Raw genomic sequence first — 267282 nt, 5'->3', positions numbered from 1 at the left:
TGTAGGCTAATAACTGCTTGAAGCTGGTGGTGTGGGACCTGAGGCTCCTGTACCTCCTACCTTTTGGCAGCAGTGAAAAGTGAGCACGTGTAAGACAGAGAGAACTAAGTTCAACTAAAGTGCCTAGATCAACAGCCCCATGCAACTATAGGGAGCCTTCTTCCATTGTTTAACATAGAACAGTGTAGCGCAATACACGTCCTTCTGCCCACAATATTGTGCCATCTTCTTAACCTACTCCGAGATCAACCTAATGCTTCCCTCCCATATAGCTCTCCATTTTTCTTTTATCCATGTGCCTATCGAAGAGTCTCTTAAATGCCTGCAATATATCTGCCTCTACCACCAGGCTGCGCGTTCCACACACTTACCACTCTCTGTGTAAAATAACCAATCCCTTTTTCCTTCCTCCAATTACCTTAAAAATATGCCCTCTCCTGTTGGTCATTTCTGTCTTGGAAAGGTGGCGTTGGGTGTCCACTCTCTCCATGCCTCTGGTCATCTTATTTATTTATTTACCCTGGCCTTCTGTGGTGCTCCATACAGCAACCCCCGATTTAAGTCTAGCCTCCCGATTTAACTGGGACCATATAAAATGACCCGTCAACCTACCGACTGGTACATCTTCGGATTGTGGGAGGACCCGGAGGAAACCAACAGACGCAGTCAGAGGGAGAGCATCCAAGCTCCTTCCAGGCTGCTGTGGGAATTGAACCTGGGTCACTGGTACCGTAAAGCGTTGTGCCAGCCACTACGCTACTGTGTTGCCTCCTGGTCCAATTCTATTAAAGTTACTTCTTGTCCTCCTTTGCTCCAAAGGGTAAAGCCCTAGCTCGCTCAACCTTTCCTCATAAAACGTGCTTGCTAATCCAGGCTGCGTCCAGGTAAATCTCCTATGCACCCTCTCTAAAGCTTCCACATCTTGCATAATGAAGGGACCAGAACTGAACACGATACTCCAAATGATACTTGCTCCATATCGCTGTCAACTTTACAGTGACAGGGCTGGTAAATTAATAGAATTAGAGTCTGTAATTCCTGTATGTCTGTTCTGTGATATGAGAACAGGTTTTCAGTGAAATTACTTTCCTGTTACTAGATTAGCATGTGACAGTTTAATTGCACAGAATACCCTTATTCTGTGTATTTAACCATCATCCTAAGGCATTGCTTTCACGTTAATTTGCACAAAAACTGACATCCAGCCAAAGGAGGAGCTGGAGGAGTGAGCAAAATATAACAAAAGGCTTGGTTTGAAGGGAAGGTACAGGCAGGTTCTCTTGCAACATTTAAGAAGTATCTATCTTGATGTGGGCACATGGCCAAGTGGTTAAGGCATTGGACTAGCGACCTGAAGGTCGTGAGTTCGAGCCCCAGCCGAGGGAACGTGTTGTGTCCTTGAGCAAGGCACTTAATCACACATTGCTCTGCGATGACACTGGTGCCAAGTTGTATGGGTCCTAATCCCCCTCCCTTGGACAACATTGGTGTTGTGGAGAGGGGAGACTTGCAGCATGGTCAACTGCTGGTCTTCCATACAACCTTGCCCAGGCCTGCGCCCTGGAGAGTGAAGACTTTCCAGGCGCAGATCCATGGTCTCGCAAGACTAACAGATGCCTTTAATCTTGATGAGAATTTGAACTGCCACGGCATGGAAGTGTATGGACTGAGTGGTGGTAAATGGGATCGGTATAGAAGGGTACATGGACATAATGGGCCAAAAGGCCTGTTATTCCAGAATGTAAAATTGATGAAGAACTAGCTACCATTGGTGTTTGTGCAGCTCATAACCTTGGGTGATTACAAATAACAATAGATGTTCTGGCAGGAGTGAGGGAGCAGAGATAAAGGTGACAATTTAAAATTGGAGGCCTTGGTGGAACTAGATCAATGAACAGAAGAGTCTGGATAGATAACGAGAAATAGGAAGCTGGCCAGGAGTGTCTAGGAATGGTAAAAGCTTGGATGAGGAGTTCATCAACAGCCAAGTTCATATTGGAAATTGGTGGTGCCGTGGAAGAGGAAGTTCATGGTGATGGGTAAGGTGTAAAATTAAAAAAAAACATGACATTGCTTGCAGAGAGACTCATTCAGTCTAAGCCAATGTGCAGGACTGGGCAGGGGGAAAGGAGTCCAATGGCAGTTTAAAAGGGGAGAAATTAAACGGGAGACTAGGAATTGAACTTCTGGTAAGGACAAAAGCCAATGGCTTTGATATTTGTGATATTCCACTGGAAAGAGAAAATGACTACTTCTGAAGTGTTGGCTACAGATCAGCAGTGATGAGGTAGAAGATTGTTTGTGAAACTTTATATCAAACTTCTGAAAGGTGCAGCTTTTTAAGGAGATTTACTAAGAAATCCTCCAGAAGGACCACAACCTTGTCATGGTTTGGAGGCCTGTCATGCCTCAATGACCCGGAGGGCTATGCCGGCTTGGAGTCAGGGCTTTACGCTTTGGCTCTTGGTAGGGTCACCCATGCCAAACAGGTCAAAGGGTAGAGGCCAGACTAAGAGTGGTCCACCAGTCCTCCAGGTTTGGGGGTTCAGCTCAGCGCTAACAACCCCGTCCGCTGAAACTAAATCGTTATGGAAACAGCAATGGAGATTCCTTCTACATCTGAGTGCAACAGTATCCCTGAGTCTCCACCCAGGACTTGTATGACTGACAGTCGTGAAAACTGAGGGGAAGCGACTTACAACATGAAGGAAGCCCTGAACACCGTCCGAGATGGAGGAGCTTAATTGCTGCCCTAAATGCCAGGAAATACGTGAGAAATATGAGGAAACCAGGACAATGTGTGGGAGTAACCATTGTTGGAGCTTCTCTGCTTTGGATTGTCTGGTTATCCATTAAGAATTGCTTGCTGTGCAAGTCACAACAAGCACACAATAGAGACTTGAATGGTTAATATTTTGAAGGCTGATTATTCATAGAAAAACAATTCATGGTTGTGTTGGAGACACAGACTGCAAGACTGGAATGGCTGTGTTGACCTTCAGGAATTATGATTATAATGCCTCATTGTGGCTGATGTCTACCCAGGCTGCTTTGATACGGCAGGGAGCGGCACTGGCTGTGTTTCAGTTGCTAGAGCTTTCAGGATCTGGACATTGCCGTCCAGGCTGCCATTTACTGACCGTGATTGGCAGTTGCTTCTGAATCCTTTGGGGGAGAAAAAAAAGAGGCGCATCTCAACTGGTTAGAAAGCTCAGTGGGCTTCATTCACGTTATGGACTGACATCTGTGTGGATTCACAGGCAGGGAGTAGGTGTGATCCTAAAACCTTCAGAGAAAGTGCAGGAAAACACTTTTCCCCTCACACAGGACTCAATGTACAATATGTACAAACCACAGTCACTGAAGCAGTGCCTCAACTTGTTAAGACCACCTTCTGACAATGCAACACGTTCTGGTTCGCCATATGATTCTTGGCTAATGCTGTATTTGAGACAGATGAAACACTGATCTATTAAAATACTTATAAATCTGAGCCACACATGAGGAACTATTCTGAAAATCCTTAAACATTATCCATGCTGGCCAGCCTGCAGGTTGATTGCCTGCCCCTGCAAGGCAACAAACTGCATCTCCAGAGAAAGATCTGCAAAATCTAGAACTCAAATGGGGTTACTCTGCCTTCAGCTGATCAGCTATATACAGGGGGATGGGGCAGAGGCAGAGAGCAGCCTCTAAAACTTCTATTCTGAATGATCAGATTGCAAGATGTAGTGCAAAAGGTTGCAGCATCTCACACCCATAGTCTCATCTCAGGCCCGTGAGCAAGTTCACATGTTCAGTCAATGACCTAAATGGGAATGAGATGTTAGTAACCATTTGGTCTTTGGTTTTACATTTCCGCAGTTCTTGCTCAGAGCAATCACAATCTCACCTCCAGCTTTGGCATTGGTGGCCCCATTAAAGCCACCAAAATCATTTGCCCAAATGCCGCGCCTACCTCAGCTTCCTTCATCCAAAATACGGAGCGAGCTGCTTTATGGCAGTGACCTGTGTCATCGTTCATCATCAGATCAGGCTTAGTTGCTGTTAGATCTTATCATCTGCCAAAATTGTTCATCTTCTGAAGTCATTCTGACAGGCAAAGATAACTGCGACTTAGCTCCAGGTAGTGAACAGAGCTTGTGGAGTTTTTTTCAGTCCTTGGACTGAGATTAGTTACCTCCTTCAGCTGCTCCCCTCACTCTCCTCCTTCCAGTAGAGACCCCCTCCGACTCTCATCTTAAACTTTCTCCTAACTTCCGCTCTTGGAGCTCACCTTGTGCACTTCCCATTGCACTGACTCTATTCTTGTCGATACGCTGACATCCAACCAACATTTACAAACCACACAGACATTGTACCACTTCTGACAGAATCTGCTAAATGTATGTTTACTACCAAGGAGGACAACGTCAGCAGGTGTAGTGGGAACATATTTACCCACAGGTCCCCTTCCAAGTCACACAGTGTCTTGTTAAGCCTGCTCCACCATTCAATATCATGAATCATCTACCCAAGGTCTTATCTGCTTTTCTGTGCTGGCTCCCTCACAGCCCTTAATTCCCAGATCCTTCACAAATGTACTTACTTGTGTATGGAATCCTTCCACGATCCAGCCCTCCACATCGCGCAAGATTCCTACACACCACCAACTCTGTACCTCATGCAGACAAGGTCTCCAGGACATCACTTACATGAAAACGTTGGCCAAGGGCTGATGATCTGCTCTCTGCCAACGCTGCAGGCACCACTGCCTCCAGTCCCGCTGCAAAACATTTCACATTCCTTATTGCTGACAACATAGAAAATCAATCACCCCATTGAGTTTCATGTTCAGAGTTAATGCCATTGTTTCAGGGGGAGGGAACAAGGGAAGAAGCAGTGAGTTAAATTGCAAAGAAGGTGGGGAGCTGGGGAAGATAATGGGAATGTCAATCTCAGGGCGAGGCGAGGCCAGAATAGGTTGTTAATGGGGTCAATTAGAAGGTGACCGATGTTTGACCAGCGAGTGCTAATGGAGAGGAAAAAACCTCAGCCAACCTCACAGATGATTGACCTCCAGCACAAATGGGCAATTGTGATGCAGACAGGGAGCATGAGTCAGTGGAATGTCCACAAGTGCTACACCCACCCCTACACCTCCTCCCTCATTGCTATTCAGTCCTTCCAGGTAACCTGCAAGTCTGATGGGGTTAGTTCTATCCGGTGCTCTCAGTGTGGCCTCCTGTACATTGGCGAGATCCAGCGTAGACTGGGAGACCGCTCCATTGAGCACCTACACTCTGTGAGAAAAAGTGGGATCTCCCAGTGTCCACCCATTTTAATCCTACTTCCCATTCATATTCAGCTATGTTTATCCACGGCTTCCTCCACTGTCGTGACGAGGCCACTCTCAGGTTGGAGGAGCAACACCTTATATTCCGTCTGGGTAGCCTCCAACCTGATGGCATGAACATCGATTTCTCGAATTCCCAGTAAATGCTTCCTCCTCTCCTTCACCATTCCCCATTCCTGTTTCCTCTCACACCTTATCCCCTTGCCTGCCCATCATCTCCTTCTGGTGCCCTCTGCCTTCCCTTTCTTCCATGGCCTTCTATCCTCTCCTATCAGATTCTCCCTCCTCCAGCCTTTTATCTCTTTCACCAATCTACTTCCCAGCTCTTTAGTTCACCCTTCCCCCTCTCTTGGTTTCACCCCCTCACCTACCAGCTTGTACTTCGTCCTCTCCTCCCCCCCCATCTTCTTACTCTGACCTCCTCCTCCTTTCCAGTCATGAAGAAGAGTCTCAACCCAAAACCTCAACTGTTGACCATTTTCCATAGGTGCTGCCTGACCTGCTAAGTTTCTCCAACGTTTTGTGAGGGTGTTGCTTTGGATCTCCAGCATTTGCCGATTTGCTTGGAGAATGTGACATTGAATTCTGGAAGGCAGCGACCTGCACAGATGGAAGATGAGTTGCCGTTCCTCGAGCTGGCACTGGGCCCTGCTCTAACAGTGCAGGAGACCATAGGTCAGAGTGGAGTGGGAGATGGATGTTCCTCAACCAGCCTGAACAGTCATAGGGCACAGAAACAGGTGTTGTTAGGCCCATTACGTCCATGTCAACCATCCAGTACCCTTGTATACTAATCCCGTTTACCTCCACTAGATCCATACTGTAAATTCCATGGCATTTCAAGTTCTGATCGAGATGCTTCTTAAATGTTGCAAGAGTTCAAACTAAACTTCTTGTTATATTTTACTCTCTCCCAATGGCTCCCCCTTTGGCTCAGTGTCAAGTTTCGTGTGATTTACTCAAGGAATGCCTGAGGGAGATTGTTTAATGTGAAGTGAGCTGCATAAATGTTAGTAGCTATAAATCCTTGCACAACCTGGGGAACTTATCCATTTTACACTAATCAGGTTATTAAGTTCCAGGAAAGTCTTCTCACTTTAAACCTGCTCCTGGTGAGGACCATCAGAGACATGCCAAGGTTCCTCAGCCCTTTGAGAGAGAGAGCACGTCGAGAAGTGTTTTGTTTATGGGTTCCAGATCATGGTCTCTTTGGGGGCTCTGCTAATACTTGCATGGCGAGTGGTGGGGAGGCAGGGGTGGGAGGGTTGATGCTTTGCTGCTGCTTGTGCGTGGGAGGGAGCTTTGGGGGGGGGGTTCTAATGCTTTCCTGTCATTCATTCTTCAGGGGTTTTCTTCTGTTTCGTGGATGTCTGTGAAGAGTAAGAATTTCAGGTTGTATACTGTATACATTCTCTAACCTTTGAAGTAGAGGCACTGGTGTGGTCTCCTGGCCATAGGGAGAAGCTCACAAGCATTTCTACCTCAGCACCACTGATATAGACAAGGGCATGTACTTTGCCCCACTTCCTAATGTCAATGACCAGCTCTTTTGTTTTGAGGGACAGACTGTTATCTTGACATCGTGCCACTAGGATCTCCCCTTCCTTCCTTTACTCCATCATGTTGCTCTTTGACAAGCAGTCCATTATGGTGGTGTCACCTGCAACTTTGTGGATGGAGCCTGGCCTCACAGTCATAAGTGCCTGTGTAGTAAATTAAAGGGCTGCGGATTCAGCCTGGTGGAACACCAGTGTTGAGGGTAATCCTGGTGGAGGTGGTGCTGCCTGTCCTGGCTGACTTTGGTCTGTTGGTCAGATTCAGATCTATTTACGCACATCGAAACAGTGAAATGTGTTGCTTGCGTTAACAACCAACATGCCTGGGGAAGTGCGGGAGGGGCAGCCTGCAAGTGTCACCACACAATATGGCACCAACATAGTATGCTCACAATGTTTAGCACAACAGAATGAAACCAAACAACGACAAAACAGACCCCTTTCCCACCCTCTCATCCCCTTACACACACAAGCGTCCAACCTCAAGACAATCTGCCTCTGCACCTCCAGTCCTTGACCCTGGTCTCTCAATCTCACAGATATTGGGACTCCAACCTCCAGTCTTTGGTCTGGACACCCAGACCTGCAGTCTTCAGACTTCAAACCTCCAAACTCCAAGTCTTTGGCCTGGACTTGTCTTCTACCTCCGGACTCACCGACTTCAGACATCACTCTTTTGGGCTTTCTACCTCCAGAAAGGCCAAACTCTGGACTTTGCTGACCTCGGGGTATCGACCCCCCAGGACGCGCCGATCACAGGGTATTGACCTTTGGGCCTCAACTGCAGGACTAACCAAACACCTGGGTTTGACATTCAGCAAGTCATGATCCAGTTGCAGAGCGGGGTGTTGAGTCCAAGGTCTAGGAGTTTGGGGATGAGCTTGTATGGAGTTGTGGTACTGGAGGCAAAACTTCCAGCATACATCCCATGCCCTCCACCTCTTCAATAACTTCCAGTTCCCCGCTCCCAACCGCTTCATTTTCACTATGGATGTCCAATCCCTATACACCTCCATTCCCCATGAAGAAGGCCTCAAAGCCCTCCGCACTTCCTGGATAATAGACCTCACCAGTTCCCCACCACCACTACCCTCCTCCGGTTGGCGGAACTGGTTCTCACACTCAATAACTTCTGTTTTGGCTCTTCCCACTTTCTTCAGACCAAGGGTGTAGCTATGGGAACTCGCATGGGCCCCAGCTATGCCTGCCTCTTCGTTGGTTATGTGGAACAGTCTGTGCTCCAAACCTATTCTGGTACTGCTCCCCAACTTTTCCTTCGGTACATTGACGACTACATTGGTGCTGCTTCCTGCACCCACGCTGAGCTTGTCAATTTCATCGACTTTGCTTCTAAGTTCCACCCAGCCCTCAAATTCACTTGGTCTATCTCAGACACTTCTCTCCCCTTTCTCGATCTCCATCTCTGGAGACAGACTGTCCACTGACATCTTCTACAATCCCACTGACTCTCATAACTACCTCAACTATACCTCTTCCCACCCCGTCACATGCAAAAATGCCATTCCCTATTCCCAGTTCCTCCGTCTCCGCCGCATCTGCTCCGAGGTTGAGGCTTTCCATTCCAGGACATCTCAACTGTCCTCTTTCTTTAAGGATGGTGGTTTCCCTTCTACCATCATCAATGATGCCCTCACCCGCATCTCCTCCATTTCCCGCACTTCGGCTCTCACCCCATCCTCCCGCCACCACAACAGGGACAGAGTTCCCCTTGTCCTCACCTACCACCCCACCAGCCTCCGGATCCAGCACATTATCCTCGCAACTTCCGCCACCTTCAACAGGACCCCACCACTAAGCACATCTTTCCCTCTCCGCCCCTCTCCGCCTTCCGCAGGGATTGGTGCCTCCCTACGGATCTCCCACCTGGCACTTATCCCTGTAAGCGCAAGTGCTACACCTGTCCCTACACCTCCTCTCTTGCCACCATTCAGGGCCCCAAACAGTACTTCCAGGTGAGGCAACACTTCACTTGTGAGTCTGTTGGGGTCATCTATTGCATCCGGTGCTCCTGGTGCGTCCTCCTCTACATCGGTGAAACCCGACGCAGATTGGGGGACCGCTTCGTCGAGCACCTCCACTCCATCTGCCAAAACAGACAGGATCTCCCAGTAGCCACCCACTTCAACTCTGCTTCCCACTCCCATTCAGATATGTCCATACATGGCCTCCTCTACTGCCATGATGAGGCTAAACTCAGGTTGGAGGAGCAACACCTCATATACTGTCTAGGTAGTCTCCAGCCCCTTGGTATGAACATAGAATTCTCCAACTTCCGGTAATTCCCTCCCCCTCCCTTCCCCTATCCCTATTTCACTCTGCCCCCTCCCCCAGCTGCCTACTACCTCCCTCATGGTTCTGCCTCCTTCTACTACCCACTGTGCTTTCCCCTATTCCTTCTTCACCTTTCCTGCCCATCACCTCCCTGCTTCCCCTCCCCCACCCCTTTATCTTTCCCCTTACTGGTTTTTCACCTGGAACCTCCCAGCCTTCTCCTTCCCACCCTCCCCCCCACCTTCTTTATAGGGCCTCTGCCCCCTCCCTCTTCAGTCCTGACAAAGGGTTCCGGCCCGAAACGTTGACCGATCTTTTCCACTGATGCTGCCCGACCTGCTGGGTTCCTCCAGCGTGTTGTGAGTGCAGTCAATAATTACAAATCTGAGATAGGTGTCATTGTATTCTAGATGTTCCAGAAATTGCATCTCCTGGACAAGAAGGCCAAATGATCCATGAATCATCACGAGCATTGTTTCTGTGAAAGACCTCACATTTCCAGCTCTCTGTACCTGCCATATGCCTCATTTCCTTCCTTTATCCAACCATTGATATCCAAGTTCCTTGGACTTGCTGTCCTTGCTCTTCTTTATGGGAACACATTGGCCCTGAACTCTCACTACTTCATGTTTAAAATTACCATCCAGACTTTGGCACAGGCTATTTCTGAGGGCAGGTAGCCATTTGCTGACATGGCTGACTCTGGTACAGACAGAAAAGCCAGGAATTGGATTACCAGTCACAGGGTCCAGAGATAGGGTTTCAGAATGGAGATACTGCGAGACTGCCCTAACCACCAGACCTCGGGGTTGGCTTGGTGGAGCTGTGGGGAGATTGTGGAATTACCAGGAGTCAAGAATCACATGGAGATAGTTGGAATGCTCACAGACGCACAGTACCCAAGGACAAAGTGATAGAGGACAGAGCATTCAGATGTAAGATACCTGGGAACAGGGAGATCAGCACCATTTTCTTGTTCCAACCTCACATTCCCTGATTCCCACAATATCCAGATGCCTGGATATTGATTCACTTTCTGGGGCAGAGCGATTCGGAGGTTCATCGCCCTCTGAGCAACAACACCTTCCCTCCTGTCAGTCGCAAATGGTTCCATCCATCCACTATACGCACAGTTCACCCACCTACTCCCCCATCTGGTTCCATTGGCCATTCACCTCCCCCCTTCACGGTACACATTGTAGAAGAGTACAGAACAGGAACAGGCCCTTCGGCCCATGATGTTAATGCTGAGCATGATGCCAAATTAAAATGAATCCCTCCTGCCTGCAGATGATCCATCCATTTATCAGGTTCTAGCACTGGTAAACCACGTTTATCTCCCTTCAGCAGCTGTCTACAAACTTCGCCCTCCCTCCCTCCCTCCCAACTCCATCCCCTTCTTCTTCCCGACACTACCTGCCTTGTCATCTCTCACCCCTCCTCAGTCCACCGATCACCTCAGAATCCTGTCTTATCACTGTTTATACTGGCCATCTACACTCTCCACACTCAGTCCTAATGCAGGGCTTCAACCTGGACATCGATAATTCCTTTTCTCCCAGAGATGCTGCTCAACCCACCGAGTTCCTCCAGTGGATTGCCTGTTGACTTTAAACATTAAAATCCAAATCACTTGCACGGATACTGTGCAACGCTAGGGATTTAGAACAGAACCTTGCAAACACTAAAATTCCCCATAACCCTTGCTTTCCCCCACTGGGCCAATTTACAATGCAATCTGCCACTTACTCTGCAAGCCCGAGTTTTAACCTTCCTGATTGATCTGCTATGAAGGACTTCGTCTACACGGATTTTAGCAAGGTGCTTGACAATGTCAAAAGCTCTCCTGTCATCAACCTTCCTTTTTACCTACACAAAATTTTCTATTAAGTTTCTAAAGTATGATCTTCTGTTTACAATCCAGAGAAGCATGAAACCTTTGGGGAGGGAAAATGGGGTGAAGGACAGCAGTAAGTGGTGGAATATGGACAAATTTAGAGGATTTTGGACTGCATATCAACTGAAGATAGGGCAAGTAGATAAGGTGGTCAGGCAGCTTAAGGAATATCTCAAACACAAGAAAATCTGCAGATGCTGGAAATCCAAAGCAACACACACAAAATGCTGGAGGAACTCAGAATCCCGAAGAAGGCTCCCAGCCCGAAATGTCGACTGTTTACTCTTTTCCATAGATCGGCCTGACCTGCTGAGTTCCTCTAGCATTTTGTGTGTGTTGCTTAAGGAATATCTGTCTTATTGGTTAAGACAAGACAATAAAGGCAAGGTGGTCACATTAAATAAACTCTTGTTTCTACAGCTAGCACAATGCTGATAGTTACATCTATCTTACAGGAAATTTATTACTTATTGGAGCATGGATAGGATATTTAAGGATATTACCAGGTTGGGCAATTTTAGTTATGAGGAAACATAAGGTAATCTGAAGTGTTTTTTTTTGGAACACAGCCCGAGGATGTGTCTGAATTAAAGATGATGAAGTTATGAGACTGACATAGTAAGCAGAAAGAGCACAACTGCTCAATAGAGTGGAGGGCATATGGTGGTTGATGTAGGCTACAGGGACATCATTCAAGAACTTGACAAAACACCACACAGGAGATTGGTCCAAAATCAAATTAGATCCAAGGGAATTTGGTGAATTGAATTTTAAACTGGCTTGGTGATAGAAGGCAAAGGGTGGCGGAGGAGGTTTGGTTTTGTGATTGGAAAGTACCTGTGCTTGGATACTTCCTATGTTATATACATTAACAAACATGGATGTCAATGTATGAGGAATGATTAGCAAATTCACAGATAAAAGTTTGTAATTAGGAAGCTAGCCTGTGACCACAGAATCTAAATTGGCAAGTTAGTAATTTGGGCAGAGAAATGGCAGATGGAAATGAATCTGGAAAATGTGAGGTGATGCATCTTGGAAGGATTACAAGGCCAGGACATATGCTATGAATGGCGGGCTAATATTGATCTTGCAGGGATCAACATCATTAGATAGGACCTGGTAATCTGGACTGGGAGCAAATACTCAAAGGTAAATTCAACATGTGGGAGTGATTTAAACATGAAAAAGTGAGAGTTCAGGACCAATGTGTTCCCATAAAGAAGAAAAGTAAGGACAGCAAGTCCAAGGAACTTGGATATCAATGGTTGGATAAAGGAAGGAAATGAGGCATATGGCAGGTACAGGAACTGGAAATATGAGGTCTTTCAAGAGTGTAAAAAGTTTAGGAAACTGACAAAACATTAGGAGGGCACAGAAGGGGCACAGAATATTTGAAGGACCAGGCTAAGGAAAACTCCAAAACATTTTTATATAAGTACATTAATGACAAAGATAAAGTCCATTCAGGATGAATCTGTGAACGGAATTAAGGGAAGTAGATGAGATTTTGAATTGGTATTCTTCATCCATATTCACTGTAGAGAGGCCATTGTAGTTTGACAACTTGATGAATTAGTCCAGTGTAACTCTAGAATGTTATTAAACGTGGCTTAGTGGAGTTATAGGTGAATAAATCCTGACTAGGTTGCTGTGGGAGGCTAAGTCAGCAAATACCGTGATGGAATTTAAACTCTCGGTTGACCATAGGTGGTGCCAGAAAACTGGAGGAGAGCATATGCATTAACTTTATACAAGAACATAAGGTGGGGTAACCTATGTAAATACAGAACAGCCAGTCTGATGTCAATGGTAGAGACAGGTTTAAGGTACAATTGGAAATACAATGATTAATCAAAGATACTCACATAATTTTGTTAATGTATGTCAGTAAGTTTGCAGTCAATGTCGATAATGAGGAGAGTAGTCTTAGGCTGCAAGTTATATCGATGAGTTAGCAATGTGAGTTTGCACTTCAGTAGGACCAACCAGGGTAGGTCTTGCGCAGTGAGCAGGTAGGGCACTGAGGAGTGTGGTAGAACAAAGGGATCTGGGAATACAGGTCCATAATTCATTGAAAGTGATGTCACAGGTGGATAGGGTTATAAAGAAAGCTTTTGGCATATTGGCCTTCATAAATCAATGTATTGAGTACAGGAGATGGGATGTCACGTGGAAGTTGTATAAGCTGTCGGTGAGGCGTAGTTTGGAGTATTGTGAGCAGCTTTGGTCACCAACCTATGGGAAAGATGTAAATAAGGTTGAAAGATTGAATATATTAGGACATTATTCCTTGGAATGTAGAAGATTGAGAGATTTGATAGAGATACACAAAATTAAGAGGGGTATAGGGTAAATGCAAAACAGGCTTTTTCCACTGAGGCCAGGTGGGACAACAACCAGAGGTTATGGGTTAAGGGTGAAAGGTGTAAAGTTTAAGGGGAACATGAGGGGAAGCCTCTTCTCTCAGAGGGTGGTGAGAGTGTGGAATGAGCTGCCAGCACAAGTGGTGCATACAAGCTTCATTTCAATGCTTAAGTGAAGTTTGGAAATGTAGGGGTATGGAGGGCTATGGTCCCAGTGCAGGTTGATGAGAGTAGGCAGTTTAAATAGTTTTGGCATGGACTAGATGGGCTGAAGGACCTGTTCCTGTGCAGTACTTTTCTATGACTCTAAATTGGGCAGAGTAATGGCAGGTTGAATTTAATCCGAGTAATTGTAAAGTGATGCATTTTGGGAGGACCAATAAAGGTAGAACATACACAGTGAATGGTCGGGGACACTGAAGAACAAACAGACCTCAGTGCATATATCTTAGGATCCCACTTCAGCTTTCAATAGCCAGGGCAAACAATACAAGAACATGAAGATCATAATACAGCTTTATATAACTATTCTTTGGCCACATTTGGCAAACTGTGTGCACTTCTGGTTGCCACTACAGGAAATACAGTGTGTCGTTGCATTGGAGAGGGTGCAGAGGAGATCTCTCATGACATAACATGAGATGAAGTGTTTTACTTGTGGGGAGAGGCTGCATCAGCTGGGTCTGTTCATCTTGGATTGGAGGAGGCTAAGGGATGGGGTGGGAACTATTTGAGATAACCTGTGCATGAACAGAAGTGAGAATAGAGAGGGGCATAGAGTGCGAGAACCTTTTCCTCAAGGCACAAGTGTCTAAACAAGAAAGCATTGGTTTAGGGTAAGGACCAAGGAGGAAAGAGGGGAGTCATGAGGAAATTTGCAAATTGGAATACAGAGGAAGTCAGGTAATCTCACAAGTAGGGCAGTGGAGTGGAATAGTGGACAGAGCTGTAGAACCTGTGTTCAAAATTGACTTTTCATGGTGTGAGTGGAATTTGCATGTTCTGTGATCACGTGGGCTTTCTCTGGATGCTCCATTCCCAGCCATATCTCAAAGGTGTGCTGATAGATTGAATAGCCACTGTAAGTAACCCCAAATGCAGAACATGCCAATTCCACAGTCAGCGCCTGAGGTCTGGATCAAAGCTGGGGCCTGTTACTGTGAGGTAGCAGCAGCAACTTGCTGTGCCACCATGCAGCCCAATCTCAAAGTCAATGTGAATGTCAGTTTGACCAGTGGTGGTGAGAGAAATCTTCCTATTTCTGTGTCAAGTGAGAAATGAAAAATACACTGAGAATGTCAGAAGGTGACTAATGTTGGGAATAGCAGTGATATCTTGATCAATTAATGCCTCTATTCCCTTAATATCCTGAAATCGATCAATCCCTGCTCTGAATGAACTTGGTGACTGAGCCTTCAAAGCCCTCCAGAGGAATGAATGCCAAAAATTCTCCAGTCTTAGACTGAAGAAACATCTCACCTGACTGCTAATTGGTCTACCGTTATTCTGAGCCCATAACCCCTGGTTCTTCAGTTCTCAGCCATGGGAAACATCCTCCCTGCATCCTGCTTCTCAAGCTCCATTGCTTCAATGAGATCACTTTGCTTTCTTCTAAACGCTAGAGAACCTCTCTTCACAGAGGAAACCCACCATCTCAGGATTCAGTCTACTGAGTACTTGCTGCACTGCCTGTGCAGCAAGCATATCCTCATTAAAGGTAAGCAGACCAAATTTGTACAGAATACAATGTCTCATCGAGGCCAGATATAATTGCAATAAGATATCCCTATCCTTGTCCTCAAGCCCTCGTGATAATGGCCATTTCCCTTCTTGATCATCTTCTACACCTGCATGTTGGCTCTCAACACTGTGTACAAGGACACACAGGTCCTTTTAATATTATCTTATCAAAACATACTTAACTGTCCAGTTTTGTTTCAAAGTTAATAACTTTTCACCACTTGTGCTTGACCACTCATTCAGCTTGATACATCCCCTCTCCCTGTCCCACCTAGTTTTGTAGCTTGGAAATGTGAGATTTGGTCCCTTTAGCTAAATGGTTGATGTACAGCACTGTGCAAACGTCTTAGGCACATATATATAGGTGAGGTGCCTGAGACGTTTGCACAGTACTGTATATGAGAGTAACAGAGACTTCCGGTAGCGCTCATGGAGTGAAGTCGCGTTCTTGACTCGCTCCATTACCTCTGAGTTTTTTCTCTCTATGGTCAGCTATACTTTAATTAACTATTAAGGCATCAATTTTTACAATACTTTGAATTAAACTGAATTCTCTGACAATTGGATGATACTGAGATCGGCTATGTCTAAGAACGGGAAAGACGGCAAGGATGGTAAACCTCCGGTTAAACCGAAAGCTACGGATCTCCCTCCGACTGAATCACCGGTGACTTTGGAAGCTATATCGGAGTTAATTCAGAGGGAAATTTCAACCTCTGTTAGGGAGATGATTCGTACAGAAATTATGGGCTCTGTTAAAGACCTGATTCATATGGAAATCTCAACTAAGTTCCAGAAAATTGCCGACTTAATTGATAAGATGCAAACATGTATTGCGGAACATCAGTCGGCTATATCTGGTCTTCAAAAATCCGCGCAACAAAGTGAGCTTAAGATGGGGAAAGTCGAAGAAACAATTAATGTAATGAAGAAGAAACTTGACTTTTTGACTTTTAAAAACTCTGACTTGGAATCTAGAATGCGACGGCAGAATTTACGAATGATTGGCGTCAGGGAAGCCGTGGAAGCTAACCCTATGAAATATTTCTCCCAACGTTTAAAAGATGAATTCCCTACTGTATTTCTTGACCAACCACCGCTACTGGATCGTGTTCACAGAATCCCATCATACTCGTCTAGGTCAGATAGACCTAGGCATGTTATCTTACGTTTTCATTACTTTCAAGACAAGGAGAGACTGTTTCGATTCGCTCGATCTAAAGGTTTCATTGATTTTTCGGATCTTAAGTTCCGATTCGTGGAAGATTTCAGTAAACCAATTTGGGACCAACGGGTTCGTTACAGATCCGTGATGTCGGAATTCTATAAGATGGATTTAAGACCAGCGCTGCTGTACCCTGCACGTCTAAGGATTCGCATGTCAGATGGAGCCCTTCGTTTTTTTGATTCTCCATCGGATGCCCAGAGTTATCTGGATCAACTTTCATCTTCAACATCTTAATTGCCTTTTTTTAATTATCTCCGTTGATCGGAGGCTGTGAATTGGTTGGTTTTAACTTTTCTGTGCCCTATTTGGGCAGAAAAGTTTACTTTTGATTTCTTAATATGGCTGCTAAACTTTCTTTTTAACTGCGTCATTTCTTTCTTTTCCCAGGGGATTCTGGGTGGTTACTTCCCTTTTGTCATCTTACGTATTTCCTGTGCGGCCTTAAATTTTGTAGTTTTTTTTAAATTTTATTCTGTTTTGCTTTTTATAATCATTTTATGTTAATAATCCTATTTTTTTTGTTGCTGTGTCTATTCATGAGTTTGAGGTTTATTGTGGTTTTTTTTTAATATATACTTTCCGGCTTTTGTTCTGTTCTGTGTGTATTTTAATTGAGCTAACTTTTTTTTACTTATTTTTTTTACTGTTTTACAATTAGCTGATCCTTTTCATATTTATACCTTTTTTTTAGGGAGCGTATACCGGAAGTCATGGGGGTAGTTTTAGCGCTTGCTTCTTTCTGGCGGGTCTGCTTTAGATTTCGCCTTGGGGTCCTGGGGTGGGGGGTGGTGGGAGGGGCTTCACGTTTTAGTTTGTTTCTCTTTGGGCTATATACATTATTGAAGTATTGGTTACGTCCTTTTCCCCGGTATCTTTTGTATGTTCTGTTTCCTCTCCGGGTCTGTGGGTCGCGCCTATTGTCAATCCTCCTTGTTATGGGTTGACTTTAGGATTTATGGAGTCTATTATTTATTTTGTCTCCTGGAATACTAATGGTCTTAATCATCCTATTAAAAGGAAAAAAGTTTTTAAAGTGTTCCGGAGACTTAAAGCACAAATTTTATTTTTACAAGAGACCCATGTACGGAGGGGGGACAGACTACGTTTTTTCAAATTTTGGAAGGGACAACAATTTCATTCGAACTCCAATGCTAAGATTCGAGGCGTCTCTATTTTTATAGACTCCTCAGTTACTTTTATACAACAGGATATTATCTCTGATCCGAATGGTAGATTTTTATTGGTTAGTGGTTTATTATTTAATAAAAAAGTAGTTTTGGTTAATGTTTATGCTCCTAATATGGATTGTCCGGAATTTTATAAATCATTGTTTGATCAGTTTCCGAATTTGAACGAGTTTTCATTGATTTGGGGCGGAGATCTTAATACCCGTTTATCTCCAGCTTTGGACCGTTCGGCTCCTTTACGGACTTTACCTAATAAATCTGCAAATTTGATTAATTTTTTCCTTTCTGATTCTGGGTCGACGGACATTTGGCGTTTTCTGCATCCTCAGGAAAAAGATTTTTCCTTCTTTTCACATGTTCATCATTCCTATTCAAGAATTGATTATTTTTTCATTGATTCTCGTCTCATTCCTTCAGTGATTAAATGTGATTATGATTCTATAACCATTTCGGATCATGCTCCACTTAAGCTTTCTATTAAAATTATGGCCAATATACCAAACAATAGACAATGGCGTTTTAATTCGCTGTTGCTTCAGGACTCGGACTTTGTTAATTTTATGAATGAACAGATTGAGCTTTTTTTTACAATTAACCATACAGAAGATATTTCGGTTAACACTCTTTGGGACACTTTTAAAGCCTATATTCGGGGTCAGATTATTTCGTATTCCGTTGCTTTGAGGAAGAAACAGAAGCAGGAGGAGATGGTAATTGTGGACAAGATTAAAGAAATTGATAAGAAATATGTTATGGCTCCTTCTGAGGAGCTATACAAACAAAGAACTGAACTTCAAATGGAACACAGTTTACTACTCTCGTCCTCGATTGTAAACCAATTAAAGAAAACAAGAAGTGATTTTTATGTTCACAGTGATAAAATTGGCAAGCTGCTGGCTAATCAATTGAAATCTAATTATGTTAAATCTCAAATCAATCAGATTTATAACCAAAATGATCGATTGATATTGGATCATGTGGGGATTAATCAAACCTTTTGTGATTTTTATTCTTCTTTATACCAATCAGAGTCTCCTCGAGATTCTAAATATATGAATGATTTTTTAGATAAGTTAGACTTCCCTCTGATTTCACAGGATATGTCTTCTTTATTAGATACTTCCATTACAATGGATGAGATTAAGAATGTTATTTTTTCTATGAATCTGGGGAAAGCTCCTGGCCCTGATGGGTTTACCGTTGAATTTTATAAATGTTTTGCTTCTTTATTGATTCCTTGGCTCTATAAGGTTTTTGAGGCTTCTTTGAAACTTGGTAAACTTCCGGAATCTTTTAATAGAGCATCAATTTCTTTAATACTAAAGAAGGATAAAGACCCTGCTCAATGTGCATCTTATAGACCAATATCTTTATTAAATGTTGATTCTAAAGTTTTTTCTAAGTTATTAGCAAATAGACTAGAAAAAGTACTTCCTTCTATTATTTCGGAAGACCAAACGGGTTTTATTAAAGGTCGTTACTCTTTTTATAATATTCGTACATTGTTAAATATCGTTTATACTCCCTCACAAAATGTTCCTGAGTGTGTTATTTCTTTAGATGCCGAGAAAGCTTTTGATAGAGTAGAATGGCCTTATTTATTTAAGGTGCTTGAAATGTTTAATTTTAGCTTGAAATTTATATCCTGGATTAAACTGTTATATTACTCCCCTGTAGCCTCGGTTCGTACTAACTCCTTAAACTCACCTTTTTTTCCTCTCTTTCGTGGTACTCGACAAGGCTGTCCTCTTAGTCCCCTATTATTTGATATTGCATTAGAACCTCTTGCAATTGCTATTCGAGAATCTTTAAATATTACTGGGATAACTCGGGGATTAAAGTCCCATAAATTATCACTCTATGCTGATGATTTACTTTTATATATTTCTAATCCTGAGAGATCCATTCCTGCTGTTTTAGAGTTATTAGCACAATTTGGTCTTTTCTCAGGTTATAAATTAAATCTTAGTAAGAGTGAACTTTTTCCGATTAATAAACATCTTCCCTTATATTATAAATTTCCATTTAAATTGATTAATAATTACTTTTCATATCTTGGGATTAAAATTACTTGTAAACATAAAGATTTATTTAAGACTAACTTTTTACCATTAATAGACCATATTACTCAACTTTCATCTAAATGGTTTCCCTTATATTTAACTTTGATTGGTCGTATTAATGCAGTTAAGATGTTTTTTTTGCCAAAATTTTTATATGTGTTTCAGGCATTACCAATTTTCATTCCTAAATCTTTTTTTGATAAAGTTGACTCTAAAATTTCTTCATTTATTTGGCAGAACAAGAATCCGAGACTGGGTAAAATACATTTACAGAAAGCTAAGAGAGATGGAGGTTTAGCATTACCTAACTTTAGATTTTATTATTGGGCTATTAATATTCGACATATGAAATTTTGGTTACTTGACCGGGATATACTATTTATTCCTAAATGGGTAGCATTGGAATTACAATCTGTTCAGGGTTATACACTTGGTTCTATTTTAGGTTCCTCTCTTCCTTTTGATTCGAAACGTCTTAAGCAGGTCTCTAACCCGATAGTTAAATATGCTTTGCGCATTTGGTTTCAATTCAGAAAATTTTTTGATCTTAATCAATTCGGGTTAGCGATTCCTATTTTAGGTAACATATTTTTTCCTCCCTCTTTTACGGATCGCGCTTTTCAAACTTGGAAGACTAAGGGTATTTTACGGTTTTTGGATTTATTTTTAGATGGTTCCCTTATGTCTTTTGAACAATTATCTAATAAATATAACTTATCAAGAATACATTTTTTTAGATATTTACAAGTTAGAAATTTCCTAAGTACTATACTTACTTCCTTTCCAATGCTTCCTCCTATATATATTTTAGATTCGATAATTAACCTTAATCCATGTCAGAAAGGTGCATCGGCTATGATTTATAATATTATTATGAAACTTAGGAAAGCTCCATTTGATAAGATTAGGGTAGATTGGGAACAGGAATTGGAGCTTACCATTTCTGTGGATGATTGGGGGCAGATTTTACAATTAGTTAATACTTCCTCTATTTGTGCTAAACATTCCCTAATTCAATTTAAAGTGGTTCATAGAGCACATATGTCCAAAGATAAGTTAGCGCGTTTTTACTCGCATATTAATCCTTTCTGTGATAGATGTTCGGGGCAGATAGCCTCTTTAACTCATATGTTTTGGTCTTGCCCTACTTTGGAAACTTTTTGGAGAGATATTTTCAATATTATTTCTAAGGTATTAAATATAGATATCTCTCCTCACCCTATTACTGCTATCTTTGGACTACCTAAAATTTCTAGTAATCTTTCCCCTTCAGCCCGTAGAATGATTGCATTTCTTACTTTAATGGCGAAAAGATGTATTTTACAACATTGGAAAGAGCTTAATGCTCCAACTACCTTTTTTTGGTTTTCTCAGACGATTTTATGTTTGAATCTGGAGAAAATTAGAAGTAACCTTTATGATTCTTCATTTAAATTTGAACAGATTTGGGGACCTTTTATTCGATATTTTCATTTAATGTAATATTTACCCTTCTTGTTTTTTCTTCACTGTTTTAATGGAGGTCGGGATTGAGGACGTGATTTTAAGTTTAACTCTGTTTGGTTTCAAGTTAGCCCATTGCTTTGCTTTGCTTTTAGTTAGTTGCACGGTGGGTTTTTTTTTTGGGGTTTTTTTTTCTTTTTTTTTCCATTGATATATATAAAATTTAGTATACTATTATGTTATCTTGGTTTCTTATGCTTAAATTACATTGTTTGTAGTATTTTCTTTTTGGTATTGTTATCTTTTGGAATTTTATTATACTTTAACATTGTATTAATGTTTATATGGCTTACCTTTTTTGTATACTTACTCAATAAAAAGATTTAAAAAGAAAGAAAGAGAGTAACTGGGGCCCCAGCGCTGACCACTGTAGTATCCCACCAGTGACGATCCCACGGCCTGAGCAGCATCTGTTTATTCCTACTCTGTTTTCTGTCCACAACCAATTGCCAATCCAGGTCTCCACAAGTGATCTAAATTTGCTAACCATCCCCTTGTGACATCTTATTGAAAACTTTCTGAAAATCTAACACACTGTGTCAACTGTTACACAAACAACAGGAACTCTGCAGATGCTGGAAATTCAAGCAACACACATCAAAGTTGCTGGTGAACGCAGCAGGCCAGGCAGCATTTCTAGGAAGAGGTACAGTCGACGTTTCAGGCCGAGACCCTTCGTCAGGACTAACTGAAGGAAGAGTTAGTAAGAGATTTGAAAGTGGGAGGGGGAGGAGGAGATCCAAAATGATAGGAGAAGACAGGAGGGGGAGGGATGGAGCCAAGAGCTGGACAGGTGATTGGCAAAAGGGGATACGAGAGGATCATGGGACAGGAGGTCCGGGAAGAAAGACAAGGAGGTGGGGGGGGGGAACCAGAGGATGGGCAAGGGGTATATTCAGAGGGACAGAGAGAGAAAAAGGAGAGTGAGAGAAAGAATGTGTGCATAAAAATAAATAACGGATGGGGTACGAGGGGGAGGTGGGGCATTAGCGGAAGTTAGAGAAGTCAATGTTCATGCCATCAGGTTGGAGGCTACCCAGACGGAATATAAAGTGTTGTTCCTCCAACCTGAGTGTGGCTTCATCTTTACAGTAGAGGACATGTCAGAATGGGAATGGGATGTGGAATTAAAATGTGTGGCCACTGGGAGATCCTGCTTTCTCTGGTGGACAGAGCGTAGGTGTTCAGCAAAGCAGTCTCCCAGTCTGCGTCGGGTCTCGCCAATATATAGAAGGCCACATCAGGAGCACCGGACGCAGTATATCACCCCAGCCGACTCACAGGTGAAGTGTCGCCTCACCTGGAAGGACTGTCTGGGGCCCTGAATGGTGGTAAGGGAGGAAGTGTAAGGGCATGTGTAGCACTTGTTCCGCTTACACGGGTAAGTGCCAGGAGGGAGATCAGTGGGGAGGGATGGGGGGGACGAATGGAATGGACAACTGTTTTCCCTTTATCTACTCCATAACTCCAGCTGAGCAGACAAATGTGATTTTCCTTTTAATTCCATGTTATTTCTGCTCAAATACTTTAATAGAGATTCCAGCATCGTTCCTGCAACTGATCTTAAAGTCCGCTAGTTTAAAGTTCCCTGCTTTCTGTCTCTTTCCTTAAACACTGGAGTCACACTGGCCATCCTCCAACCTGCAGGAATAATTCCAGAATCGGTAGTTTTGTAAGGTGAGAATTAGAGGACTATCTGTGTAACTGCTTACTTCAAACCTTTGGCATGTCTGGGTCCTTGGAATCATCAGTTTTCAGTCTCACTAGTGCTTTCATAATTTTTGTATAAATGCTTATTTCTTAGTTCCACATACTTGCTAAACCCTTGGATCTCTGGTATTGCTGGGTGAACTTGACTTCCTCTGTGAAGACAAACACAAAGCAGTTGCTGAATTCTTCTGCCATCCTTCATTCCCCATTTTAAATAAGTGTTGTCTGCAAGGGGCTACGTTTCTCTTCACTGAAGAAGCCCTAACTGTTCACCTTTACGTTTATTGTGAACTTACTCTCATTCCCTAGCTTGCCTTTTCAGATTTCTTTTGTTCCTCCTTTGCTGAATTGTATTTATTTTTATTTGGAGATACAGCTTGGTAATAGGTCCTTCTGGCTCAATTACACCCATGCGGCAAATTAACCTACTACCCTGTACTTCTCTGGAACGTAGGAGGAAGCACGTGGGCTTGGTAAGAATGTACCAACTCCTGGCAGACAGTGTTGGAATTGAACTAGGGTCATCAGCGCTGTAAGAGTGTTACTCTAATTTTATGCTATCGTGCTGTCTCAAGTTCTTTCAATTCTCAGGCCTATCATTTCAAGCTATTTTTAAGCCTTTTTTGTGAATTTCCCTATAAACCATGGATATATGGTCCAATTTCTTGCTGGATTTTTGCATTTGGTGTAGGAGGCAGCTATTCAGCCCATCAGGTCTCGCAGCAGAGCAATCCCGTTCTCTTTTCCCTCTGTAGCCTGCCCCATATATCCATCAGCTCCCCTCTGGTTCATTGCCCACTTAACCACTCTCAGGAATAAGTTAATCAATAACCTAACAACACATTTGTGTGTCTCGAAGAATTTTTTTAATCTAGCTTTTTGTTTAAGTGTTGGCTATTGCTATCCACGTGTTCTTCCAATTAGCTGCAGCTAATTCTTTGGCTGCACTGCCTTGCTTTAATCTGTACGTCTCTTGTTACTGATCCACACCAGACCAGTAAACATTGCAGACCATGCAATTTCATTTCTTGACAAGAACTAGTCTATGTCTTGAATGGCCTGGTCTTCTTGACCTTGACCCAGACCCAACAGTTGCATCAGCCTACTCCAGTCCAACCTGCACAAGCCCACTAATAGGACAAGTGTGCACAAGTCCATTTTTAGACCTTCACTCAGCTGAGGAACAAGGCGAGGTTTCACCACGCTGTACCAGTGTGAATTAACTTCACTCCAAACGCACACTGGGGCAGAGCAGCCACATGCAGATACTTCCTGCAACAACCACATTTAGCAAGTACTAAATAAAAAAAAAATCACGTTGCTAACAGTGTAAATGCCACTGCATTGACCAGTCACATATAGCAACCGCCCCTTAAGCACATATACATTTGCAAGAAAAAGTTTGCAATTTCTGCATTAATTATTCATAAAATGTGGTCTGATCTTCATCTAATTCACAATCATAAACACAATCTGCCTAAACTAATAACACACTGACAATTGTACTTTTCATGTCTTTGCTGAACACATTGTTTAATCATTAGGCTAGAAATTGTGTGTTTTTAATAACTGGTAGAACCTCCTTTAGCAGCAATTACCTCCTCCAAATGTTTCCTGTAGCTGTTGATCACACTTGCACAATGGCAAGGAGGAATTTTAAGACCATTCATCCATACAAGATGGTTTCAGTCCATCAATATTTCTGGGATAGCTTGCACGAACAGCCCTCTTCATGCCACAGCATCTCAATTGGGTTAAGGTCTGGACTCTGACTCAGCCATTCCAAAACATGAGTTTTCTTTTTAAACCACTCTGTTGTTGATTTACTCTTGTGTTTCATATCATCGTCTTGTTGCATCATTCTATTAAGCTTCAGATGAGGGACTGTTACCCTGACATTCTCCTGTAAAATGTCTTGACACAATTTTGAATTCATTGATCCCTCAACAATTGCAAGCTTTCTAGGCCCTGATTCATCAAAACAGCCCCAAACCGTATGTCCTTCCACCATACTTCAGTTGGGATGAGGTTTTGGTGTTGGTGTGCAGTGCCCTTTCACCGCCAAACATAGCGGTGTACATTTCTGCCAAAAAGTTCAACTTTTGTCTCATCTGTCCACAGAACATTATCCCAGACATGTTGTGAAACATCCAGGTGGTCTTCTGCAAACTTGAGACGTGCAGCAATTTTTTTTTTTTGGAGATCAGTGGTTTCCTCTGTGGTGTCCCTCCATGAACACTATTCTTGTTCAGTGCTTTCCTTATAGTGGACAAGTGAACAGAGACTTCAGCAAGTTCTAGAGATTTCTTCAGGTCTTTTGCTGTTACGTTGGGTTCTTTTTCACCTCCTTCAGCACTGCATGTTGTGTTCTTGGTGTGATCTTTGTAAGATGTCCACTCCTAGGGACAGCAGCAAAAGTACTGAATTTCCTCCATTTGTAGACAATTTCTCTTACTGTGGACTGATGAACACTCAGGTCTTTAGAAATTCTTTTGTAGCCTCTTCCAGCTTCATGCATCTCTACCACTCTTCTTCTAAGGTCCTCTGAAAGTTGTTTTGATCAAGGCATGGTGCACATAAACAGATCTTTCTTGAGAAGAGCAGGCTTTGACAGTAACCTGACTTTGCGTGTCTTTTTTATAGGGCAGGGGACCTCTACAACCCACACATCCAGTCTCATCTCATTGATTGGAACACCTGACTTCAAATAGCTTTTGTAGAAGGCATTACCACAGAGGTTCACATACCCTTTTGAACCTAGACTGTGATTGTTTAAATGGTGTGCTCTGTATTGACGAAAAGTACAATTGTTTGTGCTGTTATTAGTTCAGGCAGATTGTGTTTGTCAATTATTGTGATTTAGCTGAAGATCAAACCACATTTCGAGTAACTAATGCAGAAAACCAGGTAATTGCAAAGCGTTCACAAACTTTTTCCCGCAACTGTACCCTTGTTAGGGTGTATTCTGCAGTTATAGCACATAGAAAATATTAATTTCAAAAGCAACCAGTCTTCAGATTTGAATGTGGGTTGCAGGTTGACCTTCAAATGCCACTCACAGCAATGGACTTCCTGAAGCTGCAGACTGGGGTCAATTGCAAACCAGGAAACATCTGCTGACTTGAGATGTCTTCACATGCAAGAATGAGAGGCAATGCAATTAATATTCAATCTAGGGCATCTGGAGTGTTGGTGTGAAGACTTAGGTGTTTGAAACTTGTACATAACTTAAGTGAAGCATTGTCAACCCAAAGTATTGAAGTAAATGATATCATTGTAACTATTGAAGCTGTATCGAGTTACCATTGATCTTAACGGTATAAAAATGTAATGTACTTTGAGCTTAGGAAGCCTTTTCTCCCAAGAGTTTCTCCAGTATGATGTCTGCTGTGTGCTAAGTAAAGACTTCGATATCACCAGTGCCTCCCGGTGACTTTGTTCACAGTCACAACATCCTCAAACACTGCACCACAACCCAGAGTTACCCTCCAAAAAATTCTGATAACAATTCCTAATCCTAGCCAGCAAACACTGCATCATTGTGACGAAGCACAACAGTAGAAGAAAATCCTATCTTAGTAGACAGGAGACAAACAGACGATAACTGGAAAAGATACACGACCTTGAAACTGAAAACAAACACGATGATGTTAGAAATGAAAGCAGAAAATGCTGAAAACAGCTCAGCAGCAACTGTGCAGGAGAAACAAGGATAAAGACTCAGGTCAAAAATCCTTTGTCAGAACTGGGTAAAAACGAAAGTTTTACATTGGAGAAGGGATGGGTAGGACAAAGTAAATACTTGCGATAGGGAGGCGCCAGGAATACTGTGGAGATAAGTTGCAGTTCACTGGTTAAATGACTAATGGGAGAACTCTGAGGCTTAACCGTTTCTCATTCCACAGAGGCTGCCTGACCAGATGAGCCTTTCCAGCATTTTAACTCTTTATTTTAGGTTTCCAGTACCTGCAGTTGTGTTTTTAAAAAAATTTTCATTTACTGTAACATTCTGTTTACATCTCCCAGTCATTCACATGCTCGCGGACATGTGCCTCGTCCCCTTCAGATAAAGATCACAAGGAAAGGCTGGCTGAGTGGCAGGAGAACGTCTTTTATTTGCAGCGTCATTGCCTGGGATGCTGACTGCAGCCACTGATAGCATAGACCAGCAGTTTAAAAACACTTGTTAGGATGCTCGATCTAACAACAGGAATTTGTATCACCTCCTGAACATACACCCAGAACTTAAGAGTTCGTCAGAAGATTTCCCAAGTTAAGCAACCTCAGCCATCTGTTCCCTGGGAGCTGCTTTGCATCTCATGGGCCAATCATCACGTCACAGCTTATACAGCAGGCAAACTATTTGGTTGTGAAGGTCACCACAGATGAAGCTGGCCCAATCCCAGCACGCGCACACATTCAGATATTCCTCTCCATCTGCAGGGCTCTGGTGTCCTGACCACAGCTGTGGTTAGCTGCTGTCGTTTGGGAGAATGGGCAGTCCTGAAGACTTGGCTGACGTTCAGCTCCAGTCACTCGTGGAAAGCTGATGAAATCAGTGACGCAGGCAGGGTTCGCTTTATGTCACAACCCAGAGGCTCCCAGCAGCTGAACTGTGGCCAGAGGCAGTGTTGACCAGTCACCTACTGGACTCCAGCAAGGGTCTGCTCATTGTGGTCCACAGTCCAGAGTCTGTAGAATTCCAAGAAGTCGACGTAGGGCTCGACGCGGCCGTCTTGGTCAGGCTGAAGGGTGTGAGGGAGCCGGTGCCGGTGGAACAGGTGGCCCTGCCCATCACCCGAGCTGGAGCTACTGCTATGTGTGTGCGTGTTGGTAGACTGCAACGTGGCTGTTGGACTTTGGCTGGAAAGAAATCAGAAAGACAGTCGTTATGTCCGCATTATGCCGTCAAACAAGAGGGTGCATAGTACAACTTAAACCATTAGCCAGTGGATTAACTGTCCTTTTAGTTATCTAAACTCCTCATGACTTTAAACTCTCGATTAAATCCTTTCCAAGCCCCCTCTGCTCTGAAAGGAAGCACGGCTGTTTCATATCAGAGGCCACTGAGGTCCCTTGTTCCCAAACCGTGAGCATACGGCTGAAGCTGCCATGTGCTGACACCTCCCTGGCAGACACTGCACCTGCAGCAGTCTGCAATGATGATCTGGAGCTAGCAATCCACAGAGGAACACTTGTGATCGGGACATACATTAAAAAGCTATCACAGCAGATGCAGAGACTAACAAACCTAAATAAGTAAATCTGGAATAACCTGTGTGGAATCAACAGAAGAATTGTTTGATTAATTAACGTGACTCAGGGAAGGAACTCTGCTGACTGAGCAGAAGGTGACATAACATAGCACCCACCACGAAGTCTGTCGCAGTCCAGCTGGTGTTGGGCGGGAGTTGGAGAGAGAGAGGTGGGGAAAAAGTGTACAAATGGAGCTAATGCTGTGAGGTGAAGACAGTCAAGCTACTGGCAGGGTGGGGACGTCAAAGTGGATGAGAAGCATGGTAATGATTTGGCAGTGGTGGTGTGTGCTGGAGCTGGGGAGAGGTGGTCAAAAGCAGAGGATGACATCCAGAGCTCCCACTGCGGAGCCTCAGTACAGACTAACAATACAGCATCACTTCAACACCCAGTAAAAGCATTTCTGCATCTCTGGATATTTCAACCTGGCACTGAGACGAGTCAAAAGGTGGTCATCTGGCCTCTGGCCAGAGCCTGCTCTCTCTCCCTCCCTGAGCAACACCCAGCTCTGACCTTCCAACCCGATTGACACCGGTAGCCCCTACCTTACTCCCTCTCCCCCCTCCCGCAAGCTGCCAACTTCCCACCTCAAACGACACGGCCCCAGACATGCCAGACATGGATTCTCTCCCCTGTGGGACAGCAGCTTAGGGTCCCATGCACCCAGGGCACTTGGCATGATATACAGCTTGGCCGAGGCACAAGTATGTCAGGCATCTGCCCGTCAAGTGTAGGAAGTGTCGGACATTACTCTGTCCTTTACCCCACCACTCCAAATACACCTTCTGCTACAGAACACAAAAGACATCCTGTGATAGTGAAGTTTATAGCAGTTGCTGTTGCTGTAGTAGCAAACACTTACAGCAGGTAATCCCATAGCCGCCTTCACCTGCACTCAGTGTGCCTGTACTCAGGACACATACCTGTTTGTGAGTGTGGGTGTGGTCTCGTCCCCTGTCGAGTTGCTGTGATTACCGTTCATCATCTGATTCTGGGATGGCATCACCAGGGAGAGTGTGACACTGGTTTTCCCCAGAGTTCCTTGTGTGCTGGTGTAAGGGACGGAGACTGGGTAGATTCGACCCCCTGGAAAGACAGATGAACAATTAAGGCAAACATACACATGTGTAGAGGTTCCCCTCTGCTCTAACCTTTGTGTATTACAATACACACTGTTCTCTTCACCAACACCACCCCACCCCCCCACATCATCTCCTGCACAGACAAAGTAGCTGAACATCCAAACAAATTCTGCAAATTTAATCTAAAGTCCCCTTCTTAGTCATTAAAATTAATTCAAGTCATCTTAATCGAAGCCCAGGTGGGTTATATGCAGTGATCTCTGCACAACTCAATCCAGGCTTTAGTAAACAGCCAATCTACAAGTGACAACCATCCCAGAGGTATCACCAAGAACCAGCCCTGCATCCAGCCTTGCAGGGATTAAATTCACAATTGTGGGTTCTAACTGATACATTTAACTGGAAAACTAACTGACCCTCCCTATCAGATGATGAACTGCAGTCAGACCCACAAGTCTGTATCTCACTGGAATGCAGAGTGCCAGACCTCCCAATTCACACAATAACATGGTGGCTTCAAAGTGGGAACTGGTTTTGCTTCCTTCAAGATGCCTCTTCAAATGCCTCAAGCATAGAGGCTTTATTTATCTCTAATGGTTGGGCTCGGTGGAACTGGCCCAAGTTTTCTGGTGATACCAAGTTGGGTGGGAGAGCAGATCGAGTCAATGCAAGGAATTTGCAGAGCCTGGAGGTGTGACAGTGATTCAATTCCTGAACCAGTTCACAAAACACAGCAGCTGCTTTAATAATCTGTAATTTTTAAAAGTCATCACATCAGTTTGTGGTAAAATGTCATCATGATCATTAGCTTCCTTCGAGCTGGTCAGATTTACTTTGTCCCTTCCAATTATACCTTATCCTAGCCGGCCTAGAGACCATAAGCCAGAGCAGCAGAACTAGGCTATTTAGCCCATCAAGTCTGCTCTGCATTCCATCGGGGCTGATTTACAGTGCTTTCCCTCTCAATCACATTCTCCTGCCTTCTCCCCATAATCTCTGACGCCCTGATTAATCAAGAATTAGTAAGGTCACCAAAAGTGTGTGGGGAAAAGGCAGAAGAATACCTATCAAGCTCCACTTTAAACAGACCCAATGACTTGGCCTATACAGCCGTGGCAATAAATTCCACAGATTCACAATCCTTTGGCTAAAGAAATTTCTCCTTATCTCTGTTCTGAAAGGATGACCTTCTAACCTAAGGTTGTGCCCTCTGGTCCTAGTCTCTCCCACTCTCCATGTTTACTCTAGGCCTTTCAATCTATTTGCGTCTTGATGAATCTGTTCATGAGAGCAATGATATAAACTAGCACTGCACAGTCCTCGTGGAGACAAAAATCCAGTCTCCACCCCAATGACACTTACCACACTAAATGGGACAGACTCAAAGCAGTTCTGGTGGTTCAAAACTAGAATCAAGTTAAACACAAACAACCCAGTCCATACAAACTGTGTTAGGTACAGGTATTTCCTTAATATAGGCTTTTGGCAGCTCTGAGAAGAGTCTTTGTTTTGTGACTGCCTGTGAGGTCCTCTGGGAGCAGTACAAGAATATCTAAAAATGAGGTAACAACCTGGTCCAGCGCAGCTCAGAACCACAATAGGCTAAAGTAATGAAACTACAGGTAATGGACAGAGGTAACCAGATCAGATGGGACTCTGCAATCCTGCAGTCATGCATGGTGGAGCGCAATTAAACAGCAAACAGGAGAAGGGTATGTTTCAACTTCACTCTCCCCACTGCATTGTGCGACATGCACAACAGAAAAAGTGACGACCAGCCCAGTTTATTCTCACACCCGTGTTCTCTTCAGGCACATGCAGAATTCTCTTCATTCATACAAATCCCTAATTTTTTCTTTCTATTTCTTTACAGTTCAGTGTGAACAATGGGACTCCCAGCCCAGTAGAAACCTCACCAGATTTAAGAAGGCAGTTCACCACCGTCTTCTCAAGGACGACAGAGAGGGTAAAATATACCCAACTTGCAATGCCAAATTTTTGAAAAATTAATCTAAAAGCTCTTTAACTGAAAGGTCAAAGTAGTGTGGGCTGAGAACATGGGTAATTGAGGTTAGTTATTTCCATATGACCTATGTTTTTAATGCTATCTATAAATTTGCTGATGATACAACTATTGTTGGCACGATCTCAGATGGTGATGAGAGGCTGTACGGGAGTGAGATGTACCAGCTAATTGAGTGGTGTCACAGCAACAACCTCCCACTCAATGTCAGTAAGACCAAAGAGCTGATTGTGGCTTCAGAAAGGGTAAGATGAGGGAACACAAACCAATCCTCATAGAGGGGTCAGAAGTGGAGAGAGCGAGCAATTTCAAGTTCCTGGCAGGAGAATATCTCTGAGGACATAATCCGCACCCGACATATCGATGCAACTATAAAGAAGGCAAGAGAGCAGCTATATTTCATTAGGAATTTGAGGACACTTGAATTATCACCTATGCTCTCCAAAATTTCTACAGGTGTACTGTGGAGAGAATTCTGACTGGCTGCATCACCATCTGCTATGGGAGTGGGGGGAGGAGACTGCACAGGATCGATAAAAGCTACAGAGAGTTGTAAAATTAGTCATCTCCATCATGGATACTAGCCCCTGTAGTATCCAAGACATCTTCAAGGAGCAGTGCCTCAAATAAGGCGGCATCCATCAGTAAGGGCCCCCAACACCCAGGGCATGCCTCTTGTTACTGTTACCATCAGGAAGGAGGTGCAGAAAACTAAAAGTGCACAAAACGATTCAGGAACAGTTTCTTACCTTCTGCCAACTGATCTCTGAATGGACATTGAACCCATGAACACTAACTCAATGCTTTTTATTTCTGTTCTTGCACTACTTATTTAATTTAACTATTTAATATACATTTACTGCAATTTACAGCTTTTTAAAATATTATTCATTGTACTGTTGCCACAAAGTTAACCAATTTCATAACAAAGGACTATGATATTAAACCTGATTCTGATGTTTTGTTTTAAATTAGTGGGAAACAATTAGAAGTTGTTCAGATAGATTAGGTGAAACATATAGGTAAAGAGGGCAATTCTAATAACAATTGTAAAGGTCTTTGCAGCAAGGTGAAAGGAAGTCTTACTGTATTTGTGCTTCAATGAGGTCACACCTGAAGCATGTTGACCATCCTCTCCTTGTTGAGGAGGACAAAGCTTGCTTTCGAGGTGGTGAAATGAGGACGCATCAGATTGAATTTTGGGATAAGGCTGACTTATTTTCCACTGATGTTAGGAACTCAGAGTGGGCTAATTTAACCTACTCTCACTCGACCGCAGAAGAGTAAGTGCCCTTACTGGATCCTGGAAATGGCTGAAGAAGCGTGACGGTAGATGATAAGATTCTAAAATTGGGGCCAGCTAAAGGAAATGCTGAAACATTTTTGTTCAAATTAACAATGATGAATTACACAGCAGGTCTCTAAACTGAGATGGACAAAATCCTCTCCACTCAAGAGTGCCGTGAATGTGCATTTCTATCCTTTAAATTCTTAATGATCCAGACTTCCGGTAGCGCCCATGGAGTGAAGTCGCGTTCTTGACTCGCTCCATTACCTCTGAGTTTTTTTTTTCTCTATGGTCAGCTATACTTTAATTAACCATTAAGGCATCAATTCTTACAATACTTTGAATTAAACTGAATTCTCCGACAATTGGATGATACTTAGATCTGCTATGTCTAAGAACGGGAAAAACGGCAAGGATGGTAAACCTCCGGTTAAACCGAAAGCTACGGATTTCCCCCCGACTGAATCACCGGTGACTTTGAAAGCGATATCGGAGTTAATTCAGAGGGAAATTTCAACCTCTGTTAGGGAGATGATTCGTACGGAAATTGCAGGCTCTGTTAAAGACCTGATTCATACGGAAATCTCAACTAATTTCCAGAAAATTGCCGATTCAATTGATAAGATGCAAACATGTATTGCGGAACATCAGTCGGCTATATCTGATCTTCAAAAATTCGTGCAACAAAGTGAGCTTAGGATGGGGAAAATCGAAGAAACAATTAATGTAATGAAGAAGAAACTTGACTTTTTGACTTTTAAAAACTCTGACTTGGAATCTAGAATGCGACAGCAGAATTTACGAATGATCGGGGTGAGGGAAGCTGTGGAATCCAACAACCCCATGAAATATTTCTCTCAACTTTTAAAAGATGCATTCCCTACTGTATTTCCTGACCAACCACCGCTACTGGATCGTGTTCACAGAATCCCATCATACTCGTCTAGGTCAGATAGACCTAGGCATGTTATTTTACGTTTTCATTATTTTCAAGACAAGGAGAGACTGTTTCGATTCGCTCGATCTAAAGGTTTCATTGATTTTTCGGATCTTAAGTTCCGATTCGTGGAAGATTTCAGTAAACCAATCTGGGACCAACGCGTTCATTACAGATCCGTGATGTCGGAATTCTATAAGATGGATTTAAGACCAGCGCTGCTGTACCCTGCACGTCTAAGGATTCGCATGTTAGATGGAGCCCTTCGTTTTTTTGATTCTCCATCGGATGCCCAGAGTTATCTGGATCAACTTTCATGTTCAACATCTTAATTGCCTTTTTTTAATTATCTCCGTTGATCGGAGGCTGTGAATTGGTTGGTTTTAACTTTTTCGTGTCCTATCTGGGCAGAAAAATTTATTTTTGATTTCTTAATATGGTTGCTAAACTTTCTTTTTAACTGCGTCATTTCTTTCTTTTCCCAGGGGATTCTGGGTGGTTACTTCCCTTTTGTCATCTTACGTATTTCCTGTGTGGCCTTAAATTTTGTAGTTTTTTTAAAATTTTATTCTGTTTTGCTTTTTATAACCACTTTATGTCAATAATCATATTTTTTCTAGTTGCTGTGTCTATTCATGGGTTTGAGGTTTATTGTGGTTTTTTAAAATATATATTTTCCGGCTTTTGTTCTGTTCTGTGTGTATTTTAATTGAGCTAACTTTTTTTTATTTACTTTTTTACTGTTTTACAATTAGCTGATCCTTTTCATATTTATACCTTTTTTTTTAGGGAGCGTATACCGGAAGTCATGGGGGTAGTTTTAGCGCTTGCTTCTCTCTGGCGGGTCTGCTTTAGATTTTGCCTTGGGGTCTTGGGGCGGGGGGGTGGTGGGAGGGGCTTCACGTTTTAGTTTGTTTCTCTTTGGGCTATATACATTATTGAAGTATTGGTTGCGTCCTTTTTCCCGGTATCTTTTGTATGTTCTGTTTCCTCTCCGGGTTTGTGGGTCGCGCCTATCGTCAATCCTCCTTGTTGTGGGTTGACTTTAGGATTTATGGAGTCTATTATTAATTTTGTCTCCTGGAATACTAATGGTCTTAATCATCCTATTAAAAGGAAAAAAGTTTTTAAAGTGTTCCGGAGACTTAAAGCACAAATTTTATTTTTACAAGAGACCCATGTACGGAGGGGGGACAGACTACGTTTTTTCAAATTCTGGAAGGGACAACAATTTCATTCGAACTCCAATGCTAAGATTCGAGGCGTCTCTATTTTTATAAATTCCTCAGTTACTTTTATACAACAGGATATTATCTCTGATCCGAATGGTAGATTTTTATTGGTTAGTGGTTTACTATTTAATAAAAAAGTAGTTTTGGTTAATGTTTATGCTCCTAATATGGATTGTCCGGAATTTTATAAATCATTGTTTGATCAGTTTCCGAATTTGAACGAGTTTTCATTGATTTGGGGCGGAGATCTTAATACCTGTTTGTCTCCAGCTTTGGACCATTCGGCTCCTTTACGGACTTTACCTAATAAATCTGCAAATCTGATTAATTTTTTCCTTTCTGATTCTGGGTCGACGGACATTTGGCGTTTTCTGCATCCTCAGGAAAAAGATTTTTCCTTCTTTTCACATGTTCATCATTCCTATTCAAGAATTGATTATTTTTTCATTGATTCTCGTCTTATTCCTTCAGTGATTAAATGTGATTATGATTCTATAACCATTTCGGATCATGCTCCACTTAAGCTTTCTATTAAAATTATGGCCAATATACCAAATAATAGACAATGGCGTTTTAATTCGCTGTTGCTTCAGGACTCGGACTTTGTTAATTTTATGAATGAACAGATTGAGCTTTTTTTTACAATTAACCATACAGAAGATATTTCGGTTAACACTCTTTGGGACACTTTTAAAGCCTATATTCGGGGTCAGATTATTTCGTATTCTGTTGCTTTGAGGAAGAAACAGAAGCAGGAGGAGATGGCAATCGTGGACAAGATTAAAGAAATTGATAAGAAATATGTTATGGCTCCTTCTGAGGAGTTATACAAACAAAGAACTGAACTTCAAATGGAACACAGTTTACTACTCTCGTCCTCGATTGTAAACCAATTAAAGAAAACAAGAAGTGACTTTTATGTTCACAGTGACAAAATTGGCAAGCTGCTGGCTAATCAATTGAAATCTAATTATGTTAAATCTCAAATCAATCAGATTTATAACCAAAATGATCGATTGATACTGGATCATGTGGGGATTAATCAAACCTTTTGTGATTTTTATTCTTCTTTATATCAATCAGAGTCTCCTCGGGATTCTAAATATATGAATGATTTTTTAGATAAGTTAGACTTCCCTCAGATTTCACAGGATATGTCTTCTTTATTAGATACTTCCATTACAATGGATGAGATTAAGAATGTTATTTTTTCTATGAATCTGGGGAAAGCTCCTGGCCCTGATGGGTTTACCGTTGAATTTTATAAATGTTTTGCTTCTTTATTGATTCCTTGGCTCTGTAGGGTTTTTGAGGCTTCTTTGAAACTTGGTAAACTTCCTGAATCTTTTAATAGAGCATCAATTTCTCTAATACTAAAGAAGGATAAAGACCCTGCTCAATGTGCATCTTATAGACCAATATCTTTATTAAATGTTGATTCTAAAGTTTTTTCTAAGTTATTAGCAAATAGACTAGAAAAAGTACTTCCTTCTATTATTTCGGAAGACCAAACGGGTTTTATTAAAGGTCGTTACTCTTTTTATAATATTCGTACATTGTTAAATATCGTTTATACTTCCTCACAAAATGTTCCTGAGTGTGTTATTTCTTTAGATGCCGAGAAAGCTTTTGATAGAGTAGAATGGCCTTATTTATTTAAGGTGCTTGAAATGTTTAATTTTAGCTTGAAATTTATATCCTGGATTAAACTGTTATATCACTCCCCTGTAGCCTCGGTTCGTACTAACTCTTTAAACTCACCTTTTTTTCCTCTCTTTCGTGGTACTCGACAAGGCTGTCCTCTTAGTCCCCTATTATTTGATATTGCATTAGAACCTCTTGCAATTGCTATTCGAGAATCTTCAAATATTACTGGGATAACTCGGGGATTAAAGTCCCATAAATTATCACTCTATGCTGATGATTTACTTTTATATATTTCTAATCCTGAGAGATCCATTCCTGCTGTTTTAGAGTTATTAGCACAATTTGGTCTTTTCTCAGGTTATAAATTAAATCTTAGTAAGAGTGAACTTTTTCCGATTAATAAACATCTTCCCTTATATTATAAATTTCCATTTAAATTGATTAATAATTACTTTTCATATCTTGGGATTAAAATTACTTGTAAATACAAAGATTTATTTAAGACTAACTTTTTACCATTAATAGACCATATTACTCAACTTTCATCTAAATGGTTTCCCTTATATTTAACTTTGATTGGTCGTATTAATGCAGTTAAGATGTTTTTTTTGCCAAAATTTTTATATGTGTTTCAGGCATTACCAATTTTCGTTCCTAAATCTTTTTTTGATAAAGTTGACTCTAAAATTTCTTCATTTATTTGGCAGAATAAGAATCCGAGACTGGGTAAAATACATTTACAGAAAGCTAAGAGAGATGGAGGTTTAGCATTACCTAACTTTAGATTCTATTATTGGGCTATTAATATTCGACATATGAAATTTTGGTTACTTGACCAGGACATACTATCTATTCCTAAATGGGTAGCATTGGAATTACAATCTGTTCAGGGTTATACACTTGGTTCTATTTTAGGCTCCTCTCTCCCTTTTGATTCGAAACGTCTTAAGCAGGTCTCTAACCCGATAGTTAAATATGCTTTGCGCATTTGGTTTCAATTCAGAAAACTTTTTGATCTTAATCAATTCGGGTTAGCGATTCCTATTTTAGGTAACATATTTTTTCCTCCCTCTTTTACGGATCGCGCTTTTCAAACTTGGAAGACTAAGGGTATTTTACGGTTTTTGGATTTATTTTTAGATGGTTCCCTTATGTCTTTTGAACAATTATCTAATAAATATAACTTATCAAGAATACATTTTTTTAGATATTTACAAGTTAGAAATTTCCTAAGTACTATACTTTCTTCCTTTCCAATGCTTCCTCCTACATATATTTTAGATTCGATAATTAACCTTAATCCATGTCAGAAAGGTGCATCGGCTATGATTTATAATATTATTATGAAACTTAGGAAAGCTTCATTTGATAAGATTAGGGTAGATTGGGAACAGGAATTGGGGCTTACCATTTCTGTGGATGATTGGGGGCAGATTTTACAATTAGTTAATACTTCCTCTATTTGTGCTAAACATTCCCTAATTCAATTTAAAGTGGTTCATAGAGCACATATGTCCAAAGATAAGTTAGCGCGTTTTTACTCGCATATTAATCCTTTCTGTGATAGATGTTCGGGGCAGATAGCCTCTTTAACTCATATGTTTTGGTCTTGCCCTACTTTGGAAACTTTTTGGAGAGATATTTTCAATATTATTTCTAAGGTACTAAATATAGATATCTCTCCTCACCCTATTACTGCTATCTTTGGACTACCTAAAATTTCTAGTAATCTTTCCCCTTCAGCCCGTAGAATGATTGCATTTCTTACTTTAATGGCGAAAAGATGTATTTTACAACATTGGAAAGAGCTTAATGCTCCAACTACCTTTTTTTGGTTTTCTCAGACGATTTTATGTTTGAATTTGGAGAAAATTAGAAGTAACCTTTATGATTCTTCATTTAAATTTGAACAGATTTGGGGACCTTTTATTCGATATTTTCATTTAATGTAATATTTACCCTTCTTGTTTTTTTTTCACTGTTTTTAATGGAGGTCGGGATTGAGGACGTGATTTTAAGTTTAACTCTGTTTGGTTTCAAGTTAGCCCATTGCTTTGCCTTGCTTTTAGTTAGCTGCACGGTGGGTTTTTTTTTGGGGTTTTTTTTTTTCTTTTTTTTCCATTGATATATATAAAATTTAGTATACTATTATGTTATCTTGGTTTCTTATGCTTAAATTACATTGTTTGTAGTATTTTCTTTTTGGTATTGATATCTTTTGGAATTTTATTATACTTTAACATTGTATTAATGTTTATATGGCTTACCTTTTTTGTATACTTACTCAATAAAAAGATTTAAAAAGAAAGAAATTCTTAATGATCCTTTAATGCGTATGCTTATGAAACTCTTTTTTCTAACTCCAAACAAAGTAAGCGACTTTAAGTTTGGACTGGAAAGTGAAGCCAAGACCTTTATCCACTACCTAATGTAGCAGGCTCAAGAGCTCCTAGAACCAATGCCTGTTTCTATTTTGTACATCAGAAGATTGAAACTGAAGATTATTTAAAGACAGTGGGCATGTGGCCAAGTGGTTAAGGCATTGGACTAGCTACCTGAAGGTCGTGAGTTCGAGCCCCAGCCGGGGGAACGTGTTGTGTCCCTGAGCAAGGCACTTAATCACATATTGCTCTGCGACGACACTGGTGCCAAGCTGTATGGGTCCTAATGCCCTTCCCTTGGACAACATCGGTGTCATGGAGAGGGAAGACTTTCCAGGCGCAGATCCATGGTCTCGCAAGACTAACGGATGCCTTTATTTAAAGAAAGCTCAAAGATATACAAAGCAACGTGCACAAATTGCTGGAGGAACTCAGCAGGTCAGGCAGCATCTTTGGAGAAGAGTAAACAGGTGATCTTCTGGGTTGAGACCCTTCATCGCGACTGGAAAGGAAGGGGAGAAGTCAGTGCAGGAAGGTGGTGGTGGGACTGGGAGGAAGTAGTACAAGGTGGCAAGGTGCATGTTGCTTTGGATTTTCAGCAGTAGCAGATTTTCTTGTGTTTGTGATTCTACAATGACTGTGAAGTCTCTTCTGAGGGATGTCTGCCCTTCAGTGAAACATTCTCTCACTGCTCCCCCCACCCCCCCGTTGCCCTCCGCCTCTTTGACCATGAGAGCCACCTGCCCCCTTGTACTTCTTCCACCCTCCCCCACCTTCTTACTCTGACTTCTCCCCTTCCCTTCCGGCCCTGATGAAGGGTCTCCACCTGAAACGTCGACTGCCCTTTCCGTTGATGCTGCCCGGCCTGCTGAGTTCCTCCAGCATTTTGTGCGTGTTGCTTTGGTGTTCAAGCATCTGCAGGTTTTCTCGTGTTCACTGATATACAAAATTGGAAACCTTAATTTATCATTAAATGCCAATGTATATGTCACAGCACTTTACTGCAGTTAGGAAAATATGGACAAATGCAAGATTCACATAGCAACATTCTTTCTTTTCTTTTGAACGTCTTCACACTTCAAGTACGTTTACTTTAGCAATCGCGAGCAGAAGCTGATATTGATACTTTCGGATTCCCAGTGTTTCTTTACCTTGCTTTACAAACCTGTGTGAACTGATAAGGGAAGATATCTGTTTCACTTGACTCTTAAAATGAAGGACTAGTAATTCTGCAGATGCTGGTTAAACTAGTAACAAAAATTGTCAACAGGTGCACTGTTTGCCAAGCTTCATGCAGCTCAAAACGGTGTAGTAATGTACAGCTAAATGAAAGGACTATCTTCCAATGACTGGACTATTCAGAGTTCAAATTCCACAATAGCAGCTGGGGAAATTTCAGTAATTAAATAAATCTCAAATTCAAAGAGCCTGCACAGTTAACCTTTAGTTTGTTGTAAGACTCACTTGGTTCACAAATAACCGCCGAAGAATGAAAGCAACACACACAAAATGCGGGAGGAACTCAGCAGGCTGGGCAGCATCTATGGGAAAGAGTACCGTCGCTGTTTTGGGCCGAGACCCTTCGTCAGGACTGGAAATAAAGATGAGGAAGGTGGGACGAGCGGGAGAGAGGAGCAAGAACCACGAGGTCATAGGTGAAACTGGGGGGGGGAGGGGTGAAGTAAAGAGCTGAGAAGTCGACTGGTGAAAGAGATACAGGGCTGGAGAAGGGAGAATCTGATAGGAGAGTACAGAAGGCCATGGAAGAAAGAGAAGGGGAGGAGCACCAGAGGGAGGTGATGGGTGGGTAAGGAGATACGGCGAGGGGGGAAATGGGAATAGGGAATGGTGAAGGGGGGGGGAGGTGGGGTTTACTGGAAGTTCAAGAAATCGATGTTCATGCCATCAAGTTAGAGGATACCCAGATGGAATACAAGGTGTTGCTTCTCCAACCGAAATGTGGCCTCATTGTGATCCCACCACCAAACACATCTTTTTCTCCCACTTTCTGCAAGGATTGCTCCCTACATAACTCCCTTGTCCATTTGCCCTTCCCTACTGATCTCCCTCTTGGCACTTACCCTTGCAAGTGGAACAACTGCTACACCTGCCCTTACACCTCCTCCCTCACTACCATTCAGGGCCCCAAACAGTCCTTCCAGGTGAGGGACACTTCACCTATGAGTCTGTTGGGGGTTACCTACTGTGTCCGGTGCTCTCGGTGTAGCTGTGTGGTCTCCTGCATATCGGGGAGACTCCACACAGATTGGGAGACCACTTCACCGAGCACCAATGCTCCATCTGCCAGAAAAAACAGGATCTCCCAGAGGTCATCCATATTAATTCCACTTCCCATTCCCATTCCGACATGTCATTCTATTGCCTCCTCTACTGTCGCAATGAGGCCACACTCAGGTTGGAGGAATAACACTTTATATTCCTTCTGAGTAGCCTCCAACCTGATGGCATGAACATTGAGTTCTCAAACTTCTGGTGAAGGCTCCCCCCCACCCCACCTTCCCCATTCCCATTTCCCTCTCTCACCTTATCTCCTTACCTGCCCATCACCTTGCTCTGGTGCTCCTCCCCCCTTTCTTTCTTCCAGGGCCTTCTGTCCTCTGCTATCAAACTCCCCCTTCTCCAGCCCTGTATCTCCTTCACTAATCAACTTCCCAGCTCTTTACTTCACCCCTCCCAGTTTCACATTTCACCTTGTGTTTCTTCTTCCCCTCCCCTCATCTTCTTACTCTGACTCCTCATCTTTTTTGTCCAGTTCTGATGAAGGGTCTTGGCCCGAGACTTCAAACGTTTACTCTTTTCCATAGATGCTGCCTGGCCTGCTGAGTTCCTCTTGCATTTTGTGTGTGTTGCTTGGATTTCCAGCACCTGCAGATTTTCCCTTGTTGGTACAGGGAATGAGATCTGTGTCCTTGCCCCAAATGGCCAATGTCTGAGTCTGTACCCTCCAAGGTGGCTGACTCTGAATGTTCTGAAAGGCCAGAAACACAATGATGGACAATAGATGCCAGTGATCAACTGGAGATGAACTGACGAAAAAAAGGTGACTGCCTTGCCTGTACTGACTCTGAACAAACCAACTGGTTCTACCAGCCCTTGTCATTCTGCAAATACCTCTAATTTTTAATAACCCAGTTCTATTTTGAAAATCACTACTGTATCTGTTTCCACTGTTCTATTTATTTATTGATTTCCTGAGATATGACGTAGAATAGGCCATTCCAGGGAAAATTTATAATGGCCAATTAACCTACTAAATGGTGGGACTGTGGGAGGAAACCAGGGCAGCCGGAGGAAACCCACGCAGTCACGGGGAGAATGTACAAACTCCTTGCAGGCAGCAGCGGGATTTGAACCTGGGTCGCCTGTACTGTAAACCGTAGTGCTAACCATACTACCGTGCCGCTTCTCCATAGGAGTTCCTGCCAGCACAAAAGAAATATCACAAGGTGCTTAATGTCGTAGTGGTGTACCGCAGCAGCTTCTAAGTTCCAGCAACCTGCATGTAGGTCGAATGTCCGGTTCCATCTGAGTAGAGTCTGCACATTCTTTGTTTAAATTTCATCTTGCGTGTATGTGAGCAGTAGAATTCAGGAAGAACTGATGAGAATGAGGGGAGATGGAAAACTGGGATTAATGTAGGACTAGTGTAAATAGGTGGTTAGAAACAGAAAGCCTACAGCACAATACAGGCCCTTCGGCCCACAAAGCTGTGCCGAACATGTCCCTACCTTAGAAATTAACAGGGTTACCCATTGCCCTCTATTTTTCTAAGCTCCATGTACCTATCCAAAAGTCTCTTAAACGACCCTATCGTATCCACCTCTAGCACCATTGCCGGCAGCTCATTCCATGCACTCACCACTCTCTGCGTAAAAAACTCACCCCTGACATCTCCTCTGTACCTACTCCCAAGCACCTTAAACTTGTGCCCTCTTGTGGCAGCCATTTCAGCCCTGGGAAAAAGCCTCTGACTATCCACACGATCAATGCCTCTCATCATCTTATACACCTCTGTCAGGTCACCTCTCATTCTCCGTCGCTCCAAGGAGAAGAGGTGGTGTTCACTCAACCTGTTTTCATAAGGCATGCTCCCCAATTCAGACAACATCCTTGTAAATCTCCTCTGCACCCTTTCTATGGTTTCCACATCCTTCCTGTAGTGAGGCGACCAGAACTGAGCACTGTACTCCAAGTGGGGTCTGACCAGGGTCCTATATAGCTGCAACATTACGTCTCCGCTCCTAAATTCAATTCCACGATTGATGAAGGCCAATACACCGTATGCCTTATTAACCAGAGTTAACCTGCGCAGCAGCTTTGAGTGTCCTATGGACTCTGACCCCAAGATCCCTCTGATCCTCCACACTGCCAAGAGTCTTACCATTAATACTATATTCTGCCATCATATTTGACCTACCAAAATGAACCACTTCACATTTATCTGGGTTGAACTCCATCTGCCACTTCTCAGCCCAGTTTTGCATCCCATCAATGTCCCACCGTGACCTCTGACAGCCCTCCACACTATCCATAACACCCCTAACCTTTGTGTCATCAGCAAATTTACTAACCCATCCCTCCACTTCCTCATCCAGATCATTTATAAACATCATGAAGAGTAAGGATCCCAGAACAGATCCCTGAGGCACACCACTGGTCACTGACCTCCATGCAGAATATGACCCATCTACAACTACTCTTTGCCTTCTGTGGGCAAACCAGTTCTGGATCCACAAAGCAAGGTCCCCTTGGATCCCATGCTCCCTTACTTTCTCAATAAGCCTTGCATGGGGTACCTTATCAAATACCTTGCTGAAATCCATATACATCTACTGCTCTACCTTCATCAATGTGTTTAGTCACATCCTCAAAAAGTTCAATCAGGCTCATAAGGCATGACCCGCCCTTGACAAAGCCATGCTGACTATTCCTAATCATATTATACCTCTCCAAATGTTCATAAGTCCTGCCTCTCAGGATCTTTGGTCTATAATTTCCTGGGCTATCTCTACTCCCTTTCTTGAATAAGGGAACAACATCCGCAACCCTCCAATCCTCTGGAACCTCTCCCGCCCCCATTGATGATGCAAAGATCATCGCCAGAGGCTCAGCAATCTCCTCCCTCGCCTCCCACAGCAGCCTGGGGTAACATCATGGTTGATGTGGACTTGATGGTCTCGGCTGCCTTTTTCTGTAGCATGGTTTGGTGAAATTGAAGTCTGTGTGGTGGTGTTCCTGCCCAGTGACAACGATGGAACAGTTAAACTTTGACCAAGTTAAAATTGGTTTAAGACCCAGTAGAGAATCTAGCGATAATTTGGCCATTGAAACGTAGGCAGTATTTTATTTCATACTGTGCGGCTAAACACAGCTCCAATGCCATATTCAAGCCTGCTGATGACACCACTGTGGTAGGGCGAATCAAAGGTGGTGATGAATCAGCACCTGGGGGAAAAGAATGAATACCTAGCTGAGTGGTGTCGTAACAACAACCTCTCAGCTCAATGTCAGCAAGACCAAGGAATGGATTATAGATTTCAGGAGAAGGAAACCAGAGGTCCATGAACCAGACCTCTTCAGAGGATCAGAGATGAAGAGAGTCAGCAATGTTAAATTCCTAGGTGTCATTATTACAGAGGACCTGTCCTGGGCCCAGCATACAAGTTCAGTTATGAAAAAAAGTAGCACCTCTACATCCTTAAGAGTTTGCGGAGATTCAGCAAGGCTTTGACAAACTTCTACAGACGTGCAGTGGAGAGTACATTGACGGTTGCATCACAGTCCAGTATAGAAAGACCAATGCCCTTGAACAGAAAACCCTACAAAAAGTAGTAGATATGGCTCGGTAAAGGCCTCCCAGTCATTGAGCACATCTACATGACACACTGTCGCAGGAAAGCAGCATCCATCATCAGGGACTCCCACCACCCAGCTTCTTGCTGCTGCCACCAGGAAGAAGGTACAAGAGGCTCAGGACTCACACCACCAGGTTCAGGAATAGTTATTACCCCTCAACCATCAGGCTCTTGAACCAAAGGGAATAACTTCTGAAAGGGCACTCTGATTGAACACCCTAGTTGGGGCAGTCTTTCATTTACTCTAGAATAATAATCATAGCATAGACTTGTTAAGTATGCCCACAAGAAAATGAATCTCAGGGTTGTATATGGCGACATATATGCACAGTTTCAAACAAGAGAAAATCTGCAGATGCTGGGAGACCACACAACACAAACACAATGCTGGAAGAACTCAGCAGGCCAGGCAGCATCTATGGAAAAGAGTACAGTCGGTGTTTCGGGCCGAGATCCTTTGGCAGGACTGGTTGTTCATTGATCCTGTTTACAGTTACTGTTCTATGTATTTGCTGAGTATGCCCACAGGAAAAAGAACCTCAGGGTTGCAAGTGGTGACAAGGATGTACTCTGACAATAAATGTTACCTTGAACTTTGAAAGAATGCACAATGTTGATGTTCTAAGGGATCTGGGAGTCCTTGTACACCTCTCGCAGAACGACAACAAGAAGCAATCAGTGAAGAAAAAATATGCTGTCTCTTATTACTAGAGGGCACTAATAATAATGAATCTACAGCTCTGTTATCTCCATCTAAAAGATAGATATGCTTGGTATGGAAGGAATGCAGTGAAAATTCACTAGACATTTGCTAGGACAGATTTGAGAAGGTTGGGTTTCTCTTCTCTAGTTTAGAGAATGTAATTGAAACTTACAAAATTCTAACAGGGCTTGATAGCTGGATACAGAGAAAGTTGTTTCTCCAAGTTGGGAAGTCCAAAACGAGGACTCTCAATCTTAGAATAGCAGGTGGCTGTTCAGAACGGAGACGTGGAGAGTGCAGTGAATCCTTGCAATTCTCTACCCTTGATGGAGGTCAAGGCTCAGTCACTAAAACATTCAAAAGAGGGATAGTTGTATTTCCGGACATTAAAAGAATCAACGTATATGGTAAGAGTGCAGCAGAAATGGTGCACAGGTCGGTCACAAACTGTGATCTTGATGAAAGGCAGTACAGGTTCAGAGCCAGAAGGCCCACTCATACTTCTGTCCTTGTACTCCATTTTTCTTTCCACTGTACAACTCCACCCACCTGCTTTAAAATCTTTTCCCCTGAAGAGTGCGAGCAGGTTCAATGTTCCATTTCCCTACCGTGCCAGTTTACATACTTTTGCCAGTCATCAGAACTGGCCTGAAGCCCACAGCCCTAAGTCCCACTTTATCCGCAGCCTTTCCCAATACTGAAAACAAGTTCATTATTAAAACAGTGAAAAGCAACAGTTTCAGCCGAATGCTTGCGGAGTACCGACCTCCAAGCAGATCCCAGGACCTGCCAGCTAGCTCTCAATCCAACTGATTCCATTACTGATACTACAAGAGGCAGCAATCTTGGATGGCAGCTCCCCAAATGCTCTTTGGGAGACAAGCTACATCCTTTCTATCCTGTCTGCAATAGGCCCTCCTCTACCTGAGGTATCAACCGCAAGACTAATAATTGTTATTAAACTAATAGACCCGTATTTCACTGAATCCTTCATGTCACCTTCCAATCCAAAGGACTGCATTATCCTCCTCTGATGTACTGGAACCATTCCAGAATGCATTCTGCTATTAAGAGCATGAGCTGGAAGCTTGCACAACCTCATGTCCTACCTTTCAGATGTCACCCTGATCCATTTTCAAGCTCTTAATTCATCCTTAAAAAATGTGCTCTGTGGCATTATTAGCTTTATCACTGAATTCTAGCCAGTAAGCATAACCTTCAAGAGTGATTAACCATTAATTCCAATAATAAGAGAAAAGCAATGGCAACCAAATGTCCCAACTCCTTCGGGATATGTCAGCATTAGGTGTCTGCTAATATAATCAACTGATAAGCGAGGCTTTCGACCTTCTCTGGGCTGTACCAGGGTCAGATCTAAGGACTCAGTTTTGGCTCAGGACGTTGTTGTTTGCTTCAGATGTTTGCACGTTTTGTTTTTTTTTTCTTTCTCTTGCAAATCAGGAGTTGGTCTTTTATTTATTTTTTAATTGGGTTATCTTGGGTTTCTTGCTTTATGGCTACCTCTCAAGGTTGTATAATTTATGCATTCTTTAATAATAAATGGACTTGGAACTTTAATCTTGAACCATTCAGTAAGATCATTGCTTGATCAGCTTCACTTCCCAACCCTTTTCCCGAAACCCTCAACTCCCTCATAAACAGCAAGGCCGCTTTATCATAGATTTTACTGTGTTCAAAGATTCAACGAGCTCTTTATAAATCATTCCTGAACATCCTTTAAAGCCTGCTCTTTAATGGTTTTCCAATTCTAAAGATTAGCTTTGCTTGTCACATGAACATCGAAATGGACATGGACAGTGAAAAGCATCATTTGTATCAACAACCAACGCTGTCCAGGACTGCGCTGGGAGCAGCCCGCGAATGTTGCCAATGCTTCCGGCGCCAACATAGTGTGCCCATAACTTACTAATCCTACCCCGTATGCCTTTAGAATGTGGGAGGAAACTGGAGCACAAGGGGGAACCCACATAGTCACAGGGATAACGTACAAACATTACTGGGAATTGAACCCCGCCGCTGGTGTTGCAGTGTTATGCTAGCTGCTACACTACAGTGCCACATGCCCCTTGGTCATTATGCAAATGATAAGGTCCTTGGCCTCCTCTTGTGTCACAATGAGGCCACTCTCAGGGTGGAAAAGCAACACCTTATATTCTGCCTGGGTAGAGATGAAGGCATGAATATCGATTTCTACTTCTGGTTTAAAAAAAAGTCCCTCCCCCCTGCACTCCTCTTCTATCCCACACTCTGGCCTCTTAACTCTTGTCACCTGCCTATCACTTCCACCTGGGCTCCCTCCCCCTTCCCTTTCTCTCATGGTCCACTCTCCTCTCCTATCAGATTCTTTCCTCTCCAGCCCTTTACCTTTACTACCCACCTGGCTTCACCTCTCACCTTCTAGCAAGCCTCCTTCCCCTCCCCTTCACCTTTTTATTCTGGCATCTATCCCCTTCCTTTCCAGTCCCGATGAATGGTCCTGGCCTGAAACGTCCCTGAAGATGGCAGTTGATCATCGAAATGTCGGTTAAAATTGATATTTGTACCCTGCTGGAAGCCAAAGAAAAGTTTATGCATTTCCATGGATGCTGCCTGACCTGCTGAGTTCCTCCAGCATTTCGTGTGTGTTACTAAAGCTTTCTCCATATCTTCCACATTTGTCTACAATCTTCTTTCTCATTATCTTTCTAGGCAGCTCCCTGTTGTTACTCTGCTTAATAATCAGTTGCCTTTAGTTTGTAGGAACACACACAAAATGCTGGAAGAACTCAGCAGGTCAGGCAGCATCCATGGAAATGAACAAACTAGCGATGTTTCAGGCCGAGACCCTTCATGGTCTCATGTGGTATTTGGCAGTCAAACTGGATTCCAATGGGCACAGAAATACGACGTACATACTGTGTCAGGTCAGGTACTCCCGTGTTCCTGGCCCTTGTCTTACATGCTACCAGCATGGAGAATTAATCTCCCCTAACACTGCACCATGTCTCCTATTGCTAGATAAGGGGCGAAGAGTGCGTGGCATGGAAAAACTCAGTGAAGCAGCAGATTATAGACTGTGAGGCAGAAATCTGTTCATGGGACCCCCTGGCAAAGATAAATCAGGCTCTGTTCTTACGGCTTCTGCAGCTGAGCAGTCTGTACGTACACTCAGCCTTACCGTCATCAGCAACAGTTGCTCAGAGGAAGGGTATAATGGAATGCAAACAGGTGCTTTTGCTTTTAGATGTCATCCTTCCTTCAGAACTTGTGTGGTTAGTGTGCCATCTGCCGCAACAGTTAACCCTTTGGTTTCTGTGCTGGTTGAGGCCATGCAACCAACAGTGTAAGAAACAGGCAAAGTTTGGCCACACGTGACATCATCGAAGCTACACTACAACGGTCAAAGTGCCAGTCCTTCAACTTCACCTGATGTCCAAAGCAACAGAGCTAAACCACAAGCACCAAGAACTCAGCCGGGCCAAATGCCAGGAGTTGGCTCAGTGATCGGCTGTGACGATGCAGACAATACCCAAACAACACATGGTGGTCTCATTTACCTTGGGTCGGGCTTGTGGACGTTTGGCTCATCTCCCCCAGAGGGTAGTTGAAGTTTCGAATGAGGAGGGTCATGTCCTCGTGTCTGTCACAAAACTTTGACCTTTCGCCTCCACTGATGAAGGTGTCGCGATGTATCCTTCGGACGCGGTCAACCACTGCCTGGGCCACAGCATCCAGCCTCGTCTGCAGTGCAAACTCCGTAGCCACCATGGCAGCGATTTCCTGCAAGGGGAGGTGATGGGAGTCAGGCAGTGACAAGCAGAACCCGCGCTCTCCCCCGGAGTCTGAACGGGTTCTGGCAACGCTCGGGAACACAGTCCAACAGCCACCGCTAAGCTCGTACCTCAGTTCAGAGCACACTCCAGCTGTTCTCCCTCAAAACTATACCACCCCAGAGCACACTTCTCTGAACAAGTAGCAAACCCCAACACTGGCTCCCTCACACAGCGCACTTACTGAACCAGACACGCATCCACTGACCCTGATCACACACTGCAGCCACTCCAGAGCACAGCCTACTGAACACGTACTCAGCTGCAACACTCGAACTTTCACACTGCACCATGCACTGGACCAAACACACACCCACTCCTTCTACTTGTTGTTCCTTTCCACACCTTGTAGCGCATTGTGGGGCAGCCTTACCGTTTCTTTTAGCATTTTTCTCTGTTATTTTTTGAGGCCAAGTTGCTAGCTTGAAGCTCAACCCAATACAGATGGAAACCATGCATGGAGCCCCCACTTCTACAAAGTGCACACACGCCAGAGCAGACCGATCTGCAGCATACATTCAGACCCATAGCGCATACCAACCCGAACCCCAAACACAACCCAGCCCAACGGCACTCATTGGAGAGATGCTGGGCCCAGCCCATACACCCCAGGTCAAGGGCACCCATAGTGTCCCAGCCAGCAGCACCCATGACTTCCACTCAAACTCCTCAGACTCAGGGCTTGGACTACATCAGCACCTCAGTACCCAGGGCAGCTGAAGCACACGGTGCTCTGAGAGAGAGCACGCCTCACCTGATTGGCCTGTCCAGGACCATGAGCTGCCTCCAGGGCTTTGTACAGTCCATCGGTCATCAGCACCAAAAACCCTGTCACCCCATCCAGTGACTGACCTCCGTGGATTTCTGGCTCTGCGATCACCGGCTTCGTCTTGGCAGGACTAACCAAGGTGAAAAATCCAATTATTGTCAAGGTATATCATCAATGCCAGCATGAGGCAAATGCAAGCAGACAGCTGGGTCAGTGCTCTGGTCAGCACAGGCCACAACTGGGTCAGTGCCCCGGACAAAGTTTCAAAGGTCCAAAGCTCATTTATCATCAAATTATATAACTCTGAAATTTTTCTTCTCTGGGTAGCCATGTAACCAAGAAAGAAAAGAAAGGCAGTACGATCAGCAATCCCTCAAATACACCCTCCCCACAAAGAAATGGAACAAGCACATTAACCCCCAAATCCCTCCTCCCCGTAGGAAAAAAGACACAAACAGGCAGATCAACACCAGAGGTCACGGCCGGGTCAGTGCCTGGACACCAGGGGTCACAGCCGGGTCAGCACCCGGACACCAGGGGTCACCATCGGGTCAGTGCCTGGACACCAGGGGTCACGGTCGGGTCAGAGTTAGAGAGGTATAGCAGAGAAACAGGTTCGTTGGCCCACTAAGTCTGTGCTGGCCATCAACCACCCAGTTACATCTTGATTTAAACTCATTTTTATTCTCCCCTTAGATGTTACCACTCTTACTCGGGGCTAAATTAAATCACATGTAACTGAGAGCAGTATCGGTGTATATAGAGTATGTGTTAGCAGACGCGAAACAAATAAAGGTGCCCTGTAGGGTAATGTAATTGGTGGAAATGTACATAATTTACAACCACTGACATTGAGTTGGGGTTCCACTTTCAGAGGCTGGTCTGACTTATGACGTAATTACGTGAAGTTCAGATACCAGTTTCTGGATTACAATAAAGGAGTTGTTTCGGTTTTTCTTCAACATAAAACACCTTGCATCATTTTATTTGCAAATCCTACACCCGTTTCCTGAGTGGCAAGCTGTGACCAGTGGGTACTATTCACACAGATATACAGGCAACCCGAGCTTTACATCCGTTCAGGCATCAGAAATTCACCCCAACAGAATTCAAAGGAACAGTCCCAAAAATTTGAGGTATGGAACCAAGTCACCTCAATTGAATTGACATGGGTGGGGATAAGTAAATGAATAACTTAAAAGGTTATTTTCTATTGGCATTGGTTTATTATTGTCACATGCACCAAGATACAGTGAAAAGCTTGTCTTGTATATCAATTATGCAATTATCAATTTGTCATCCAGATCAATTAATTAAACAAATCACTCTAACTTATTTTTTTGATGGATGCAAATATTGTGGCTATATATCCTGGATAATCGAGATCCAAGGAACGTAATCCTCTGTTTGTGTGTATTTATTAATGATTTATGGACAACACAAAATGGGGCGGGTATGTGAGCTGTGAGGATGACACACACAGAGGCTGCAGTGCGATTCAGGCAGGTTGTCTGGGTGAATAAGTGCATGGCTACGACAATATAATGTCATCAGCAAACTTATATGTTGAGTTTGATGGAAACTTGGCGACACAATCATGGGTGTACAGTGAGTGCAGCAGGGGGCTGAGTACACAGCCTTCTGCTCAGAGTGATTGTAGAGGAGAGCTTGCCCCCTATTTTTACAGCCTGGGTCCTGTCTGTGAGGAAGTTGAAGATCCAGCTGCAGATCTGAGTGCTAAGGCCCAGGTTCTGGAGCTTAGGAATCAGTTTATTTGGAATGATGGTATTAAAGGCAGAGCTGTAGTCAATGAAAAAGGGCCTTACATATGTGTTTTTATTCTCCAGGTGTTCTAAGGAGGAATGTACGGCCAGAGAGATGGCATCTGCCGTTGACCTGTTGCTCCGGTAGGCGAATTGCAAAGTGTTGAGGTTGACCGGTAGGCTGTGGTTGATGTGTGCCATAACCAATCGCTCGAAGCACTTCATAGCAATTGATGTCAGAGCCACAGGTCGATAGTCATTCAGGCATGTCACCTTGCTCTTCTTTGGCACTGGGATTATTGTTGCCTTCTTAAAACACGGGGGGGATCTTAAATTGAAGCAAGGAGCAGTTGAAGATGTCAGCAAACACTCCAGCTAGCTCGCTTGCACAGGACCGGAGAGCCCGTCCTGGGAAGCCATCTGGGCCCGTCGCCTTCCTTGGATTTATCTTCAGGAAGGCCCTTCTAACGTCCTCCTCGGTGACGATGAATCTTGATGCCATCCGGAGGGAGCAAGACGCTCCTCTTCTGTTCGAATCTTGCATAATTGTAGGCTGTATCTCCGGTAATGATGAGTTTGAGTACAGAGAGAAAATTAAGAACCTGGTGGCATGGTGCGAAGACAATAACCTATCCCTCAACGTCAGCAAGATGAAGGAATTGGTTGTTGACTTCAGAAGGAGTAGCAGATTGCACGACCCCATTTACATCGGTGGGGTGCAAGTGGAATAGGTCAAAAGCTTTAAGTTCCTCGGGGTCAATATCACAAATGACCTGATTTGGTCCAACCAAGCAGAGTCCACTGCCAAGAAGCCCACCAGCGCCTTTACTTCATGAGAAAACTAAAGAAATTTGGCCTGTCCCCTAAAACCTTCACTAATTTTTATAGATGCACCGTAGAAAGCATTCTTCTAGGGTGCATCACAACCTGGTATAGAAGTTGTCCTGTCCAAGACTAGAAGAAGCTGCAGAAGATTGTGAACACAGCCCAGCACATCGCACAAACCAATCTTCCGTCCTTGGGCTCACTTTACACCGAACGCTGTCGGAGCAGTGCTGCCAGGATAATCAAGGACACGACCCACCCAGCCAACACACTTTTTGTCCCTCTTCCCTCCGGGAGAAGGCTCAGGAGCTTGAAGACTCATACGGCCAGATTTGGGAACAGCTTCTTTCCAACTGTGATAAGACTGCTGAACAGATCCTGACCTGGATCTGGGCCATACCCTCCAAATATCAGGACCTGCCTCTCCGTTTTTTTTTGCACTACCTTACTTTCCCTTTTCTATTTTCTATTTATGATTTATAATTTAAATTTTTACTATTTATTCTTAATTTGTACTCCAGGGAGCGGGAAGCGCAGAATCAAATATCGCTGTGATGATTGTACGCTCTAGTATAAATTGTCTGGCGACAATAAAGTAATGTGCAAAGGCTGGAGCTTATCCACTGTGGCGGCAATAACAGGAATGCAGATGATAACACGAACGGTAAGCGATTAGGGAAAGTGGGGGGATGTGCACCAAGACTGGGATATCCTTGTGTGCAGGTCAACGAAAGCAAGCATGCAGGTGCAAAGGGACGTTACGCAGCTGGTGGAACATGTCATCCTTACCTCAGCATTTCCACATCACTGTAGCAGTACTTCATGCGATAATCTCCAATCCTGCGGCTGCTGTCCTGGCCTCCAATCAACCCACATTGCTTAATTTTTGCAGCATCCAGACCTAGAGACAGCATGAAAAATTAAACGTGAGTGTCCGGCACTGGAGCGGGGTCCACGCACTGACTGGGAGTGCCTGGCACCGAGATGGGGGCCACATGCCAACCAGCAGCAGGATAAATGATTGAGCATTCATCTGCATCTGACTTGAGAAAACTGACCCCTGTTTTAAATATTGATGTATAATGGAAGACAAATTTGCATTTAAAAGCAATTAACATTTAAAGGCTTTTTCCCCTGCTTGTAGATGCTTGTGAATTAATGGGTACCTGATTTAAGTTGTTCATTTGAAGCTTTATGTTTTAGCAGGTCAGGGTACCGTTTTGCTGACTACGCTGTTTAAGTTTGCTAAGTGCACAGGATATGAATTTCATGCCTACTCAAGTTTTCTCATGGCAGCAGAAATGGATGTGGCTTCGACTTCAATGTTTAAGAGAATCAGAAATTTGTTAACTTAGCAGCAGTTCAATACAATACATGATATACAAGAAAAAATAATAATAATAAAGTAAATCTTATTCGGTATACGTATATTGAATAGATTAAAAATCATGCAAAAAACAGAAATACTATATATTTTACAAAAGTGAGGTAGTATCCAAGGGTTCAATGTCCATTTAGGAATCGGATGGCAGAGGGGAAGAAGCTGGTCCCGAATTGCTGAGTGTGTGGCTTCAGGCTTCTGTACCTCCTACTGGTAACAGGAGAAAAGGGGAAATACATGGATGGCAGGGGAATGAAGGGCTCTGGTCCAGATGCAGGTCAATGAGACTAGGCAGAATAACCAGCATGGACTAGATGGGCTGAAGGGCCTGTTATGTGCTGTAGTGTCTGTGACTCTATTCTGTACCTGCCCAAACCTGTCTTGGGATAAGATACTGGCGATAAGAGCTTCATTTCTGGTAATTAGAATTGCTTCTTTAGTGTCGGACCCGGCTGGTGGCGTAGTGGCTTCAGCATCGGACTTCAGGACGAAAGGTCCCGGGTTCGAATCCAGCCAGCTCCCCTGCGCGCTTTCCATCCGTGCCAGCTAACGAGCAGGTGATCTCTTTGGAAACTCACCCAGCAGAAGGCAATGGCAAACCACTGCTGTAACTTGCCTCGTATGCGAATTCGCACTACGTCAGAGAGGCGTGGAGGGAAATCGTCTACTAACCGGAGAAACTCTGGATGTGATGTACCTTTCCTTTTCTTTACACTAACACGTATCATGGCCCAGTGAATGAGTGTGCAACTCTAAAGAAGTCGATTTCATTATGGATGGTTAGGATAGAAAGGCTCCACTGAGGTAACATTCCTTAACAGAAGAAATTCATTCCTTCATTGACATCTTCTGATGTACACAGAAGAGTTTAAACCTACCACGACATTTGGCATTGGATTCTGTTTTTTTAAAACAACAACCACAATCAGATCTGCCCCACTCCGACCCTCGCAAGTTATATCTGGAGGGTGTGATCAGTGAATTTCACCACCCCCTCCTTGCCCTTTCCATATTAAGTGACTGATGTTGTCAGATCTCCCCCTCCCTCTCAGAGTCATTAAACTGTTAACGGTTACACAGCGTTCAGACAGGAAAGTCAGTAACACAGCTGCGAGCTGTGAAACTTCATATGGGGAAAACTAGCAGTGCAGGAAGCCTGCATACAGCCAGTTTTGTTTCCAACCATGGCTTTAACAAGCCTGGATTCAATAGAATGCAAAGAGAATGGAGAGGTGTGAGGGTTCCAGACACTGCATATTCAGAAGAATTCCGCCATTAAATTATTGCAGGAACTAAATTTAGGGATACAAAGGAGACTCTGAGTTAGGTCTGGGGAGTGCCCATACCTCTAGCTCTCCATTTCAAACCAGTGCATTAATTAGAGAAATACACACAAGATGCTGGAGGAACTCCAGCATCTGCAGATTTTCTCTTGTTTGTGGCACAGATCTGAGATCTGGACATTCTCCAGATGCCATGATTGGAAACGTCTTCTGTGTCAAGGTCACTCACCGAGCTGTGACAGCCGGAAGAGCTCGTCCTCGTTGTCTGTCGTGTGATCAACGCTGACTTGAGTCACCTGGAGCTGTCCATCTGCAGTGGATTTGCACAGCAAGGCTCGGCTAGTGCCTGCCAACAGGAACAAGAGCCCAGTTAAAATGTTGAACCTCGCTTCGCTTATGGCTAGATCTGAGTCAGTTTGGCAGATGGGTGGAGAAGAGGTTAGAGGAAAGAAGGAACAAGCTCAATGGAGAGAAGCAGGGCAGAACTCATCACTAGGGGTGCATTGGTGTTTGAGGAAGGCAGGGGAGAATGGCTTAGTGAACATAATGCAGCATCAACAAATGTCAGTTGTACTCAAAGCCAAAACAAATACTTGAAGCTCAACACAGGTTCATCTAGAGATGCCAAACAAGCCTGGCTGAAACCCCATTTTAGTCAAGACCACATCTGCAGGCTAAAGACGACAATGCTTGTCTGCTGCCTTATCATTACTCCAGGAAAGTGAGATTGTGTTTAAAACTAGAATAAACCGATAGGATGTTGGACCAACAGGCAGGTATCTGAGGGCCTGTACAACAGCCATTCTACAGCACAGCGAAGTACCTATGTTGGCGATGTAGAGTTTGCTGTTGAGAATAAGTGCAACAATGGCAGTCGTTCCTCCTGAAATCTCCTGCTCGATTTTATTGAGTTTTTCCAGGAGCTTCTGGTACTGTTGTGGAAGCTGGGAGTGAGGAATACCCTGCGAGACAAGCACAAAACACAGATTAGAAGGAGCAATGGTATAGTTTTCTTCTTTCAGTTGTTCTTTCTTTCCTCTCCTTTCTATAAGTGTATACCTCAGATAAATATTATGTGGAGATTTGTGACAAATATGATTATATGAAATATATGTACAGTAATGTGTTGGCACGTGGCCAAGTGGTTAAGGCGTTCGTCTAGTGATTTGAAGGTCACTAGTTTGAGCCTTGGCTGAGGCAGCGTGTTGTGTCCTTGAGCAAAGCACTTAATCACACGTTGCTCTGCGACGACACCGGTGCCAAGCTGTATGGGTCCTAATGCCCTTCCCTTGGACAACATCGGTGGCGTGGAGAGGGGAGACTTGCAGCATGGGCAACTGCCGGTCTTCCATACAACCTTGCCCAGGCCTGCACCCTGGAAACCTTCCAAGGCACAAATCCATGGTCTCATGAGACTAACGGATGCCTATAATATAATGTACAGTATCTGAAATACATCTTATCGAAATGTTTGTTTGATGATGAAATTCAATAAAAAAATAAATTACGAAAAAAAAAAGGGGCAATGTCGAAGGAGTGAGGCAACAGGGAGAGGATTGAGTTGAAGGTTTGCGACACAGCCAGCATTTTGCTGAAGCAGGATGAAGGGGAGTTGATGGTAGCAGAGCAGGTTTGACCAGCTGCAGGAATCCTTATCCCCTTATAAGAGGCAAATAAAACTGCAGAACACAGATGAGGGGGAAGAGGTTCAGAGAGAATCTGAGGGGGAACCTTGTTCCACCCAAGGCAGGGTGTGTACCTGGATTGTATTGCCAGGGAGAGCCACTGACCACATTCAAGCATCTAGACGAGCACTTGGATCACCAAGGCACAGAAGAGAAGGGGTGAATATGGATGGATGTCCAGTGATAGGTGTAGATGTGCTTCCACAATCACTAACACAGACTGGTTAAACCTAATGGGCCTGTTGTCAAAATGTCGCCAGAAATGCAAACAATTTTATTAGAACTAAGCACATTAATTGTCAAGTCCCAAATATAGCATCACTATCTAGAATTATTAGTTTGGAAATGTCAAAGACTCTGCTGAATAACTTAACATCAGTAGGGGAGTGACAAATGAGATCCTCACCCTCACCACACCAGCCTATAACCCGGCAGCATCACACTATTGCTTTTCTTTCCTACAAGAAAGCTGAGAGGGGACAATAAAGATGTTCGGGATCACAAGAGCGTTTCACTTGTGATGAACCAAAATCTGTGGGAACAAAATACGGCAGTAGCTAATAAATGCAAGATTTAAAAGAATCTCTGTTACTCTACATATGTAAATCAGAAAGAAGTACAGCACAGGAGCAGGCCATTTGGCCCACAATGTTGTGCTGAACCAGCTAAAAAGATTAAAAAGCACCCAAGCACTAATCCTTTCCACCTACACAATGTCCATATCTCTCCATCTTCCTCACATCTATGCGTCTATTCAAATGTCTCTTAAAAACCTCTAATATATTTGCCTCTACCATCAGACCAGGCAGCACATTCCAGGCATCCATGACTGAGTAAAAAACTTACCTCACATTCCCCCTGAACTTACCTCCTCTCACCTTCAATGCACGCCCGCTGGTTTGAGACAATTCAACCTTGGGAAACAGATACTCCCCGTCTATTCTACCTACGCCTCTCAATCTTATAAAACTATCAGATCTCTCATCTGCCTCCACCATCCCAGAGAAAAACAACTCAAGATTATCCAGCCTTTAATGTAGGTCTCAAGGCATATGGATTCGGTGCATTTAGGGAAAATCTATATAATTGCATTAGCGAGAAAGGGATACAAATATATTCTGAATGTACTAAAGTGAGTTTGTAAGTGGTGGCTCATATGGGGCATGAGTGAACCAAATATATTCCTTGCTAGAGATAACCTTTTTTTTTGGTTCGTCCATCGTTGACGTCGAAGAGGACCTCAACACCATAATGATGGTGTGAAGACTAGCGCTTGATTTGGATTTAAGTGAGGGAGAGTTGCGCAGCGTCAGCCTCACTTTCTCTTCTCAATTCCCATCTGGGTCCAGTGGCAAGACAGAGTCCAGACGGCTGGAGATGGGACTAGGCGCAGTGGATGACCAGGACGTCTTCTGTGTCTTGTCGTGCTCTACATGTTCCACAACGCTTGCAGAGACCGCCTTCTTGACCGTTGGACCTTCCATCGGTCTCGTCCGCTCAATCCCCCGGAGTCTGTCTTCACATGCTGGGATAGACAACTCCCTATCTCACTGAGGGTTTGAGACCCGTCGGCTACCCTCACCTGGTTTAGCCGGCTTGTCGAAGCCGTTGCCCGGGGTGTGGCCGCTGTCGCATGCAAACAGCTACGGGGAGCCACAGGTGAGAGCTGAGTGCCAGGTGGGGACCGAAGGTGGACTAACCACCCTGAAAAGGACGCGACATGTTCCCCCACCAGAGGTGCTACCCCTCCCTGACACCCCATACACCCTTTTTTATTAAATGCCTGACTGTAGATGAAGCAAGAAGACAGAAGGACAGAAGTTTGGAGGATGGGAATGTCTTGGTGGTCTCACCTGGTCATCTGGACAGTTGGTGTTAGTGCAGGAAAATAATGAAAAATGCATGTAATTCCATGGGAAAAGCTCTGTAGCAAACTCTCTCACAGTTTTTTCTCTCTCTCTTTCAGTCACACAGATCTTTCAGCAGTCCCCAGTCCACACAAAGAAATGCTCTAAGCACACAGGCAAATTAGTCTGATCCCTCCCGCCGTGAAAGCCTACACTTGATTCGACACAAGGGAAATCTATACCCAAGGGCTGCTATTTCTGTCAAGCAGTGAGTCAACTCAGCCCATTTTGTTCAGTGCTTCTCCTTTTCTTTTCTTTTTAAATCTTTTTATTGAGTAAGTATACAAAAAAGGTAAGCCATATAAACATTAATACAATGTTAAAGTATAATAAAATTCCAAAAGATATCAATACCAAAAAGAAAATACTACAAACAATGTAATTTAAACATAAGAAACCAAGATAACATAATAGTATACTAAATTTTATATATATCAATGGAAAAAAAAGAAAAAAAAAACCCCCCAAAAAAAAACCCACCGTGCGGCTAACTAAAAGCAAGGCAAAGCAATGGGCTAACTTGAAACCAAACAGAGTTAAACTTAAAATCACGTCCTCAATCCCGACCTCCATTAAAAACAGTGAAAAAAAACAAGAAGGGTAAATATTACATTAAATGAAAATATCGAATAAAAGGTCCCCAAATCTGTTCAAATTTAAATGAAGAATCATAAAGGTTACTTCTAATTTTCTCCAAATTCAAACATAAAATCGTCTGAGAAAACCAAAAAAAGGTAGTTGGAGCATTAAGCTCTTTCCAATGTTGTAAAATACATCTTTTCGCCATTAAAGTAAGAAATGCAATCATTCTACGGGCTGAAGGGGAAAGATTACTAGAAATTTTAGGTAGTCCAAAGATAGCAGTAATAGGGTGAGGAGAGATATCTATATTTAATACCTTAGAAATAATATTGAAAATATCTCTCCAAAAAGTTTCCAAAGTAGGGCAAGACCAAAACATATGAGTTAAAGAGGCTATCTGCCCCGAACATCTATCACAGAAAGGATTAATATGCGAGTAAAAACGTGCTAACTTATCTTTGGACATATGTGCTCTATGAACCACTTTAAATTGAATTAGGGAATGTTTAGCACAAATAGAGGAAGTATTAACTAATTGTAAAATCTGCCCCCAATCATCCACAGAAATGGTAAGCCCCAATTCCTGTTCCCAATCTACCCTAATCTTATCAAATGGAGCTTTCCTAAGTTTCATAATAATATTATAAATCATAGCCGATGCACCTTTCTGACATGGATTAAGGTTAATTATCGAATCTAAAATATATGTAGGAGGAAGCATTGGAAAGGAAGAAAGTATAGTACTTAGGAAATTTCTAACTTGTAAATATCTAAAAAAATGTATTCTTGATAAGTTATATTTATTAGATAATTGTTCAAAAGACATAAGGGAACCATCTAAAAATAAATCCAAAAACCGTAAAATACCCTTAGTCTTCCAAGTTTGAAAAGCGCGATCCGTAAAAGAGGGAGGAAAAAATATGTTACCTAAAATAGGAATCGCTAACCCGAATTGATTAAGATCAAAAAATTTTCTGAATTGAAACCAAATGCGCAAAGCATATTTAACTATCGGGTTAGAGACCTGCTTAAGACGTTTCGAATCAAAAGGGAGAGAGGAGCCTAAAATAGAACCAAATGTATAACCCTGAACAGATTGTAATTCCAATGCTACCCATTTAGGAATAGATAGTATGTCCTGGTCAAGTAACCAAAATTTCATATGTCGAATATTAATAGCCCAATAATAGAATCTAAAGTTAGGTAATGCTAAACCTCCATCTCTCTTAGCTTTCTGTAAATGTATTTTACCCAGTCTCGGATTCTTATTCTGCCAAATAAATGAAGAAAATATTGAGTCAACTTTATCAAAAAAAGATTTTGGAACGAAAATTGGTAATGCCTGAAACACATATAAAAATTTTGGCAAAAAAAAACATCTTAACCGCATTAATACAACCAATCAAAGTTAAATATAAGGGAAACCATTTAGATGAAAGTTGAGTAATATGGTCTATTAATGGTAAAAAGTTAGTCTTAAATAAATCTTTGTATTTACAAGTAATTTTAATCCCAAGATATGAAAAGTAATTATTAATCAATTTAAATGGAAATTTATAATATAAGGGAAGATGTTTATTAATCGGAAAAAGTTCACTCTTACTAAGATTTAATTTATAACCTGAGAAAAGACCAAATTGTGCTAATAACTCTAAAACAGCAGGAATGGATCTCTCAGGATTAGAAATATATAAAAGTAAATCATCAGCATAGAGTGATAATTTATGGGACTTTAATCCCCGAGTTATCCCAGTAATATTTGAAGATTCTCGAATAGCAATTGCAAGAGGTTCTAATGCAATATCAAATAATAGGGGACTAAGAGGACAGCCTTGTCGAGTACCACGAAAGAGAGGAAAAAAAGGTGAGTTTAAAGAGTTAGTACGAACCGAGGCTACAGGGGAGTGATATAACAGTTTAATCCAGGATATAAATTTCAAGCTAAAATTGAACAGTTCAAGCACCTTAAATAAATAAGGCCATTCTACTCTATCAAAAGCTTTCTCGGCATCTAAAGAAATAACACACTCAGGAACATTTTGTGAGGGAGTATAAACGATATTTAACAATGTACGAATATTATAAAAAGAGTAACGACCTTTAATAAAACCCGTTTGGTCTTCCGAAATAATAGAAGGAAGTACTTTTTCTAGTCTATTTGCTAATAACTTAGAAAAAAACTTTAGAATCAACATTTAATAAAGATATTGGTCTATAAGATGCACATTGAGCAGGGTCTTTATCCATCTTTAGTATTAGAGAAATTGATGCTCTATTAAAAGATTCAGGAAGTTTACCAAGTTTCAAAGAAGCCTCAAAAACCCTACCGAGCCAAGGAATCAATAAAGAAGCAAAACATTTATAAAATTCAACGGTAAACCCATCAGGGCCAGGAGCTTTCCCCAGATTCATAGAAAAAATAACATTCTTAATCTCATCCATTGTAATGGAAGTATCTAATAAAGAAGACATATCCTTTGAAATCTGAGGGAAGTCTAACTTATCTAAAAAATCATTCATATATTTAGAATCTCGAGGAGACTCTGACTGATATAAAGAAGAATAAAAATCACAAAAGGTTTGATTAATCCCCACATGATCCAGTATCAATCGATCATTTTGGTTATAAATCTGATTGATTTGAGATTTAACATAATTAGATTTCAATTGATTAGCCAGCAGCTTGCCAATTTTGTCACTGTGAACATAAAAGTCACTTCTTGTTTTCTTTAATTGGTTTACAATCGAGGACGAGAGTAGTAAACTGTGTTCCATTTGAAGTTCAGTTCTTTGTTTGTATAACTCCTCAGAAGGAGCCATAACATATTTCTTATCAATTTCTTTAATCTTGTCCACAATTGCCATCTCCTCCTGCTTCTGTTTCTTCCTCAAAGCAACAGAATACGAAATAATCTGACCCCAAATATAGGCTTTAAAAGTGTCCCAAAGAGTGTTAACCGAAATATCTTCTGTATGGTTAATTGTAAAAAAAAGCTCAATCTGTTCATTCATAAAATTAACAAAGTCCGAGTCCTGAAGCAACAGCGAATTAAAACGCCATTGTCTATTATTTGGTATATTGGCCATAATTTTAATAGAAAGCTTAAGTGGAGCATGATCCGAAATGGTTATAGAATCATAATCACATTTAATCACTGAAGGAATAAGACGAGAATCAATGAAAAAATAATCAATTCTTGAATAGGAATGATGAACATGTGAAAAGAAGGAAAAATCTTTTTCCTGAGGATGCAGAAAACGCCAAATGTCCGTCGACCCAGAATCAGAAAGGAAAAAATTAATCAGATTTGCAGATTTATTAGGTAAAGTCCGTAAAGGAGCCGAACGGTCCAAAGCTGGAGACAAACAGGTATTAAGATCTCCGCCCCAGATCAATGAAAACTCGTTCAAATTCGGAAACTGATCAAACAATGATTTATAAAATTCCGGACAATCCATATTAGGAGCATAAACATTAACCAAAACTACTTTTTTATTAAATAGTAAACCACTAACCAATAAAAATCTACCATTCGGATCAGAGATAATATCCTGTTGTATAAAAGTAACTGAGGAATCTATAAAAATAGAGACGCCTCGAATCTTAGCATTGGAGTTCGAATGAAATTGTTGTCCCTTCCAGAATTTGAAAAAACGTAGTCTGTCCCCCCTCCGTACATGGGTCTCTTGTAAAAATAAAATTTGTGCTTTAAGTCTCGGGAACACTTTAAAAACTTTTTTCCTTTTAATAGGATGATTAAGACCATTAGTATTCCAGGAGACAAAATTAATAATAGACTCCATAAATCCTAAAGTCAACCCACAACAAGGAGGATTGACGATAGGCGCGACCCACAAACCCGGAGAGGAAACAGAACATACAAAAGATACGGGAAAAAGGACGCAACCAGTACTTCAATAATGTATATAGCCCAAAGAGAAACAAACTAAAACGTGAAGCCCCTCCCACCACCCCCCACCCCAAGACCCCAAGGCAAAATCTAAAGCAGACCCGCCAGAAAGAAGCAAGCGCTAAAACTACCCCCATGACTTCCGGTATACGCTCCCTAAAAAAAAAGGTATAAATATGAAAAGGATCAGCTAATTGTAAAACAGTAAAAAAGTAAAAAAAAAGGTAGCTCAATTAAAATACACACAGAACAGAACAAAAGCCGGAAAATATATATTAAAAAAAAACCACAATAAACCTCAAACCCATGAATAGACACAGCAACAAGAAAAAATAAGATTATTGACATAAAGTGGTTATAAAAAGCAAAACAGAATAAAATTTAAAAAAACTACAAAATTTAAGGCCACACAGGAAATACGTAAGATGACAAAAGGGAAGTAACCACCCAGAATCCCCTGGGAAAAGAAAGAAATGACGCAGTTAAAAAGAAAGTTTAGCAACCATATTAAGAAATCAAAAGTAAACTTTTCTGCCCAGATAGGGCACGAAAAAGTTAAAACCAACCAATTCACAGCCTCCGATCAACGGAGATAATTAAAAAAAGGCAATTAAGATGTTGAAGATGAAAGTTGATCCAGATAACTCTGGGCATCCGATGGAGAATCAAAAACACGAAGGGCTCCATCTGACATGCGAATCCTTAGACGTGCAGGGTACAGCAGCGCTGGTCTTAAATCCATCTTATAGAATTCCGACATCACGGATCTGTAACGAACCCGTTGGTCCCAGATTGGTTTACTGAAATCTTCCACGAATCGGAACTTAAGATCCGAAAAATCAATGAAACCTTTAGATCGAGCGAATCGAAACAGTCTCTCCTTGTCTTGAAAATAATGAAAACGTAAAATAACATGCCTAGGTCTATCTGACCTAGACGAGTATGATGGGATTCTGTGAACACGATCCAGAAGCGGTGGTTGGTCAGGAAATACAGTAGGGAATGCATCTTTTAAAAGTTGAGAAAAATATTTCATGGGGTTGTTGGATTCCACAGCTTCCCTCACCCCGATCATTCGTAAATTCTGCCGTCGCATTCTAGATTCCAAGTCAGAGTTTTTAAAAGTCAAAAAGTCAAGTTTCTTCTTCATTACATTAATTGTTTCTTCGATTTTCCCCATCCTAAGCTCACTTTGTTGCACGAATTTTTGAAGATCAGATATAGCCGACTGATGTTCCGCAATACATGTTTGCATCTTATCAATTGAATCGGCAATTTTCTGGAAATTAGTTGAGATTTCCGTATGAATCAGGTCTTTAACAGAGCCTGCAATTTCCGTACGAATCATCTCCCTAACAGAGGTTGAAATTTCCCTCTGAATTAACTCCGATATCGCTTTCAAAGTCACCGGTGATTCAGTCGGGGGGAAATCCGTAGCTTTCGGTTTAACCGGAGGTTTACCATCCTTGCCGTTTTTCCCGTTCTTAGACATAGCAGATCTAAGTTCCATCCAATTGTCGGAGAATTCAGTTTAATTCAAAGTATTGTAAGAATTGATGCCTTAATGGTTAATTAAAGTATAGCTGACCATAGAGAAAAAAAACTCAGAGGTAATGGAGCGAGTCAAGAACGCGACTTCACTCCATGAGCGCTACCGGAAGTCCTCCGTTCAGTGCTTCTCCTATGAGGAAATGCATCAATAATTCCTTTCACAGCCTCAGGACGTCACTTACTGCCCTAGTGAAACACTTCCTAATCCTCTATAAGGAACACAGCAGCCTTTCATACACAGCAAGATCTCACTAACAAGAAGCAGATAATCTGCTCGCCAGCTATGCTGGTGGAGAAATCCATATCTCCAGGATACCTGGACAGTTCCACTGCATCACCTCCATCTGTGCCAAAGGTCCACCCCCTCCTCACCTCAACTGTCCACTTGAGAAAGCAGACAGGATCTCACTTTTACTTCCAAAAGACAAAATCAATGACAGTCTAGGTCTCTCTCAGTAGCTCATAAAAAAGTTATTGGATTGGATTGAAGAGTTGGACTTGCCAGGAAGGCACCTCAATGCCAAGCACTGGAAACCTACCACATAATGTGCTGGTTCAACTACAAACACAAACATGATGTACACGGACTTGCAGTAAGACTCACCAGTATAGAAGTTGTTAGAGAATACATGGATAATTAATTACAGGTGTGGGTTGTTACCTCAGGAAGCTGAGACTGCAGGTTGGCCTTTTCCGCCAGAGAATCATCTATTGATTCGAAGAAGCTGCGTTCTACCACATCGAAGGCCTGTGGAGAAAAAGAGAACAAAGCCCTCAATGTGTGCAGCCATCTGCTCACACCCTCCAGCTGATCGAAACCAAGTGAACTGTTCGCCAATCGGCTGAAAATACCACACACAAATACAGCCCAATTCATCAATGGATGGGTTAATATCAGTAAAAGTGGCCCGCATTTCCTGGGAGCACTCGTTGAAATTGGATATATTAGCTCCGAACAGCCACAATGATGTTGCTGGAACAGGTTATCTATCTCAACTCATTCATCCTGGTTCTACGAAAGAGCTGCCTACGTGTGTGTAATTCTACTCCCTCCTCCACCCCCTGTTACAGGAAGGAGGCGTAGACTTTGGAGAGTATAGATGTGGTTTACTAGGCTGCTGTCTGGATAGAGGTATGAGCTACAAGTCTGGACAAACTTGGGATGCTTTCTTTGGCGTGAAGAAAAGCTAAGGGGAGACCTGGTAGAAGTTAATAAAATTATTAAGCAGCACAGATAGAGTACATGATCAAAATCTTTTACCCATGCTAGATATGCCCAATACTAGAAATGTGTGGGGCACGCTTTTTTTTAAACGCACTGAGTGAGCCTGGAACGCACTGCCAGGGGTGGACGTGGAAGCAGATGTGACAGCAAGATGCTGTTAGACACATGACTATATAGGGGATGGAAGGATATGGATCAGGCAGAAGAGATTCGGTTTAAATTTGCATGGCGTTTGACACAGACAGCGTGAATTAAAGGGCTTGCTCTTGTGCTGTACTGTTCTATATTTATGTAGAACAGTTGTTCTTTCCCCTATTCCATAAGAAAATGAGCGACTGCATCCACTGTCACCTCAGGATATCCATTCCAGTTTATACAAACTCACTATGCAAATCTTTGTTGCCAGAGTGACAGTATCCTCAGTCGATCACCTCAAACCAGTGTCCCCTGGTGGACGAGGAGGAAGCGACTCAGCTCCTCAAATCTGTGCTGCCATTACGTTATATCATGGTTGACCTGATGGCAGCCTCAGTTATACAATCTGTCTTCCTGCAGTGACCTTCGACAACCCCCCCCCCGCTGCTCTTAAATGAATGACCTGTTTAATGGTGAGGCATTCTCACCACATCTTCCATCCTCCGGATCTTAGGTTTAACCAAGCTGCCTCTTACTCTTCTAAATTTCAGCCAAACTTATCCATTTATTTAAACAAACCTTCTCTGAAGGTTCTGAAACTTCTGGTTTAAGATGGCAGTGCTGAAATTGGGCGACAGCTTACAGGTAGTTCAAAAGGCAAAAAAATTGACTAGAAACACCTTTTCTGAGGTAAATTGTGGTAAACCATCACCGCAAACAATGAAGAGGCGAGCGAAGGTGAAGCTGACTCGAAGGATGAGCTGCGCTGGTATTGCAAAGTCAGAGCGTAACATGTTCCAGATGGTTTTGCAGCCAGCAATGTAATTGGAGCGAGCAATTTGGAGAGAAGTCAGGGCGAAGGAACTTTGGTATCCATCCACCTGAACCGGATGCAAGGTTGGATCAATCCAAGTGCCAAGCTGACGTGGTAAGGTCAAGAACAGCTTTGGGCTGGGTGACAAGATCCAGGCCCAGAGTGTTTCGCAGCAGTGGGGCCCAGGTTCCAATGTGGGGTCGATCTGGTGTTCAGATAATTTAAACACCAGTCCAGATACACTGGAAAGGCAGGACGGCGGGAATGGAGGTGAGGGTCGGCCGATTCCATTCATTCTCCTGCGACGTTCACTCCTCTCTCCATGGCGCTGAGGCTGTAAGACTGCTCCAGCTGCTACACGCTTCATGCCTGCGAGCATTGTGGTGATTTGCACCGCCATATGATAAACTGAGACCAAGGCTTTGGGCCTACTCTGGCAGCTCCAGGATACGGGCTTATGGACTCAGTTTAGTTTGGAATGTTGTTGCTTCCTTTTACTGTTTGCATGATGTGTGTTTTTTTCTCTTTCTTTGCACATCAGGTGTTGGCCTTCCTTTTTTTTAAACTGGGTTCTTTTGGGTTTCTTGCTTTTCAGCTGCCTGTACGCAGACGAATCTCAAGGTTGTATAATCTATACATACTTAGATAATAAATGTACTTTGAAACCCTTTCAATGCGTTAACATCCTCCTTCGCATAAGGAGACCGGCAATATACACTGACATCACTGAAGCGAAACCTCTAATTTTGTGCTCAACTTTTCTCGCAATAGAAATGAGAAGCTATCAGCTTTCCTAATTACCTACACTATCTCGTTAGCTTTTCCCAACACTTGCACTCTGCATCATAGAGCTCCACGGTCTCTTACCATTTAAATAATAAGACCCTTTATTTCATTTCTCCCGCCAGCATGGATAATTTCACATTTCTCACCTTGTGCTCCAATTATCAAATCTGTGCCCATTCACTTAACCTTTCGTAACCTCCTCTTCACAATCCGTCTATTACTACCTGTTGTAGGGGAAAGAATAGCGAGGGCTAATAACTAGTAAGTGGGAATGTGGATTGTGCCAATGTGGCGACAGGGAATCAGAATCAGGTTTAATATCAATCACTGGCAAAAGTTGTGAAATTTGTTTTGCAGCAGCAGTACAATGTAATACATAATAAAAGCAGTAAATTAGAATTAAATGGACAGTGAATTCCAGTTAATTAGGACACTTTAGAACCAGTACATTTTGGCTAAATTAAGTGGCTGCCCCAATTAGCCAAAGTTTAATGGACTCAGACTGCATCTGCTGTCCACCTGTTGCAGCGGGTCCAGGCCCCAGCTGAGGCAGAAGTTGACTGGGGCCATGGCCAACCTCTCAAAGCACGTCAGTGAGTGCAACTGGGTGACAAACCACAGACAGAGCCCAGAAACAGAGACATGGAATGCTGCATTGACACCACCAAAGTTTCAGGAACTTCAACAGTGTTACAGCACGCAACCATTGCTGTAACAGAAAACTGGATTTTTGGTTAGACCTGTGAATGATCATTTTATTTCGTAATTGGGATCTAGTCTGTTACTTAATCAAATCTTCCTGGTAGTCACCATTCTGTTATCAAAATATAGCTTTACTGGTGACCTTGTCAACTGGGAATGTAAAAGCTGTATCAAATTCATGCTTGGGTGGCCTTTGACAGGTCTCCTGGCATCCAGTCCTTTTTAAGAAATTGCCTGTTGTTTCAAATACCAACTCTAGTGTGGCCTTTTAGCTTGCTCCCACACCATCCTACCCACCTTTCTGTAAAATGAACAAATTCAGGAAGCATACCTTCACTGTCTTTCATGCAAGGTATTTATACAGTCAGCAAAATGGTGTGGCCCCACCAACAACCCCTGACATACTATTGGCTGCATACTGCCAAGCTGTAAAAGACCCAGTTACACAAAGGGAAATAAAGTAAAACTGCAGATGCTGGAAAACAAAATAGAAACACTAAAGAACTCAGCTAATCAAGCAGCATGTGGAAAGAGAAGCCAGCAAACTTTGCAAGTCAAAGACGCTTTCTCAGAACTGAGGCATAAAGCTACTTAGTCTAAGTAATAGAGAAGATAGGGGAGGACAGTGGGTGGAACAAAGGGAACACCAGTAATAAGGTGAGGTGACAGAGCCAGTTCAGTGTCTCTCTCACTGTAACGTCTTGCTTGCGTTATGAAGTCTGGACAAGTAGCATACAGCCACTGATTCTCCTTTATGCACAGCACATATGACGTGCTCAAAGACCACTAAAAAGCTGGTCAAATGTGATTTTTTTTCACAAAACCCTGACTACCTTTGAATTTTTCTTAGTGCTTTTAATTTTTTAATAAGCTTCTAATGTATATCCTACAATGAATGTTAAGCTTTTGCTTCTAATTTCTCATCTCCTTCCCTTTTTGAATAAGCTTTTACAATTCTCCTACCTAATGGAAGCTAAGGAGTCTTGGGAATTTTGGACAATTAAACCCCAGTACACCAACTATCTCTAAAGAAGGTCTCTGCCCGAAACTCCAACTGTTTACTCTTTTCCATAGATGCTGCCTGACCTGCTGAGCTCCTCCAGCGCTTTGGGTGTGTTGCTTTGGATTTCCAGCAGCAGTAAATTTTCTTGTGTTGATAGCTCTCTCTCTAGCCACATTTGCTGTCTGTCCGTCATCTTCGCTTTAAGTAATCCCTGACCCTCAGCTTCCATAGAAGTGTAACCCATAGCCAGAGATTTCCTTTGCATCTTCAACAAAGGTACTTACATCCTTTCTGGGTAATGTCCAAATCAAGTTGACTTAATCAGTGACCTATTTAGGTCCAGCACAGCTATGCTGCTTGTACTTCATACCTCTACTTTAAAATAATGGATCCCACAGACGTCTCATTTTGCCCTGAAAATCTCTAGAATTTATGTGCTCACTGATATTTCTCTGATCCTCCAACCTTTTAAAAATGCTGCTTTTCCCAAATGAACCATCATATGTGTCTCAGCATTTAATTTCATTTGCCACATGGGTGCCTACTTCATCAGTCTAAGCTCTTCAAAATCTTTAGTCTCCCCATTGAGCAGGATATTTCTGAAGTCCTCTGTGACATTATCCCCACGTAACGTGAACACAAATGTCTGGCACCTTCCAGCAAGCCCCAATGCGGTGAAGTACACTCAGATCTGGGCGACAATACCTGCAATAGCACCTTGCGTACGTTAGCGTCATTGTGACTCTCGGTCAGCTGCCCCAGCAAGAGCTCTGCTGTCAGCCTCTGCGTCACAAACTTTGAGACTCGGCTCCCATCGTATCCATTGAAGACCCCATAAAGGAAGCACTCATCTTCTCTGGAGGAGAGAGAAAGCAGACTCGAGTCATCTGTGCTAAGAGTCAAGTGCCCCACTGAGGTTTCCCAATGTATCACAAACAAAAAAGTTCTGAGTACATTATATTCAAAGTACAGCTGCAAAAAAAGTTTGTGAACCCTTTGCAATTACCTGGTTTGCTGCATTAGTTAATCAAATGTGGTCTGATCTTCAGCTAAGTTGCAATAATAGACAAACACAATCTGCCTAAACTAATAACACACAAACTATTGTACTTGTCAATACTGAGTACACCTTTGAACAATCACAGTCTAAGTTCAAAAAAGTATGTGAACCTCTGGGGTAATGTCTTCTACAAAGGCTATTTGGAGTCAAGTGTTCCAACCAGTGAGATGAGATTGGAGATATGGGTTGTAGAGGTGCCCTGCCCTGTAAAAAGACACACAAAGTCAGGTTGCTGTCAGAGCCTGTCAAGAGAAATCTGTTTATGTGCAACATACCTCGATTAAAACAACTTTCAGAGGACCTTAGAAGAAGAGTTGTAGAGATGCATAGAGCTGTTAAAGGCTACAAAAGCATTTCTAAAGGCCTGAATGTTCATCAGTCTACAGTAAAAGAAACTGTCTCCAAATGGAGGAAATTCAGTGCTGTTGCTACTCTCCCTAAGAGTGGGCGTCCTGCAAAGATCACACCCAGAGCACAATGTGAAATGCTGACGGAGGTAAGAAAGAATCCAAGGGCAGTAGCAAAAGACCTGCAGAAATCACTAGAACTTGCTAAAGTCTCTGCCATGTGTCCACTATAAGGATAATACTGAACAAGAATGGTGCTCCTGAGGAACCCACCGTTCTCCAAAAAAGAACATTGTTGCAATTCAAGTTTGCAAAAGACCACCTGGTTGTTCCACAATGCTTCTGGGACAATGTTCTGTGGACAGATGAGACAAAAATTGAACTTTTTTGTAGGTGCTATGTTTGGAGGAAAAAGGGCACTCCACACCAGCACCAAAGCCTCATTCCAATTGTGAATGATTAAACAATGTGTTTAAAAAAGACATGAAAACTACAATTAATTGTTTGTGTTAGTAGTTTAGGCAGATTGTGTTGGTCTATTATTGTGACTTAGATGAAGATCAGGCCACATTTTATGAATAATTAATGCAGAAAGCAGGTAATTACAAAGTTTTTCTATTAAACTTCTCACAAACTTTTTCTAGTATACTATATAAAACCTAAATTCTATATAAAACCTTGAGATTAGTCTCCTTACAGGCAGCCACAAAACAAAGAAACCCAATAGAACCCATTAAAAAAAAGTCCGTTGAACACCCAATGTGCAGAAAAAACATATTGCACAAACAATAAAAGTAAGCTAATAACATTCAGAACTGAAGTTCACAAAAGTGAGCCCACAGCCACAAAACCAGTCATAACTGCATTCGATCCAGGAGCCCTTTAGTTGCAGGACATAGTCTCCGTTCAGTGCAGGGACAAGTAAACCTTGTGGAGCACTGGCCCACCCCTCTCCTCCGGGCCTACCACCCTGATATTTTCAATCCGGCCTAGTGCTAAAGTTGGTCAAACCGAGTCGCTGCCCGCTCTCAGACGCAGGCCCTGCCACTTCAACGTGGTCTTGGGCCTGGGCCCCACCGCCTCGACATGATCTATACCTGACCTTTTCAATCTGACTCAGCACTTAAACTGGCCAAGTAGCAGGTTGTTCCTCGCACTTTGACCAGGCCCACTTTGATACACTCTCAGGCCTGTGCCCCGCTGGCTCAACTCAGCCTGTACCCGGCCTTTCCAATCTGACCTGGCGCTTAAATCCGTCAAACAATGGGTTGCCCTGCAATCTCGGGCCCGGGCCTCGCTGCTTCAACTCACCACCAAATCCGCTCCAGCAATGGCCAAACATGTGCTCAGTTCCCACTCGCGGGCCTGCGCCCTGCTGGCTCGATTCAGCCGTACCTGCCATGCCACAGCCATCCTGCACCTTCAAGGCGCCAGTTTACACCACAAAAATGCCAGGTTGTTCAGGCGGTTCAAAAGCTCAACACCAGAAGGGAAGCTACAGGTTATTGATTGTAGTGATTGCTTCCAATAAGAAGTGTGGTTAATGAGGTAGTTAATTGTTGTGTTTGCTACCAGCAAGTCGTCACTCTGCTTCACCAGTGCCACCTTAAACCAATCATGTTCCCTCTTACCATCCTATACTCCACAGAAGATACACTTGACTCTCCTCATAACAGAAACACCATCTCAGGCAATATACTGGGAAATCCAGTCTGCATTCTCTCCAGTACTCTCACATCTTTCCAACGGAGTGGTGAGCAGGACTGCACACCATGTTCCAGCTCGGGTCCTACTAATGTTTTATACACAAGGAGTATAACCTCCCAGCTACTGTACTCACTGTCCCGTACACCTGCTGAATCACGTTATCTGTCTGAGCTGCCAGCTTCAAAACATTTGGACTTGCACACCAAGATCCCTCGACTCCTCAACAGATCCTGGAACCCTGCCATTGAAAGCGAATGTTCCGGCCTTGTTAATACTCCTAACAATGCATCACCTTACATTTATCGGTCCATTTGCCACTGCTGAGCTCATTTTCACATCAACATCACCCTGTAGCCTAAGGTTACCCTCCACACTACAAACAGCTCCACCAATCTTCGTGTCATCTGCTTACTTTTACTGATCTCAACTCCGACATCCGCACTTGCATTTAAAACAGTAGAGGTTCTGGCACTGTTCCCTGTGGAACACCAGTAGCATCCAATTGCAAAAACAACCCCCCACTATCACAAACATGATGCTGGAAATCCAAAGCAATGCAACGCAACACACACACACAAAATATTGAAGGAACTCAGCAGGTCAGGCAGCATCTATGGAAGAGAGTAAACAGTTGGAGTTTCGGGCTGGGACTCTTCATCAGTGACTTCTCATCTTCATTTCCAGTTCTGATGCAGGGTCTTGGCCTGAAACACTGACTGTTTACTCTTTTCCATAGATGCTGCCTGGCCTGCTGGGCTCCTCCAGCATTTTGTGTATGTTCCTCTACTATCACCATCCGCCTCCTATTACCAAGTCAGCTTAACAACTTGCCCTGGATCCTATGGGCCCTGACCTGATGGAACAGTTTCCCATCATTCTTCAAAGATTTCATTCAGGTTGGTCAGACAAGTCCTGCCCTAGAGAAAGCCATACTGGTGTCTTTCCACATGATATTAACCCTACCCCCCTAAAATTTTTCCAATAACATCCTAACTGATGTCAAGCCCTTAGATCTGTTAACAAGATTTTAGAACATAGAACACAGAAATCTACAGCACATTATAGGACCTTCGACCCACAATGTTGTGCCAACTAAGTAACCTACTCTAGAAACTGCCTGGAGTTTCCCTAGCACATAGCCCTCTATTTTTCTAAGATCCATGTACCGATCTAAGAGGCTCTTAAAAGACCCTATTGTATCCGTCTCCACCACTGCCGCTGGCAGTACATTCCACATACTCACCACTCTCTGTGTGAAAAACTTACTCCTGACATCCCCTCTGTACCTATTTCCAAGCACCTTAAAACTATGCCCCCTTGTGTTAGCCATTTCAGCCCTGGGGAAAAGCCTCTGGCTATCCATACGATCAATGCCTCTCATCATCTTGTACACCTCTGTCAGGTCACCTCTCATCCACCGTCGCTCCAAGGAGAAAAGGCCAAGTTCACTCCACATATTCTCATACGGTACGCCCTCCAATCCAGGCAACATCCTTATAACTCTCCTCTGCACTCTCTCTATGGTATCCACTGCTGCCTTGCTTGAAAAATGGGACACTTGCCGTCCTCCTGCCACCTGGTACCTCACTTGTAGCATGTTAAGATTTACTCATCTCAGCCAGCACCATAGCAACCCCTTCCCTTGCATTCCATCATAGCCTGGGATAAATCCCATTCACGCTGGGGACTGATCCATCTTTAATCCTACTGAGGCACTGAGTACCGCCTCTTTATTTATGGAAACTTGCTATTTGTTCTTTCTCTTTGCTGAGTTCTCCAACTACAAAATCTACTTCTTTTGCAAATACTGAGAAAAATAATATTTATTTAGGACCGGACCTATATCGGTGTCCATGAAAAGATCTTTTGTCCAAATGGGCCTACTGTAATTTTGATTATTCCCCTCAGATTTACCTTAATCCTGTCTGCCATTGATGTTCTGGATTATAGGTTACACCAGATCTTTATAAAATAAGACTTCTGTACCTCCTGATCAAGCCAGTATTTTATTCAACATGAACTCATCAGCATTATACAGAGGATCCTCTATTTCATGACATTTTTACTTGACAACTCTGGGTTACCCTATCTCTGGTCTCCAAACCCTTCTTTCTCATTTTTTCATCTTCTTGCTTTCATTTATGATATTCCTTAAAGCCTACACTCTGACCAAGTCTTTAACCATTTAACAAAACAATGTGGCTTGGTAACGATGTTTGTTTAACTCCAGTAACCGCTTCGGAAGTGTTATCTGATGTTAAATTGCAACACGAATGTAATTTGCTTTTGTGGGTACGGCACTGGAAGTTCATCTCACACGACATTTAGTTTGTGAACAATCCGGTCCAGCTGGTTTGGCTTCAGTCAAATTTTACTTTGAAAATTTGTTGTAATGCTATGTACAGGTAGGTGAGGAAAAATGCAAAAAAAGCATTCCCCAATAAGCTTATAGTCTCCACTGGTGACCTCTTATTTTCAACAGAAATAGGAAGGAAGATTGTAACCTGGACTCATTGGCGGCCAATACCCACCAGTTCTCATCATCAACAGTACCCCAGTTCACTCACTCACCATGCTCAAAAGGAACAGATGCCAAACTGTTCTTTCCAATTATTGAGAAATGCTGCAAACCCTTTTGAGGGTTGGAATCCATCTGCCACTGCCAATTTTCACAGAAATAACAAGGGAAAGAAGGAAGAACTCTTTCATCCAAAGAGTAATGACTTATTAGCACCGTCCCAACACGGTTTTATTCAAATGCAACTTGCATTTGACATAACTTGACATAACTTCACCATGATCTCCCTTAGCCAAACTACAGGCTCTGGTCAAGTCACACCTTTAATCGAGTGCACATGACTGGGTCAGCAATGATTTCCGACAATTCAATATTTGAAAGGCCAAAATCTTTAATCCACATCACAACATCCGATCCCAAACAAATCTCTCACAAGCTAGAACTAGACCCGGGGTTAAAACTCACCGAAACCTCAGCCAACCATCCTCCAAGCTGTGAGCCTCAATACTGGTTCCATCTGCCTGGTAAATGCGATTTGTGCCATAACCGATCCCCGAGAGGTGGCACACTGTGAGGTCATCTGTCCAACTCAGCTGCTCCTGGGCAGTTTGGGAAATTAACCCTCAGTGTCTGAACATAATGTGATCAGCAATCTAACACACGCACGACCAAAGGGGGGGGGGAGGAATTGACGAGAGTGACAGAAAGATGGGGGGGAAAGGGGAGATGGGGGGCAGAGGGGAGGAAGGGGAGAGGGGAGGAAGAGGAGGAAGAGCAGGAAGAGGAGGAAGAGGAGGAAGGGGAGAGGGGGAACGGGGACGGGGAGAGGGAGGGGAGGGAGGAGGAAGGAGGAAGGAGGGAGGGGAGGGGAGGGGAGGGGAGGGGAGGGAGGAGGAGGGGAAGGGGAGGGGGGAGGAGGGGAAGGGGAGGGGGGAGGAGGGGAAGGGGAGGGGGGAGGAGGGGAAGGGGAGGGGGGAGGAGGGGAGGGGGGAGGAGGGGAGGGGGAGGGGGGAGGAGGGGAGGGGGAGGGGGGAGGAGGGGAGGGGGAGGGGGGAGGAGGGGAAGGGGAGGGGGGAGGAGGGGAGGGGAAGGGGAGGGGGGAGGAGGGGAGGGGGGAGGGGGAGGAGGAGGGGAGAGGAGGGGGGAGGAGGAGGGGAGAGGAGGGGGGAGGAGGAGGGGAGAGGAGGGGGGAGGAGGAGGGGAGGGAGGGGGAGGAGGAGGGGAGGGAGGGGGGAGGAGGAGGGGTTGAGGAGGGGGGAGGAGGGGGGAGGGGAGGAGGGAGGGAGAGGGGGAGGAGGGGAGGGAGGGAGGGAGGGAGGGGGGAGGAGGGGGAGGGGGGAGGAGGAGGAGGGGGAGGGGAAGGGGGAGGGGAGGGGAAGGGGGAGGGGAGGGAGGGGGGAGGAGGGAGGGAGGAGGAGGGGAGGGAGGGGGGAGGGAGGGGGGAGGAGGGGGGAGGAGGAGGGGAGGGAGGGGGGAGGAGGGGGAGGGGGAGGGGGGAGGAGGGGGAGGGGGAGGGGGGGAGGAGGGGGGAGGGGGAGGAGGGGGGAGGGGGAGGAGGGGGAGGGGGAGGAGGGGGAGGGGGAGGAGAGGAGGAGGGGTTGAGGAGGGGGGGAGGAGGGGGGAGGGGAGGAGGAGGGGAGGGAGGGGGGAGGGAGGGAGAGGGGGAGGAGGGGAGGGAGGGAGGGAGGGGGGAGGAGGGGAGGGAGGGAGGGGGGAGGAGGGGGAGGGGGAGGAGGAGGAGGGGGAGGGGAAGGGAGGGGGAGGGGAGGGGAAGGGGGAGGGAGGGGGAGGGGAGGGGAAGGGGGAGGGGGAGGGGGAGGGGGAGGAGGAGAGGAAGGGGAGGAGGAGAGGAAGGGGGAGGGGGGAGGAGGAGGGGAGGGAGGGGGGAGGAGGAGGGGAGGGAGGGGGAGGAGGGGGGAGGAGGGGGGAGGAGGGGGGAGGAGGGGGGAGGAGGGGGAGGAGGAGGGGAGGGAGGGGGGAGGAGGGGGGAGGGAGGGGGGAGGAGGGGGGAGGAGGAGGGGAGGGAGGGGGGAGGAGGAGGGGAGGGAGGGGGGAGGAGGAGGGGAGGGAGGGGGAGGAGGAGGGGAGGGAGGGGGGAGGAGGAGGGGAGGGAGGGGGGAGGAGGAGGGGAGGGAGGGGGGAGGAGGAGGGGAGGGAGGGGGGAGGAGGAGGGGAGGGAGGGAGGGGGTAGGAGGAGGGGAGGGGAGGGGAAGGGGAGGGGAGGGGAGAAGGGGGGAGGAGGGGAGAAGGGGAGGGGGAGGAGGGGAAGGGGAGGGGGAGGAGGGGAAGGGGAGGGGGAGGAGGGGAAGGGGAGGGGGAGGAGGGGAAGGGGAGGGGGAGGAGGGGAGGGGGGAGGAGGAGAGGGGAAGGGGGGAGGAGGGGAGGGAGAGGGGGGAGGAGGGGAGGGAGAGGGGGGAGGAGGGGAGGGGGAGGGGGGAGGAGGAGGGGAGTGAGGGGGGAGGAGGAGGGGAGTGAGGGGGGAGGAGGAGGGGAGTGAGGGGGGAGGAGGAGGGGAGGGAGGGGGAGGAGGAGGGGAGGGAGGGGGAGGAGGAGGGGAGGGAGGGGGAGGGGAGGAGGGGGGGAGGGGGAGGAGGGGGGGAGGGGGGGAGGGGGGAGGAGGGGAGGGAGGGGGGGAGGAGTGGAGGGAGGGAGGGGGAGGAGGGGAGGGGGAGGAGGGGAGGGGGAGGAGGGGAGGGGGGGGAGGAGGAGGAGGAGGGGGAGGAGGAGGAGGAGGGGGAGGAGGAGGAGGAGGGGGAGGAGGGGGGAGGGGGAGGAGGGGGGAGGGGGAGGAGGGGGGAGGGGGAGGAGGGGAGGGGGAGGGGGAGGGGAGGAAGGGGGATGGGGGAGGGGAGGAAGGGGGAGGGGGAGGGGAGGAAGGGAGGGGGGAGGAAGGGAGGGAGGGGGGAGGGGAGGAAGGGAGGGAGGGGGGAGGGGAGGAAGGGAGGGAGGGGGGAGGGGAGGAAGGGAGGGAGGAGGAAGGGGAGGGGAGGAGGAGGGGGGAGGGGAGGAGGGGGAGGGGGAGGGGGAGGAGGGGGGAGGGGGAGGGGGAGGAGGGGAGGGGGGAGGGGGAGGAGGGGAGGGGGAGGAGGGGAGGGGGAGGAGGGGGAGGGGGAGGAGGGGGAGGGGGAGGGGAGGAGGAGGAGGAGGGGGAGGGTGAGGGGAGGAGGAGGAGGAGGGGGAGGAGGAGGAGGAGGGGGAGGGGAGGAGGAGGGGGAGGGGAGGAGGAGGGGGAGGAGGGGGGAGGGGGAGGTGGGGAGGGGGAGGGGTAGGGGGAGGGGGAGGGAGGGGAGAGGGGAACGGGACGATGAAAGGCAGAAGAGTAACGGGTGAGGGAGGAAAGGGAGAGTTGGAAGTGGGTGGAGGGGCTGACGTTTCGGGGAGGATGAAGGGTGGGGGATATGTCAACAGCTACTCTCGTTGTCCCTCAGATTCTCCCCACCCACCTCCATCCTCCCCTCTCCCCTGGCATGCCCTGCCATGCCGACGCCTCTTGCCCTGTTTCCCATCCACTCGAATTCCTCACATTCTGAAGACCCCGTCTCCTCTGCGACGCCATTTGAGCGGAATTACGTATGTCCTCCGTCATACGTCGACGGAAACAATTTCCGGCCAGTGGGCGTGGCCTGGGACCACGGATCCGAGAAGAGCGATGGCGGTTGTTTGGGCCGAGGGGTCTGGAGTGGGGCAGGGCTCCGAGCGGCGTGTCTGGGTGCGGAGCTCGGGGACCACGGGGTTTGCGGGCGGGATTCGGGGTCAGGGAGGCGGGCCGAGCTGTCCTCGCTGGAGAGGATGAGAAGTTAATCTTACTAAGCTCGCCATTTACTGCTCAGCAACCACTGTCCCTCAGGGTGGGAGTGGGACAACCTCGACTTTCTGCCGTCCTGCTGATGAACATGTCACAGTGCTGGTTGGGCATAGGATGGTGTGGAGTTCAGCAGTTAGGACGATGGTGAAGGGCGAGTGGTATGGACTACAGGTCAAAAACAGACTCTCTTGCCCATCCAGTCCTGTTATTCTTCCTCGTCCCACTGTCCTGCCCCTAGACCACAGCCCTCCACACCCATTCCATATAACTATCAGGCAACACACATTAAAATTGCTGGTGAACGCAGCAGGCCAGGCAGCATCTATCGCCCAGCTGCACTGACATTCGGAGTGATGAAGTATTTTGAGAGATTAATAATGAGACATATCATTTCCTGCCTCAGAGGCAACTTGGATCCGCTCCAGTTTGCCTACCAGAGCAGCTGCCATGCCATCTCACTGGCTCTTCACTCAATCCTGGAACGTCTCATACATCAGGATGCTCGTTATCGATCACAGCTCAGCATTCAATACCATCATCCTGTCAAAACTAATCAACAACCTTCAAGACTTTGGCCTCAGTATCTACTGAATTTCTTCACCTACAGACACCAGTCAGTTCGGATCGGCGACCAAGTCTCTTCCACGATCTCTTAACAGCAGAGGGCTGTGTGCGTAGCCCCGCTCTACTCATTTCACACCCATGACTGCATGGCATACCACACCTCCAACATCATATTTAAGTCTGCTGATAACACCACTGTTGTGGGCTGAGTCAAAGGTGATAATAAATTATCATATGGGTGGGGGGGAGAGATTGAAAATTTGGCTGAGCGCTATCAGAACACCAACCTCTCACTCAATGTTTACAATTGAATTCCAGTTCCTGCTTTGAGCAAGACCTTCGTCTTTGTTAAAATACTTTTCCTCTAGTTTTATTTCAATAAGCCATTGGCGCAGCACAATAGTTTTGTGCCGTCGAAATCAATCTTATGGCCATTGCGAATGCAGTGTTCTGCTACCGCCGATTTCGCAGGGTAACCCAAACAGATACACCTCCTGTGCTGCTTGATGAGGGTTTCCACAGTACATCCTACCTGGCCGATAAATGCTGCTCTACATTCACAGGGATCGTGTAAACACCAGCTGACATGAGTCCCAGGTCATCTTTCACTCACATAAGCTGTGATTTGAGCTGACTTACAGATTTGTGGTTGGTATTAATCCAATATTTCTTCAGGATCCTGGTGACCCTTCCAGAAACCGTGGAAATACAGGGAAGACAGATGGTAGCGACAGGTTCCTCCTCCTCGTTAGGTTTCCTGGTTTTTTCATCGACCCTTTTAGGGGCCCGATTGATTTCTTTCACCTTTTGTAGCCATTCTGTAGGAATGTCGTGCGTAATCATCTTCTTACTAACTCATACAGACTTGTACTTCAACAATAACAGCCACCATCATGCCTCTTAACGTTCTTTCTGATTTGATTAACTGTGGAAAACTATTTTGTACCCGGAGAGGAAATAAGATGATGATGGGGAGAGATTTGCCTGTGATGGACTGAGCCATATCCACTTGCTTTTCCATTCAAGGGCATTGGTGTTTCCATACCAGGCTGTGATGCAAACAGTCAGTATACTCTCCACCACACATCTACAGAAACTTGTCAAAGTTTTAGATGCCATGCCAAATCTTTATGAACTTCTAAGGAAGTAGAAGTGCTGTTCTGCTTTCTTCATAATTGCACTTATATACTGGGTTTGGGACAGATCCTCTGATATGATGACACCAAGGAAATTAAGTGTTGCCGATCCTCACCACCTCTGATCCCCTGGATGAGGACTGGCTCATGGTCCTCCGGTTTTCTCCTCCTGAAGTTAACAGTCTGCTCTTCGGTCTTACTGACATTGAGTGAGAGGTTGTCGTGGCCCCACTCAACCAGCCTCGTGGTGCACCTGTGCTGATGGAGATTGCGGAGATGTCATTGCCAATCCAAACTCACTGGGATCTGCAAGTGAGGAAATCAAAGATCCAGTTGTACAAGGGGGTATTGAGGCCAAGGTCTTGGAGCTTATTGACTAGTTTTGAGGGGTGGATGGTAGTGAACGTGGAGATGTAGTCAATAAAGAGCATCCTGATGAATGCAGCTTCACTGTTTCAGTGTTCCAGGGTTGAGTGAAGAGCCAATGAGAGGAGCTGTCGCTCCAGTTGGCAAATTGAGCAGATCTAAATACCGTAGCTTATCAGGCAAGTGTTGACATGTTTCATCACCGACCGCTTATCACAGTATAAGCTCTGGCACTCCTTCTTCATGACTGCATCCGTGCACTGGGCCCAGAAGAGGTTATCCGAGGTATTAAATCAGGTGAGGTGCTGATCCTCAAGTTTGTTTATGAGCATTGTGGGAACAAGATAGGCTGAAGGCAGAGAGGTGAGAATGGGAGTGAGATGGAGAATTAAGCTTTGGAGCTTTGTAAAGCAGTCGCCAATCTATGCTTAGTTCCTCCATTGAAGCGGAGATCATGAGGATGGATGGCAATGTACTAAGTGTGAAAGAAGTGTAGGTGAATTACTACGTCACTTGGAAGGATGGTTTGGGTCCCTGGATTGTGGAAAGCATAGAGGCGCAAGGACAGTGTGAGCTTAAGGAGGAGAATTACAAACAATCTGCAGGAAGAACTCGGCCAATCAAGCAGCAAATGTAGGAGGGAAAGGAACTGTCGATATTTCAGGTTGAGACCCTGCTTTGGGACTGAGAGTGGAAAAGCAAAGGTAGCCAGTATAGAGAGGAGAAGGGGAGTGGAGAGACAGGAATATGAGACGATTGGTGGGCTGAGAAAGGTTTCAAGATGGAAGGAAGGTAACGGCAGGTAGAAGAGGTGGGCGGTGGTGGTGTTGGGAGACTGTGAGGTGAGTGATAGATGGAGGCAGGCGGAGAGGAAGATGGGGAAATAAAAGATGAATGCTGCTGGAGGGTTTAGGGGGAGGACTTTGCATTTGTCAGTGTGCCCCTCAGAGTGTACTCCTGCAGCTTCACCTGTGCCACAACAACTCATTGGGAGCTTGGCACCATCTAAGACAAAGCCTTCCACTTAAATGGTGACTCATCAACCATCATAACACCGATTGTTTATTCCTGTCCATAGATGCTGCCTGACCTGCTGAGTTCCTCCAGCACTTTGTGTTTGTTGCTTTGGATTTCTAGCATCTGGAGAATCTATTGTGTTTACTCATTAACCATAAAAAAATATTCATTCCACCACCACTGGACAAAATGACTGCAATGTGCACGGCTTAGAAATTGTATCCAGTTACTTGTCTGGGCTGCTCCAAGAAAACGAGCTTTGACCAGCGGCCAGTCCAGACATCAGAAGATTTGCGAGGAGGGGACTTCAATCAGCTCCATTGCCTGAGTACGAAAGGCAGCAGCGGGTTGCTACAGCAGAAAAAGAGCTTTGATCACTGATCATTCGGCAGTTGGGATTGATCGGCAAGAGCAAAGTAAAGGAAGGCAGGGGCAAGCGGCCGTCGTCTGAGTGGACAGACTCAGAGTGGTGATCTTGAGGCTTTAGCTTTTCCAGGCTTCATCAAAAAGAGGCTTCAGTCAGAGAAAGCAAAAAAAAAGCTCTAGATTAAGTTTTTGTTGTTTCCTTCACTTCTTTATTTCTGCTCAGCTAGGGTAACAGAGATACCGGGCAGGATAGTGGAATGCTCCTCTTGCAGAATGTGGGAAGGCAGGGAGACCTCCAGTGACCCCGACAACTACAACTGTGAGAAGTGCATCCAGCTGCAGCTTCTCACAAACCACGTTAAGTATTTGGAGCTGGAACTGGATGAACTCTGGATCATTCGGGAGGCTGAGGGGGTGATAGGACATAGGGAGAGGTGGTTACACACAAGGTGCAGGACACAGGAAACTGGGTGACAGTCGTGAAGGGGAAAGGGGTTAAAGAGCCAGTGCAGAGTACCCCTGTGGCCATCCCCCTCGACAACAGGTATATCATTTTGGATACTGTTGGGGGGGAATGACCTAACAGAGGAAAATCACGGTGGTTGGATCTCTGAGAAGGAAAGGGGGCAGAAGTGTTGATAGGGGATTCACAGGCAAGAATGAGATTCCCGGAGAGTGTGTTGTCACCCAGGTGCCAGGGTCCGGGATATTTCCACCTTCCCTACGATACTTCTTGCATTGAGATATATGCAACTCAGACCACTTGACACATCATGCTCAACCTTTTGATTCCTAACTTTTTACTCCAGTCCTGTAGAAGGGTCTGGTTTGCAATGTGAAGTGACTTCAAATGCAAGACAATGGGGGTTATGTCACCTTGCACATCGAACATGGTTGCAGGTTGGGATGTTTGTGTACTCTGAGGGTCAGCCCTCACAGCATTAATTGTGGGTGCTTGGGATCTCTGTCACCAGATGCTTTTAAGACCATCTGTGTGAGTAACTTTGTCCTAGCAAAAGTATCCAGAAAATATCACATGCAATGATGTTATCTATTAGAAAATAGCAAAAGTATCAGAAACATTGGGGGTTGTTAGAAAAGCCAAAGAAAATGACAGATGGGGTAACAGAAAAAAAAACTAGAATTCATTTCTCAACCTTCAGTTTCTGAGATGGATGACTCATTTGTCTGCTACTTGTTGGTACTGTATATTCTTCGTTAGTAAGCTTTGTACCTGTGTTTGGAAATCCCATGTAGTTTATAAATCTTATGTAATTCAAAAATCTAATCCTCTGTGAGTGTTACATATGTGTTAAGAGCTGGTTGTCAAAATTTAAACATGTATCATTAAAAATAAAATAAACTGTGTTTAAACTACTTTATTAGCTGAAGTATCTCCTTCTTGGTAAGGACGGAGTCCAACCACACAAGCAGTGAGTATTGGCAGCTAGATCTCTGCATAGAGACGAGACAGGGATGTAAGCTAGTTCTTTAAGTGTATGTGGATACAGTATAACCTCCCTATGGTGAGGGTATCCATAGATGCCATAAATCTGACAGGGCTTTTGAGTTTAGGACTTTGCAGACTGGGAACCCAATACCATCACAGAAATACTCACACAGTCAGTTATTGCCAAGACGGGGCTGGAAACAGCAGGTCATCACTAAATTGTTTAATTATGAATCACCAAAAGTACACAGTGGGCAACAGCGGGCCGCAGGAAGCTTCTTCAACTTTCATGTCCGTCATCATCCATGCCTGGTGCCATTTCTGCACCTGTGTGGCTCCTGGTTCCAACGAGGTTCAGAGGGAACAGTGTGAAGGAAAGGTATCACTCAGATTTCAACAACTTTGAAAAATAAAGACAATAGGATGAAGTCTTCATCTCACCTCCCACAAAACAAATGTTACGTAGCCCCCATACTCACCAAGCCCTGCTGATCAAATCCAAATATTCTTTGGGTGCCCTCTAAACCTCCTATACTTCAACTTCAACGTTTCTTGCTTTCTACGCTCTCTGTGCCTGTCATGATTTTGTATACCTCTATCAGCCTCCACCATTTGAAGGAAGGAAAACAAATCCAACCTATCTGGTCAGCGCCCAGTCCTGGCACTGTTCTGGTGAATCGCCTTTGCACCTAGTTGGATGAGATGGACTCTTAACCTGACAATCTACCTCACTGTGGCCTTGCAACCTACTGTCTGCCCCCACTTCCTCTGCAACTCTTTATTCTGCACCCTGCTACTGTTTTCCTCTTGTACCACCTCAATACGCTGATGCAATGAACTGATCTGTATGGATGGCATGCAAAGGCAGTGTTTCACTGTACCTCAGTATACAGTGTGTAACGATATAAATCCATTTACCATTGACATCACATTTTCTCTACGACGCAGAAACCAGAACTCTTCACAAAACTCCAGTTGTAGCAGAAGTGGTTGAGGCAGGTTCGATGTTGTCGTTTAAAGTTAAACTGGACAGCTATACGGACAGGAAAGGAATGGAAGGTTATGGGCTGAGTGCAGTTTGGTGGGTCTAGATGAGAGTAAGAGTTTGGCATGGACTAGAAGGGCCGAGATGGCCTGTTTCCATGCTATAATTGTTACATGGTTATATACGGTTATAAGTTGTGACACTGAACTCACAACGCCATGCTGGTAGGTTCCACGATCCGGCTAATTAAGGTAAGTATCCAGAATGAAGAGAAGTATCTGTCTGGACTTCTCACTGCCTCAGCAAAACAGTCAGCATAATCAAAGACCATCAGGCAGAAGATACAAAACCCTGAAAACACATACCACCAGGCTCAAGGACAGCTTCTACCCGACTATTATAGAACAATTGAATGGTTCCCTCGTGCAATAAGATAGCCTCTTGACCACACAATCTACCTCATGAGCTTGCAGCTTATTGTTTACCTCCACCACACTTCCTCTGTAGCTGTTACACATTATTCTGCATTGTTTTTGTTTCACTTTGTTCTTCCTGAGTGACTGAGTAATGAATAGATCTGTGTGCAAGAATCAGACACAAAATGCTGCTGGAACTCTGCAGGTCAGGCAGCATCCATGGAAATGAACAGTCGAAGTTTTGGGCCAAGACCCTTCTTCAGGACTGGAAAGGAAAGGGGAAGATGCCAGAATAAAAAGGCGGGGCGGGGGGTGGAATGAGGGTAAGGTGATAGGTGAAGCCAGGTGGGAGGGAAAGTGCTGGAGAGGAAGGAATCTAATAGGAGAGGAGAGTAGACTTAGGAGAAAGGGAAGGAGGAGGGATACCAGGGAGAGGTGATGGACAGGTAGAGAGCAGGTAAGAAGCCACAGTGGGGAATAGAAAAAGAAGGAAGCAGGGGAGGGAAAATTTCTTTTACTGGAAGGAGAAATCAATATTGATGCAATCAGGTTGGAGGCTACCCGGATGGAATATAAGGTGTTGCTCCTCCACCCTGAGGGTGGCCTCATTATGGCAGAAGAAGAGGCCATGGACTGACATGTTGGAATGGTAATAAGAATAAATAAGAATGGGCCACTGCGATTTTCCACTTTTGGCAGATGGAGTGGAGGTGGTATAAAAGTATGCAAGACAAGCTTCTCGCTGTATCTTGGTACGGGTGACAATGATAAATGAATAGGAATACCTTCAGCCTGTAAAGTCCATTCTGATTACCAGCCACCTATTTACATGAATCCTATATTAATCTCGTTTTCCTCTTCTCTCAACATAGTCATAAACTCCTCCCCAATTCTACCACTCAGCCACACACTTGGGGGCAACTCACAATGGCCGCAGCTAACCCGCAGCTCTTTGACATGTGGGAGGAGGCCCGTGCCATCCAACTCCACACAGACAGCGTCAGAAGTCAGGATTGAACCCAGGCCTCTGCCGCTGTGATGTGGCGGCTTGACCCGCCTGCGGCACTGTGCCACTCTCAGGCCATCGTGGTGAGCTTGTGCTGCCAGGGTTTCGGCTGATAACCCGTGATAATTTGAATGCTGGTCCTTCTCCCGATGGTTTCAGCTGAGAATCAGCTGAACTGCCATGGGTGATTCTGGGGACGGCAGACAAACACAGGCTCCATGGGGAGCGAGAACGAGAGCAGAGATTTGGAAGAATGCATCTATAGACACCATTAGCTGCTTCTGCATCTACGCAGGCCTCAGAACAACAACCTGGACTAATCCCATTTGGCCTGCAGACTTGTAAGTTCCTGCACTTCAGTTATTTCTCTGTGAATTTGAAATGTGTTGAAGGCCATAATGCCATCCTTTCAGACAGTGTGTTCAATGTCACCAGAATTTGTGTAGTAAAGCCATTTCTCAACCCAGCCATAATTCTTCCATCTGTTATCCAAGCCCTGGGAAACCCTGTACATCAGCCATTCAATGACTGACACTGTTTGACAATTATCTTATGCTTCTTTCCATTAAAACAGCTGTGGACCTGCCTTACCATTTTCCCTTACGTTAACCTTGGTTATTAACCTTACAGATGAGTCTGCATGTGGGACAGGGCTGGGTGTGTCTGCACCCGCACCAACCCAATCCCCCACCACCCCATCCCAGCACACCTTCTCTGCCACCTGTCCCACACCCCTCCCAGGACGCTCCTCCCTCGGCAGTCCCAACATCCTTTGCTACTGGCAGGTTGACAAACCCGCTCTCTGCTTCATTTCATCAGGCGTAACTTTCTGTAATCCAGTGCAGGCTGTGTGACCTTGATAGACGCGTGCCTTTCTCAATGTTGATTTGTAACTCCAGTCTATATTTTTCCAACAATTTTCTCATTAGCAGTGGTGAGGCAACCAGTAATTACTTGCCCTGTCGCCCAGCCTCCCTTTTAAGAAGTACAAACATTCAAACATATGAATTATGAGCAGGGTTTGGCACCTCAGGCCTGGTCTGACATTTAATAAGGTCATGGGTGGTAGCATCTGCATTCCAGTTTTACTGCGGTAATTCTCTCTCCTTCATTCATCAGGAACTTATCTACTTCTGCCATAAAAATACTCAAAGACTCTTTCCGCCGTCTTGTGAGGTAGAGAGTTCCAAAGACTCATGATCCTCAGTACAAAAATGTTGCCTCAGTAAGAGTTTAGTAAGGCCACATCTTGTCGCATTTAATTCTGATAGCCACCATTACAGGAAAGATGTGCAGTCTTTAGAGAGAGTGCAGAAGAGATCTACCCAGGAATACGGTGCTTGTGCTACAAGGAGAGGTTGGACAAAATTGGGTTGTTTTCTCTGGAGTGGCAGAGTCTGAAGGGAGATCTGATGAGGTTTATAAGATTATGAGAGGAATAGATAGACAGTCAGAATCTTTCCCCAGGGTCGAAATGTTCAATACCAGAGGGTATGCATTTAAGGTGAGAGGGGATAAATTTAAAGGAGATGTAAGAGACAAGTTTTTTTTCACCCAGAAAGTGATGGGTACCCAGAATGTGCCAGCAGGGGAGTGATGGGTACCCAGAATGTGCCAGCAGGGGAGTGATGGGTACCTGGAATGTGCCAGCAGGGGAGTGATGGGTACCCAGAATGTGCCAGCAGGGGAGTGATGGGTACCCGGAATGTGCCAGCAGGGGAGTGATGGGTACCCAGAATGTGCCAGCAGGGGGAGTGATGGGTACCCGGAATGTGCCAGCAGGGGAGTGATGGGTACCCAGAATGTGCCAGCAGGGGAGTGACGGGTGACTGGAATGTGCCAGCAGGGGGAGTGATGAGTACCCAGAATGTGCCAGCAGGCGGGTGGTGGGTACCTGGAATGTGCCAGCAGGGGGGAGTGACAGGTACCTGGAATGTGCCAGCAGGGAGAGTGACAGGTACCTGGAATGTGCCAGCAGGGAGAGTGACAGGTACCTGGAATGTGCCAGCAGGGAGAGTGACAGGTACCTGGAATGTGCCAGCAGGGGGGAGTGACGGGTAACTGGAATGTACCAGCAGGAAGAGTAGAGGAGGGGAATACAGTTAAAACATTCATGAGGCTCTAGGATGGCCAGAATCAAAATCAGAATCAAATTTATTATCACTGACATAGTGTACGAAGTGAAATTTCTTGTCTTGTAGCAGGAGTACAGTGCACAGACCTAAAAAAGCTATAAACTACAAAATAGATAGTGCACTGTAAAGGAGTAGAGGTAGCCTTCACGGGTTCACATCAAAACCCTGCGTTGGGATTGGTATCTCTGCAGAGAATGTCTGACCTGCTGACTTCCTCTGACAGTTTTTACACCTCTGTAACTCACAGCTCTGCAGCCTCTCAATGTTTAGATAATACAGTATGTTTCCTTGTTCCCTGCCCATACCATACTCCATTTGCTATATAAGACCATAAGACATAGGAGCAGAATTAGGCCATTCAGCCCATCGAGTCTGATCCCAGATCCCACTCAACCCCATACACTTGCCTTCTCGCTATATCTTTGCCTACTCTTCCTTAACCACTCTCCCACTCAGCCAACACACTTTTCGTCCCTCTTCCCTCCGGGAGAAGGCTCAGGAGCTTAAAGACTCGTACGGCCAGATTTGGGAACAGCTTCTTTCCAACTGTGATAAGACTGCTGAACGGATCCTGACCCAGATCTGGGCCAGACCTGCCTCAGCCGTTTCTGAGATGTTGGTAAATTGGTTTATTATTGTCACATGTACTGAGGTAGTAAGGTTTTTGCACTACCTTACTTTCCCTTTTCTATTTTCTATTTATGATTTATAATTTAAATTTTTAATATTTGCTATTGATTTGTACTCCTGGGAGCGCGAAGCGCAGAATCAAATATCGCTGTGATGATTGTATGTTCTAACATCAATTGTTTGGCGACAATAAAATATAAAGTATTAACTTAACTATATCTCCCTGTAACCTCATGTCCTCTTCACAACTTGTTTTCTGACATCAATTTAGCGTGAGAGAGGAAAGATTTAAAAAGGACCTGCTGTCCAACTTCTTCACTCAGAGGGGAGTGCGTAAATGCAACAAGCTGTCAGAGAAAGTGGTTGAGGCAGATACAATAGCAGTATTTAAAAATGTTTGGACAGGTAAATGGATATGAAGGGTTCAGAGGCATATGGGGAAATGCCACTAGCTTAAGTGGGCATCTTGGCCAGAATGGACGAGTTGGACTGAAGGGTCTGTTTTCATGCTGTATGTCTCTATCTTTGCATCATGAACACATTTAGCGACCATAATTGAATTATAAATAAATTACATATCTAGTTATAAAATTTAAAGCACTAATCCCATTACACAACACTCATTACATTTTGCCAAGCAATAAAATAGGATGCCACGGTAGCGTAGCGGTTGGCTCGGGGTGCCGGAATTCGGGAGGTCAATCCTAGTGTCCTCTCTAAAGGATCTGTACTTCCTTCCTGCGGAATGCGTGGCTCTTCTCCAGGTGCAATTAATCAGGTGGGTTACCTGCCCTGTGGTTAGTTTAGGGTTGAATCACGGTTGTCGGGGGTTGCTGGGTGCTGTGACTCGGAACGGTCTGCTCAGCACTGTATCTCTAGGTAGATTTTAAAAATCTGTTTTGTCTACTGTTTCCAGAAAGCCAGACAATCTTCCATCACATCATGAACTTCATTTTCCACAATGAACTTCATTCAATGAACCTTTTACCCACAGAACGCGTTTCTTTTTCAAGGAACTCTAATAACCCGAACAAACGTGTAACCAATGTCAGGATGCAACCAATCTAATGAAATGGATTAAAACCAACACATCAACCATCTCATTGGCTACTTTTAAGACCCTCAGAAGATGCTGAATAGGACCCTGAGATACTTCAGCCTGAACTTGTCCTATTGATTGTAATGTTCCTGAAATCAGAATCAGGTTTATTATCACCAGCATGTGACATGAAATTTGTTAACTTAGCAGCAGCAGTTCAATGCAATACATAATCTATCAGAGAGAGAAAAAAATAAATAAAATAAAACATAATTATAAATAAACAAGTAAATCAATTACATATATTGAATAGATTATTTAAAAATGTGCAAAAACAGAAATACTGCACAGTGTATTAAAAAAAGTGAGGTAGTGTCCAAAGCTTCAAAGTCCTTTTAGGAATCGGATGGCAGAGGGGAAGAGGCTGTTCCTGAATCGCTGAGCGTGTGCCTTCAGGCTTCTGTATCTCCTTCCTGATGGTAACAGTGAGAAAAGGGCATGCCCTGGGTGCTGGAGGTCCTTAATAATGGATGCTGCCTTTCTGAGACACCGCTCCCTAAAGATGTCCTGGGTACTTTGTAGGCGAGTGCCCAAGATCGAGCTGCCTAGATTTGTAACCTCTCTCCCAAATTTAGATTTGCAGCCATTTCTGAGATGTTGGTAAGTTGGTTTATTACTGTCACATGTCCTGAGGTAGAATAAAAAATCATTCTATTGCATGCCATTCATATGGATCGTTTCATTACAACTGTACTGAAGCGGTCCGGGTTAAAGCAATAGCAGAATGCAGAATAGTGTGTTACAGGTTCAGAGAAGAGCAGAATTAGGCCATTCGGACCATTGAATCCCCTCTGCCATTTGATCATGGATGATTTATTTTCCCTCTCATCTTCATTTTCCTCCTTCTCCCCATAAACTTTTATGCCCTTCCTAATCAAGAACCTATCACGCTTTGCTTTAAATATGCACAATGAGTTGACCTCAGCAGCTGTCTGTGGCAAAATTTCCACAGATTCACCAGCCTCTGGCTACAGAAATTCCTCCCCAACACTGTAAAAGGAACATCCTCTTATTCTGAGGCTATTGCTTCTTGTCCTAAATGCTCCCACTGTTGGAAACATGCCCTCTACATCCATTCTATCTAGGCCTTTCAATATTCGTAGTTTCAATGAGATCCCCTCCTCCATTTTCTCTAAACTCCAGTGAGAGCAGGCCCAGAGCCATCAAATGCTCCCCAGCATTAACCCTTTCATTCTCAGGACTCCCAGGAAAGTGCAGTGGAACCAGACATAAGGTGTAAGGCCATAACAAGGTAGACTGTGATGTCAATAGTCAATCTTATCGTAGTATGGAACCATTCAATGGTCTTAAAACAGTGGAATAGAAGCTGTCCTTGAGCCTAGTAGTATGTGATTTGTGTCTTCTGCCTGATGGGAGGGAGGAGGAGGGAGAATGTCCGGGATGGGTGGGGTCTATGTTTATGCTGGTTGCTTTACTGAGGCAGTGAGAGGTCCCTGGAGGGGAGGCTGGTTTCCGTGATTTGCTGTGCTGTGTTCACAACTCTGCAGTTTCTATTCCCTGCAGTGAAGCCTGGTGCAAAATACTTTGAATTCATCTGCTATCTCCTAGTCTTCCATGATGAATTCCCTCGGCTCATTTTCTAAAGGCTCACTCTGTTAATTTCTCTTTTTAAAAATATTTATAGAAATGTTTCCCAAATGTACTCATACTTTCAGGCATTTCTCTCAGACCCTCATTTCTCCTTGCATAATAATCATTTAGCCGTTCTTCGCTCTTTAAAAATTCCATCTAGTCTTCTGATCCACTGCCACATTTGTTCAAAATATGCTTTTTTATTTAAGATCATCTGTTTAAGTTAATCACAGATAAGTTATAATGGAACTTTATTTCTCACTGTAGTTTTACTATTACGTCTGTATGCTCTGTTCCTTCCTGACACCATTTTACTACCTCACTTTTTCCTTTTCTTCAGCCCTCACCAGAAACCTTGAACCCCATCCCAGCCCTAAACTACTTGGTTTAACGACTATTATCTTTGTGGTTTTCTTTTAAACTTGGACTCCTTCAGTAAAACATCCCTCTTTGTCCTATTTACATTGAGCCCCACCCCAAAGCCCTCTTTGGCTCTGAGTAGTCCTTAACCCAAGCACTGGGTGGGCAAGGAGGCCTTTAGGATAACATTTACCTTCAGTCCTCAATGCTCATTGTAATACTTATCCAATGCCCTGCACTCTGTCCATAACATTTTCCCAGAATGCTGGTTATTCCAGAGCAAAGCCTTACTCACCCTGGTGGAACAGGAGCCTGCCCTGGTGTTTATTTTGTCTGTCCCAGATGTTGTTTCCTGGAAGAAAAAGTAGAAATTACTTTCAAGGGAGGTGAGACATTTCGGGATTGGGGACACACACTGCAAGAGTTGTAGACACAGCTCGGTAATCATGGAACTCAAGGACTCTGTCTACACTTTTCACTGCCTCAGTAATGCAGCTGGCATAATCGTACACCCCCACCCGCCCCAGATATTCTCCCTTCTCCCATCAGGCAGAAGACACTGCTACTCCTCCATTCAGGGGAAAGCCTTAAAAAGGAGAAAAGTCAACAGGAGATCAGAAAGCAACTGAAAATGAATGAGCAACGTGGGGGTTCTGTGGCCGGAACTGAGTTACAACACAGCTCACATCACTTTGAGGCCATTTGGCCAGCCATGCCAATCCTAGCTCTCCAAAAAAAGAGATCAATATCGTCCCTCTGCACAGCTCTCCCCCTATCACCTGGAAAATTTGAGTGTTCAAATACGTCCAAATGCTTTCTGAGACCTCCTATGGAATATATCCCACATGCTTCCCGACCATGACCACGCATCTGTGTGAATTAATCTATTGAGTCTGGGGCGTTAGTCCCAGCGACCTGGGCTCAGTTCACGCTGTTGTAAGAATCTCCCCATCACTGCGTGGGTTTCGTCAGGGCGCTCCAGTTTACTCCCACAGTCGAAGGACGTGCTGGTTGGTAGGTTAATTGGTCGTTGTAAATTGTCCTGTGATTAGGCTAGGATTAAATCAGGGGTTGCTGTGCAGTGCAGCTTGAAGGATTGGAAGAGTCTATTCTGAGTGTATCTCAATAAATAAATAAATTTCCCACCTGACTTATTGCTACTGATTTTAGATTTGGTGGCCAAACTACTTCGGGTGACACCATTTTTGCCCTACTTGTTGCAACCTCTCTTGCATGATGCTTCTCCCTTTAGCCACCCAGGCTCTGTGAATCAGAGTCGAGGTGCTGGGGCCCGTGCCTGAGAGCGAGGAACGAGCCGGTTTCTGACCGATTTAAGCACCGGGCCGTATTGGGAAGGTCGGGTATGGACTGAATCCAGGCGGCAGGGCCCAGGCCCGAGAGCATATTGAAGTGGCAGGGCCTGTGTGTGAGATTGAGGAACAAGCTGAGGTTTGGCTGATTTAGGCGCAGGGCAAGATTGAAGAGGTCATGGTTTTGGGGCCGGTGGAGAGGGATGGGTTGGAGTTCAGCTCACTGCTTGGCGAGGTTTACTCATTTTGGCTCTGAACTGAGGCTGTGGCCTGCAACTAACAGGCTCCTGGATCGGCTGTAACTGGCTTCATGGTTGTGAATTTACTTCTGTGAAATTTAGTTCTTAACGTTATTTGCTTACTTTTTATTGTTTGCACGACTTTTTTTTTGCACATTTGGTGTTTGACGGCCTCCTTTTTAATAGGTTCTATTTGGATTCTTTGTTTTGTGGCCGTGTATCCAGAGAGCCATGCCTGTCATAGCTCAGCACTGCCCTCTACCTGGTTGGAAGGCACACTACATCCCAGTCAACATTTCACCCCTCCCAACTAATCAATGCACACGTAACCATTGGCCACCTTAACTGAATTAACCCACCTAACACCAAGCCGTTTGCCCCACGGTAAATCACGTGGGCTGGACCCTCCAGCCCCCTGACCTATAAAGGGTGCTACATGCGCTTGGCTCGCTCTCTTTTTTTCTGTCTCCGAGGGACCACCCTGCTGTTAGTGAGTTGTGCGTTGAATAGGGTTTTGGGAGCGTTTATTGTTGTCCCTGTAGCAGAGAGCCATGCCTGCCCACAGTCAAGGGAGGCAGGTATCGTAGTTACTCTTCCCTTACTTGTATATGTCCCTGTACTCTGTCCCCACACCGTTTTCCGTGTACTGTACCGCCAACCCGACTTTTCCCATGCTCATCTATTCTAAGCACATTTGTGCGAATATCGTAGCCGCTTGTGTTGTCCCCAAGCTCTTCTCCCCTTAAAAATAAACTCCTTATTGTTAAAACTGTGTGTCCAGAATCCTTGCCTTTGAGACCCAAAGAATCTGTTTCATTTCCATCACAACAGGCTGCCTGTAAGGAGATGAATCACAAGGTTGTATAATGTATACATACTTCAATAATAAATGTACTTTGAACTTTGGTGCCACCAATATCTCATCACTGGCCGTGATTGAGAATCTCCTTCTGTCCACCCACTCCACATCCTCGACATCCATCGTCAGCGTGGGCTGAGGAATGGTTGGGCGCAGCACCGTTTGTGAAAACAGTTATAACCGGAGTGGAGCGTGATTGTAACCATTTCTGGAATGAATTCTGCCTTTGATACCACAGGGCTTGTTGTGAAATGCAACTGCGATAATGAAAAGAGATTCCTGTGTCAGGTCACGAGGGGCAATGCCCTGTCCGTGCTCCCCTCCTTGGAGTGTTGTCCAGCAAAATGACTCTGCTCACCCAGGCCCGTATCCGGGTGTGCGCTTCTCCCTGCACGAATGGATGTCCAGTTTGTGGCATCCAGAAACGGAGACAACGCTCCAGCCCAGACCCAGCAGAATGCGCGAAACTTTGTACTTTCAGTGACCTTCAAGTATTTGTGTACGTTTTCTCAAGTTTGCTTCTGTATCTCTCAGATTAGAATTGTGAAGGTGGAACTCTCTGTCACGTTGCTCGGCTTGAAGTACATCACATGGGCACTTTAACACTTTAAATTAGATCCCCCACGTGGCTGCACAGTTCACACTCAGAGACACAGGAGGTTCTGCAGATGCAACAAACACACGCTGGAGGAACTCAGCAAGTCAGGCACCATCGATGCAAGGAAATAAGCAGTTCACATGGTGGGCCAAAACACTTCAATTGGACTGGAAAAAATGGTGGCAGAAGGCAGAATGAGAAGGTGGAGGGGAAAGGAAGGTGGGCAAGCTGGCAGGTTATAGGTAACACACACACACACACACACACACACACACACACACACAAATTGCTGGAGGAACTCAGCAGGCCAGGTAGCACCTATAGAAGAGAGTACAGTTGTCGTTTCGGGCCAAGACCCTTCGGCAGGACGGGAGAAAAAAAGATGAGGAGTCAGAGTGAGAAGGTGGGGGGAGGGGAGGAAGAAACACAAGGAGACAGGTGAAACCTGGAAGGGGAGGGGTGAAGTAAAGAGCTGGGAAGTTGATTGGTGAGAGAGATACAGGGCTGGAGAAGGAGGAAATCTAATAGGAGAGGACTGAAGGCCATGGAGGAAAGAAAAAGAGGGAGGAGCACCAGAGGGAGGTGATGGGTAAGATAGGTGAAAGAGGGAAAGGGGATGGGAAATAGAGAAGGAGGGTGGGGCCATTACCGGATGTTCGAGAAGTCAATATTCATGCCATCAGGTTGGAGGCTACCCAGAAGGAATATAAGGCGTTGCTTCTCCAACCTGAGTGTGGCCTCATCATGACAGTAGAGGAGGCCATGGATGGACATGTTGAATGGAAACGGGAAGTGGAATTAAGATGGATGTGCACTGGGAGATCCCGTTTTTTCTGATAGGTAAGGCTGGGTGAGGGGAAAATTGTGTGGGTGGGGGAGGGGGGTAAGTAAGAAGCTGGGAGGTGATAGGTGGAAGAGGTAAAGGGCTGCAGGGGGAGGAAAGGGAAGAGAGGAGTAATTTCACACTCAGTCTGCTCGCTGTTGCCCATAGGACTCAGTCTCAAAATTAGTTGGATCAGTTATTGCCTCAAATCTCCGGTGAACCAGATTCAGTCTTGCCCTCCAATGCCTTGTGGAGTTTGCATGTCTTCCTTGTGACCAGGTGGTGCCCCATTCTCCTCCCAAACCCAAGTGGGTTAGCCGCTATACATTGCCCTGGTTGCGTACATGAGTGCTGGAATCACGAGAGTTGACAGGAATGTGGGGGAGACCAATAACAAACTGGGATTAGTGATTTCTCAGAGTGGTCTCGGTGCACTGGTTAAATCAGTCATCAATTGTCTAACTAATCTTTTCTGCCTAGAAATGTCCATATGCTTCCCTCACATTCATCTGCCTATCTAAACACCCCTTAAAAGTCTCTACTACATCTGCCTCTGCCACCACACCAGGCAGCACAGTCCAGGAACCTACCACGCTGTGTAAACAAAAAACTGCCCCTTGCATCTCCTTTGAACTTACGCCCTCTCACCTGGCTAAATAAATCTCTCTCCATCTCTGTTTTAAATGGACACCCCTCTATCCTGAGGCTGTGCCCTCTTGTCCTAGACTCCCCCACCATGGGAAACATCCTTTCCACATCTCCTCTGTCTAGGTCCTTTCAACATTCAAAAGGTTTCAATAAGATCTCCCCCATCATTCTAAATGCCAGCAAGTGCAGGCCCAGAGCCATCACATGTTCCTCCTACGATCGCCCAGAATCATCCTTGTGAACCTCCTCTGAACCCTCTCCGATGCCAGCACATCTTTTCTTAGACGAGGAGCCCGAAACTGTTCACAATTACTCTGTTAGCAACAAGCATAGCTGGAAGTGCCAAGGCTGTCCTGGGATTAGCCCCTGGGGTGAGTGTGTTACTTCACTAACTTTCTGTGTTGCCGCAGCAGTTTCTTCTTCTTCTCCTTCAGCTTCAGCAAGTTCTGATATCCCGCTTCAATCGCATCACGATACGTGGGAGCATCATCTGTAAATCCAGCGTTAAGAGAAAAAGCAGGGAGGATGACATTTCAAATGATTGATTCTTGACATAGCAAGGCTGTCTCTCCAGCCAGGAGAATAGTGCAGAGATAATAAGCTTGTTTTTAGTAAATGGCCTGATTCTTTACTGTCCCTAATGGGCTGGATTTCAAAATCAATTGTCAAGTCAATAGGTCAAGAGTGGCTCAAACCAGCCCATGGGAAAAGGATTGTGGAAGGGAGAGAGACACTGTGTAGGGTCACTGATCAGAGTAGCTCCAGAAAAGAGGTCAGCTCATGGGCAAACCACATTTATTATCAGCACAGTATGTGGAGAAGTCGTAATATCAGTTATTGGAGGGTACATCTTGTTCTAGCACAAATCCTCTCTCAACAGCAGGGCTCAATAACAGATGATGGTGGGGGGGGGGTGGTAAATTGGTTTTAGCCTGAAGTTACCTCCAAATATATCAGCTTCTGCAAGGGTATGAAAGGATAGTACAATATTTATTCAGAGTGAGAATATAGAACAAAGGACATAGTCTCTGACTAAGGGGCCAGCCAAGGAGAACTGAGATGAGAAGAATTACGGTGGGGCGCCACAGCAACATAGCGGTTGGCGTGAAGCGATTACAGCTCGGGGCGTTCTTGAGTTCAATTCCGACGCCGTCTGTAAGGAGTTTGTTCTCTGCATGATATGTGGGTTTCCTCCGGGTGCTCCAGTCCCACCCCCCACAGTCCAAAGACGTACCAGTTAGTAGGTGAATTAGTCATTGTAAGTTGTCCCGTGATTAGGCTTGGGTTAAATAGACGGGCTGCTGGATGGCATGGATCGTTGGGATGAAAGGGCCCCTTCAGCACTGTATCTCTAAATAAATAATTTTCTATTGTCACAGTTGTTGAGTGTATCCTAGGCTGAGACTGACAGGTCAGCGGGCACTGAAGGAAGCTGAAGGAATGGGGATCACACAGCAAAGAAAAGGCACAGGACCTGCCAGTGTCTCACTGGATGCCTGCTCTGGTGTGTGAGGTCCGAAGCGCGATTTCTCTTTGTTACATGCTTATGATCATAAGTCCCATTATCAATGGTCAAAAACTCAAGACTGGATGGAGCATTAATGGCAGTGTGGGTTGTTCTCTCTCTCTCTCTCTCAATGTAAGAAAGGATGAGGCCACCCTCAGGGTGGAGGAGCACCACCTTGTATTCCATCTGGGCACCCTTCAACATGGTAGCATGAGTATTGATTTCTGCTTCTGGTGAACAGATCCTCCCCCGCTCCTCTATTCCCCTTTTCCCTTTTTCTCACTTGCCTATTACACTATTACTACCCCTGGTCCCCTCCTCCTTCCCTTTCTCCTGTTGTCCGCTTTCTTCCCCATCATATTCCTTCTCCTGCCCTTGACCTTTCCCACCCACCTGACTTCACCTCTCACCTTCCAGCTAGCCTCCTTCCCCACCTCCCACCTTCTTATTCAGGCACCTTCCCCTTTCCTTTCCAGTCCTGAAGAAGAGTCTCGGCCCGAACTGCCGTCTGTTTGTTCATTTCCATGGATGCTGCCTGACCTGCTGAGTTCCTCCAGCATTTTGTGTGTGTCACTTGGCGCAAACCTTGGGATTGTAGAACCCCAAATACCCACCCTGTTCAGCAACAGCCCCAGAGGTTGCCAGAGCACATTCACGTCAGTGGTTAAGATAGCAGCACAGGCAGTGCGGGAACACCCACCACCCTCAACCATCATCAGACATGGCAGCGGTCCTCCCCTCTTCGCTTCATTGTAAGGGAATCGGCCTTTTCTGGGAAAGGACACCATCAGGCAGCAGTGCCACTGTTCTGTGTTTCAATGAGATGGATACCTGATGGTATGTCCTCAACAGTATAGCTCATTCCATCCTACTTCACAATTTAATCCAAAAGAGAGTACTTGAGCTGCTTTCTAAATATATAGATAAGTACCCCAAGCCAGGATATTATGATGAATTAATCTTACAGCAGCACTTCACAGTGCTCTCCCTACGTCTTCTGGAATTATGTATTGAAGTGAACCCAGTTTGTTTCTCTCCTTTCAGCTCAATGTACAGCTTGGATTCCCCTGTGTATGGACTGCTGTGTGAAGGCTTGATCTCATCTACACATGGTGACTCTGAGCCTGTCTCAGAACACAGGGGAGGGAAGCCACAGCTACACACGTCAACCACAGCCAGAGTAAGAGCAAAATGATCAGGTACCAACGCGATTGTTGAGGAAAGAAAACAGTAAAAGGATATGGCAGAAGACGCTGGATCTCGGTTCTTGTCACAAAGATGTTTTCTCCAGCTCTTGGTTCCAGATTCAGACATTGAAGGAAGTTCAGAACGAGAGGACTGAGGCCATACAAATTGAATAAATTCCTAACGAAGTTTGGCCCTTGTCTGGCTACCGGAGGCTGAGGGACAGAAGAGAAGAAAACACCATGGGTCTGGCAATGTTCTCAATCCCATTTTCTGGCTTATTCAGTGTTCCCGGTCCCATCGCTGGAACAGTACACATAAATGACTTGAGAGGAGGCTGTAAAGTTGATGAGTTGAATGAGAATGTAGGATTGATAAGATTACAGACACCATGAAGTGTTGGCAGTTGGTAGATAGAGTCCAAAGTTTGAGAATTTGGATAAATATTAAAAAAAATTATTGATTTGAATTGAATTTTTTTGTAAAGATAACTACATGTATCAAAGAGGGCAGCAGAATCGATGTAGTTTACATGAACCTCAGTACGGGCCCACGTAGGCTGATGCTTTTGCTGCTGGAAGCGGGGTGGGTTTTGGGTTCTGATGTTTCTATCATTCATTCTTTGGGGTTTTTTTCTGTTTCGTGGATGTCTGTGAAGAATAAAAATTTCAGGTTGCATACTGTGTACATTCTCTCGTATTAACTTGAACGATCGAACATAGGTAACTGATCCAAAGGTTCGAGGACATGGGACTCAAAGCAGGAGTCAGAAGGTGGAGATAGAGAGTTGCTTTGGCAATTGGAAGACTGCGGTAAGAGGTGTACCACATGGATCATTACTGGAACCCCACGGTTTGTCATGTATATGAGCAATTTGAATATGAATGTAGGAGGTAGTTTACAGTCAATACAAAAATGGTGTTGACGTTGTTAGTCATAATTTACAAGATTATATTGATTAGTTGGCGGGGTGAGCTGAGAAGTGGAGAATGGAAATTAATCCTGATAAGTGCAAGGTGGTGCACTTTGAGAGAGTTAATCAGAATAGAATATACAGGATGAATGTTCGGTCTATAGAGAGTAGTGAGGAACAGAGGGACCTCAGTGTACAATTCTAAGGATCCCTGAAGATGGCTAAGCAGGTAGATAAGGTGGTGAATAAGTCATACGAGATACTTGCCTTCAATAGCCAGAGCACAGAATACAAATGCAGGGAGGGCATCATATAACTCTATAAAGTTTTGTTTTGGCCACAGATGGAGTACTGTGCACAATTCTGGTCACCACACGAGAGGAAGGATAGGATTATGCTGGAGACGGTACAGTGGAGGTTCATGGGATGTTTCATAGAATAGAGGGTTTAGTTATGAGGAGAGATTGGATTGTTTTCCTTGGAGCAAAGAAGGAGAGAAGGAGAGAGAAGAACCGAAAGAGGTTCGCAAACTTGAACGACATAGATTTCCCCTTAACAGAGCTATCTGAAACAAGAGGGCAGGGGTTAAGCTGAGGTGTAAAAGGTTTTGACAGGATCCATAGAACAATCTTTTCACCCAGGTAGCTGAATTCTGGAACGGAATGCCTAATGTGTAGTGGAAGGCAGAGATTCTCACAACAGCTAAGAAGTAGAAGATGAGTACGTGATTTGCCATGGCAGAGACGGCTACGGATCAAGTGCTGTCAAATGGATTTAGATCAGATTGGTACTTGGTGTTCAACATGTCATGGTGGGCTGAAGAACTTGTTTTTGTGCTGTATGGCTCTTTGACTCTAATAGAATTGAGGGATGAGCTGAAAAAGCACGATTGTGGTACATGATAGGAAGATCGAAAAATGGTATCACAGATGGGAGAAGATAGGATGGAGGGAAACGGTAAGAAAGTATGTTATGTGGTGTTGGAATCGGCTGTTTTTTATGCCTTTAGTAAGTTTTTAGCAAGAGTAAAATTGTTGTTTTACTAACATATAACATGCAGTTTTCATTTTCATTTTAAAATCTTTTTTATCAATTATTATTGAAGACCAACAAAAATACATAAAAGTAATCATGTCAACATGTCAATATGTACAATGAGAAATTAAATTATCAAATAACTGATTAACAAAGCTAAACAAGATATCAATAATGATAAGAAAAAATAAAATGTTAAAACTATTTTTTTGAAAAAAAGAAAGAAGGAAAAAAGAACCCCTACTAACTAAAACAAAAAAAAAACCCTATTAACAAAAAAAAAAGAAAAAAACCCCATTGGGAGCACAACCCTGGAGCTATACGCCATACAAACTTCCATAAAAGAAAAACATCAATCCACCAACTCAAATCCATTTAAACAAGAATCAGAGGGAACCATCTTAATTAACTCAGATCAAATGATACTGCGGGCAAAATGACCCCACCTTTTCTCAAAATCAAATCGAGGATCAAAAATTCGACTTCTGATTTTCTCCAAACTAAGACATAACATCACCTGAGAGAACCATTGTATCAAAGTGGGAGCAGAGGCATCTTTCCATTTCAATAAAATAGCCCTTCTGGCCAATAATGTAACAAATGCAATTACATGTTGGTGTGATATAGAAATACCATGAATATATTGAGGAATTACACTGAACAAAACTGTCAAGTTACTAGGTTGTAAATTAGTTTTTAAAGCTTTAGAAATTGTAGAGAAAATAGGTTTCCAAAACTATTTCAATACAGAACACAACCAAAACATATGTGTCAATGTAGCTGTCTCAGTTTTACATCTATCACACTGACTATCAACATTAGGAAATATTTTAGACAGTCTCTCCTTTGTCAAATAGTAACGATGTACAATTTTAAATTGAATTAAAGAGTGACTGGCACAAATCGAAGAAGAGTTAACCAATTTCAAAATTCGCAACCAATCCTCTGTTATCAAGGTCATGTTAAGCTCTCTTCCCAATTTAGCTTAATCTTAAGTAAAGGATAATTGTACTGTTGTAATAGTAAATTATAAATTTTCCCAATAAAACCTTCACTTAAGGATTCATTTTTAAAATAATGTCTAACAGGTCAGAATCTTGTATATATGGAAAATTACTTAAATATTCTTGTAAGAAACATCTGACCTGAAGATATTGCAAGAAATGTGAGTACGAGAGAGAGTATTTAGTTACTAATTTCTCAAAGGACATCAATCAGCCTTCTTGAAACAGATCCATGAAGGAAGAGACTCCTTTATTCCTCCAAAGAAAAAGGTAGGATCACTTGGTGAAGGTTTAAATAAATAATTTTGATAAATTAAATTAAGAAGGTTAAATTTTTTGAGATTAAAAAAATTATGAAACTGGTACCAAATTCATAATGACTGCTTAATCAGGATATAAATTTAGATTAGAAATTTTGGCCAGTTGTACAGGTAAAGAAGCTCCTAATAACGAAGTTAAGTAAAATTGTTTCACAGCTTTCAATTCCAATCAACCCAAGGTGGTCGTTCATTTTTATCAGTCCAATATAACCAAGAACATACATAACGTATATTAACAGCCCAATAATACATTCTTAAATTAGGCAGAGCAAGACCTCCATCCTTTTTTAATTTTTGTAAATGATATTTTCCATTTCTTGGTCTTTCACTATACCAAACAAAAGGTGAAATAATAGAATCAACCTGATCAAAAACTTCTTAGTTTAAAAAATAGGAATATTTTGAAATACATATAAAATTTTTGGTAAAATCATCATTTTAACTGCATGAATTCGGCCAGCTAACGAAAGTGTAAGTGGATTCCATCTATAAAATAATTGCTTCATAAAATCCACTAAAGGAACCAAATTAGCTCTATAAAGGTCTCTGTAATTTTTAGTGATGATAATACCTAAATATTTAAAAGAGTCCGTAACTTTAAAAGGAATGTCATCATATATAGAAGCAGAATCATTTAGAGGAAATAATTCACTTTTATAAAGGTTTAGTTTATATCCCGAAAACTTTCCAAATTCATTTAATAATTTCAATAAACTAGGAATGGATTCTTCAGGATTTGAAACATAAACTAAGAGATCATCAGCATAAAGGGAGATCTTATGAATAGTCCCATTTATGAAAATTCCACGGATATCTTTTGCTTCACGAAGTGCAATGGCCAAGGGTTCCAACACCAAATTAAATAACAGGGGACTTAATGGACATCTTTGTCTCGTACCCCACGAAAGTCGAAAAGAAGATCTGCAATTATTAGTAATAACTGTAGCAACAGGGCTTTTATATATCATTCCACTTATTAAAATTAGTACCAAAGTTGAATTTCTCTAAAACGTTAAATAAGTATTTCCATTCAACTCTATCAAACGCCTTTTCAGCATCAAGACAAACAACACATTGGGGAGTCTTAGAAAGGGATGAGTATATAACATTTAACAGTCTCCAAGTATTAGGGAAGGAATAACGGCCTTTTATAAAACCTGTTGGGTCTTGAGAAATAATTTTAGCTAGAATATTCTCCAGTCAATTAGCCATTATTTTTGAATGAATTTTAGCATCCACATTTAATAATGAAATAGATCTATATGAAACACAATCTGTAGGGTCTTTATCTTTCTTAAGAATTAAAGAAATAGAAGCTTCATAAAATGTGGGAGGTAACTCTCCTAACAAAAAAAAAATCTTTAAGTGTTTCTAACATACATGGAGAAAGCAATTTTTCAAATTTTTTATAAAATCCTATGGAAAAACCATCCAATCCAGGAGCTTTACCAGATTGCATTGGAAGAATAGCTTTCTGAATTTCTTTTTCAGTAATAGGAGTATCAAGAGTTTGTTGATCTAGGAAAATCAATCTTTTGTAAAAAGGCATTCATTTTAGAAGGATCAGCTGGAAACTGAGATTTATAAAGTTCACTGTAAAAGTCTTGAAAAATTTTATTAATGTCTTCATAATTACAAGCTAAACTACCGTCTGCCTTACGAATTTTTAAAATTTGTCTTTTAGCTCTAGCTGCCTTTAATTGGGATAATAATAGCTTATTGCTTTTATCTCCAAACACATAAAATTGACTTTTCAATTTAAGCAAATTTCTTTCAATAGGATAAGTTAATAGTAAATTATATTGTGATTGAAGTTCAACCCTTTGTTTAAATAAATCAATGTTAGGAGAGATTGCATAAATATTATCGAAGTCTTTAATTTGTTTTGAAATCTTATCTAACTCTATTTTCTGTCTGTTTCTTAAGCTTAGCTAAATAGGAGATTATCTGATCTCACAAATATGCTTTAAATGCAGACATCCCACCCTACAAAAACTCATTTCAGGGAGGTAGCAGCCCCGCCTCCCGCAACCCCATATCCCCCCCCCACCCCGTCGACCTCCAAGGGCGTATGTAATACTTTGTTTAGTGATTTTGTCTAATCTGTAAACCAAGTTCGGTATATGCAGAAAATGTGACATTAAAATATGTACATATATTATTATGTTTATTCTATTACAACTTTAAGCAAGTCTACAGGGAGTTTGGCGTCATCACATAGGACATCAATAGAGTAGCTCCTTAGCAGCTAGACAGCTAGTTTAAATAACGTTTGCTATGCTAATGAACGAATGACACCTGTTAAACTCACCTCAACATGTCTTTTACATTTTAACCCACCACGGGCAATAGAAAAGTCACTGTTGCAAACAGTGCAGCGAGCAACTCTGTCATTATATTTGAGGTCGACTGTAAAGCCCGCCCACAGAGAAAACTGATAGGTCTACTTAGCACGAAGAGAGACCAATCAGGATGCTCGCTCTCCCTCTCTCTCTCTCTCTCTCTCTCTCTCTCTCTCTCTCTCTCAAAAAAAATCGATTTGTGAGATATTGTATATAATTTCCGGGCATCGGGAGCCACTATCAATATGCAGGAGACTCCCGGAACTTCTGGGAGAGGTGGGATGTCTGTAAATGTATCTCATATAATCAATTTCAACGCATCTCCCGTATTGTTAAAAAGAAAAAAAATCTTTTATCTGAGTCTCAATAAATTTGACAAAGTCCGAACTTTGTAATAAATTTTCTGGAAAACGCCAAGGCAATTCAAAAGCTAAGCTTAAAGGCGCATGATCCGAAACAACGATAGCGTCATATTCACATTTCTGGACTTTGGATGAAAATCGGAAATCAGGTATAAGATAATCGGTTCTCGAATATCTTTTGTGAACATGAGAATAAAAGGAATAATCTTTGTCATTAGGATGTAGATGTCTCCAGATTTTGATCAAACCATAATCAATTATGGAGCTTTTAACTTGGACACACGAGGAAATCTGCAGATGCTGGAAATCCAAGCAACACACACAAAATACTGGTGGAACGCAGCAGGCCAGACAGCATCCATAGGAAGAAGCACAGTCGACGTTTCGGGCCGAGACCCTTCGTCAGGCCTAACTGATAGAAGAGATAGTAAGAGATTTGAAAGTGGGAGGGGGAGATCCGAAATGATAGGAGAAGACAGGAGGGGGAGGGATGGAGCCAAGAGCTGGAAAGTTGTTTGGCAAAAGGGATACGAGGCTGAAGAAGGGAGAGGATCATGCGATGGGAGGCCTAGGGAGAAAGAAAGGGGGATGGGAGTGCCAGAGGAAGATGGAGGGCAGGCAAGGAGTAATTGTGAGAGGGACACAGAGAGAAAAAAGAGAGAGAGAAAAAAAGGAAAAAATAAAAAATAATAAAAAAAAGGGATGGGGTAAGAACAGGAGGAGGGGCATTAACGGAAGTTAGAGAAGTCAATGTTCATGCCATCAGGTTTGAGGCTACCCAGACAGAATATAAGGTGTTGTTCCTCCAACCTGAGTGTGGCTTCATCTTTACAGTACAGGAGGCCATGGATAGACATATCAGAATGGGAATGGGACGTGGAATTAAAATGTGTGGCCACTGGGAGATCCTGCTTTCTCTGGTGGACAGAGTGTAGGTGTTCAGCAAAACGGTCTCCCAGTCTGTGTCGGGTCTCGCCAATATATAGAAGGCCACATCGGGAGCACCGGACGCAGTATGTCACCCCAGTCAACTCACAGGTGAAGTGTCGCCTCACCTGGAAGGACTGTCTGGGGCCCTGAATGGCGGTGAGGGAGGAAGTGTAAGGGCATGTGTAGCACTTGTTCTGCTTACAAGGATAAGTGCCTGGAGGGAGATCAGTGGGGAGAGATGGGGGGGGGGAACGAATGGACAAGGGAGTCGCGTAGGGAGCGATCCCTGCGGAAAGAAGGGGGGGGGTTGTTGTAAGGTGTGCTTCTTCCTATGGATGCTGTCTGGCCTGCTGTGTTCCATCAGTATTTTGTGTGTGTAGTTTTAACTTGTATTTTTCACAATAACTGGTGTTAGACTCCACCTACTGGTGGCAACGCAATATAACAGTTACATAACGGTTTATCATCTTTTATTTTTCATTGGCTAAAGTGTTTTAATTAGCCCTTCACTGTTTTAAAAATGTGGCTTCAGCTCAGTATAAAAGTACCAGTTTCTGCAAAATTTGCCATCTTGTCTTTGTTCTTGTTTTAGTATCTTGTTTTTGTCTTTTTATCAGGTTCTTTCCTTTAGTTTCATAATGATTTATCATATTTCATTCTCCTCATTGGCTCTTCACTTATCTCAGGAATGTGGCTTTATCCCAGTATGAAAATGTCAGATACTGCAAATATCGTCTTGTCTTTGTCTTTTCATTATGTTCTTTCCTTTAGTTTCAAACTTCAAATAAACAATCGTAAAGCAACGGGTTTTTGACTCGTCCTTGGACTCCTAAAAGAGCCCGTGGATTGAAAAATCCCCAGACCCGATAGTGGAGATATTTGGGGGTTGAGGGAAGATTGAGAGGACTGGGAGAGGGAGAAGTCAGAGCTATGGTGAGGCAGGGATGGGTGGGAGATTAGCCTGATGGATAGGTAAGGAGTAGGATAAAGATCATGATAAAAGGATACTGTGGAGAGATGGAAAAACAGATTGAAGGTATGAAAAGAATTGAGAGATAAAGGGCTAGGTTTGGTGGAATGTTATTTAGTAGCTGGTTTGGTAGTGTTACTAGATATAATGAGATGAACTTGTGTGGCTGAGGGCTTTGATGGTCACTGTTCAGGGTTAACTCACACAATGACAGGATACAGAACTGAGCGATTTGGGGAGCAGGTAGATAGATAAACGAGGCATGTCCTTAGCTGCAGGATTAGCAGGTTTCATTGTTGGGGTGAATTTAACAGATTAGTTATTGTGGTGGGTTGGTTTGGGCAACATGGTGAAGGGTGACGGAGACACGAGAAAATCTGAAGATGCTGGAAATCTGAAGCAATACACACAGATGCTGGAGTCTGTCAGCGGGCCGGGCAGCATCTATGGAAAAGAGTAAACAGTCGACGTCTTGGGCCGAGACCCTTCATCAGGCGACAGGTGATTAGCTTGATTTAAGGAATGATCTGAGAAGGTGGACTGGTGACATTGAGTGATATGGTGAATAGTGGGGTTGTGTGTTTGAGATCTATGGGAGGAATGGAAATGTGTAGGTAAGCTTGATTGGTGAGATGGTAGGTTTGAGGGATATGGAGAGACGATGGGAGACTGGGATTGAGAGCTGGATTTGAGTCATAGCAAGAGAGCATGAAGAGTGGGACTGGAAGACCAGAAGGTTGGAAGAGTAGATGGTTGAAAAACTCTGGGATGTGGTAAGAGGATAAGTAAATGGTGAAGGAATGGCATGTTGGATGTTCAGATGTTCATAACATCTTCTCAGTTTTGCACTTCCAGTCTGGCTGGGACAGGAACATGAAAATGCTTCTGGTGTGGTGTGGTGGGCTGGTAGTGGGAACGTATGCACGTGGCTCACCTCTTTCTGAAGGGGGATGTGGCTGATTCCGGAGTTTCTCACAATCACTCTGCTTACCGATGGCTCAGAGTCTACGAGGATTGAATCACAGAATTGTAGAGCGGTCACAGCACAGCAGGAAGCCATTCAGCCCATGCTAACTTTCTACTATCACAAGCCCCTCTTCCACAGCATTGTAAACATTTCTGCACCATATACGCTCAGTAGCCACTTTATTAGGTACACCTGTGCACCTGCTCGTTAATGCAAATATCTAATCGTCCAATCATGTGGCAGCAACTCAATGCAAAAAAAGCATGCAGACATGGTCAAGAGGTTCAGTTGTTCAGACCAAACAAGAGAATGGGGAAGAAATGTGATCTAAGTGATTTTGACTGTGGAATGATTGTTGGTGCTAGATGAGATGGTTTGTGTATTGCACAAATAGCTGATCTCCTGGCATATTTTATGCTCAACTGTCTCTAGAGTTTAAAGAATAGTATGAACAACAAAAAAAAGCATGGCAGATCTGTGGATGAAAACACCTTGATAATGAGAGAGGTCAGAGGAGAGTGGCCAGACTGATTCAAGTTGATAGGGAGGTGATAATAACTCAAATAAGCACGCGTTACAACAGTGTGTGCAATAGAGCGTCTCTGAACACATAGCACATTGACCCTGGAAGCAGATGGGCCACAACAGCAGATACGTACGTACACACACTCAGGAGGTACCTAATAAAGTGGCCAAAGTTAGATATACAACAGTATAATGCTAATGGCATTTCCATTAATAATGCATACTAGGTGTTAGAAGGGTGCTCAGAAGTTTCACAGTCTGGGGAAAATCGCTGTTACCCAGTGTAGTAGTCCTTGTTCTTCTACTGTGATACCTTCTGCCAGATGGTTGGGGATCGAAGAGACTGTGGGGCTGATGGAAGGGGTCCTTGACAATGCTGAGGGCTCTGCAAACACTGGTATATTGGGGTGGGGTGAGGTGGAGTGGGGAAGAGAGACCCCAGTCAGTGGGATGTCACAATCTGTTTCAGGCCCTTGCAGTCAGATGCCTTGCAATTTCATTAGCAGATGGTGACATAGCTGGTCAGGACATTCTCAATGGTACTCTGGTAGAATGGAGGCAGGAAGCCTTGTTTGCCTCAATCTCCTCAAGAAATGGAGGCGCTGCTGTGCTTTCTTGACTAAAGAGGTGGTGTTGAAGGACCAAGTGAGATCAACCGTGATGAGCATGCCAAGAAACTTGGTGTTCCTGGCTCTCTCCATAGAGGAGCAGTTGATGTGCGATAGGGAGTGATTCGCCTGCAACTTCCTGAGGTCCACAATGATCTGTTTGGTCTTGTCCATGTTGAGACTCAAGTTGTTGTGTTCGCATCAGTCCACAAGTTGTTCTACCTCCTCTCTGGATGTCGACTCACCATTGTTGCTTATGAGGCCATCCACTGTTGTGTCATCGGTGAACTTAATGATGTGGTTAGAGATGGATCTAGCAGTACAGTCATTTGCGAGGTTCAAGCTGATCTAATTGTTATGAGATCACCTATCTCTGTCAGTTATTGTCCTGATTTCAGCTTCACTTTCAGAGCTCATTTTCACAGACTCAATACTGCTCCTGGTCTTCTGTGCTTCCCATAGGTTCTGGTTTGATATGATGGTTGAACAAGGATATGCCAGGCACGAGGTTATAAAATGTTGTGGTGTACATTTCTGCTGCTGCGGATGGTGCACAGATTCTAATGAGCACCTAGTTCTGAGCTGTCTTTTATGTTGGTGATCAATCCCATTCAACATATCAGTGGAAAATGTCTCCAGCTGAGCCACTTTTAAGCACTGGTTTTGTGGAGTTTGCAAGGGTTAAATTACAAGGATAGCATATTTTTGGATGTGGTCATCTGGCATTTTAAGGAAAGGCATTCAGAGAAGAAGTAGGTGACATCCAGGTAGAGGATGGGAGGCAGGCAGGGACTGCATCTCACTCTAAAACTGTTACACCAAGCTGGAAAAAGGTTGAGTGAGTTGTATCGCTGAGGATTTGATAGTGAGGGTAATAGACGGGTACTTTGGTGCTATGGCACAAATCTAGAATGATGAGTTACTTCCCTTGTATTAAGGTCAATGATAGCACAAAATAGATACAGTTCACTCTGAAGGGGAAGATGTTATGGTCTACAATGGTACAGTGGCAAAGCTAAAAAGTGGTTGAGGTCCCTGCAACACAAATTTAGGGAGATTATATAGGCATCCATTAGTCTCGTGATACCATGGATTTGCGCCTTGGAAGGTTTCCAGGGCGCAGGCCTGGGCAAGGTTGTATGGAAGACCGGCAGTTGCCCATGCTGCAAGTCTCCCCTCTCCACGCCACCGATGTTGTCCAAGGGAAGGGCATTAGGACCCAAACAGCTTGGCACCGGTGTTGTCGCAGAGCAATGTGTGGTTATGTGCCTTGCCTAAGGACACAACACACTGCCTCAGCCAAGGCTCAAACTAGCGACTTTCAGATCACTAGACGAACACCTTAACCACTTGGCCACTTGGGAGATAAGTAGTAGATTGAAGAATGGGATATTAAAGTCGTAATCTCTGGATTAGTTCCAATGTCAATGCTTCTGAAAGAATTATAGGTCAGATATATAGCTAGAGGGAAGGGTTTAGATATCTAGATCCCTGGGGTTGTCTTTGGGGAAGGTGGAACCTGTACAAGTTGGAAAGGTTGCATCAGACCTGGAATGATCCAATTTCCTTGCACAGAGGTTCACTTTCACTGTTGGGGAGGGTTTAAACTTGGAGTATTGTGAGCAGTTTTGGGCTCCTTATCTAAGAACACACTGCATGTGCTAGCAGTGGAGAAGGTCCAGGGGAAGTTCATGAGAATGATCCTGGAAGTGGAAGGGTTAATGTATGAGAAGCGTTTGATGGCTCTGGGCATGTACTCACTGGAGTTTCAAAGAATGGGGGTGGGGCGGAGGGGAAACTTATTGAAACCTATCAAATATTGAAAGGCCTAGACAGAGTGTTCGTGGAGAGGATGTTCATGGAGTGAGGACAAATTTCTTTAGCCAGATGGTGAATCTGTGGAATTCATTGCCATAGATGGCTGTGGAGGACAAATCTCTGGATATATTTAAAGCGGGGGTTGATAAGTTCTTGATTAGTAAGGGCATCAAAGGTTAGAGGGAGAAGGCATGAGAATGGGGGTTGAGAGGGATAGTAAATCAGCCAAGATGGAATAGAAGAGCAGATTCAATGGGCCGAGTGGCCTCATTCTGCTCCAATATCTAGTGGTCTAGTCTAACAACAGGGGATGGGGCACAAAATATGTGTCCCTTTGTGGGATGGATACATTGAAATAAAGAAAGGAGGCAGCTCAATGTACAAAGCAGATGGAGGTGTAATAAATCACACAGGAGCAACGGAAGGTGAAATTGCATCTATTTTAATGCAAGGGTCTGACTGGTAAAAATGTTAAACTGAGAGCCCTGATCAGCACATGAATATGATACTTTTCCTGCCACAGAGGTATGATTGAAAGAAAGGCAGGACTGGTAACCCAATATTCTAAGATTTAGGATGTCCAAGTAAACGAGGACCAGGGAATTGTGAGTGAGGAGCTGGTATCACAATACAAGTCGGTGATGAGTAGATGCACAAACAAATTACAGGGAGGTATATGAGTATTTGAATTAAAATATCAAGGACTTCTAACTGCCTCAATATTAACTGACATGGCCAAACTATAAAAGGTTTAAAGGGAATATTCACTGGAGCCTTTTGGAGATAGTCCAATGGAGAAGGGGCAATAGTAGAGGGAAAGTAACCAGGCAAGTGATTGAAGTGTGAGAGCGAGAGCATTTTGAAATAGTGACCATAACTCTGTAAGTTTCAAGGACTGTATAACCTGGCATCTGTGCTGGAATCCTCTCTGCTTACTATACGCATATATAATAACAATTTGGATATGAATGTCGAAAGTAAGATTAATATTCTTGCTGATGACACAGAAGGTGGTGGTGTTGTTAATGGTGAGGAAAATTGCAGGCTACAGATCAATCAAGTGAAGATTGTTGTTGAGTGCCGTTGACTCATTGCGATCCTATGGTTACTGAAGTTGTCTGTGGGGTTTTTCATGACACAGAGTAAATTGCCAGGATTTTCTTCTGACCTGGCTGGATTTGAACTCAGGACCAGCCACCTCAAAGTCCAGTGCTGATGTCACTCCACCAGCGGCCAGTCAATGAAGATTAGTCTTCTACAATTATCACACTGCTCTTTTATACCTGATACCATGAGACTGCATTTACTCTCTTTCATACACAGAGGACGTTTGTACTTTTGTGCATGGGGTTTTTTCACAGAGCACCAATGCAACCCAATCTCACCCCGATGGAAAGCACACTCGATGCATTCCTTTTTGCAACATGAACCACCCTCAGAACGAAATGCAAATACAGTGGATTCCGGTTAATTGGACCATTGGTTAGTCGGGGAAGCTGCTTATTTGGGACAACTCTTAAAAGACAAAAACAAATCGAAAAAATAGCCGGGGGGGGGGGGATTCCCTTCATTTATTTGGGACACAATGCCACTTAATTGGGGCAGGAGACTTGCCGAACAGTTTCTAACTAGTGTCAATCATGTGCACTTGTGTGACCATTAGACACTACATCATGCATGGACAGAAATGTCTTTAAATATCATCAGCTGCATGTGTTTGTGTTTTAAAAGCAGTAATTTTTGTTATAGAGTCATCATGGAATCATAGAAAAGCACAGTGCAGAAACACTTTGGCACGTCTAGTCCGTGCCAAACTATTTAAACTGCCTACTCCCATTGACTTGCACCCAGATCATAGCCCTCCATACCCCTACCATCACTGATAGTTGGTGAGAAATAAGCAGTAAGGAAATTCAGAAAACACACACAAAATGCTGGAGGAACTCAACAGGCCAGGCAGCATCTAGCGAAAAGAGTAAATTGTCGATGTTTTGGGCCAGGCTTTTGGCCTGAAACGTCAACTGTACTTTTTTCCATAGATGCTGCCTGGCCTGCCGAGTTCCTCCAGCACTTAGTGTGTGTTTCTTAGATTTCCAGCATCTGCAGATTTTCTCTTGTTTGCAAAAGGAAATTCCAAACCGTTTTGTTCACTGCAGTTTCAAGCATTCATGCTTGGAGGTGCCAGAGACAGCCGGGGGTGAAAATGAATCAACTTCACTACTTCAACAAGTGGAACTATGAAGAATTTGAAGGTATCAACAATCATCCTGAATGTTACAATGAAAATGAAGATTTGGAGGATGCAGTCGTCTAAAACATTGTATGAAGGCAGTCCATTATCTGCACTAGGTGTTTGTGCTGATTGTGTTCATTTGCAGACAATCAAAATAACACAGCACCATATACCAGATGAATTCCTCCATCAATAACTATTAGGAACTAATACACAGTTTTATAGTACTGTAGTAGCAAAGGTAGTGTTCTAACTTGTCCCGTATTTCATTTAAAGACACAACATGTTACTCAGTTAAATGATAATTCGTCTTTTTCGATAAAAAAAGGGTAGCCTCCAACCTGATGGCATGAACATTGACTTCTCTAACTTCCATTGATGCCCCACCTCCCCCTCGTACCCCATCCGTTATTTATTATATATCTCTTTTTCTCTCTCTCCTTTTTCTCCCTCTGTCTCTCTCACTATACTCCTTGCCTATCCTCTGGGCTTCCCTCCTCCCCCTTTCTTTCTCCCTGGGCCTCCTATCCCATGATCCTCTCATATCCCTTTTGCCAATCAACTGTCCAGCTCTTGGCTCCATCCCTCCCCCTCCTGTCTTCTCCTATCATTTTGGGTCTCCCCCCCCCCCCACTTTCAAATCTCTTACTAGCTCTTCTTTCAGTTAGTCCTGACGAAGGGTCTCGGCCCAAAATGTCGACTATACCTCTTCCTAGAGATGCTGCCTGGCCTGCTGCGTTCACCAGCAACTTTTATGTGTGTTGTTCATCTTTTTTATACCTTTTTGACTATTTCCATGAATATTCAGCTATTTAGGGCAACTGCTTAATTGGCCCAAAACGTACTGGTCCCATTGGTGTTCTAATTAACAGGAATCCACTGAATTTCATTCACAGCATTTGATAATGTTTTGCTCATCATTCATACACATGGCTCCATTCTCACCAGGGGACCTGGCTGGCTCTTCGTCCTTTTGGCAGGTCTCGGTTTCCAGCAGATCTGTAATGGATTCCTGTTGGCTTTCTGAACTCTTCAGTTTGGATGGTGAATCTGGTGGCAGTCTTGATAAGGTGTTTTCTTTCCTTTCTGTAGAAGGCTGAAAGCAGAAAATCAGCATTAATTGTTAAGTGGAATTGAAAGCAATATTCAAAACGTAACTAGTTTTGCCCTGGTCCCTTCACCCTCAAACATCCTCTTTAAATGAAATGTTTCTACCTTGAGCATCCAGTCCAAAGGATCCCAAAGCACCCCACTCTTCTGTCTCTTGTAATATATTCAAACTTAATGTGGAGGTGAGATACCAGAAAAACTTGTAGTTGCAGAGAACCACAAGGGTGTCAGTAGAGAGAGACCATTCCCTTTGCAAAGCCGTCAACCTCCAAAGCTCTTCCACTTCCAGCAAACACAACCCTTCTCATGGCACTTTCCATGCAATTGCAGAAGATACAATAACTGCCCTTTTACATCCCCACCTTTCAGGGACCTTGTTCAAAGTAAATTTATTACCAAAGTACATACTGTGTATGTCACCATGTACAACCCTGAGATTCATTTTCTTGTGAGCAATCACAGTAAATACAAGAAATATAATAGAATCGAGGAAAGACTGTACTCAGTAGGATGGAGTACGGCCAATATGCAAGAACAAAAGATCAAACTGTGCAAATACATAAAGAAAGAGGGAAAAAAGAAATAATAATAATAATAAATTGAAAGACTATAGAACATGAATAGGGTTTACATTGTCCCAATCGTAATATCTACAGCTGTTATCATCTCAAAGACACTACACAATAGTATTAAACAATTAGGGCTACACGGCAATATCTATGTAAATCTTCAGAAGCTGCAATACTAAACACCATTAGAATCGTCCAGAAGTTCCTAGCAGTTGAGAAATGCGTGTCTGCTTGGCTATGCCCGTACTTCAGGTATTACCAGCTTGAACTGAGAAAAAAAACATTGAGAACATGAGATGCAGAGTCTTTTAAAGTGAGTTAATAGGTTATGGGAACAGTTCAGCAATGGGGCAAGTGAAGATATCGCCTCTGGTTGAAGAGCCTGATAGTTGAGGAGTAATAACTATTTGTGAACCTGATGGCAGACACGAGGAAATGTGCAAGATGCTGGAAATTCAAGCAATGCACACAAAAAAGGCATAGATAGGGTAGATAATGAGAAAATTTCCCTCATGCACTGTCTAAAACCAGAGGGCACAGGTCCAAGATGACAAGTTAGAGCATTTGGGGTGGGGGGGGGGTGCAGAATCTGCGGAAAATATTTTTCATGCAGACCGTGTTTAGAATCTGCGACACTCTATCTGAGAAGATGCAGCAAACAACCCACTGGAGGAACCCAGTGTGTTGAGCAGCATCTGTTGGGGGAGGAGGAATGCTTAATATTTTGGGTCGAAACCCCGTGAGAGGATTGGGTGTAGAGAGGGAAGATAGCCAGTTTAAAGAGGAGAGGGACCAAGGAAGGGTGAAGGATTGAATCAGGAAGGGGGGAGGATATTGCTGGGAGACAGGTGGGGAGAGGAGAAGGTGGGAGTGGAGACAGCAAAAAGGATGATATTAAAACTTCACTGTACCAAGCTCCTCATTACTTACGTTTTTACACATAGCTAGGTTTCAACTTAGAACATAAATCATAAACAGGGATAGGAATAAACCACTTGACCCCTTCAGCATTTAATGTAATTTTCCTGTGTCCTTAGATTCCCTGAATACCCAAATATTTATCGATCTGCGACCCAAATATACTCCGACAACTGGTCCTCCACAGCTCTGTAGTGTAGAGAATTCCAAAGAGTCATCATTTTCTGGGAGATGAAATTACTTCTACCTTTTCCCGAAACGTTCGACCTCTTGTGTTGAGACAGTGGCTCTTATTTTCCCAAGCCAGGAGAGGCATCATCCAATATACACTCAATGGTCATTTTATTGGGTATAGTAGGTACCTGATAAAGTGGACACTGAATGTATGTTCGTGGTGTTCTGCTGCTGCAGCTCACCCACTTCAAGACTGGATACGTGCATCCAGAGATGCTATTCTGCACACCACTGTTGTAACGTGTGGATATTTGAGTTATTGTCGCCTTCCTGTCAGCTGGCCATTCTCCTTTGATCTCCCACTAACAAGACATTTTCACCCACAGATGTTTTTTTTTGTTGTTTTCTGCACCAGTCTCTGTAAACTCTAGAGACCGTTGTGCATGGAAACCTCAGGAGATCAGCAGTTTCTGAGATCCACAAGCCACCGTGGTTTATGTATCTTAGAAACTGCTGATCTGGAACCAACAATTATTCCACAGTCAAAGTCACTTAGCTCACAATTTTTACCCGTTCTGATATTTGATCTGAACAACAACTGAACCTCTTGACCATGGCTGCATGGTTGTATGTATTGAGTTGCTGCCACATGATTGGCTGATTAGATATTTGCATTAACGAGGTGTACAGGTGTACCTAATAAAGTGGCCACTGAGTGCATGTCCTATAGTGTATGTTTCAATGAGATCATCTGCCATTCTTCTAAATTCTGAAACATCTAGGCTCAGTGTGCACCCAGCACCTGCTCTCTTCACATTGCTACCATCAGGAAGGAAATACAGGAGCCTGAAGGCACACACTCAGCTATTCAGGAACAGCTTCTTCCCGTCTGACATCCGATTTTTGAATGGATATTGAACCCATGAACGCTACCTCACTGCTTTTTTATTTCCTATTTTTGCATTACTTAGTTAATTTAATTATTGAAATATATAAACATATACTGTAACTCACAGTCTTCTTTTTCTCTGTTATCATGCATAGCATTGCAGTGATGCCACAAAGTTAACAAATTTCACGACATATGCCAGTGATATTAAACCTGATTCTGATTTCTCCTTGTGTGACAAACCCACCATCTTTCGAACTGACATGGTAAATTCCCCCTGCTGTCTTGTTATCAGACACAAATCCTCCCTGGGGTAGGGTGGCCAGAGCCGCACACAATATCCGCCCTGATATGTCGACTGTTTATTCGCTTCCATTGATGCTGCCCGGCCTGCTGAGTTCCTCCAGTGTTTTGTGTGTGGTGCCTACACTATTGCAGAAGCAGTCACACCAAGGCCCTGTGCACTTTCAGCAAGGCCCCTTTACTCTAGTACTCAAATCCTCTTGCAATAAAGACCAAATATACCATTTGCATTACTAACTATTTGCTCTAGCTTTGCATTTGCTTTCAATGTACAAGGTCACCCAGGTCTCTCTGAACATCCAAGTCTCTCAGCTTCTCACTATTTAAAGAACACTTTGCCTTCTTAGTTCTGTTACCAGAATGAAGGACTTTGCATTTTCCACATTATTGCTAACAACTTGGCGAAACCCTTTAGAATGTATTACAATGTCAAGCCGTCGTTCTCTGCTCTTTACTCACCTTGTTGCTTCTTGACATGGATGCGGCCCTCTTAGATTTTGAGGTTGCTGTGAGTGGGCTTGGTCCGGAGGATTGATTTAAGTTGAAAAGGAATTTTTTTATCCCTACGAAATAGATAAATCCATTCACTGAAGCTACTGTGCCTCTCTCCGGATGACCCACATACCGTACACCCACACCAGTTCAAACAGCCCAACCATACAACCTGGTATTAAAGAAGTAGGGGGTCGAAAAGCAACCCAAAATTCGTACAAGACACTTCATACTGGGATTTCACCCAGTCTTCCATTCGCTCTGTTATAACTTCCTGTTGACTGTATGGTACACACCCAACCACGCCAGCCTCTGGGGTTCAGACACTCCGATCCCCTGGAGTAAGGATAGCTGGCGTAGTCCCTTCAAAGATTCTGGCCCACTCTGCTAAATGGCGGCCATGTTTTGGTGCCAAGATTTGGATATTTTAAGAGCACCTGAACTCAGGTTTGGTGCTGAATCATCAGCTCAGCGTTGGTTCGGGCTGCGATTGCGTTTAGGATTTCTGTCTCGTTTGGATTCTCGTCTAGCATCTGGTCGAGTACCTTGTTCTCATCTTAGTCTTGAGTTTGTGTCTCGGGTACTCCAGTACTTAGGTCCTTACCATCCTCGCCCAAGTTTCTCGTCACAGTCCGTTCCCACACCAATGCTCTGTTGAACCCCCCCACCCTGAAAACTGCCTGCACACACCACCTCATCATACTCCTTCTCATCACTTTCTCCCCAGTCTGCCCCTCCCTTCCACCCCACCCTCTCTCCTTACTACAGCCTTCTCCATCTCCTCGCTGCCGCTTGCCATTACCCGCTGCTTCTCCCTGTCAAGTTAATAATCCATTACCTAAGAATTAATCTTAACACTGAATTTCATTCTCAGAAAGGGTGACATGAATTGGAACAACATCAAGTGAATCCCTTTCCTAGGCTGAAGGTCAAGCCAAGAGACAGGCAAGTGCTAGGAAGTGGCAGTGAAGGGCGGCGGTGTGGGGTGGGGAGGAGGGGATAGATGAGTGACTCAGAGAGCTGTGGTTTGGATGAGGTATAGAGGGTGAATAAAGCACTTACCTTTGCGGTGCTCAGGATTGGGGTTGCTCTACACGCAGGGCAATGACTGAATAGATGACACCACTGCTCTTCAATACTCGGCAAGGTGAGTGCTGATGGATTCAGTTTAGGCAATGATGAGGAAATAGTGGTGAGTGAAACAATAATGAATAAACAAGGTTAAGACGAGGACTGCCTGTACTCACAGCAGCGATGACCATGCTATGACTCATAGTCATTTAAAAACCTTTCTGGTTAATTAAAAGCCTATCGGGCAAGGAAGTCTGCCAACCTTAGCCAGTCTGGTCCATATGGATATTTTGTTTTGAACACAATTGACAAGGGCAGGATGATGGGCATCTGAGAACACAGAACAGCAAACACACTACAGGCCCTTTGGCCCACAATATTGTGTCGACATGTTAACTGATTCCAAGATCAATCTAACACTCCCCTCCCACATGGGCCTCCATTTTTCCTTTCATCCATGTGCCTATCTAAAAGTCTCCTAAATCCCCCTAATGTATCAGCCTCTACCACCAGCCCAGGCAGTGTATTCCACACACTTACCACTCTCTGTGTAAAATAACCTACCTCCGATACACCCCCATACTTTCTCCTCATCACTGTTGGATCTCCATTTATTTTCTGATCCTTAGGGTTCTTCTCGGAGTCAGGAATGATGAGTCTTAATTCCACGATTTCAGTTTAGAGTACAAACAATATGCAAACACTAAGCAACTTAACTAAAGAGCCAAGAAACGACGCTAAGAGGTATATGGACGTGAAGACAAAGGAACAACGAAGCTAAAATGGTGCCTCTGAAAAATCCTTCACTTTTATAGATAAAATAAGGGAGATTCCTTAGATAGAGAATAAACTAGTTAATAGGCTATATAATTAAAACAGTTACACCACATGGGCAATGTGCTGGTAATTAGCCAATGAAAAATGAGAAAGGTGAAAAACCCGTTAGTTTAGCTGCTATACCATTTTCTGCCAGTGAGTGGGGATGAACCACTACATACAGTGAAAAACACATGAGTTTGTTAAAAAGTACCAATCTTATAAAAAGGATTACTAAAAAAAAATGGCTTCCAACATCATCTTAAAAATATGCCCTCTTGCATTAGCCATTTCTCCCTTCGGATTAAGGTGTCTGCTATCCACTCTATTGATCTTGTACATCTATATCAAGTCTCCTCACATCCTTTTTCACTCCAAAGAGAAAAGCCCTTGCTTGGTTTCTATTTGGACTGAGCAAGGTCTTTGACAAGGTCCCAGATGGAAGGCAAGTCTGGAAGGTGAAACAGTACGGGATCCAGGAGGAGCTACGTGGCTAAGTGGATACAAGTGGGCTTTATGGTCAGAAGCAGAAGGTGATGGTTTAATGTATGGTGACGGAGATCACACTGGCAACAACACCAGCAATACCTAAAAATGATGAGCTGCGAGCCCAGTGATGCTGTAACATGCAAATGCTGAACAGAGATCACAATGTGAGGTAGCACAAGCTAGAGGATTCCACAACCAAAAGCTCTGCAGTCCTACCACAACCAGAGGTGAAAGGTGGTGGACAATTAAAATGCTCATGAGACAAATAAGCTCCAAACGTCTCCATCCTCATTCCTGTTGGGGCAAATCATGTTCTCAACAACGAAAATCAAACAAAAAAAAAACCTGCAGATGCTGGATATCTGAAATAAAAACAGAAAACATTGGAATCACTCAGCAGGTCAGGCAGTATCTAGCGAAAAGAGACAGTGGACGTTTCAAGTCCTGCACCCTTCTTCAGAATTCGGAAGAGATAAAATTTCTGCAACAGTGTGGGTGGGAGAGAGTTGTGTAGAGCAAAGGGAACTCCTCAGATCAGACCAAATGACAAAATGTGGCAGCTTATGGTCCTTTGTTTATGGATTGTGTAAGGATAAATAGTGGGATTTTCCCAGCAGACCAGATGATACGAATAAAAAATAAAATGATGACATGCAGAAATAACTAGTTCTGATCCAGAAAGAAAGAGTTATCTGAAGTTGGTGAATTTGAGACCGAATTCTGCATGTGATACTGCAGGTGCAGTACTGAAGATCTGCACCCTAGAGCTTACCATGTCTCTGGTCAAAATGTTCCAGTACAAGTACTCACTGGCAAACAGGGTCTTGGTTATGATAAGAACTTTGTCAAGGAGAAGTCTTCAATGAAGCCAGAAACAAAAAATAGAAAAATGCTGTATATACTCAGCAGATGGCAGGGATGGTTAGGACCCAGATGCTGGAGTATCCAAAGCAAGGATTGAGACACGGTATCAAATTGGATCGAGAACTGAGCACAAAACAAATGCTAGACAATATCACTAGCAGGCTTACAATTGAGCACCAAACCTCAGTTCAGGTGCTCTTTAAATACTCAGTTCCTGGTGCCCAAAACACGACTGCCAATTTGTGGGACCATCCTGAGCCCTTAAAGGGGCTGTGCCAGATATCCATACTCTGGAGAGTTAGACCGTCTGAATCCCAGAAGCAGGCATGGTTGGGAGCGCCTCATAACAGAGGAACCAGGTTAACATTGCAAATTAATGATCATGCCCTCTACACAAACCTCTTATCATGTTAAACATGAAAGATACCATGGTGTTTGAGGTAAGTAATGAAAATGGACAGAAGATTAGCTGACCAGCAGAAGGCAGAGAGTGGGGATAAGGGGGTCCTTTTGCGAGTACAGTGACTAGTGGGACTCACAACACGCTGGAGGAACCCAGCAGGTCGGGCAGCATCTGTGGAAATGATCAGTCAACGTTTCGGGCCGGAACCCTTCGTCAGGACTGTAGAGGGAAGGGGCAGAGGCCCTATAAAGAAGGTTGGGGGAGGGTGGGAAGAAGGCTGGTAGGTTCCAGGTGAAAAACCAGTAAGGTTCCCCTCCCCCACCCCTTTATCTTTCCCCTTACTGGTTTTTCACCTGGAACCTACCAGCCTTCTCCTTCCCACCCTCCCCCACCTTCTTTATAGGGCCTCTGCCCCTTCCCTCTTCAGTCCTGACGAAGGGTTCTGGCCTGAAACGTTGACTGATCGTTTCCACGGATAAAGTCCGACCTGCTGAGTTCCTCCAGCGTGTTGTGAGTGTTGCTTTGACCCCAGCATCTGCACAGTATTTTGTGCAGTGACTAGTGGGATTCTGTATGGGTCAGTTTTGGGACCACAACATTTAACTTTATACATTAATGATCTGGATCATGGAACTGATGGTAATGTGGCTGTGTCTGCAAACCATACAAGATACTGGTAGGACGTCTGCAGGAGGACTTGGACAGGTTAGGCGAGTGGGCAATGAAGTGGAAGATGGAATACAGTCCGGGGAAGTATGGCGTGATGCACTTTTGTAGGAAGTATACAAAAGTAGACTATTTTCTAAATGGGGAGCGAATTCAGAAATCAGTGGTGCAAAGGGACTTGAGAGTCCTAGTCTGGGATTTCCTCAAGATTAGCTTACATGTTGAGTCGGTAGTAAAGAACGTAAATGCAACATTAGCATTCATTTCAAGAGGAATAAGAAGGTAAAAACCATGATGCACCGCTGAGGCTTTAAAAGACGTTGGAATGAGCTCATTTGGGATATTGTGAGCAACTAAGGAAGAATATGCTGGTTCTGGAGAGGAACGAGGGGAAGTTCACAGGAATGAAAGGCTTGATAAGAGGAGAGTTTGATACTTCCAAGCCTATAGTTGATGGAGTTCAGAAGGACGGGGCTGACTCTCACTGAAACCTGCTGGACACTGAAAGGCCTGGATAGAATGGATGTGGAGAAGATGTCTCCATTACCAGGAGCGTCTTGGATCTAAGGGCACAGTCTCAGAATAAAGGGACGACCCTTTAAAACTGAAATGAGGGATTCCAAAAGCTAAGAGAGTAGTGAAACTGTGGAATGTGTTGCCAAGGGGACTATGGAGGCCAACTGGGTGTATTTAAGGCAGAGATGAGCAGATTCTTCATTGGTAAGGGAGTTAAGGGTAATGGAGAGAAGGAGGGAGAATCCAGTCGAAAAAAACCAGAGCTGACTTGATGTGCTGTATGAACATACAACATTCAAATATACAGCACAATACAGGCCCTTTGGCCCACAATGTTGTGCTGACCATGTAACCTACTCCAGAAACTGCCTAGAATTTTCCTACCGCATTGCCCTCTATTTTTCGAAGCTCCATGTACCTATCTGTGTGGGCACATGGCCAAGTGGTGAAGGCATTGGACTAGTGATCTGAAGGTTGTGAGTTCAATCCCCAGCTGAGGCAGTGTGTTGTGTCCTTGAGCAAGGCACTTAACCACACATTGCTCTGCGACGACACTGTATCGGCCCTTGCTCTTCCCTTGGACAACATCGGTGTCGTGGAGAGGGGAGACTTGCAGCATGGGCAACTGCCGGTCTTCCATACAACCTTGCCCAGGCCTGTGCCCTGGAGAGTGAAGACTTTCCAGGTGCAGATCCATGGTCTCACAAGATTAACAGATGCCTTTATGTACCTATCTAAGAGTCTCATAAAAGACCCTCTACCACTATCACTGACAGTGCATTCCATGCACCCACCACTCTGTGTGAAAAACGTACCTCTGACATTCCCCTGTACCTGCTTCCAAGTATTTTAAAACTATGCTGCTCGTGTTAGCCATGCCAGACCTATATGCTCAAATTCTGCTCGCACCTTATGATCTGCATGAGTCTGGTTCTCTTTCTATGCAGCCAAACCTGCTGAGTATTTCCAGTTTTTGAGTATTGCAAGTTTTATTTAACAGTGGAGGTAATTCCCTATTCCTTCTGTACAATACATTAAGCATGCAATTAATCATGTTGAAATTAAAAAGGAGGCATTTAAAGTCTTTATAGGCATCAAGGTAGCTGAATCCTTGGGGTCTGAAAAGATGCATCCCCAACTGCAAAAGCAGGAAGAGAGGAGGTTACTGGGGCCTTGACAGAGATAGTTAAATCTTTGTTGGTCACAGATGAGGTGCTAGATGACTGGAAGACAACAAATGTGCTACCTTTATTCAAGGACAAAAGTGATAAGCTGAGTAATATTATGATACAGTAGAATATTAGTGGCATGGAAATTTGTTGATAAAGTTGTGAAGGGTAGGATTAGTCTGCATTTGGAAAGGTAGGGATTCATCGGGGATATCAACAAGGAATCTGTTGGTGAGAGATCCTCTGAATAACCTCGCCGGCCTTATTTAAGGCGCTGTTACATATATTGATGAAGACAATGTAATTTACATATCCCATATTTTCTCCTCCCATCTATCCCTCCGATCGCTGCTAACCTTTCCCATTTCTCCACCCCTCCTGTTCCATTTACCCCCTCTCCACCCATCACTATTACCTACTCCCCAACGTCCCTCTGCCAATTTCCGTCCCCATCATTCACTCCCTCTTCAACTTCTTCCCTTTCCTTAACACTCTCCCTCCCTCCACCTAACTCACCCCTCTTACCCTTCTCTTCCTGTCCTTTCCTTCCTCGTTTCAATCATTCAAACCTTCCTGTCCAGTTTACACCTACTATGCACCATGTCACCATTCCATTCACTATGGACCCCCTCCCTCTTGTTCCTTCTCCTATCAATCCTCTTTCCTTCACCCCATCAATCTCCAACCCTCTTCCATTAATTCTCTCCCCTGTATTAATCCTGCCCATCCCCTGCACCAACTTTTCTCAACAGCCCTACATTTCTTTCCACCTCCCCTTTTAACTCCACCCCACTATCTTCCCAACATCCTCTCCCCCTCCCAACCAGAACCCCCTCTCTCTCCCCACAGTAAGGTCTCTTCCCCTGCCAATTACCTTTCTTATTTTGCTCTCCATCGTGCGCTGTGCGTGACATTGCGTCTTTAACTTCCTGCGACAGTAAAGCATCACAGTTCCAGTTCTTAAATATTTTTGGAGCTGGACGAATGCCTGGAAAGAAGGAACGAGATCTAGCATGGTACGAACACAAGAGAGTATGCAGATGCTGGAAATCCAGTGTAACACATACAACCTTCAATGGGACCCCTACCACCAAACACATCTTTACCTCCACTCCCACCCTCTGCTTTCCACAGGGACTGCACTCTCTGTGATTCCCTTGTCCATCTGTCGTCCCCCACTAATCTCTCTCCTGGCACTTACCCCTGTAAGTGGAAGAAGTACAACACCTGCCATTCACCTCTTCCCTCACCTCCATCCAGGGACTCAAACAGTCCTTCCAGGTGAGATAACACTTTACCTGCGAGTGTTTTGGGGGTACTCCTGATGTGGCCTCTTCTACACTGGTGAGAGGCAACATAAATTAGGGACAACTTTGTCAAGTACCTTCGCTCCATCTACAACAAGCAAGATTTCCAGGTGGCCAATCATTTTACTGTAATTCTAATCCCCACACTGGGTCAGATATATATGTTTGTGTGTTGATAGTCTGCATGCAGGGGTGGGAGCCCTTCTGCTCTGAGGTCCCTCAGTTCCATTACAGTTTGTAGTGTCCTGCTATTCATAGTAAGTCTTATGCTGGTTTGACTTTCCAAAATGCATCACTTCATACTTATCTGTTTTGAAATTGATTTGCCATTCCTCATTATCCCCACTTCCCTATCTGATCAAGATCTCCTTGTAATCTACAATAACCAGTTTCACTATCAACGACACCTCCTAATTTTGTGTCATCCCCAATCCTGGACATTGGGCATAGGGTATAGCAACAAAACAAAGAATTATTTAGTTTTCTGGTAAGGAGTTCACGAGCCTCTAACAGATTGGAGGAGTGCAGTTGAGGATGGGAAACCCAGGCCGAGGAGTTACTGTTGAAGCAGCATTGTCAGTCATTCTGATGCTATCTGTGAAATTCATAGAATTGAAGGAGGCCATTCAGCCCATTAGGTCTGTACTGGAGCTATCAAAGGGTTATTCATCATGTAAAAAAGGATCTTCAGCTCACCTTGTCCATGATGACCAACGTGCCTTCCTGAGCTGGTTCCATTTGCCTGCATTTGGCCTGTAGACCTCTAAAACTTTCCAATCCATGAATTTGTTAAAACGTCTTTTAAATATTGTAATTGTACCCACCTCTACCAGTTCCCTTGACAGCTCCTTCCACGTAATCACCACTCGCTGTACGAAAACTTTTCCCTTTAAACCTTTCCTCAATCAACTTAACCTTGCACTCTCTAGTTTTAGATTCTGCTATCCTGGGAAAGTGACCATGTTTATCCATCTTATCCCTGAAGCCTTTTGATGATTTCCTACGCAGGAGGTTAGTCGGCAAGATTACAGCACATCAGAGTGCATTAGGAGGTAATATACTGGACTGAGGATTGGTTATCTGACAGAAAGGGGAGTCAGGAGATGAACTGTGACCTGCGGGGTACCATAGGAATTGGTATTTGGTATTTGCAACCGAACCTTTTTGCCAAGAGGACAAGATTCTACTTTTCTGAGTTTGCTGGTGATGTTGTGAGGAAGAAGACAGATATAAAGAGCCTTCACTGAAATACAGAGAGGCTGAGTGAATGAATTCATGGCAAATGGAATATAATGTGGAAAAAAACACAGAAAAGCAGCGTTTGTGTTAAATTGTGAGAGATCAGGGAGTATTGATGTTAAAGAGTGTTGGGTGTCCTTATAAACTCTACTCTGCCGACACAGCAAGCAATTAATGCAGTAAATCATACATTGGTCTTTGTTAGGCTAGGACTTAAAAACAGGAGCAAAGATATCTTAGTGTAAATATGTGGGGTATTGGCATCTTGCGCAGTTTTCATTTATTTAAGTAAAAATGAACCTACTGACCAGAGGAAGCACAACACAGGTTCCTATTACGACAGGAAGAGAGATGAGACTGACTTATCCTTAACTTTTTAAAGTTTAGAAAAACTGAGAAGTGATCTCATTCAAACCCACAAATTATTTTACATATCTTGAAAGGCTAGGTTCAGGAGGAGATTTCCACTGGTTTAGGAGTCTTGGACCAGAGGACACAGTCTCTGAGTAAGGGAGCAAGTTTAGTAAGTCTGAGACGTGGAGAAATATCTTCACTGGCGAATCTTTAGCATTCTCTAACCCAAAGGCTCTGGATGCTCATTCATGGAGTTCATCCAGAACAGGGATTAGTAGATTTCTAGATATTAAGGAATGCTGTATAGTGATTGTGCAGGAAGGTGACACTGAGATATAAGTTTAGCTGTGGTTTCAATAAATGGCAGAGCTGGCTTAAAAGCTTAAATGTTCTGCTATTGCTTCTATTGCTTTTTGCCTCACTCTCTTAGATGAGGAGGGAGATATCTGAGTTGGGAAGGAGTGCTTAGAGAGAAATGAACTGAGAACAAAAAGTGCAGTTTGAAAAAAGAATTCTCTGTTGCTGGCTTGTCTATCACAGCATGAAAGATATTACACACTACAGGAACAACATTCCTGTAAGCTCAAGTCTCATACACTTGTTTTAAAGTTCAAAATGAATTGATTACCGAGGTACATATATGTCACCACGTACAACCTTGATATTCAATTTCTTGTGGGCATACTCAGTAAATCTAAGAACCATAACAGAATCAAGGAAAGACAACAAACTGCATATATGAAAGAAGGAAAAAAAGCAATAAATATTCAGCACGAGATGAAAGTGAGTCCATAGGACGTGGGAACGGTTCAGTGATAGGGCAAGTGAAGTTAGCCCCACTGGTTCAACAGCCTGATGGTTGTGGGGTGATAATTGTTCCTGTGCCTGGTAGTATGTGTGCTGAGCCCTCCCCCCCCCCGCCCCCCCGCCCCCCCGGTACTTTGTTCCTGCCGGCAGCAGTGAAGAGACAGCATGTCCTGGGTGGTGGGAGGTCCTAGTGATGGATGCTACTTTCCTGTGACAGCGTTTCATGTAGATGTGCTCAATGGTGGGGGAGTGTTATACCCGTGATGGCCTGGGCTGTATTCACTCCTGTTTTTAATATCTCGTTTCCATATCAGGCTGTGAATCAAACAGTCAATACACTTTTCACCACACAGCTATAGAAGTTTGTTAAAGTATTAGATATCATGCTAAATCTTCGCAAACTTCTATGGAAGTAGAGGTGCTGCCGTGTTTTCTTTGTATTTGCATTTATGTGCCAGGACAGGTCCTCTTTCAACACAGAGAAATTTAACATTGCTGACCCTCTCCACCTCTGATCCCCCGATGAGGACTGACTCACAGACCCCCAGTTTCCTCCTCCTGAAGTCAATAATCAGCTCCTTCATCTCACTGACATTGAGGGACAGGTTGTTGTTGTGGCACCACTCAACTAGATTTTCAGTCTCCCTCCTATATGCTGATTTGTGACCACCTTTGATTTGGCCAACGATAGAGGTGTTGTCAGCAAACTTAAATACGGCATTGGAACAGTGTTTAGCCACACAATCGTAAATGTAAAGCAAGCGGAGCAGGGAGACTATGCATGCAACCTTGTGGTGTACCTGTGCTGATGGAGATTGTAGAGGAGATGTTGTTGCCAATCCAAACTGACTGGGGTCAGTTATTTACAAAATTTTAGTTACAAAACTTTATTTACAAAATTATAATGGTCACACCTCCTTCTTGCGACCATCTATCACTGATCTTTCGCTCTTCTCCACTTCCAATTCATCAGTAGTTCGACTGTACACAGGCCACCTATTCTTCTGCAAATCAGTGAACTACCCCGTTGACTATTATCTGTGCACACGTACTGTATCATAAAACAGTCACTCCAGCTATCATATAATGGCTAATGGTTCACAGTGCTACAATCTCTTGTCTACTCTTGACTGAAATCCATACTCCACCAACTACCTGAAGATTTCTACCACCCTTCTCTCTACACTGTGCTGTCCATACACAGCCGGAACCCCCTGTTTACCACAATCCCACCTTCCCACAAGTCCATACCATCAGCACCAAATCCAACTCCCCTCCCCACCCATCCTGGACCCCATCTTACTCTCTGTCTGTATCAAACCTTGTGCAGATCCATTCGTATTGTATTACTCAGAGTCCTTTACCTCCAAACCAACGGTAGACAATGTCGCACACTTTAGCTTTGAAATCATTGTTGTGGAACTGAATCCAGGACTGGGGGAAACTGCAGCAGAAACTGGTGTACACAGCTTGACTGAGAGTGCTGGAAAACTCCTGGGGGAAATGAGGGCAACAGTGAGAAGCACAACAGTAATACTGAGATCTGGCAGCACATTCCTCCCACAAGCAACGAACCAGCCCAAGCAGTCCCGATGAAGGGTCCTGGTTCAAAACATCAACTGTTTACTCCCCTCCATAGATGCTGCCCGACTTGCTGAGTTCCTCCAGCATTTTGTGTGTGTTGCTCAAGATCTGCAGAATCCCTTGTGTTTAGAATCAGCAAAAGGTTCCTTTGAATCCACCAGCCACAAGCAAGGGGATGGATCATCCAGCTATTATTTATCCTTTCTGATGCAGCACATCACCACTTTCCTATCCTATCTCCACCAGCCTGAAGGGATTGTGGGGCAGGTTGATATACTGTACACCTGTGGGAAAAAATGCAGATGCAGAAAACCCGAAATAAAAACAAAATGCTAGGAACACTCAGCAGGTCAGGCAGCATCTGAGAAAAGGAAACAGTTAAAGTTTCGTGTCTCCAATCTGCTAAATGCTTCAAGTACTTTCAGAATTACATACCTAACGCATTATCAGATGCCATACTTGTGGCAGGCTTGGGCAGTCTACAGACAGGCTTAGGAGAAAAATATACCCTGAAAGCATTTATGTGCAGGAATGGCTGATGACAGGACATCAATTATTTATGCATTCAATGACTTTTGTGTGCTAAAACACCCTAAAGCCTTTCACAGAACTGCTATCAAACAAATTTAGACATGCAGTTGTATCATGGCAGATGACCAAAAGCTTGGTCAAAGATGTAGTTTCTCATGAGCACTTTGAAGAAGGATGTGACGCTTAAGAAAATAAATGCTAAAGCTTAGGGCTGTGGAGGTTGTTGGCGCAGCTGCCAATGGTAGAGGAATGAAATTTGGAGATGGGCAGACAGGCTACTGGAATTAGCAGGGATAGGAGGGGAAATGAAAACAAGCCTGCACATCTTAAAATGGAGGCATGATTAACTGGCAGGCAGATGTAGATTGGCAAACAATTTTTGAATAGGACTTTGACTGCATGTTTATGGAGGGCAAATGAAGCTGTTTGGTCAAAGGTGCAAAGACATAATTAAACCAGACAGAATAAGGGCAAGGGCTTCAGTGTCAGGGGAGAAGAGCTGGTGGAGCTGGACAACGTTACACATTTGGGAGTCTTGGAGGTGGTACAGATGTGATGACCTCAGGCAAAATAATTACATGGAGGCTGTAATCAGTCTCGTTCCATTTTGGATGGGCGTCTGAAGCAGGATGGATTCAGTAACTGAGGGCAGAGACAATGGCTTTGTGTCTTCCTGATGCTTAGAGAAAAACTCTGTTCATCCAATACCATCAATTTAGAGACCATGAAGGGGGTGACTGGTTAGTGGGGATGTAGAGATGCACGTTACCTGTGTATGTATGATAAATGATACCTGTGCTTTCAGATTAAATATAGAAGAGGCTGCAGGGAAAGCAGATATGCAATGGATGTAAATCCTCACAAAGGTGAGCAACTATACCCTTGAAGCAGAAGGCTCAGACAACAGTGAAATCATCTCGTATTCCTTTTAAAGTGAAGGGCAAGGTTGAGGCTTAAGGAACCCTGGTTGATGAGCGATACTGAAGCCCTAATTGGGAAAATGGAGACAGAATATGTCAGCTAAGGCTACTGGAATCTATATTATGAAAGGGGAAGTGTAGATGGTCTTGAGATGCGAAAAGGTGGATAAATCCCCTGGGCCTGACCAAGTGTATTCCACTACATTGTGGGAACTAAGAGAAGAAATTGCTGGGGCCTTGGCAGAAGTACTTACATCATTATTGGCCAAGGGTGGGGTACTGGAATATTGTAAGGTGGTTCATGTGCCTTTATTTAAGAAGGAGCAAGAACAAGCCAGGGAACTCCAGACCAATGAGCCTAACATTAGTGGTGGGAAAGTCACTGAAGAGGGTACTGAGAGACAGATTAATTAATTAATCAAGACAGCTAGATTAAGCATAGTCAAAATGATATTCTGTGAGGGAAGTTGTGTCTCATGAACCTCATTGAGAACTTTGAAGAGGAGATCAAGAAGATTGATGAAGGCAGGATGAAAAGCATTGTCTACATAGACTTTAGCAAAGCTTTTGACAAGGTGAAATATAGTAGGCTGGTCCGGAAGGCAAGATCACATGGAACTCAGGGTGAGCTAGCCAACTGAGTAAAAAATTAGCTTGGTGGAAGTAGTCAGAGGTGGTAACAAGAAGTTATTTTTCCAGATTGGTGATCCACAGCCAGAGGTGTGCCGCAGGGATTGAGGCTGGCCCACTGTTGTTTGTCGTGTATATTATGGATTTGATTGAGAACACAGATGGCATGACTAGTGGTGTGCCTCAGGGGCTGGTGCTGGGCCCATTGTTGCTTGTCATCCATATCAACAACTTTGATGAGAATGTACAAGGCATGGTTAACAGGTTTGCAGATGACACCAACATTGTTCGTGTGGGAACAGTGAAGAACAGTGTCTCAAGTTATAACAGGATCTGGATCAACTGGGAATCTGGGCAAACAAATGACAGGTGGAATTTAACTCAGACATGTGCAAAGTGATGTATTTTGGGATGTTAAACCAGGGCAGGATGTACACCGTGCCCCTGGGGAATGTTATAGAACGCAGGTACCTTGATGTGCAAGTACATAGTTCCTGAAAGTGGTGGCAAAAGTAGACTAGATGGTGAAGGTATATGACAGACTTGTCTTTGTTGTGATGAACACTGAGTATAAAAATTGAGGCTTCATGTTACAACTTTACAAAAAGTTGGTGAAATCATACTAGAACATTGTACTCAATTCTGGTTGTCATACTGTAGATCGATCCTTGTTCTTCTCCGAGGATTTTCACCTAATCATGGTAGAGAGGGTTGTGAGTTCCTGAGATCCTGTAAGTTCAAAGGGAGGCTCGAGACTAAGAGTGATTTAACCAAGACCTCAATGGTAGAGCTTGACGGCTGGTGGCGTAGCGGCATCAGAGCCCGACTTCGGAGTGAAGGCTGCCAAGTTCGAATCCAGCCGGCTCCCTTGCACGCTTTCCATCCATGCTGGGTTGAGCGTTGAGCTAGCAACTCGGCCTCGTAAAAATAAGAAAGCCTGCTAAAAAAACGCCGTCATGATGACGTCCCGATGACTCCACTCGGAGTTAAGGGCTTTCTTCTTCTTCTTCTTCTTCTTCATCATCAATGGTAGAGCTGGCAAAAGGTGATGCCACATCACTTCGGAAATAAAAGCAGAAGGCGGCTGCAGCAGTGAAGGGTCCCCACGTCTTGGACTCTGACCTCAACTTGTCAAGGATGGTGTGGTGGCTGACCGCGCATCAGCCTCCCAATGTTAAACAAAGTCACGTTCGGGCATTAAGGGAATGCACCCTAGCACCGAGTTACGCAGATCCCAGCTCGGCCTCTGCAGCCACCGGAGGACCCATCAATAGACAACCCTTTTGGAGAACATCATACATGACTTGAGTGATTGCCATCCTACCATAGGGAAGATATGATTAAGCTGGAGAGGGTGTGGAAATGTTTCACACGAATATTGATGGGATTGGAGGGATTGGAGGGCTTGAATTATAAAGAGAGACTAGGTAGTCATAGGGTACTGTAGCACAGGAACAGGCCCTTCTGCCCATCTAGTTTGTGCCAACCTGTTTTCCTGCCTCACCCCACCTCTCCACACCTGGACCATACCCCTGCCATTCACCCTTTTTCTCTAGGGAATAAATTCCTAAACCATTCAACCCTTCGCTATAATTCAGATCCTCAAGTCCCGGCAATGTCCTGTTGTACTCTTTCAATCTTATTGATATCTTTCCTGTAGGTAGGTGACTAAAACTGTAGCAAATACTCCAAATTTGGCCTCACCAATGTCTTCCACATAACATGCTAGCCCTTGTAGTCAGTGCTCTGATTTATGAAGGCCTATGTGCCAAAAGCTCTCTTTATGAGAGCTGGTACTTTGAAGAAATTATGGATCTGTATTTCCAAATCTGGGTGGCGGAGTGGAGATATGTCTCTACCAAAGGAAGTGTAAAGCGCTCCTTCCCTCCGCTAGCCTGCAGGTCACTCTTGGGCAAGGTGTAGCACTTGCTTAGCCCCCGATCGGGGTCATATGAAGCCATCGGAACAGATGGTGGATGGTCGTATGAGCAGCCGGTGCATATCACAAGTCCTGGTTATGCGACCGCTGATGCAAGGCGGACAATCTCTGAAGAGTATTGATAATGACTGGGGTCACCCATCGTGTAAAGACACTGTCCGGAAGAAGGCAATGCAAACCACTTCTGCGGAAAAATTTGCCAAGAACAGTCATGGTCAAGACCATGACTGCCCACGTCATATGACATGGCACGTAATGAATGAATTAATTCCAAAATCCCTTTGTTCTAACACACACCTCAATGCCCTTCCATTCACTGTGTAAGTCCTACCCTGGTTTGTCCTCCCAAAATGCAACACCTTACATTTGTCTGCATTAAATTCCATCTGCCATTTTTTAGCCATTTTTTTTTCAAATGGGCCAGATATTGCTACAGGCTTTCATAGCCTTCCTCGTTGTCCACTACACCCCAATCTTAGATTAGATTAGGTTATGAGAACACTCAGTCCTCTTTTATTGTCATTTAGAAATGCATACATGCATTAAGAAATGATACAATGTTTCTCCAGAGTGATATCACAGAAAACAGGTTAGACCAAAGACTAACACTGACAGAACCACATAATTATAACATATAGTTACAGCAGTGCAAAACAATACCATAATTTGATGAAGAACAGACCATGGGCACAGTAAAAAAAAAGTCTCAAAGTCCCGAGTCGATCGACTCCCGAGTCCCCGATAGCAGGCGGCAAAAGGGAGAAACTCCCTGCCATAAACCTCCAGGCACCGTCAACTTGCCGATGCCTTGGAAGCAGCCAACCACAGCCGACACTGAATCCATCCGTCCGAAAACTTCAATCTTCTGACCAGCCTTTCCGATACAGCCTCCCGAGCGCCATCCTCTGCCGAGCGCCTTCGACCTCTCCCCGGCCGCTGAAACACGCAAAGCCGAGGATTTCGGAGCCTTCTGCTCCGGAGATTCCGGTTACCACACAGTAGCAGCGACAGCGAAGCAGGCATTTCAGAAATTTTCCAGATGTTCCTTCATGCCCTTGCGTTTATCTCCATCAAATCAGAATTGTGCACGGTCCCCTACTTGACAGATAACAGATATCATCACCGAAGTGGTCGCGCGCGCTGCCGTCGCGCCGCCATCTTCTCCCCCCTCCCGGGTGTCATCCGTAAATTTTCTGATCCAGTTTACCACGTCCTCATTTAAATCATTAACTTAGATGATCAACAATGGAGCCAGCACCGATCCCTGCGACACACCACTCGTCACAGACCTCCAGTCAGAGACAAGATCAACTGCTCTGTCTTCTCCCACTCGGCCAATGCCGAAGCCAGTTTCCTACTTTATCCCGAACGCCAAGTGACTGAACCTTCTGGACCCTGCCCCACTTGCACAACTTTGTCAAAGGCCTTGCTGAAGTCCATGTAAACAACATCCACTACCTTTCCCTCACCAGCCTTCATTATGATCTCAGGAGAGCTCTAGGACATCGGTGAGACAAGCACAAAGGCATGCTGACTATTCCAGACTCAGGCGGATAAGTCTGTGACTGCTTTCCTTGGAGCGAAGGATGCTGACAGGTAATGTTGAAGAGGTTTATAAGATCACCAGAACCAGGATACAGGCTTTTTTTCCCAAGGCAGGGAAATCTAAAATTACAGGGCATCAAAGGCAACCTGAGGGTCAAGTTTTTCACACAGATGGTGACAGGTATGTGGAATGAGTTGCCAGAGGAAGTGGTAAAGGCAGGTACAATTACAATGCATACAAGACATTTGGACATGTTCTTGGACAGGAAGAATTAGAGGGATATAGGCCTTGTACAGGCAAGCCAGGTTCAATATGACAGGCATATGTTGTGAAAATCGTTAATTTGCGGCAGCAGTACAGTGTTGTACAGAATAAAGAAAACTATAAATTACAATAGTACGGGTATATACACACACACATATAAAATATAGATTAGATTAGATTCAACTTTATTGTCATTGTGCCGAGTACAGATACAAAGCCAAAGAAATGCAGTTAGCATCTGACCAGAAGTGCAAAAGAATAGTATTATTTACAAAATAACTGCATATAAAAAGTAAGTGCTATAGCATACAAATATAAAAGTACTGAGACAGTCCAATATGGGTGCAATACTGCTTAGCACTGTGATGTGAGGGTCACAGCCTCAGGGAAGAAGCTCTTCTCGAGCCTGCTGGTACGGGAGCGGAGGCTCCTGTAGCGCCTATCGGATGGGAGGAGAGTAAAATTAAATAATTAGTGCAAAAAAGGGAGCAATAAAAAATAGTGAGGTAGTGAGACGATGGCATTAGCTCAGGTAGGTGCCATGAATGAGTTGGGCCAAAAGGCCTTTTCCCATGATCGATAACCTTATGACTCTATGACTCAATGGAAGTTCCTGGATAAGTAACTGGTGAACTGCCTCTGACCACTAGACCATCTGAGTATTTTTAGTAACACACAGAGTGCATCCAATGGCTCCTTTTAGCAACTTCACTAGAATTGGTTATGATTGTGGGCCTGTAATATTCTGGTTCTGTTTTTATGTTAGCTTGCTTAAGCTTCCCTCTATCCGAAGGGTCAAATCCAGATTCCAGCAACCTGTCAGTTATAAAATCAATTAGTTGAGCCTCACCATTGTTCCTTTGAGCATCCTCAAGGGAGGATGTTTAGAGCCTCAGATCAATCTACTTCAGACTCTCCAAATGACAACATCACCGTTGGCAACTGTGCCTGCAACAGAATTGATGATTCTCCAGGTCTGGAAGGACAGCACCAGGGAGCAGATAGATGGTGGCAGACTGTGCTCTCTGGGTTGGGATAGTGGGTTTCAGAGAGCAGGATGGATGGTGGCAGACTGTGCTCTCTGGGTTGGGATAGTGGGTTTCAGAGAGCAGGATGGATGGTGGCAGACTGTGCTCTCTGGGTTGGGATAGTGGGTTTCAGAGAGCAGGATGGATGGTGGCAGACTGTGCTCTCTGGGTTGGGATAGTGGGTTTCAGAGAGCAGGATGGATGGTGGCAGACTGTGCTCTCTGGGTTGGGATAGTGGGTTTCAGAGAGCAGGATGGATGGTGGCAGACTGTGGGATGGACGATGAAGGTGGGACGGAGCAGTTGGTGCTTTGGGGTGAACGGGCAGAGTGATGGTTGAAGCATATGGTGCACACAGACTAGACTGACAGTGGAAGAGGTCAACATTATCTAGTCTAGTCACTACAAGTGCCAGTCTCACAGCTAAACTCTGTGGGAATTATTGCCTGTTACAGCTATCTAAGACCTTAGTTAGACCCTACTTGGAGAACTGTGTTCAGTTCTGGTCACCTCACTACAGGAAGGATGTGGATACTATATAGAGAGTGCAGAGGAGATTTACAAGGATGTTGCCTGGATTGGGGAGCATGCCTTATGAAAATAGGTTGCGTGAACTTGGCCTTTTCTCTTTGGAGCGACGGAGGATGAGAGGTGACCTGATAGAGGTGTATAAGATGATGAGGGTCATTGATCCTGTGGATAGCCAGAGGCTTTTTCCCAGGGCTGAAATGGCTAACATGAAGGGGCATAGATTTAAGGTGCTTGGAAGTAGGTACAATGGGGATGACAGAGGTAAGCTTTTCACACAGAGAGTGGTGGGTGTGTGGAATGCACTGCCGGTGGCGGTAGTGGAAGCAGGTACAATAGGATCTTTTATAAGACCCTTAGATAGGTACATGGAGCTTAAAAAAATAGAGGGCTATGCGGTCGGGAAATTCTAGGCAGTCTGTAGAGTAGGTTACGTCGTCTGGACAACATTGTGGGCCGAAGGGCCTGTAATGTGCTGTAGATTTCTATGTTTTATGTTCTATGACCCCAGGACTCAATGCAGATTAGAGAGGAGTTAGGGACGCACATGGAATCAGGTGTGGAACTGTGGAAGAGTGAAAGAAAGGGTTTGTGGAGGGCATGCGGGTGTGGGGGCACACAGTCTGCAGCCTCTTCGGCAGTGAAGGGTGATTCTAACTTTATCCCATCCATCACACACTAGGGGAAATTGTGCAGAGCGGCAGCTAGGTTAGTGTATGAACAGGAAACTGATAATGGACACAGCTCATGGCGGAGGGCTGTCCGAACTAACCTGAAGGAAACGGTCACCGAAGGACCAGCTCCAGCCTTCCATGATCAGCTGCACGTAATTCTTGGATATCCGATCAAACAGTCGGCACTGCACAGAACTGTGCGTCTGAAAGGGAATAAGATTCATGAGGTCCAATGTTGCAGGAATCCAACACACTGGTGACAGAGCGTCACTCATCGCACTAGCCTCAGAGAGTTATCACCTCACAATCACTTGTGGTCACAATTTTCAGTGAGTGGCAGCCCTTGAATTACACTCACCATTCAATGAATGAGACCATGATCTGTGCTCAACGTGTGTGAAAAACCTGTTCACTATTCACAATAATTGGCAGATCATGACTTGTACTCACGAGTGACACACTATCACTCCTGCTCACTATTCATCAAGACCTGCAAACCATCACTCCTCATAGTGAGTGACAGATCTCAATTTGCAATCACTATTCCCAGGATGGGGGGACCACTCACCGTGATTTCATTTTCCACTTATGTATCCAATGTACACAGGTCACACTGTTAAGCAGAAATGCCTTTAAGCACTGAAGAAGATCAATTGCCTCCTGGTTTCATAGTATCCTGTGATGTTTGATCAGAAATAATCTTGAATTCAGAGCCAGCTTACTAAACAGAATCAAGATGCAAGGCTTTAAGCAACAGTAAGGTGGATATTGGCGGATTAGACGATATTTTTTGTCTGTAATCTGAAATACAACTTCATGGACTTCCATGGGGTTGCATTTCATGGCAAATGGATGGTGGTTTTCATTGTTCATGCTGTGTGACAGACCCCACTCATATACTTCACTCTCAGAGAGCGATGGCCTTACTTACTACCTACTGCCCACTACGCCGCTGGCGTTTACGGCAGCAATGAAGGTCCTCCATCTCTGGTGGGGTTCAGGGTTTCCTTCATGTCAATAGCTTCCTCTCGGTTTTCATTCCTGTCAGTCATGCAAGCCCCGGGAGGAATCTCAGGAATACCGTCGCACTCAGATGTAGAAGGATTCTTCATTGTTGTTTTCGTAACAATTTTGTTTTACCTGAGCTGAACCCCCAAACCTGGAGGACTGGTGGACCACTCTTAGTCTGGCCTCTGTCCTTTGACCTGTTTGGCACAGGTGACCTTACTAAGAGCCAAAGCACAAGGTCCTGACTCCAGCCAGCACAGCTGTCCGGGTCATTGACGCACGCAAGCCTCCAAATTAAATGACAAGTTTGTGGTCCTTTTGGAGGAGAGTGATGGCCTATCTGTGATTAATCCTGCTTTTCTGAACGTAAACTAGTCCTGTCTATCAGAAATTTCCCCAAAAAAAACTACCCCAGCACTGACCTTTGTAAATCTGGCAGGAGCAAAGGACATTAGGAATGGTGAGGGTGGAGCGCTGTGGGAGGGGTGCGGACTAGGTGGCAGAGAAGGAATGCCGGGGGTGGGGACAGTGCTGGTGCAGACACACCCAGTCCTGAGACACCGGGGAAAGGTCATTTGATTCCAAACGATTGGTTTTCTGCACATCACAGAATGCCTCTCTGGTGCTTCCCACTCCTTCCTGTCTCCCTTCCCCTTTTTCCCAACCATGATTCCCCTCTCCCTGCCCCCTTCCCACTCTCAGTCCACAATAGACACCCATATCAGAATCAGGTTCATCATCACTCACATGTCATGTAATTTGTTTTTTTTTGCAGCAGTACAGTGCAATACATGAAACTACTACAGTACTGTGCAAAAACCTTTGGCACTGTAGCTATATAAATGTGCCCAGGACTTTTGCACTGTACTATACATCACATCAGACCTTCAGGATTTATCCATCTTTAAGCCCACTAATCTTTCTTCCTTTTTATTTGTAACTTGTTCTATAATTTCACTGGCCCTTAATTCTCCAACAACACTCAGTGGCCATTTTAGTAGAAACACCTGTACACCTGCCTGTTAATACAAATATCTAATCAGCCAATCATGTGGCAGCAACTCAAAGCATAAAAGCAAGAGGTTTTGTTATTGTAGATTTAGTTAAGTATTGTCCAGACCAAAAATCAGAATTGGGAAGAAATATGATCCAAGTTACTTTGACAGGGGAATGATTGCTGGTGCCAGATGGGGTGGTTTGAGTATCTCAGAAACTGCTGGGATTTTCACACACAACAGTATCTGGAGTTTACAGAGAATGGTGTGAGAAACAAAAAAAAAAAATCCAGTGAGCGGCTTTCTGTGGGTGAAAATGCTTTGTTAACGAGAAAGGCCAGAAGAGAATGGCATGACTGGTTCAAGCTGACAGGAAAACAACAGTAACTCAAATAACCGTGCATTACAACCGTGGTGTCTAGAAGAGCTTTGGTGAATGCAGAACACGTTGAACTTTGAAGGAGATGGGCTACAGCAGCAGAAGACCACATAAAGCAGAAGGCCACTTTATGAGACCACTCCCGCTCCTGTGCCTAATAAAGTGGCCACTGTGTGTATACTTGCAGGGTCTGATACTTCTGAAAGTGGGTTCAGATGAAATGCACCCCAGACTCTGAGGAAAATTCACAGGCTCTCACTACCATTCCAATGTTTGTTGGCACTGGACGACTAAGAGTTTGCTGGTAAGAAATCAGTGAAAGAGATTGTCAGGGTACAGACCAATCTGAGAGTGGTGGTGGTGGGTGGTGGGAGGACAATTGTTGGAGTCATCCTGAAGGGATCAGAAATCCACATTTAGAGGCAGAGGTTACTCAAGGGCACTCAGCACAGAGAAGGCCGAATCTTATGAGTAAGTGAATTTTAAAGACAAAACCAGGAGACTCTGTGAGGGTACAACTTGATGACACATAGCAGCAGGCTGGTCGAAAAGTTAAAAGGATGTGGGGCTCAGAGGAAAGGGGAATTATGGAATAAAATTTGGTGCAGTGGCAAAAGATAATGGATCATTCAATGACACAAGAGATTCTGCAGATGCTGGAAATCCAGAGTAACACACAAAATGCTGGAGGAACTCAGCAGGTCAGGCTGCATCTATGGAAAAGAGTAAACAGTAGACGTTTCAGGCCGAGACCCTTTCAGTCCTGATGAAATGCGTGTCACTTTTTGTACATGCAATCAATGTACATAAGCTATCTTATGTATTTGTAGCTATAGTGTTTTTGTAATTATTGAGTTCTTTATCATATTGTGCTTCATCAGATCTGGAGTACAATTATGTTATTCTCTTTTACACTTGTGTACTGAGAATGACATTAAAAACAATCCTGAATCTGTTGCATTGCATCAGAGAAACAGCATAGTCAGATTCCCTGCAGCATTGTGTAAAACCTTCACAGTAACTACAGATATGTAGTAACTATAGATATATAGATAGATAGAGATAGCTAGGGTGCCTAAGACTTTTCCATAGTACTGTTGTAACTTTATGTTTTGTTTTGCACTGTACTGCTCCGCAAAAAAACAATTTCATGACATCTGTGAGTGATGATAAATCAGATTCTGATATGGGTCTCGATTGTGGACTGAGAGTGGGAAGGGGGCAGGGAGAGGGGAATCATGGTTGGGAAAAGGGGAAGGGAGAGGGAAGCAATATAGAGACATTCTGTAATGATCAATAAACCGATTGTTTGGAATTAAATGACCTTGCCTGGTGTCTCAGGACTGGGTGTGACTACACCAGCGCCACACCCCGCCCCCTGGCACTCCTTCTCTGCCACCTGCTCAAACACCCCTCCCACGGCACTCTACCCTTGCCACTCCCAACATCCTTTGCTCCCACCAGATTTACAAACTTACTCTCTGTTCCACGTTGACAAATACAGTACTGTGCAAAAGTCTTAGGCACCCCAGCTATATATGTACCTTGTGCACCGTACTGTATGGATGAATGGTGTGAGCAGCACGCAGTGTAAAAAAAATAACCCAACGTTCGCTACAGCACAATCTCACCTTCTGCTCATGCAGGAAAAACCACCAGAAGCTGTCTAGAAGGATGTCCTGCACCACTGGGGAGCTGAGCATCTGCTGAAAGTCAGCAATATAGCCGGTCTGCATTGGAGACAACAGTTGGTGTTAGCCAGAGTGAGTTTAAGAATTAAGCATCGGGGGAAACCAGTCAGGGAACTGGGGCAGGCAGCAAGAAAAGTGCAGGCAAGGGCTAATATTAATGGAAAACAGAATGCAGTTTTAACCATCCACATCTGACAGATGAATAGGAAAGATTACTATAAAATTCAAGTGTGCTAATGCAGGATATCATTTACTTTCTGAACCCTCGTGATTCCTGGCCCGATGTCCTCTTCACTTGTCCTGCTTCAAGGAGGCAAACTGAGCTCAGTTACATCAGAACTGCAATTTAAGTCTGGCTTTCACAGTGGGTTCAATCTGGAGCCCAGACCCTGGTCCTACAACCCAATTCTGACTCTGACCTGGAACCCTAGCCTGGGTCTGACCAGTGTCGGAGCCCATAGTGAATCCCAGACATGGTCAGAGCTTCATGAACATCAGTGTCTTTGTTAGCTGGAGGTGTTATTGGCCCTCTCTCCTGCCATATTTCACATTTGCCTGTGAGTAACTCAGGCAGATTGCTGGGGGCAGGGGGAGACAGTGGGGCTGAAACCGGAATCCACAAGAGGTGGGGATTATAAGCATCCAGAAGCACCCACGGGAGGGCAAATGGAGGCATAGCTGGAGTAGTTGGAACCCTGGGGTGTGGGAAGTCATTGTGGGTAGCCGCAGAAGGCAGTATTAATAGGACCTTTGAGGCATGTAGGAATACAGAAAAGAAGGATTAACGTGGTGAGTACAGGAACTCACGGAGGAAGGTTGTGGGGAAGTGCATCCAGATTCATGTCATTCCCTCTCCTCTAGGCCCAAGACTCTCCCAAAGAAACAAACAAAAACTATAGTTGCCGGAAACCTGAAATAAAGACAGGATACACCCATCGGGGGAAACTGACAGAAGAGGACAGAAGGCCACGGAAGAAAGGGGGGGGTTCCCCTTGTATCCAGCCTTGTATCTCTCTCACCAATTAACTTCCCAGCGTCACCCCTCCCCCCTCCCAGTTTCGCCTTTCACCTCGCAAACACGAGGAAATCCGCAAATGCTGGAATTTCAAGCGACGCACATGAAAGTTGCTGGTGAACACAGCAGGCCAGGCAGCATCTCTAGGAAGAGGTACAGTCGACGTTTCAGGCCGAGACCCTTCATCAGGACTAACTGAAAGAAGAGCTAGTAAGAGATTAGAAAGTGGGAGTGGGAGGGGGAGATCCAAAATGATAGGAGAAGACAGGAGGGGGAGGGATGGAGCCAAGAGCTGGACAGGTGATTGGCAAAAGGGATATGAGAGGATCATGGGATGGGAGGCCTAGGGAGAAAGAACGGGGGAGGGGGGAAGCCCAGAGGATGGGCAAGGAGTATAGTGAGAGGGACAGAGGGAGAAAAAGGAGAGAGAGAAAAAGAGTATATATATATATAATAAATAAACAACGGATGGGGTACAGAGAGGAGGTGGGGCATTAACAGAAGTTAGAGAAGTCAATGTTCATGCCATCAGGTTGGAGGCTACCCAGACGGAATATAAGGTGTTGTTCCTCCAACCTGAGTGTGGCTTCATCTTGACAGTAGAGGAGGCCGTGGATAGACATATCAGAATGGGAATAGGACGTGGAGTTAAAATGTGTGGCCACTGGGAGATCCTGCTTTCTCTGGCGGACAGAGCCTTGTGGTTTTTCCACCCCTCCCCCCGCCTTCTCATCGTTTTTCTCCAGTCCTGATGAAGGGTCTCGGCCCGAAATGTTGATTGTACTCTTTTCCATAGATGCTGCCTGGCCTGCTGAGTTCCTCCAGCATTTTGTGTGTGTTGCTCAGATTTCCAGCGTCTGCAAATTTTCTCTTGTTTGTTCTTTCAATCCCTCCATCTTTGTTCCCTCCTTTACTATATCTTTCAAACATACAGTAGCTTTAACCAATCTGAATAATCTGGAATACTAACTTTAGAAAGATGTTAGACTTCAGAAAGAGAACGGGATATTATGGATATTAGAAGTTAGTCATGTGGAGGGGCTGGAGAGTTTGGGCTTGATCTCCTTAGAGAATAAAACATTAAAGGGGAGATATACTGGAGACTTTCAAAAACATTAATGTATTGATAGATTCTATACAGGCAGGCTATTCAAACTTCAAAGTATATTTATTATCAAAGTACACAGTCACCATATACAAACCTGAGATTCATTTTCTTGCAGGCATACTCAATAAATCCATAGAATAACAACCATAAGGGAATCAATGAAAGACCACGCCAACTTGGGCGTTCAAATTGTGTGCAAAAGACACCAAACTGTGCAAATACAAGAAAGAATGAAAAATAATAATTGATAAATAAGTAATAAATATCGAGAAAATGAGATGAAGTGTCCTTGAAAGTGAGTCCATTGGTTGTGGGAACATTTTAATGACTGGTTAAGTGAAGTTGAGTGAAGTTATCCCCTCTGCTTCAAGACCCTGATGGCTGAGGGGTAATAACTGTTTTTGAACCTGGTGGTGTGAGTCCTGAGGCTCCTGTACCTTCTTCCTGATGACAGCAGCAAGAAGAGAGCATGTCCATGTGGTGGGGGTCCCTGATGATGGATGCTGCTTTCCTGCGACAGTGTTTCATGTAGATATGCTCAATGCTGGGGATGGCTTTACATATGATGGACAGGGCCGTATCCATTACTTTGATAACTAGAAGACACACATCTTCACATGATTTTCTCATTCACACTCTTAGGCATGTCCATCTGATGCTGGATACCAATGTCTCCACATCCCACTGCTGCTTAAATCCTCCACCTTTCAGTCTCAAGTTCTTCAACATGACCTTTCCAATGCTAACCAGTTCAATTGACTAGACTCTAGCACATCTCCCCTTGATGCTTTGGAGATCACCCCAACCTTTTAAGCTCTCCACAACCCTGACCTCTAGTTTCCATACTGAAGTTTCAGTCTAATCCCATGCTCTCTCTTTCTAAAGCCTAGCATCCTTCCCAAAGTTGGTGTTCATGTTCAATTGAACAGTCCCTGATTAAATCTGACTCACTATTGTTCCTGGTACCCCTCCCTTTACCCTCCTTTGTTCTGTGCCAGCTCTCCAATTATACTTTTGACTTCATTCTTCCATTTAGTCAGTATAATAGAGAGATTTCTGGAAATAGGTCCTTCGACCCATTGAGTCCAAGGTTACCATCAACCACACATTTTCATTAATCCTACATTGAAACCATTTTTTCCACCCTATATTCCCCCAAACTTCTCCAGATTCTACCATTTACTTACAGACAGTGACCAATTAACCCACCAAGCCACGGCTTTGGGTTGTGGGAGGAACCTGGATCACTCAGGATAAACTCATGAGGTCACAGGAAAAAGATGCAAACTCCATTCATGCAGCACAGTTCACAAAAACAACTTCTTTCATTTTTTTTTAATGTCTTCTTTTATCTTCAAATGTGGTTCCGCTGCTGTTGGAGCCTGTGACCTACACTTTGATGGTGTGTTATCAGGCCAATTGCTTTCTGTCTCTGAGAGGACTCGGGAAGGTTTCGAGCACAGTGACTGGCCCCGAGGCTAAGAAGCTTGGAGATGGGGGTGCGTGAGCCCGTGATTGACACCATTTCTCGCCGATCTCAGCGTCGAGGGCGAGAGCGGAAGGCGGGTGTGTGTTCAGTGCCGTCTACCTGCGTTCGAATGGCTTCTCTCTCTCTCGCTCGCGGTTCCTGGAGAAAGTTGTCTGCGTTTGTCCGGTCTCTCTGACCCTCTCGTATGCTGCTCTCGGAGGAAGCTCCCCGTGTTCAAATGGTTTCTCTCTCCCTCTTGGCAGGGAGAAAGTGCGGGAGTCTGGGTCCTGGACAAGTTTTAATAGATGCATTTGTGGACTGGACTCAGTAGTTCATGTTATGATGTGTTTCTGGTTTCTGGTCACTCCTCTTTTGGTGCTTTTTTGCGTGATATTGATTGGGGCGGCTGGATCTGTGGCTTGAAGTTAATGAATGACACAGCGCTAGATTGAACTGAACTGAATATGCCGGGACTCCTTTGATGACTTTGTGAACTAGTGTTTTGTATTCTGTGTTTTTCACTCTTTTTTTTGCCATTTGCGTGTGGGGGCTTTTGATATTTTTCTTTGAATGGGTCCTGTGGCTTTCTGTGGGAAGACAAATCTCAGGGCTGTATACTGCATCCATACTTTGATAATAAATGTACTTTGAACCTTTGAACCTGAGGTCAGTATTGAACCTGAGTCTCTGGCCCTGTGAGGCAAAAGCTCTACTAGTTGTGGGCACGGCGTTGCCCCACATTCCTCCTCCTCCACTGCAGGAGGGTAGAGCCTTCAAATCCCCGCTCTTTCACTAAACTTTGTTGCCTTGCCTCAACTTCCACACTTTAATCAACCCAACTATAACTAGAACCTGGTTCCGGCCCATGCAGACCAGAATGCATGTGACCTGCTTGAGGAGGAATTGTTGAGCGAGATAACACCGACCTGTTTCTTCAAATGACCACGAGCTTTTAGCACATTATCCAGGATCTGGTCCAGTGAAGTCTCATTGGGCAGAGGGGTGGGCTGCAATGCGCTGAACCCCGGGTAATGTTGAAGTTCCAGCAATTTGGGCTCCTCATCTGAATGCTGAAATGAGAGAGAAACAACAGTTAAAGCAGATACAGACAATAGATGCCTCTTGTGCCTGTTAGGGAATTGTCAGATATGGGCCACCGCAAATAAGAACCAAGCAGTTTTCAAAAATAAGCTGCTGAAATGTTAAGTAAAAACAATAATGGATTTTGAACTGAAAAGCTACCTACAGAGCACAGGCTGTTCGCCCTTTGCAATGCTCTAGCTGCTCAAGATATGGTTTGTAAAGTGATGTGAACACTAGCCATCTTTGTCTGCAGCAGCCAAACATAAGGCAATGGGGCTATGTTAATTGGCCTGCATTCAGCAAGGCACCTACAGCTAAATTATTTTGCACTCATCTTTCAGCGATCGAGGAGGGATGCCAGACCAGAATACATTTTGTCCCTCTGCATACCAAACATGGTCATAGGTATATTTGATCTATCAATAATTGGAACGTAATCTTGACAACTGGGTTCTCTGTCCTCAAGCTTTTAGATCCTCTGTGTGAATTAGCTTGTTCCAGCAAAATTGTTTGAACCTCCTTAGGTACCTTGTCAGTTATAATGTGCTCCCACTGTAAATGTGTAATTCAATGTCACAAAATATTAAAGTAAATGATGTCATTGTAATTACTGAAATTGTATTGAGTCACCGACTATTAACATTTATTTTAATAGATAAAAACCTGACGAATTTTGAGTTTTGGAGTCTCTGCTAAAAGGGTTAGAATGTCTGCTTCGAGTGATGAATAGACTTTCATATCCACTAGTTTTTCCAGAGACTTGGTCATGGACATAACAGTGTAATTGGTGGTATCACTGGTGACATTCTTCAATACACATTGAGGGAAAGGTCAGAGAACATGAGGGATTATTACATTGAAGAAAAGGTCAGTGAATGTGGAGGAAATTATGGGAACACTGATAGAATGCAGAGTGATCATGTTTTTAGAACATAAGGATGTTGTATTCGTTATCGAGGGACACCAGCATGCAGGGTGCTCAAATGAACTTTCTTGATAACCCTGCTTGTCAGCTCCTCTCGTCGGGAAGCGGCTAACTGAGTGGCATAGGAATGACACCATTAATTACCACTACATCCCCCCTTCTTGAAAAAAAGAAAAACTAGGCGTGTACCTCTTGTCTATAGAGCTGCTTTGAAATTGTAGTCACTGAAATGGAGCGATTCAGTTCACTTTACTCAGAGCATGCAGCTTATGCTTCTTACATGAACATAGAAAAGAACTGCCAACAGTATAACTGGTTTTCTCTTTGTTTTTAATAGTCTCTTCCTTTGTTTTCCTCCTATATCCAATCAGTTCTTTTTTTAAAAAAAAGAACAGTCTCGTTTTGTGAAATGTTTTCTGCATTACAGCCCTTCTTAAAAAGCACTAGATCTAATGGAGGTCAGGGTCGACTACCTGAATACCCCGGCAAAGTGAGAAGATTATTCTGCCCCTTTCATCACTTGCCCTAAGCTACTAGGCTGTGGGGTATATCACTGTGCTGGGACAGATAAGCAACCCGATCTGGTATAGGTTCTGAAAATGTTAGAGTGGATGGATATCCACTCTATTATTATTTATTGTACTGCCCTGCACTGTTTTGTGCACTTTATGTAGTCCTGTGTAGGTCTGTAGTCTAGTGTAGTTTTTGTGTTGTCTTACGTAGTCTAGTGTAGCCTTGTGTTGTCTCAATCTAGTGTAGTTTTGTGTTGTTTCATGTCACACCATGGTCCTGGAGGAATGTTGTTTCGTTTTTACTGTGTACTGTACCAGCAGTTTATGGTCGAAATGACAATAAAAAGTGACTTGACTTGATATCCTCGTACAGGTACGTCCATCCAGGTAGGTGATCCTCATCATAAGGACCAGGCCACTCTATTTCTTTCTCTACCTTTCATGGAGGTTGAAGGCACACTAGCACAGGCCTGTTCTGCCTGATTTCATCTTGTGATAATCACAAACGATCGTGGTGCACACTGCCGGACTATTGTTCCTTTGGTGTGTTGGTCTGAAACCCAAATATCTTCACCACTCCTGAGCTGTGACAAAGATTTTGCTTTGTGTCTGAGATCATGAATGCTGTTTGTTTTCTCACGCTGTGTTGTCTCAAAGTTTCTCACTTTGTCGAAGTCTGGTACGTGAGGTTGGAGAAGGGAAGGAGGAATGGGCAGGCTTGTTCTCAGGCTCCGGCCTATTGACTGCTCTGCTCATTCACAAGAGATGTGGAGCAATAAGCTAGCAGTGCTTTGTAGGCATCTTTTGACTTCAGTAGGCGACTCTCAACAGTTGCAGTGCTCTTTCCATTTCTCCATTTGCTTGTGGGTACTGTGGACTGCTTGTCTGGTGTTCGAATTTTGCGCAGCTGAATTGTGGACCTGCCGAAGGGTTTCAGTCGACTGTACTCTTTTCCATGGATGCTGCCTGGCCTGCTGGGTTCCTCCAGCATTTTGTGTGTGTTGTTCAGATTTCCAGCATCTGCAGACTTTCTCGTTTGTGAATTGTGGATCGTTGTCTGACACAAGTGTCTCTGGTATTCCACTGCAAGCAAATACAGCTTTCAGATGCTGTATAACTGCTGCTGAGGATGCAGAGGATAGCTTGGACATCTCAACATTCTGTAAGTAGTAATCCACAGTGAGAAGGTATTTGTCTCTTTTCAGCTGGAAAATGTCCGTTTCTGCAATTTGCCACGGGAAGTCTGGGAATTCTGTGGAACAGAGAGGTTCAGCTTGATTTTTATGCAGTTTTCTGCATGCTTCACATTGCTTTATATGATCTCCCAGCTGTGTGCTCAGACCAGGCCACCAACCACATGGATTGCCTTGTTCTTAGATGACTTTTCGATGCCTTGATGTCCTTGGTGGATTTGACTGATGATTTTGGTGCGCATAGAAGCAGGAATGATGAGTCTGGAGCCCTTTACCAGCAAACCATCACGAGTTTGTGAGCTCCTTTTGGAACAGCTGGCCATCCATGCTCACAGTATTGCTGCAGATTTGGTCCTTTTTCAACTCAGTGTGAATTTTGTCCAGTTTACTCTGTGATGCAGGAAAGCTTTCATGTACCTGAGCTACATAGGTGTTGGTATCTTCCATGAGGGCGGAGTCAGCTTCTGTCCACTCACTTTTGCATGGCATCCTCGATAGAGTGTCTGGTGTTGTCAAAGAATTGCTGGGGACGTGTTCAAGGTCATGACAGTATCACATAAGCCTTATTCTGAATCTTTGCAGACATGAAGGTAAGTCATTCAAGTGTTTCGAGCTGAGGATGCTGACACGTGGCTTGTGGTCTGTTTCAAGTAGGAATTTAGTGCCTATCAAGTAACAGCTGAAGCATTCACAAGTCCACACAAGAGCCAGCATCTCCTTTTTGACTTGGGCATAACGTAGGAGCCAGTGCTCTTGATGCATATGCCACCAGTTTCCATCCACCATTGCAGTTTTGTATGACACTTCCTCTAGGCCAAAGGAAGAGGCAGCAGCTGAGACCTTGGTCGCTTTGTTCGGATCAAAGATGGCCAATGTTGGTGGAGAGATAAGCTCTGCTTTAAGTGATGAGGATAACTTCTCCCATGGTGTATCCCCGGTGCAAACATTTCTCTGAGCGAGGAGGTCTCCTAGTGGCTTTGTTTTCTCTGCCAAATCTGGAACGAACTTTCCCAGCTGGTTTACCACACCAAGGAAGTCGTTCCATGTTCTGAACTCCTGCAACTTTGTCTGATTCTGGTTGCACTCCCTCTGAGGACAGTTGGTGGCTGAAAAGTTCACCTCCAACTTTGCAAATTTACATTTTTGTTTTGTTCAGGGTGATTCCGGCCTGTTTCAGTTTCTCTAAGGCAGCAACCGCTCTTTGATCATGTTCCTCACTTGAGCCTCTGAAGATGAGTAGATCATCCACGTGGCAAACTGCTCCTTCCAGCCTCTCCAAAACTTCGTTCCTCCCCATCTGAAAGAGTACAGGGGCTGATGAGATGTCTAAAGGGAGTCTTTTGAAGGCATAGAGTCAACAATATAGTGTGAGAAAGGTTGTGAGCTTCTGTGACTCAGGAGCTAAATGGATCTGCCAGAACCCTGAGTTTGCATCTAGTTTGATGAAGAACTTTGCTCCACCCAGCATATCCAATGTGTGCTCAGAGGGCAGAGTAAACTTTTCCCTGTATTATTTAATTTTGTTAGATCAACACAAGTCCTCCCTGTGCCATCTGGTTTGGGAACAGGAACAACGCCCACACACCAGTCATAAGGTCCATTCACTCCGGTTATGATGCCAAGCGCCTCCATTTTCTCATAGAAACATAGAAAATAGGTGCAGGAGTAGGCCATTTGGCCCTTTGAGCCTGCACCGCCATTCAGTATGATCATGGCTGATCCTCCAACTCAGAACCCTGTACCTGCCTTCTCTCCATACCCCCTGATCCCTTTAGCCACAAGGACCATATCTAACTCCCTGTTAAATATAGCCAATGAACTGGTCTCAACTGTTTCCTGTGGCAGAGAATTCAACAGATTCACCACTCTCTGTGTGAAGAAGTTTTTCCTCATCTCGGTCCTAAAAGGCTTCTCTTTATCCTCAAACTGTGACCCCTCGTTCTGGACTTCCCCAAAATCGGGAACAATCTTCCTGCATCTAGCCTGTCCAATCCCTTTAGGATTTTATACGTTTCAATAAGATCCCCCCTCAATCTTCTAAATTCCAATGAGTATAAGCCTAGTAGATCCAGTCTTTCATCATATGAAAGTCCTGCCATCCCAGGAATCAAGTCCAGCTTTGACTTTGTTCATCAATGGGACTGCTCTACACTTCGCTGTGGTCAAAGAGTAGGATGTCACTCCTGGACTCAGTTGGAGAAGGTACTCTTCTTTCAGCACCCCCAGGCCTGTGAATAACTCTGGGTATTTCTCCTAAACATATAAATTCACTAAACATTGTTTAGCAAGTCCAATCTTGCAATGAGGTTCAACTTCTCGGTGGCATGTCAACCCAGCAGTGGTGAGAAGAGATTCTGAACAATATACTGTAGATATCCTCTTTTACCTGTTTCTCATTTCGACGGATGGAAGTCGTGAACATTCCCTTCACACTGAGTTTATGTTTCCCTGGCCCCATGAGCACTGTCTTTGTTGGGTTTAGCGTAATACCTGTTTTCTTCGCTAGTTTTGCTGGGCAGAGCTCTTTGATATGGAATGGAGACTAGCCACATCTCCTGCAGTTGGACATTTTACCTGCTCGTTGTTTTGCTTGTCTGTTTTGAGTTGAGCTCTACTGTCACCTCTTTCTGTAGTCAGCCTGACTGCATCTTGTTTCTACCTTTCTTGTTTTACCTCAGTATTGTTTCCATGACTGAATTCTGCCTGTTACTGACAAATGTTCTCACTCTGCCTGACCATTGACATGATTTAGAGGCTTGCGTGTCTCAATGACCCAGAGAGCTATGTTGTCTGGAGTCAGGGCTTTATGCTTTGGCTCTTGGTAGGGTTACACATGCCAAACAGGTCAAAGGGTAGAAGACAGACTAAGTTGACCCAATGGCCCTCCAGGTTTGAGGGTTCAGCTCAGGGCTAGCACCCTTGACTGGTAAAACAAAATTGTTACTGAAACAGCAATGAAGAATCCTTCTACATCTGAGTGTGGCCATATTCCTGAGTCTCCACCTGGGACTTGGATGACTGACAGGAGTGAAAACCGAGAGGAAGCTACTGGCACGATGAAGGAAGCCCTGAACACCACCACAGATGGAGGACTTTCATTGCTGCCCTAAACGCCAACAGCATAAGTAAGGAAGTGGAATATCTTGCTGAAGTGTTTAATTAGAGGGGAATTACTGGTAGCCACGCTTCTTAAAATAAACTTTAATTTTTGGTTAGATTTGTTCTAATGTTTTGAAACGTAGGCAAATATGGTGAAAATATACCAACCTTGCTCTTTGTCTTTTTCTCTTCTTGAATCCCAAGAAAATCCTGCACAGTTTCTGGGGGAAAAGGTATAGAAAGGGCAACATCGGTTCCTGCTGTGAAAAAGCCTCACATTCCACTCCAACGCAATGAATCAGAATATAATCGCTGATTCACTACGGCTGATCTGATCACTAACCTCATGCTCAATCCCTCTAAACTTTGATTTCCTACAATGAATGACTACCGGCCTTGCACATATTTACGGACTCCATCTCTGCACTACCGAGATAGAGAATTCCAAGGATTCACAATCCTCAGAGTAAAAGTTACCTCAGTGTTATGAAGAGCCTGCAGATGCTGAAATCTAGGACAAAAACAGAACCTTGGAGGATCCCGGCAGGCCAAGCAGCATCTGTGGAGGCAAAACTTGTACGTTGACATTTCAGGACTAAAGGGGAAGAGGAAAGATTTAATACCTCCTCAGTTCAGGGGAAGTTAGGGATGGGCAATAAATGTTAGTATTGCCAGCAATGTCCACACTTCGTCTATAATAAGCTTTTTAAAATGCATTTGAGGGCAAGAAAAATACAATAAATGGTTGGGTAAAATGTAGAGAAAATGAAGGAGCACAGACCCCTATCCATAGCAAGACGGTTAAAGATGATGGGTTGTACCTGAAATGGAACTGCTCCAATATCCTGGAGACAGAGGGACTGCAGATGCTGGAATGTGAAGCAGCAAACAATCTGCTGAGGGATCTCAGCAGGTCAAGCAACACCTGGAGGAGGAGAGGAACTGTCGATGTTCCGGGTTGAAACCCTGCATCAGGACTGAGAGTGGAAAGGCAAGATGGCCAGTATAGAGGAGGGGAGTGGTGAGAAAGGAGTATGAAATGATTGGTAGACTGGGGAAGGGTGTAGATTGGGGTACTGACCAGCCTTGTTGAGCACCAGCCTTAGATTGATTCTGTTATTTGACATGTTGGTTAGCATTATGTTTGGGTTGAGTTGTCTCCAATCTTGGCAATCCATTTGCAAACATTTCATCACCATACGAGCACACATTATCAGTGCGCTGTTTATTTGTGGTTTGTCCTCTGAATGTTTGCCCTTTATATACTTATCAATCAGTTGACTGGTTATCATTATGGAAACTCAGTTGTGACATAGGAAGGGGGTCTCATCGCTGATTGGTTGCACAGCGGACTCTATGTGCTGTGGTCTGGAATTTTGCCCGCATTGGCTCACAAATAGGATCAAGGTCTACATGTTGCTTAACATAATTGTTTGTGGAAAACCATCCTTCTAGGAATTCTCTTGTGTGCCATGTGTTTGCTTGTGCCATGACTTTCACTGATGCCCAGTCAAATTGTGCCCCTCTTGACCTTCATGGGTAGAGACTCGGGAGAGTTGGTCATGAGGCTTCACAGCCAGTTGTTGCTCATGGGTCCTGTGGTGGTTAGTATCATAGCATGCATACTGTCAGAAAATGCAAACAAGTTTCTGTGTGTGGCAGCCAAACTGAAAAGCATTGAATAGAGTTGAATATTGTGCAATTCCATTTCTGACTTTATAATGAAAAAAGGGTTATTTATAAAGCAGCTGAAAACCACTGGGGCCAAGGACACTGTTCTGAGGAACTCCTGTAGTGATGTCCTCAGGCTGGGATGACCAGACTCCCAAAAGTACAACCATCTTTCTTTGTGCAAGGGGCATTTCCCACCATTGGAACATTTTCCCCTTGATGCCCATTGACTTTAGTTTCATCAGAGCACCTTGATGCCACATTCAGTCAAGTGCATCTTTGGTGTAAAGAGCAGATACTCTCACCTCACCTCTGGTCCACGTTTGCATCAAAAATGCAAGGAGGTGCGGAGGCAAGTGGACCTGGATAACGACTCTAAAAGGACTTGACGAGGTGAGACACGGTTTCTTTTGGCTGATTGGTCAGGAACGAGGAGGCATGGTCTCAGCAGAAGTGGTGAGCCATTCAGGATTGAAGGGAAACTCCTTTACAGTGAATTGCAAATTAAGGGTACGGATGATCTACCCTTAAGTTTTTAACCCAAAGGTAGGGAATCAAAGTACAAGAGAAAAAGCAAGAGGTGCAGGAATACAATCCACATATTGAATAGTAAGGCAGGCTTGCCGCCTTATTTCTATTTTGGATTTGTTTAAAAGCAACACCAACTTTATGGAGACAAAGATACCTGGACCAATGTGAGTGATCTAGTCACCATAACCCACACTGGCATGTAACCTAGTAGTGCCAGTGGTATAATACCTAGCACTAATTACAAAGCAGCCATAATTAGTATCTGCACTTCAGACATTGCAGTCATGGTCCATATCAACACAATTGACGGTTAGTGTTGAATTAGTGTCTAAATTGTTATTTTTCTTCTGTTTAACTTTCTTTGTGCTTGTTTATATGCTTGCATAATCACCTGTTTCTCTGTAAATATTCAGTGGATTTTCAGTACAGTCACTCTGTATGTCAGATGTTTCTTTGTTTGTGAGCCAAAGATGTCAAGGTAGTGTAAATGAAAACTGTCCTTGTCTCGGAATCAGAATCAGAAGCAGGTTTAATATCACTGGTATACGTTGTGAGATTTGTTGTTTTGCGGCAGCAGGACAATACAATACATTATAATAAAACTGTGAAGTACAGCAAATATATATATCTATAAAATAGTTGAATTGAGTAAGTAGTACAAAAAAGTAGTGAGGTAGTGTTCATTGATGGCAGAGGGGAAGAAGCTATTCCTGAATCATTGAGTGGATGCCTTCAGGCTTCTGTATCGCCTGGTAGTAATGAGAAAGGAGGCACGTCTTGGGTGATGAGAGTCCTTAATAATGGATGCCACCTTTCTCAGGCATTGGTCCTTGAAAATGTTCTGGATGCTATGGAGGCTAGTGCTTTTGATGGAGTTGACCGAGTTTACAACTTTCTTCAGCTTCTTTCAATCCTGTGCAGTAGCCCCCACCTCCCACACCAGACAGTGATGCAGCCAATTAGAATGTAGAAATCCGCAAGTGACTTTGGCGAAATACCAAATGTTCTTAAACCCCTAATGAAATAGAGCTGTTGTCATGCCTTCTTTATAGTTGCATCGATATGTTGGTTGTGATTTACCGTTGTTAGAGTGAGTTGGTTACTTAGAGTTAGTTACCTGCTGTTGTGATTTACTGTTGTTAGAGTGAGTTGGTTACTTAGAGTTAGTTACCTGCTGTTGTGATTTACTGTTGTTAGAGTGAGTTGATCACAGTTAGAGTTAGTTACCTGCTGTCGTGATTTACTGTTGTTAGAGTGAGTTGGTCACAATTGAGTTAGTTACCTGCTGTCGTGATTTACTGTTGTTAGAGTGAGTTGGTCACAATTGAGTTAGTTACCTGCTGTTGTGATTTACTGTTGTTAGAGTGAGTTGGTCACAGTTTGAGTTAATTACCTGCTGCTGTACTTTATTATTTATTTGTTTTCAAAACAGCTGTAACCACATCAATTGCACCTTGTCTCGACTTCCAAAGAACCTTCAAGACAATATCATCTCCAGATCAAACATTAGACACACGGTAACTTGTCAGTTCCAGAACTATTAAAATAGTTATGGCTGAATTTAACGTTTATGGTCATGTCCAGCACACAGGATCTATTGAAGGCTCCTTCCTCTTACCTTTGCTCAGGTATTACTTTGCCATTTCCTGGTGATACTTACTTTCTGCCTGTATCCTGGGTGGAAGTGCACCATCTCTGCCTCGAGTCTCAACCAACTGTAGAGATCAAAGATACACACTGTTACAGAGAAGTACAACCTGGGCAGTTGCTCATCGGCTGTGTGTGTTGACTGTGCTCATGAACATTGTCACTTCATCTGACTAACCCAGATGGAGACTCGACTGTAAACTCAGCCAACTCCATCACGGACACGAGCCTCCCGAGCATCGACGAGATCTTCAAAGGTCGCTGCCTCAAAACAGCGGCATCCATAATTAAGGACCCGCACATCACCCAGGATATGGCCTCTTCCCATTGCTACATCAGGGAGGAGGTACAGAAGCCTGAAGACACACACTCAATGTTTCAAGAACCGCTTCTTCTCCTCCACCATCCGATTTCTGAATGGACAATGAACCCATGTACATTACCTCTTACTCACTCTTCCTTCAGTTAGTCCTGACGAAGGATCTCGGCCCGAAACGTCGACTGTACCTCTTCCTAGAGATGCTGCCTGGCCTGCTGCGTTCACCAGCAACTTTTGTGTGTGTTGCATTACCTCACTACTTTTTTCTTTTGCACTACTTACTTAATTTGATTTTAATATGTATTTCTTACTGTAATTTATGGTTTATTTTATTATTATGAATTGCAATGTACTGCTGGTGCAAAACTACAAATTTCATGAATATGCCAGTAATATTAAACATGATTCTGTATCTGAGCTAGTCACTTGCTTCTGACTGAGGGCACATATTTAGTCACAAAATAGCAACTAAAATTTGCTTTTGTATCACAGTTTTCATGTTATAAAATGTCTCGTGGTATTTCACAGGATAGTCATCAAGTAAAATTTGATACCATTCAGGGAGATCTAACGACATGTGAACAAATGCTGAGTCAAAGAAGCGTGCTTTGAGGAACACCTTAATGGGGAAAGGGGAGGTTGAGAACCAGAATTCCAGAGTTTCAACTTTGGTTGCTCTATGTCACATGCAGTACTAGTGGGCTAAAGGCAATCATTGCTGACCGGATCAACCATGATCTTATTGAATGGTGGAGCAGGCTCGATGGGCCAGATGGCCGACTCCTGCTCCTATTTCTTATGTTCTTATGTTCTAATGTCTTTGAATTCACAGTAGAAGCAGTGAGGATTTCTCAGAGGTGAATGACTGCTTATGGAGATAAAATTGGAAGGTTTAAAAACTGAGGTGTTGTTAGACTCAGAGTCAATGCAGTTGGGGCAGCACTGCTGACAATCTATACCAGTCATTTACATGTGGAGAACACGTCGGATATATCCAAACTTACTGACGATATGAAGCCGGTGGCAGGGTGGATTGGGCAAAGGATGGAAATGCATGTTAAGTGAATGGGCTAGGACAGATGGAGTATCGTGTAAGATCATTGATTTTGGTTGAAAAAGAACCAGAAATGTGGAGTGTTTTAGAAATAGTGAGAATTTGAAATGTGTTGATATTCAGTTGGACCTGGGTATCCTTGTATACAAAGTACTAAAGATTAATATGTAGTTAGAGCAAGAAATTAATGGACAGGGTTAATAGTCACTAGGAAGAAAACTGATTCTTCAGAGAAAGCCAACACAAATTCAAATTTAAGGAATAATTGTCTTTAACCACTTCGTTAGAATTTATTTTTACAATTAAAGTTGGTTAGAGTAATATAGTCAATGCATGTATGTGGACTTCCCAAAATGTTTTTGATAAGATGCCACATTTTGGGTCATAGGTATAAAGCGAAGATCAGAAATAATACGACACAAAGACATTTTTTTCCCCACAGTATAAGGTTACAATATGGAATTTACTGCCTTTAGATGCAGTGGAGACAGATTCTGTTGTGGCATCCAAGAGGGAATTGGACAAATATCGGGGAAAAATATTAAAAGGCTATCAAGAAAGAACTGGGGTGGAAATAGAGAGATGTGCTGTTTGTGATCTAGTGCAAGCATCATCAGCCAAGTGGTCTTCTGTCCTATAATCATTCTGTGATACTATATTTAGCAAATCAAACTGTATGTTAACCTTTACTGCAAAAGGCTTTGAATAGAACCATCTCACTGCATTGTAGAGGTCTCCGGAGAAAATGCACCTGGAATATTGTGCACCAAATTAGTTTCTCTACACAAGAAGGGTATATGTGCTAGAGAGCAAAAGCAATGAAGGTTTATCAGATTGATTTCTGGAATGGGGGTTTGTCCCTTGAGAAGAGAATAAATAGACTGGGCATACTGTATAGTCTCTTGAATATAGAAGAAATAGAGACAATCTTACTGAAACATACAACATTTTTTAGGGGCTTGAGAGTGTTGATCTAGGGACCCCATTGTCAAAATAAGAAGCTGACTATGCACAACAAACATTAGAAGAAACTTTTTATCCCAAGGACAGTGTGGCAGGGTGGAGATACGTCTCTACCTAAGGAGGTGTAGGGCACTCCTTCCCTCCACTAGCCTGCAGGTCACCCTTGGACAAAGTGGAACACCCGTGTAGCCCTCTGATCAGGGTCACACGAGCAGGGGGTGATGGCCGTGTGAGCGGCCGGTGCAGATCACAAGTCCTGATTATGCAACCACTGACACCTGGTAGACAACCTCTGAAGAGTATTAATAATGGCTGGGGTCACCCGTCTTCTAAAGATGCAGCCCAGAAGAAGGCAATGGCAGACTACTTCTGCAGAAAAAATTGTCATGAACAATGACGGTCATGGAAAGACCACGATGGCCTACATCATACAACACAGCACATAATTTACGAGTGTGTCTTTGAGAATTACATCCCAAGTGGGACACAGTGGCTCCCCACCAGAACTATTTAAGAAGATGATCAGTAGATCTTTAGATATTAGAAGGGTGCGGCATTATGGGGTGAGTGCTGGAAGGGGCCAATGAGGAGCATCCACCAATCACAACAGCAGGGCCATCTCCTGTTTCTATTTCTGATGCTCTTACGAGAGAAGTCAGTAGAACTTTGTGTGAGTTTGCTTACAGCTAGCTAGTTTGGAATGAACGAATTTCCAGCGAGGTCAACTGTGGGAAGACGAATCTTAAGAGTTTGATCATACTTTGATCATAAATGTACTTTGAAACTTTGAATCTTTTGACTTTGAGACAGTGTCCATTGGGAAACAAGCAAAAGTCACTGGAAGTAAAAAGAAATAGCAGAAGGTGGTTGATGCAACTTCAGTCTAACTAGAGAGTATTGGTAATGGAGAGAATACAACGCTGAAAGCTCAGCTCTGGATCAAAGGGGACACCAATGCTCCCAACTGTCAGACTCAGATAGTAACAAGACAGTGATTCTATAGTTAGTATCTTATCACATAGTCACTTATGGTTGACTTAAATCAAGATCAAACGTAGATTGGGAGACCACTTTGACGAGCCAGAAAAAGCGGGATCTCCTGGTAGCCACCCATTTAATTTTACTTCCCATTTCCATTCCTATATTCCTCTACTGTCGCGATGAGGCCACACTCAGGTTTGAGGAGGAACACCTTGCATTCCGTCTGGATAGGCTCCAACCGGATGGCATGAACATCAATTTATCTAACTGCAGGAAATTGCACTCCCCCCCCCTCACCATTCGCCACTCCTGTCTCCCTCTCTCACCTTATCTCCTCATCTGCCCATCATCTCCCTCTGGAGCTCCTCCTCCTTCCTTTTCTTCCAAAGTCTGCTGTCTTCTCCTATCAGATTCCCCCTTCTCCAGCCTTTTATCTCTTTCAACAATCAACTTCCCAACTCTCTACTTCATCCCCTCCCCCTCTCCCAGTTTCACCTATCACCTACCACCTTGTACTTCTCCCTCCCTTCCCCTCCCCTCACCTTCTTACTCTGACCTCCTCTTTCTTTACAGTCCCCATGAAGGGTCTTGGCCTGAAATGTCGACTGCTTACTCTTTTCTATAGATGCTGCCTGGCCTGCTGAGCTCCTCCAGCATTTTGTGTGTGTCGTTGTGATTGACTAAAGTCATCCCGTCAACTATCTCTGCTCTTGTCTACAACAGAGCAAAAGTGCCACCCACAGCCCCCAAACCCATACCACACCACCCTGTCCTCACTCCTCCACTCACTCTTCCCCATCTTGACTCTTCCTACACCCCCACACCTCCTACACCCCATCCCTACTTCCTCCGTACCCCCACCTTCCCCCCCAACACCACCTCCACCTAATCCGATCCCCTCCGAACTGCCACGGGACGGGCACCCCTCCCCACCCGAGAAGGTCACCGGGTCAGGAGTGTTCGACTCACCAGAGCGGCAGGGTGTGCCAGGAACGTTCCACTCAAATGCTGCAGCTTCTCGTTCACCTGGTTAATTGAGCCAACCACAAAAGCTGAATCAGTCAAGTCAAAGAATTTGGCAAGGTTTGACGCAAAGTTTTCAGTGTCAGTCTGGCCCAACCAACACATCATCACGTTATACTGGCCGTCCGCCCTCTACTCTGCCAGTCCAGGTGAAGGGTCTAGACCCGAAATATTGACTGCCCATTTCCCTCCGCAGATGTTGCCTGATTCGCCGAGTTCCTCTGTTTTTTTTCATATTGCTCCACATTCTAGCAACTGCAGTCTCTTGTGTCTCCAAGCCACTAGGATACGGTTCTCTGGGGTGCGGGTGGAGACCGGAACATGCAGAGAGATACAAACTGCGTACAGAGAGCATCGGAGGTCAGGACTGAACAGGAGACAATGGAGCTGGAAGATAGCAGCTCTAAGTGGCTGGGTTGCTGTGCCTATACCTGTTGAGAGCTGAACCAGCACATAGTCATACAGCACAGGAAAAGGCCCTTTGGCATACCACGTCCATAGTGATCATAATTTGCCTTCCAGGCTTTGACAAATCAAATGCTTGCTTAGCTATTTAAATGTTGTAGGAGTCTCTCCCTCCACACCTCTTTCAGGCAAAACACATCCACATTACAACATTCTCCCTTCAAACTATTCTCTTCTAATATTTCTAACCCATACATCAAAAACTATGCCCTCGAGTTTTAGACTACTTGGAAGTTTCTTAATTACAGACTTAGCTACACTTTTCAAAATTTTGTATACATTTATCATGTACCCAAAAACCCAACTACCTCTGCACATGGAAACAAACCCAGCCTTTCCAGTCTCCACTCATTTCTGAAAGCCTCTCCTCAGGCAGATCTTTATAGTAAAGCATTATGGACAATCCTTCTCACCCCCTCCATGACACACTGGACAAAAGACAAGCATCTTTAGTAACAGGCTGATTCCAGAGGTACACCACTGAACGCCACAGGAGATTCTTTCTCTGAACATCTGCAGGCATTCTGACCTCTGGAAGGGACTGGAAGCTGTTGGTGGACCTCAAAGGGCAGCTGAAGTTCCCCAACCATATCGCAGCCACCACCCTGCGACCAGACATTGTCCTAGTGTCTGAGTCAACTAAGCAAGTGGTGCTGCTGGAGCTGACAGTCCCATGGGAAGGTAGCTTGGAAGAGGTCTTTGAAAGGAAGCTCTCCAAGTACGCAGGACTGGTCAGCAATTGTCAGCAGGCTGGATGGAGAGCGAGTTGTCTCCCAGTGGAGGTTGGTTGTAGGGGATTCATAGTCTGTTCTTTAGTTAGAGCCTTCAGCATTTTGGGCATCGAGGGAGAGGGGAAGAGGAGAGCCATCTGCAGTACCACCGATGCGGCAGAGAGGGCCTCAAGATGGCTGTGGCTCAAAAGAGGGGAGCCATGGAGTCATAAGTAGCTAGCCATCTGGACACAAGCTGGGGTCTGATCAGCCCCGGCTGGGTCACCTGGAGGAGGTTGTATGATGTTGAAAGACCCGAAACACCCGATGATTCCAGGAGCATCACTGAAGATGTGTCCAGAGGCATCAATAGATGTACGTACACAGCAGTTTCTCCCTGTGGCTATAAGACTCTACAACTCCTCCTCCTCCTCCTCCTCTTCCTCAAGTATACAAGTATATGGTTTCATTGCACATTGGTATCTTAAACTATAACTTTTTAATGCACATTTTGTATTTTTTTCATACCTCAATGTTTACATTTTGTATTTTAAAGTATATGTTTCTGACTGAGCAACCTTGCAACAATAACTTCCTTCAGGATAAATAATGTTTTATCTTATCTTACACTGTTCCAGTGCAATCACATCCTCTTGATAACGTGGCAATCAGAACTGCACAGAGTACCTAGCTGTCGCCTAACTTACGTTTTGTATCACTATGATAACTCCTTATTCTCGCACTTTGTGCCCCAGCTTCTGTAGGCAAGAATCCCATGTTTCTTTTTCACACCTTGTCTACTCATTCTGCCATCTCAGGGGTCTTTTTCCTTTGGTGGGGGAGTCTAAGACCAGAGGACGCAGCCTCAGAATAGAGGGACATCCATTTTGAACAGGCATGAGGGGAAATTTCTTTAGCCAGAGAATGGTGAATCTGTGGAATTGCCATGGGGGGCTGTGGCGGTCAAGTCGTTAGGTATATTTAAAGCAGAGCTTGATAGATTCTTGATTGGTCGGGGGGGGGGGGACACGAAGTATTATGGGGAGAAGGCAGGACATTGGGCCTGAAAGGAAATTGAATGAGCCATGATTAAATCAGCAGAGCAGACTTAATGGGCCAAATGGCCTAATTCTGCTCCTATATCTAATGGTCTAATGATCTGTAGATGTACACCAAGGTCCATCTGTTCCTCAATACTCCTGAGGACTCCTAACTTTCTCGTCTTATTCAGTCCAACCAAAGTGCTTCTGCTTGCATTTGTCAAGGTTTAACTCCATCTACCATTGCTCTGCCCGTTTTACAACTGATCACTGTTGGTATTGGCCTGTAGCTCCTGATTATCCTCACTGTCAAAAACAGATTTTATTTTGCTATCTCTTATTCTATCATGTTTATACCCCATGTTGGGTGGCAGGATGGCGATACGTCTTTACCAATTTCGGTGTAAGGTGCTCCTTCCCTCTGCTATCCTGCAGGCCACCCTTGGGCAAGGTGTAGCACCTGCTTAGCCCCCCGATCAGGGTCACATGAAGCTGTGGGAGCGGTTGGTGGATGGTCCTATGAGCCGCTGGTGCATATCACAAGCCCTGGTTATGTGATACTGACGCCGAGGCGGACGATCCCTGAAGATAATGGCTGGGGTCTTCTGTCTTGTCTTGTGAAGATATTGCCCAGAAGACAACAAATGGCAAACCTGCTTCTGTAGAAAAATTTGCCAAGAACAATCATGTTCATGAGACCATGATCGCCCACGTCATACGACACCACACATAATGATGATGTCATATGACACCACACAAAATGGTGACGCCATATGACACCTCACATGATGATGATGTCATCTGAATGGCACATAATGATGACGATGATGACGACGACGCCACCATATATTTTCTTAATGCATTGGAAGCTGTTTGGCCCATCAAGTCTATACCAATTCTGACAGAAATACCATCAGTCCCGTTACCCTTTACCAATTTATTTCCCAGCTCTTCATCCCCTCCCCCTTCAGGTTTCACCTATCACCTTGTGTTTCTCTCTCTCCCTCCCCCCACCTTTTAAATCTACTTCTCAGCTTTTTCTTCTCCAGTCCTACCGAAGGGTTTTGGCTCAAAACGTCGACTGTTTACTCTTTTCCATAGATGTCGCCTGGCCTGCTGAGCTCTTCCAGCATTTTGTGTGTGTTGCTTGGATTTCCAGTATCTGCAGATTTTCTCCTGTTTGTGAGTCTCTTTACTGTAGTAATTTCACTGTCACCTTCCTCATGCCCATCAGCCTCCCATGGATTATCCTACATAGTACTCCCACTGGGAGCAACTTACAGTGGCCAGGGAGCTTACTGATCACCATGTCTGGACAAATAGTCTGAAACCTGAAATACAGTCAATGGGCACTTTATTAGGCACACCTGCCGATAAATGCAAATATCTAATCAATCAATCACACAACAACTCAATCCATAAGAGCACGCAGACATGGTCGAGCGGTTCAGTTCTTGTTCAGACCAAACATGAGCATGGGGAAGAAATGAGGTCTAAGTGACTGACCGTGGAACGGTTGTTGGCGCCAGATGGCGTGGTTTGAGTGAAGGGTTATACTTTCTACTTTATTGTCGCCAAACAATTGATACTAGAATGTACAATCATCACAGCAATATTTGATTCTGCGCTTCACGCTCCCTGGAGTACAAATCAATAGTAAGTATTAAAAATTTAAATTATAAATCATAAATAGAAAATAGAAAAGGGAAAGTAAGGTAGTGCAAAAAAACCGAGAGGCAGGTCCAGATATTTGGAGGGTACGGCCCAGATCCAGGTCAGGATCCATTCAGCACTTATCACAGTTGGAAAGAAGCTGTTCCCAAATCTGGCAGTACGAGTCTTCAAGCTCTTGAGCCTCCTCCCTGAGGGAAGAGGGACGAAAAGTGTGTTGGCTGGGTGGGTGGTGTCCTTGATTATCTTGGCAGCACGACTCCAGCAGCGTGTGGTGTAAAGTGAGTCCCAGGATGGGTTAGCACAATGCTTTATGGTACAGGCGACCCAGGTTCAATTCCCACTGCTGCCTGTAAGGAGTTTGTATGATCTTCCTGTGACCGTGTGGGTTTCCTCTGGGTGCCCCGGTTTCCTCCCACATTCCAAACGAGGTACAGGTTGTTAGGTTGATTGGTCACTGTAAATTGACCCATAATTAGGCCAGGATTAAATCGGGGGATTGCTAAGTGGTGCGGCTCAAGGGGCTGGAATGGTGTCTCCTGCATTGTATCTCAACAAATAAATGAGTAAAATCTCAGAAACTGCTGATCACCTAGGATTTTCATGTACAACAGTCTCTAGAGTTTACAGAGAATGGTGTGGAAACCAAAATAAAAACAATCCAGCGAGCTGCAGGTGAAAACTTTGTTATTGAGCGAGGTGAGAGGAGAAAAGCCAGACTGTTTCAAGCTGACAGGAAGGCGGCGACAGAAACTCAAATAACCAAGCGTTACAGCAGTGGTGTGCAGAGAGCATCTCTAAACACCCATCAAACCTTACAGCATCAGGAGACCACGTACGTACACGCAGTGGCCACTTTGTTAGATACAAGAGGTATCAATAAAGTTGCCATGCAGTGTATTAGAAGTTTCTCTCTCCATAGGCACTACTTGACCTTCTGACTGTTTCCAGCATTTTCTGTGTTAATTTATGTAACACAGGCTCCTCATAGTCAAAGGAGGATGTTCAGCACAGAACTGCTCCCTCAGTGCCCTGCCAAACTGTGACAAGCTACAAACACACCCTGAACAGGCAGTGAGCAACTTGCCCCTTGTTCTGCACAGCCCCTTTCCCCTCCAAAAGCCCTCCCCTATCCGTAACCAATCGAAGGATACGTGCAGACGCCCTCTCCAGATTCCTCCGCAGAGTCTGCTTCTGCTTGGCGGCCACTTCCAAAGGTACATTCAAATCTTCCTCGAAGATTTCCAGATGAGTGAGGCGACAGTTAATCTCCACCATCGTGCCTCTGCTCCCTAACATTCTTAAGAGGGGAACAGAGGCTTGTTGAGACCCAGCAAATCACTTTCAGTGGAGTGTGTGCGTGTGTTGGACTACGTGAAGCCTGAGGGAGTGGGGTAAGGTTTTAGGGACTGGAATCTGAGGGGCAAGATGGGAATGTATTTGCCACTCCACCCCCTCCCTTATCCTCCTCATTCCACGTCCATCACTAACACACTTAGATCCACATTCTACCTGTGTCATCCACCACATCACTATCTTGCCTCATTCCCCCATTCTTTCTCTCCTCCTTCCAAGCAACCCTCTCTCCCTCCCTTTCCGTCCCACCTACATTCCCACATCTCCATTCCCCTCTCCTCCCTGCCCATCCCTCTCTCCACTCCCCTACATTCCCACACCACCCTGCCATCTCTTCTCCCAGTCCCCATTTCTCCTTCTCCTCACTTCTCGCTCCCCAAATACTCTTCCTCATCCATATCTACTTTCCAACTCAGTGTCCCCCCTCCATCACTCACTACCCCCTGTCCCTCAGCTCTCTCCCTAGCCGCTCCCGTCTCTCTCACCCTCTCGCCTGCGCCCTGCCAGTCACGTGGCCCGCTGTTGACGGTTGCTATGGTGACCCGGCGCGTCCGTGTGACGCGGCAGCGGAAGGGGGCGCCTGCGGCCTAACCCATCTTCGAGCCCGTGCGGAGTACGGCTGGTGGTACACTCGGAGCCGCAGGAGTGTGGGAGGTGAAGGGGGAAGGAAAGGGAAAAGGGGTGGGGTGGGGTGTAGGGGATTGAGAGGCAGTGAGGTGGGGGTAGATATGTAGGGGGATGTGAGTTGAGGGGAGAGTGATGTAAGTTGTAGGGAGGGGTTGGAGGGTGATGTGATGTGAGTTGAGGGGAGGGATTGGAGAGTGATGTGAGTTGTAGGGAGGGGTCGGAGGGTGATGTGATGTGAGTTGAGGGGAGGGCTCGGAGTGTGATGTGAGTTGGGTGAGGCGGAGTGAATTGGGGCGGAGGGGCATGAGGTGGGGGAGGGATGCGGATGGTGACACAAGCTGTGGGGAGAGAGGGGGAGTATGAATTGGGGGAGACGGTGGACAGGGGAGTGAGGTGGGGGTAGATATGTAGGGGGATGTGAGTTGAGGGGAGAGTGGGTTGTAGGGAGGGGTCAGAGGGTGATGTGAGTTGAGGGGAGGGATCGGAGTGTGATGTGAGTTGGGTGAGGCGGAGTGAATTGGGGCGGAGGGGCATGAGGTGGGGGAGGGATGCGGAGGGTGACACAAGTTGTGGGGAGAGAGGGGGAGTATGAATTGGGGAGAGGGTGGACGGGGAGTGAGGTGGGGGTAGATATGTAGGGGGATGTGAGTTGAGGGGAGAGTGAGTTGTAGGGAGGGGTCGGAGGGTGATGTGAGTTGAGGGGAGGGATCGGAGGGTGATGTGAGTTGTGGGGTGAGGCGGAGTGAATTGGGGCGGAGGGGCATGAGGTGGGGAGGGATGCGGAGGGTGACACAAGTTGTGGGGAGAGAGGCTGAGGGAGAGTGTGAGTTGGGGAGAGGGTGGACAGGGGAGTGAGGTGGCAGGGGGTATTAGTAAACAGAAATTCCTGGCAGAAAGGTCAACCTCAATCGAGAGGGCAGTAGAAAGGGTGGGATAGAATCACGTTAATATATTGGGATTTTCAGCCGAAATTCATAGGAGTTGGAAACAAATAGAATGGATAGCAAACTGGTCCAAACCTGAAACCAATGGGTTTTAAAGGGGGCAGAGGACAACATCAGAGGAGGTGTTAAATGGGTATTGTTCTGGAACCACTGTGCTCTATTTACATCAATAGTATGGGGTTAGGAATTGAAACTACAATCCAAAATCTGAGGATGGCACCTAAGTCGAGTTTGGTGGATTATGCAGTTATCACTGAGAATGACACAAGACGTGGGAAGACTTACAGGAACCTAAGTAAAATATAACGTATGTGGGGTAATCCGTTACTGTAGGTGGGCAGTGTGGGATCTGCAGACTCCGCGGACCGACGCGGCAGGAAGTGCTTATGGATTGGGTGGGTCATGTGGGAGGTGATCTGCTCCTTCGGCTGTCTGTGCTGTATGTTTCTGGTGCATGGACTTGAGGTTCTCAATACCATCTCCAATGCTGCTGCTTTGCCTGTAGTGATTGTGGGCCAGGGATTCCCATTTGTCCAGGTGCACCATAAAATTTCAGTGAGATGTTTTTTTTTCCCCCCGCTCAGATCATCTTGCAGTTAAGGCTAATGTACAGTCAGGCTTCTGAAGCAGACTAGAGGGACAACACCTTAGATTCTGCCTGGGTAATGTGCAACATTGAAGTCTCCAATTTCAGGTAAGTGGCTCTCCCTCTGTCCCTTTCCTCTCCTCTCCTCTCCTGATTGAAACATATAAGATTATTAAGGGATTGGACACGCTGGAGGCAGGAAGCATGTTCCCACTGATGGGTGAGTCCAGAACCAGAGGCCACAGTTTAAGAATAAGGGGTGGGCCATTTAGAACGGAGTTGAGGAAAAACTTTTTCACCCAGAGAGTGGTGGATATGTGGAATGCTCTGCCCCAGAAGGCAGTGGAGGCCAAGTCTCTGGATGTTTTCAAGAAAGAGATGAATAGAGCTCTTAAAGATGGCAGAATCAAAGGTTATGGGGATAAGACAGGAACTTAATACTGATTGTGGATGATCAGCCATGATCACAGTGAATGGCGGTGCTGGCTCGAAGGGCTGAATGGCCTACTCCTGCACCTATTGTCTATTGTCCTGATCTTAATTCTTCCTAGAGTTACTCCATATGCTCCCCATACTCTTTCCACTGTTTCTCCTCCCACCCCCAGCTGTTGCCAAGAATCTCTCCCCACCGCCCACCCTCACATTTCCTACGCTTCACCTTCACTCCTATGAGATTTCATCATCTGCAGCCCTCTGTTGTTTCTACCCATCACTATTTTCACTCTCCCCCTCCTCTATCACGGCCCCTTACCTGGATCCACCCGTAGCTTCAAACACGAGAAAATCTGTAGATGCTGGAAATCCAAGCAGCACACACACACAAAATGCTGGAGGAAAAGAGTAAGCAGTCGACGTTCCGGGCCGAGACCCTTCAGCAGGACTGGAAAAAAAGAGATGAGAAGCCAGACTAAGAAGGTGGGGAGAGGGTAGGAAGAGGTACAAGGTGGTAGGTGATAGGTGAAACTGGGAGAGGGGGTGAAGTAAAGAGCTGGAAAGTTGGTGAAAGAGATGAGGGGCTGGAGAAGGAGGAATCTGATAGGAGAGGGCAGAAGACCATGGAAGAAAGGGAAGAGGGAGGAGCACCAGAGGGAAGTGATGGGAAGGGAAGGAGATAAGGTGAGAGACGGAGATAGAAATGGGGAATGGTGAAGTGGGGGGGGCAATTACTGAAAGTTTGAGAGATCGATGTTCATGCCATCAGGTTGGAGGCTACCCAGGCAGAATATAAGATGTTGTTCCTCCAACCTGTGTGTGGCCTTATTGCGGCAGAAGAGGAGGCCATGGATTGACATGTCAGAGTCTGACCTGACATGACAGGTCCTGACGAAGGGTCTCGGCCTGAAACGTCGACTGCGCCTCTTCCTATAGATGCTGCTTGGCCTGCTGCGTTCACCAGCAACTTTGATGTATGTTGCTTGAATTTCCAGCATCTGCAGAATTCCTGTTGTTTGCGTTTAGAGTCTGACCTATCTTTTTTTCCCAGTCCTGATGAAGGGTCTCGGCCCGAAACATCGATTGCTTACTATAGCTTGCTAGCTTTTGCTCTACTTCTTCTGCTGATCTTTTTATAATGTCTCCCTTCTTTCTTTCAGTCCAAATGAAGGGACTCAACCCAAAACATTGACTGCCCATTCCCTTCCACAGATTCTGCCTGACCGACTGAGTTCTCCCAGCATCTTGTTTGTTGTTCCAGAATCCAGGGTCTGCAGTCTCTTTGTCTTCAAGTCTTCAGACTTGTTTGCTGTACTTATCCAATAATTTTAGAAGGGCCCTCTGAACACCAACACCTTTCAATTTTCACCATTTAATAAAAACTCTACCATTCTATTTCTACCAAAGTAATTATCTCATTCTAATCCATCAGCCATACCCCTGTCCATTCATTTAGCTTGCCCATATTCTCTGGAAGCTTCTCTGCATCCTCCTGTCAGTCCACACTAACACCCTGCTTTATATCATTTACAAGCGCAAATTGATCGCTCCCCTCATCCACATCATTAATGTCGATATCGGAACTACGCTGGTTTCAAAGATTCCAAACCCAAAAATGACCTGTCTATTCCTGCTCTCTGGATTCTCTCAGCTTAACAACCTTCAATTCACATCACCATGTTACTTCCAGTTTCCACATGGTCCCATTTTCTTTAAATTGCCGCCTGTTAAACTTTATTGAAGTCCTTCTGAAATTACAGATCACCATACCCACTAATTCTGCTTGGATACAACCTCAAGAACTTTTACAGAGCTGTAGCACATGATTGCACTTTTCTAAATGCACATTGACCATGCTCAGTCTTGCTATTTTTAAGTGTCCATTAATCATTTCCTTAATAATAAACTTCAGCATCTTCTCTATTACTGACGTGTAGTTCCCTACATTCTTCTCTTTAAAGTTGTGGAGTTATATTTGATGCTTTCCAATACATAGGAACAATTCTGAAGTTCGTGAAAGTTTGGGGAATAGGAAGTTCATTTCCAGTGATGTTGTGGGGATGAAACTGGACTCTCTCACGGTGGTGTCTGAAAAGAGGATGCTGTCCAAGTTGCATGCCATCTTGGACAATGTCTCCCATCCACTACATAATGTACTGGGTGGACACAGGAGTACATTCAGCCAGAGACTCATTCCACCGAGGTGCAACACAGAGCGTCATAGGAAGTCATTCCTGCCTGTGGCCATCAAATTTTACAACTTCTCCCTTGGAGGGTCAGACACCCTGAGCCAATAGGCTGGCCCTGGACTTATTTCCTGGCATAATTTACATATTACTATTTAACTATTTATGGTTCTATTAATATTTAATTATTTATGGTGCAACTGTAACGAAAACCAATTTCCCCCTTTATCAATAAAGTATGACTATGACTATTTGATCACTCGATTAGATGGGGCATGAACATGTGCGTGGAGCTGACTGACTCTGCTGTAAATGATATGTTGTATTTTGCCTCTCCTTTCTTTAGTCTCATTCTTTCCAAAATGTACACCTTGCTCTTATGTCGATTTTGATCCTCTCTGTTAGACTTTTGCCTCCTGGGATGGGGGAGGCAGAAGATCTGGCTTCTTCCTGTTGCCGTCTATCCGGTGGGTGTGGCTGTGTTTTGATTTGTCTTGGCTGATTATCTTATTTACCCACTGACAGATAACAGGGTCTGAAGCGGAGCCATGCCTCTGTTCGGCAATGTCTTTAGTCCGAAGAAAACACCGCCCAGAAAGTCAGCTTCCCTTTCCAGTTTACATACGGTACGCTGCGATTTGGGGGGGGGTTCTGCCTGTTCATCTCCTGAGAAATCCTATTAAAGAACTGTCATTCAGAGAAAGATTTAACATTTGTAGATCTATATCTTTGTTTAGGGAGAGTCATTTCTATTGCCAGATGTAATGATCGATAATAGGAAGACCTGACGATTGCACTTGCAATCTGTTTATCTGAGCCATAGGCTGAAGCGATGCCCCTTTGGGGACGATGTGGAGTGAGGGAGCTGGCTGATAGTTTTCCTGCATGAGGAATTGTCACTTGTGTTGCCCTTCTGAGCGTCTGGTGACTGTTGTCTTCTACAGCTGGATCGTGTGACCCGGGAGGTTGAACTGGGACTGGATCACGGTGCTCCTGTGATGAATATTGGAGGACAGAGCCTGAAGTTTGACAATGGGCAGTGGATATCAGGTTAGTTCAGCTAGTTCTTAAACATTAGCAGAATACAATTGCAGCAATACTCTTGCCAATGAACATGAGAATCTTCATTCAGTTTTAATTTTTTTATTACTTTGTTTTCCCTCGATCATGAACCTTCCTCAGTTGTGTGCTCACTGTATCCATTATAGTTACAAAGCATGGAAACTGGCACCTTAGCCCACCGAGAGCACCCATTTTACACAACCAAATGGTCAAAATTAAGCCTAATAACGAGGGTCGAAAAATACTAACTGGTCCTTTTTAATTACCACTGAGAATAGGATTGTTCACCATTAGTTGAACACGGTCGCACAGTGGTTAGTGATTTACAGTCCCAGCGACCCGGGTTCAATTCCCGCTGCTGCCTGTAAGGAGTTTGTACGTTCTCCCTGTGACCGTGTGGGTTTGCTCCGGGTGCTCTGGTTTCCTCCAAAGACATACTGGTCAGTAGGTTAATTGGGCATTGTAAATTGTTCCGTGATTAGGCCAAGGTTAAATCAGGGGTTGCTTGGCCACATGACTTGAAGGGCAGGAAATGTTTACTCCATGTTGTATCTCAATAAATAAATAAAATTTGATCCAGATTGGGGAGACCCACATACCCAGATACAAAAGAGATCACTGAAAACGATACAAAGTAGGGAAGCTATGACTTATTTAAACTTAGATACAGCCTTGTGTCCCACCCTGCCAAGTCACCCTCTCTTTCTAACCTTAAGCTCCACGCCCCTCACTTCTCCATCTCCCATACCTACCCTTAAGCCTGAGCTCCTCATCCCTCTCTCCTCCAGCCTCTCATCTACATCCCTCAACCCTTCCCCTAACTAATTGCCCTCATCCCCACAAAATCCCTTTTTATTGTCCTGGCGTTCCAATCAGCCTTCCCCAGATTCCACCGCTCACCTGCATTAGAGGAACTTCACAATAACCTACCAATCTGCACATTTTCGGTATGTGGGAAGAAGTGGTAGCATCTGTGGGAAAGTGCGAAAACACCACACTACACCAGACAGCACTCGAGGTCGGGAACTGTGAGACGACAGTTCTTGTAGCTATCCCACCCCTTGGCCCTTCTTTTCACCCTCCCCAGACACAAATAAGTCAGGATTCCCCTTCCCCTCACCTCCCTCTCAAAACACCAATAACTTGGAGTGATGCCACGTCCAAGTTTCACCCCCCTCCTCTTTCAGCGTTAATAGAATTATAGCAAATTACATCATGCAAGGAAGCCATTCATTCAGTGTCAATGTGTGTGTTGGCTGAAGAAGAGACATACTAAACGCATTGCCACCCTCCTGCACCAGCTTCGTGGTTCTTAAGAGATTACCTCCAAATTCTCTTAAAATGTTATGGGGGTTTCAATTTTATGAAAGTCTGTTCCTCTTAAGGTACAGATTTCCATCACCCTTCAGAAAACTCTTTTCCTCATCTTCTCGCCTATTCATAGAACATAGAATAGCAGAGCACAGTATTAGCCCTTTGGCCCATAATATTCTGCTGACCTGTTTCTACCGATTCCTTCATACGTGTATCCCTTCATTAATGGTGTCCCTGGTATAGGGGTGTTTTCTTTGGAATGCTATGATTCACTTATCTGTCTTCACCATGATTCTCAATCACACTTTGCATGAAGTTTACCAATGATTTCACATTGTCCTTCTCCCTCAGCCTACCTGCCCCTCTATCTCAGCCTCTCTCCTTTGAAGGAGTGAGAAGACTGCAAAGGTTGGGTTGGAACGTTGGGAGGGAGCAGTGTCAATTTGAAAGGGGTTGAGTCAGAGTGCAAACCTCTCCCCTCTTGTCTCCCATTCTGACTCTCTTGCCTGCCCATTGCCCCTCTTTGGGGCTCCTCCCCCCTCTTCTTTCTTCCATGGCCTTCTATCCTCACCTATCAGAACCCCCCCCCCCCCACCTTCTCCAGCTCTGTATCTCTTTCACTACTCAACTTCCCAGCTCTTTATGACATCCCTCTCTCTCCCGGTTTCATCTATCACCTTGTGTTTCTCCCTCCCCTTCCCCCACCTTTTAACGTTACCCTCATCTTTTCTTTCTCCAGTCCTGCCGAAGGTCTTGGCCTGAAACGGCGACTGTACTTTGCCGCCTGGCCTGCTGAGTTCCTCCAACATTTTGTTTGTGTTGCTTGCATTTCCAGCATCTGCAGATTTTCTCTTGTTTCTGACTCTCTTATTTCTGCTTTTTTCCCACTGCTTCTAGATGTCCCCGATCTCTCTGTCTTTTCAGTTCCATTAATCAGGGCTTTGACATTGAATTTCTCAAAAGAGTGTATAGAGCCTTGCAGCATAGAACGAGCCCTTTGCCCCTTTGTGCTTCTGCCAGTCTACAGCAACCAATCCATACTAATTCTATTTGTCTGCATTTAGCTTTCAATGGCATAGGGTTTTGCTGCTAAATGGTTTCTAAATGTTGTGAGAATACTTGCCTCCTACGCTTCTTCAGGCAGCATCTCCTCTGCACCCTCTCCACTGCAATCACAACTTTCCTATTGTGTGGCGACCAGAACAGTGCACCTTACTCTGGTTCTGGCCTAATCTATCTTGGAACTCCCTGCTCCAATATCCGTGGAAAATAGAGACAAGTACGCTATATTTCGTCTTAACCACCTTGCTTTCCTGTGTTGTTGAATTCAAGGATCCTTGGATGTGTATACCAAAGTCCTTGTGTTCTTCTTAATCTGAGGGGGTCTTTCCCTTCATTGTGTAAATCTTGGCCTTTTGAATCCATCAAACTACATCACCTCACATTTTTCAAGATTAAATTCCCCGTGTCATTGTAATCTCAGACTGTCTTCTCACATCAGCGACTTTAATGCCCTCTGTAAACTTCCACGTTCCTCTTTGTTCCCATCCTCATCATTATCGTATCCAACGCGAACCTTTCTCTATCCCGTGGTCTTGCTGTGCTTCAGAGTCTGTGCGTGATGGTGGGCCACACAAGGAGGTTCAGCGCCTGCGGAAGCGTAACCAGCAGCTGGAGGAGGAGAACAATCTTCTGCGGCTGAAGATTGACATCCTGCTGGACATGGCGAGTACCTGCGAGACATGGCGAGTGGGGTTGGCGCACAGGACCGATGGTCTGGGTCTGTTGGGAGAAGGGGAAGCGTGTGGCATTGGCATGGGGCGAGCTGAGAGTGTGGGGCTGGGGGGGGGGAAGGCTAAGCGTGTGGGACTAGCCAGTGGTAGAGTGTGGGTTGTGGTGGGGCAAGGTGAGAGAACAGGGAAGGGCAAGGGTATGGGAGGGGGAGGTGGGGAGTGGGAAGGGGATTTGTGAGGGTGGGGTTGGACTTGAGGAGTAAGCCCCGCAAGCCTGCTCCATCATTCAGTGTGCCTTTTCTTGACTGGTTCCTGTAGCCCTCAACCCCAGAATCTTTCATGGACATCAGCCTTCTCTTTAACACCCCCAATGATCAAGACTTCATAACCCTCCAGGATAGAGAATTAAGAGATTTGTCACCATCTGCAAAAAGTTCCTGCAAACCCCAGTTTTAAATGATTTTGTAACCATGTCCACTTGTTCAAGATCCTCCCATTGGTGGAAACGTCTTGAGATCTACCCTCGAAAACCCACTTCTGATCTCTTGTATCGCAACAAGAATGCCCTCATTCTTACAAACTCCAAAGCATTCAGGTCTCATTTCTTTAGCTGCTTGTGACAGGACAATCCTCTTATCCCAGGAATCAGCCCATTCAGTCTCTTTTGGACCATCTCCAATGCAAGTATACCTTTTAAATAAGGAGATTAAAACTGCATAGTACTGCAGGTGCAATGTCACCAGTATCTAGTACAATTGTGCAAGATCACCCTGTATCTAAACCCAGCTCTCTTACAGCAAAAGCAATTTTATTAACCGGTTATGTAATGCTGAGGCTTTATAAGGTGTTGGTCAGACTGCATTTGGAGTATTGTGATCAGTTTTGGGCCCCTGATCTAAGAAAGGATGTGCTGGCACTGGAGAAGCTCCAGGGGAGGTTCACGAGAATGATCCTGGAAACGAAAGGGTTAACTTATGAGGAGCATTTAATGGCTCTGGGCCTGCAGGTTTAGAAGAACGAGGGGGAGAATTTCATTGAAACCTATCAAATATTGAAAGGCCTAGGTAGAATGGATTAGGGGACGTTTCCACTAATAGGTGAGTCTAGGATTAGAGGGCACAGCCTCAGAATAGAGGGATGTCCATTTAGAGCCGAGATGAGGAGGAATTTCTTTAGCCAGAAGGTAGTGAATCTCTGGAACTCATTGCCGTGGAGGCCAAATCATTGGGTATATTTAAATCGGGGGTTGATAGGCTTTTGATTAGTCAAGACATCAAAGGTTAATGGGAGAAGGCAGGAGAATGAGTTTGAGAAGTGGTAGTAAATCGGTCATGATGGAACGGCAGAGCAGACTCTGTGGGCTGAAGGCAGTAACTCTGCTCCCAAGTCTTATGGTCTCATTGCATCTGCCTGCTGGATTTTTGCACAAGAACATTAAGATCCCTCAGTATTTTGGCTTATCAGCAATCTCTCTTCATTCAGGTGCTGTGGCTTGGGTGGGGTATTATGGAGTGAGGATGGGGTCAGGGAGGGGGATGTGGTCCAGAACGGCCTTATGTGGGAACAGAGACCCCGAATCCATTAACACTACATAGAATGAGGGAACTGCAGCTGAAGCAAGGCTCACTAGAATTGGGGATTGATGAGGTAGTTAGTTTTCAAGATGGTAGAATGCTTGGAGAGCTCTGGGTGATAATATTTTTCTTACAGCTCTCTGAAACCACGGCAGAATCACACCTGATGGAGAAGGAGCTGGAGGAACTGAAAACTCACAACCGCAAGAGGAAATGAGGGGAGCTGCAATGAGACTGCAGACCGAATGACAAAAGCACTTTGCCTGGGGAGAGAGTCGAGGAAGGACTGCTCGTCAGCACTAGGAATGGGTTTCCGTGTATGCCACTGCATCTGAGTGTCCCCACACAAGGCCCATCACATTGTATCTCCAGTCAGTCTCTCAAAGTGGCACCATTGTCCAATAGCCAGATCCTTCACCCAATGGGGCAGAGTGAGACTTTGAGAACATCAGCAACATTCAGTTTCACAGGCGTCCTTCATCGTCAGAAACCTCCAGTGGTGTGTGCTTCAGGCACAGGGTACCCCACACAATCGTCGTTCAACCATTATTGGCCTTCAAGCCGATTTCATTAACGACATCTCTGCTGTAATTAACGGTGAATCCATGTGTAGAGACACACACAGACTCACCTTTGCACACATACACTCACTTTACACTCCAGTGTCTGTCTAGGGAGGTTGTCCATTGCTATTTGCCTGAAGTTACAATGCATCCATTCCTGAATCTCTTCTTGTAAAAGAGATTGCTGATCCAGTCCTGTTTATATCAGTTAATCTTCACCCTCAAAGCAGCCCCTCTCAATTTTCCCCTTAATGATATACTTTCTATTTTTTTTATCTATTGATTTCATAATTTTCTGCATCAGACTTTGTGAGCCTTATTTTGGGCCAGCCAGTCCTTCCCATCCACTTGTGGGGTTTATACAGCGGTGATGGCAAATAGCCGCCCCGAGTACAAATGGTGCCTTATGCCTTGCTGCTGCTCTGTGCTAAATGTTGGAGTGTACTGTACATTTATGTTCCTTTGCCCCGCTGGGGTGAAGCATCTCCCAGTCACTACATTCACCTCTTCGCTTTCCCAGTTGAATTTCTGTAACAACGAACAAACTTGCTGCTGAAAAGAGCAGCATTGTCTTTTTTCCTGTTTACTTTCTTTTGTGATTTCTCTGTTTTACTCCTTTATTGGTGCAGAAGGCATTAACTATTGTTTTTTTTTTTAATTTTTGAGTTAAGGTTGAAGCAATACATGTGTTTTTAAACCAAAGCCTTATTTCCATGTGATTGTATTTATTTCAGATTTGAATTAAAATATTCCCAAGTGCTTAAAGTCCCAGAGTTGCCACTTCCACCACAGTTTTGTTACTCTGGAGTCGACGACACTGCTATGGACAGGTGATGAAGCTGAGATTCTGCAACAGGTTGTGAACCATCCAGCAAAAGCCATGGGGCAATTGAGCAGATTTTGGTGGAAGTGGCTCAGGTTGAAAGTTCAGGTTCAGGCCAGAACATGGAGAACTTCTCACTCAAAAGCCGTGTCCGGGGACCTCTAACAGTCACAGAGGACTGCAGCTTTGCATCTTGCACAAGTCCTGGGTTGAGGGTTAACTCAGCTAGAGCAGGGGCTCCCAACCTGGGGTTCACAGACTCCTCAGTTAATGGCAGGGGTCCGTGGCATAAAAAAGATTGGGAACCCTTGGGCTAGAGTATTCCCAGTTCAGTAAATAACAGCTGAATGTCAGGATGGTATCCAAAGGAACCATCCTGGAATTGTGAAACAGTACAAAAGTCATTTCAGTCCGTAGTGCAGAGACACAAGACTGCAGATGCTGGAATCTGGAGCAACAAACAACCTGCAGTTGTGATACAGGATTTCAAACTAAAATGTTGGTAATTTCTTCCCCTTTTTCCACTACCCCCAGAGATACTACTTAACCCGCTAAGCTTCCCCAACAGATTGTTGCTTTGGTCCATAGTACCTCTGCCAATTTGGAACTGTTTAAAACATTAAATAGTTAAAATCTATGTATTGCATAATTGCACAGGAAGGTCTAGATTTAGTCAGCATTAATAGAAACCCGACTAACCGGGCAGGAATGAAGACTGAACTTTTAAAGATATATGTAGGAGGAATAGAAAGATAAGAAAGGAGTCAGAGAACAATGATGGTTGTAGAAGGGGTGATATAGCAAGGGAGGAGAAGTCAATATAGTTGGAGTTTTAAGATAAAATTCGTGTGTTCCAATGCTTAAGTGTGTTTATCAGAAATTTCCAGATTTCAGGAAGAAAATGGAGTAGTGTGATTAGAGAGAAAAAGTAACAGAATTATTGTTCTGGTGGATTTTAATTGTCTACATGTGGATTAGGACATGAAAAGAAAAGAAAATGGAATTTTGAATCAATACAGGGCAAAGGTTCTGCTTGTGGTGAACTCCATCAGGTAACTAAATATGACTCTGAGAGGACTGAGCCAATTTAAGATTACAGATCAAAATAGAAAAAGAATTTTCAACTAGACCAGGGCTTCCCAACCTGGTGTCCACGGACCACTTGCTTAATGGTGTTGGTCCGTGGCACGAAAAAGGTTGGTATCCCTTGATCTAGACTGAGATCAGTGAATTGATGACGGTGGACAATGAGTGTGCTAGGTGGGGTGATGTGCAAGGAGGAAATGATCCAAAGGTTTGGAGGAGATACCTTGGTATGTCCCAAAGCAGCTGGCAGAATCATAGTGCTTCTTGAAGTGTAGTTATGTCTGAAACACAGTTTTGCATAGCAAGGTCCAAAATTAGCAAGGTTTATAATGCACAGATTGCAGTTATACAGAATAAGGTTGTTTCCTCAGGAAGGAAACTTGGCAAATTTGGAAAGCCAGGAATAAATAGTTAGAATCCAAAAAAAAGTTTATAGGTCTGTGAGAACAATAAATTAATCAAGATAGTATGTAGGATGTCAAAAATGAGTCAGGAGTAGGATAAGGGAAGCCAGGCAGTTCTGGGTAAAATAATTCAGAAATCAGTGAATGTACAGATGGTCAGTGTAAGTTCAGATAGGAAACCTGAGGGGAGGAGAATGTACACTTATGAAAGATATTCAGGGTAGAGTTTCTAACTAATATAGGCTGGTGAAGCTGGCTAGGTCAGGCCATAGAATAAAAGTTGGGATGTAATGTTGCAACCTTTCAAGACACTGGTTAGGCTGTCCTTGGAATGCTGTGTGCAGCTCTGGGGTGAGGGAGGGATGTGATAGTGCAGCAGTGAATGCAGAGGTGATTTATTATGACCTGAAGAGTCCTGAAGATGTCCCAAAATGTCCACTGTTTATTCAGCTGCCTGACCTGCTGAATTCCTGCAGCATTTTGGGTGTGTTGCTATGGATTTCCAGCATCTGCAGACTACTTCATATTTATCACCAGGATCTTGCCTGGATTGGGAGATATTGGGTAGGTGTTGGTTTGTCCTTGAGTGGAGGAGGCTGATGAGTGATCTGATGGAGGTATATAACATTCTAAGAGGCACTAAATAGTAGATAGTAATGAATCTTCTCCATGGTGAGGGTATTAGAAACAGGACATAGGTTTAAAGTGAGAGGAAGGGGATTTAAGGATGTACTTTATACTTGATCTCTGCAGTCGAGGTGGTGGAGTCAGAAAGAATGCCTCTTTAATAGACTTTGGACAGGAACTGTAACAGGACAAGTGGGGTTAATGTTAATGGGCAAATTGATCTGTGTGAGCATGTGTGCAAAGCCTCATTCTGCTCTGTGTGATTATATGACTGACTCTTGGAGGGGTGAGTAAGGTAAGTGATATTCTTTTGGATTTTCTGGGTAAATTGAGGGAAGGTGCAACATTCCAAAGAAGATAACTTCTGGAAGGAAGAAATAACTGACGGCTAAAGATTTTAGTTCAGGGTTTACCGAATCAGAGAGAGAGAGAGCAAGAGAGCACAATAAGGCCGTGGCCCACTGAGTCTGTGCCAACTATTAACCGTCGTTTTACGCTGATCCTATATAATCCCATATTTTTATTCTCCCCCTCACCCTTCTTGACTTCTCCCCAGATTCTACCACTCGCTTGCGTTCTAAGATAAATTGCAGTCACCGATGAGCCTTCCAGCTTGCGTGTTTTTGGAACGTGCGAAGGGAACCCGAGGGGGGAGCTTCTTCACTTGGAGGGAGCTGAGAGTGTGGAATGAGCTGCCAGTGGAAGTGGATGCGGCACTTCGGAGAAGTTTGGATAAGGGCATGAGTGGGAGGGCGATGGTTCAGGTGTGGATCAGTAAGGCTAAGCACAATACCAGTTCTGCATAGAATGGGCTGAAGGCTCTATGGTCCTGTGAACCTAGAACAGCTGAAGGGATCCCATGTGGTCATAAGGAGACAAAGCAAACTCCACACAGACTGCATCCGATGTCAGGACTAACACTGAGGCAACAGCACTGCTGGCTCTACCATTGTGCTGTCCATGCAAGAGTATCTATTTATAAAAAAGGAGCCCAAACTAGCCCAGGCAATTGTAGGGCAGCCCTGCTGTCTATGTTACCGAGATTTCATTAAGACGTTACCATTTAATGATATAAAGTTACTGGGTTCCTCCGTGTGCAGTGAGGAGTAACCCTAGGAGCAGTGAGCCAAGGGTCCAGAGGCACTTCACATTCTGCCCCTCAGCTGTATGCCAGCAAACAGCTGGCTCATCTGGAATGATTCCTTTGACCAGAATGTGGTCATGGACCTTCATGAAAGGTAAGTTTGACTAACTTATGATATTTCTTGTTTTAATTATATATTTGTTAATCCTTAAAATTGTCATAGTCGGGGATGGTAGTGGGAATAAGCTCCCATTACCTATTAAATTTTCCCAATGAGTGTGTCTCAAATAGCCTCTGACAACTCATGCCTTCTCATGTGGCTTAGCTGCTGAGCCCAACAGAAACATTTCTACTGACAGGAGAGGGGACAAAGGTGAGTGTTGTGGTAGTTAATGGGTTATTATGCCATTCAGCCTCTCCCACGTGGGAAGAGTTCACATACTGTACAAGCAGAGTTATGAAAGTTCAGTTGAATATCCTGCAAGGCTGGTCTGGTGTGCTCTGCACTATCCGTCAATATCGAACAAACATGGTGTCAGAAGTGGTTGATCCATCAATGAACTGGTGCTACAGACCAAGTGAGATCCCCAACAAAAAAGAGTTTACATTAAGACTGTTCTTGTTTGTATATATCTATGAAAATAGCCAGAGACTAAGCAACTTAAATTGCCTTTGCTAGTTACTGATTGTATGCACTGCACGAGCTGAAAACTAGCCAGTGTTGCTAGGCAACACCTTCAGGCTGTACCTAAAAGTAATAATCTGTGAGTGACTAGCCTAGGGAAGTGCACAGAGACACAGACACAGCAGAGAAGTCAGTCAAACTCTCAGAGAGAAAAAAAGGACGTAGTCCAAATAAATAAAATAATAAATAAACAAACAAACAAACAGGAAAATGGAGCCTGCAGTATGTGCATCAACCTGATTTCACCTTGTGATGTTCTGATCACAAACAATCATGGTGCACGCTGCCGGACTATTGTTCCCTTGGTGAATTGGTCTGAAACCCAAGCACCTTCACCACTCCTGAGTGGCAACAAAGATTTTGCTCTGAGATCATGCATGCTCTTTGTTTTCTCACTCTGTGTCATCTCAAAATTTCTCATTTTGTCTAAATCCAGTAGGTAAGGTTGGAGAAGGAAAGGAAGAACAGGCTGCTTGTTCTCAATCTCCAGCCAATTGACAGCTCTGATGGACTGTAGCCATTCACCAGAGGTGTGGAGTGATAAGCTAGCAATGCATTGTAGGGGTCTTTAGCCTTCAATGGGAGACTCTTAACAGTTTGCACTGCTCTTTCTGCTTCCCCATTTGTCCGTGGATACTGTGAACTACTTGTCTGGTGTTTGAACTCATAGTTCCTTGCAAAAGCTTTGAATTCGGAGCAGCTGAATTGTGGACCGTTGTCTGACACAAGTGTCTCTGGTATTCCACTGCAAGCGAATACAGTCTTCAGGTGCTGTACAACTGCTGCTAAGGGTGTAGAGGACAGCCTGGACACCTCAATATTCCATGAGTATTAATCCATAGTGGAGATATTTGCCTCTGTTCCGCTCAAAAATGTCTGTGCCCGCAAATTGCTGTGGAAAGTCTGGGAATTCTGTGGGACAGAGAGGTTCAGCATGATTTTTGTGCAGTTTTCCGCATGCTTCACATTGCTTTACATAGTCTCCCAGCTGTGTGCTCAGACCAGGCCACCACACAGATTGCCTTGCTCCTAGGTGACAATTTTCAATGCCTTGATGTCCTTGGTGGATTTGATTGGTAATTTTGCATCCACAGAAGCCGGAATGATGAGTCTGAAGCCCTTTAGCAGCAAATCATCAAGAATGGTGAGTGTGTCTCTTTCAAGCCAGCACGTTCTGAGTTTGTGATCTCCTTTTGGAACAGCTGGCCATCCATGCTCACAGTATCGCATGGGCTTGCTGCAGATTTGGTTCTTTTTCAACTCAGCGCAAGTTTCATCCCATTTGCTCGGTGATGCAGGAAAGCTTCCGTGAGGGCGGAGTCAGCTTCCATCCGCTCACGTTTGCGTGGCGTCCTCGACACAGCTTGCTCTCCGTATCGTACAGCCCTGGCTTGTGAATCACGTAGACAGCTGGGACACAACATCCATGGTTAACCCCGACCAACCGAGGGCCTTATTTCCTCATTGTTAATCAACAACATAGTACTTTAACTACACATTTTAATATGTTTTGAATGATTTTAATACATTTTAACTTTTCAAAGTCTTTGAATAACAGAGAAGTTTTGATGCAGGCTTTTGACTGCAGTGCTTTTGGCTCAGTGCTGGGCTTGGGGGGCTCATGTTCCGCTCTGTGAGGCCTTGAGGCCTCTCTAAGCCTGCTTGTGGAAGGGCCAAGGAGGCCAATTCAATCCAACCTAAGGGCACCATGGCCAGCTGGAGTATTCATATGGGAATAATGCTTGTGTCAGATAAGGAGGTTCAAATTTATTGTCATGGGTGTACATACCCAGGAAAGAAATGCTGTGAAAATTAGCTATTTGTAGCAGCAGCACAGCGATGACTCACACAAACAAAAATAAATTAACATGAATTATGCATAAGCTATGTGACCAAAAGAAAGATAATGACATTAATGCAAGTTGAGGGAAAATAAAGTAGTGTTAGGGTTTTTCAGTTTGGTCCAAACAACCTGATGGCAGTGGGGAAGAAACACTTGTTTAACATTGAGGTGCAGATGGTCAGAGGGTGACAAGATGGCATAGCCAGAATATGGGACATCCCCCCCCCCCCCCGCCAGTAATAGATGTTGCTTTCCTCAATAGTCCTGACGAACGGTCTCAGCTCAAAACATGGACTGTTTTCTCTGTTTCATAGATGCTGCCTGGCCTGCTGAGTTCCTCCAGCATTTTGTGTGTGTTGTCAGGAGCACTTATTACCCCTCAACCATCAGGCTCTTGAACCAAAGGGGATAACTTCACTTGCCCCATCACTGAAATGTTCCCACAACCAATGGACTCATTTTCAAGGACTTTTCATCTTGATATTTATTGCTTACTTATTATTATTTTTTTCTTTTTGTATTTGCACAGTTTGTTGTCTTCTGCACTCTGGTTGAACGGCCAAGCTGGGTGGTTATTCATTGATTCTGTTATAGTTATTATTCTATAGATTTATTGAGTATTCCCACAGAAAGATGAATTTCAGGGTTGTAAATGATGACCTACATATACTTTGATAATAAAATTTACTTTGATTAAACTTCCTGCTCACATTTGGATTATTGGTGAGGAATGCCCTTTTGCCATTTGTGAATCTACATCAAACTAATTAGGAAGGTATCACTATTGGACCAGGTGAGCATCCATGGCTCCTTTACACCTCTACATTTGTTTTCTCATCAAAAAGGGAGAAAAAGAAGAAAAAATTCTAAGGTAGGGTTCCTGGGTTCATTGTCCATTCAGAAATCTGATGGCGGAGGGGGAGAAGTTGTCCCTAAAACGCTGAATGTGAGTCCTCAGGCTCCTGTACCACCTCCTTGGTAGTAACAATGAGAAGAGGGCAGGTCCTGGGTGATGCAGGTCTTTGATGGTGGATGCTGCCATTTTGAGGCATTGCCTTATGAAGGTGTCCTCTATGCTGGGGAGACTAGTGCCTATAATGGAGCTGGCTCTGTTCTGAACTTTCTGTAGCTTATTCCAAACCAGTGCAGTGGTTCATTGGTACGAGTGTATGATCCCTCAACTTCCCTTCGTGAACTCCAAAATGCTGTGAGAGGTACAAGAATTTTTCAAACTTGACCAGCTGCCCTGCAAACAAACTGCAAGAGCTGTTATGCTGACCCAGTGAACACAGGACACCACCTCTTCTGCAATCAGTCTCCTTTCCAGAAGCCGTATCTGTAGGTAGCAGACTGTTGGCAGGTTTTTTGGTCTGTGACTGACTCATCGCTTCCTGCCATAATGATCTGCCTCACCACCCCCATCCCTGCCTCCTCCTCTCCCCCACTTTCACCTATCCCCCATGAATATTCCCCATAATAGTTCTGATCAGAACCAGCATTCCCGACTCAGCTGGATTTCAGCCAAGATCCAGCTCAATAGTCATACTTTTGAACTCTGCTTTTCGAATCGATTAATATATAACTGACTATCAGGGGAGTGCATACTGACTCTCAAAGGCCTAAGCTGTCGCACGTAAAAATGTGGAATTCAGATATAATCATTTGGCCTTTCATGCCTGCTCCACTCGTGCCATATGTTGCCTTTGATCTCACCACTCATCTCCTGTACTCACTCAATATATCCCGATTCCCTCTAATATCCACAAACCTGATTAACCACGTTCAGCAGCTGAACATCCACAACTCTTGTGGTTTCAATGATATGTTACATTATGAGTAAAGAAGTCTCTTTTTTTATGTATGTCCTGTGTGGCTAATCCCTTAGTTTGATTCTGTGACCCCTCCCCCCCCCCCCCCCCCCAGTTTATAGGCACCTCAACCACTGGGAACATCATCAGTTCTGTCCTGTATGTTTCAATAAAATGATCTCTCATTCTTCTACGCTCACGTGAGAAGCCATTTCAGAAATCAGACTGATGGAACTTCGCACAGAATGCTGGAAGAACTCAGCAGGCCAGTCAGCACCTATGGAAGAGAGAAAACTGTCGACGTTTCGGACCGAGACCCTTCAGGATCCAAAGCAACGCACACAAAATGCTGGAGGAACTCTGCAGCCCAGTCAGCATCTACGTTTTCCATAGATGCTGACCGGCCTGCTGAGTTCCTCCGGCATTGTGTGTGTGTGTGAGAGTGTGAGTTGCTTTGGATTTCCAGCCTCTGCAGATTTTCTTGTGCTCCTGATGAAACTTCACTCCACTTTATCGACTGTAAGTGCATCTTTATTAGTTTAGGAGAGCAGATTGGTTCACAATGTCCTGATAACACACAGTTCCATTGCCAAGAAGGCCATACAAATTGCTGTACATGTACGTGATCTATGTACAAGGTCAGACGGGGCTATCTGAATGCCAACTCTTCTCAATCTCTTATCGTGTAAAAGATGCAAAGCGCATGATCTCGCGTTTTCACGTTACCTTCTGTACACTGCGCCCTTGCCCGTTCCCTAACCTATTTCCCCAGAAGGTTCCCAGCATCCTCCTCACAGCTGACTCTGATAACCCTGCTTTGTGTCATCAGCAAACTTCACTGAAAATGAGGAGGATATTCCTGCAGTGTTATTTAGTCCCGTCAACCTGTTTATAAGTTTCTGGTTATACTTTATGACTTGCTGCAAAACAACAATTTTCACAACTTACGTCGGTGATAATAAACCTGATTCTAAAGTTCAAAGTTCGTTTATTATCAAAGTATGTGTACATTATAAAACCTTGAGATTTGTCTCCTTACAGGCAGCCACAAAACAAGAAACCCAATAGAACCCATTAAAAAAGACCAACAACCAGGTAATGTGCATAGAGAGAGAGAGATTTAAAAAAAAAAACACAAAACCGTACACACAATAAAAGCAAGCAGCAACATTCAGAATGAAAGTGAGTCCACAGAGATGAAACCCGGAGCAGGCCCACAGCATTGGCCTCGGTGGAGGCGACATTGTGGATCAGTGTGCAGAATCAGCCAGACCCTCACCTCCGGTCCCGACACCCTGCCTTTTCAATCCATCTGGCCCGGTGTATAAGTTGTCCAGCATCAGGTCGGTCTTTGCTCCAAGACTCGAGGCACTCTGGGCCCAGACCCTGCTACCACGTTTCGGCCCGGAGCTTAGACCAATCAAACCTTGCTCTCGGTTTAGGGCGGCCGGGCTCCGAAACTCCTCCGCTCCAGCTTTTCTCCGCTTTGCACGCCCCGACTCCATCTCGACCTCACCCCAACCTTTTCTCCTAAACATGACCTAACCTCATTCTGGTTTTGCATCGCACGTGCACGCCTCGAGCCTCGAGTCTGCCTCGCCTTCGCTTGCCTCGTCACTGTTTGTGGCAATCACTTACCACAATTTTCTACAGAAAAAGTGTTATTAATAAAGTATTTTGCTGTATTTCTTGCTTTGGGAATGCCAGTAATTATCACCAAAAGCGCCACCTATTCTGCTTCTGATTAAATGGTTTGAAGCTTTCAGTGGTGATTGCCTGGCTGTCCTCTGCAGCACTAGTACAGTAACTGGTTCTCACTCTAATCAGCAGCAGTTATTTTGTTTACTTTACGTCGAGGGAAAATGATTTTTAAAAAACCCTGGACTTTTCAATAACTTAAGTCCAGAGCTTAATTGAACTTTCTCTGTTCTCGGGCTCTTTCCAACACACCATTCACACTTACATTGGTAGAAAGATAGTTATTCTTTGGTGCCAAAAGGTGAGGAAAACTTGCTTTAAAATCTTTCCCAATCCAGCAAGATTTCACCTATTCATAAACAGAACAGTTTCCTATTTTTATTGTTTCAATTCAGGGCTAGTTCTTTTAGCATCAAGCAATTTATGTCTAGATAACCAACACATGATTTCTAATTGTTGGCTTTTTTATGAGACAGGGTGAACAGAACTTGCTTTGTATCTAGTATGTGCTGTACCATCCTATAGATGTTGGGGTGGCATTTGTTCTTCACCATGTCTGTGCTGTATCAATCCTAAAGTGTCAGGTAGAACACCACAAAATCAACTGCTCTTGGCGTCGATCTTCAACCGTCCTGCACTGGAGTGTTTGAACTGAATTGACTTTATTACTTACATCCTTCATATACACGAGGAGTAAAAATCTTTATGTTATGTCTCCGTCCAAGTGTGCAATGTGCAATTTATAGTAATTTATAATAAGTAGTGTGTAACTCTCACTTCTGCTAGTGGCTTAATTTAGGGGTTGATAGCCCCCGGCCTGGCCAAACTTAAGAAATTTTGTTTGGGTGGATGCTGCGCGAGGTGTCCCCTGTTACAAATCAGTACCCCGAAATAACAAACAGTATAAAATATGCGATTAAATGATTATGCTTTATAATTCTTACTTTGACTAAATGGTTAGTAAAGAAATGGAAAAAAAGGGCCCAATCTTATTAAACAGTCTGTTGCACAATATTGGAGCTCACTGATAAGCCGGTTGTCCACCATCGACCTCCTCCGATCGTCGCTGCCCTTCGGACCCTCGCTCCAAATCCACCCCGTCCGGCAGTCTACCCACTCTCTCCATTCGCATCTCCTCTCCTCTTCTCTCCCCGGCAAAAGACCGCGAAGATCTCTCTTCCTGACTCACGAGAAAGAACAACAGCATTCCAAAACCCCGTTATCTCTAGTCATAACCCAAACATTGCTGCTATAGAGAAACCATTACATTATCAGTGAAACCCTACAGCATGTTGCAAGTGTGTACAACAGGATGGTCAATATAACATCTATCGTATCTGATGTGACTATCAGCTACTTGAACAAGAAATGCGAAGGAAATCGCAGAAATTAACAGTATACTGTAAAGTTGAGACAGAGCTCGCAACATGGACACCCTACCCGGCACCATCTTGGATAGTATGAAGGAACAGAAGTATTGCCTACTGCACAATTTAAAAAAAAATCCATTTAATAGGATCAGATTCTAGCTAAGTTGCTTTCGCAATGCTATTTAAGAGGGTCTTCCAGGATTTGGACCCAACAATAATATATTTCCAAAGCAGCACACACAAAATGCTGGAGGAATTCAGCAGGTCAGGCAGTGTCTATGGAAATGAATCGATCATTGACATTTTGGGCTGAGACCTTTCTTCAGGACTGAGAAGGAAGGAGGAAGGGGAAAGAGGCTAGCTGGGAGGTGACAGGTGAAGCCAGGTGGATGGGAAAAGTTACGGTCTGGAGAAGAAAGAATCTGATAGAAGAGGAGAGCAGACCATGGGAGAAAGGAAAGGAGGAGGGGATCGACTCAGGGAGTAATAGCCAAGTGAGAAAAGGTAAAAGGTCAAAGTAAGGAATAGAAGCCGGGGTGGGGGGGGGGGGGGTTGTTTACCGGAAGGAGAAATAGATATTCCTGCCATCAGGTTGGAGACTACTCAGACGGACCATAAGGGTCTTGGCTTGAAACATTAACTTTTCCATATTCATTTCCTTAGACGCTGCCTGACCTGCTGAGTTCCTCCAGCATTTTGTGTGTGTTTCTTTGGACGTCCAGCGTCTGCAGACTTCCTCGTGTTTAATACGTTTCCAAGTCAGGACAGTATGCAACTTGGAGAGGATCCTGCAGGTGGTGGTGTTTTCATGCAACTAGAGTTCTTGACCTTGGCCACAGAGGTTGCAAGTTTGGGGGGTATTGCTGGGTACAACAGATGACAGCTGCAGTGATGCGGGGAATGAACATTTGAGGGAGTGGTTGGAATGCCAATCAAATGGATGAAGTCAGGTTCATTACTGTTGTTGGAATTGCTTTAGTCAGGTCGATGAACAAGATTCCATCACTCTCCTGACCAGCACCTTGTAGATGACAGAAAGTCATTCGCCACAGGCTACTTTACCTCTGGTTGCATCTTGCTGACATTTATGAGACTGGTCCAGTTGAATTTCTGGTCAGTGACGACTCCCAGGATGTTAATGGTCAGGGACAGCCAAGATAATGCCATCTGTTGGAGATGTTACCAGCTACATGACAGTCCATGTCCATGTTTTGTTTTCTGTAGGTGTGGGTTGCTTCATCTGTGGAGGAGTTGAGAAAATTTTTACATATTCGAACCAAGGCCATGGTGAGGTCTGGAGTGAAGAATGCTGATGAAACCTCATTAATTTATTTATGGAGACACAGTGCGGAATAGTCCCTACCGGCCCTTTGAGCCACGCCACCCAGCAATTCCCCAATTAAAGGCCGATTTATACTTGTGCGTCAAATGTACGCCGTAGGTACAGTGTAGCCGCGAACCCTACGCTGTATCTATGCTGAACCCTACGCCGTAGCCTAACGCACACCTCTCCCATAACGTAACTACGCGTCGCGGCGACACAGACCACAACAACTGTGATTGGTCCACTTGGTAGCATCGCATTTCCTCCTACGCTGCAACAGCTTCCCACTGGGCGACTGAAGGGCAGGGAAGGAACTCTGGCTGCAATGCTTTCCATAAAGCTTTACAGACCTCCAAAATTATGGAGGACCCTGTGCTTGACGCCAGTTTGTAGCTAGCTGCTACAGCCTGTTGACTTCCACCTGAAGTGAAAACTCGAATGGTGATTGCCGGTCTCTGAGTATACTGTGCGTACACCGATGCGAAATAAATGGTTGGAGACGATGAACCAAATTGTCAAATCTACCTGCCGACATCCGAAAATATTTGAAATGCATTTCCTCGTCTATGTCTCAGAGGCCAGACAAGAACAGAAAGTTTACCCTCCTTCAGTTCCAGTCACCATTGTTTGAAGTTTGAGTTTCTTCGTGTTGAGTTTGAACATGAAGAAACCCAACACAGTGGCATAGAAACCCCACCGCCAACTAGCGTTTTGGCAGTGAATTGCAGAGCGACGCAGACACACCAACGCACAAGTATAAATGCTCACAACGGCGTAGCCCACTTGCATAGGCTACGGCGTAAACTAGTACACACAAGTATAAATCAGCCTTTAGCCTGAGCCTAATCACGAGCTAATTTACAGTGACGAATTAACCTATTGGATCCGTCCTTGGCTTCAACCCCGACTCTTTTGAATTAGTGGTGGAGAGGAGGTCACTATACAAACTGTTATCCATTATGGACAATCAGGCACATCCTCTCCATGAGCTACTGTGTAAGTAGCGGAGCACCCTTTCAAACAGACTCATTCAGTTCCGCTGTCATAAGGATCGTTACAGAAAATCTTTCCTACTAAATGCAATAAGCATATACAACAATTCATCTCTGTGCAACAGGAGAACACACATCATAGTACAATAGTCTGTTTCATTTTTCATAATTATTGCACATTAACAGAACTTATAGAAACTTATAGAGATATGAAAGGGATAGACGTGATAGAGGCAGGAAAGTTGTTTCCACTGGTAGGTGAGACTAGAACTAGGAGACGTTGCCTCAGATTCGGGGGAGTAGATTTAGGACGGAGATGAGGAGCAACTGCTTTTCCCAGAGAGTGGTGAATCTGTGAAATTCTTTGCCCAATGAAGCAGTGGAGGCTACCTCAGTAAATATATTTAAGGCAAGGATAGATTTTTGTATAGTAGGGGAATTAAGGTTTATGGGGAAAAGGCAGGTAGATGGAGATGAGTCTTTGGTCAGATCAGCCATGACCTTATTGAATGGTGGAGTAGGCTCGACAGGCCTGATGTCCTACTCCTGTTCCTATTTCTTATGTTCTTATATTATTGTACATTGGTACATTATTATTGTGTATATTATTATTCTGTACTTTATTATTAGTTAAGTCTGCACACTGCTCAGTGCGTTTTTTAATGTTGCTGCTGTAACGAAAGAATTCCCCACTCGGGATCAATAAAGTATTTTTTATTATTATTATTATTACTATTACTAAATGGTACATCTTTGGACTGTTGGAGGAAACCGGAGCACCCAGAGGAAACCCACACATTCCATAGGGAGGACGTTCAGATCCTTACAGAGAGAGCTGGAATTGAACTCTGAACTCCGACACTCTGAGCTGTAATAGGGTCGCGCTAACTGCCACGCTGTGGGTGGTGACGAATGGTCCTTGGTGAGTTTGTGCCATTGAAAGCATCGTCAGCATCTCCGACCGTCACCGTGCTGCTGACTGAGGGTAGGCTGATCAGGTTGTAGTGGAGGAGACGCGATTGGGCATCCTGAGGTTTATGAACAGCAACTGTATCCAGGGTTAGGGTGGGTGTCAATGTTGTAACTTCACTGGAACAGGCTGGCTGGAGGCACAGCTAGATCTGGAGTGAAGTTCCCTGGTACAAAAGCCGGGTGCCATTCAGTCCTGCTGTCTTTGCTGAAACCCGTGCCCTCACTATGTCCGGATGCTCTAGGAGTGAAGATAATTAGCTGAGACCATCTCTGTGGTGGGGTGTACGGGTTGTCCAGAGAGGAGTAGCATCACTGGTGAAGGAGCTTGTTGTGTCCAGGGCTGCTCACTTACCTTTGGTCACCCCGCACACTCACCTCTCTCCTGTGACCCCCAGTAGCTGTGTACACGTGACAGCAGCCACACTTCGATATACCACTTCAACGGGTCAGCTAAACCAGCTGAGGGAACCATTTGCCTCAGTGAGGTAGGGATGTGCCTGAACCAGCACGTTGAGTGATCTCCAGCGACCTGGGCGGATGAGATCTACAGTGGCATCCAACGGCTAGGAAGGCAGTACTACAATGCTCTGTGGAGAGCAAAGGGCACGACAAGGCGCAGAAGACATCATGGTCATCCACTACAGCCAAGGAAGACCCCAGTCTGTGGCATTTGTTCATACCGCTGGACCCGGACTTCTGAGGTCGAGAGAGTGGACCTGCCCAGTGCAACAGCTTTTCCACTTTAAGAACTTTCCTGCACAGGTCTCCTGCCATTGTCAGACACGATGGACAACCACCATTTCTGTGGTAATGAGGTTCTCAAGAGAAAGCTGAGACATATTACAAAGGACAATACATCTTTGTACAGTGTTGCTTCTTCAGAATTTTTTTCGTTTATGATCGACCGCTTGAAGCTGAACACAAGTGTAATTTCAAACTACTTGTATTAGTATCACGTAGAACTTCAGAGAAACAAAGAAATTAACTTTTATCGAATATAATGTATTTAATTGCATAATAGTGCTGACACTTTGCAATAGTTTACTTAAGCCAAAATCATTTTGTTGATGATTTTCATTTGTACTCAGTGTCTAAGGCTTCTCACTTTGTGTCCAACAATAATCAACAAGTATTGATGGATTCCAGTTGCCCTGATACTGTTTCTTCATGACAACAATATCCTGATGAAATCTGTCACCATGCTCGTCACTTACAGCGTGAAGATTTGCAGGGATGAAGTCAAAATGGGAATGCAGAAAATGAACCTTTAGTGACATGTTGCACTTCATGGTTTTGTATGCTTGAAGCACGTTGTCAACCAGCTGCACGTAGTTTGGTCCTCTGTAGTTGCCAAGAAAACTTTGAACTACATCCTTGAATACCTTCCATGTGATTTTCTCCGGTCCCACTAGAAGTTCTTTGAATTACCTGTCATTGATGATCAGTTTGATTTGTGGACTGACAAAAATACCTTCCTTAAACGTGAAGGGCCTGTAGTCACTAGAATTCAGAAGAATAAGGGCTGACCTAATTGAAACCTATCGAATGGCGAAAGGCCTTGGTAAAGTGGATGTGGAGAGGATGTTTCCAATAGTGGAAGAGTCTAAGACCAGAGGATACTGCCTCAAAATAGAGGGACATTCGTTTAGAATGGAAGTGAAGAGGAATTTCTTTAGTCAGAGAGTGGTGAATCTGTGGAATTCGTTGCCACAGGCAGCTGTGGAGGCCAAATCTTTATGTATATTTAAGGCAGAGGTTGACAGATTCTTGATTGGTCAGAAAATGAAGGGATACGGGGAGGTTGGGAGATTGGAGCTGAGAGGAAAATTGGATCAGACTCAATAGGCCAAATGGCCCAATTCTGCTCCAATATCTTATGGTCTTAATCTTGGCATCAGTTATTCTGACTTGAATTATGAATTGTAATAACAAATATAGGGATTTCCAAAAATGGTGCATGATAGGGATGTTTCATGGTGATTGTCATGATCATCAGCCCAAAATCCGTAAGATACACCTAAAAGTATTCGGGAAACAAAATCTTTGTTGTTCAGTGTTATCGTATTTGTTAAGTAGAGGCCGTGCACAATCCTGATTTGATGGAGACAGACGTGACAAGCACGGAGGAACATCTGGAGAAACTTCTGAAACGCCCGCTTCGCTGCTGCTGCTACTGTGCGATCGAGAATCTCCGGAGGGGAAGGCCCCAAATCCTCGGCTTTGCCTATTGCCTGTTGCTGGGGCCAGGGTCGAAGCACTCGGCAGAGATGGTGCTCGGTGTCGGAGGGCTGGTCGGAGGCTCGAAGTTTTCGGATGGATTCAAGAGTGGGCTGTGGTCGGTGCTTCCAGGATGCTGCATCGGCAAGTTTGCGGCGCTGGAAGCTCATGGCAGGGAGAGTTTCTCTTCCTTCTACCATCTGCGTGAGATGATGGGACTTTTAAGAGACTTTGAGACTTTTTTTTTACTGTGCCCATGGTCTGTTCTTTATCAAATTATGGTATTGCTTTGCACTGTTGTAACTATATGCTATAATTATGTGGGTTTTGTCAGTTTTTCAGTCTTGGTTTGTCTTGTGTTTCTGTGATATCACACCGGAGGAACATTGTATCATTTCTTAATGCGTGCATTACTAAATGACAATAAAGGAGGACTGCGTGTCTTTATAATCTAATCTAATCTAATCTCCTCAGCACCTTGAGGTGAACATAACTGTGAGTTCTTCAGCCTGGTCTTTAACACTCTTAGACCGGGTCCTCCTACCACTGGAGATGGGGACACAAAATAATCTGCAGATGCTGGGATCAAAGCAACACTCACAACAGTCCTGATGAAGGGTTCCGGCCCGAAAAGTCGACCGATCCTTTCCACGGATGCTGCCCGACCTGCTGAGTTCCTCCAGCGTGTTGTGAGTGTTGCACTGGAGATGGGGATAATGTTGGATACACCATCACCTTTTAACTACCGTATTTAACTATCCGTTGCCATTCATGAAAAGACAAGGTACGCCTGCTCTGCCTTGTGATCTATTGGCTGAGAGGTCGTTCAGCTCTATCCCCCGCTCGCCCTGTTTGCGTTTAACCTGCACGTAGCCCTTCACCATGCTGGTGTGCTATCTTTAGATCTCTGAGCTGTAACAACACAGCATCCCCTTCAATGCTCCTCACCGAGCCTGGGTCGATTCTCTGTTCTGATAATGGTTGTTGTTTCAGCTGAGACTTGACATGGTGAACTGCGCCTACCTTTGACCAGGGAGCTCCTCTTTGTTTGCAGAGTGATAAGTCGGGACGGTCAAACTGACCAGGGTTGTAGTAAACAAACTTCAGCCATGCACCTCGGATGTAGCCAGCTTGACCGCCTTTTGCCGCTGGGCATGAGACAGCCACTGGTGTGTGAGGAAAGCAGGTCGATCGTGCGCTGAGAGCTCTGACTCGGGGTTTCATGGAGTTGGCTGCAATGTATCGAAGAATCCCGGCTTTGGCGTTCTGGAAATCCAAAACGGTGTATCTGTTTTTAATTCTGATCAGCCTGGTGCTGCACATCCTGATCGGCCTGCTGCCTGTCCAGGAGGTAAATGTACAAATCTGTAGCCCTGGCATACAGGGGGGCCACTCGCTCTCAAACCGGCTGTCGTCAAAGGCGAACAGCGAGCTGCAGAAATTTGCCAGCATTGGGACGCTGAGCCGCACATCTCAGTCCCCGGGAAAGGCTAGGGATTCAGGTGGCGGAAGCCAGCCTCTCCCGGGCAAGCCATCTCCGAGGTCGGCCCCTGAACTTGACGGCAATTTGCAGCGGGATCCCAACAGGCAGGACGCATCGAAACTGGCGGCACTGTTTCAGCACCCGCTCTACAACATTCCGAAAGCACCGCTGTCCCCAGATGACCAGCTCTTCTCAGTGAATTCTGCGGAAAGGTTCACGGCAAAGAGCAGCAACAGTGATGGCTGGTGAGTGGAGCACTGTTCAAGTGAGCCAGGAATTAATCACCAGAGAGGATGGGACAGTCGGATGTGTAATTGTATAGTTACTGCATGCAATATCCAACTTCGACATAAGTTAAATAAAAGTAATATATAATATTTATAGGCATCCGTTAGTCTCGTGAGAAGACTAGTTTGACTAGTTTGTATGGAAGACCAGCAGTTGCCCATGCTGCAAGTCTCCCCTCTCCATGCCACCGATGTTGTCCAAGGGAAGGGTATTAGGACCCATACAGCTTGGCACCGGTGTTGTCGCAGCGCAATGTGTGGTTAAGTGCCTTGCTCAAGGACACAACACCCCACCTCAGCCGAGGCTTGAACTAGAGACCTTCAGATCACTAGACGAACGCCTTAACCACTTGGCCAGGCGCCAACACATTAAATAAGTTAACACAGCCAGTAAAACAAAACACCTTACGGCAGACGCTGCAGTCTAATGTAGAACATAAGCTCAGTTGTAATACTCTCCCATAGAACACGATATACAAAAAAAGGAGCCAGGAGCCAGTTTAATATTCCGGACAATACCCTAAATGAGCGAGTGCTTTAATGTACTGGCTGTGCAAATCTCAAGAGATCAGTCAGCGGTCAATAATCGTAAAGCAATATGCGTGCCGCAGAATAGTCTGATCTGCATGCCACAAAATAAACCAAATCAAATCAAGTTTAATTGTCACTCAACCATGCATGGACACAGTTGAACGAAACAGCGTTCCTCTGGGCCAAGACACAAATGGTACCCAGCGTGTTCAAAACGGCGAGGAAAGAAGCATATTCACACCAAAGAACAAGCATATATATCATCCCTGAATGACATGTCCCACAATTGACGGTGCAGTCTCCCAGCAGAGTACAGTTGATGTACACACTATATGAACTGTAGAAATTCCAGTGAAGATCGTACCAAAGTGAAATGCAACACACAGACTATATCTCAGTGCCCTGTCCTGTGGCATCATCATTAAGTCCATTTTAGTGCAAAGAGGTCAAAGAGGCCACGGTGTCGCTGATCTATAGTGATTGGGATTTTTCTGGTTGGTTCAAGTATTAAGTAATGAGGCTTCAGACGATGAGGGAGATTGTATTTACAGTCTTGAAGCATATCTGTTGCTTCAATATGAGCCATATTGTATAACGTGGGCGATCATAGTTTTGACCATGATTTTTCTTGGCAAATTTTTTTCTACAGAAGGGGTTTGCCATTGTCACCTTCTGGGCAGTGCCTTTACAAGGCAGGTGACTCCAGCCATTATCAATACTCTTTAGCGATTGTCTGCCTGGCGTCAGTGGTCGCATAACCAGGACTTGTGACATGCACCAGCTGCTCATACGACCTGATCCCGTGGCTTCACGTGACCCTGATCGGGGGCTAAGCAGGTGCTCATCTTGCTCAAGAGTGACCTGCAGGGTAGCAGAGGGAAGGAGCGCCCTACACCTCCTTTGGCAGAGGCAAATCTCCATGCTGCCACCCTTAGACTATACATACGTATGGTTCGGTTTGGATCCTGCAACATATTTCATGGGTTGTAGGGGTTCTCTAGTGTGTCTTGGGCTTGGCGGTGCCTACCCCTCTCCAGGCCAGACCACAGCCGATGTCCTTCAGCTTGGTGGCTCACCCCGGTCTTGAACAGTTGGCTGTTGTAGTTCTTCAGGGAACTTATCTGCCCTGGCCAGTGACTTCATCGACACGGTCCGTCACCCAGTGGTGCCGTGTTAACGCCACCCCGCTCACGTCGTTTAGCCCGCCAGCCGAGGGGGTGTACCGGGGTGTGCCACTAGGAGGCAGACGTGAGAGATTTGGGAGATGGATGAGGACCAGAGATGTTCGTCCTCCCTACTAGGTAGAGTGCAGCTGCCAGACATCCAAGGTACCACCTCTATCCAGAGTTCCGACATCCCGTATAGCCGTGTATTTCTTAACTCCTCATACAGAAACGCAGAAACTAACACATTCGGTGAATGGTATAAAATATTGTACACAAACTGTACTGTTAACAAATAACACATAATGCAATATTCCAATCTGGAGATTATTCCCTTATTTATTGACATACAGCCCTTCGAGCCACGCCTCCCAGCAACCCTCAGTTTAATTCCAGCCTAATCATGACACAATTTACAATGACCTATTAACCTATCAATATGATATATAACCTACCAATAACAATATATATTTTATCAATGTTACACACAGAATGCATTTCCAGTATAATATCTAAAATATATAGACTAGATTATACAACACACAGACACACAGACATGTAGACACACACACACACCCCACACATACACACATAGATGCATACACACACAGACACAGACACACACATAGCCCCACACACAGAGACACACAGACACGCATAAACACACACACACACAGACATGCAGACACACACACACACAAATGTACACACAAACACAGACACACACTAACACACGCACACACAGGCATGCAGACACACACACACACAGATAGACACACAGACACCCAGACATACGCACATAGATGCATACACACACAGACACACACACACACTTAGCCCCCCACACAGACACACACAAACACACAAACATACACGCAAACACAGACACACACAAACACACACACAAAGACAGACAGACAGACACACACACACACACACACACACACACACACACACACTGCACAATATAAATAAATGTGTGATACTCAAACTACACAAATACTGTACACATCCTTTCAGTACTTTGAAGGGTCTCGGCCCGAAACATCGACTGTACTGTTTTCCATGGATGCTGCCTGACCTGCTGAGTTCCTCCAGCATTTTGTGTGTGTTGCTTTGGATTTCCAGCGTCTGCAGAAGCCCTTGTGTTTATATGATTGTGAACGTCTATGCGTCTAATTTTTATCAATGTGTTTTGTTCTCACAGGGTTAGCCACGAGCAGGAGTATGTTCTGCCCGATGGCAAATCTCCTTCTGATACGTACCCCAACTGGCTGAAGTTCTTCATCGGAATTAACCGGTATGAGCTGTACGCACAGAACAGCAGCATCATTACCTCCTTACTGCAGGAGCTCGCAACCTTGAGGATTGTCCGTGTCAGTAAGGAGAATTTTTTGTTTTTTGGTCATTTTTGCTAAGTGAGTGCAAGGGCATCTGGTTTGGTGCATCTCGTCTGGACGTGATATGTGAGGGTGCAGGTGAAGGCATCAGTGCATAGGTGTGCACTCAGAGAATGTCCATACAGGTATGCAGGTGCAGGCTGTATAGGTGTGTGTGTGTGTGTGTGTGAGAGAGAGAGTGTGAGTGTGTGTGTCTATGTGTGTGAGTGTGTGCGTGCGCGTATGTGTGTGTCTGTGTGTGTGCGTATGTGTGTGTGTGTGTGTGAGAGAGAGAGTGAGTGTGTGTGTGAGAGAGAGAGAGTGAGTGTGTGTGTGTGTGTGTGTGAGTGTGTGCGTGCACGTATGTGTGTGTGTGTGTGTGTGTGTGTGTGTGTGTGTGTGTGCATGCCTGTGTGGGTGTGTGCGCGCGCACAAGATCATGTTGAAGTTTAATTGTTATTCAACCACATCGGAATACAGCCAAACGAAACAGCATTACTCAAAAGGTTCAAAGGTTCATTTATTATTGAACTATACAACTCTGAAATTCCTCTTTTTCGGGTAGCCGTGAAATGAGGAAAGAAGAGCAAAACAGCATCATCATCAACCCGTAAATCCTCCCGCCCTGCACAAAAAACGAACAAAACGGATCAGGCACATCGACCCCCAAATCCCTCCTCCCGCATGAGAAAGCGATATGACTGTCCACACGCCAATCTTATTTATGGAGTTACAGTGCGGAGTGGACCTTTCTGGTCCTTCGAGTCGTGCCACTCAGAATCCCACCAATTTAACCCAAGCCTAATCACGGGACAACTTACAATGACCAACCAACCTACCAGCCAGTATATCTTTGGACTGTGGGAGGAAACTGGGGTACCCGGAGGAAACCCACGCGGTCACGGGGAGAACGTACAAACTCCTTACAGGCAGCAATGGGAATTGAACCCAGGTTACCTGCACTGTAACGGTTGTGCTGACCACTACACCACCATGCCATCCCCACCCTCCTCCTCCCAAATCTCAGACCTATGGCATGAGATAGAACCAGCAGGCATTAGTGCACCATTTGAACAGTATAGACTAGTGTGCATTGGACGGACCGAACGTGTGAGGGAACGCTGGGGTGCACTGTATGGGCAAGGATGGGCAGGGGGAAGCCAGCTGGATGGATGTGTTCAGATGTGCATCGGCGAGGCTGTGTGTGCCGCCTGGTCCCTGTTCATGCTCAGTAATACACACGCAGTATACGAGTGTCCGCAGGACTGGTTGTGCTGAGATGCTTTTACAGGGGCATGCTGTGTGGATACGTATAGATCAGGAGTTCCCAGACTTTGTTCTTATGGCATGGACCCCTACCATTGACCGAGAGGTTCATGGACATCTTGCTTGACGCAGCTCGTACACCAGCGGGGCTTGTGTGAGATCAAACGACGATGAGCCCTGTGTGTTGGGGTGTGTCTATCTTTAATTACTTTTCAGGAGCTGAGCACCACCAGCGAAGCAGCACTTACTGCAAGCCCCTGAAAGCCCCTGAAAGCCCCTGAGTAAAGTTGGTGAATCACTACTTTATACGTTATACTTTATTGTCGCCAAACAATTGATACGAGAGCGTACAATCATCACAGTGATATTTGATTCTTCGCTTCGCGCTCCCTGGAGTACAAATCGATAGTAAATATTAAAAATTTAAATTATAAATCATAAATAGAAAAATGGTAAGTAAGGTACTGCAGAAAAACCGAGAGGCAGGTCCGGATATTTGGAGGGTACGGCCCAGATCCGGGTCAGGATCCGTTCAGCAGTCTTATCACAGTTGGAAAGAAGCTGTTCCCAAATCTGGCAGTACGAGTCTTCAAGCTCCTGAGCCTTCTCCCGGAGGGAAGAGGGACGAAAAGTGTGTTGGCTGGGTGGGTCGTGTAGCTGTGTTGCTACAGCAGTCCATACCAATGGCAAGCTGAGCTTAACAGAACATTGCAATGAACTGAATTCATGGCATGGCTTGGTAGCTGGCACCGTGCTTTACGGCGCCAGCCAGAAGTTCGGGGCTCAATTCCCGCTGCGGCCTGTAGGGTGTTTTTATGTTCTCCCTGTGACAAAGTACGTTCCAGTCCCGCACCCCCCCCCAAACATCTCAAAGATGTACGGTTAGGGTTAGGGTCAGTAAGTTGCAGACACACTATGTTGGCGCCTCTTGTGGGCTTCCCAGCACAATCCTCACAGATTTGATTTGATGCAAACGATGCATTCCACTGCATGTTTCGATGTACATGTGACAAATAAAGCTTAGCTTGAAAAAAAGCAACTTAAATTCCACAGCTGGCATGGTGGGACCTGAACTTGGGCGTGTGGATTGTGACGCATATCCCAGAATTTAGAAAGAGGTGACGCTGAGATACCGGATGCTTGGATTATCCTCTTCCAAGATTCTGCAGGCTCTGGAATTGTGCCTGTGGACAGAGAGTTGCAAATATGGAACTGGATTTGGAATTGGTTCATTATTGTCACAGGTATTGAGACACAGAGAAAAGTTGGTCTTGCAGACTGTCCATACAGATCAGATCATTACACAGTGCACTGTGGTCGAACAGGATGAAACAATAACAACATGGAGTAAAGTGTAACAGCTACAGGGAAAATGCAGTGCTGGTAGGCAGTAAGGAGCAACACTTCATGTTCTGTCTGGGTAGCCTCCAACCTGATGGCGTGAACATCAATTTCTCCTTCTGATCATTTGTTTTTCTCTTTTTTCCCTTTTTCCCTCCCCTTCCCTCTTCCTCCACTCCCCACTCTGGCCTCTTACATCTCCTCACCTGCCTATCACCTCCCCTGCCTCCCCCCCATCCTTCCTTTTCCCCTGTGGTCCCTTTTCTCCCATGGTCCGCTCTCCTCTCCTATCAGATTCCTTCTTCTCCAGCCCTGTACCTCTCCAACCCACTTGGCTTCACCCACCACCTTCCTGCTTCCCCTCCCCTCATCTTTTTATTCTGCCATCTTGCCCCTTCCTTTCCAGTCCTGATGAAGGGACGCGGCCCGAAACATCGACGGTTCCATAGATGCTGCTGCGTTGCTCCTGCATTTTGTGTGTGTGTCTAAGCAACGATGTACAAGATCAGAATGAGGTAGATTGTGAGGTCAAGAGCCTGTCTTGTCATACCAAGGAACTGGGTGGGAGCTCCTCTTCATGGGAAGGAGGAGAAGTGAGAATATCTGGAGTCTTCAATTATGCTGGCTACTAACTAAGTCAGCAAGAAATTCACAAGTGGAGGCTAGCTTCTGTGATGTGCTGACCCCATTATGTAAGAAAATTCAAGTTCCAGTTCAAACTTTATTGTCATTCAACCACACATGAATACAGCCAAACGAGACAGTGATACTGCAGGGTCAAGGTGCAAAACAAAGTACCAACAGTCATACACAGCACAAAGCACATATAAGACAGCAAGCTCATATAAGATATCAGTGAAATTCATTTTTACAAAAAAAAACCAGTTCAAGACCCCAAATCCATGAACGTTGCAGCAGTCTGCAGTCGAACATATTATGGCTTGTCTTCTGCCAAGTGAACACTGGGGGGCAGCACTGACTGCTGCACATGCTGCTCCCAGCGCACCGACTCCAACACCTCTCTCCCTGACAGCGGTAAACAGGCGACACCGCGGCTCGAGTCCTAGCCTCACTACGATCGAGGCCACACAGCTCCCCCGCCACTCGCCAACAAATCAGTGAGTTGGACTTGCAGCGTTCCACATTAACAATGTCCAACAGGGTCTTGCGATCACAAGAAAAGATGATCACTGACTGTCCGGAAAGGAATGAGGAGGAAACAGGGGATTTAGCCTGACGTTAGTGGTATGGAAGATTCTGGAATCTATATTAAAGGATTAAGAATCAAACATCTAGAAAAGAATAATGAAACTGAAGAGAGTCAGCATGGATTTGAGAATGAAAATTAATCTTTAGCTAATTTGCTGAGAGTTCTTTGAGTGTGATTGGTAGGATGGGATCCGCAGGCAGGACTGAAAGAGTTGGATATTTGGAAGGGTTTCTGCAAGGTTCTGCACAGGAGTTTTGTCAGCGAGGTCAGGGTTGTGCTGTCGACATGTCATGGTGACCCTAGGAACGGTAGTTTTCATGACAAGATACAGGCCTTTCTACTGCTGCTGCCCATGTTGGGAACTTGGGAGCTAGCCAGATTTGAACTCAGAATCATCCATCTCGAAGTCCAGTGCTGATGCCAGTACACCACTGGCTGGCCCGGGGCATATATATACAGTACAAACTGACCTGCAGAAGCCTTTGGATAAGAGACACACAACAGTCTCATGTGCAAAGTTGAAGCCTGTTTTATAAAACAGTTCCTGGGTAGCACAGATGCAAAGTAAGTTAAGTAACAGAAGGGTGAAGAGTGGTTGAGGGCCAGCACAGACACAGTGGGCCGAATAGCCTTGTAAGCGTTCTGTGGAGCTATGTTTCCCTGCACTGAGGAGCTGAGGAACAGGGGACAGCTGAGAATACGGGCTAGGCTGTTCAGGACTGAAATGAGGAAATATGTCTTCACTCAGAGGGTAGTGAACCTCTGGAAATCCCCACTACCAAAGGCCGTGGAAGCTCAACGTTCACCTGAAACCAAGACTGGGCATTAATGGGAGAAGATCAGCTATGCCCTTGATGGGTCAAATGGCATCTTACGGTCCCATTTCCTTATACCTGAGGTTCTGTGCATAGAGAGGAACCTCCAGGTGAGGTACGCACAGGTGTGTTGCCCTGGTCCATGTAATAGAATGGGGCTTTAAAGAATCACCAACAGGAGCAGAAATGGTCTTCAGAGGACAGTGGTAGTATATGGAACCAGCCCAAGGTGTGAACCATCACTTTGACAGAATGTGACCTGAGTCCAGGGGAAGAGAGGGTTTCACGGAGATGGAGAGGGACTTGGAGCTTGGCACTGTTGCAAAGTGAGCACACACACACACACAAAAGATACTGGAAGAGCCCAGCACCAATGGAGGGGAATAATCTGTCGACGTTTCTGGCCAAGACCCTTCATCAGGATTGCTCTTAAGAAATTTTTCTACAGAAATGGTTTGCCACTTCCTTCTTCTGGGCAGTGTCTTTACAAGATGGGTGACCCCAGCCATTATCAGTACTCTTCAGAGATTGCCCGCCTGGTGTCAGTGGTCGCATAACCCGGACTTGGGATATGCACATGCTGCTCATACGACCACACACGACCCTCTCCCATGGCTTCACGTGACCCTGATCGGAGGACTAAGCAGGTGCCCCACCTTACCCAAGGGTGACCTGCAGACTAGAGGAGGAAAGGAGCACCGCACCTCCTTTGGTAGAGAGTATCTCCACCGTACCACCCAAATTTAATGATATACATTTAATATCAGATAAATAATTCTTAACACAGTCACAGAGGATTTATAATTTCTAAAAGGTTTCCAAATTTAAATAAGATTTACAAGCTACAAAGGATTTCCAAACACGGATACAATTCCTACAAACTAGAAAAACATACCGAAGAGTTGCAGTTGAACGAACCGTCTGTCACAGAACCTGAAGGAATGAATTCTAGTTCTTCTTTCTGTCATTTCTAACAATCTCCAAACTGTGATGGCACTTATACTAATTTCTGCTAGTTTACATCATCTGCATGTGGTCTTTCCAGATACCTTTGCTGGGACGAAGTAATTTGCACAAATGGTCTTAAAGCTTCTAACGACAGAGATTGGAAACATCCACAATTAATGCAGTGAGCACTAAGCCACTTGTAACCATCTTTGATGGGCTAAGTCATATTTTCCACATTGCCTTGCATTTGGCTAATGAAGACAAGCTTCTTGGTCACCTTACTTTGCAAAGCCTTTCTTCCACTTCAAACTGATTGCTGCTTGCAATTTGCTTCAAGAACTGGGGACTGGTTCTTGTTACAACAAAAAGCTGAGCAAAGAATATTTGTTGAAAGTTTAACTTTATTGCCAAGAACTCTGACCCTTGGGAAAGGTCATGCTGCTGTGTTAGAAAGCTGAGGTCAGCAATAAGCTTGTCAGGCTCTGAAAAGTGAATATCCGTCACAACTACATCAACGTAATAGTTGGAATGATATGACGGAATTGCAATCTTTTCACTGCATTCAGTATGTGTGGCAACAATAATCCAACTACCAGATACCTTATCTGATCCCCTGGGTGTAAATGGCTGTCCTCAGGCAATTTGGACCGAGACCCACAGCAATGAACTTGACTCTCAACAGTCCTCTGAAATAGGATTCTCTGATATACTTTATACTATATACTTTATTGTTGCCAAACAATTGATACTAGAACGTACAATCATCACAGTGATATTTGATTCTGCGCTTCCTGCTCCCTGGATTACAAATCGATAGTAAATATTAAAAATTTTAAATTATAAATCATAAATAGAAAATAGAAAAATGGAAAGTAAGGTAGTGCAAAAAAACCGAGAGGCAGGTCCGGATATTTGGAGGGTACGGCCCAGATCCGGGTCAGGATCCGTTCAGCAGTCTTATCACAGTTGGAAAGAAGCTGTTCCCAAATCTGGCTATACAAGTCTTCAAGCTCCTGGACCTTCTCCCAGAGGGAAGAGGGACGAAAAGTGTGTTGACTGGGTGGGTCGTGTCCTTGATTATCCTGGCAGCAATGCTCCGACAGCGTGCGGTGTAAAGTGAGGCAGCAACAGTCTAGTTTAATAATAAAAACCAGACACACCTCCTGGCACCAGCCTGATCACTGGACTAGGACGCAGTACGATGCTGCTACTGCTGACAACCTCGCAGGTGCTCCTCGCCAACACCTCAAAGTTCAAAGAATGTTTATTGTCAAAGTACGTATACTATATACAACCTTGAGATTTCTCTCCTTATAGGCAGCCACAAAACAAGCAAACCCAATAGAACCCATTCAAAAAGGAGGATGCCAAACACCCAATGTGCGAAAGAAAGACTGATTGTGCAAACAATAAAAAAAAGCAAATAATATTTTAATTCCACGTCCCATTCCCATTCTGATATGTCTATCCACGGCCTCCTCTACTGTCAAGATGAAGCCACACTCAGGTTGGAGGAACAACACCTTATATTCCGTCTGGGTAGCCTCCAACCTGATGGCATGAACATCGACTTCTCAAATTTCCACTAATGCCCCACCTCCCCCTCGTACCCCATCCGTTATTTATTTATATACACACATTCTTTTTCTCTCTCTCCTTTTTCTCCGTCTTTCCCTCTCACTATACCCCTTGCCCATCCTCTGGGTTCCCCCCCCCCCGCTTTTCCTTCTCCCTGGGCCTCCTGTGCCATGATCCTCTCATATCCCTTTTGCCAATCACCTGTCCAGCTCTTGGCTCCATCCCTCTTCCTCCTGTCTTCTCCTGTCATTTTCGATCTCCCCCTCCCCCTCCCACTTTCAAATTTCTTACTAACTGTTCCTTCAGTTAGTCCTGATGAAGGGTCTCGGCCTGAAACGTCGACTGTACCTCTTCCTAGAGATGCTGCCTGGCCTGCTGCGTTCACCAGCAACTTTTATGTGTGTTTTAAGCAAATAACATCCAGCACGGAAGTTCACGAAAGTGAGATGCATCCCACAGATTCAGGGGGACTGCAGGGCTTTAACCCGATCCAAAGGTTTTCAGATTGCCTAGCTCTGTCCAACCTGCTGTCTTGGTTGCTTGGCACCAACCTGGGACTGGAAGCTGCAAAACCCAGGAAGGGAAGAGGCTACAGGAAGTGATGGTTACAACCCAGTTCAACACAATCCTCCCCATCATTGAGTCCATTTACATGGAAGAAAGCAGCATCCATTGTCAAAGACCCCTCCAGCCATTCAAGCCACGCCTTCTTTTTGTTGCTATAATTGGGCGGGAGATACAGAAACCTTGGGTCCCACCCCACCTGGTTCAGGAACTGGCGTGGGTACAACCATCAGGCCCCTGAAGCAACATGGAAAAGTTCACTCACCTCATCACTGAACTGATTCCACAAGCCACCGGATCACTTTGAAGGACTCTTTACCACTCATGCTCTCAATATTATTTTCACCACAGATCCCACAGATGCTGGAAATCTGGGGCAACACTCACCAAGTCAGGCGGCATCCATGGAGAGGAAAATGCCTCCTGTTTATTTCTTTATTTGCTGTTTTTCTTCTGTTGTACATTGGTTGTTTGCTGGTCTTTGTTCACTGATGTATCGTTTGTCATAAATTGTACTGTATTTCTTTTTTTCTGTAAATGCCTGCAGAAAATGAATCTCAGGGTGGTACATGATAACAAATACAGACTTTGCTAATAAATTTTACTTTGAACTAGCACGCAGTGAGTCCTGTGTAACGAGGCTGGAGCTCGTCAATTTTAGGTAAGCTAGGTGCTGCACCAGACGGTAATGGCAGGGTGAGGGAAGTGCCAGGCCCTGAGATTGTAGATTGTGGTGCTGGACATTTCTGCTGCTGCTGATGGCCCACAGCCTCTCATGGAAGCCCAGTTTTCTTCGGCTGCCAATTGTTTTGAACCCACCCGAACCAGCACGGTGGAGGGTGCCCTCAGTTTGAAGGTGAGATCTTGTCTCCACAGTGACCATGCAGAGGTCATTTCTACCAATCCTGCCATGGATGGGTATTACTCCATGAGTCATGGAGTAGTGCAGCGCAAAAATAGGCCCTTCAGCCCATCAGGACCATGATAGCCGTCAAGTATTCATATGCTAACCCTATACTTTAATTTCCCCAACATTTCCAACAGCCCTCCCTAACTCCTACCGTTCACCTGCAATAATTGGATCCATTCATCGTGGCTGATTAATTTACCAACCTGTGCATCTTTGTATTGTGGAAGAAGATGGAAAGCCCAAGGAGGACATGGAAATTCCACAGACAGTGCTGGAGACGGGGATCAAATCTGGGACCCCAGAGCTGTGAGGCCCAGCGTGCCACAACGACACCCGCCCCCCCCCGTGGGTAACTTGTCAGGGATGAGGTCAGGAAGGTTCATCGCTCAGGCTTGTTTGCTTTTACCTGAGCAGACCCAGACCGACAGCCATGTCTCAGACAGCCCAGTCTGTGCTGGGGCTCCTGAACCATTGTAGGAGGCAGAGCCAGTGTACATTCTGACTGAAGCATGATGCCAGACAGTGATCTGTCTTCACTTTGATTTCAAAGTTCAAAGTACATTTATCATCAAAGCATGTATGGGTCTCTATATACAACCCTGACATTCATTTTCTTCCGGGCAATCACAGTAAATACAAGAAACACAATAGAATCAATGAAAGACCGCCCCCTGCAGGACAGACAAACAAACCAATGTGTAAAGAAAAAAAAACAAACTGCGCAGGTATTTAAAAAAAAGAGAAAAAAGAAACAATAGTGATAATAATAAATAAGCAATAAATATCGAGAACATGAGATGATGAATCCTTGAAAGTGAGTCAATAGGCAGTGTGGGGCACGTGGCCAAGTGGTTAAGGCACTGGACTAGCGACCTGAAGGTTGTGAGTTCAAGCCCCAGCCGAGGCAGGGGGTTGTGTCCTTGAGCAAGGCACTTAATCACACGTCGCTCTGCGACGACACTGGTGCCAAGCTGTATGGGTCCTAATGCCCTTCCCTCGGACAACATTGGTGTCGTGGAGAGGGGAGACTTGCAGCATGGGCAACTGCTGCTCTTCCATACAACCTTGCCCAGGCCTGCGCCCTGGAGAGTGAAGACAGCGGATGCTTTTACTAGTTTGTGGGAAGAGTTCAGTGATAGGGCGAGTGAAGTTGAATGTTCTTAGGTTCGAGAGCCTGATGGTTGAGGGGTAATAACTGTCCCTGAACCTGGTGGTGTGGGTCCTGAGGCTCCTGTACCTTCTTCCTGATGGCAGCAGTGAGAAGAGAGCATGACCTAGATGGCGGAGAACCCTGATGAAGGGTGTTGCTCTTTGTGACAGCACTCTGTGTGTAGATGTGATCAGTGTTGGTGAGCACTTTACCCGTGGTCAGCTGTACTGTTTCGACTGCTTTTCCGTACAAGGGCATTGGTGTTTCCATGCCAGGCTGTGATGCGACCAGTCAGAATACTCTCCACTACACACCTGTAGAAGTTTGTCAAAGTTTTTGATGACATGCTGAGTCTTCGCAAACTTCTGGGAAAGTAGAGGCACTGCCATGCTTTTGTAATGGCTCTTACATGCTGGACCCAGGACAGATCCTCTGAAGTGATAACACTGAGGAATTTAAATTTGCTGACCCTCTTCACCTTTGATCCTCCGATGAGGACTGGCTCAGGGACCTCCAATTTCCTCCTCCTGAAGTCAGTCATCAGCTCCTTGGTCTTGTGGCTCCACTCGGTCGGGTTTTCGATCTCCCTCCTCTCTGCTTATTCATTACAACCAAAGTTTTGGCCAATGGCCTCGGTGCTGTGGGCAAACTTAAATATTTCTTTGGAGCTATGCTTAGCCTCGCAGTCATAGGTGTAAAGTGAGTAGAGGAGGGGGCTTACACGCAGCCTTGTGGTGCACCTGTGCTGGTGGAGACTGTGGAGGAGATGTTGTTGCAAACTTGGATCTGTAAGTGAGGGAACTGAGGAATCAGTTACTTGGAGGCATTGAGGCCTTAACTTCAGTCTTATCCGGGATCCTTGATGCCACAATCACTCGTTTGCTCCAGCGTCACCAGCAGTCACCTCTGGAATTTGTCACTTTGGTCTGCACGTAGACTGAGCAGTGGTGAAGTTTGGAGCTTCTGCTGCTAAGTGACTCACAACCTTCAAACCACACCAGTGGCGAACACTGGCCATTTCCTGTAAGGATAAGGATGTGGCAATTTGAATGGTTCCTTCCACCGCATGTTACGTGTTAGCTACAATGCATTGTAGCATCTCTGAAGCCCATGACATCTACTACCCAGATATCACCAAGACTTGCAGCTTTCCCCTGACTCACTGCTTAGAAGTGAATTGCTTTTCCCCATCAGCGTGTCTACTAGTTGGAACTTAATATCAGTAATAACTTAATATTGAACCCTTCCAGAGGACTACTTCCTCCAGACAGACGACACTGGTGCTAAGAGACATCTCCAGGTATGTAGGGATGGGTAGTACCACCTGGACTAGCATCTATTGGTTGCATTTAAAATAATCAGTCTTGACAGGAAAGTAACTGTTGAAATTTCTTTTCCCAGTTCAGAAACTTGGTGGGACTCAGCTGAAGTTGACGATGACATTGCAGAACTATGGCAAGGCCTTGTTTAAACCTTTAAAGTAAGTTTGAGATTCTGGCGCTCAGCTCATTCTCTTCAAAGCGGAAATGAGTAAGAATGCTGCCTGATTGGAGAGGGGGCTGAGTACAGTCCAAAGCAGCCTCACTCTCTACCGACTCATTCAGGAAGATAAGCATCTGCTTGCTTGGGGTCTCCAAACTTCTCCACTGTAAACAGATGTCAATTAGTTCTGTCCTCTCAGGTGGAGCTGTCGGTCTGGATGATGCTCAGTTAGCTAGCCACGGATCTCATGCCGCTGGCCTCCCAGATCATGCCAGTTCTCACTACCAAATCTCGTTGCCTTCTCTCAAAGAATCCACCAGGCTCTTGGGTTGAGCGTGTAAGCCACTAAATCCCAAGGAACCTCTTCATCTACATCCCAGAGTTTTGGAAAGGATTGGCTACAGGAGGGCTGGGCGCTCTGGCTATTTCGTTTCAAATCTGTACGGATTCTGGAATGGTCCTGCAGTTTGGAGTGGAGCAAACGTGATCCCACTGCATAAGAAAGGAGAGAGAGAATGGGGGATTGCCAACCTGTGAGATTAGCAAGTGAGAAATACTAGAATTTACAACAAAGAATGGAATAGCAGGACACCTAGAAAAGAATAAAAGGAATGAACATTCACTGTAGATGTATTACGTTTGACTAATTTACAAGAGTTCCCTGAGGATGTGATCAGTGCAATAGATAAGGGGGGAAGAGTAGATGTGATATATTTAGATTTTCAGAGGGCTTTTATTAAGGGTAAATATACTGGCATGGTTTGAGAATTATTAACACTACACCACCAATATCAGCATATTCAGCCCCAATAATACCTGCTGCCTACTGAGAGATAGACATTGGCTTTTGGTTAACTAGCAGCAGCAAAGAGTTGAAATCAAATATTTTTCCCAAACTGGCAGTCTGTAACTGCTGGGGTTGGTGCTGAGGACCCGGGTTATTCACAGCCTGTATCAATGAGAGAACCAAATGTCATATTTCCAAGTTTGTTGATGAGGCAAAGCGAGGCCAATTGTTTGAAGGAAGGAGGATGTACAACAGTTTCAGTGGCTTTATTAACAAGCTGAACAAAGGGTCAGAACTTGTCAGATGGAGTGCAATGTGGGCAGTGAACCAAGAAGTAGAGGATTGTTTACGTTGTGAGTGATTGGGTAATGCAGATGTTCAAAGGGCATGCGTGTTCTTGTACAAAGTCACTAAGGTTGTCATGGTCCGGATCGGGGTCCCTTTAAATTTACCTTGTTTGTGTTACGATCCGGACCGTTGATTCCCTGTTTTCCCGTGTCCCTCGACTTTGGTGATTAGAGGCAATTAACACTCGGCTGAACCGGTAGTTTATAGTCTCCGGCTTTCAGCCGTTCGGTGCGGGAGCATCTGCAAAGTCATCCAAGGTACGGTGTGCCGATGTCATCTGGCCAGAGCAAGCCTAGTCTCTGCCGAAGCGAGCGCTGGTAATTCGCCTCTCCTCACCGGAGAAACCCTGTCCAGTTACCTCGCCAAAGCGAACCTGCAAAGTTTCCTCACCAAGGTGGGTCCGTCAGTTAACCCGCCGGAGGGAATCAAGAACTGCTGTCTACTGTTCCCGGGCCGAGTCGAGAGCTCACCACTACCCGAAGGCTCTAAGTCAAGTCCTGGCTCTGGCAGCATTCAAGCACCAAGTCAAGTCCTGGTCCTGGCGGCATTCAAGCACCAAGTCAAGTCCTGGCCGTTGCGGCTTCCCAGTTCTGAGTCGAGTCCTGGCCCTGGCAGCTTCCAAGTTCTGAGTCGAATCCTGGCCCTGGCGGTCTGTGATTCCTGTCCTACCCCCTTGTCTGAATCCCTTCTCTGCCCCTCTCGCCTCTAGCCCTCGTCTGCAGCCCCCACCTGCACTTTGGTCTAGTTCCATCACCGGAGCTAGATAGGTACTGTCTGGTGTTCATTCGTGTTGGTCTTGTCTTGCCTTGTCCTCGCCTCCGTGGGGTAAGTCGGGCCGTCTTGCCGTTGCCCCGTGGGGGCTCATGTCTTGTCGTGTCTTGTCCTCGCCTCCGTGGGGTAAGTCAGGCAGTCTTGCCGTTGCCCTGCAGGGAGTCATGTCTCGTCCTGTCCTCGCCTCCGTGGGGTAGGTCAGGCCGTCTTGCCGTTACCCACGGGGGGTCATGTTCTGCCTTGTCTTGTCCTCGTCTCCGTGGGGTAAGTCAGGCTGTCTTGCTGTTGCCCCACGGAGGGTCATGAGTCCCGGCCCTATGTCCTGTACCCAAGGAGGGGTCCCGGCTCTCTGTTCTGTGTGTGAGTCCCGGCCCTATGTCCTGTACCCAAGGAGGGGTCCCGACTCTGTGTTCTGTGTATGTGTCCATGGTTCCATTGAGGCTCTGTGTTCCCACGTTCCTCCTCTCCCTAGCCCATGTCATGTCCTTGCCTGGTTCTGGGGTCTGAGCCCGAGGCAAGACCCAGGGACTGGGTCCTTGCCCAGTCTCTGGCTCGGAGTCCATACCCTAGCCTCTTCATGTCTCCTCTAGTTCTGGAAGCCGATTCCGAGTCCAAGCCCAGACCCTTGGTCCCAGCCTAGTAGTAGTCCTCAGTCCTTGTCCAGTTCACTATTCCTGCTCCTGCCTTGCTCTCCTGGTATCAAACAATAAACTAAATCTAAGTAACCTCACAAGATGTGTCTTGCATTTGGGTCCGCCCTTGCTCCCAATGCCCCGCCATTGTGACAAAGGTCAACGAAAGATGTCACAAAAGCCATGAGGAGGGCAAATGCCAGGTTGGCAGGTTGCAGGAAGATTTTGTTCAGGTCTCACTCCAATAGGGATGTATGTTGAGGTTGTATAAGATGTTGGTGAAGCCTAGTTTGGAGTATTGTGTGCAGTTCTGGTCACCTATCAACAGGAAAGGTGTCAATAGGATTGAAAGAGTGCAGAAAAGATTTAGAAGGATGTTGCTGGGACTTGGGGACCTGAGTTACTGGGAAAGATTGAACAGGTTCAGACTTCATTCCCTGGAGTGTAGGAGAATTTAGTGGAGGTTTGACAGAGGTATACAAAATAACAAGGGGAATTGAGTATAAGAGCAAAGAGGTCCTTCTGCAGCTGTACAGGGCCCTGGTGAGACCACACCTGGAGTACTGTGTGCAGTTTTGGTCTCCAAATTTGAGGAAGGACATTCTTGCTATTGAGGGAGTACAGCGTAGGTTCACTGGGTTAATTCCCGGGATGGCGGGACTGTCATATGTCGAAAGATTGGAGCGACTGGGCTTGTATACTCTGGAATTTAGAAGGCTGAGAGGGGATCTTACTGAAACATATAAGATTATTAAGGGATTGGACACGCTGCAGGCAGGAAGCATGTTCCCGCTGATGGGTGAGTCCAGAACCAGAGGCCACAGTTTAAGAATAAGGGGCAGGCCATCTAGAACAGAGTTGAGGAAAAACTTTTTCACCCAGAGAGTGGTGGATATATGGAATGCTCTGCCTCAGAAGGCTGTGGAGGCCAAGTCTCTGGATGCTTTCAAGAAAGAGATGGACAGAGCTCTTAAAGATAGCGGAATCAAAGGTTATGGGGATAAGGCAGGAACTGGATACTGATTGTGGATGATCAGCCATGATCACGGTGAATGGCGGTGCTGGCTCGAAGGGCCGAATGGCCTACTCCTGCACCTATTGTCTATTGTCTATAATGAGGGGTGTAAGGAGAGTGAATGCAAGCAGCCTGTTTCCACTGAGGTTGGGTTCAGGGTGAAAGGTGAAATGTCCAAGGGGAACATGAGGAGAACTTCTTAACTCAGAGGGTGGTGAGAGTGGGGAACGAGCTGGCAAATGCAAGTTTGATTTCAACATTTAAGAAAAACTTGGATAAGTACCAAAATGTAGGAGGGGTGTGGAGGGCTATGTTCCAGGTGTAGCTCGATTGGACTAGGAAAGAACATAGTTAGGGTGGACTAGATGGGCCGAAGAGCCTGTTTCTGTGCTGTAGTGTTCTATGACTCTACAGCTCTGCAATTATATAGGGAAATGTTAAGTCTGTACCTTAAGTAATGTGTATATTTTGCCTTTTATATGAAGAAAATCTGTTTCCCTAGGGAGAGCGCAGTAAGGATTTGCAAGACTAGTTCCAGAGGTAGTGAGTATTTTCACAGGGGAGATTCAGTAAATTGGGACTTTTAGCTTTTAGAAGAACAAGGGGTAACTTCCATTATTCTTACAGGGTTCAGCAGGGGGGATGCAGGGAAGATGTTTCTCTTGTCTAATGAGTCTGGAGTAAGTGATAGGGCATTTAGCACTGAGATAAGGAGAAATTCCATCACAGGGGCAATAGGGGAATATTTGTAATACTCTACCGAAGGGGACAGTAGGAGCTCAGTCGTCAAGTTAATTTGAAACTCAGTTTAATGGATTTCTGGAATCAAAGGATACAGAGATATTACAAGAAAACAGAGCTTAAGTACAGTACTGTGTAAAAGTCTTAGCTAGGGTGCCTAGTACAGTACTGTATTTGTCAATGTGGAGCGGAGAGCAAGTTTGTAAATCTGACGGGAACAAAGGACGTTGGGAATGGCGAGAGTGGAGTGCCATGGGAGGAGTGTGGGACAGGTGGTAGAGAAGGAGTGCCGGGCTGAGGGTGGGGGCAGATAGATCAGAGCCCTGAGACACCAGGCAAAGTCATTTGATTCCAAACAATTGGTTTATTGATCATTACAGAATGTCTCTCTGGTGCTACCCGCTCCCTTTCCCTTTTCCCAGCCGTGATTCCCCTCTCCCTTCCCCCTTCCCATTTTCAGTCCAAGGTAAGAGACCCATATCAGAATCAGGTTTATCATCACTCACATATGTCATGAAGTTTGTGATTTTTTTGTGTTAGCAGTGCAGTGCAATAGATAAAATTACTACAGTACTGTGCAAAAGTCTAGCTATATATATGTGCCTAAAACTTTGGCACAGTACTGTAGATCAGCCAAACTCTTGACGTATGGTAGAGCAGGCTTGGGGTCTAGAAGGCCAACAGCCACTCCCATCCTTGTCTATGTATCATTTACAGGGTCTTCATCAATTAATGAGCCTTCTTCCTTACAGACAGACCCGGGAGGAGGAAACATCCCCAGATCTTTTCTACTTCTCTGATTTTGAGAGACACAATGCAGAGATCGCTGCCTTTCATTTGGATCGGTGAGTGAGGAGGAGGTTTATCACGAGCTGGGAAATAAACCACTTCAGAAAATTCCAAGGCGTCACATCCACTGAACTTCCACTATTGATCAGAATTGGAATCAGAATCATGTTTAATATGACTGGCATATGTTGTGAAATTTGTTGTTATGTGGCAGTAGTACCTTGCAATACATACTAATAAAATCTGTAATTAAGAAGTAAATATATTATAAAAAAGTTTAATAAATAGTGCAAAAAGATAACAAAAAGTAGCGAGGTAGTGTTCATGGTTTCAATGTCCATTCAGAAATCGGATGGCAGAGGGGAAGAAACTGTTCCTGAATCGCTGAGTGTGTGCCTTCAAGCTTCTGTACCTCCTTCCTGATGGTAGCAATGAGAAGAGGGCATGTCCTGGGTGGTGGGGGTCCTTAATGATGGACATTAAGCAAGTTTGACCTGCTGGTTGTAAGTCAATACGGTAATGTATTCTCTTCTGGTGCTTAGTCTTTTCAGCCTAGATTACAGACAACAGTAATTTAATGTCCCAATATTAAACTGGCACATCCCTACCTCTGTTTGGAAGAGCTGTGCCATTTGGCATGTTGATTGCAGAGTGCTTGTTCTTTTTCCCCAATGACAAGACTCTCATGGTCAGGTCTAAGCGATTTATCGAGCACAGGCTTGGAATGAGATTGGTAATGGAGTGTCCTCCATGTAACTCCGGTGGGTCCTTCATTACTGCCATGTTCACTCTTTAAGCTTCTAACCGTCTCCGTTTTCGGAAACAACTGCGATAGAAGGATTCATTTATCGTTGCTGTGCCTCTACCTCCCATCACCAGTTACGGTGCATTCTACTCTGGACAGCTCTGCTGTTTACAAAGAGTCTCAGATGAAGGGTCTCAATCCAAAACGTCGACTGTTTACTCTTTTCTATAGATGCTGCCTGGCCTGCTCAGTTCCTCCAGCATTGTGTATGTGTGTGTGTGTGTGGCTTGGATTTCCAGCATCAGCTCGTCTTTGCTCATTGCATTACTTTTCTAAAGTTCTGTGATTCTGTTTATTACAGGTGATCATGAAGTGACCAGGCTCCTTGAACCAGCATGGATAGCTTCAGTCACCCTGACACTGAGCTGGTCTCATGATCTACAGGCTCACTTTCACGGGCTCTGCAGCTCCTCTTCTCTGTGTTTTCACAGTTTGTCTTTCTTTGCACACGGGATGTTTGTCCGTCTTTGTGTGTAGTTTTTCATGCATTCTTTTGTATTTCTTTGTTCTACCGTGAATGCCTGCAAGAAAAAGAATCTCAGTGTAGTACATGGTGACATACAGTGTATGTACGTTGATAATAGATTCACTTTGAATTTTGATTTTTTTCCCACTAATCTGCATAGAGTACCTATATTCTTTGAATTTTGATTTTGTGATTTTTGATTTTTTTGATCTTTTTCCAGTCTAACTTGCATAGAGTGCCTATAATCTCTCACCATAATTCTACCCCACTCAGATATGCCTGTCTGTTTATCCCTTTCCTCCTAAGGCACCAACTACGTTGTGGCCACAATTCTCTGGAAGTTCCACTGATTAGAGGCTACTTTCAAAGCAAGACTTTGAAACAACACTCAAGTGCAGTAATCAAGGCAGGTTGTAATAGGCTTCATGGCTGGAGTCAGATAGGTTAAAAAAAATAAGAGAGCTGAGATTTAGCAGAAACGGGAAGTGATACACTATGACTGGACCAATAAAGAAAGAAATTATGAACTTTTTTCTGTAACTTCATAGTAGTCATATTTTATTGATCCCAAGGGAAATTGACTTTCGTTACAGTTGCCCCAACCAACTTCTCCAACTTATTGTGCACCTTCAAGGATTTATTTACATAAACTGCCAGGAAGAGTGAATAAGCTCGTCATTGAAGATAACAGAATAAATTAGCAGAGCTGTTGTAAAATCATCATTTGCTTTATTAAAAGAAACAGAATTACAAAATGAGGAAGTTAAGCTAAACCTCCAGAAGACGCTGAGCAGGTTCTCACAAGAGCGTTTCCTCTACTGGGCTTCTCACTTTAGGCAGGATAAGGTCCTGGGGATTCATCATTTGAGTCTGAATAGTTCTCCAGTCTTTTTTACTTGTACTGATTTCTGTCACTTCCTTATTCACTCCAATCCCTATCAAAGGAAGTATACTAATTTATAAACTTATTACCAAAGTACATTAATTTACTCCTCAAAGTAAATATATATCAAAGGAGATATATATGTTACCATATACAGTACTGTGCAAAAGTCTTAGGCATATACATATAACTGTAGGTGTCTAAGATCTTTGCACGGTACTGTAGTTGTCAACGTGGAGCAGAGAGAGAGTTTGTAAATCTGGTGGGAGTAAAGGATGTTGGGACTGGCGAGGGTGGAGTGCCACAGGAGGGGTGTGGGACAGGTGGCAGAGAAGGAATGCCAGGGTGGGATGGGGGTGGTGTGGGTGTAGACACACCCAGCCCTGAGACACCAGGCAAGGTCATTTGATTCCAAACAACTGGTTTATTGATCATTACAGAATGTCTCTCTGGTGCTTCCCGCTCCCTCCTCTCTCCCTTCCCCTTTTCCCAACCATAATTCCCCTCTCCCTGCCCTCACACTCTCAGTCCACGGTAGAGATCCATATCAGAATTATCACTCACATATGTCATGAAATCTGTTTTTTTTGTGGCAGCAGTACAGTGCAATACATAAAATTATTACAGTACTGTGCAAAAGTCTTAGGCACACTAGCTATATATATGTGCCTAAGATTTCTGCACAATAATACCTTGAAATTAATTTTCTTGTAGGCATTTCCAGGAAAAATAAAGACATGCAATAGGATCTTCAAAAAAAATGTAAAAAAGTCTGACAAATAGCCAATGTGCAAAAGAGGACAAACTGTGAAAATAAAACATGATGCTGAGAGTATGGTTCTAAAGAGACCTTGGAAGTGAGTCTGTAGGTTGCAGAGTCAGTGTGGAGTTGTGATGAGTGACGTTATCCACACCAGTCCAGGAGCCTGGTTTTTGTATGCTAGTAACTCTTCCTGATCCTGGTGGTGTGGGACCAAGGCTTCTATCCCTCATTCCCGGTGGTATTGACAAGAAGGGAGTACGGGCTGCACCAGTGGGAGTCTTTGATGATGGGTGCTGCTGTCTTGCAAAAGCTTTCCACGTAAAGGTACTCAGAGGTGAGGAGGGCTTTCCTCTGATAGACTGGACTTTATCCATCATTTTCTTTAGCCTTTTCTGTTCCTGGGCATTGGTGTTTCCATAGTAGGAAATCAGGACTATTTCCAGACCTGATCTGAAACGTTGAATATTTATTCCTCTCCATGGATGCTGCCTGACCTGCTGAGTTTCTCCAGCATTTTGTGCGGGTAAATCTGGACTTCTAGCATCTACAGGATCTCTCAAGTGCATTGGCATTTCCACACCAGGCTGTGATGCAACCCAGTTAGGATACTCTGCACCTATTGAAGTTTGTCAACATTTTTGGTAACATGCTGAATCTATGAAAATTTTCTATTAAAGTACAGGTGCTTTTGTGCCTTCTTTGTGATGTCATTATGTCCTTGTATGTTAACATAAAATTGCTTACCCTCTCTGCTTCTCGGATTTGAGAAGGAACAGCAACTTTCGAAGCCAACAGATGTGCAGAATTAGAAGAAAGGAGAAGAAAATGGAAAGAGAGGCAGCAACAACCAAAGCCTGATCTGCCATCTGGAACGACCTGTCCTGAATGCGGAAGAACTTTCAAAGCCAAGATTGGACTCATAAGCCACTTGAGAGCCCCATAAGTAGATCAACAGAACGAAGACCATCACCCTCGACATCGAGGGATAGCCACAACGACCCTCTCTACCTCTGATTCCCTAATGAGGTACTTGCTCATGGACCTCCGGTTTCCTCCTCTTGAAGTCTACAACCAGTTCCTTGGTCTTGCTGGCGTTGAGTGAGGGGATGATGTTGTGGCACCATTCAGCCAGATTTTCAATCCTATATGCCGATTTGTCACCATCTTTGGTTCGGTCTATGACAGTGGTGTCGCTGGCAAACTTGAATATGGCATTGGAGCTGTGCTTAGCCACACAGTCATAAGTGTAAAGCAAGTAGAGCAAAGGGGACTAAGCACACAGACTTGTGGTGCACCTGTGCTGATGGAGATCACGGAGGAGATGCTGTTGCCGATCTGAACTGGGAGCAGGTGAGGAAATCGAGGATCTAGTTGCACTAGGAGGCATTGAGGATGAGTTGTTTTGTGGTGTGGTGCTGTGCAAGACATTAAAACTACCACAAGCCACAAAATAAGTAAATAGATAATGCAATATAGGAATAGTGAGGCAGTGTTTATAGGTTCTTGGAACGTGCAGACGTCTGATGGCAAAGAGAAAGAAGCTGTTCTTAAAATGTTGAATGTAGGTCTTCAAGCTTCTGTACCTCCTCCTGAATGGTAGTAATGGAAAGAGGGCATGTGCTGAGTGGCGAGGGTCCGTAAAGATGGGTGCCACCTCCTTGAGGCACAGTTCTTTGTAGATGTCCTCGATGATGGGGAGGGCTGTGCCGGTGATAAGTCTGGCTGATTCTACCGTCTCCATACCAGCCAGAGTGCTCTCCGCTGTACATTCGCCTGAGTCTTTGGCAACCTCCCAAATCTCCCCAAACTCTTGCTGAATAGAACAGGGATGAACAGGCGAGCGATGTGTAGATGCAACACGGAGGCAGATGGGCCCCAATGCAGTTGACAGTGACCGCATCTGCAGTGTCGGTGGCCCGAGGAACTTCGGTTCTGAATTAACGAGCTGGAGTCCAAGCTTCAGACACTGAAATGCATTAGAAAAGGGACAATGTTCAATGTGACAGTGTATTCCTCTGAGTTTCCACCAGGTTTCTGATGTTTGAGAGTAGGTAGATTGAGAGGACAATAGGTTAGCCAGGAGGGACTTGTGCTGCCTCTTTTCAGGACCAGGACATAACTAGACTACATTTCACATTGTCAAAGTGTAGCTAGTTCTGGTGTGCAATATTCAGTACCACAGCAGGATATTGTCTTGTGCTATAGTCCTTGCTGCAGCCAGGGCTTTCGGTTCTTTCATGCTATCCGGTAGAGTGAATGGAATCGACAGTGTGAACAGCTTCCTGATGGTCTGGTTCCGAGGAAGAAACCAAATAAACCCGCCCCGACCCCAGCCAGCACCTCCGACTGAAAAAGGTTGCAAGTGTCTCAGCCTGGTGGTTTAATGGTGGCATCACACTTTACAGTGCCAGCTGTAAGACTTGGGTCCAACTCCAGCCACTGTCCGCGAGGAGCTGGTAAGTTCTCTGTCTGGGTTTCCTCCCACATTCCAAACACATGCAGGTTAGGGTTGGAAAGTTGTGGGCATGCTATGTTGGTGCTGGAAGCATGGCGACACTTGTGGGCCAGCCCCAGCACAACCTTGATGCAAGGCAATGTCTTTCATGGTACGTTTTGGTGTACACGTGACAAATAAAGCTCATCTCTTATCTCTTAACCAAGCTGGGCATAAAGAGGGTAAGTTCTCGGAGCAACGTCCCACCATTGTCCACCCCCTTTGACAATTGAATGGGGCAGGACTTAGGTCTGGTTTGATGAATATGGGGCTGATGCGCTAAGCTTTTGTGGTCTGGTGTGGGCTGGGAATTTATGACTTCCTGGTGCTATAATTGCACGCCGATCTGTACTTCTCACCGAACCAGGGGGGAGTCTCAGGTCTCATGGGACGAGCAACAAGGGAAAAGCTATGACCCAAATCTTAAAGGACGAGTATTGTTGCCGCTCTTGCTCATGGGCCCACAGCACCTCGTGGATGCCCAATTCCGAGCTGCCGGATCTCCTCCGAGACCGTCCTATTCGCCAACGGTGTGGTGTCACACACAAGATGGAGGGTGTTCTCACTGGCAGCGGGTGGGTTAACCTCATTGTCTCTCTTTGGAAGGATTTTAGGTTTCCGCCGCATTCCACCGATCTCGGGTCGTCACGTCAACGTGGTGGAGGACATTAAAGAGCTGACGACCGATGGTCACCTTGAGCAGACCTTCTTTATCTCGCCAGGTAACCGTGGAAGTGGAAGGACTGATGGTGGAAGGGTGGGGTCAGTCTGGGTGCTGGAGGGAGGGAGATCTTTAGATGAGAGAGGACCCTGTCCTCGGTAATAGAATGAGTGTTGGGCTTGGACAGCGTGAGGCTGGCGTGGGGGAGATCTGTCTCGGCAATGGAAGAGATGTAGGCTGGGCTCTAGCAAAATGTTTTCAGGCAAGGGTGGCGAACCTTTGGCACACATGCCCGAGAAAGCGCAAAAAGTTAGTTGGCACATGGCAAGCAGTGTGGGCCTTTGATTATTTTTACTGCTAAATGAAACAGCGTTTTTTTTCCAACCTGAGAGCTGGTTTTGGGAAGTGGTAATGACTCATGTTAACTTGGTGCCAGCTAAACGATTGCGAGAACACATGCCATTGAATGATACGTTTGGAATTCTTGCAGACCTGGTGTGCGCATCGTTATTTAGAGAGTGAACAGTTACAATAACAAAGCAATTTAGAAATGATGTCATTTTTCAAATGTCTTTTACAGGATTTATCTCTTTTCATGAAAAAAAAGTCCATAATTGTTGTTACTAATTCATTAATCTCTGCTCAAAATGACAGTTTGCACGTGAGAGAAATTTTTAGAAGATTATCGCCAATCTGGGCACACACTCACAAAAGGTTTGCCAACCCTGCTTTAGGGGAACCGGGCCCAGGCAGTGACTGTAAGGCATGCTAAACCAACTGAGCTGAGTCTGGGACAATGTACGGGGAGATGAAATCAGTGAATGAGAGTGAGCTGGGCCAATGTGGGGGCAGAAATGTGATTAGAGTAGGGTTTGGATTGTTCTCTTTGAGGACTGGATGAGAAGGCAGCTTTTAATAGGGGAGGTGTCCAGCTGGTGATGGTGAGAGGGTGCCATGTCGGGCGAGTGAGTGAGATGGAGCCAGGCCAGGGAAGTAGTGGAGAACCATTTCACTTGCTGCACAACCTATAGCAACTTCCTCTCTTGTGAGGCACTGACTGGTCTGAGATGTGATTGACTGGATGTGGACTGAATCATTGTATCATACAGTTCAGGAACAGGCCTTTCAGCCCACCTCTTCCATGCTGAATGTGATGCCTATCTACGACAATTCCCTGTATCCCTCTGTACCAGGGGTTCCAACCATTTTTATGCCATGGACCAATTCCATTAAGCAAGGGGTCTATGGACCCAGGTTGGGAATCTCTCCTCTAAACCTCTCCCAAATACCTCTCCCAGGATTCCTGTCACAGTATGTGGACAGGCTGACTAGGGGGAATGCCATACTAGATCTAGTATTAGGTAACGAACCGGGTCAGGTCACTGATCTCTCAGTGGGTGAGCATCTGGGGGACAGTGACCACCGCTCCCTGGACTTTAGCATTATCATGGAAAAGGATAGAATCAGAGAGGAAAGGAAAATTTTTAATTGGGGAAGAGCAAATTATGAGGCTATAAGGCTAGAACTTGCAGGTGTGAATTGGGATGATGTTTTTGCAGGGAAGTGTACTATGGACATGTGGTCGATGTTTAGAGACCTCTTGCAGGATGTTAGGGATAAATTTGTCCTGGTGAGGAAGATAAAGATTGGTAGGGTGAAGGAACCATGGGTGACAAATGAGGTGGAGAATCTAGTCAGGTGGAAGAAGGCAGCATACATGAGGTTTAGGAAGCAAGGATCAGATGGGTCTATTGAGGAATATAGGGTAGCAAGAAAGGAGCTTAAGAAGGGGCTGAGAAGAGCAAGAAGGGGGCATGAGAAGGCCTTGGCGAGTAGGGTAAAGGAAAACCCCAAAGCATTCTTCAATTATGTGAAGAACAAAAGGATGACAGGAGTGAAGGTAGGACCGATTAGAGATAAAGATGGGAAGATGTGCCTGGAGGCTGTGGAAGTGAGCGAGGTCCTCAATGAATACTTCTCTTTGGTATTCACCAATGAGAGGGAACTTGATGATGGTGAGGACAATATGAGTGAGGTTGATGTTCTGGAGCATGTTGATATTAAGGGAGAGGAGGTGTTGGAGTTGTTAAAATACCTTAGGACGGATAAGTCCCCAGGGCATGACTGAATATTCCCCAGGCTGCTGCACGAGGCGAGGGAAGAGATTGCTGAGCCTCTGGCTAGGATCTTTATGTCCTCGTTGTCCACGGGAATGGTACCGGAGGATTGGAGGGAGGTGAATGTTGTCCCTTTGTTCAGAAAAGGTAGTAAGGATAGTCCAGGTAATTATAGACCAGTGAGCCTTATGTCTGTGGTGGGAAAGCTGTTGGAAAAGATTCTTAGAGATAGGATCTATGGGCATTTAGAGAATCATGGTCTGATCAGGGACAGTCAGCATGGCTTTGTGAAGGGCAGATCATGTCTAACAAGCCTGATACTGTTCTTTGAGGAGGTGACCAGGCATATAGATGAGGGTAGTGCAGTGGATGTGATCTACATGGATTTTAGTAAGGCATTTGACAAGGTTCCACATGGTAGGATTATTCAGAAAGTCAGAAGGCATGGGATCCAGGGAAGTTTGGCCAGGTGGATTCAGAATTGGCTTGCCTGAAGAAAGCAGAGGGTTGTGGTGGAGGGAGTATATTCAGATTGGAGGGTTGTGACTAGTGGTGTCCCACAAGGATCGGTTCTGGGACCTCTACTTTTCCTGATTTTTATTAACGACCTGAATGTGGGGGTAGAAGGGTGGGTTGGCAAGTTTGCAGACGACACAAAGGTTGGTGTGTTGTGGATAGTGTAGAGGATTGTCGAAGATTGCAGAGAGACATTGATAAGATGCAGAAGTGGACTGAGAAGTAGCAGATGGAGTTCAACCTGGAGAAGTGTGAGGTGGTACACTTTGGAAGGACAAACTCCAAGGCAGAGTACAAAGTAAATGGCAGGATACTTGGAAGTGTGGAGGAGCAGAGGGATCTGGGGTACATGTCCACAGATCCCTGACAGTTGCCTCACAAGAAGATAGGGTAGTTAAGAAAGCTTATGGAGTGTTAGCTTTCATAAGTCGAGGGATAGAGTTTAAGAGTCGCGATGTAATGATGCAGCTCTATAAAACTCTGGTTAGGCCACACTTGGAGTACTGTGTCCAGTTCTGGTCGCCTCACTATAGGAAGGATGTGGAAGCATTGGAAAGGGTACAGAGGACATTTACCAGGATGCTGCCTGGTTTAGAGAGTATGCATTATGATCAGGGATTAAGGGAGCTAGGGCTTTACTCTTTGGAGAGGAGGAGGATGAGAGGAGACATGATAGAGGTGTACAAGATAATAAGAGGAATAGAGTGGATAGCCAACGCCTCTTCCCCAGGGCACCACTGCTCAATACAAGAGGACATGGCTTTAAGGTAAGGGGTGGGAAGTTCAAGGGGGATATTAGAGGAAGGTTTTTTACTCAGAGAGTGGTTGGTGCGTGGAATGCACTGCCTGAGTCAGTGGTGGAGGCAGGTACACTAGTGAAATTTAAGGGACTACTGGATAGGTATATGGAGGAATTTAAGGTGGGGGGTTATATGGGAGGCAGGGTTTATGGGTCAGCACAACATTGTGGGCCGAAGGGCCTGTACTGTGCTGTACTATTCTATGTTCTATGTACCTGTTGTAATGTTTTATAATTTCAAAACATTAAACTAATTCAAAGAAAAACATTGCGAGTCTGAAAATAGGGGTTTGACTTCTTTAAGGGAGACACGCACTATCACAGGATAGCATAATGACATATACAATTAACATATTTTTACGTATAATTAATTAATTAAACAAACAAGAATGCTTAAATATATATATGTATATATTTAAGATTACTCAAATATTACTTCAATATTAAATACACAACACTTGCCTAAACATCTTTTAAATGTTGTAATTTCACTTGTTGCTCTGCCAACACTGACTCCTTCTTTTGTGAGTCTTTCTTAGTCTGAGGTATTGAATGAGTTGAGACGTGATTCAATCGTTGTATTGTACAGCATAGGTGGAGACTGGTTAAGGGGAGATTTCAGGAAGCATTTCTTTACACATGGAACAAACTACCTAGTTGTGTAGTTGAGAGTAATACCTTTCCAATCTGAACTCGATAGTTACTTCAACACACAATGTGAATAGGAATTTGGCAAGCTTTGTGGGTTGGCCGGCCTGTTCTTGTCAAAAACTTGCTAATGTTCTAATGTATCTGCTGTCTCGCCATCCTCTGGTAACTTGTTCCAAATACTCACTGCACTCTGTGTGGGAAAAACTTAACCCTCAAATCTCCCTTAACTTTCTCCCCTCTCAACTTAACCCGGTGTGCACTCATTTTAGGCTCTCCTGTCCAAGGGAAAAGCTTCTGACTATATATCCTATTGGTGCCCTTCATAATTGTGTAAACCTCTACAAAGTCACACCCCGGCCTCCAACGTTTCAGAAAGAATAAAAGCGGCTATCCAATCTCTCCTTACAGCTACATCCCTCCATTCCAGGCAACGTCCTTGAAAGTCTCTTCTGCACACTCTCCATGTGAACACATCTTTTCTACGGTGTGCTAACCGGAGCTCTACATAATACTCTTAACTGTAGTTGCAACTCTGCTCAAGCAAATGGCCAAGCAGTTGAGAGATGGCAGTGTTGGGATCAGAGAGTGGGGGTGGTGGGAGGGGGGTGGAGGAGAAAGAGGGGACCCCCAAAAGTAGCAGGAAACCTACTGGATGGGAAAAATAAAACTAGGAAGCTCGCTGCATGCTTCATGATCAGCAAGTGGACGGGTGCTTCGGTGAACCGAGAGCGCGAGGGAATTATGGATGTGTGGACAAGGCATGACAGGGAAAAGTAATCTTTTATGTACATAGAACATTTGTCAAGTGAGAGGGAAAATTCATGACAATTAATTGCATGATTTAATAGGAATTCATTTAATTCACTTTGTGACCACACCTTCCAGTGGCGATAGAGGCCAGTATTCGTTGTTGGGGTGGGATGGGCAAAAAGACAGAGAAGGTTTTGTGAGAGAGGCAGCAAATGAGGACGCGAAAGGGGTGAGCGAGGAGGGAGAGAGAGTACGTGTGAAGAAAGAGTGAGCTTGTGAGCGAGGTGTGGGGAATGAAAGACAGGAAAAAAAAGAGAAGTACAGAGGGAATGAGTGGGAAGAGACTGTAAGAGAGGGGGATGGAGGGGAGAAATGAAGAGCAATGCAGTGTGCAAGAAGGTGATTGGTGATGGCAGGTGGAAAGTGTTTCTGAATCAATACTTTGCACCTTCTCACAATGAACAGAACAATGAAGAGTTTATGGTCAAGCAGGAAGAGTATCAGATATGATACGTGTAGCAGGAAAGGGAGGAGGGCTGGGGTGGTCTGAGTGGCAGAGGGAGGCCGGGACTAGGCAGGGGTTTCAGGTAAGGTGATGAGGAGATGAAGGCGGCTTGTGGATTTGGACAGTGACTGTTGTCTCTCCCTCTCAGCCAACAATGTGTGTTTCTACGGCAGCTGCTCTTATTACTGCAACATGGAGCACCCTCTGTGCGGGAGGCCAGAGCTGATGGAGGGCTCCATGGCTGCCTATTTGCCTGATGTCACACTGGCCAAGCGCCTGTCCTGGAGGAATCCTTGGAAACGGTCGTACCACAAGACCAAGAAAGCCAAGTGAGTGCATCCACCCACTACAACACAGGAGCCCACAGCTGTCCACAGTAAAGCACCACCCTGAAGTATATCGCTACAGTACATCCCAGTTCAAGATGCCACTGGCCCCAGCCCAGCATCGGACCAGCCATAGGAGCTGCCTGACCTGCAGGGCTCCCCCACCATTTTGAGTGTGTTGCTCCAGATTTCCTGCATCTGCAGAATCTCTAGTGACTCCAGGAAGCATAAGACACAAGACCATAAGGCATTGGAGCAGGATTAGGCCATTCGGCTATTTGAGGCTTCTCTGCCATTCTATCACAGCTGACTTATCATCCCTCTCAACCCCATTCTCCTGGTATCCTTTTTCACCCCGACTAATCAAGAACCAAGCAACTTTCAAGTCAAATATACACAACGACAGCCTCCACAGCCATCTGTGGCAGTGAATTCTATAGATTTACTACTCCCTGGCTGAAGAAATTCCCCCTCAGCTCTGTTCTAAATAGATATCCCTCTATTTTGAGGTTGTGCCCTCTAATTCCCCCACTATCAGAAACATCCTCTCCATATCCACTCTATTGCTGCCTTTCAATATTCGATAGGTTTGAATGAGAACCCCCCCTCGTTCTTCTAAACTCCAGTGAATGCAGGCCCAGGGCCACCAAACGCCATTCATACATTAACCGTTTCCTTCCTGGGATCATTCTTGTGAACCTCCTCTGGACCCTCTCCAATGTCAGCACATCTTTTCTTAACTATGGGGCCGAAAACTGCTCACAATACTCCAGGTGCAGTGTGACCATTGCCTTATAAAGCCTCAGCATTACATCCTTGCTTTTATATTCTAGTCCCCTCGAAATGAATGCTAGCATTGCATTTGCCTTCCTCACCATCGGCTCAACCTGCAAATTAACCTTTAGAGAATGATGCATAAGGATTGCCACGTCCCTTTGTGCCTGGTTTTTTCCATTTCAAAAATAGTCAACCCTTTCATTTCTTCTACCAATGCGCATGACCATATACTTCCCGACACTGTATTCCATCTGCCACTTCTTTTCCTATTCTCCTAATCTATTTAAGTCTTTCTGCAGACTCTCTGCTTCCTCAACACTACCTGCCCTTCCACCTATCTTCATATTGTTCACAGACTTCGCCATAAAGCCGTCAACTCCGTCATCCAAGTCATTGACATGCGAGGGGTGATTGATAAGTTCGTGGCCTGAAGTAGAAGGAGTCAATTTTAGAAAACCTAGGCACATTTATTTTTCCTACATTTGCACACTTGGTCCAGTGGTCGTGGAGCATACGGATCCCTTCTTTGTAGGAGTCGGTGTCTTGGACCTCCAGAAGTGGTCCGCAGCAGGGGTGAATGATAAGTTTGTGGCCTAAGGTAGAAGGAGATGAGGAGAAACTTCAACCTCGAAGAGTTGAATTCCACATGCATGTAATGAGAACTGTATCACTCATTTCCCTCTACCTTAGGCGACGAACTTATCAATCACCCCTGCTGTGGAGCACTTCTACAAAGAAGGGATCCGTATGCTCCACGACCGCTGGACTAAGTTTGTACATGTAGGAGGGGACTATGTTGAAAAATAAATGTGCTAGGTTTTCTAAAATTGACTCCTTCTACACTAGGCCACGAACTTATCAATCACCTCTTGTATAACGTGAAAAGTGGCGATCCCAATACCGACTCCTGTGGAACACTGCTAGTCACTGGGTGGTAGGGGTGGCGGTCATGATGTGGCAAGACGGAAGATGGGAGGGGGCGTGAAGTGGGACTGGAGGGGTGCTGAAAGCACTAAATGAACAAGGATGTCGGTGAGGCCTAATTTGGAGTACTGTGTGCAGTTTTGGTCACCTATCTATAGGAAAAATGTAAATAAGGTTGAAAGAGTACAGAGAAAATTTACAAGGACTGGAGCACCAGAGTTATAAGGAAAGATTGAATAGGTTAGGAGTTTATTCCTTGGAATGTAGAAAATAGAGGGAAGATTTGATAGAGGTATAGAAAATTATGAGGGGTATAGATAGGGTAAATGCTAGCGGTCATTTTCCACTGGGGTTGGGTGGGACTACAACCAGAGGTTATAGGTTAAGGGCGAAAGGTGAAAAGTTTAAGGGGAACATGAAGAGAAACTTCTTCATTCAGAGTATTAAGAGTGCAGAATGAGCTGCCAGCGCAAGTGGTGGATGTGAGCTCAATTTAAATGTTTAAGAGAAATTTGGGTAGGTACACGGATGGTAGAGGTATGGAGCACTATGGACTGGGCGCAGATCGATGGGAGTAGGCAGCTTAAATGGTTCGGCATGGACTAGATGGGCTGAATGGCCTGTTTCTGTTCTGTCTTTTTCTCTGACTCCAAGGAACAGGTGGGTGCCGGTTTGATGAGAAACAGAGGGGAGGAGATAACCAGCTGGAAGAGGCAGTGGAAGGTGTTGGACAGCAGGAGGTGGAAATCTGCTGTGAGGTTTTCAACTGCGGTTGGTGCTATTTGGCCTTCAGCTGTGTGAGTGTATAAACACCAAGGCAGAGACACCACAATGTGGCTTCTCACACTGGTTCTTGCAGTGCAGCAGGGTCAGAATGTGGGCTGTGGTGAACGAGGAGACTTTGTGGACGAGCTCTTGTGGCTTTGGTGGGACAATGGGTCAACAATGCCAGTCAGTAGATGACTGTGTATTTTTACTATTTGTTATTCAAATAAACTGTAAAGAAATTGGATAACTTCTATGACCCCTTTTAAATGTAACTTACAGTCAGTGTGGCATATAGTTTCATACAGGTGAGAACTTTAACATGCTTAAAGGGAATTACAGAAGCTTAAGAGTGGAGCAGGTCAAAGTTGATTGGAAGGGGACACTAGCAGGGATGACGGCAGAACGGCAATGACTGGAGTTTCTGGGAGCAATTCAGAAGGTGCAGGATAGATACATCCCAAAGAATTAGGGAGGATGATGTAACCATGACTGACAAAAGGAAGTCGAAGACAGCATAAAAGCTGAAGAGAGGGCATATAATATATCAAATATTAGTGGGAAAATAGAGGATTGAGAAGAGTTTTAAAAACTAAAAAACCATAAGGCAAAGCATGACATATGAAGGTAAACTATCTAGTAATATGAAAGAGGATACAAGAAGATTTTTCCAGATATATAAAGAAAAAAAGAGGCGACAGTGGGTATCAGACCACTGGAAACTTTAATAAGTGTTTTGTATCAGTTTTCACTGTGGAGGGGGACTAGCAGGATGCCAGAAGTCTGAGATTTTCTGCCATTCCCTGTCCTTTCAGTGGAACCAGCACCCCTCCAGTCCCCGTTCCATCCCTCCAGTACCCATTCCTCCCCTCCGGAACCCTCTCCTCCCCTCCAGTCACTGGTCCTCCCCTCTGGAGCCTGCCCCTCCCTCCCCTGCCTCGTCACACCATGCCACCATCAGCCCAACCTGCTGACCTTCCCAGGTCTCCTTCTCTTGCTGTTGCAGGTGGGAAGTGAACCCTAGATATTGTGATAAGGTTAAAAAAACCGCGCCCTACAACGCTGGCACCCGGCTGATCGATCTCATGGACATGATCATCCTGGACTTCCTGATGGGTAAGTGCACACCAGTGTGTGTCCTGGCAGATGTGTCCATTGCAAGGGGTGTGATTGCAGAGCGCTGGGCAGGATAGACGTGAGGTCACACAGTTATAGATCACTAAGGCATAGAAGTAGGCCTTTCAGCCCATCTAGTCCATGCTAGCCCACTCTTCTGCCTAGTCCAATCTACCTGCATCCAGACCACTGTCCCCCACATCCTTTTCTTCCACAGACCTATTCTCTTAACTGTTAAAATTGATCTTGCATCTACCACTTCCACTGGCAGACCATTCCATACTTCCAACACCTAGAGTGAAGAATTTTCCCCACAGATTTCCCTTAGGTATTTCACCTTTCACCCTTAACCCATGACCTCAAGTTCAAGTCTCACCCAGCCTGAGGGAATAAGGCTTGCATGCATTCACCCCCGCCATACCTTGCGTAATTTTGCATACCTCAATAAAATCTCCCCTCACTTCTCCTGCTTCCCAGGGAATGAAGTCTTAAGCTATTCAACCTTTCTATATTAGATTAGATTAGATTAGATTAGATTCAACTTTATTGTCATTGTGCCAAGTACAGATATAAAGCCAATGAAATGCAGTTAGCATCTAACCAGAAATGCAAAGAATAGTGTTATTTACAAAATAACTGCGAATAAAAAAAGTGCTACAGCACACAAATATAGAAGTACTGAGACAGTACAATACGGATGCAATACTGCTTAGCGCTGTGATGTGAGGTTCAGCAGGGTCACAGCCTCAGGGAAGAAGCTCTTCCTGTGCCTGCTGGTGCGGGAGCGGAGGTTCCTGTAGCACCTACCGGATGGGAGGAGAGTAAAAAGTCCATGGTTAGGGTGAGATGCATCCCTGATAATACTTTTCACCCTGCCCAGGCAGCATTTATGGTAGATATTCTCAATGGTGGGCAATTGGGTGCTGATAATCCACTGGGCAGTTTTCACCACACGCTGGAGTGCTTTGCGGTCCGATACGGGACAATTGCCATACCACACTGAGATGCATTTGGTGAGTATGCTCTCAATGGTACAGCAGTAAAAGTCTGTCAGTATCCTGGGACAGAGGTGAGCTTTCTTCATGCTCCACAGGAAATAAAGGCGCTGTTATGTCTTTTTGATCAGGATGGAGGAGTTCAGGGACCAGGTGAGATCCTTGGAAATGTGGACACCAAGGAATTTGAAGCTTGATATACACTCCACTACAGCTCCGCTGATGTAGATGGGGTTGTGAGTGTGGGTCCTAGCATGCCTGAAGTCCACAATGATCTTCTTGGTTTTCTGGGTGTTAAGGGCCAGGTTGTTGTCGCCACACCACGCAGCCAGGTGCTGGACCTCGTCCCTGTAGGCCGTCTCGTCATCCCCTCTGATCAGGCCAACCACCGTGGTGTCATCTGCGAACTTGATTATGGAGTTAGAACCATGTACAGGAACGCAGTCTTAGGTGAAAAGGGAGTACAGAAGAGGGCTCAGCACACAGCCTTGAGGCACACCGGTGTTCAGGGTGAGAGTGGAGGAGGAGAGGTTGTCTAACTTAACTGATTGGGGTCTGTTAGTCAGAAAGTCCAAAGTTCAATTGCAGAGGGATAAGCTGATATAATTCACATCCTCAAGTATTAGCAATGTCCTTGTAAACTTTCTCTGCGAAAATTGGCAGCACAGGGCAGATGCTGGGAATGGAGTGGGAATTAGAGATGTTTGAGGCAGGGACTTGTGTCGTCTGAGGGCCGCTTGTATGAGGAGCGGAAGAGTTGGGAGATTGTGATGTAGGTAGGGAAGGAGATTGGTGCAGTTTGCTTGGAGGAGTGCGGGGTGACTGTCGGCAGTCACAGGGAAAGAGGGTGTGAGTGGACGGTTATGGGAGTCGACCACGCCTTTGTTGGGCTGTAGGATAGGCATGTATGAGAGTGGGGATCGGGGAATGAATGCCTGGGGGGTTTGCTTTGTGCCAGGGGAGTTGTATTTGTATGGGGCCTGCGGTGAGTGTGTACACATAGCGGTGACATCTACGACAGGCTGAGGCCTAGGTTACCATGGAGATAAGTTGTAGAAGTCCTCCAGTTAACGGATGCAGTTGGAGGGGGAAGGTACAGTCAAGAAGGACAAAAGTATTGCCCGATCCAGATGTTGAACTGCAGGCCAAGCCCATCAGATCAGGCTGTGGTCAATGGGAGAGAAAGCCTGAGCCTATACAGGTTGAATTCACACCAGTCTCTGTGTTCTTTCTACAGGTAACATGGATCGGCACCACTATGAAACGTTCCAGAAGTTTGGAAATGACAGCTTCCTCCTTCACTTAGACAATGGTCGTGGGTGAGTGATAATAAACGGGCTCGAGTTTTCAGATCAGAGTCAGCCCATCATGTCCGTGACAATCGTCTCCAACCCATCTATACTGATCCTATTTACGAGCACTTCATCTGCCACCTTGTATTTCACAGCAAGCGGTGTAGACTGATCAGCTCTCCTGAGGGACATGGAGCAGTACAGCACAATACAGGCCCTTCAGCCCACGATGTTGTGCTGACCTGTATAAACCTAGTCCACGATCAATTGATCCCTTCCCTCCTACACAGTCCATTACCCTCCATTAAATCCTTGTGCCTATCTAAGAGTCTTTTAAATATCCCTGTTGTATCAGCCCCAGTCACCACAGTGGCAGTGTGTTCCAAGCATCCACTGCTCTCTGTCTATAAAACCTATCTCCCAAACGTTCCTCCATTCTCTTAAATTATTGTCCTCTGATAGTTACTGTTGCCGCCCTAGGAAAAAGGTGCTGGTTGTCCATGCTATCTATGCCTTTTATAATCTTATACGCTTCTTTCAAGTCCAATCTCAGCCTTCTTCGCTCCAAAGAGAAAAGCCCTAGCTCACTCAACCTTTCCTCATGTCCTTGAATTCAGGCAGTAGACTGTTAAATCTTCTCTTCACCCTCTCTGAAGCTTTCACGTCCTCTTCCTATAATGAGGTGACCAGAGTGAACACAATAGTCTAACCAGAGCCTTGTAGAGCTGCAACACGCAGCTCTTGAACTCAATCCCAGCAGGTTTGCTTGCCACAGCGTCTGACTGGCAACTGAAAGTCGAACTTGGCAAGCAACTAAACTTCCCTGACTTCATTGCGTCATCATCCCTGAGGCCTGACACGGTCATTCTGTCCGAAACCTCGAAGCAGGTGGTCAAGGTAGAACTGACAGTTCCCTAGGAAGCCCGGGTTGAGAAGGCGTTTGAGCGTAAGAAAACCAAGTACCAGGAGCTTGTAAAGCGGTGCCAGAGACAGGGGTGGAGGGCACGATGCAAGCCTACAGAGGTGGGATGTAAAGGTTTTGCTGGCCACTCGCTGTGCTGAACCTACTCTCTCTTGGGCATTACGGGGACTGCAAAGAAACCATCCAGATGGCTATGGGTCAAAAGGTGTGACCTGTGGATCAAACCTGCTGGGATACAAGCCAGGGCCTGATCAATCCCGGCTGGATCGCCCGGGCGAGAGTGTCTGGCATTGAAAGACCCGAAAGGTGACCTCAGGGTACATCACAGTTGATGTGTCCCAGCGTGTCCTAGGATATGTCTCAGCATTGCTGATTAATGAAGCCCAAGCTACCATAGGACTTCTTAACCACCATACCAACTCGCAGGGCAACTTTGAGGGAATGATGGACTTGGACCCCAAGATCCCCCTGTTTCTCCACACTGTTAAGAATCCTGCCATTAACCATACAGTATATTCTGCCTTTAGGTCAAATGCTAATTTCTCTTGAGCTCGCCAGTGCTCTGTCTTGAGCCCTTTCTCTACTCCCTATACACACACGACTATATTGCCACACACAGCTCCAAACTGCTGATCAAATTTGCAGATGACACAACATTGATCAGCCTTATTTCCAACAAATGATGAGACAGCCTTCAGAGAAGTCAATGCCCTGACACAGTAGCGCCAAGAAAACAATCTCTCCCTCAACGTCGAGAAAACAAAGGAGTTGATTGTGGATTACGGGAGGAATGGAGAATTTACTCTAGTCTAGTCCCTGTTGACATCAGCGGGGCAGTAGTTGAGAGAGTGAGTAGTTTCAAGTTCCTCGGCGTACATCTCACCTACTGGCTGTGTGGTGAAAAGAGCACAACAACACTCTTTTACCTCAGACGGCTGAACAAGTTTGGCACGAGTCCCCAGATCCTCAGGACTTTCTACAGGGGCACCACTGAGAGCATCCTGACTGGCTGTGTCACCAGCTGGTACGGGAACTGTACCTCCCTCAATCGCAGGGCACTGCAGAGAGTGGTGTGGACAGCCCAGCGCATCTGTGGATGTGAACTGTCCTCTATTCAGGACATTTATAGCAGCAGGTGCGTAAAAAGGGCCTGAAATATCATCAGGGACTCCAACCACCCCAACCCGAAACTGTTTCAGCTGCATCCGTCTGGCAAACGGTACCACAGCATTAAAGCCAGGGCCAGCAGGCTATGGGACAGCTTCTTTCACCAGACCATCAGATTTATCAATACACATTGCTCTGATTGAATATCTGACTGTACATTGTATCTGACTACATACATGCACACAAAACAATTATGTATACAATCTTAGTGTTTGGGCAACATCTTCCCACATTTCCCTTCCTTGTTGCTTCTACACAGCGATGGAAATGCAACATAAAGATTTTTAATCCCTCGTTGTGAGATGGATGTAAGATATAAAAATTCTAATTCTAATTCTGTCTTGACCCGTTGTCCTCCTTTATTTCTGGGTGGAGTTTTACTCTTATCGCAAACACCAAATATTTGCCCAGTTTCTCTGCCACTTCTTTATCCACAAGTGTAATTTCTCAGTCTGCATCTGTAAGGAGTCTGCATTAATCTACTCCTTCGCGTATCTATAGAGGCTTTTACCATCTGCTTTTTAATCACTCCTGTTGCAATATTTCCATATTTCCTGTTCCTTATCAACTTATTGTTTGCTGAATTCTGATATGCTCCCAATCTCCAGGTCCACTGTGCTTTCTGGCAATCTTTTCTTTTCACCCATTTCTGTCTTTAACTTTTCCTGCTGGCCACATCTGCACTGCTTTTCCAGATGGGGTTTTGTGCCTTGATATGTTATATCTATTATAAACATATTGTTCTTTAAATATCAGGCATTACTGCTCTATTGTCTTATGTTTAATATATTTTCTCAAGATCTGCCATCAACTTCTCGTTGTTTTGTTTAGAATTTAGACTCTGAGAATGAACTAAATCACCTTCAATCATATTATGATCACTCTTCCCCGAGGTGGTCAGTATCAGTACCCCACGGGGTAGGATTAGTCAATTAGGTGTCTAGATCCATTACTAAAGATTCATTGCTCTTTAAAAACAGGTTTTGTAATAAACAGATATGGCTCAGTCAGAAGGATATATTACACAGCTGTAAAAGTACACAACTCAGTCATCAAGATAAGATTAGGTCATTATAGGGACAGTGATTCCTCAACAGACAATGTCTTCCAAAATGACAAACACAGGATTTGATAATAAAAAGATATATTACATCCTTTCGCATGGCAAAAAGCAATTTATAAACCGTTCAAGGATTCTAAGCCTTCTTAAAGACCAATGTTATCTCAGAGATAAGGCTGGCAAATTTGTATTAACACTTGATTGTAATTCTATGGTCTATTGTTTGATCTGAACTGGTGTACTTACAGATAAAGGAGGGTTTGATTTGTAACTTGTATGTTTGAATCTGAATTTATTTAAATCTTACATCCACCCCACAATGTGAGGGAGTAAAAATCTTTGCGTTATGACTCCGTCACAATGTACAAACATGTGAATTTAAAAGTCTAACGGCTTGTAGAAAGAAGCTGTTGGTCCTGGCATTAATGCTGTGCTAGTGTTTGCCAGATGGAAGCAGCTGGAACAGTTTATGGTTGGGGTGGCTGGTGTCCCCAATGATCTTCCAGGCCTTCTTTCTGCGCCTGCTGCTGTAAATGTCCTCGATGGAGGGAAGTTCACATCCACAGATGTGCTGGGCTGTCCGTACCACTCTCCGTAGTGCCCCGCGACCAAGGTTGATGCAGTTCCTGTACCAGGCAGCGATGCAGCCAGTTAGGATGCTCTTAATGCCACCCCTGTAGGAGCTCTTGCAGATTTAGTGTTTAGAGTTTGCAAAGAACGGCAAACCCTACAAAAAGTAGTGGGTATGGCCCAGTCCATCATGGGTAAAGCCCTCCCCACCATTGAGCAAATCTACATGAAATGCTGTCGCAGGAAAGCAGCATCCATCATTAGGGACCCCCACCACCCAGGTCATGCTCTCTTCTCGCTGCTGCCATCCGGAAGAAGGTACAGGAGCCTCAGGACTCACACCACCAGGTTCGGGAACAGTTATTACCCCTCAACCATCAGGCTCTTGAACCAAAGAGGGTAACTCAACTTCACTTGCCCTTGAAATGTTCCCACAACCAATGAACTTACTTTCAGGGACTCTTCATCTCATATCCTCGATATTTATTTCTTATTTATTTATATTGTTATTTCTTTATTTTTGTATTTGCACAGTTTGTTGTCTTTTGTGCACTGGTTGAACACTCAAGTCGGTTTAGTCTTTCATTGATGCTATTATGGTTATTATTCAATTATGGATTTAATGAGTATGCCCACAAGACAATGAATCTCGGGGTTGTATATGGTGACATACATGTACTTTGACAATAAATTTACTTTGAACTTTGAAGTGGCCTCAAAGGGAAGTTGAAAATGACAAGAGAGGGAACAGATCGCAGGGAGATAGGTGTTGAACACATTCAACAAAGGGACGAGGTGGAATGTTGAGAGAGTATGATAATTAACAGAAAGAATTTCCTGGAAAAGGGGCAGAATCCAGTTATCATAAAAAAGTTTAAATGCACCATATCCATGGCAGCAAAACATGCAGCTGCCTCAGATACCTCTGTAGCCAGCTCTTGGACACAGAGTCATAGAGACGTAGAAAACTACAGCACAGAAACAGGCCACTTGGCCCCTCTAGTCCATGCTGAGCCATTTAAATTGCCTGCTCCCATCGATCTGCGCCCGGGCCATTGCCCTCCCTACCCCTATCACTCATATAACCTATCCAAACTTCTCTTAAATGTTGAAGTCGAGCTCGCATGCACCACTTGAGTTGGCAGCTTGTTCCACACTCTCATGACCCTCTTAGTGAAAAAGTTTCTCCTCACGTCCTCTTCTTAAACTTTTCTCCTTTCATTCTTAACCCATGACTTCTAGTTGTAGTCCGACCCAACCTCAGTGGAAAAAGCCTGCTTCCACTCACTCTATCTGTACCACACAAAATTTTGTATACCTCTATCAAATCTCCTATCAATCTTCTATGTTCCGAGAAATAAAGTCCAAACCTATTCAATCTTTCCATATAACTCAGGTCCTCCAGTCCCGCCAACATCCTTGTAAATTTTCTCTGTACTCTTTCAACTTTATTTACAACTTTCCTGTAGGTAGGTGACCAAAATTTCACACAACACTCCAAATTCAACATAACATCCCACCTCCTGTACTCAATACCTGGATCTGTGAACACCAATGTGCCAAAAGCTTTCTTTATGATTCTGTGTACCTGTGACGTCCGCTTCAATGAACTATGGACCTGTATTCCCAGATCCCTTTGTTCTACCACACTCCTCAGTGCCCTACCGTTCCCTGTGTAAGACCTACCCTGGCTGGTCCTACTGAAGGCAACACCTCACACCCATCAGCACTAAACTGCATCTGCCATTTTTCTTCGTTCTTCACATACCCATCCGGGTGTTCGGTGCTTACAATTTCTGCCCTCACACCTCATCACTCCTTCAGTCAGTAAGTTAAAGACCCCCACTACTCTTTAGCTAGACAAAGTTTTCCTCATCTCTCCTCCACTGCTCCTGCCAATCAAATCAAGCCTACGTTCTCTGTCGATCAATCGCTTTGTCCTTGCACACAGCTCCTCCTACTTCACTCCTGCACAATATATTAGCTCTGTGGGCTCCGTCCTGTGCTCACCCAGACAAGTGAGGATCTTCCATCACACTCCTGACTTGAGCTTGTAGATGATGGACAGGTTTTGGGGAGTTAGGAGGAAAGTTACTCACCACAGGATTCCCAGTCTCTGAGCTGCTCTTGTAACCACGTTGTTGACATGGCTGCTCCATCGATGGTAACTCCCCAAGATACATAGTGCAGTGGTCAGCACAACGCTTTACAGTACAGGCCACAGGGGCTCACTTCCTCCCACCACCTGAAAGGAGTTTGTACGTTCTCCCCGTGACCGCGTGGGTTTCCTCCAGGTGCTCCGGTTTCCTCCCACAGTCCAAAGACCTACCAGCTTTGGTCAACATTATAAGTTCTCCCGTTATTAGGCTGGGATTAGATCGGTGGTTGCCGAGCTTGAAGGTCTGGAAGTATCCAACTCACGCTGTATCCCAATGAATACCTAATAAATATATAGATAGATATGCAGACAGATAGATAGGCAGACAGACAGATAGATAGATAGATAGATAGACAGACAGACAGACAGATGGATAGATAGATAGACACATAGACAGATAGGTAGACAGATAGATAGATAGACAGACAGATGGATAGATAGAGACACATAGACCGACAGACAGACAGATAGATAGAAAGACAGATAGATAGATAGATGGTTAGATAGACAGACAGATAGATAGGCAGACAGATAGATAGAAAGACAGATAGATAGATGGACAGACAGACAGATGGATAGATAGAAAGACCGATAGATAGATAGATAGATAGACAGATAGATAGATAGATAGATAGATAGATAGACAGACACAGATAGATAATGATAGTTTGGGATTCAATGATGTAATGCCAGGGGATGTTAGCTGAAATTTCCCTCATTGGATATCATTCTTGCTTGGTATGTGTGACATTAATGTTTCTTGCCAGCTATAGGCCAGGCCTGGATATTGTCTGGCCCTTGCATTTTGTTTTGGACTGCCTCAATAGCTGAGGAGTCATGGATGGTGGTGAATATGGAGCAGTTTTCCACACAGCTGGGGAGGTGCCGGTGTCGTAGCTGTACTGGAACAGCTAGTCAAAGGGCACAGACAGACCTGGAGTGTGACTGTTCAGTAATGTAATTGCCAGAATGTTGTCATGTCCCACCGCCTCTGCGATACCCAGTGCCTTTAGCCACAGAGACTTCACTTACCTCATCATTGAAATATTCCTGCAACCACTGATCTCACTCTCAAGGACTCTTTGTCTCATTATCTCACGTTCTCATTATTTATCGCTATTTATGTATATTTGTATTTGCACAGTTTGTTATCTTCAGCTCTCTGGGTGATATTTCATCAAACCTATTATAGCTATTTCTATAGATTTGCTGAATGTGGACACAAGAAAATAAATCTCAGGGTTGTGTGTATATATTTGGCTTTAGGAGATGAAAGTTCAGGAACAGCTGCTTCCCTTCAACCATTTGGTTCTTGAACCAGCCCGCACGTCCCTAATCACTGGAGTTCAGCAACACCAAGGCCGTTTTGATCACTTGATTCTTTTAAAATCCTAATTGTTCATTTTGTTTAAAAAAGTGTGTAATTTATGTTTACCTTTTTCTTGTGAATGCTGTTTATCTGCGATGCTGCTGCAAGTTAAGTTTGTTGTTGCACCTGTGCATATGCAGAATGCACATGGCAGGGTGGAGATATGTCTCTACGAAAGGAGGTGTAAGGCACTCCTTCCCTCTGCTAGCCTGCAGGTCACCCTGGGCAAGATGTAGCACCTACTTAGCCCTCGATCAGGGTCACGTGAAGCCATGGGAGCAGGTGGTGGATGGTCGTATGAGCAGCTGGTGCATATCACAAGTCCTGGTTATGTGACCACTGACACCAGGCAGACAATCTCTGAAGGGTATTGATAATGGCTGGGGTCATCAGTCTTGTGAAGACACTGCCCAGAAGAAGACAATGACAAAACACTTCTGTAGAAAAATTTTCCAAGAACAATCATGGTCATAGGACCATGTTCACCCAGGTCACATGTCACAGCACATAATAATGATGTCATATGGCAATGGCATGGCACATAATGATGATGTCATACAACACGGCACATAATGACGATGATGATATATAATATGTATTTGTGCACGACAATAAACTCCGTTTTGAGCCTGGATGGAAGCCAATGCATTTGTTTACTTGTTTTCTTTCCAAGGTTCGGAAGGCACTCTCATGATGAGCTCTCAATCCTGGCCCCCCTTCAGCAATGCTGCCGGTAAGTCCCACTCTAAGGCACAGCCCCTGTGACTGAACCCGGTTTATTCCCTCTGTGACGACCCCCATGACCTGTGACCCTCGCCCTGCAGTATTTGCCCCTTAAACCTTGCCTTGCTACTCACCCCAGCTCCCTCTCCCACCCGTTGCCCTGCGAATCACCCTTTCCTCTGACTTCTGTCTTGAAACTCAGGCTGCACAGCCACAGCTGGGTCAGAAATGGTTTTACACTGTGCTGAGTTGCTGTCCGATGGCTTTTTAAAAAATTGTCATTGTGTGCAGGATACGGAGAAGCACGTTCCTTCGCCTCCAACTTCTGGCCACAGGGCCCTACAGGCTGAGCGACGTCATGCGGGAGTCACTGCGGAGTGACCGGCTGTCCCCCATCCTCACCGAGCCTCACCTCTCCGCCCTCAACCGCAGGCTGCTCACCGTCCTGGAAACTGCCCGAAGCTGCATCAGGCAACAGGGTGAGCTCAGCGTGGTGGTGAACGACATGGGAGTCTGGTCAGCGTCCCAGCGGTGAGGGAGGGTGCGTGGCTGGGGGGGAGTGAAAGGTGTGACACGATGGCGGGTTGAAAGCAGGGGCCCACAGTGCTGTGTACGCTGGAACTTTGTCGATAATCTGAGGCTGGGCTCCGGTTTTAACAGTTTAATAAAGCATTTTTTTTCCCGTTACCCCTTCTGCTGTTAGATTTGTGCAAAAATGTAACCTCAGTTCCTATACATAACCATACACTACCAGTAATTAGTTACCCTATAATTAATTAACTAATCTACTGTACTCCATCACATCCCACCATTGTGAGACCATCAATTTCTCAAATTTCCTGTAATGCCGCCCCCTTCTCCTTCCCCATTCCCCATTCCCATTCCCTCTCTCACCTCATCTCCTTACCTGCCCATCACCTCCCTCTGGTGCTACTCCCCTTCCCTTTTCTTCCATGACCTTCTACCCTCTCCTATCAGATTCCCTCTACTCCAGACCTTTATCTCTTTCACCTGTCGACTTCCCAGCTCTTTACTTCACCGCCTCCCCTCTCCTGGTTCCACCTATCACCTACCACTTGGTACTTCTCCCTCTCCTCCCTCCACCTTCTTCCACTCTCTTATTCCAGTCCCGCTGAAGGGTCTCGGCCCGAAACGCCGACTGTACTCTTTTCCATAGATGCTGCCTGGCCTGCTGAGTTCCTCCAGCATTGTGTGTGTATTTTTGTGAGAATCTGTCAATTTTGTTTCCATTCACCTCCATAAATATCACTGTTGTAAGGTAGTATTATCAGAATGACAATACAGAGTGGCCTTTGAATAGTAGTGGCTCTACTGTCAGAATTGCAATGAAGTATTGGTTGCCTGGTCAAAATCGCAATACTGAGACAGCATTTCATAAATCACAATACCGAGATATTTCATAAATCGCAATACCAAGACACTTCATAAATCGCAATACTGAGACATTTCATAAATCGCGATACTGAGACAGCATTTCATAAATCGCAATACCGAGACATTTCATAAATCGCAATGCCGAGACATTTCATAAATCGCAATACCGAGACATTTCATAAATCGCAATACCGAGACATTTCATAAATCGCGATACTGAGACAGCATTTCATAAATCGCAATACCGAGACATTTCATAAATCGCAATACTGAGACATTTCATAAATCGCGATACCGAGACATTTCATAAATCGCGATGCCGAGACATTTCATAAATCTCAATACTGAGACATTTCATAAATCGCGATACTGAGACAGCATTTCATAAATCGCAATACCGAGACATTTCATAAATCGCGATGCCGAGACATTTCATAAATCTCAATACTGAGACATTTCATAAATCTCAATACCGAGACATTTCATAAATCGCGATACTGAGACATTTCATAAATCGCGATGCCGAGACATTTCATAAATCGCGATACCGAGACATTTCATAAATTGCGATACTGAGACAGCATTTCATGTGTGAAATGGAAGAGAATGGAAGGTTGGTAGCTCGGTTTGGCTATTGTTTACCGAGCCTGGAGGTTGGGTTGCAAACGTCTCGTCACTAGTTGAAGTGACATCATCAGCGTGCAATTGAGTGTTGTTTCTGCCAAGTGCTCATTTATATTGGCCTGACTCATTGTTCTGATTGGTTGGCTGTCACCAATGTTCCCTCTAAGGCGTACGCATATGCGCGCACCCATCTTCTGCTACTAGCGCACAGAGCAATTTAAACCGCGCACAAAAGGTTGTCACCCTCCACCTCGTTGGCATGTCAAGTATATTTCACGATCGTACACAATCACATTTCCTTTTTGGTTTCTGATACGGACAGTGTTGACAACGAGGAGTTTGCGATGATTTGTCTGCAGATTTTAGAACAGGCTTATTTATACTGTGTTTATTGAAGTAATTATTCAGGGCGCGCATGTTGTTGTCACTGGGCAGAAAACTGCACAGCGCAAGACTTTTGCACACACTGGTCATTACAAATTAGAGGGAACATTGGCTGTCGCGCCGGCTGCTAGTCTCCGCTGGGCCCCGGTGCAAATAACAATACCCAGAGGGAATATTGCACCTTCGGAATTTGGTTACGGAAGAGGCAATACACAGTTGGAATTGCAACAATGACCAATGAGACACATCAACAGAGCTGTAGTTCTGATGGAGTATTGCCTTGTCAGAATTGTAGTGCTGGGAACACTGCATCCATGAGTATTAACTTTGAGGAGGGGTCAGACAAATTTGCTCGAGACTGTCGGCAGCGGAGGGGCCATCTGATGGAAGTAAATAACACAATCAGAGGTATCGGTAAACTATATCGTCAGAGCCTTTTCCCAGAGTGGAAATGTCAAATCATAGAGGGCAGAGACGGGGGGAAGTTTAAAGGAGATTTATGATGAAAATATGTTTTTTAAACAGAGCCGTAAGTACATAGAACTAGTGGATGTGGTGGAAGTAGTTACAATGGCAATGCTTAAGAAGTATCTAGATAGACTCATGAACAGGTAGGAATAAAACAGAACTTTAATGTCATTGCTCAAGTCAACGAGATTGTAGTGCTACTCCAGTCTGTACAAAACAGACATTTACAGTGCATGCCATATGGCTTAATTAAAAAAGAATTTCCATATTTGTATGCAACATGTGATCTTGATGGTCCGTACACTCAAAGGCCGTTGGCAAGCCGGGGTGTGGCATTATTCAGCTGCACAACAGCCCTCAGGAGGAAGCTGTTTTTACCTTCTTGGCTAAGGTGTTTCTGTATCTCCTGCCAGATGGCAGGAGATTGAACAGGCAGTGTCCGGGATGGGACGAGTCTTCAATGGTGTTACGAACATGCCGTAGGCATCTGCCACAGTGGCGGGGGCTTTAGGAGCAAGGGTGGGGCAAGGGAGAGCAGGCACATGGAACCACAGACACATACACAGAACACAGAGTCGGGACCCCCCCTTGGGCACAGGACATAGGGCCGGGATTCACACACAGAACAGAGAGCCAGGACCCCTCCTTGGGTACGGGACATAGGGCCGGGACTCATGACCCTCCGCGGGGCAATGGCAAGATGGCCTGACTTACCCCACGGAGGCGAGGTCAAGACACGACAAGACACGACTCCCCGCGGGGCAACAGTAAGACGGCCTGACTTACCCCACGGAGGCAAGGACAAGACAAGACAAGACACAACTCCCCGCGGGGCAACGGCAAAATGGCCTGACTTACCCCAAGGAGGCGAGGACAGGACAAGACAAGACAGGACTCCCCGCGGGGCAACGGTAAGACAGCCAGACTTACCCCATGGAGGCGAGGACAAGACACGACAAGACATGACCCCCGTGGGGCAACGGCAAGACGGCCTGACTTACCCCACGGAGGCGAGGACAGGACAGGACAAGACCAACACGAATGAAAGCCAGACAGTACCTATCTAGCTCCGGTGATGGAACTAGACTGAAGTGCAGGCGGGGGCTGCAGATGAGGGCTAGAGGCGAGAGGGGCAGAGAAGGGATCCGACAAGGGGGTAGGACAGGAATCACAGACCGCCAGGGCCAGGACTAGACTCAGAACTGGGAAGCCGCCAGGATCAGGACTTGACATGGTACTTGGATGCTGCCAGGGCCAGGACATGAATGTGGTACTTGGATGCCGCTGGAGCCAGGACATGGCACTTGGAACCTCCGGGTAGTGCCGAGCTCTCGACTCGGCCCGGGAACAGTAGACAGCGGCTCTTGATTCTCTCCGGTGGGTTAACTGACGGACCCACCTTGATGAGGAAACTTTGCAGGCTCGCTTCAGCGAAGTAACCGGACAGGGTTGCTCCGGTGAGGAAAGGCGAATTACCGGCACTCGTTTCGGCAGAGACTAGGCTTGCTCCGGCTAGATGACTTTGGCATGCTGTGACTTTGCAGACAGTGCTTTACTTTTGAAGTCGCAGGTATATAAAATTATGAGGGGTATAAAGAGAGTGCATTCAAGCAGGCTTTTGCTGTTGAGATTGGACAAGACGAGAACTAGAGGTCAAGGGTGAAAGGTGAAATATTTAAGTGGAACCTGAGTGGGAACGGGGTAGTGGAACAAGCTGTCAGCAGAAGTGGTGAAAGCAGGGTTTATTTCTACACTGGGTAGGTGCTTGGATGGGGAGGAGAGGCTATGGTGAGTCTATTATCCTTTTGCCGGTCAATGAGACTGGGCAATACAATAGTTCGGCATGACTAGGTGACCTGAATGGTCAGTTTCTGTGCTGACATGATCTCTTACTCTTGGACTGTCAGAATCAGAATTACGGAGACAATAGTGTGTTTGATTCACAGTACAGAGGGTGTGTTGTGCTGTTGGCATTGTAATGTTAAAGGAGTACTGCATTGGTTTCTCGGCATATTGCTTCAAGTTCTGTGCTATTTTTATGCTTATAGAATGTTTTAGGAACAGATGTGCATATTTAAAAATAGGAGAGAGACGTCAGCAGCAGAAGAAAAGTATTCCATCACAATCTGTAATCTCATGACTCAGGAAGACTTGTTTTACGGACTCAGTCAGGAGTAGGTAGAAAGGCACGTGAAGGTGCTGAGTGTGACTAGGTGCTTGCTAAGAACACAGTGAAGTCCCCCAGGCTCCTGTTTTTAAAGATTGGCTTGATTTGTCACATGTGCATCGAAACATCGAAACATACCCGGACCAGGTGAACTGCACCCTAGGGTTCTGAAAGAGGTAGTGTTGGAGATTGTGGCGGCATTAGAAATGATCTTTCATAAATTATTGGACTCTGGCATGGTGCCAGAGTACTGGAAAATTGCAAATGTTACTCCACTCTTTAAGAAAGGAGGAAGGCAGCGGAAAGGAAATTATAGACCAGCTAGCCTGACCTCAGTGGTTGGGAAGATGTTGGAGTCAATTGTTAAGAATGAGGTGATGGAGTACTTGGTGACACAGGACAAGACAGGACAAAGTCAGCATGGTTTCCTTCAAGGAAAATCCTGCCTGATAAATCTGTTGGAATTCTTTGAGGAGATTACAAGTAGGATAGATAAAGGGGATGTAGTGGATGTTGTATATTTGGACTTCCAGAAGGCCTTTGACAAAGTGTCGCACACGAGGCTGCTTACCAAGTTAAGAGCCCATGGTATTACAGGAAAGTTCCCTTATATTATAAATTTCCATTTAAATTGATTGATAACTATTTTTCTTATCTTGGGATTAAAATTACTTGTAAATATAAAGATTTATTTAAGATTAACTTTTTACCATTAATAGACCATATTACTCAACTTTCATCTAAATGGTTTCCTTTATGTTTAACTTTGATTGGCCGTATTAATGCAGTTAAGATGTTTTTTTTGCCAAAATTTTTATATGTGTTTCAGGCATTACCAATTTTTGTTCCAAAATCTTTCTTTGATAAAGTAGACTCTAAAATTTCTTCATTTATTTGGCAGAATAAAAATCCGAGACTGGGTGAAATACACTTACAGAAAGCTAAGAGAGAGGGAGGTTTAGCATTACCTAACTTTAGATTCTATTATTGGGCAATTAATATTCGACATATGAAATTTTGGTTACTTGATCAGGATATACTATCTATTCCTAAATGGGTAGCATTGGAACTACAATCTGTTCAGGGCTATACACTTGGCTCTATTTTAGGTTCCTCTCTCCCTTTTGATTCAAAACGCCTTAAGCAGGTCTCTAACCCGATAGTTAAATATGCTTTGCGTATTTGGTTTCAATTCAGAAAATTTTTTGATCTTAATCAATTCGGGTTAGCGATTCCTATTTTAGGTAACATATTTTTTCCTCCCTCTTTTACGGATCGCGCTTTTCAAACTTGGAAGACTAAGGGTATTTTATGGTTTTTGGATTTATTTTTAGATGGTTCCCTTATGTCTTTTGAACAACTATCTAACAAATATAATTTATCAAGAATACATTTTTTTTAGATATTTGCAAGTTAGAAATTTCCTAAGTACTATACTTTCTTCCTTTCCAATGCTTCCTCCTACATATATTTTAGATTCGATAATTAACCTTAATCCATGTCAGAAAGGTGCATCGGCTATGATTTATAATATTATTATGAAACTTAGGAAAGCTCCATTTGATAAGATTAGGGTAGATTGGGAACAGGAATTGGGGCTTACCATTTCTGTGGATGATTGGGGGCAGATTTTACAATTAGTTAATACTTCCTCTATTTGCGCTAAACATTCCCTAATTCAATTTAAAGTTGTTCATAGAGCACATATGTCCAAAGATAAGTTAGCGCGTTTTTATTTGCATATTAATCCTTTTTGTGATAGATGTTCGGGGCAGATAGCCTCTTTAACTCATATGTTTTGGTCTTGCCCTACTTTGGAAACTTTTTGGAGAGACATTTTTAATATTATTTCTAAGGTGTTAAATATAGATATCTCTCCTCACCCTATTACTGCTATCTTTGGACTATCTAAAATTTCTAGTAATCTTTCCCCTTCAGCCCGTAGAATGATTGCATTTCTTACTTTAATGGCGAAAAGATGTATTTTACAACATTGGAAAGAGCTTAATGCTCCAACTACCTTTTTTTTGGTTCTCCCAGACGATATTATGTTTGAATCTGGAGAAAATTAGAAGTAACCTTTATGATTCTTCATTTAAATTTGAACAGATTTGGGGATCTTTTATTCGATATTTTCATTTAATGTAATATATACCCTTCTTGTTTTTTTTTCACTGTTTTTAATGGAGGTCGGGATTGAGGACGTGATTTTAAGTTTAACTCTGTTTGGTTTCAAGTTAGCCCATTGCTTTGCTTTGCTTTTAGTTAGTTGCACGGTGGGTTGTTTTTTTGGGTTTTTTTTTCTTTTTTTTCTATCGATATATATATAAAATTTAGTATACTATTATGTTATCTTGGTTTCTTATGTTTAAATTACATTGTTTGTAGTATTTTTTTTTTCGGTATTGATACCTTCTGTAATTTTATTATATTTTAACATTGTATTAATGTTTATATGGCTTACCTTTTGGTATACTTATTCAATAAAAAGATTTAAAAAGAAAGGTATTACAGGAAAGTTACTAACATGGTTAGAGCATTGGCTGATTGGTAGGAGGTAGTGAGTGGGAATAAAAGGATCCTCTTCTGCTTGGCTGCCAGTGACTAGTGGTGTTCCGCAGCGGTCAGTATTGGGACCACTTCTTTTTATCCTGGATTTAAATGATTTAGATGATGGAATAGGTGGCTTTGTTGCCAGGTTTGCAGATGATACAAAGATTGGTTGAGGGGCAAGTAGTGTTGAGGAAACAGGTAGGATGCAGAAGGACTTAGACAGATTAGGAGAATGGGCAAGAAAGTGGCAAATGAAGTACAATGTTGAAAAATTCATGGTTCTGCACTTTGGTGGTAGAGATAAATGTGCGGACTCTTTTCTAAATGGTGAAAAAATCCAGGAATCTGAGATGCAGGGGGACTTGGGAGCCCTTGCGCAGAATACCCTGAAGGTTAACTTGCAAGTTGAGTCAGTGGTGAGGAAGGCAAATGCAATGTTAGCATTCATTTCAAGAGGTCTAGATAAGGGCAGAGATGTGATGCTGAGGCTTTATAAGGCACCGGTGAGGCCTCACCTTGAGTATTGTGAACAGATTTGGGCCCCTCATCTTAGAAAAGATGTGCTGTCATTGGAGAAGGTCCAGAGGAGGTTCCCAAGGATGATTCCAGGAATGAAAGGGTTATCATACGAGAAACGTTTGATGGCTCTGGGTCTGTACTCGCTGGAATTAAGAAGGATGAGTGGGATCTCATTGAAACCTTTCGAATGTTGAAAGGCCTAAACAGAGTAGATGTGGAAAAAATGTTTCCTATGGTGGGAGAGTCTAGGATAAGAGGGCATAGTCTCGGATAGGAAAACAGAGGTGCAGAGGAATTTCTTTAGCCAAAGGGTGGTGAATTTGTGGAATTTTTTGCCATATTCAGCTGAGGAGGCCAGGTCATTGGGTGTGTTTAAGGCAGGGATTGATAGGTTCTTGATTGGACATGGCATCAAAGGTTACAGGGAGAAGGCCAGGAACTGGGGTTGAGGAGGAGATAGAAAAAAGGATCAGCCATGATTGAATGATGGAGCAGACTCGATGGCCTAATTCTGCTCCTATGTCTTATGATTTTACACAGTGAAACGCATCATTTGTGCCAGCGACCAACACAGTCGAAGGATGTACCGGGGCAGCCCCAAAGTGTGGCCATGGTTACAGTATAGCACGCTCACAACTTACTAACCCGTACGACTTTGGATGGTCTGGCAGATAAATGTGTGGCTGAGAAGCTGGTGCAGGGGGCAGGGCTTCAGGTTCTTGGATCATTGGGATCTGTCCTGGGGGAGGTGTTACATCTCAATGCATGGAGTATAAGAAATATGGTGAATGATCCTGTTGCACTCTTACAGATTGTCAGGAATGATGTTGTGGCCATCACTGAACCATGGCTGAAGGATGGTTGCAGTAGGGAGCTGAACGTCCAAGGTTACACATTGTATCAGAAGGATAGGAAGGTGGTTAGAGAGGGTAGTATGGCTCTACTGGTAAAGAATGGCATCAAATCATTTGAAAGATGTGACAGAGGATCAGAAGATGTTGAATCCTTGCGGGTTGAGTTAAGAAACTGCAAGGGTAAAAGGACCCGGATGGCAGATATATACTGGCTCCAAATAGTAGCTGGATTGTGGACTACAAATTACAACAGGAAATAGAAAAGCTGTGTCAAAAGGGTAATGTTATGTTAGTACCCAGACAGAATATAAGGTGTTGTTCCTCTAACCTGAGTGTGGCCTCATTGGGACACTAGAGGAGGCCATGGATTGACATATCGGAATGGGACTGAGAAGTGCAATTAAAACGCGTGGCCACTGGGAGATCCCCCTTCTTCTGGCGCATGGAGCGTAGGTACTCGGTGAAACTGTCTACAATGTCCAGTGATCCCGGCGAGGCCTCCTGTATATCAGTAAGACCCAACGCAGACTGCCAGAGGAAGTGGGATCTCAGACCCAGAACCAAGAATAGAGTTTTATGCTCTACTCTTGGTTGGTGCGGCTGTAACGAAACCCAATTTCCCTCGGGATCAATAAAGTATATCTATCTATCTATCTATCTCCCAGTGGCCATCAAACACCTATTGACACTGTCTACATCAGTCCCATTTCTAATTTCCCCCCACATCCTCATCAACTCCCCAAAATTCTAAGACTCACCAGGGGCAATTTAAACTCTGGCCCCACTTCGACCCTCACCAGGGGCAATTTAAACTCAGCGGCCACTTCAACCCCCACCAGGGGTAATTTACCACTCAGCGCCCACCACCCCACACCAGGGGCAATTTAAACTCAGCGGCCACTTCAACCCTTTCCACGGGTAATTTAACACTCAGCGCCCGCCAACCCTCACCAGGGGCAATTTAAACTCAGCGGCCACTTCAACCCTTTCCACGGGTAATTTAACACTCAGCGCCCGCCAACCCTCACCAGGGGCAATTTAAACTCAGTGGTGACTTCAACACACACAAAATGCTGGAGGAACTCAGCAGGTCAGGCAGTGTCTGTGGAAATGAGTAAACAGTCAATGTTTTGGGCTGAGACCACTTTAAAAGTGGCCACTTCAGTGGTCACTTTATTATGTACCTCCTGTGCTTTATAAAGGCTGTGGTATTCATAGAATCAGAGATTAAGAATTACATCCAATAGTTTGGAAAATCAGACAGTTCAGCAGCAAAATCCCAAATATTTCCCCAAGTTCTTCCCAAACTATATCACTTCAGGTTTAAGGCATCCGTTAGTCTTGCGAGACCATGGATCTGCGCCTGGAAAGTCTTCACTCTCCAGGGCGCAGGCTTGGGCAAGATTGTATGGAAGACCGGCAGTTGCCCATGCTGCAAGTCTCCCCTCTCCACGACACTGATGTTGTCCAAGGGAAGGGCATTAAGACCCATACAGCTTGGCACCAGTGTCATCGCAGAGCAATGTGTGGTTAAGTGCCTTGCTCAAGGACACACCACGTTCCCTCGGCTGGGGCTCGAACTCACGACCTTCAGATTGCTAGTCGAACACCTTAACCACTTGGCCACGTGCCCACATCAGGTTTGGCCACATTGAATTCCATCTACCATTAATCAACCAGTTAATATCCCATTGAGGAATGTAAATATCATCATGATAATGTGCTCTCCCTCCACTTTTCTGGTGTTATCAGCAAACTTGGATATTTTACTGATCAGCTGGTAAGCTGGGAAACACAATGGCAAATGGAATTTATTCCTGATAAGTGGGAGGTGATGCATTTTGGGAGTCTGTCCACTACCAGCGATCGGTCGGACCCAGGGCGACTTGGGTTTACACGTTTAAAGATCCTGCAGAGAGCAGCACAGTTGGAGTGGTGAAAGAAAGCACACGGAATGCTTGTCTTCATCAGCAGGAACGTAAGGTACAGGAGCGCGCAGGTCTTGGCGCAACGTATTAAGATAACGGATAGGCCACAGTTGGAATACCACTTGCACTTCAGATCACCACACTGTCGGAAGAGCATGGTGACACTGCATTGGGGACGGACAGAGGCAATGCCTGAGATATAATGCTTCCATTATAAGGAGGCACTCCACACACAAAATACAGTAGATAGTAAGAATTCTTTCCCCATGGCTGAGACCAGAGGGCATAATTTTAAGGGGAGGAGCAAGAGGCTCAGAGGGGACTTGAGGAAGAATCTTTTTTCACCCAGAGAGTGGCTGCAGTCTGCATGAGATGATGGTGAAGGCTGGTATCGTCACGTTTAGGAAGCATCTAGGCACTCACGTGAATAGAGGGCTAAGTGCTGGTCAATTGGATGGAAACAGATGGATATTTGACGGTCAGCGTAGACATGGTGAGGGGGAGGGGTGGTTTTTCGCTGCTTCGTGACGTTACAATTCACCGTTAACATAGATAGTAAATAGCTGAAGCTAAAATCTGATGCTGGATGTTTCCAATCTGAAAAAGAACTGTTCTGAGTCATTGTGTCTAAATGACCCCAATCCATTACAACACCCTTCTCCGAACACCATGTACATCAGCCTTTGGTGTAGCACTTTGTCAAAAGTTTTCTGAAAATCCAAATGTGTTACATCTACAAATTCCCCTTCTATCAACTCTGCTTATTACATGCTCAAAGATTTGTCAACCGTTTTCATTAAACCAGTTTGGCCTTGTTTGATTCCATTAGGATTCTCTAAATGACTAGCCATGTCTCCCTTGAGAATAGACACCAGCATCTTGCCACAAAAGTGTTAAACCAACAAGTCTCCAGTTACAACCATTGCTGCTGCCCTCACCCGCATCTCCTCCACTTCCTGAACATCTGCGGTCACCACCTCAGTAGTGATAGAGTTCCTCCTGTCCTTACCTATCACCTCATGAGCCTCCACATCCAACAGATCATTCTCCTCAACTTCCCTCATCTCCAAAGGGAATGCACCACCAAACGTATCTTTACCTCACCCGGTCTCCACTTTCCATAAGAATCACTCCCTCCGGGATTCTCTTGCCCACTCATCCCTCTCCGCTAATCTCTGCAAGTGACCTAAGTGTCTCACCTGATTGACCTCCATTCAGGGCCCCAAACAGTCTTTCCAGGTGAGGCCACACTTCACCTGAGAACCTGACATCTATTGTGTCTGGTGCTTCCCGACGCGGCCTCCTCTACATTGGTGAGATCCGTCGTAAATCGGGGGGGGGGCACCTCCGCTCCATCCGCTAAAGGCCTCCATGGTGGCCAGGCGTGTTAACTTTCAGTCCCAATCCTGTTGCGACATGTCGGTCCTCTTGCCAAGATGAGGCCGCCTTCAGAGCAGAGAAGCAACGCCTTACATTCCACTTGCGTTGTGAGGAGTTTCTACATTCTCCCCGTGGGTCCGTGGGTATCCCCCGGGTGCTCCGATTTTCACCCATGGTTCAAAGACGTACTGGTTAGTAGGTTAATTGGTCATTGTAAGTTGTCCTGTGATTAGGCTAGGGTTAAATGGGTGGGTTTCTGGGCGCTGCGGGGCACTGGGGCGGAAGGGCCTTTCCCATGCTGTATCTCTAAATAAATATTGAAGATGGGGTTCATATTGCTGTTTTTACAATCCACTGGTGCCTCCACAAACCCTATGAGTTTTGAAAAACTTCAGCCAATAGGTCCCCTGTCTGTTGTCATAGAAACATAGAAAATCTACAGCACAATACAGACCCTTCGGCCCACAAAGCTGTGCCGAACATGCCCCTACCTTAGAACTACCTAGGCTTTACCCATAGCCCTCTATTTTTCTAAGCTCCATGTAGCCATCCAGGAGTCTCTTAAAAGACCCTGTTGTTTCCGCCTCCACCGCTGCTGCCGGCAGCCCATTCCACACACTCACCCACTTCCTATGAAAACTCCATGTCCCGGTTATTGGGCCCTGGCAATTTGCCTGCCTTCAGGTCCAATAATCTTCCAGTGACTATATCGTCTGCAGCACACAACAGGCGGAGAGGGCTAATTAATGTCACAAGCAACAGCTTAGATGAAAGCTCTGCAGTCCTGCCACACCAGCTCATTAATGGTCATGGAGAATTAAGCAGATAATTGGTGGGGGCAACCACCAGGAATATCCCAAGCAACACATACACAAAATGCTGGAGGAACTCAGCAGGACAGGCAGCATCTGTGGAAATGAATAAACAGTTGACGTTTCAGGCGAGACCCTTCTTTAGGACTGGAAAAGGAAAAGAGGAAGACACCAGAATAAAAAGGTGGGGAGAGAGGATGGAGGATCGGTCGAAGGTGATAGGTGAAGCCAGGCGGGTAGAGAAGAAGGACTCTGATAGGAGAGGAGAGAGGACCACAGGAGAAAGGGAAAGAGGCTGAGGTGAAGCATTTGCAATCACATTCAACCGGAAGTCTCCAGTTGATCATCTGCCTTGGTTTTCTCCTTGGGACGACCACAAAGTGCAGCCTTCAGTCAACTCCATTCACATGTGGTACTAAGAAACGTCCCAGCCCTGGATATGGCAAAGGCGCCAGCGCTGAGGACTTCTGCTTCAGGAGTGACCACTCTCCAGTCAAGCCGTTCTAGTACAGTTCCACCATTACAACCCGAAAATTGCCCAGCTCTGATCTATTCACAATACGCAAGGTAAGTGGAGGCCAGGTAGTTATAACACTGCTGTCTACCTGACATCACGGAAAGCTGCCAGGCTGTTTGGCCAAAGTAGGACAACTGCTTTCCATCTAGTTATTGGCCTATCAGTAAACCCTCAATCATCTGGAATGCAATGGAAAGTGTTGATAACAGTGCAATCAAAAGGCACTTACTCACCTATAACCAGTCCACCCAGGCATAGTTTGGTACCATTTGACTAAGATATCGCAGCCCAAGAACATGGACCAAAGAGCTGAACGGGTTTGCGGATGATACAACCTGGATGATAGGAGGGAGAGGTAATGGTGGATGGGTGTTTGACTGGAAATAAGTAATGCACTAAAGGGGTTGATGCTCAGACCTTTGTTGTACATATTTAATCAGAATGAGGTAAGTTTACAGATGTCATGAAAATTGGTAGAGTTTTCGATGAAAAAGGAGGTTGTCTGACAGTACAGTCTGTTAAAGTTGTCCAGAATTGGTGGCAGATGGAATTTACACCACAGAAATGTGAGGTGATGCACTTTGGGATTCAAATTCTGGCTTGAATACATGGCCCCAGTGGCCTAATGGATAAGGCACTGGCCTCCTAAGCCAGGGATTGTGGGTTCGAGTCCCATCTGGGGTGATAGATTTTTGGACACCACAGTAAACCACAGGGGTTAACGAGATGCTATTACAGCTTGGGGCATTCTGGAGTTCAGAGTTCAATTCTTGTGCCCCCCCCCACCCCCGTAAGGTACGCCCTCCTGGTGGGATGCGTGGGGTTTCTCAGGTCTCCTCCCACAACCCAAAGACATTCTGGGTAGGTTAACTGGTCCTGTAAATTGTCCTGTGGTTAGGTTAGGGTTAACTGGGTTTGTCGGAGGTTGTCGGGGGGGGGGGTGCGGCTCAAAGTGCCAGAATGGCCTACTCCACACTGGATCACTAAATAAAATGAAATAAAAAGAGACTCAGTGACAGGGACTTTAGGAGACTTTAAAGAGACCTGAGGGATAAGCAGGATTAACATTGATAAGCAGAAGAGTTTCTGGAAATCCAGAGCAACACACACAAAATGCTGGAGGAACATGGCAGGTCAGGCAGCAGCTACGGAAATGAATAAGCAGTCGACGTTCTGGGTCAAGACCCTTCATCGGGACTGAAAAGGACGGGGGAGGATTCTGGAAAGGAAAGGTGGAGGACACCTAGAAGGTGTTAGGTGAAGCCAGGCAGGTGATGTAAGAAGCTATGACCTGATTGGTGGAAAACATGAAGAGCTGGAGAAGAAGGAATCTGATAGGAGAGGAAAGAGCACCATGGGAGTAAGGGAAGGAGGAGGGGCACCTGGGTAGGGTGAAGAGGTAGGAGGTCAGAGTTGAGGACTGAAGAAGAGGGAAGGGCGTTGTGGGGGGGGGGGGAAGGAAGATAAAATTACTGGAAGTTGGAGAAATCATTGCTCATGCCATCAGGTTGGAGTCTACCTGGACGGAATCTGAGGTGTTGTTCCTCCAAACGGAGAGTGGCCGTGGGCAAAGAGACCGGGTGCTTTCAGTGCACTAGATTCATGCTCTACTGGTATCGTGACGTTGTCACCCGGTGCTGTGGAGCCAAACGGCAGCCTGTGGAAGGACTGCATGGCTCCATAAGCGGGCCCATCCCTCGCCAGCACAGGGGGAGAGTGGCTTTCGAGGAGCAGGTCAGATTGACACTTACCGCAACAAGGCGAGGCTGGTGATGGTTGGTAAAAGTGATCAGTGGTCAAAACAATTGATATGCGGGGGGGGGTGGTATCTTGACCCCAGGACATCGTTGCAGGATCTCCTTAGGACACACCTAACTACAAGCTACTACATCATTAAGGGCAGGAATTGGGATATTCATTAAAGACTGCCAGGGCCACTTGGAGGGTCAGTCAGTGCGGGACCCAGACCCTATTCACCGGTCTTCACCCTGTCAGTAAGACATTTCATTGGAAATGGAAAATGAAAGCACATAATTTTTTGTGCAATAGGATCTTTTAAGAGACTCTTAGATAGGTACCTGGAGCTTAGAAAAATAGAGGACTACGTGATAGGGAAATTCTAGGCAGCTTCTAGAGTAGGTTACATGGTCAGCACAACATTGTGGGCTGAAGGGCCTGTAATGTGCTGTAGATTTTCTATGTTTCTCTCTCTCGGGGGTCCTGCGGCATTCTGCAAGGTGGGAGACAGCTAGCGTCCCTTCAGTGAATCTGGAGAAATGTGAAATCAAGTGTGTTCTCGCTTGCAGAGAAGGGGGACAGACAGTGAGAAGGGCGGGGGGAATGTCTCTGATAGGCTGCAGGCGAAGGCTGTCCAAGTGAAATGCTACATTGATAACGTGTAGTTAGTAAATGACCCAGGGCGATAGAGGGAGGGAGAAAGTACAGAATATAGAGTCATAGAGAACATTGAAATGCTCTGGAACTGAGAGGCAGAATGCAACAGTTATAAAATTGAAACAAAATAGAACACTGGGATTACTCAGCAGATGAGGCAGCATCTGTGCAGAGGGTTAAGGTGGTTAACTTTGCATTAGGGCTGGCCAGCTCTGACACAGACAGGAAAGGCTGGTTATCTGAAATTGCAGAACCCAATATTGGGCAACGTTCCGGGATGGAAGTTGCGATGCTGGTCGCTGGAGCTTAGACTGCATCTCGTTCCCATCAGTGCAAGGATTGCGGAGAATGGATATGGAGATTGTTGTAAGCGACAGGCGGCGGGAAGTTCGACTTCACTCCTTAAAGATTAAAATGAAATAAAAGCAGGACATGGAGCAATATCCTTCTGGTTAAAATTAAACTGACGGGTATTGTCATCCCACTGGGGCTACCAAATTGATACAGAGAGAGAGAGAGAGAAGAGTGAACGTGCTGAAGGAAGCAAAAGAGAAGACAGCCGTTCAGACCCTAGTGCTTGTTCAGCCATTCAGTGACATCGGCACCACTTCCCACACTAATCCCATATTCCCAAGAAAACTTCAGGATGGCTTACAGGTATGAGTGACAGTCCTAGGGGCTTATTGTCAAAGGGGAGAAAGGAAAGGGATGAACACGATGTGGTCAGGCCTTTCTGTTTCATTTTTCTCCTCTGCCTCCATCTGCTGGTTTTCAAAGGACCTGACAACAGAGACATTCCCTCTGTTCTCTCTACCACTCTCTGCAGCTGAAAATAGGCTGGTTTTCTCACCTTCCAGATCCGAGGAAGCATCCTTGACCCTAAGAAATGACTTTGTTTCCTTACCCCAGATTCACCTGATACCCCCGAAGGGCTCCACAATGTCTACAGGTCTAAAGCGAGGATGAGTGCCATCCGACAACACAAGAAGTTCGACATGATGCTGGCCAACGCAGTGTGCTCGACTGGCACTCACTTCATCTTCAGCACAGAGCGGCTGGAGAACGCGGTGCAATTAGTCACCCTACTGCATGAACAAGTTCAAGTCCATGAGAACGCAACCATCTACTGGTGCACGTCCAAATCACACACCAGCCTGGCTTGGAAGTACATTGCTTTGTCCTCACCTTCACTGGATTGAAACCCTAAAATTCCCTTCCTGACATCCTCGGCAAATGGGAAAGGAAACGCCAGGGCGGTCTGTGACTGAATGTGTACCAGAAGCCCAAGCAAGACTGAAGTAGTTAAAGGGAAAGCACCCCCTAGCACACAAGCGAGAGTTGTACTTCATGCACTCCCGGAGGAGTTGCTTTTTTGGTAACACCAATGGCCGAGAATGGAAAAGCCCAGGAAAGGTAGTCGATAAGGCCCAGTCCATCACGGGTAAAGCCCTCCCCACCATTAAGCACATCTACATGGCGTGTTGTCACAGGAAAGCAGCACCCATCATCACCCCCACCATCCAGGCCATGCTCTCTTCTCACTGCTGCCATTAGGGAGGAGGTACAGGAGCCTCAGGACCCACACTAACAGGATCAGGGGCAATTATCACCCCTCAATCATCAGGCTCTTGAACCAAAGGAGGTAACTTCGCTCACCCCATCACTGAACTGTCCCCACAATCTATAGACTCACCTTCAGGGAATCTTCACTTCCTGTTCTCAATATTTATTGCTTATTTATTTATTACTATTTTGTTCTTTTTTCTTTTTGTATTTGCAGTTTGTTGCGTTTTGCACACTGGTTGTCTTGTTGGGTGTGGTCTTTTAATTGATTCTATCGGCTTCTTCGTAATTACTTTGAACGCCCTCAAGACAACGAACCTTAGGGTTTTATATGGTGATGGTAATGTACTTTGATAAACTTACTTTGAACTGTAAATTTTGGACTAAATTACTCCAAATTGGGAGACTTACTTTCAGTTGCCAGGTCCAAAGCTGTGGCATTTTCTCTCTAAACCTCTTGTCCCTTTACTTCACCTTTGTCTTCTGTAAGATATTCCTTTAAATCCAGCTGTTGTAACACATTTTCATAGCAATTTCCTAGGTGGGAAATGATGTTTGATGGTGCCCCTATGAAGCATCTTGGGGAACTTTATTACAGTAAAAACACTTCCTAAGTAAAGTTATCAATAAATCATCTGCCATAAAACCATAGAATTATAAGATATAGGAACAGAGTGAGGCCATTCAGCCCATTGAGTCTGTTCTGCCATTTGATCATGGCTGATTTATTATCGCAGTCAACTCCATTCTCCTGCCTTCTCACCATAACTTTTGATGCCTAGCTAATTAAGTGCCTGTCAACCTCTGCTTTACATATGCCCAATGACTTCACCTCCACGACTATCTGTAGTAAGGAATTCCACACATTTACCGCCCTCTGGCTGAAGAAATTCCTCCTCGTCTCATTCTGGGAGTCACTAACTGAGCAAAAGCCTGTCCGGGGTTTTGTAAAACATCACACAGTTGGGGAGGCGCAGTAGCATAGTGGTTAGCACAAGGCTTTACAGTACAGGAGACCCGGGTTCATTTCCCGCCGCTGCTGTAAGGAGTTTGTACGTTCTCCCCGTGACCGCATGGGTTTCCTCCGGGTGCTCTGGTTTCCTCCCACAGTCCAAAGACGTCGGTTGATTGGTCATGGTAAAGTGTCCTGTGATTGGGCTAGGATTAAATCAGGGGATTGCTGGGTGGTGCAGTTCGAAGGGCTGGAAGGGCCTATTTTGCACTGTTAAATGCTATAAGCTGAATCACCTGCAGCTCAACATTAGTAAGACAAAGGAGATGGTGATGGACTTTAGGAAGACTAAGCGTGCACCGCTCCCAGTTACTATGGATGGTGAGGACCCAGAAGTACCTGGGGGTGCACCTGGATGACAGACTTGAGCGGAGCACCAACACAGAGACTGTGTACAAGGAGGGCCAGAGTCACCTCTACTTCCCAAGGACACTGAGGTCATTTGAAGTATGTAGGCCTCTCCTTTACATGAACTACCAGTCTGTTGTTGCCAGTACAATCTTCTATTTGTGTTCTGGGGCAATGCCATCAACACGGGTGATGCCAACAGGCTCAATAAACTGGCTAGAAAGGCTGGCTCTGTTATAGGGGTCAAACTGGACACACTGGAGGCTGTGGTAGAACAAAGGACACTATGGAGAATCCTGGCAATTCTGGACAATGCTTCTCACCCTCTGAATGCCACCTTGGCTGAACAGAGGAGCACTTGCAGTAATAGACTAAGACAACTGTGAATACGATAAATACCAATCACTGAAATCTCACCTTTACAAACTTCTGGACTGTCAGAGTCTGAGCATACCAAACAGTCGCTCTCCTTGCCTGGCCTCAGTGATGCTGGGCCTTCGGATCTAATGGACCACATGCTGTCTCTCCTAGGAAATCACCATTCTTTTTTTTTATTTTTGAAGAACTCTTCATGCGGCAAATGCCTGATCAAGCTCACATAGCCCATAAAGAACTATAGCGAGCTTGTTAAAATGGCTGATAGTCTACACTAGGCCAGGCAGTGGTGCATCATTCCCCATCCTTTCTGTAACACAATAAGCCTGGTCAGCAAGGCCCAGACATAAACACACCCACTGTATGGCTGGTAGACTCCGTATTAACCGACTTAGATTTTCTTTTGGTTTACCTGGGTGACATACTTGTCACCAGTGCATCCAAATCCAAGCACGTATCCCATCTCCGCAAACTTTTAGAGAACTTAAGCCAACACAGATTGATTATTGACCCTGCTAAAGGAAGTACAGCACGTTTGACCGCGAGCATCTTGGTCTTTATCTGGCTGTCCGCCATTTTCGTTTTCTTTCAGAGTGTTGCCGTTTCACAGCACTCATTGAACACAAACCCCTCGTCGCACTCAAATGCCAAAATATCAGACCCTTGGTCTGCACAGCAGCATCACCACCTGGCCTACATATCCGAGTTCACAATGGATATAGAGCATATCATGGGGAATAATAATGTGGAGGCTGTACGCATAAGGGTTGGCTATGCCAGCATGGCAGCTGACCAAACTACTGACCCAGAGGTCTAGGCTTATAAAACAGCAGTACAGGCCTGCTGTTGGCTGACATTAAGCTTGGGGAAGCTGGGGTTTCTCTCCTGTGCGATGTCGCAACTGGTCGCTCTCACCACATCATGCCCACAAACTGGAGGTGGGCTGTTTCCCACTCCATACATGGCCTTTTGCATCTGGGCCAGAAGGCTTTACAGAAACTGACTGCTCTAAAGTTTGGGTGGCACGGCCTTAGAAAGGACATGCGTGATTGGACTGCAGCCTGCGTTGAGTGCCAGTGGGAAGATATTAGCCATCAGGCCCAGGCACCATTGGCACCTTTTGAGGTCCCTGAGAGGCAGTTTGACGATGTCAATGTGGACCTCGTTCCCCCTCCCTCACCACCTGTGGCTTCACGTACTTCTTTACCACAGTGGACTGTAGCACCGGGTGGCCAGCGGTCATCCCTCTAGCATCGATGAAGGCCGCCAACATGGCTTTGGCGTTTATCAGCACCATCTCCTGGGTTGCTCGGTTAGGCACCCCATCTGGTATTTCTAATTCATATCAGACCTCCGGGCTGCGAAGGCCGATCCTCAGCGTTAGGCTACGTCACACCACGGCGAGTCACCTGCAGTCCAATGGCTTGTGCGAGCAGCTTCACTGCTCCTTAAGGTCTACTTTGAGGGTCCCCCCTGACCGATGGGTGTCAGCATGATCGTCTCCCGTGGGTCCTGCTGGGGCTCGAAACAGTTCCAGAAGAAGACCTGTACTCGCCCGTGGCTGAGCTGGTGTATGGACAGGTGTTACGAGTGTCAGGTGATCTCATTCCTAATGCTACGACTACCCGGTCGGCCTTTCAACAGTGTGCAGTGAATTAGATTAGATTATGAGAACACTCAGTCCTCGTTTATTGTCATTTAGAAATGCATACATGCATTAAGAAATGATGCAATGTTTCTCCAGAGCGATATCACAGAAAAACAGGACAAACCAAAGACTAACACTGACAGAACCATATAATTATAACATATAGTTACAGCAGTGCAAAACAATACCATAATTTGATGGAGAACAGACCATGGGCACGGTAAAAAAAAAGTCTCAAAGTCCCGAGTCGATCGACTCCCGAGTCCCCGATAGCAGGCGGCAAAAGGGAGAAACTCCCTGCCATAAACCTCCAGGCACCGTCAACTGCCGATGCCTTGGAAGCTCCTGAGCACAGCCAACACTGAGTCCGTCCATCCGAAAACTTCAAGCTTCCAACCAGCCCTTCCGATACAGCCTCCTGAGCGCCATCCTCTGCCGAGCGCTTCGACCCCACCCTGGCCGCTGAAACACGCAAAGCCGAGGATTTGGAGCCTTCTCCTCCGGAGATTCCAGACCAGACAGTAACAGTGGCAGCGAAGCGGGCATTTCAGAAGTTTCTCCAGATGTTCCTCCGTACTCTCAAGTCTGTCTCCATCAAATCAGAATTGTGCACGGTCCCCTACTTGACAAATAACAGACATCACCACCGAAGTGGCCGCACGCGCTGCGTTGCGCCGCCACCTTCTCCTCCTCCTTTGCTTTGCATTCAATTCCTTTGCACCTATTGCTACCTCTCATCATGGCGTACAGCACTCTTGGGTTCCTGCTAATCTACATTCCGCCTCGTTTGTTTTTGTCCGCCATTATGCACAACAACATCTCCATAGGCCCCCTTACAATGGCCTGTTCCGTGTTTTGGAACAGAGAGGAAAGACTTTTATCATAGGTGAGAGGGGTAAACCTGAAGGTATTTCAGTAGATTGCCTTAAACTGGCCCACCAAGATTTGGAGGATTCCACTACCATGCCCCTGACATCACGACTTGACCATGAATGTGTCAACATACCTCTGGACGAGCCAGAGGCACCTTGCTGTACCTCTACCCAAGAAACACAGGACCTGAGCCGGGCGGATCATTCAAACTCCAAACAGGCTCACAATGCCAGTTTCAGTGAATTCTGGGGGTGTGTAGGGTAACGTAACTGGTGGAATTACATAATTCACAACCATCAACATTGAGTTGGGGATCCATTTTAAGAGACTGGTCTGACGTGATGAAGTATTTACATAAGGAGTTTTTAGCATGCCTTTGAGTTCAATTTTTTGGTGCTCAATGAGTGAGTTGCTACAGCTTTTCTGAAACATAAAACATCTGGCCCTGTCACTCACCCAGAAGGGTAGGGACAGGAAGAGGATGGCAGCAGTGATAGGATAGTCTATAGTTAGGGGGTCAGACAGGCAATTCTGTGGATGCAGGAAAGAAACACGGATGGTAGTTTGCCTCCCAGGTGCCAAGGTCCGGGATGTTTCTGATCATGTCCACAATATCCTGAAGTGGGAAGAAGAACAGCCAGAGGTCGTGGTACACATTGGTACCAATGACATAGGTAGGAAAAAGGAGGAGGTCCTGAAAGCAGACTACAGGGAGTTAGGAAGGAAGCTGAGAAGCAGGACCACAAAGGTAGTAATCTCAGGATATACTGCCTGTGCCACGTAACAGTGAGTACAGGAATAGAATGAGGTGGAGGATAAATGCGTGGCTGAGAGATTGGAGTAGAGGGCAGGGATTCAGATTTCTGGATCATTGGGACCTCTTTTGGGGCAGGTGTGACCTGTACAGAGAGGACGGGTTGCACTTGAATCCCAAGGGGACCAATATCCTGGCTTTTGGGGACAGTTTAAACTAGGATTGCTGTGGGGTGGGAACCAAACTGAAGTGACGGAGGAAGAGGCGGTTGACTCACAAATAGAGAAAGCTTGGAGACAGTGCGAGGAGGAAGGTAGGCAGGTGATAGAGAAGGGACGTGCTCAGACCGATGGTTTGAGGTGTGTCTATTTTAATGCAAGGAGTATTATGAACAAAGTGGATGAGCTTAGAGCATGGATCAATACTTGCAGCTATGATGTTGCGGCCATTACAGAGACTTGGATGGCTCAGGGAGAGGACTGGTTGGTTACTTCGAGTGCCATGTTTTAGATGTTTCAGAAAGGACAGGGAGAGAGGCAAAAGAGGTGGAGTGTGGCACTGTTGATCAGAGATAGTGTCACAGCCGTAGAAAAGGAGGAAGACATGGAGGGATTGTCTATAGAGTCTCTGTGGGTTGAAGTTAGGAACAATAGCTCTACTGGGTGTTTTTTATAGACCACCCAATAGTAACAGGGACATGGAGGAGCAGATAGAGAGACAGATTCTGGAAAGGAGTTATAATAACAGGGTTGTTGTGGTAGGAGATTTTAATTTCCCAAATATCGATTGGCATCTCCTGGAGTGAGGGGTTTAGATGGGGTGGAGTTTGTTAGATGTGTTCAGGAAGGTTTCTTGACACAATATGTAGATAAGCCTGCAAGAGGAGAGGCTGTACTTGATCTGGTATTAGGAAATGAACCTGGTCAGGTGTCAGATTTCTCAGTGGGAGATCATTTTGGAGATAGTGATCACAATTCTATCTCCTTTACCATAGCATTGGAGAGGGATAGGAACAGACAAGTTAGGAAAGTGTTTAATTGGAGTAAGGGGAAATATGAGGCTATCAGGAAGGGACTTTGAAGCATAAACTGGAAACTGGTGTTCTCATGGAAACGTACGGAAGAAATGTGGCAAATGTTCAGGGGATATTTACGTGAGGTTCTACATAGGTACGTTCCAATGAGTCAGGGAAAAGGTGATAGGGTACAGGAACCATGGTGTACAAAGGCTGTTGTAAATCTAGTCAAGAAGAAGAGTAGAGCTTACAAAAGGTTCAAAAAACTAGCTAATGATAGAGATCTAGAAGATTATAAGGCTAGCAGGAAGGAGCTTTAGAATGAAATTAGGAGAGCCAGAAGGGGCCATGAGAAGGCCTTGGCAGACAGGATTAAGGAAAACCCCAAGGCATTCTACAAGTATGTGAAGAGCAAGAGGATAAGACGTGAGAGAATAGGACCAATCAAGTGTGACAGTGGAAAAGTGTGTATGGAACCGGAAGAGATAGCAGAGGTACTTAATGAATACTTTGCTTCAGTATTCACTATGGAAAAGGATCTTGGCAATTGTAGGGATGACTTACAATGACTGAAAAGTTTGAGCATGTAGATATTAAGAAAGAGGATGTGCTGGAGCTTCTGGAAAGCATCAAGTTGGATAAGTCACTGGGACCGGATGAGATGTACCCCAGGCTACTGTGGGAGGTGAGGGAGGAGATTGCTGAGCCTCTGGCGATGATCTTTGCATCATCAATGGGAACGGGAGAGGTTCCGGAGGATTGGAGGGTTGCAGATGTTGTTCCCTTATTCAAGGAAGGGCATAGAGATAGCCCAGGAAATTATAAACCAGTGAGTCTTATTTCAGTAGTTGGTACATTGATGGAGAAGATCCTGAGAGACAGGATTTATGAACATTTGGAGAGGCATAATATGATTAGGAATAGTCAACATGGCTTTGTGAAAGGTAGGTCGTGCCTTACGAGCATGATTGAATTTTTTAAGGATGTGACTAATATGATGGCAGAATATAGTATTAATGGTAAGACTCTTGGCAGTGTGGAGGATCAGAGGGATCTTGGGGTCCAAGTCCATAGGACACTCAAATCTGCTATGCAGGTTGACTCGGTGGTTAAGAAGGCATATAAAGTGCCTTGGCCTTCATCAACTGTGGGATTGAGTTTAAGAGCCGAGAGGTAATGTTGCAATTCTATAGGACCCTGGTCAGACCCCACTTGGAGTACTGTGCTCAGTTCTGGTCACCTCACTACAGGAAGGATGTGGAAACCATAGAAAGGGTGCAGAGGAGATTTACAAGGATGTTGCCTGGATTGGGGGAGCATGTCTTATGAGAATAGGTTAAGTGAACTTGGCCTTTTCTCCTTGGAGTGATCGAAGATGAGAGGTGACCTGACAGAGGTGTACAAGATGATGAAAGGCATTGATCGTGTGGATAGTCAAAGGCTTTTCCCCATGGCTGAAATGGCTAGCACAAGAGGGCACAGTTTTAAGGTGCTTGGAAGTAGGTACAGAGGATTCTGGGGAACTTAGCAGTTTCGAAAGTTAACCTCCCCAGGAATAAATCCAAATTTATTAAAACTGCGTTGTCAGTGGCCAGGAAATGCATAGCCGTAACATGGAAATCTAATTCCCTTGTACATATTGATCGCTGGAATAAAAAAATGCAAAGTTGTATACCCCTTGAGAAGATTACTTATACCCTTAGGAATGGATACACTATGTTCACTGAGATTTGGCAACCATATTTGGATTACTTAAATGCCCAGATTGTTTAATCTATTTATTTTAATTTTTTAAAAATTAATATATCCCTTATTATAAGCTAGTTTCTTTCATTTGTATTTTAAACTGACTGAGAGCTGGATGCCTACTCCTCTTTTTCTTTTTTCTTCTCTCCTTTCTTTCCTCTAGCTTTTATGCTTTTTTTTCTCCCTCCTTTTTTCTAAATGCGGGGAGATGGTGTGGGGATAGATGTTCTTTTTCTTTCTCTCGGACTTATTAATGTATTTGAATTAATTTTTTTCAATGTATTAATTGTTGTATTAATTGAGTCCTTATATTTCTTCTTTAAAAAAATTAAATAAAATATTTTTTAAAAGTAGGTACAGAGGAGATGTCAAGGGTAAGTTTTTTGCGCAAAGAGTGGTGAGTGTGTGGAATGGGCTGCCGGCGACGGTGGTGGAGGCGGATACATTAGGGTCTTTTAAGAGACTCCTGGTTAGGTACATGGAGCTTAGGAAAAATAGAGGGCTATGGGTAACCCTAGGTAATTTCTAAGGTAAGGACATGTTCGGCACAGCTTTGTGGGCTAAAGGGCCTGTATTGTGCTGTAGGTTTTCTATGTTTCTATGTTTCTATCTGCCTTTCCTCCCTCACAAGCTCCCTACAAACTGTCTCTACGTGTGCTCCAACCTCCCCAGTCTGCCTCTTTACTTCGGTTCCCACCCGCCTGCAAACCTAGTTTAACCTCCCACCCCACCGCCCAATGGCATTAGCAAACCTCCCTGCCAGGATATTGGTCCCCCTTGGATTCAAGTGCAACCCATCCTTTTTGTACAGGTCACACCTGCCCCGGAAGAGGTCCCAATGATCCAAAAATCTGAATCCCTGCCCCCTGCTCCAATCCCTCAGCCACGCATTTATCCTCCACCTCACTCCATTCCTATCCTCACTGTTGCGTGGCACAGGCAGCAATGCAATCCCGAGATTACTACCTGCTTCTCAGCTTCCCTCCTAACTCCTGTATTCTGCTTTCAGGAGCTCCACCCTTTTTCTACCTATGTCATTGGTACCAATATGTACCATGACCTCTGGCTGCTCACCCTCCCATTTCAGGGTATTGTGGACGCACACAGAAACATCCCAGACCCTGGCACCTGGGAAGCAAACTACCATCTTTTTTTCTTTCTCGCGCCCACAGAATCGCCTGTCTGTCCCCCTAACTATAGAGTCCCCTATTACTGCTGCTCTCCTCTTCCGTTCCCTACCCTTCTGAGCCACCGGGCCAGACTCAGTGCCTCTGTTGCTTCCCACAGGTGGGTCATCCACTCCCCCATCAGCCCTCAAAATAGAGTACTTATTGTTAAGGGGACAGCCCCAGGGTGACTACCTGCCTGTAGTTCCTGTCTATCACCTCCTCACTCTCCCTAACAAGCCGAAGGTCATCGAGCTGCAGCTCCAGTTCCCTAACTCGGTCTCTAAGGAGCTGCAGCTCGAGGCACTTGGTGCAGATGTGGCCATCAGGGAGGCTGGAACTCTCCTGGACACCCCACATCTGACTCGCAGAACAGAAAACTGGCCTCGCAGTCATACCCACTATTCTAACGTGCTGAGTCCCGCAAGACACTCTTTTTTTAGACTCTGCTCCCCAACCTGTGCAAAGCTCTCTCTCTCCCTCTCTCCCTCTCCCTCTCCCTCTCCCTCTCCAAATCGATTAGTCCACCGCTAATGCACCAAGCCCCGGGAAATGCTCCTTTTTTTAAGCTTTTCTCCCTGACCTATGTGAAGCTCTCTTGCTCTCTCTTCAAATCGATTGGTCTGCCGCTAATGCCTCTTACCTCTTTCAATAACCTGGGATCCTCATCTCTTGCCTCTTTCGATAACCTGGGGTACATCCCATCAGGACCTGACCTCATTACACAAAAGTAAAATACTGCCTGACCTGGTGTATTCCTCTGTCATTCGATCACTGTTTATAGACATTGACTGACAGCAGTGTTAGGGCTCACAGGTCTAGCATTCCATCCTCCTCCTTCTCCTCTGTTAAATGCAACATTCCGTTCTGAGGAAACAGTCTCCAACTTGAATTTGTGGCTGGCGGTGTTCTGAGTTGTTCTGTGAACGTGGTGGGGACGTTGTGTTGCTGCTGGAATGTGTGGCCACACGTACAGGCTGCCCCACCATGCGAGACAATAGACCGTAAGGCAGAGAGCAGAATCAGAGACAGGTTTAATATCACTGGCCTACATCATGAAATTTGTTAACGTGGCAGCAATACAATGCAATGCGTGATACAGTAAATATAGAAAAAAAACTGAATCACAGTGAGTTTACATATGTATATTAAA

At 44.8% G+C, this 267282-nt stretch overlaps 4 protein-coding genes and 1 non-coding gene across 10 annotated transcripts; 3 read left to right on the top strand and 2 right to left on the bottom strand.

Moving 5' to 3' along the window:
• Window positions 1-26546: 26546 nt before the first annotated feature.
• On the bottom strand, window positions 26547-79508 carry tab1 (TGF-beta activated kinase 1/MAP3K7 binding protein 1). 3 transcript variants are annotated; one of them, XM_063062610.1, is made up of 11 exons: window positions 79326-79508; window positions 75552-75685; window positions 70160-70310; window positions 65451-65537; window positions 55977-56115; window positions 55383-55499; window positions 53279-53390; window positions 49887-50031; window positions 48860-49082; window positions 29057-29219; window positions 26547-27740 (listed from the first exon to the last, which is right to left on the bottom strand). In XM_063062610.1, exons 1-11 carry the CDS (start codon window positions 79338-79340, stop codon window positions 27521-27523), a joined length of 1506 nt encoding a protein of 501 aa, XP_062918680.1. In that variant the 5' UTR covers window positions 79341-79508; the 3' UTR covers window positions 26547-27520. The 3 variants fall into 3 exon arrangements, with proteins under 3 accessions (XP_062918680.1, XP_062918677.1, XP_062918679.1); XM_063062607.1 differs by lacking the exon at window positions 79326-79508 and adding an exon at window positions 78530-78623; XM_063062609.1 differs by lacking the exon at window positions 79326-79508 and adding an exon at window positions 78610-78661 and having other exon boundaries at window positions 26548-27740.
• Window positions 79509-83992: 4484 nt separating this feature from the next.
• On the bottom strand, window positions 83993-165407 carry LOC134354374 (protein FAM227A-like). 3 transcript variants are annotated; one of them, XM_063063343.1, is made up of 17 exons: window positions 165402-165407; window positions 164715-164860; window positions 159621-159703; window positions 155348-155402; window positions 151654-151706; window positions 145600-145743; window positions 141023-141121; window positions 137108-137212; window positions 128731-128860; window positions 124534-124647; window positions 117633-117736; window positions 114156-114306; window positions 107994-108064; window positions 99242-99398; window positions 96885-96984; window positions 92310-92366; window positions 84007-84128 (listed from the first exon to the last, which is right to left on the bottom strand). In XM_063063343.1, the coding sequence occupies exons 2-16, from the start codon at window positions 164857-164859 to the stop codon at window positions 92339-92341; spliced, it is 1539 nt and encodes a 512-aa protein (XP_062919413.1). In that variant the 5' UTR covers window position 164860; window positions 165402-165407; the 3' UTR covers window positions 84007-84128; window positions 92310-92338. The 3 variants fall into 3 exon arrangements, with proteins under 3 accessions (XP_062919414.1, XP_062919413.1, XP_062919415.1); XM_063063344.1 differs by lacking the exon at window positions 165402-165407 and having other exon boundaries at window positions 83993-84190; window positions 164715-165108; XM_063063345.1 differs by lacking the exons at window positions 84007-84128; window positions 165402-165407 and adding an exon at window positions 90643-90689 and having other exon boundaries at window positions 164715-165108.
• A 71-nt stretch (window positions 165408-165478) lies between these two features.
• Window positions 165479-176871, top strand: cby1 (chibby 1, beta catenin antagonist). 2 transcript variants are annotated; one of them, XM_063063341.1, is made up of 6 exons: window positions 165479-165570; window positions 167072-167181; window positions 170217-170317; window positions 170636-170741; window positions 173677-173792; window positions 175511-176871. In XM_063063341.1, the coding sequence occupies exons 3-6, from the start codon at window positions 170240-170242 to the stop codon at window positions 175589-175591; spliced, it is 381 nt and encodes a 126-aa protein (XP_062919411.1). In that variant the 5' UTR covers window positions 165479-165570; window positions 167072-167181; window positions 170217-170239; the 3' UTR covers window positions 175592-176871. The 2 variants fall into 2 exon arrangements, with proteins under 2 accessions (XP_062919411.1, XP_062919412.1); XM_063063342.1 differs by lacking the exon at window positions 165479-165570 and adding an exon at window positions 166431-166794.
• A 16987-nt stretch (window positions 176872-193858) lies between these two features.
• LOC134353985 (extracellular serine/threonine protein kinase FAM20C-like) lies at window positions 193859-240309 on the top strand. The gene is made up of 10 exons (XM_063062606.1): window positions 193859-194598; window positions 197542-197714; window positions 208897-208975; window positions 214024-214116; window positions 220078-220193; window positions 225619-225799; window positions 229269-229378; window positions 231611-231692; window positions 239585-239644; window positions 239926-240309. Exons 1-10 carry the CDS (start codon window positions 194093-194095, stop codon window positions 240167-240169), a joined length of 1644 nt encoding a protein of 547 aa, XP_062918676.1. The 5' UTR covers window positions 193859-194092; the 3' UTR covers window positions 240170-240309.
• A 13537-nt stretch (window positions 240310-253846) lies between these two features.
• On the top strand, window positions 253847-253919 carry trnar-ccu (transfer RNA arginine (anticodon CCU)). Its single transcript has one exon. It is a non-coding gene; the product is annotated as a tRNA-Arg (tRNA).
• The last annotated feature ends 13363 nt before the right edge of the window (window positions 253920-267282 follow it).

The sequence above is a fragment of the Mobula hypostoma genome, chromosome 11 (assembly GCF_963921235.1).
Source record: "Mobula hypostoma chromosome 11, sMobHyp1.1, whole genome shotgun sequence".
NCBI lineage: Eukaryota > Metazoa > Chordata > Chondrichthyes > Myliobatiformes > Myliobatidae > Mobula > Mobula hypostoma.
Note: the sequence above shows the minus strand (reverse complement) of the source record. Positions and strands in the feature narration are given on the sequence as shown.

Excerpts from the sequence above, each read along its gene's own strand:
- LOC134353985 (XM_063062606.1), top strand. The coding sequence starts at position 194,093 with ATGGAGTTGGCTGCAATGTATCGAAGAATCCCGGCTTTGGCGTTCTGG. Across the intron at positions 208,976-214,023 it reads GCCTTGTTTAAACCTTTAAA|ACAGACCCGGGAGGAGGAAA; the intron begins GTAAGTTTGAGA and ends TCTTCCTTACAG. Across the intron at positions 229,379-231,610 it reads CATCCTGGACTTCCTGATGG|GTAACATGGATCGGCACCAC; the intron begins GTAAGTGCACAC and ends TTCTTTCTACAG.
- tab1 (XM_063062607.1), bottom strand. The coding sequence starts at position 78,592 with ATGGGAAACAGGGCAAGAGGCGTCGGCATGGCAGGGCATGCCAGGGGA. Across the intron at positions 75,686-78,529 it reads GGGGAGAGGGGAGGATGGAG|GAGCAGCTGAGTTGGACAGA; the intron begins GTGGGTGGGGAG and ends CAAACTGCCCAG. Across the intron at positions 70,311-75,551 it reads GATGGTTGGCTGAGGTTTCG|AGAAGATGAGTGCTTCCTTT; the intron begins GTGAGTTTTAAC and ends TCTCTCCTCCAG.
- LOC134354374 (XM_063063343.1), bottom strand. The coding sequence starts at position 164,859 with ATGTTAGGGAGCAGAGGCACGATGGTGGAGATTAACTGTCGCCTCACT. Across the intron at positions 137,213-141,022 it reads TTTTCCTGCATGAGCAGAAG|ACGCACAGTTCTGTGCAGTG; the intron begins GTGAGATTGTGC and ends ATTCCCTTTCAG. Across the intron at positions 114,307-117,632 it reads CCATGTCAAGAAGCAACAAG|CCTTCTACAGAAAGGAAAGA; the intron begins GTGAGTAAAGAG and ends TTCTGCTTTCAG.
- cby1 (XM_063063341.1), top strand. The coding sequence starts at position 170,240 with ATGCCTCTGTTCGGCAATGTCTTTAGTCCGAAGAAAACACCGCCCAGA. Across the intron at positions 170,318-170,635 it reads CCCTTTCCAGTTTACATACG|CTGGATCGTGTGACCCGGGA; the intron begins GTACGCTGCGAT and ends TGTCTTCTACAG. Across the intron at positions 170,742-173,676 it reads CAATGGGCAGTGGATATCAG|AGTCTGTGCGTGATGGTGGG; the intron begins GTTAGTTCAGCT and ends GCTGTGCTTCAG.